The following is a 288,358-nucleotide window of genomic DNA, read 5'->3' as shown; positions in this document are numbered from 1 at the left end:
AACATGGTACCAGTTTTCCCTGGGAGTACATGGGGAGCATTGGAGTTTTACTGAGCAGCCAGAATTTCCCATGATCCTCATCACCCTTCCTCCCCAACACGCTCATGCCCCCACCCCCCACCAATTCCCTTTCTGAAATCAGTGTGCGCTCCGGACAGGCTGTGCAGGGATAACCTGAACACAATATACCACACAGGCCTGTATTTGGGACTACAGAGATATGGGGCCAGCCTAATGTGATACAGACAAAGATATTGACAAATAAAGCTACTTTCATTGACACTCTGTATACATTTCCACATGGGGAACTTGCTTTCACTGTACAGTTCAGCATATCCCTGAAGGTCTTCATCACATGATCATCATTCTAGACAATTACTTCTGAGTGTGGGTGGATGGTGGAAGAATTGAACGTGACAACGTGTAGGGTTGTGGTCGTGTGTTCCTGGTGCTCAGTACTGTAGAGTTTTTTCAGATAAAAGAAACCCTTAGGAGGCAGTGATCACAATATGATTGAGTTCAGCTTGAAATTAGATAGGAGAAAGTAAAGCCTGACATAAGCAGTATTTCAGTGGAGTAAAGGAAATTACAGTGGTATGAGAGAGGAGTTGGCCAAAGTAAATTAGGAGCTGCTGGCAGGAATGTCAGCAGAGCCACAATGGCACAAGTTTCTGGGGAAAATGAGGAAGGTGCAGGACATGTGTATTCCAAGAATGAAGAAATACTCAAATGACAAAATAGTACAACCGTGGCTGACAAGGAGAGTCAAAGCTAATGTAAAAGCAAAAGAGGGCATAAGACAAAACAAGAATTAACAGAAAGACAGAAGATTGGGAAGTTTTTAAAAATCTACAGAGCAACTAAATACTCATTCAGAGGGAAAAGATGAAATTTGAAAGCAAGCTAGCAGACAATATTAAAATGGATAGTAAAAGCTTCATCAAGTATGTAAATAATAAGAGCTGAGAGTAGATATGGAACCATTAGAAAATGAGACTGGAGAAATAATAACAGGGGACAAGGAGATGGCAGATCAACTAATTGAGTGTTTGCATCAGTCTTCATAGTGGAAGACACTGGCAGTGCACGAGATGTTGAGGGGTATGCGGGAAGAGAAATGAGTACTATTACAAGGGAGAAAATGCTTAAAAAGCTAAAAGACCTAAGGGTACACAAGGTACCTGGACCAGATGAACTACACCCTAGGGTTCTGAAACGGGTAGCAGGAAAGATTGTGGAAGCATTCCAAAAATCATTGAACTCTGGCATGGTGCCAGCGGACTGGAAAATTGCAGATGTTACTCCACTCTTTAAGAATAGGGGAAGGCAGCAGGAAGGAAATTATAGACCAATTAACCTGACCTCAGTGGTTAGGAAGATGCTGGAGTTGATTGCCAAGGACGAGGTTATGGAGTACTTGGGACAAGGACAAGATAGGACAAATCCAGCATAGTTTCCTTAAGAGAAAATCTTGACCAACGAACCTGTTGGAACTCTGAGGGGAGTACAAGTAGGATAGATAAAGGGGATGTAGTGGATATTGTATATTTGGACTTTCAGAAGGCCTTTGACAAGGTACCACATATAAGGCTGCTTACCAAGTTAAGAACCCATGGTATTACAGGAAAGTTACTGGCATGGTTAGAGCATTGTCTGATTGGTAGGAGGTAGAAAGTGGGAATAAAAGGATCCTTTTCCAGTTGGTTGTTCGTGACTGGTGGTGTTCCACAGAGGTCAGTGTTGGGACCACTTCTTTTTATGCCATATATCAATGATTTAGATGATGGAATAGATAGCTTTGTGGTCAAGTTTGCAGATGATATGAAGATTGGTGGAGGGCAGGTAGTGTTGAGGAAATCAGTAGGATACAGAAGGACTTAGACTGGGAGAATGAGCAAGAAAGTGGCAAATGAAATACAATATTGAGAAATGCATGGTCATGCACTTTGGAAGACTATTTTCTAAATAGGGAGCAAATCTAAAACTCTGAATTGCAAAGGGAGCCCTTGTGCAGTACACCCTGAAGGTTAACTTACAGGTTGAGTTGGTGGTGAGGAAGGCAAATGCAATGTTAACATTCATTTCAAGAGGTTTAGAATCCAAGAGCAGGGATGCGATGCTGAGGCTTTATAAGGCACTGGTAAGGCCTCACTTTGAGTATTGTGAACAGTTTTGGGCTCTTCTAAGAAAAGATGTGCTGGCATTGGAGAGGGTCCAGATGAGGTACACAAAGATGATTCAAGGGATGAAGGATTATTGTATGAGGAATGTTTGATGTCTTTGGATTTGTACTCACTGGAATTTAGAAGGGTGATGGGGGGATCTCATTGAAACCTTTTGAATGTTGGGAGGTCTAGACAGAGTAGATGTGGAAAGGATATTTTCCATGGTAGGGGAGTCCAAGACAAGAGGTCACAGCCTCAAGGTAGAGGGGCATCCATTTAAAACAGATGTGGAGAAATTTCTTTAGCCAGAAGGTGGTGAATTTATTACCACAGGCAGCTGTGGAGGCCAACTCATTGGGTGTATTTAAGGCAGAGTTTGATAGGTCCTTGACTGGCCAAGGCATCAAAGGCTATGGGGAGAAGGCTGGGGAGTGGGACTGAGGAGGGGAAAAATAATCAGCCAGGATTGAATGGTGGAACAGACATGATGGGCCAAATGGCCTAATTCTGCTCCAATATTTTATGGCCTGACTAGGTTCATTTAAGGACTCTTGTTATTGCATGTTTGTTATTGATTGCTATTTATTTATTTATTTGTTTATTTATTATCTGCATTTGCAGAGTTTGTTCACAGTTTACAGATCCTGTTTACAGTTACTGTTCTATAGATTTGCTAATTATGCCCACAGAAAAGAAACTCAGGGTTGTATGATGTGATATGCATGTACTCCAATAATAAATTTTACTTTGAACTTGGAATAAATCTATTACTAAATCTGGGCTGTTAGTTCTACTGTTTGTTGTTCTCCTTGGAATAAAATGTTTGTTCACTTGTACAGTACTTGGTAATACAGATAAATTCCTTACCTCCCTCAAAGCAAAGATGGCTTATTGACATCAGTGGAAGATTCAGGCACACAAATAAATCCTTGACCCAAAAAGTTCTGTTACATCCAATATCTGTCCTAAAAAGCTACTCCACAAAACTGTTTTAAAAATGTTTGATTTCTTATTTTTTGTCCTCGAGTTCCCCTGAATATTGTGCAAATTGTGGCCACAGACTATCTGTAGAATTGCTTCAAGACTTGTATTAAGCATATCTGCAACAGAACAAAGAGGAGTGTGTCAGCACACAGTTCACTCATCTTGGAAATCTTACAGTTCCTTTCAGTTCAACACATACAAGCTGTGGAGGAACTCAGCAGGTCAGGCAGCATCTATGGAAATGAATAAAGTCGATGTTTTGGGCTGAGACTCTTCTTTAGCACTGGAAAGGAAGGGGGAAGATGCCAGAATAAAAAGGTGGGGGGTGGTAGGAGAAGGGGCCCTAGCAGGTGATAGGTGAAACCAGGTGCATGGGAAAGGTTAAAGGCTGGAGAAGAAGAAATCGGATAGGAGGAGAGTGAACCATGGGAGAAAGGGAAGCAGGAGAGGCACCGGGGAAGATGATAGTCAGGTGAGGAATAGGGGCAAGAGGTCAGAGTGGCGAATAGAAGAGGGAAGAAGGAGCAGAAAATGTTATGAGAAGGAGAAATCAGTATTCATGCCATCAGGTGGAAGGCTACATAGACTGAGGTGTTGCTCCTCCACTCTGAGAGTGACCTCATTGTGGCAAAAGAGGAGCAATGGACAATGGATGGAGACTGGTACAGGAATTGAAATGGTTTGCCACCAGGAAATTCTGCTTTGGGCAGATGGAGCAGAGGTGCTTGACAAAGCAATTCCCCAATTTAAGTTGTGTTTCACCAATACAGAAAAGGTCACATCAGGATCTCCAGATGCAATGGACGACCCCAACCAATTTGCTGGTGAAGAGTTGCCTGACTGGGAAGGACTGTTTGAGATCCTGAATAGAGGTAAGGGAGGAGATGAATATGCAGGTGCAGAATTTTTGTCATTTGCAGGAACACATGTCTGGAGGGAGATTCATGGGGCCGGACAAATGGACAAGGGAAGTGCAGGAGCAATCCTTGAGGAAAGCAGAAAGCTGGGGAGAGCAGAGGTAAAGATGTGTTTGATGGTGGGATCCCATTGAAAGTGGCAGAAGATGTGAAGAATGTTATGTTGGATACAAAGGATGGTGGGTGAGAACTAGGGGAACTTTATCACTAAGACAGTGGGAAGATGGGGAGAGCACGGATGCCCAGGAGATATAGGTGAGGGCAGCATCAATGGAGGAGAAAAGGAAACTCCATTCTCCGAAGGAGGAACATCACAAGAAAACCTCATCCTGGGAACAGATGTGGTTTAGACGAAGGAACTGAGAAAAGGGGATAGCATTACTTACAAGAGAGGGTGGAAAAAGCTTTAATCAAAATAGCAGTGGGATTTGTTAGGTTTATAAAAGATATTGGTAGACAGGTTGTCTCCAGAGATGAAGACAAAGAAATCAAGAAAGGGGAGGGAGGTGTCAGACATGGACTAAGTGAATTTAAGGACAAGTTGGAAGTTGCTGAGATTTACAAGCTCAGCATGGGTGCATGAAGCAGCACCAATGCAGTCATCAATGCAGGAGGAGTCAGGGAACATTAACGGAGAAGGTCTAAAACATGGACCGTTCCATGTAGCCAACAAAAAGGCAGTCACAGCTGGAACCTATGTGTGTGTCCATAGCTACCCCTTGAGTTTGGAGAAATTCAGAGGAGCTAAAAGGTAAATTGTTGAGGGTGAGGATCACTTCTGCCAAGTCAGAGGAGGTGGTGGTGAAAGGGAACTGGTTGGGTCTATTTTTGAGAAAGAAGTTGAGATCTTTAAGGCCTTCTTGACGGGGATAGAAGTGTATAGGGACTGGATACCCATGGTGAAAAGAGGCAGTCAGGGCCAAGGAACTGTAAGTTTTTGAGTAGATCAAGAGAAAGTGAAGTGTTACGGACGTAGGTAGCAAGGACTGAACCAAGGAGGTAGAGTGGAGTCCAGGTATGCTGACGTGAGGTTGGTGCAGAAGGAGTAGGCAGAGACACTGGGCCGAGGTGGCCTACCCTGAATTTCTTTCGGTTCTTTGCTTTCCTTTTTATGTATAGACAAAGTGAAAATAAATCTTCCACTTGCAGTGAGATAGGGTGAAGTTTGAATATGATGCTGTAGGCAGTTGGACGGAGAGATTGGCAATATATTTTTGTCATAACAAAACTCAATGTAAAAAATAAAAATTGAGGCTTTGAAGAAGCTTGTGGTGATAAGGGATTGTGCAGTGAAAAGGATTGAAGGATGAAAATGCTCAAGTGACATTGATGGCTGAAAAATCAAAGTGTGTACGATGAGATAAAGGTGTATTAGAAAGAGTTGTAGTTTTATAATGAGGACTTACACCAACTGAAACCCGTGGAGGACAAGTCAAAGAAATTACTTTTTAATGCATTTTAGTATTAAGAAGGATTTTGAAATGATTTTGGAATGTGATTACTCAGTACCCAAGAATAGGCTTCCATTTGAATTTTGTATCTAATTTTGGTCATAGCTCATTAGGAAGGATGCCAAAGCCTCGAGTAAAAGTGTGAAGAACAGAGGCTGTGGAGCTTCTGTTATGTGAAGAGATAAGTAAAGGTGGGAAAAACTCTGAAAAAATGGATATAAAAGGAGTGGTGTTGTCTATAAAAGTATGTCAACCTAGTAAAAAAGAAAGTTGCCCAGAAATTCATCACTGGCTATAAATAGTTGTGTCAGTATTTTTCATTGAATTAACTTTGTGCTATTTAATCAGTTCAATACCATCTATTGAGGAATTTCTAAGCAATTTGTTCCATATGTAGGAGAGAAGGTAAATAAAGAAAACAGGTTTAAGATATTTAGCAACAAAAAAATTAGAGGAGAGGAGATTTCTTCTTAAGGTAGCAGAAGGAATGTTGCTGGTTGGTCATAGAAAGATATTCAATAACTTTCAAATGAGAACTGGATGCAAACTTGGAAAAGAGAAATTGTAGGAACATTAATAAAGACCAGGGAGTTGAACTTAATCTGATGCTTTTCCAATGAATAGGCACATGTACAATTGAGATGATTCACTTCTTTTGTGATGCAAGTTTCTCTGAAAACCAACAGAAACCCTCAACATAAACCTTCTTTGCCAAATAGCAAGCCTTAAATTGTTATGAATTGGAAACAAGCCTTAAAAATAGATATCAAGGGGCTTTGTAAAGAAACAGATACATAATTAGGAAAATATCCTACCCATTATCACTCAGCAGCAAGCTATTAAAAAAATCCCAACTTTTATATCCGAGTTCCCAGGGATGCTTTCATTGAAATGCTGAGCTTAATTTTTTTTAATTGTTTTTTTTAAAATGCATTTCTACAACACTACAACAAAAAAAAAACCAAGACCAAAATAAGAGATTAATACAGTGTAAGATAACCACAGAATGATAATATGATTCAAAGTAGTGATAAAAAAAGCACCCAAACTAAAGACGTGTAAAGTTAGTACCCCCCCCCCCACAAGAAAAAAAAACTCCAGACCAACCACAGCAAAAAATGTAGGAAATATAAATCAGAACATTCAAAACCCCAAAACTGGACATGAAAATAAGAGCAATTTAAGAGCTTATAAGAGCTTAATTTTTTAACTGTCCTTTCAGGTACATGTCATTCCTTAGCAATCAACTTCCCAATTTATTTAAAATTTCTACTTCTGAATCTTCACAGTAGAATTGTATTAAGTCCCTCTGTATTGAGGAAAGTAAAGGTATAGCGGAAATCTTTGGATAATCTAATAATCATCTAGATTATTAATAATCATTAGAGTCTGGTGGCAACAGTTTGAAGAGAGCAGGGGAGCATGCCTCTTGTATTTTAATTGGTCTCATTCTGTTCACAATTCATGACATTGACTGTACTTAACAAGTACCTCGAGCCTATAAAGATTTTTGAGACGACTTAGAATTCTGAGTTCTCTATAAAAGCAAAAAAAACACTTCTAATGCACTCAAATTCTCCACTAGGTGGCAAATTGCAGAAAGCCCACAGTAATTTTCTGGTTGTGCTTCTGGTAACTGAAAATTAGTGAAATGAGTTGAACAGGACAGCATAACTATTACATTTTTTAATAAAGTGTTAAATTTAAGGCCAGAAGTACAGCCTTAACAATTTAAAAATAAAGATTCTGCAGTCGGATTGAGAACGGCAAATCGGGTTCAATTAGTTTGGAGAAGATGTAATAACAGGGAATCATTTGAGATTCCCTAAGGCAATACTGTACCTTTGAAATACAATTTAGTACGCTGTACTCTGTCTCACTCTACGTCTTCCCCTATGAGATTTTGCCTGTGTCTTTTTATCTTAAATTTAAAATTGGAGTCCATTTTAGCTTTTATAAACATGATTTATTATTAATATTAACAAAATTAATAACATGATTTTATAAACAGCGCAATTGGTACCTTAGAATTCTTACAAGGTCATATCATCTCATATTTGTAATTTGATGGATTACAAATGGAAGGTTTGACTTTATAACCACTAAATGGAAGGTTTGACTTTATAACCACTAGGTGGCACTCTCGATTAAAATATACAATTGTCCTTCAATTGCAAACTGATATTATTCACATATACAGTATATAAACAGTTGGTTACTTCATCTCACAGAAAATGATGCATAAACATAATTATATTTCTTTCTCAGGTACACAGTTGAAAACAATGACAGTTCTGGGCTAAAACCTTCATTAACTATTAATAATTGTCTTTTAACATACAAAACTGTAAATGTTTATTAAAATATGCCTAAGCGCTATCTATGAGCTGTAACTTGGTGATGTCATGCACATATTGTTAATGAGATCAGCTTCCATACACACATTGATGATAACCAGATTAACAATGAGGATGCAGTAACCAATCAAAGGAGGACGTTGATTTAAAATGGGGTTTGTTCTAATTAGGGCAATAATGGTCATCTGAAGTGAAAACTGGACATGGAGTAACCAAGTTAAGTGGGGAAGCCCCTCAAACTTTGAAATGGCATACAACCCCAGAGGCTAGGTGAGTAAACATGCTGCTATCTAGTTTAAAGAAGTATTACACTATATATTCTTTTGCATAATTGTAGAATGTAGAAAAAGTTCATTTTTGAAATAAAAAAAGAAAATGCTTGAAATATTGATTGGCCCAGATAAAGGCTGTGTAAAGACAATGTTTCGGATTGGTGAAATATTGTGATTGTAACTATTTCCATAGTTGTTTCCCGACTTGCTAACTATTTGGAACATTTTCTGTTTTATTTCAAGCTTGCAGAATTTTGATTTTGTAAAGGTTAATAGTAATTCTGATTCACTAAGTGAGGGGAAACTAGAAACAAGATGCTGGAAATCAAAGTAACACACACACAACGCTGGAGGAACTCAGCAGTTCAGGCAGCATCTATGGAAAAGAGTATATAGTCGATGTTTTGGGCTGAGACCCTTCATCAGGACTGGGGTGGAAAAAGAAATGAGAAGTCCAAGTAAGAAGGTGGGGGGAAGAAAGACAAGGTCATAGGTGACACTGGGGGAGGGGTGAAGCAAAAAGCTGGGAATTCAATTTGATTGTTGAAAGAGATAAAGGGCTGGAGGAGGGGGAATCTGATAGGAGAGGGTAGAAGACCATGGAAGAAAGGGGAGAGGGAGGAGCACCAGAAAGAGGCGATGGGCAGGTAAGTAGCCAAGGTGAGAGAGGGAAATGGAAATGGATAATGGTGAAGATGTAATTACTGGAATTTCAAGAAATCGATGTTCATGCCATCAGGTTGGATGCTATCCAAATTGAATACAAGGAGTTGCTCCTCCATCCTCATTGCAGCAGTGGGGGGGGGGGGGGTGCATGAGCTGACATGTCAGAGTGGGAACGGGAAGTAGAATTGAAATGGGTGGTTGGCAGGAGATCACACTTTTTCCAGTGGACAGTCTCCCAGTCTATGTTGGATCTCACCAACATACAGGAGGTCACACTGTGAGCATCGGGTACAGTAGATGGACCCAACAGACTCACAGGTGAAGTATCATCTCACCAGGAAGGGCTGATTGGAGCCCTTCACAATTTCACAATTGTGAAATTGGTTCTGCATTTAGAAAAAAAACTCAAAATAGGACAAAAATAGCATTGTAACATACAAGTTAGTCCAAGGCTTGGTCCTTCAGCCTTTCAAAACTGCTCCACTGTTTAGTAACGTCACTACTGCTGTGATTGTTACCTCCAATCCATGTTCTCATCTGCACACAATCATCTTTCATCCCCCTTTAAGCATTATCTGCCTCCATATTTAAAAATATATAAAGCTCTTTGCAAAACAGAGCTCCAAATATTTAGGACTTCCAAAGAAAATTATCTCAGCCAAGTTAAATGGTTGACTCCTAGTTCTAGATTTTCCCGCAAGGGAGAAACTCCTCATATCTACTGTGTAAGGTTCCTCACGATCCTTCTCACTTTGATACGACAGATACAAGTCTTGCCTGTTCAACTTTTCTACAGAAGATAAGCCATCCATTCTAGTTCAGTAAACTTATTGAACTATTTGCAATGCATTAACGTGATGTAAATAAGGAGATGAATTCTGCACATGTTACCCAAAAAAAGGCAGGGACTAGATATCTTGGTGGATCAGGAAGAAGTAGTAAACCTTTGTGTGGCCTTCATTTGTACTTCCACAGCAGGTGTCACCTGACCCAGTTGAGCACCACACAAGGCTTCTATAATGGAATCATGGTCTCTGTTCCCCACAAACACCTGTCAGCTCCTGTATTCAGCAAGGTAGGACCAAGGGCTCTAACCAAATCCCAATCATAATCGTTTGAATGCTCTGGGATAATACAGAAGCAAGGATCACTCCAGCTCCCTCCAGTAAGCCATTGGGTTAATTCCTTGTGTCAGTCTGCAGACAACTCTACCCAGAGTATCTTCTTGTGATACTTATTCCTCTACTTAACCTGCTCAAAACTTACTGTCCCAGTCTTTGGGTGCTGCTGTGGAGTGTCAGGAGTAATTATATACAACATCCATCAACACCATCAATCTCTGCTCCATCCAGCGTCTCCCTGTTCTCCATGGCCTCCTCCTCAGAGCAGGGAAGGATCATGTGGCCTAAAAAGACAAAGTGGAAAATAATAGCAATTGTAGGATGTAACCAACAAACCTTTATAGTGATGCAGGGTATGCATGGTATTGTGGAGGTTTGGCAAACTAACTATAAAACAGTGCCTGTGAGCACCCCTAGCAAACTGCTCATCAAATCGCTCTTCATTGATTTTGGGTTTGGTGGCTCCTTTACCCTCTAGAAATTGGATGGTCTGTCAAAAAAACAGGTGTTCCCAACCTGGGTCCATGGACCACTTGCTTAATGATACTGGTAAATGGCATAAAAGAGGTTGGGAACCCCTGCTCTGTAGGAACGTGTGCTCTCCTCTATACACGCATGAGGGCCTGTGTTCTCCTGTCCCTCAGCATCTCAGCCAAAATAGAAAGCTGTCACTTTGGGATGGCAGGTTAGAATGTGAATAACAGGCAAGGTAGAGGCTATGATATCTGAAGGAGCGGGGTAATAGATAGGATATCAATATGGCAAGCATGAAAGATCAGAATTTATTTCAAAAGTGATGGGTTACAACTGAACCTGAGGGGGATCAATATTCTTGCGGGCGGGTTTGTTAGAGCTGTTGGGGAAGGATTAAACTAAGTTGCCAGGGGGGTGGAAAACGGAGTGAAGGAACTTTGGATAGAACAGAAGGTAAAAAGGCAAGGGTAGCATGCAGTCAGATTGTCAGGAAGGGCAGACAGATGATAGGACCTAGTTGCAGCCAACAAACTGAGTATCCAAGCATTAGGGATGCAGAATCAGGAAGGATAGCAAATACGGTACTCAAGGTGTTGTATCTCAATGCGAGTAGTATAAGAAATAAGGTGGACGATCTTGTTGCAATATTACAGGTTACCAGGTATGATGTTGTGGCCATCACTGAATCGTGGCTGAAGGATGGTTGTAGTTGGGAACTGAATGTCCAAGGTTACCCATTATATCAGAGGGATAGGAAGGTAGGCAGAGGGGGTGGTGTGGCTCTGCTGGTAAAGAACAGCATCAAATCAGTAGAAAGATGTGACATAGGATTGGAAGATGTTGAACCTTTGTGGTGCGAGTTCAGAAACTACAAGGGGACAAAGGACATTAATGGTAGTTATATGCAGGCTTCCCAACAGATTACAACAGGAAATAGAAAAGGCGAGTCAAAAGGGCAATGTTATGGTAGTCGTGGGAGATTTTAACATGCAGATTGATTGGGAAAATTAGGTTGGTAATGGATCTCAAGAGAGTGAGTTTGTTGAATGCCTTTGAGATGGCTTTTTAGAGCAGTTTGTCATTGAGCCTATTAGAGGATCAGCTATACTGGATTGGGTGTTCAGTAATGAACCAGAGGCGATTAGGGAGTACACTATGGAAGGTGGCAGTAAGGAAATTATAGACCAGTTAACCGGACTTCAGTGGTTGAGAAGTTGTTGGAGTTGATTGTTAAGGACGAGGTGATGGAGCATTTGGTGACACAGGACAAGACAGTACAAAGTCAGCATTGTTTCCTTCAGGGAAAATCCTGCCTGATGGAAACATAGAAAACCTACAGCACAATACAGGCCCTTCAGCCCACAAAGTTGTGCTAAGTGTCCCTACCTTAGAAATTAGGTAAGGTTACACATAGCCCTCTATTTTTCTAACTCCATGTACCTATCCAAAAGTCTCTTAAAAGACCCTATCATATCCACCATTGCCAGCAGCCCATTCCACACACTCACCACACTGAGTAAAAAAAAAACTTACCCCTGACATCACCTCTGTACCTACTCCCAGCACATTAAACCTGTGTCCTCTCACGCTAGCCATTTCAGCCCTGGGAAAAAGCCTTTGCCTATCCTCACAACCAATGTCTCTCATCATCTTGTACATCTCTATCAAGTCACCTCTCATCCTCCATCGCTCCAAGGAGAAAAGATCAAGTTCACTCAACCTATTCTCATAAGACATGCTCCCCAATCCAGGCAACATCCTGGTAAATCTCCTCTACACCCTTTCTATGGCTTCCACATCCCCCCTGTAGTGAGGCAACCAGAACTGAGTACAGTACTCTAAGTGGGGTCTGACCAGGGTACTATATAGCTCAACATTATCTCTCAGCTCCTAAATTCAATTCCACGATTGATGAAGGCCAATACACCGTACGCCTTCTTAACCACAGAGTCAACCTGTGCAGCTGCTTTGAGTGTCCTATGGACTCGGACCCCAAGATCCCTCTGATCTTCCACACTGCCAAGAGTCTTACCATTAATAATATATTCTGCCATCATATTTGACCTTCCAAAATGTACCACCTCACACTTTTCTGGGTTGAACATCTGCCACTTCTCAGCCCAGTTTTGCATCCTATCAGTGTCCCGCTGTAACCTCTGACAGCCCTCCACACTATCCACAACGCCTCAGCAAATTTACTAACCCATCCCTCCACGACTTCATCCAGGTCATTTATAAAAAATCATAAAGAGTAAGGGTCCCAGACCGGATCCCTGAGGAACCCCACTGGTGACCAACCTCCATGCAGAATATGAACTTGTTGGAATTCTTTGAGGAGATTACAATTAGGATAGGTAAAGGGGATGATGTATATTTGGACTTTCAGAAGGCCTTTGAGAAGGTTCCACACATGAGGCTGCTTACCAAGTTAAAAGCCCATGATTTACAGGAAAGTTAATGGCATGGTTAGAGCATTGGCTGATTAGTAGGAGGCAGTGAGTGGGAATAAAAGAATGGTTGGCTGCAAGTGACTAGTGGTGTTCCACAGGGGTTGGTGTCGGGATCACTACTTTTTATGCTGTATATAAATGATTTAGATGATGGAATAGATTGTTTTGTTGCCAAGTTTGCAGACGACATGAAGATTGGTGGAGGGGCAAGTCGTGTTGAGGAACAGGTAGGATGAATAGGGACTTAAACAGATTAAGAGAATGGACAAGAAGGTTGCAAATCAAATACAATGTTGGAAAATGCATTGTCATTCACTTTGGTAGTAGAGATAAATGTGTGGATTATTTTCTAAACAGGGAGAAAATCCAAAAATCTGAGATGCAGAGGGATTTGGGAGTCCTTGTACAGAACACCCTGAGGTTAACTTGCAGGTTGAGTTGGTGGTGAGGAAGACAAATGCCATGTCAGCATTCATTACAAGAGATCTAGAATACAAGAGCAGGGATGCGATGCTGAGGCTTTATAAGGCACTTGTGAGGCCTCACCTTGAGTATTGTGAACAGTTTTGGGCCTCTTACGTTAGAAACGATGTGCTGGCATTGGAGAGGGTCCAGAGGAGGTTCACAAGGACGATTCCAGGACTGAAAGGGTTATCAAATGAGGAACGTATGATAGCTCTGGGTCTGTACTCACTGGAATTTAGCAGGATGAGAAGGGATCTCATTGAATCCTTTCAAATATTGAAAGGCCTAAACAGAGTAGATGTGGGAAGGATGTTTCCCATGGTGGGAGAGTCTAGGACAAAAGGGCACAGCCTCAGGATAGAGAGGTGTCCTTCCAAAACAGATGGAGAAATCTCTTTAGCTCAAGAGTGGTGAATTTGTGGAATTTGTTGCCACATGCAGCTTGGAGGCAGGGTTGTTGGGTGTATTTGAGGCAGAGATTGAAAGGTTCTTGATTGGGCATGGCATCAAAGCTTACGGGGAGAAAGCCGGAAACTAGGATTGAGGAGGAGATAAAAAAAGGATCAGCCATGATTGAATGGCGGAGCAGACTCAATGTGCCAGATGGCCTAATTCTACTCCTTTGTTTTGTGGAGTATTTTGGTTTAGAACTTATGTTGATAGATCAAGGAAGGTCATAAAGCTTCTTTCAGCATGATGTCATGATTCAGGGATTTTCATTTCTTCTTGACATAATCTCAGCTGCTTGCTGACACATTACTCCAAGGGTGGCCAGTCCACTCTGACCACACTTTCACATGACTTCAGCACCAGGGCTGCAATATTCCATTTCTCGAGTCATTGAGGTCTAACCCTTTCATCTGCATCTTCTGTCTTTCATGTCAGAATTGTGCGTATTGCTGATGTTTGGCTACTAGTACAGATAAATCATTGAGACTTCATTCAAGATACATTACATCATGAATGTATTTCTGTGCACAAGGATAGTCTGAGTAGAAACTTAACAAGATTTGACTTACCTTATTCAACCTCATGTCTCTCCTGTATTCATCTGCAGTATACGCTCTACAAAATAATTTGTTTGGATAAGAACTCACCAAGTACACGTCCCCTGCACTGCCAACAAGGGTGGGATAGCAAAGAATCCAACCATTAAAAGTGGCAAAGTCACCAAGGATATCCATGGACCATGTTACTTTTGGTGGGTCAAGTCTGAGAGGCTCCTTAATCAAGAATGTGAGGTGCAGCCTCCAGCACAGGGAAATGAAAGCAAAGTCAGTTCCTACAAAATCTGTTCCAAATTAAGTCAAGATTTGTAATTGTCAAAGTATTCTCTAGTAGAAAATGACAGTCAGTTCCAGGCTAGTTATGTTGGGAAGCAAAACAGACCCCTCCAATTCAGATATCAAATGGATGGAGTTGCTCCTCTTGCTGAACAACATAATTGAAATAAAAGATGCAGGTGAAAATGCATGAAATGAAGCCACATGGGAATGGAAGGAAACAAATCTGTCAGTCGAAATAGAGTCAGATCTTTCTGCTACATTTGCAAATTTATTCCCTTTCAAGTGTTCAACTGACCAGAAGTATTACAAAAACAGTAAGATCATTTCAATGGTGTTGGAGAATGTGAAATGTTATTAGTTTGGAACCCAATACCAGTGTCAAATTACAATTACGTTATTTTCTTAAAAAGTTATCACAACATTGTGACTTTTTCCAATTTTGGATTACATGCAGTTAGGCAAATTTGTTTGTGGACTAACTAATGAGCATTTCCAGTCTAATAAGATTGATATATCTATATCCTTTCAGACATGCAAGAAAGCTAGAGCTATGGTAATGAATTGTAAAAAACAAAGAAATGTTGCCTGGCACAGACACTGGTGTAAACTTGATATGTGAATCAACAGAAAGAACAGCAGTGGGAAGTTGGACGTCAATATTGAATGTCATGAGCAGGTCTGGCGAGAAACCTTGCCGCTATTACAAGGCAGTCGTTTAGCAAGAATGTGTCAGTTCAGAGCAACAAGATGCTTTAGTTGCAGAAAGGGCACATAATCCTGCAGGGTCAACAACATAACAATTCAACATAATGTCAGTCAAACAGTTTACCAATGGAAGTGAAACAATTATGGAGAAAACCACTGAAACAGGGTTGCATGACATTAGAGCAGGTGAGTAAATCTAGGAATGGATTTTAACCAGCATATACAATTCCAGTGGTGATAAAGAACAGTGATATAATCATAACATTAATATGAATGAACTCACACACCATTTATGGGAAGGGATGCACATGATCAAACGTTCAGTCAGGCACCATTAGCAAAGCACATTTAAAAAGCTGGCACTACATTAAAGTGAGATCCTATGACATGAAATGCATAGTCCTCCATAAATGGGGAAATGGTAAGGCCACTAATTGTGTGAACGGAACAATTCTGTAAGGGAGCAATTAGATAAGGGGGTTGAAAATCAATTTCAAGATCATATTTAATATGAATAATAAAGAAGCTTCTGGGACAATGATTATGGGTTCACACACAAGCAACAACTTCACATGCATTATGAAACAGAATACCAAGCTATTATAAACTTAGACCAATGTCATAAGTATTAAAAGCCTGAGTAGAAGAGCTCAGCCAATTGGAGCATCACAGCATATTGGTGAACATGTCATACAGTAACTAGGTAATGCTCTACCCTGTGGTACCAAAGGCAAATGAAATTGTCTACTTCTATGAAGATAACAACGTGATCCTTAGAACGGTGAATGATGAACAATACCTTTTGTCCGCATCATGCAGTTTGCATCCCAAATTTTCCAACTTCAGGCCTTTAAGTTATCCTGTTATGTACTTTTGCCTAACTGAATGTTGATAAAGAAAATCAATATTACTTAACAAATGAGAGCAACTAGGGATTGCATCTGTGTATCATACAAGGTAAATTCATAGCCAATCATCAGCAAAAAAAAATCCAGGTAAATATGTATAAGCAGTTGGCATCCAGCATTATTTTGAAATAAGAATGTCACCTTCAGAGTGATTTATATTCTGGTCTGCAAACAGATGAGAATAGACTGCAATGAGTTAAATAAAAAGTTGTTGCCATCATCAGATCTAGAAAACATTACTGAACACTGGCTAGGTTCCTATCCAACATTGGCATAGTGCTGACAAGACAGCAGTAACTGTTGAAGAGAGCCAACCTTTTGTTGAAAGAGAAAAGGTTATCAAGCACACACAACCTGTGCAAGAAAGACACCAGCTGTGATCTCTTTTTGGTAACTACAGCAGCAACTGCCTATTAAAACTTGCATGCAATGTTCAAATAGTGAAGGAGACAGCTATAATTCCAGTTATAAGGTTTTGCTATTCCTTTCTGTAAAGACTATTCACACAAGTTACTTTCATAAGCCTTCATTGGCTGCTCTTGTGCTAAACTCCTATTTCTACAATGATGGATCAAGAGTGCAGAGATTAGTTGTTCAATCATCTCAATGTCACTATGATATTAAGCTGAAGATTTGCAGCCTTTGCCATCTGAGATAAGGAATACTTAAAGATCAAGCTGTCAAAATCAGGCAAAAAAAAATCAAGGTCTATCAGATAGCAGTAATCCACACTCAATATGAGATAGGCACTAAAAATCTCCAGTCTTTTAATCAGAAAAACATTGAAGCACAGTGAAAAGACCACTTCCTATCACACAAAGTCTTCAGAACGCACAAAACTTGCATGAAATCATAATACATCTGATCCCAAGGAACTGCCTGAAAAGAATATGACACCGAGTATGGGGGATCCAAAATAAACTTATGATGGCAGCCTAATTAATACTACCTTACGTGAAGCCACAAAAAAAAACACTGGAAACATAACTTATACTCAAAAGGCCAAAGAAGATGAGCAATGGAAATAATGACACAAAAGACCTGATCCTACAAATAGATATTAAGTGGATGGTATGTTCAGTCGCAGGTCTAAATGAAGTAATGAGGCAACAGCATTGCAGGGGTTAAAATTGTTGTCCAGCCAAATATAGATTAGGGATATGGATAGTGCAAAGCAAGATCATGAACTCAATGAGCATATGTATGTGTTGGTTGTCGGTCATTTCTAACAATGACATAACCTGTGCAGGAGGAGTTTTATAGTGAAAAAGCTGTGTAACTCGGTCGGCCTTAAAAATCTTGGTCCAATGGTACAAAACATCATCACGACTGGAGACTTCCTTGTCTGCAGTGGATAGCCGTGACGCCTTCTGTGCCTTGTCATGTGCCCTTCATTCTCCATGAAGGATTTCAGCACCTTTACGTCCATTGGATCTTGTAATTGATCTCATCTGCCCAGTCCACCAGAACTGGCTTCGCATGCTGGGGTAGTCGTATCCCTATCTCACCAGGTTGGAGGTTCCTGGCTAGCCTGGCCTGGTTTAGCCCACCTGTCGAAGTGGTAAACCAGGGCATGGCTGCTGTCATATGCAAGCAATTACTTGGAGCCACAGATAAGAGCTGGGTGGCAGGTGGGGACCAAAGGTGGACAAGTTGCCCCTGGGTAGAGCACAATAAACCCACCACCAGAGGTACAACCTCTCCTTGGACACTCCATAGACCATAAATATAAAGGCAGTTGTTAGAGGATTGCTCAATTACCATGGTATACTCAAAAATATACTGTATATTGATTAATGTGAAAAAGATGTGGATACCTTGTTAGTTTTAACCTACACCTAAATGAAGCAAAAATCAGAAAACGTCAGAAATACACAGATCATGTGCCATTAATACTGTTGACTATTTCCCACATTTTCTATCTTTTTTTCCAGAATTCCAGTATCTGCAGATTTTTTGATGGCCATCCACTTCGAAGTGGTTACAAATAAAACTTGGAGTCATTCATCATTTTCAATTGCAGGATAGAGAAATTAAGTTCTATCCTTGAGGCATAATTTTCCAGAAAAAGTCATATCATAATGACCAACATCAAGCAGTAGTAAATCATGGCAACTGGACTTACTGTGTTGCCTAGAAGATGTTTCACTACTCACTTAAGAGGCTTCAGTTCTGAAGCATGAAGGATGGCTTTCTGGCTCTCTCTCTCTGTCTTGTTTTATGGCGGTTGGCACCCAGCTTGATGGTGCATTACCAACTCCTTCTGTTCCAGAGTATGCAATGGACTCACATTCTAAATCCCTTCACCCAATCGCACACATACACATACCCTAACCTACACTTTATCCTCCGCATCCTAGTACCCCATTTCTGTTTATCTATCATATCCTATAAAAAAACCCTGTACCCCTTAAGCTAAAAATACCCTGACCTGTGTTCTCCCACCCATGCCCAGCAACCCTTTTAATGTGAGTTCCTGCACCCCCAATTCCCTTAGATTTATTCTCATCATCTCTCTCTGTATCCCATATTTCCTGCAACTCAGAACTACATGTTCTACTGACTCCTCTTTCTGACATTTCACACACAATCCTGTCTGGTGTTTCCCTATCAATTTCAATGTTTGGTTTAGTGCACAGTGCCCCAGCCTTAACCTAGTCCACACAATTTCCTCTCTTCTGTATCTACTACCTACCCTAGCACCTACAACAATTTTTTGTATTTGATATAAATGCCTCCCTTTCCCATCTTTCTTGCCACATTTGGTTAATTTTTTCCCCAGATTATACACTTAACCTCTGCTTTACTGATACTAATGTGCATTTCTATATTTTCTTTATTTATTGCCCTCTTTGCCAACTCATCCACCCTTTCATTGCCCTTCACCCCTACATGAGCTGGAACCCATAGAAATTTAACCTGACCTCCCTGATTTGCAACTCTTGTGACTGACTGAAGGACTTCATGAAGTACATCTTGCTGGCTGTTTGAGTGAGAAGACCATAAACTTGCTAGAACTGAAGATGAATCTGAGCATATCAACGCTTTGACTAGTTTAGTTTTCTCCACCCAACGTAACCAACACAGCCATCATCTCCACTGTGTACACCACTAACTTATCAGATGTTCTTCTGCTGATTGCAATTGCTTTTGCTGGTATAGCCACCCCAAACCCTGTCACTCCTGTTTCAGGTTCCTTAGCACCATCTGTATAGACCTGAGTATAATCACTATACTTTTCCATCACATGATAGTTAAATGCACTTACCAAATCAGTTTTATACTTTCCTTTCCTTTTTACCTCTAACAAATGCCAGTCTACGTCAGGCCATACCAGCTTCCATGGAGCTACAACCGGATAAACTACTGAAGGACTTATCCTTAGATCAAACACTCCACATGATCTAGCAATATCATTCCCTACCCGACTAAATTTTTCCCTCTGAAACCTCCCATTTTCCCCAGGACTCCTGCAACACTCCTTTAGCAGGGTAAGAATCATTGTGTCACTGCAAATTAACCCAGTAGTTTGCCATCAATTGCATCCTTCTTCACTCCGAAGGCATTATTCCCATTTCTACCTGTAGGGCTGATACTGGTGATGTTTTAAAAGCCCCACTGCACACTCTCAAAACCTGAGCCTGAATCACATCCAGTTTCCTTATAAGATACCGAGCTGCTGATCCATATGCTACACTTCCATAGTCCAACACAGATCTCACTAAAGCCACATACACTCTCTTTAATGCTGAACAACTTGCTCCCCATTCCCTACCAGTCAAACATCTCATCACATTTATTACTTTTTTACATTTCTCCTCAACTTTCCTGATATGGTCTGCCCATGTTAATCGTGAATCAAATATAACTCCCAGAAATTTAAATGATCCAACCCTTTCTAATTCAATCCCATACATCCTTAACTTCTTCCCTACTTCAATTCTTTTCCTAGTGAAAAATACAGTTTGAGTTTTTCTCCCCCACTGAAAATCTACATCCCCAATCATAACCCCACTCTACCACTTCATCAATTGCTCCTTGTAGTTTCCTGATTATATGCTCCATGTTCCTGCCTCTTTTCCACAAGGCCCCATCATCCGCAAACAGTGACCTACCTATATCCACTGGTACCTTTGTGAAGACATCATTGATCATAATGATGAAAAGTAATGGGCTAATCACACTACCCTGAGGTGTGCCATTTCCCACTATGTACTGTTTTGATCATTCTGATCCAATCTGAACTTGAATTTTTCTACCAAACAAAAAAAATCTTTAATCCAATTAAAAACTCCCCCCAACCCCCATCGTGCAGTTTAATTAATAATCCTTCCTTCCACATCATATCATAAGCTTTTTCAATGTCAAAAGCATTGCAACTACTGATTTGTTATTTGCCTGGGCCTTTCTTATTTCAGTCTTTAACCTTATCACCGAGTCCATGGAATTCCTTCCCTTCCTAAAACCACTCTGATAACTTGCCATCATTCCCCTCTTCTCAAGATCATATGATAACCTGTCTGTTATCATCCTTTCCATTATCTTACATATATTTGATGTTAGTGATATTGGCCTGTAGCTAGTGGGTTTTGACGGATCCTTGCCAGGTTTCCTTATTGGAATTACTGCTGCTTCTTTCCATGCACTTGGTAATCTTCCCTCCTCCCACACTTTGTTGTAAAAAATGCAATAACTTCAAGAGTGCTCCTCCTAGATTTTTTAGCATAACATAACATACTAGATCTTTCCCTGGGGAGATTGGTCTCGATCTCTTTATTGCTCTCACCATTTCTGCCAAAGTAAATGGATCATCAATTATATCATCTGTTTCTTTCCTCCTGTTTAACACACCTGGGTATTGACTCATTGTTCTTTCCCTTCTTCTCCCTTCTTCAGACAAATTTTCTGAACTATGTATCTTTACAAATGGCTTGGCCAAGATCTCAGCCTTATTCCTGCTGGACATTGCTGTTTCCTCCTCAGATATCATTAATGGATACTCCCAATCCCTTCTATCTCCCCCCCCCACCCCCCATACCTCTCCCACAGGCATTCTTCCTATTTTGTTGCAAAAACTCCTCCAACTTGCCCTTGGCTTTCTGGCTGATAAACTGAGTTATCTAAAGGTATAGCAATTAAGAGTCATTGAGGTAATGAGAGGGTCATTAGTCTTATCTTTGCATGAATGGAGGTGTGAACTGTTTTGGAGATACCAGGGTAGAGATGTTCGGATTGCATTGTGAGTAGCTGATAGGTGTGTCATACCCCACCCCCTCTGTTCAGACAGTTTGACAAACTGCCTGCTAGATCCTTAAACAACTCAGTTTATAAACCAGAAAACTACCCACCATGCATCAGAACTGAAGAGGCTTCTTGAATGAGTGGTGAAATGTCTTCTAGGTACAGCAAGTCTAGTTGTCTTGATTTACTATTGCTTGATATATAATTGCTTAGTAAGATTAACGATCTTGTAGGCAGGGACCCTCTTGGAAAGAGTGATCATAGTATGATTCATTGATGGAGAATGAAATAGTTAGATCTAAAACTAGTGTATTATGTTTGAACAAGGGAGACTACAACAGGATGAGGGAGGAGTTGGCTAATGTGGAGTGGGAGCACAGACTATTTGGTAGGACAGTTGAGGAACAGTGGAATACTTTCAAAGAGATTTTTCAGTGCACAAAAGTAAGGACAGTAAGTGTGGGGAGAGCCAGCCTTGGATAACTAAGGAAATAAAAGATAGTATCAAATTAAAAGCTCATGTGTACAAAGTTGCAAAGAGTAGTGGGAGACTGGAGGATTGGGAAAACTTTAAAAAGCAACAAAGAACTAAACAAGAACTAAGGAAAGGGAAGATAGAGTATGAAAGTAAATTAGCACAAAATATAAAAACATAGCAAAAGTTTTTATAAATATATAAAGCAGAAGAGGATGGTAAAGTCAATGTAGGTCCCTTGGAAGACGAGAAGGGGAAATTGATATTGGGTGACAAAGAAATGGCTGAGGCCTTGAATGACGATTTTATGTCAGTCTTCATGGTGGAGGACACATCTAATATACCAAAGAATGATGTTATGGATGAAATGGGAGGTGAGAACCTTGACAAAAATCACTGTCACGAAAGAGAAAGTGATGAGCAAACTAGAGGGCCTGAAGATAGACAAGTCCCTGGTCCTGATGGGATGCATCCCAGGGTGCTGAGGGAACTGGCAGAGGTTATAGTAGATGTGTTGGTAATCATTTATCAAAACTCTCTAGACTCTGGGCAGGTCCCGGCAGATTGGAAGACAGCAAATGTCACACCACTTTTTAAAAAAGGATGTAGGCAAAAGACAGGCAATTATAAGCCAGTTAGCTTAACATCTGTAGTCTGGGAAACGCTTGAAGCTGTCATTAAGGAAGAAATAGCAAAACAATTAGAAACAAGTGGTTCCATTAGACAGATGCAGCAAGGATTCAGAAAGGGCAGGTCCTGTTTGACAGACTTACTGGAGTTCTTTGAGGACATAATGAGTGCAGTGGATGGAGGGGAACAGGTGAATATCATGTACTTGGATTTCCAGAAGGTGTTTGATAAAGTGCTGCACAAGAGACTTATAAATAAGGTACGGATGCATGGAGTAGGAGGAAGTGTATTGGCATGGATAGTGGATTGGTTATCCAATAGAAAATAGAGAGTTGGTATAAATGTGTTTCTCCGGTTGGCAGTCAGTGGTGAGTGGGGTGCTGCAGGGGTTGGTGCTGGGTCTGCTGCTGTTCACCTTTTACATTGATGATTTGGAAGAGGGGACTGAGAGTAGTGTAGCAAAATTTACTGATGACACTAAACTGAGTGTCAAAGCAAATTGTACAGAGGATGTGGAATGTCTGCAGAGGGATATAGATAAGTTGAGAGAGTGGGCCAAGGTCTGGCAGATGGAACACAACATTGGTAAATGAGAGATCATCCACTTTGCAAGGAATAACAGAGGAGCAGATTCTTATTTAAATGGTGAAAGATTGCAGCATGCTGTTGTGCAGAGGGACTTGGGAGTGCTTGCTCATGAATCACAAAAAGTTGGCTTGCAGGTAAAACAGGTTATTAAGAAGGCAAACAAAATGTTGGCCTTCATTGCTAGAGGGATTGAATTCAAGAGCAGGGAGATCATGCTGCAACTATACAGGGTACTGGGGAGGCTACACCTGGAGTACTGTGTGCAGTTCTGGTCTCCATACTTGAGGAAGGATATACTTTCTTTGGAGGCAGTGCAGAGGAGGTTCACCAGGTTGATTCCAGAGATGAAGGGGTTAACATATGAGTGTGAGTCGCCTGGGACTATACTCTCTGGAATTCAGAAGAATGAGAGGGGATCTTATAGAAGCAAATAAAATTTTGAAAGGGATAGATAAGAGAGAAATAGGAAAGTTGTTTCCATTGGTAGGTGAGACTAGAACTAGGGGACATTGCCTCAAGATTCAGGGGAGAAGATTTAGGATGGAGATGAGGAGAAACTGTTTTTCCCCCCAGAGAGTGGTGAATCTGTGGAATTCTCTGTCCAGGAAAGCAGTTGAGGCTTCTTCACTAAATATATTTAAGATGCAGTTAGATAGGTTTTTACATAGTAGGGGAATTAAGGGTTATGGGGAAAAGGCAGGTAGATGGAGTTGAGTTTATGGACAGATCAGCCATGACCTTATTGGATGGCGGGGCAGGCTCGATGGGCCAGATGGCCTAACTCCTGCTCCTACATCTTATGTTCTTATAATGACCTGGATGACTAAGAACCTTCATAGACACAATGATCTACAGTTAACATAGAAACATAGAAAACCTACAGCATAATACAGATCCTTCAGCCCACAATGCTGCACCGAACATGCACTTACATTAGAAATTACCTGGGGCTAACCATATTTTTCCAAGCTCTAAAGACCCATCCAGGAGTCTCTTAAAAGACCCCATCATATCCATATCCACCACCGTTGCCAGCACTCACTCACTCACGCCCATTCCACGCACTCACCACCCCGAGTAAAAAACTTGCCCCTGACATCTCCTCTGTACCTACTAAAACTATGCCCTCTCATGTTAGCCATCTCAGACCCGGGAAAAAAACCTTTGACTATCCACACGATCAATGCCTCTCATCATCTTGTGCACCTCTGTCAGGTCACCTCTCATCCTCCTCCTCTCCAAGGAGAAAAGGCCGAGTTCACTCAACCTGTTCTCAGAAGGCATGCTCCTCAATCCAGGCACCATCCTTGTAAATCTCCTCTGCACTCTTTCTATGGCTTCCACATCCTTCCTGTAGTGAGGCGACCAGAACTGAGCACAGTACTCCAAGTGGGGTCTGACCAGGATCCTATATAGCTGTAACATCACCTCTCGGCTCTTCAACTCAATCCCACGGTTGGTAACGGCCAATGCACCATATACCTTCTTAACCACAGAATCAACCTGCACAGCAGCTTTGAGCGTTCTATGGACTCGGACCTCAAGATCCCTCTGATCCTCCACACTGCCCAGAGTCTTACCGTATTCTGCCGTCATACTTGACCTACCAGAATGAACCACCTCACACTTATCTGGGTTGAACTCCATTTAGATTGTTTTATTTGAAGGCATACAATGCTGTGCAATAAGTAAATCACCATTTCACTTCTCCTTATCTCCAAGCTTAAAGTGGGAAAGTGGAAAGGTCAGTTTCTATGGTAGGGGTCATAAAGAAACCGATCATGGTAAGGTTGATTGAATATCACCACAGACGATCAAATGCAGCAATTCTAAGCTCTAGAATAATTTCAGCCTTCCCAACAAGGTACACTTCTGCAGAAATGCTGAATCACAGATGTCTCAGGACATGTTTGAGTCTGGTTCACTCAATATGGAAGGAAAAGGAATGAAGATTATTGAAACAGAGTATGCATCACAGCTGCTAGGAAACAAGGTTCAGTCTACATGGTAAGGTCTGTATGCTGAGAGCCCCTTGAATTGAATTTCATAATTATTCAAGTAGAACCAGGATGTACTGTAACATTTTCAATCAAGGTCAAAATGAGACATCATGTGATATATCAATGATATAAGAGGGGTATCATCTAGCTCTCATATCACTGATACAAGAGGTGGATGATGCTTCAATAATAGTTTGCAAATCTGCAGGTTCAAAGCAAGTTGCATCAGCTATGAATCAAAGAATGTAATACACAGGGCAGCTGAAGAAGCAGCTTTGAATAACACCCTGATTGAGGTCCTCGTATCTCATCGGTATTCTACAAAGAAGTTTGTCAGAGATTAAGAAATCAAGATACATGTAAATCAGAATACCCTGTGTTATTATTGTGCAGCATGGTGTTGGTCAATGATTGAGTGTGATCCTGTCAGGAACTGTGCTAGTCCTGGTTTAGTAATTGTAGGAACAGCCTTAAGGAGTTCAGCAATCAATTGCTGCTGCTAATTTGAATACCATCAAGGAGTTGGCTCATTACCCTTACTGAGCAGAGAGATGCCACTCCTGAGAATATCAATGTTCTCATTGAGAAGCAGAAGGTTATTTGTGAACAGATTGCTACTGTCAATGGATGCAGGGATGCTACCTATGCCGAGCTTGTGGTTCTCCAAGACCAAGAAGATGCTGTATGTTGCCAGACTGGCCTTCTGCACAGGCAGAAAGATGCCACATGTGAGCAGATCACTCCCCTGCAGAAGCAGAGAATTGGTCTCTCTTGCAGGATCAACTCATTCCCTTGTGTGCCCTGCTCAAGGGTCTCTTAGCTGCCTCATTTCTGGGTCTGGAAGTTAGAGCAATTGTGAAATGATCTGATGCACCATTATCTACATCATCTCCTGAAAGGTCACGTGTGGGGCAAGTTCAGGACTCATGAAAACACTAAATCACAACCCATCTTGGTTTTGCCTCAAATCTGTGCCCCACAGCTAACCATTCTAAACTGCTCACTCAATTACATCCATGAAAAGAAAAACAGAGTTAACACTTCAGATTAGGGACTCTCCCAAAATGTTAACCTGTTCCTCTTCCATAGCTGCTGCCTGATGTGTGGGAATTTTCCAGCATTTCCTGTTCTTATTTCAAAGTTTCTGCATCTGCAGCTTTTTTGATACCCACTCAATTGTCCAGACAGCAATCTGAAGCTGGCCCATGTAGGGTCATTCAGGATATCTCTGAGGACTTAGCAGTGAAACTGCAGTTACAAAAGGAGGTGCTGAGATATAGAATTAACTCCTATAAACCCACATACACAATTACAAAGCTAGAAAGGCACTAGGGTGTTAAGTAACATGATTTTCAACTTCTGTGTTAATTAATCTTTTTGTTGGTAGAAATATGTTCAGGACACAGGCATCATCCAAATGTTCCTTCATTTGGGCAAATCATTACCTTTGCTCTGCAGAGATAAATATGGAGGCTGCTGGCATAGTTACAGATGCTGCCACATCTCACCTCGATGCTAAAAACGTGCAGCCAGTATTGCAACTAAGACACCCATGCAACTTGGATGGGTAACAACCAAATGCTGGAGAAAGCAGCCCCATGTAATTGTCTGTATTTGAGCAGTCTGCAGTGAGTTGTTCAGCCATGTAGTCAGGTCTCCCATTATCAGCCAAGTGTACTATATTAATAAGCTAAGGCATCTTAGTGATGTATTCTTAGTTGCACTTTGACCGTGGCAGGTTGTACCTTTGAGTTCTTATTGAAAAGCTTGTTGAGTCCGCTAGGAGATCAGCTCTGCTGGAGTTGTGCAATGATCTGAATGTGATAAGAGAGCTTAAGGTTAAGGAACCTTTAGGCCTTAGGGAACAGTGATCACAATGTGATTGAGTTCACATTAAAATTTGAGAGGGAAAAATAAAATCCAATGTGTCAGTATTTCAGTGGAATAAAGGAAATTGCATGGCAAGAGAGGGGAACTGGCCAAAGTTGACTGGAAAGGGTATCTGCAGGAAAAACAGCAGAGCAGCAATGGCTGGAGTTTCTGTGAAAAATGGGGGAAGTGCAAGTCAGATATATTCCAAATAAGAAGACATTTTCAAAAGGAAGGAGGGCACTACTGTGGCTGACAAGTGAAGCCAGAGCCAAAGTAAAAGCAAAAGAGAGGGTGTACAAGGAAGCCAGAGTTAGTGGGAAGATAGAGGATTGGGGAGCTTTTAAAAACTTGCAGAAGGAAACTAAGAAAATCATTCAGAAGGAAAAGATGAATTATGAGAGGAAGCTGGCGACTAATATCAAAGAAGATACTAAAAGCTTTTTTTTAAGTACAGTATATAAAGGGTAAAAGAGAATCAAGAGTAGATATAGGACCAATACAAAATGACACTGGAGATATTGTAATGAGAGATGCAGAGATGGCAGAGGAACTGAATGCATATTTTGCACCAGTATTCACAGTGGAAGACATCTGCAGTATAACAGACATTCAAGAGTGTCAGGGAAGTGAAGTTTGCGCAGTGAAAATTACAACTGAGAAGGTGCTCAGGAATCTTAATGGTCTGAGGGTGGATAAATCTCCTGGACTTGATGAAATGCACCTTCAGGTTCTGAAAGAAGTAGCTGGAGAGATTGCAGAGGAATTAACGATGATCTTTCAAGAATCAATAGATTCTGGCATTGTACCGGATGACTGGAAAATAGCAAATGTTACTCCGTTATTTAAGAAGGGTGGGAGACAACAGAAAGAAAACTATAGACCTGTTAGCCTGACATCAGTGGTTGGAAAGTTGTTGGAATCAATTGTTAGGGATGAGATTACTGAGTACCTGGAGGCACATGACAAGATAGGCCAAAGCAAGCATGGTTTCCTGAAAGAAAAATCCTGCCCGACAAACCCACTGCAATTCTTTAAGGAAGTAACAAGCAGGGTAGACAAAGGAGATGCAGTTGATGTGGTGTACGTGGATTTTGAGGCCTTTGACAAGGTGCTGCACGTGAGGCTGCTTAGCAAGACAAGAGCACATGGAATTGGAGACATTGGAGAAAGTTCAGAGAAGGTTCACGAGAATGATTCCAGGAATGAAAGTGTTACCGTATGAGGAACGTCTGGCAGCTCTTGGGCTGTATTCCCTGGAGTTCAGGAGAATGAGGGGGAATCTCATAGAAACATTCTGAATGTTGAAAGGCCTGAACAGATTAGATATGGCAAAGTTATTTCCCATGGTAGGGGATTCTAGGACAAGAGGGCATGACTTCAGGATTGAAGGATGTCCTTTTAGAACTGAGTTGTGGAGAAATTACTTTAGTCACAGGGTGGTAAATCTGTGGGATTTGTTACCATGAGCAGCTGTGGAGGCCAAGTCACTGGGTGTACTTAAGGCAGAGATAGATAACTTCTTGATTAGCCAGGGCATCGAAGGGTATGGGGTGAAAGCAATGGAGTGGGGATGACTGGAAGAATTGGATCAGCCATGAGTGAATGACAGAGCAGACTCGATGGGCCAAATGGCCTACTTCTGCTCCTATATCTTATGGTCTTATGGAAAGGAAATAGATGTTATTAAAATATTGATACAGTTAGATGCCTGATGATGTACAAATGTCAGGTCTACTAATATGAATAGCCCTGGGAGGTCTTGGTCCATTTTCGCTATAGGTGCAATTTCATTTGCAGATAATTGCTAGAGGGATCAATGTTTCTATGAATTGAACAGAAAATAATTCCATAAATACAGCTCATGTATTCATTGGGATATCTTTTAATGTTATGTAAGAGATTTGACATTCCAGATTTAAAATGAGATTAACATTTCTATGCTTATGCAAGGGTTTTGCATCAGTGTTCTGGGCATTCTACGTGCTTACAATGGATGCCACCAGTAAGTATGATGCAGTATTCTCAACTTACCTGGATGAATGTAGTTCCAACAAAACCCAAGAAGCCCAATATCATCTAGGGTAAAGCAGCCTGCTCATTTGATGCCCTTTTCATAAAACTAAGCATTATCTTGTGCCTTCACTGACACACCATACCTACAATGATACTTAAGACAAAACTTTGCATATCCACAACCACTAATAGCAGCTGTGGAAAGGAAAGCAGCTGAAACACTTCTCCAGGTCACACGTGGCACTTATATGGTAATATTCCTTCATCATTGTTAATTCCTGGAACAACTATCTCAATAAGAACTGTATCAATGCAAGTAGATGGTACACCATTATTTACAATGGCAACAAATATTAAAAATGAAGTGAATAATTCTTTAAAAAATGTATGCTGACCAACTGGTCAAAGACTGTTGCTGTGTCATTAGCGTCAATTCAAAAGGGAGTAAAAGTCCTACTGACAATGCTTAGCATATTAGGCAACATCTTCTGATTGAAGAATAAAGTCAATGTTTTAGGTTAAGACTCCCATCCTGTTAAAATTTCGAGCACTGCTTTCAGTTTTGGCCCCAAGAGCAATTAATGAAGATTGATCCTGGAACTCAAGGAGTTTAATTATAAGCATAGCTTAGTAAATTTGGCATGTACCTCCTTTAACATCAGAGGCCAGCACCAAATTCAGGTACTTAATTTAATTAAAGGATTCACTCAGGTAAATCCTCTGATTGTGGAACTCAGAGCAATTTGGCATAATATTAAAGGTAGAAATTGGGTCTTTCAACAATGATATTAGAAATTACTTGGGTTCAAAGGGTAAAGAAAATACGGCAATTAATAGTGGATTAATTTGATTTTAAATAGAGTAAAATGATTTAACAGAGATGTGCATTAAGGAAGATAAATGTCACTGGCATATAGATCAGTCATGACCTAAAGGTTTAGTGAGATTGGTTTGAGTGAATGAATAGCTTTCTTCTACTCATACAACAGCCTTCGTCTCTGTGCGACGGAAAGCATTGCTGCTTGGATAAGTATCAGGCTACACAATGTTAGTACTGGAGTCCCCACTCTCCTCCAACTACCTGTGGCAAATGCAATTGTAACCATGTTTATCCAGAAGTGCTACCGAGATGATCCACCTCAACACCCTCCTGACATCCCACCTTGGCAGTAACCAATGTTGAGCCAAGTTGAATTCACCCCACATGATATCAAAGTGTCTGATCACACTGGATATTGCAAAGGCCTTGGCACAAGGCAACATGCCTGATGTAATCGTGAGGGCTAGCACTTCTGAAGTAGCTGCATCTCCAACCAAGCTTTCCACTAGATGAACAACACTGGTGTTTAAATTACTTGTGGGGTACACCTTGTTCACAAAATGCATGACAAATCCAAACCAAGTAATTGCTACTCTATTAGTCTATTCTCAGTCACAACAAGGTCATGGAAGAAATTATGAACAGTGATATCATGAATCACTAACAAATCAATGATATGCTTGCTGAAGGCCATTTTAGGTTACACCAAGACCACTCTGCTCCAGAACTCAGCACAGTCTTGGCTCAAACATGGACATAGAGTTGAGTTCCTGCAGTGATATCAATGTTTCATTTGATTCGTGTGATGTCAAGTGACCGTCATTAAGCTGCAGTTAATGAACATCAAGGGAAGACAATTGGCAGGAGAAGGAAAGTTGTTTACAACTGCTGGAAGTCAGTCATTCTGACATCAGCATATCACTGCAGGTGTTCCATAGGCACTGTCCTAGGCCAAACGATGGTCATCTGTTTCATAGGTGACCTTCCTTCCACCATATCAAAAGTGGGGATGGTTGCCGATAACAGTATAACATTCAGTTACATTTGTAAAAGAACCAATCCAAGCCTGCAAGCAATTAGATCTTGACAAAATTCAGCCATGGTATCATGTAATATGCAACCTTCCTAAGACAAACATTCCAGGCAGTGATCAACTTCAACAAGAGAGGCCACCTGTGCCATTCAATGGCATCTCCTGCCATCAGCATCCAGGGGTCACCATGATGAAAATCTCAACTGGACATGCCTCATAAATATTGTAGGTACAAGTGTAGTTCAGAGGCTAGGTATCCCATTGTGAGATCTCATCTTCCAAAGCCGAAGAAACATTTCTACCATCTACAAATCACATTAGAAAAGTGATGGAGTGCAGCTCCAAGAATTCTCAAGAGGATTAACTCCATCCAAACAGGACAAAGCAACCCATTTGACTCAACCCACCAGCCACCACCTTAGACAACCATTCCCTCCACACCAATACACAATGGTTATCGTGTGTACCATTCACACACTGTGCTGAAATTATTTGCCCAATTTACCCCAAGCCTGTAAACCCTATCACCAAGAACAAGGGTAGCAGGTGCATTAGAGCACCATCACCTACTGATCCTCAGCAAATCACACACTTCTGTAGAACTCACTGGTGAGATTTGGAAGTAGCCCACCTTTTTTCACTGTGAGTGGGTCTTAGTCCCAGAGTTCAACATCATTGTGGCAGGAACTCCATCAACAGTAAAGTAGCACTTTAAGAAGACAGCTCCTGAAGGACAATTACGAATGACAACAGATGGTGACTGTGCTAGCAATGTCCAGATTCCAAAGTTATGGGGGTGGGTGGGGGGGGGGGGGGAAGGATATGAGAAAAATTATTTTGTCTGTACAGTTACATGGGTCAGGAACTCAAACCCTGAGCAGGTGGTAAAGGCAGACACCTTGGGACATTTAATAAAGGCTTTGATATACTAGAAACAGAAAACCTACAGCACAATACTGGTCCTTCAGCACACAAAGCTGTGCCAAACATGTCCCTACCATAGGCATTACCCATAACCCTCCATTTTTTCTGAGCTCCATGTACCTATCCAGGAGTCTCTTAAAAACCCTATCATAACCACCTCCACCACCATCGCCAGCAGCCCATTCCACACACTCACCACTCTCTGCATAAAAAACTTACCCGACGTCCCCTCTGTACCTTCTTCCAAGCACTTAAAACTGTGCCCTCTCATGCTAGCCATTTCAGCCCTCGGAAAAAGCCTCTGACTATCCACATGACCAATGCCCCTCATCATCATTATGCCTCTTGAAGAGCCATAATCTACAGAGGTCTGGAGCCAGTGCTGGACATTATAATTAAGCTAGGTTGCTCCTTTACAGTTGGCATTGATAAAGTACACCTAATTGCCCCTTTTCATGTTTTAAACTTTTCATTATTTCAACTCCTGATGTGAGATTTCTCTTGAACAGGCAGAGTATGCTAGCCAACCACAAGTTCTGTTTTGATTGACACACATAGTCACTTCTACCAGATGCCAAGATGACATAAAAATCATCAGAATTAGATTTATTCTGACATAGATTATTTGAAATTCATTGCTTTGCTGCAGAAGTACAGTACAAAGACAAAAAAATCTATAAATTACTAAAATAAGTAAGTGTAAATAAAGGAATGGTGGAGTTTCTGGGTTCATAGAAAGTTCAGAAATCTGAAGGCACGGGGGGGGGGGAGCTCTTTATAAGTTGCTGAGCAGGAGCTTTGGGCTCAACTCCTCTTATGGTAGTTACATAAAGAGTGCATGTCCCTAATGATGGATGCCACCTTCTTGAAGTGGCACCTCCACTTGAAGACATCCTCACCGGTGGCGAGCATTGTGTCCCTGATGGATCTGGTTGAGTCTATAACCCTCTGAAGCTCTTACAAACCAATGGATTGGAGAACCCATTCCAGGCCATGGTGCAACCAGTTGGAATGTTCTCCAACGTGCATCTATAGAAATTTGTAACAGTCTTTGTGTCAGGTTTTGTCAGGTTACTGTGGAACTCAAGTGCAGACCAATGAATGCTCTTTTACCAGGATTTATTAGGGAGCACAAAGGCAACAGTCTTTCAAAAACAGGAGGCAGGCACAAATCCGAAATGGCAGGCACAGGTCTTACCCAGGAAAGGCAGTCCAGCGAGGGCAGATGATCTAGAGCACACAGGCAACAATCAGGTCCAAGAACAGGCAAAATCAGTTGGTAGCAGCCACAATGACACAGGTCAGAGCTGGGACAAACTGGCAGAGAATATAAGTCAAGGTAGGGTTTAAATGGACAGGGTAATGATTGAAAATAGAAACAGGTGGGTGCAAGTGAGGAGACAAGCAGGTAATTGGAGAAAATCCAAAAAGGAAAGGGGCTGGGCCAAAACCCACATGGCCAGGTGAAAGGAAGCAGAAATTAAAGATTGTTGTGGTCCAGAGCTACCAGCAGAGGCCCTTCAACCCAGTGTTCAGGCCGGATCCTTCACACTTCAGTGATATACCAGATCTCTTCAAACTCCAAATGGAGTAGAGCCACTGGCATGTCTTCTTTGAGATTATATCAGTGTGTTAGGTCCAGAATAGATCCTCCAAGGTGCTGACGCTCAGGAAACTAAGCTGCTCTCTGTTTCTACCACTGGCCCCTTGATGAGGACTGGTGTGCATTTGCCTGACTTCCCCTTTCTGAAGTTCACAATCAGTTTCTTGGTCCTACTGATATCGACTGTGAGGTTGGTGTTAGTATTCACTATCCTTGGGGGCCTTTCTCCCCCAAGCTCAACTTTCAATCACAGCAGGGGACTAGAACTGTTTTTGAGCAAGTTACATTTCTACCTAATATCCTTTGTTCAGCCTCTTGTTGTAAACAGGAGCCAGTCTTCAGTTCTTAATATAAATGGCAAGCAATAGTAAGTTTGAAGCTAAACGAACAGCTTTGCAAACATTATCTATAGAGCAGAGTCTGCTGGCCCACAGCGCGCAGCTGACTGCTCAAGAGATGCAGTGTAAGACAAAGGGATATTAGTCTGTGTTAAACCAGACAACACTGGCTAAGTTATTTAGTTTAAGGAAGTTTACAGAGCAGATTAATCTCATCACTTAAAATATCAAATAACTGATCTATCAATAGTGAAAGATTTGTGTACCCAGGGAGTCAACCTTCACAGCATTATTTTTAGGTGTTTTTGGGATCTCAGTTGCCTGAAGCTTTGGACCCTCTGGGTGAAAATGTAACTGAAAAATGTATCACATGCATGTGAATTCACCAAGTGGCAAGAAAGCAGCATAAATGTAAAACAGTAATCAGGCATACTTGTTAGAAATGGTCAAGGAACAACAGGAAGAATGACAGAAAGTTGGGGTGAACTAGAATCCATTACTCTACCTTCGATTTTTATGATAGACAACTTGGGCTTGTTTTTCTGCAACTCAGTGTGTCTTTATAACTTATAGGAATTTTACCTGTGGTCTGAAAATCTTGTGTATTTTAGAAATAGTTTGTAATTGAGAAATCTTTTACAAGGTAACATTCCTCTGAGTTTCAAATGTGCTTTAAGAATTTTATCTAAATTTAAGCATGTATCACAAAAAATAAATAAACTGTATTTAGACTACTATGTTAGCTAGAAGTATCTCCTCCTTTGTAGGGGTGGGGGGACTCACCACTCAAATAGTGGGAATTGGCACCTAAACTCGCTGTGGAGGATAAACAGGGATGTGATCTAGCTCTTAAAGAGTAGGTTATAAACAGTATAACCACTCTTTAGGCAACCCATGGCTATCTATATTGGTTAGGGCTTAAAATCTTGTTTGAGTTCAGAACTTTGTGGACAGCAAACCCAATTCCATCACCAACCTATCTTACTTTGTAAGTTTCCTCATCGTCACCTGAGATTCTACCAATAACAGTGGTGTTGTCCGTGAATTTATAAATAGCATTTGAGGTGTGCCTAGCCATTGTGATGAACATAGGGAGAGTAGACCAGTAGGCTAAACATGCATCCTTGAGGTGCGTCTATATTGATAGTTCATGAGGAGGAGATGCTATTATCTAACTGCAGTGACTGTGGTCTCCCAATAAGCACATTGAGGATCCAGTTGCAGAGACCTAGGTTTTGAAGTCAGGATATTAGTACTGAGGTAATAATGGTGTTGAACACCAAGCTAGAATTGATAACCATTAGTTTGACATCTGTCTTGCAATTTTCTAGGTGCTCCAAAGCAGCGTGGATAGTCAGTAAGGTTGTGTCATTTTTCAGGCAAAATATCCCAGTCATAGACGTATACAGAACAGAAGAAGGTGTTTCAGCCCAACTATCCATGCCAAAGTACCCCATGCAAGTCAGCACTTGGCCCATAATGTTCTAAACCAGGGGTTCCCAACCTCTTTTATGCCATGGGCCAGTACCATTAAGCAAGACGTCCCTGGACCCAAGTTGGGAACCCTTGTTCTAAACCTTTCCAATCATGTACCTGTCCAAATATCATTCAAGTGTTGTTATTGTACCTGCCTTAACCACTTCCCCAGTAGCTCATTCCAGACATATACCACTCTGTAAGAAGTTTGTCCCTCAAGTTGCTATTAAATTATTTCCCTCTAACCTTATATTCTCCAGTTGTTGATTCCCCAACCTTGGTTAAGAAGATTGAGTGCATTTTCCCTTCATGTTTTATACATTTCTCTAAGATCACCCCACAAAGAATAAAAGAACAAATGCCCAACCTGTCCAACCTCTCCCTACCATTCAGGCTCAAGTCCTGGCAGTGTCTTGTAGATACTTCTCCTCTCCAGTACTTGAAACATCATTCAAAGAACATTGGAAACCCAAGTAGGGGTGATTCATTCCCTTGAGCGAGTTCCATCAGTTACATCACTACTGACCCTGGACCACAACTCCATTTACTTGCGTTGGCTCTGTATCATATCGTTCCCAGCCTAATTCTTAAAAGCTCCAATTGTCACTTCATCCACAGTCATAAAAGGAGAAATGAACATATTTCTATTATCTCCTCTATGATGTGTATAGAAATGTTCCTGAAATTGGCTGAGGTGTATATGAAAATCTATCTCATTTACCCAGCATGTTAAAACTGTGCCTCTGTTACACTAATATTCCAAATGATGGACCTTTGAAGTTAACTGCCCATATTACAAAATAGTTATGTAGGCAGCAGTTATCTACTACATGATTGATATTTTATATACTCAGTGACTCATGTTAATGATTATGCTCAAAAAATATTCCCTTTTCATATCGTAGTCTGGTGAAATGAATATCCTGAGGTAGTGCATTTTTGTGGTCTTCCTTCTGCAACACATGCTTATTTCACAGACATGCTTATAGTCCAGCATTCATCGCCGTGCAGGAGACCTCGCTTTATGTATTGCCACTGCTGCGCTCCTCCCGCACCTTCAGCTTCACAAAAAATATCAACCTGGTCTCCACACTTCCCCAGCCCCTGGCCAAATGCATGCAAGGGTCTGTCCCACCTACCCCTACATCATTACCTGACCATATGTCTGAGACTACAATTCCCAAAGCCTCCATTCCCAGTACTGCAACCAAAGGCAGGTAGTCATGAAAGTGCGGTTGCAACAGAACAAACATGCTGACACTTATTAGAATGCTCCAGGAAAAGTATCATTAGCATTCAAAAGGTTAGGAGAAAAATAGGGGCAGAGACTTTGAGTCATTGATGGAAGTGTTTGTGAGGAAATGAAGAAAATCCTTGGGAACACACTGCTAGAAAGGGTGATACAGGCAGAAACCATAAATCATTTATACAATACCTGGAGCTGTATGTGAAGGGACATGACTTGCTGGGCATCAGGCCAAGTACTGGAGAATGGGACTAAAGTGGAACATGCAGAGTACACTAAAGGGGCACCTTGCTTATTGTATTTTTTTTAATAGTTCCATGAGTCAGGCCAAGATGAACTGCTGCCTCTTTGCTTCTCCAGCTGAAAACAGATTCTGGGCGTGTAGGTGAAGAAGCTGTTAGGAACTCGGCAATCCTACTTCCTCTACTATTTTTCCAGGTGGGAGCAGTTGGCAAAGCTCTAAATTGCCACCAGCAGTGACGAATGTAAGAAATATGCCTCTGGCAATATTTTGTCCAGGTGGGAGTTCGTACATCTAAAAAGTTCACTTCAGTGATTAAAGGTTATATTATACATAATATTATATCATAATTAGTGTCACACTATTTTCTGATCTTTGCTGTGTCATTGGGAAGTTCTCTTATTTTTATATTGTTTTAATATACAAGTATTGAAGGTAAGAAAACAAAAAAAGCAGTAAACTCATAAATAGAATAAACAGTCAGTTTACCTTTGTGGGATATTTGGGAAAAAAAATATTTTCAGTTCATGCCACTACTCTGTTCTCTCCCTGTGGCCCTACTTATAAGAAGACATACAGTACCTTGTGATGGTCATGAAAATGATAAAAGACACATTTCCTGAGTCTAACTATTGTTCAGGATCACGCATAGTAAATACTACAATCCCTGTGATAGAATAGTTCTTTAAGAGTAAATTGCTGTTTTTGATTGTAGGCATTCCATCATTTTTGGCAGCTTAAAATCAGCTATTCACTAATTCCTGCTGCAGTACATTTTATTTTCCCTTTGAGATGATTTGTGCACCTTGACCTAAACATTGACAGTTATGCTTCTTCTCAGATATTAATGGATTTTTAATAGTTGTTTTCCCTTTTCATCTTCAAAATGGAATTCATTATTGAAATATTTGCTCTGGAAAAAATGTTTTCTTTTTTAACTCCTTCCTTGTGGTATAAAGAGTTTCAGCCTTAATAGATTCAAAGATGCAAAGTACAAAGTGTTTATGCAGCATACACCCTAAGATTCGTCTTCCCTACAGGCAACCATGAAACCTGTTCAAAGAAAAGCACCAACCACTCCCCACATGCAAAAAAAATTAGGCAAATGGCAACGAAAACAAAACCTAGCGAAAAACACAGAATATAAAACACAAAAATTGTAGTAGTCCAGGCATATTTAGTTCCGTTCAGCGTTCATTATCTGTAGGCCGCCTCGATTCAGTTACCCAAAATAGCAACAACAAAAAAAGGAGCAACCAGAAACCAGAAACAAGTGAACCACTGAATCCGATCCACAAACCGGGTCGAGTAAACATTACCCAACACCTAGAACTCTGCCACCATCCTCCAGCAGCATCGAGGGGGAGAGGGTGGAGGGGTAGAGAGGGGGGAGGGGACTCCCCTCAAATACAGGGACCTTCTTTTGGCAGCAGTGAGCAAGGAGGAAAGAGAGGCTGACACAGGCAGCTGCAAGTGACAGCTTGGTAGAATCTGTTGAACACATGTGCACCTTCTATACTCTCCTTGATGATTTCAATCTTCCATGATGCTTTAAGCAGCGAGATCACAGAGAGAAATAAAATCAATCATGGGTTCGCGCCCCGTCTCCAGGCTTCTTGGCCTCAAAGCCAAATACACCTGGTGGAACTCACTCAGATACAACAAAGCACCAAATCACTCAATCGACCCAAAAACACACCACCAAAATATAGATAACAGGCACCAACAGAACCACATTGGAGAGAAAAAGAAGATGTAAAAGATGTGGAAGAAGTGGTTTCATGAACTGTCTGGAGGATATCACCGTTGGTTGCTGTGCCATTTTCTTCCGGGTGACAGATATGCAATTTTACAGCAGTTCTTTAATGAATCTCACACTTAGTCTAATTATTGGCCAACAGTATTTAAAAGCTTTCTTTTTACTGAAAAGCCATCTATAAGTATAACTCTTAATGGTATATACACATCAAAACGTGCTACATGTCATTGTGCTTTCTTAGTGCACAATTTTCTAACAGCATGTCTTGAGGAATAGGCATTTTTATGAGTTGGTGTGCCAGTCATGTGATCATACAATCTGACATCACTGTGGTCCAAACCAAGCTGGCTGTGGCTGTCAATTCCAAAGGGAAACATTGGCATTCATCTTGTTGAAGTTTACATGTAGACAGGGGTTGTGTACCAAATCCTAGAACATCTGTCACCCTGCTCCATGAAATAGTTCTGCAGAAGAACATGATTCTACTGGAAAACCTCAGTATATATTGGGAACTCCTCCAGCTAGATCTTGTGTAGATCTGAATCTTAACTTATTTCAATGGGAATTTAGTACTTCAATAATTTTATTTTTTGATTACTTAAAACAATTTTGATCGATTTTAGATGTCTTTATATCTGACTTTAATAATCTATTAAAGCTGTGACAACTTTGCCTCTTTGCCTCCTGTGAAGGCCTAACTAGAAGCAGAGCCTCAGGAGTACACCAGCTGAGACCTCACTGCTTGATTCTGGGATTGGGAGGCTCAGGGCAATTGGATCCACTTATGGAGCACTTCTCAGCCTTCTTCTGCCATATAAAAAAATATATTATTAATGTTTGATATCAAAAAAGCACCAGACAATATCTCTGAAGGCCAAACTTTCCTGTGTCAGAATTTTCTTGTTTCCTTCCAATATTTTGCCCTATCCACTTACATCCATTGTTTTATCAATCCATTCTCTCCTAATTTTCCCCATGTTCACATTGTTTTGCCTTGAAAGTAATCCGTGGTGTTATTTAATCATACTCGCCTTCCACTCAATCATAGATTTTCTGACCTGTTTTGTCTCTGCTTTGAACATGGACAGAGGCCTAGTGCAGCAGAAATTAGCAGCCAGGCACAGATGCTACTGAATGACCCTTCTATTTTGTGAGTTGTTCACCATCCAGGAGGCTGACAAGCTCCAAGATATTGCTGGGCTAAAGGAGTGCTCCCGTTAAGTCAAAAATTAAATTAGGGAGCTAAGGAGTGCCAGTTGTGGGGTCATGAGGTGAGACAGGTCAGTATGATAAGGCAATGAAAGAACTTGCTGAAGGAGAGGTGGCAAGTAAGGGAACACACCTGAGTAGGGTTCCTGTCCTGGGCTGAAGGCTGGGTTCAGCATCATTAAAACATCATGGTTCTAATGACAGGTAGAAAAGGAAAAAAAAAACACTGGAGTCAAAAAAGTTGTGTCATTGCTCCAACCTCAATCTTTTATGATCCAGTCTTCATCAGTCTTCTTGTTGGTGTAGACCTAATTTACTGGATGAATGAAAAGCTTTATAGCCGCACAACATTACCCCCACGCATTCATGGTTCATGAGACAGTAGAAAACTTACCATACTTTGGGGAGTGTCATCTCAAACACGGCATTGTGGACAAAATTTACTGCTCATTCCAGTATGCTTGGTTGTCTGAAGGAAAGAAGCTGCAAAGATCACACTATGAAGTTGATGATCTTCTGAGCAGCAGAACCACCAGCCTGTATGCTCCATTAAACTGAACAGGCTTTAACAGGAATCTCAAAACAGAGTTATGCCACCAAATCCACTGGAAGGAAAGGTAAACTAACTGCTCTCCCATTCAAAAGCCACAGCAATACATTTAACCAGCCCTGAAGATGGACCAACTTGTCCAACAGTGGACCTCTGAAATAGGTGTAACACATGTGTAATCCTCCTCTCATCTTGTGTGACTGGTCACCCCATTCTTTATAAAAAATATCAAATCATATAGGACTACACCAGGTGCGAGTGGGCCTTCAGAAGCTTTAGGTATCGGATGAGGGCAGTAAATAGAAAACACACTCCTCTGGAAGTTTGCTTATGCAGCAATATATACACAGAATATTTACATGAGTAGGAACAATTCAAAGTTCCAACATTCTGCTTTAGGTTCCAAATCCCAGATATCAACGAAAACCAAATTCCTTTTTACTTAGAATCAGTGATATTCATTAGAATAATCCTTATTACTCCAGTTTCTCTAACTAACTAGATATCTAGCGTTATTTCCTTTTTAAAGTTTTACAGACTGACATTTGCCTTTTTATTTACCCCTAGTTAGTTGGGAAACTAATCAATTCCTATTTTGAAGTATCATGGGTAACCTCAGTTTCAGATTTGGGTCAGTATGTCTACAAATTCAAATCCAATCCCAAAAATATATATGGTGCCTATAAAAAGTATTCACACCCCCTCCGGAAGTTTTCATATTTGTTGTTTTACAACATTAAATCAGTGGCTTTTTGACACTGATCAACAGAAAAAGACTTCGTGTCAAAGGGAAAACAGATCTCTACAAAGTGATCTAAATTAATTACAAACATAAAACACAAAATAATTGATGGCATCAGTATTCACCTCCCTTTAATATAAGATACCAAATCATCACAGGTGCAGTCAATTGGTTCTGAAAAATCACTAATTAGTTAAATGGAGATCACCTGTGTGTGGTCAAAATGTTTCAGTTCATTGTCGTTTTAAAAAAATCACAGGTATCTGGAAGGTCCAAATACTGGTGAGTCAGTATCCTGGCAAAAACTACTCCATGAAGACAAAGGAACACTCCAAGCAACTCTGCAAAAAGGTTATTGAAAAGCACAAGTCAGGAAATGGTTACAAGAAAATTTTCAAATCACTGAATATCAAAAAAAAAGAAAAGAATATGGCACAGCTGTAAATCTGCCTAGAGCAGGTCGTCCTCAAAAACTGAGTGACCGTGCATGAAGGAGACTAGTGAGGGAGGCCACCAAGAGACCCATGACAGCTCTGAGGAGTTGCAAGCTTCAGTGGCTGAGATGGGAGAGACTGCACATACAACAACTGTTGCCGGATGCTTTATGGGAGAGTGGCAAAGAGAAAAGCACTGTTGATAAAAAAACACACACATGAAATCTTGGCTAGAGTTTACCAGAAGGCATGTAGGAGACTCTGAAGTCAACCAGAAGGTTTTATGGTCTGATGAAACCAAAATTGAACTTTTTGGTCAATAGATTACATGCTATGTTTGGCATAAGTCACATACAGCACATCATCAAAAACAGACCATCCCTACCATGAAACACAGTGCTGGCTGCATCATGTTTCACTGCAGCAGGCCCTGGAAGGCCTGTGAAGGTAGAGGGCAAAATAAATGCAACAAAATACAGGGAAATCCTGGATGAAAACCTCTTGCAGTCTGCAAGAGAACTATGACTTGGGAGAAGTTTTGTTTTTCAGCAACACAATTGACTAAGATAAAGCCCACAGCTACACAGGAATGGATTAAAAACAACAAAGTTAATGTCTTGGAGTGTCCAAGTCAGAGTCCAGACCTCAATCCAATTGAAATTTTGTGTCTGGACTTAAAGGGCTATTCACTCACAATCCCCATGAGATCTGACAGAGTTTGAGCAGTTTTGTAAAGAAGAATGGGGAATAACACAGACTCAAGGCTGTAATTGATGCCAAAGGTGCATCTACTAAATACTGAGTTGTAGAGGGTGAATACTTATGCAATCACTTATTTTGTGTTTTATATTTTTAAATAATTTATATCACTCTGTAGAGGTCTGTTTTCACTTTGACTCGAAAGAGTTTTTTCCTGTTGATCAGTGTCAAAAAGGCCAAATTAAATCCAGTGTGATTCATCTTGTAAAACATGAAAATGTCCTGGGGGCGGGGGTGGTAGGCGAATGCTTTTTCTAAGGACTAAATATACAGCTTAACTGCTTTCATGACAACTTCCCCAACATCACAACTTTTAAAGGAAGTACATTTCCTTCAGTCACTTACCAAAGTCTTCTCAAAAATAATCAGTTCTTCAAGAAAATCAAATTCAGATCCTTCAAACTTTATTAAATCCATTACATCTTGAAACATTTCTCTCCACACTGGTCTTCATTCTAGGGTGGCTCGCCGTCTTGTTTTTTGGTTCATTGGATGAAATAGTTGGTCATCCACAGAAAGTTATTCACAAAACTTACAAAAAAAAACCTTGATGATCTGTATACAACAGGATTACAATCTGTAAGTTCTCATACACATTTTATTTTGTATTTCAAAATAACTCAATGTCACATTGTCATTTCCAAACATTTCTCAGTTCCAATGCTACTGAACACATTTCTCATACAAATTATACACTCAGAGCAGTATAAGTGTTTTAACTCACCAAATCCCTTGGTATGATTTAACAGAACTAATTCCTGGTTACACTGTAGAGATATTGGACACTACTCTCTGCTGATATAGCTGATGGTCGTTATAGCCATAGCTTCAATAAATTTTTTATTAAACCATAAGACCATAAGACACAGAAACAGAATTAGGCCATCTGGCCCTTTGAGTCTGTTCCACCATTCAATCATGACTGACCCTTTTTTTTAAAATCTCCTCCTCAACCTCAGTTCCCAGTCTTCTCCCCATAACCTTTGATGCCATGAGAACGTAAATACACCCAATGACTTGGCTCCCACAAATTCACCATCACTTTGTGAAAGAAAAGCTTTTCAGGATGTATATTGTAGACATCTGACATTAAATTGAACCTTTGGCTAAAGAAATTTCTCTGTATCTGTTTTGAAAGGGCGCCCCTCTATCCTGAGGCTGTGTCCTCTTCTCCCAAACTCTCCCACCATGGGAAACATCTTTTCCACATCTACTCTGTCTAGGCCTTTCAACATTCAAAAAGTTTCAATGAGATCCCCTTTCACCCTTCTGAATTCCAGCGAGTACAGACCCAGAACCATCAAACGTTCCTCGTATGATAACCCTTTCATTCCGGAATCATCCTTGTGAACCTCCTCTGAACCCTTTCCAATGCCAGTACATCTTTTCTTGAGCCCAAAATTGTTCAAAATACTGAAGGTGAGTATTTTGAACCAGTGCCTTATTAAGCCACAGCATCACATTCCTGCTCTTATATTCTAGATCTCCTGAAATGAATGCAACCTGCCACTTTTGAACAGTCATACCCTCCCCAGAAGAGAACCTAATGATCTAAGAATCTGAAGCCTTGCCCCCGCACCAGTTTCTTAGCCACGCATCTTTCTGCCAAATCATCCTGTTTCTACCCTCACCGGCACATGACACAGGCAGCAATCCAGAAATTACTACCCAGGAGGTCCTGCTTCTCAGCTTTCTACCTTGCTGCCTAATATCTCTTTTCAAGACCTCATTGCTTTTCCTTCCTATGTCATTGGTACCAATATGTATCAAGACATCTGACTGCTCCCCCCTTCCTCTCCAAAATGTTGTGCACCACGATCTGAAACATCCCTGACCCTGGCACCTGGGAAGCAACATACCATCCGGGTGTCCCATTCACGTCCACAGAATTTCCTGTCTGTTCCCCTCAGTACTGAGTTTCCTATCACTACCGCCCCCTTCTCCTCTCTTTCCCTTCTGCACCATGGACCTATGCTCAGTGCCTGTAACCCGGTCGACATGGCATTCTCCCAGGAGGCCATTCACATAAAAGTGGTATCACGAGTGAATCTGCAGATGTTGGAAATAAATTAAAAAAAGCACTAAATGCTGGCAGAACTCAGCAGGCCAAACAGCATCTATGGGAGGAGGTAGTGATGACATTTCGGGCCAAAACCGCGATGAAGGGTTTGATGAAGTTTCCAGATTTCTTTCATCAGGTTTGATACATTGATTACGCATTTCCTCATATGTTGTTTCTTCCACAGGGTTTTCATCAGGACTGACAGTGAATTTACTTTCTAAAGTGGATTCCACCACATCGTCAGGTAAATAACTTCCATTTCTTTGGGGTTCCAGGACTGGGTCTGCAACCAGAGTGGTTGTAAGTGGCTGGTTTGGCTTGGGTTACCACAAGGCCATAAGTCATAGGAGCAGAATTAGGCCATTCAGCCCAACAAGTCCGCTCTGCCATTTTATCATTGGCTTATCCTGGATCCCATTGAAATCCATACACTTGCCCTCTCAACATATCCCTTGATGCCCCGACCAATCTGGAATCTATCAACTTCTGCTTTAAATATACTTATGTGCTTGGCATCCACTGCAGTCTCCAGCAGAGCATTCCCCAGATTCACCATTCTTTGCCTAAAAAAATTCCTTCTTACCTCTGTTCTAAAATGTCACCCCTCAGTTCTGAGGCTATGCCCTTTAGTTCTGGACACCCCTGCCACAGGAAACATCCTCTCCATATCCACCTTATCTAGTCCTTTCAACCTTCGGAAGGTCTCAATGAGATTCTCATGCATTTATTTAAATTCCAGTGAGTGCAGGACCAAAGCTGCCAAATGCTCCTCGTATGTCAACCCCTTCATTCCTGAAATTACCCTGTGGACCTCCTTTGGACTATTTCCAATGACAGTTACCTTTCTGAGATAAGGGGCCCAAAAACGGTCGACAAGTGTGGCCTGGCTAGAGTTATAAAGCTTTAGCATTATCTCCTTGTTTTTATATTCCATTCTCCTTGAAATAAAAGCCAACATGTTCTCTGTTCTCCATTATCCTGCCAGTATACTTCTCCAATCCACCTGGGCAAACACGTCCCTCATGCCTCTGTAATTCCCTTTATTCCATTACGATACTGATACATGTGAGTTAAGCTTCTCCTCTCAAATTACAGTATGAATTCAATCATGTTATGATCACTGCCTCCTAATGGTTCTTTTACATTGAGCAGACAGGGTTATTACACAACTCTCAATCTAAGATAGCCTTACCCCGAGTGGGCTCAAGCACAAGCTGCTCTAAAAAGCCATCTCATAGGCATTCAACAAATTCCCTGTCTTGGGATCCAATCCAATCCCCTTGCATACTGAAGTCCCCCATTACAATTACCCTTATTACATGTCCTTTCCAGCTCCCTTTGCAATCTCAACCCACATCTTGCCAGCTATTTGGAGGCTTATATATGATACCTATAATGGCTCCCCCCCCCCCTTGCAGTTCCTTAATTCCACCCATGAAAACTTAACATTCTCTGACCCTATATCACCTCCTTCTAAGATAATAATTCCATCTCTTACCAAAAGAACCACACCAGCATTTATGCTTTCCTGCCTGGCCTGTCAATACAAAGTATTGATGTTAAACTCCCTACTATGACCTTCTTTCAGCCACGACTCAGTGATGCCCACAACGTCATACCAACCAACCTCTAATTGTACGAGTTCATCCACTATATTCTGAATGCGACATGCATTAAATACAGCACCTTTAGTCCTGCATTCTTCACTCTTATGAACATTACAGAGGCAAAATTCATATGGTCCCAGACTAGTTCTCAGGATGTACTTCGTAGACAGGCAGATCACCACTTTGGCTCACCACTACATAAACTATTTCTTCCCATTTATCGGCAAGTTTGTTTTTACTGCGTATGCGCACATTCTTTACTAGCACTCAGTCTCCTTTCAACTCTGAAGCTGTTATATGCTTGTCTTATCTGGTCTTGTTTCATTCTGCCATTTTCTGTGATTGCTATCTTGAAGCTTTCCTCAAGATGAGTTCTTATATTTTGTACATACAGTGAGTGTGATGTGATATATCAGGTTTTAAGTGTAGTCCAAAAGCCAAGTCAACTGGGAGTCTGGGTTGTCGTCCAAACATCAAATCATATGGACTGAAGCCAACCGTCTCATTCCTAGAACAATTATAAGCGTGGATTAGTGGCTTCAGAAACTCGTACCAGCAACTTTTACTTTTTGTCTCCAGGGTTCCCAGCTTATTTAAGAGGGACCTGTTAAACCTCTCAACAGTTTTCCTCCTTTGCGATGACATGACGTAGTTCTGACTTTTTGAATTCCAGTCACACAGTTCTTTAAATCAACCTGGATTCAAAATCAAGCCCTCTATCACTCGGCAGGCGCTTGGGATAACCATAATGTGAGATGAAATGCATCCATTGGCACTTTGCAACTGTCTTGACTTTCTGGTTAAGTATAGGAACAGCCAAAGCAGATTTAGTGAAAAGATCAGTTATTACTAACACGTCTTTTGTGTTAGTTTTATCAAGTTCTAATGTAAGAAAGTCCAAGCAAACCAGCTACAAGGGTCGAGTAGTCACAATATTTACTAGCAGATCAGCTTTTTCTGGTAATGTCTTTCTTCTTACACATTGACCGCATGTTTTAATCTTGTGTTCCACATCAGCGGCTATCTAGAGCCAATAGAATCGGCTTCTGACTAAATCTAGGTTACGATCAATAGCCATGTGACCAAGTCATTGTGAAGATTCTTAAATACATCAGATTGAAACTTTTCAGGTAAAACAAGCCGATGAGTTTTATCATCTCAGGTTAATCTTTTCCTGTAGGGAATTCTGCCTTTGAGCTCTAGATGATCCCATTCTCTGAGAAGGTAGGGTAGTCTGGGGATTGCGTTTCTCACTGAAAGGGATAGGTTTTTTCTCCAGTTTCCATCTCTTTGATGACTTCCCTAATACAAGGATTAGCTGACTGGGAGTCTGTAATCTCAGCATCAGAGAGATGAGAAATGACTGGTAATCCCCCACACTGTTCTTCTTGGGTGCAACAATCGGATATAGCACTTGAGTGCATCACTAAGGATCCAATAAATGCAATAGCAATGTTATTGGTTAAAATGACTCTCACATACTGCTTACACAGCGTCAGCACCAACTTCATCCGCATCACCCGAGTTCATCAAGTGACTTTCAGTAAATTTCAAGATGTGATCCCACTCTTTCTGGGATGAGAGATCATCTGATAGTTCTCCACATGTCAGCATCATTGTTCACCTTCCCAGACCTATATTATAGCTTAAAATTATAGGTTGACAGAGCAGCTAGCCATCTGTGACTGGTTGCATCCAGTCTAGAAGTGGATAGCATTTAAGTCAGTTGGTTACTGTCTGTTACTATAGTAGATGAACTACGATAAAGATAATCATGAAATTTTTCACTGTCTGCCCATTTTAGGGCTAGGATCTCTAATTTATGAGCAGGATATCTCGATTCACTATAAGTCCCCTACTGGCACAGGTGATGACCCCAAGGTGCCCATCCTGTTCTTGGTAGAGGGCGGCCCCTAAACCAGTAGTGTTGGCATCTATATGTAAAATGTATTGCTGTTGACGGTTAGTAAACACCAACACTGGAGCAGATGCAAGTTCCTTTATGATTAGATCAAATGTTTGTGATATGCAGTAGCCCATCTGCCTCCAAATGGGTCTTTCAGATTATGATACTGGCTATCATTCTTCATCTTGGAGTTCTTCCTGCTAGGTGGGTACCCCGATGTCAAATCATTGAACAGCTTAACGTTTCAAGAAAAATCCTTGATAAATCGGTGGTAATACCTGACAAATCCCAGGAAGGACTTCAATTCCTTCAGATTTCTGGGAATTGGCCAGGGTTTGACCATGGCTATCTTGTCAGTCAGTCTGAACTCCTTGCTGACACATTATGTGTCCAAGATATTTGACTGAGGTCTGTGTAAAATCTCACTTTCCTGGAGCTAGCTTAAGACAGTTCAGGACACTCATTAGTCTTTCCATAAATGTGTATTCGAGCTTTGGGAGTGCAGAGGCATATTTAATTGCCTCTATAACCTCCAGTTATTTACATACAAACAGACATCCCCATTCTGGGACTGTAAAACAGCATGTTGTTTAACTGTTCCTAAATGCTGCTTCATGCATGTGGTTCTGGAAGCATGCTTGTCTTTCTCTGTGCATAGAAATGTCTTTCTTTTCTTTTTCAATCTTTTTATTGAGTTTCATATAAATATAAAAAAAACATAACATAATAATGAATAGGTTATGAATACAATAGACTTAAGATTACATTAATAATAGGATAATGATATCCTATTAAACATCAACAACAAAAAAGTACATTAATCAATCAAGTCTATATAATTATATATGAAAAAAAAACAAAACTAATCATCAAAAGAAAAAGAAAAAAAAATTAGAGATGTGTGAAAGAAAATATATATATGAAACAAACACTAAACTAAAACTAACATGGGCAATAATAACAGTTTATAAGTATATGATAGTGTCAAAGAACTCCGGAACTCCATACCTGAACAAGAATAAACAGAGAGAAGGTCTGGGAAAGGCCAAATTAATTCATATGAAAATGTCGTATGAACGGTCCCCAAGTTTCTTCAAATTTAATTGACGAGTCAAAAATAGTGCTTCTAATTTTTTCCAAACCATAGAAATGTCAATAGCTTGGTAAACAATGGCAGATTTTGTTTTTTTTTCCTGTTCCGGTTGCAACTCTAACACTGGGGAGTGGTCCCAACATCCCCTACAAAACTGCTTTAAGAGATGCTTGTTAGCCTTAATTTCGGCAGCTCCACCTCACTTTACAGTCAATGTTAATGCTACTTGGAGCCACTGTAGGTAGGCAGAGGGGTTTTCACCCATGTTCTGTACCGCATTCATGAATTTGGCAAATAATTCATCACCATCTTCTATGGTGGCAAAAACTAAATCTAGGAGTAAATAGCAGGTGAAGCTCCAAGACATAGTGACTTGATGACAGAAGCTGGTGGAAGAATACTTTCACATATTTTCCATGTTCTATGAAGATCAGACACACTTGGATCTTGCAAGAGCAGCTCAACAGTAGCACGCCGCCTCATAATCCACCTCATTAGGTGGGTGAGGGGTTCTACCAGAAAAAATCTGGAGCCTTACTGGTGGATTGCCATGAGCCAGCAAGCCAGTACTGCACAGAATGTGCTCCACTATGATTCTTTGAACATCTGGAGTGTTAAGATCACTGGCAGAGAAAGGTGGGTTTCCTGCAACTCCATTAGTCTGTATTACAGGGACCGTGTTATTCTGCATAGGAACTAGAGCTGTTTCTGTCTGGTTAGTATTAGTGTAGTCTGCTCTGAAATGAGGAGTTGTGGTCTTGTTATGTACATCTTCGGCAGTTTCAACAGTGACTGTGTCCCTACTCTTGATGGCAAGGATTTTACTGATCTGTGATAACACCTCTCTCAAGATTTTGTCATAATCTTTCCCACAAAGGTTTGCAATTCACCAAGATAAGCTTGAGTGGTGCCTTTTCCAACTTTTGAGTATAAACACTGGCGAAAGTTACTACATGGTAAGAAACATTTTGGTCACTGCTTGCCTGTTGAGGGCTGGAGATCTTACACTGTGGAGCCCGAGTTGTACTTCACGATGAGGGACTTAGGAGATTCTGCACTGGGGTCAGTTAGAGGAATAACTCTGGGAACTGAACCATATTCTTTTAGAAAGTCTAGTAAATCCTCAGTATTTTTCCTCTGTTCCTGTTATGCCACTGACTAAAACAGCATTTGGGATTTTGACACTTTTCTTCTAAGACTTCCACTTTCTTTCACTGTAGGTTCAAATTGAACAAGAGTGAGTTTCAACAATAAGATTCTCTTTGTGCTGTGTATTCTAATCAGTGTGTTAACATTTATGTAATAGACTGCCTCCTGGCTGGCTTGCCATATTTTATGTAACACCTGTGTAGTGCTCATCTTATCTGATGTGACAAGTTGCCCCACACTATGAGAAAACCAAATTACTTAGTACTACACCAGGTGTTAGTTGGCCTTTAGAAGCTTCAAGTATCAGAAAGAGGTAGTGAATAGAAAACACACACTGCTGGAGGCAAGTTAGTTGATAAAAAAAGGCAATATATACAAAATATTTACATTGGTAGGAACAATTAAAAATTCCAAAATTCTGCTTTAGGTTCTGATGCACCATCAATAACTCACTCTGAGACATAAAAGCGAGATATCGGCTTTTATTGACTGGAAGAAGGAACCAGCAGTGAGTGACCACCATACTACATCCTGGAGACTGAGAGGCCTGGCTCAGGCTAAGATCACCTTTATACAGGGGTCTGTGGGAGGAGCCACAGGAGCAGTCAGCAGGGGGCGTGTCCAGATGTAGTTCACCACAGGTTCCAAATCCCAGATATCAATGAAAACCAAATTTCTTTTTAGTTAGAATCAGTGATATTCATTAGAATAACCTTTATCATGCAATTTCTCTAACTAACCAGATCTAATGTTATTCCCTTTTTAAAGTTTTACAGACTAGCATTTGCCTTTTGATTTATTCCTAGTTAGATAGGAAACTAATTGAATTCTGATGTTTAAGTATCATGAGTAAGCTCATGTTAGTATGTCCACAAATTCAAAAAAAAATACACACAAACACACACACAGCTCAACTCATTTCATGACAAATTCTCCAACATCACAACTTCTAAAGTAAATCTCTTTCAGTCACTTATCAAAGTCTTTGCAAAAATAATCAGTTCTTCAAGAAAATCAAATTCAGATCCTTCGAATAAGAAGTAAAATTATACATTGAACCGTATTAAATCTGCTACGTCTTGAAACATTCCTGTCTCACACTGGTTCTTCAATCTAGCGTGGTTCTCCATTTTGTTTCTTGGTTCATTGGATGAAATAGTTGGTCACCCACGGAAAATCAACTCACAAAACGTACACAAAAAACCCTAACCTGTATACAACAGGATTACAATCTGTAAGTTCTCATACACATTTTATTTTGTATTTCAAAATAACTCAATGTCACATTGTCACTTCCAAACATTTCTCAGTTACAACACTACTGAACACATTTCACTCAGAACAGTAAAAAGTGTTTTAACTCACCAAATCCCTTGGCATGATTTAACAGAACTAATTCTCGGTTACTTGGTAGAGATATTGGACACTACTCTCTGCTGATATTGTCTCGCTATAGCTGATGGTCATTATAGCTGTAGCTTCAATAAATTTTGTATTGATATTGTCTCTCCTCCAGGGGTTTCATCCTGAGGATTTCCAGTAAGTAGGGTAGAGATACTCACCAATTCCACTTTCAGTAGTTTATACCTTTTGTTACTTCCTAGAGCTTGCAGCTTGTCCATGCCTGTGGCAGCCACATCTTATTCTCGTATGGCTATTTTATTTTAAGTTCCCTTTGCAATCTGATTAGTCTCGTGATCATCGCTCCTCAAGTGTAGCTTTCTAACATTATATATTTGGGTTTAATTAACCTGGGTTACATAGGCACTTTCCACATAGCTACTTCATTGCAAAAGACTACCAGGAGAACCAAGAAATCACTTCAAAGATGATCTCAAAGCTTCCTGGCAAAGATCCAATATTCTTATCAAATCATGGGAATGCCAAATTAAGAGGAAGAGACAGAGTATGTTCAGGGAAAGCACAGAGAAACAAAGTGAAAATGACAGAATTAGTACAGCACTTCTAATCCACCCACCTTTGCCACATTGACCTCACCAAACTCTTCAGAATCCACAAGACCGGGGAGGAAGGAGGTCATCTTTGACTCGAGAAACTAGCTAAGGAAAATATCCTATAATAATGGGAAGATGCAAGTGTGGTAGAGTTGATGGGAAATCTTCCCAGAGGGCTAGAAAACCTGAAGAAGAACATGTCCTACGGGAAGCATGTTCTTTGTACATGGAAGTCACAGATAACCTCTGGGCCCACAGCTAGATGTTCATGGCAGAGAGTATACAAGAATGGTGACCACACTAACCCTGGTAACTATAGACCAGCAAGCTTAATGTGTACTGTCAGCAAGATAATAGAAACAATAAAGAATGAGATGGAAAAAGCAGCAGATAAGAACAGGCATGTTAATATAAAGCCAGCATGGTTTCAGAAAGGGGAGATCATATTTTACTAATATGCTAGAGTTCTATGAAGAGGCAACTTAAATTTATGTTAACAATAGAGTGGTTGGTACCACTTACTTGGACTTTCAGAAGGCTTTTGACAAGGTACCCCATGAGAGGTTAATAATCAAATTACAGAGGGTAATCAGGATAAAAGTGCAAATAGGTGCAAATCAGGGTGATTAGCTCAAAAACAGAAAACAGTGAGTTATGGTGAGAGGATCATTTTCGCAACTAAATGTTGTTCTACTGGGATTCTTTTTCAGCCATTGCTGTTTTAAATTTATATTAACGATTTGGACAAGAACATAACGAATAAACCAGGAAAGTTTGCTGATGGCATAAAATTAACGAGATGGCTGATAATATTCAAACAACAGAATCAACACAGTTCAACCTGGATGTGGGGAGGTAGATGGCAGATGAAATTTAATGTAAGTAAATGTAAAATATTAAATATAGAAAGTAGAAATATTAGATATAAATATACAATGGGGGGGTCTTGAGTAGAAAGTGCACTCTATGAGAAGGATTTGGGCGTGCTGGTAGACTCACCTAGTCAATGCACAGAAGCGATGAGGAAGGTTAATAGAATGTCAGGCTATATAATGAGCTCAGTGGAGTTCAACTCAAGAGACAATCTCCTTAAGTTGTATAATGTGCTTGTGAGGCCACACCTTGAGTTACTGTGTACAGTTTTGGTCTCCATACTGTATGAGGGATGTGAAGGCACTGGAGCAATTAGACTCATTGGATGTCTGCAGCATATAAGCCATGAAGAAGCATTTAAAGAATTAAATCATTTTAGCCCAAGTAGACATAGAATAAGAGGAGACATGATAGAAGTACTCAAAATGATTAAGGGTATAACTAAAGTGGATGCCAGCTGTTACTTCAAAATTAATCCATCACCAAGGACACAGGGCCATAGGTGGAAACTGGTTAAGGGGAGATTTCAGACTTACATCAGAAGCATTTCTTTACACAGTGAGTTGTGGACGCATGGAACAAGCTACCTAGTTGAGAGTAGTACATGTGGAACAAACTACCTATTGAGTAATACCTTAGAGACTTTCAAATTTAAACTTGATAGTTATTTCAACACACTACGTGAATAGGAACTTGGCGAGCTTTGTTGGGCCAAATGGCCTGTACTTGTCAAAAAATTTCTAATTACAGGGAGATCATGACTGCTTTCAATGAAGGCCAGAGCTTTTCTGGGTTGCCCCTGTTTGCTCCTGTGAGCTTGGAGAAAGGAAGATAGAGTCATACTTCAAAAATAGACTCTGGTGACCTCCCCCCAACTCTGTAATGAGTAGCAAACTGAGATAATCGACAGAAACCTGAAACAAACCTGAGAATCACCATAACCCTGACCTCCATAGGCAAGCTAGTTATGTGAGGTTATATTTTAGGTGATATGAGATTGTAGATTTCAATGAGGGCGTAGAATCCAATTTGAATGTTTACCCTTTAGATAACGTGGTTTCAATTGAAATGGGCTCAGCACAACCACCTTCTGTGAAGTTGTTTTTCAGAACAGTTAGATTGAAAATGTCTTTATAAATGAATTTTCCACACTGTACTTCTGATGAAGTCAGGAGCTTATGCTGAAAAACAAATGTGTTCGGGGAGTGAGAATCCAGACGAAAAATAAGAACCAAACCTCCAACACATGCACAGAAATATGTTGAAGATCACTTCATTATAAATCCAATTTTTATCTTCATAACACCTTTTGTTTGGAGCTATAAGAGTGAATTTCTAGCCCAGAACATACAAAAAATGAGCACTTCACTCAAATATTCAGTTTTGCTCACACTGAATTAGACTAACCATTTATGTTCAATTTATTCAACAATACAATTATAATACCTACTAAGTGTGGCAAATTTGATTCATTTTGCATGCAGTAAAACATAATAATTCTACTCTTAGTATCATTAGTGTAGATAGAGAATATTGAAAATCCAAACTGTTTTTTTATTTATTGTTATTCTTGCTACAACGATAGTAATTTTGCTTCTGAATTAGAAAAATATCAATTAACGTTCACTTCACAGAATTGGCCTTGTAATTCAAACGGCCTTTAGTGAAATGTTATTCTATTAGGTAAAATATTACATATATAATCCTCTTAGAGAAATACAAATTACACCAATCACTTTGAAGAGTAGAAGTTTGAAGTGAGCATTCATTAACCAACATCTCTGAAATTAATTATTTATGTAAAATATACCTACATAACATGAGGATTTGGTTTAATTTCATTTAATATGAGTTTTTATTTTCAGTTATAAACAGCTCAGCTTGTATTGAAGCTAGAAATAATGGAATGATCTAGTTGTCCATTATAAGTATTCAGGCAATAGTGACATTTAAAAGGGAAAAAAATGTAATTAAAATGAATTCTTCTAATGGCCAGGATTGCTGAAAATTGGATCATCAGAGAAAAAAGTAACCTGTACAACAAACAGAAGCAACAAAATTATTCTTATCAATTCAAAAGGAATCATGAAGGAAGTGTATACAATTAGAGCTTTAAAAAAGTGGTATGCTTTCATTTATAATTTGTGGAGACACAAGAACAAAAGAATTGACATTCTCATTTTATTTGCATAAACATTGCTTTGCAAAGTTCAAATTAGTCAAACTTGATAGAGTTTGTCACCTTAAGATAGAGGAGCAGAATTAGTCCAGTCAGTTCATCAGATCTGTTCTTCAATCACGGCCAATTTATTTTTCAACCTTATTTTCATAATTTCTCCCCATAACCCTGAATCAATCAAGAAACTACTTGACTTAAAAACACTCAATGATTTGGCCTACACATCCTTCTGGCAACAAATCCACAGATTTGCCTCACTGGTTGAACGAATTCCTCTTCACCTCAATTTTAAAGAGACAACCCTATTTTCTGAGGTTGTGTCCATAGATCCTAAATCCTCCTACTAATAGAAACATCCTCTCCATGTCCAGTCTACCCTAGCCTCCAGTACTGGTAGGTTTCATGAAGATTCCCTCCCTTCATCCTTCTTAACTCCAAGTACAGGCCAGAGACATTAAAAGCTCCGCACATGTTAAAACTTTCATTCCTGGGATCATTCATAGAGTCAGAGTAATACAGCACATATACAGGTTATATGGCCCAACAGGTTCACACTCACCATAGTTTCCACCCAGCTGATCCCCTATTTCCTGCACTTAGCCCATATCCTTCTCAGCCCCATCCCTCTGTGGACTTACTCAATTGCATCTTAAATGATGCCCATGTACTTACCTCAACCACTTCCACCAGCAGCTCTTTCCAAGTACTCACCATCCAATGGACAAATATTCCTGTGACCCTCCCCAGAACCAGCATATCCTTTCTCAGATACGAGGCTCAGAACTGCTCACAATATTACAAATGTGGTCTGGCAAACACCTTACAAGGCCTCAGCAGTATATTCTTGCGATTATGTCGTAGTTCTCCCAAAATGAATGCTAACACTGCATTTGTCTTTATTGCTGACTCATCCTGAGGTTAACCTTAAGGGAATCCTGAACAACGATTTGCAAGTCCCTTTGCACTTCCAATTTCTGAATTCTCTCTCCATTTTTAAATAGTCTACACCTTTATTCTTCCTACCAAAGTGCATAATCCTACACTTTACTACAGTGCATTCCATCTGTCACCTCTTTGTTCACTCTCCCAACCAGTCCAAGTTCTTCTGCAGACTTCTGCCTCCACAATACCAACCGGCCTTCCACCTGTTTTGGCCATGGTGCTTCAGTTCCTTCATCCAGATCATTAATATACAAAGTGAAAAGATGCAAAGCCAACACAGACCCCTGTGAACTCCAAAGTCAGCAGTGGTCATCTTGAAAAGGACTTTTATCCTTACTGACTTCTGCCAGTCAGCCAAACTGCTATCCACTCTAGTATATTGGCCCTAACACTCTAGGTCTCATCTCGATTAGAAGTTTTTTTGTGCACCACTATGTCAAAGCTCATCTGAAAATCCGAGTATGATTCACCAGTTCTCCTTTATCTAACCTGCTTGTTATCTCCTCAATGAATTCTAACAGATGTCAGGTAAGATTTCCCAGTACCAGAGTTGTGCTGACTTCATCTGATTTTATCATGTACCTCCACGTACTCCAAAATGTCGTTCTTAGTAATAGACTAAAATTTTACCAACCACTGAGGTCTGGCCAACTGGCATATAATGTTCTGTCATTTGCCTCTCTCCCTTCTTAAAAAGCATGTCACATTTGTGATTTTCCATTCCTAATGTCTCCACATTGTTTCAGCTACCTTTATATAAACCTTAAGGTATAGTCCATCTGGATTAGTTGATTTATCCACCTTTAGACCTTTTCAACTTTCGTAGCCCCTTCTCCTTTGTAATGGCCATTACATCCTCCTCTGCCCTCAACTCTCTTGGATTTCTGCCATGTTACTGGTATCTTCCATTGTGAAAAGTGATGCAAAATACTCATTCAGCTCTTTTGCTTTTATGCTGTCCCTGACTTTCCCTGGCAGCAATAGTTGCCTCATCCTCCCCTCTGCTTTCTTTTTCTATTCCTTGTATGAAATTCTGCTGCATCTTCCAGATACTCCCAAAACGTCTGCTATTCTTGCTCCATTGTCTTCCCTGCTGGAATCCCCTTCCGATCAACTCTGGCCAGCTCTTCTATCATACCTCTGTAGTTTATAGTTATAAAGACATAATGCACTGAAGCAGGCTCTTTGGCCCAACACTGGTTGCCATGCTGATGACAACATTCTCTCTAGATACAGTTGTCCACAGTCATCTCATAAACCTCCAAGCCCTTCCCTTTCATGTACCCATCCCAATTCCTCTTGAATGTTGCAACTGTACCCACTTTGACCACCCCATCTGTAACTCATTCCAGGTATATACTACTCTGTGATATAAAAAAAAGTTACCTCAGGTCTATTTTAGATCTCTCCCCTATTACTTTGCACTATGTCCACAAGAAGGATCTTGGCCCAAAAAAATTGACTGTTTATTAATTTCCATAAATGCTACCTGGCCTACTGAATTTCTCTAGTATTTCTTGCATCTCTCCATTCTTACCTTGTATCTATGCACTCTAGTTTTGGACTCACTATTTCTGAGGAAAGGCTATGATTGTCCACCTTATCCATTCCCTTAATGATATAATGAACTTCCATGAGGTCACCTCTCATTCTCCTATGCTCTAGCGAATAAAGATCCAGTTTCTATTATTCAACTGTAATATCATTACATTAGATTTCAGTTTCTCTCTCAAAGTGTGGGGTCAATTACAAAGCGAAAACTATTGTCAAAGATCATTTTGCTTTTGGTTTGATATTGTGGGATACACAAGTGGCTACTTAAGTTCCTACTCCATGGCATCAACTATGTTTCTAAGGTGCATCATAAAATTCATCATACAAATTCAAATTCTTTCTTTGTTATTGAACCACTTAACTGATAACAAAATACATTGTTTTTCTATAACAGAAAGTGCTGGAGGAACTCAGTAATTCAGACAGAGTCCTGGTGAAGGGTTTTGGCCCTTAATATCATCAGTTTATTCCCCTCCAGAAATGTGGCCTGATTTGGTGAGTTCTTCCAGCAACTCATGGTCATTTCTCAAGATTTCCAAAATCTCTTGTGTTTTTGTTTTTCTAATAACCCATTTTCAATTATTTTCCTGTGTACACTAATACTTTTGTATAATTATAATTATCTTTGGTGAACTACTTAGTTTAAGGAGGGCATGAAATGATTATGAATCATATTGCCAGCAATGATGTACCTTCTTTCAAATGTATCTAGTTCTGTACGTCACGTCATCAGAAATCTGTGCTTTGTACAGATTGCAATGATTTGAAACTGTACTATGTACGGGATCACTTCAACTTCATATCTAATCCATACTGAGCTGCAAATGCAATCTCTGAATATGGAACTAATTCAGTTCTATATACTATAGGACAGTGTAACACCAATCAATGTTGACAAATGCAAATTTGTTTCAGTGCAGCTAACTGCTATGAGCCACTGCCAATTTCTACAACTAATGATTTGTATCTGACAGGCATGTTTTTGACTTCAATGCCCATACAATTTTGCACTCCTCCTGCAAGGAAGTGATTTATGACAGAATTCTATTTAATTCATGTCAATTAATGGATAATATGACAGATTTTATAAAATAAAACATTGCAATTACATGTTAACTTTTGCAGCCTCAGAATGAAGTGCTTTATAACCAATGAATAACTTTTGAAATATCAACAATCTGCTGGCGGAATCAGAATTAGGTTTATTATCACTGACATTTGTCATGAAGTTTGTTAGCTTGTGGCAATGATGCAATGCAAGATATAAAAATTACTGCCAGTTACAAAATAAGTAAGTAATGCAAAAGAGGAATAATGAGGTAATGTTAATGGGTTCATGGGCCATTCAGAAATTTGAAAGGGGAACAGTGAAGAATTAATTGTTAAAATGTTCAGTGTGGGTCTTCAGGCTCCTGTATCTCTTCCCCAATGGCAGTAACATGAAAAGAGCATATCCCAGATGGTGAGGGTCTTTAATGACAGATGCTGATTGGCGTTGAATCTCAAGTGAGAAATTTGTAAAATACCTATAAGACTGCTTTTTAGAGCACCTGGTAGTTGAGCCCTCTAGGGGATCAGCTAATCTGGATTGAGTGTTGTGTAATGAACCAGATTTGATTATGGATCTTGAGGTAAAGGAACCCATAGGAGATAGATCATAATATAATGGAATTCATCTTGCAAGTGGAGAGGGAGACGATAAAGTCAATATTACAGCGGAGTAAAGGGAATTACAGAGACCTGAGAAAGGAACTGGCCAAAGTTGACTAGAAGGGGACACTAGTAGGGATGATGGCAGAACAGCAATGGCTGGTGTTTTGAGGGGCAATCCAGAAGGTGCAGGGATACAGGGACTCGGATATCCTCATACAGGATTTCCTAAAGGTCATTTTGCAGTTTGAGTTGGTGGTGGGGAAGGTGATTACAATGTTAGCATTCATTTCAAGAAGACTAGAATATAAAAGCAAGAAAACAATGCTGAGGCTTTGCAAGGAACAGGTGCAGCCTCACTTGCAGTATTGTGAGGAATTGTCAGCATTTCATATTCCTTGCATCGTGCTGATGGTGGAGGGGTGAGAGGACCAGTATAAAGAGGTGAAGGAATGTGGAGGGGTGCAAGACCACAGGCAAGTAACATCAGATAGGGGATGGAGTTGGGAAAGGGCACCTAGTTCTGGAATCTGATAAGTAAAGGAGGTGAGATTGGGAGCCATCAGGGGAAAACTGCAGATGGACCCAGAAGCAGATGAGTTTGGGGGAAGGGTGTCAGAAACCTATGGGTGAACTGTGTGTTGTGGGTGAGTGGAGCCAGTGGGATGGGGAAATGAAAATAGGTCATGGGGGGACTGGAGTTTGATGGAAAGAGAACTAAATGGGAGAATTGGAAGGGAAATTAGGGAGGGGAGAATGTGGAAACAACTCATCATAGGGGAGAGTCAACTAAAATTGGAAAACTCAATGTCAGTGCCATTGGTTTGTAGACTACCCAGGCAGAAGTCTGTCTGGATTGTGTTGAGTCTCAGCTAGCTTTAGAGAAGGCATAGGATGGACAGATTAATGAGGGAAGGGGAATTGAAATGGCATGCAACTAGGTGTTCAGCATTGTCACTGTGCATGAGCATAGGTGCTCTGTAAAACAGTCACAGTCCACACTTGGCCTTGCCAATGTAGTGGATGCCACATTTGGAGCACTGAATACTGTAGATGAGATTAAAGGAGGTGTTCATTAATCTTTGCCTCACCTGGAAGGGCTGCTTAGGTCTTTGGATGATGGGTGAGGGAGGTGATGCAAGGACAACTGTTCCATCTGCTGCAATTTCAGTGGGAAGTGCCAGGGCTCAGGGAGGGGAAGGAGAAGATGTGCCTGGTGGTAGGATCTTGGTGCAGCTGGTGGAAATAATGAGGAATGATATGCTGTATTTGGAGGCTCATAGGATGCAATGTGATTACGAGGAGAACTCTATCTCAGTTCTGCAGCATCTATGGAAAAATAAGATAACAGTTGATGTTTTGGGCCAAAATCTTCAGCGGGACTAGAGAAAAAAAAATGAGGAGTAGATTTAAAATGTCGGGGGGTGGGGGTGGCATAGGAGGGAGAAACACAAGGTGATAGGTGAAACCCACACAGTCCAACTTCCTCTACATCAGTGAGACTTGACACAGATTGAGGGATTGCTTCATTGAATACCTTGAGCTGTCTGTCATTATGGCCAAGATCTCCAGATAGCCAGCCATTTTAATTATATTTCTGATTCCCACACTGATAATGACTATCCATGGCCTCCTCCACTGCCACATTGAGGCCAGATGTAGACAGAAAGGGCAACACCTCATATTCTATAATGGTAGTCTCTAACCTGATGGCATCAACAGTGATTTCTCTAACTTTGGCTAACCACTCTCCCTCACTTTGTTTCCTCTTATCCTTCAGTCAACTTCTCATCCCTGTCCCTGCCCTCATGACTTGCACATCACCTATCCCTTACTCCCTGTGCCCAACTCCTTCAATTCATTCCGTAGTATAGTACCCTCTGTGATTAGATTCAATCTTCTTCCACCCATCACCTCCCAGCCTCTCACATTGTCCCTTCATCTCCCTCCCTACCTTACCGCCTTTTCCTTTCTACTTGGATTCACTTATCACTTGTTTCTTGGCTCATGCTCCTCCCTCTCCCCCACCCCACCTTTTTTATTTTAGCTTCTGTCCCCCTTTCTTTCCAACCCTGATGTAAGATATTGACGAGTCATTTCCCTCCATAGATGCTGCCTGACCACTGAGATCTCCAGTTTCTCCAGAATATCAGCATCTATCATCTATCCTGTGTCTCAACAACAGCAATTGAGTCTTTTGAACACAGGTCACACACATCAGTAAGAAATCCAGGACCTTCATACCATAAATCACAAAACCACAGAAATCAATGAGCATGTGTAGTGATTTCAAAGACCATGCAGAGCCAGCCTGAAGGCCACCAATCCAGAAATAATTTGTGCATTTGAAACTAGAAAACAGCAAGCATCACCTTTAAATGAAGATCAGATTTAGCATTATTTATAACAACTACACTTAATTAAGATGCTGCTAGGATATCCAAAGTGTTCATCATTAGCCATATAGGTCACCTTTAAGCATATTCTTTTCAATTCATTCTTCCCACATCCCTCAAATTTGTTACAGTTCACAGTGTTCAGTATCACTCTCAGATTAGGCCTTAGTCATGAATAGATCTCACCTTTTACCAACTTCTCTCCCTCCCTCTGCTGTTCTATATTCAACCAACAGCACCACACCTTTTCTAGAAGGGGTCATTGTACACCCACCATATCTTCAATTGGTGTATCTTTACATGTGTGCATATACTGTACCATATGACACCTTGCGCCCCATATTCAATAGAATATCACTGGCATGTGGCCTTTGCACAAAATGAGTAGTGCTCCCATCTTCACTTTTCCCTTTCAGTATCATTTGAATGTCTTGTTAGAACCTTATTGTGTTTTCCAATATGGAGGGAGGGTTAAAACCACAGAATTAGACTCTGATACAAGTGCTACCAACCACGTCAGGATCCTACAACCAAGCAATGAGAAATCACTTTCTTTTTCCCTCCCGAAATTGGGTCAAAAATACAAACTCTTAAGAACTGCAGTGAATGTCGTCTATAATTTAATAAATCAATAACTAAACAGGTCTAATATTTATTGATGATGGGTCATTGGCCTGAAATATTAACTGTTCCTCTGTCCACAGATTACTTGACTTTTACTGAACTGTTGTGTATGACTAGCATTTAATACGTACTAGGTTAAGGACCCGCATATTTTTGTGCGGAAGGACAGATTTTATAATCCAAACCACTTCCAAGGTCCTCTCATATGAAACAACATTCATTTTTAAACCATAAAAATTAGACAAGGATATTTTTAGATATGTTTAAAAACACCAGTGCTGTAGCGATGTGCTACACACAGCCCTAAAATAACGACACGCAGTCGGTAAGTCGTTTCGAGATTAGTTTATTCAAACTTCGCGGCGCTGGCATTTAAATCCCTAGCGCCCACCCTCTCCGGGTGGAAATGACGTCAGAGGCGCATTACCAAAGTCTCTCCCCGCACGCTGGCTATTTGTGAGCCGGTTCACCTGTGCAGAAAATGGGTCGCCACATAACCCCACCCCCCCAGAACTGGTGATACACCTCCCAATGTCCTCAGCCTGGGTTGGACTCTGTTTGGGAGGTCTGCCTCTGCGCCGCAGTGCCTAAACCTCGACCGGCTGCACCAAGTCCACATGGGCTGCGTTGAGTCGGTCCACTGTGAAAACCTCCTCTCTCCCCCCAATATCCAGAACGTACATGGACCCGTTGTTGTTGATCACCTTGAACGGCCCCTCGTATGGCCGCTGTAGTCGTGCCCGGTGTCCGCCCCTTCGTACAAACACAAACTTACAGTTCTGCAGGTCTTCAGGTACATGGGTCGGGGTCTGTCTGTGCTGTGAAGTTGGTACAGGGGCCAGGTTGCCCAGCCTTTAGTGTAGCCTGTCCAGGACTGCTGCGGGTTCTTCCTCTTGACCCCTTGGGGCTGGTATGAACTCTCCCGGGACGGCCAGGGGTGCGCCGTAAACCAATTCGGCCGACAAGGCATGCAGATCCTCTTTGGGCACTGTACGAATTCCAAGCAGGACCCAGGGAAGCTCGTCCACCCAGTTAGGTCCTCTCAGGCGGGCCATGACAGCAGACTTCAAGTGACGGTGGAAGCGTTCCACTGGTCCGTTCGACTGTGGGTGGTAGGCAGTTGTGTGGTGCAGCTGCATTCCCAATAGGCTGACCACAGCCAACCACAGGCTGGAGGTGAACTGGGTGCCTCTGTCGGAGGTAATGTGGGCCAGTACCCCGAAGCGTGCTACCCAGGTTGCAATCAGTGCTCAGGTGCAGGAATCAGCAGATGTGTCAGTGAGTGGGACCGCCTCTGGCCACCTCGTGAATCAGTCTACCATCATTAGGAGGTACTGCACTGCTCGGGACACTGGTAGGGGGCCCACGACATCCACATGAATGTGGTCGAACCTCTGGTGGGTGGGTTCGAACTGCTGCAGCGGGGCTTTAGTGTGCCGCTGCACCTTGGCGGTTTGGCACTGCACGCACGTTCTGGCCCATTCACTGACCTGCTTGCGAAGTCCGTGCCACGCGAACTTGCTGGAGACCAGCCGGATGGTTGTCCTGATAGATGGGTGCGCCAACCCGTGTATGGAGTCGAAAACTCGCCACGTCCAGGCTGCCGGGACGATGGGGCGAGGTTGGTCGGTAGCCACATCGCACAGGAGAGTCCTATCACCTGGGCCTACGAGAAAGTCCTGCAGCTACAAACCCGAGACTGCGGTCCTGTAGCTGGGCATCTCGTCTTCTGCCTGCTGCACCTCCGCCAGTGCTGCATAGACCATCCCTAGGGACAGGGCATGGACAGCTGGTCTGGAGAGTGCGTCCGCCACAATGTGGTCCTTTCCCGAGACATGCTGGATGTCCGTCGTGTACTCATATATGTAGGCCAGATGTCGCTGCTGGCGAGCTGACCAGGGATCGGACACCTTTGTGAATGCGAAGGTCAACGGTTTGTGGTCCGTGAACGCGGCGAACGGCCTGACTGCTAAGAAGTACCTGAAATGCCGGATTGCCAGATACAGTGCCAACAGCTCCCAGTCTAAAGCACTGTACTTGAGTTCGGGTGGTTGTAGGTACCTGCTGAAGAATGCCAGTGGTTGTCAGTGCCCCTCGATGAGCTGCTCCAGCACCCCACCAACAGTTGTGTCAGATGCGTCCACCATGAGGGCGGTCGGAACGTCCGTTCTGGGGTGCACCAGCATCGCGGCATCTGCTGAAGCTTCCTTGGCTTTAACGAAAGCGGCCGCAGCCTCCTCATCCCAAGTAATGTCCTTGCCTTTACCCGACAGCAGAGTGTACGAAGGGCACATGATACGGGCTGCTGAGGGGAGGAAACGGTGGTAGAAGTTCACCATACCAACGAACTCCTGCAGGTCTTTGACCGTGCTGGGCCGGGCAAAGTGGCGGATCGCGTCTACCTTGGCGGGCGGAGGTGTTGCCCCGTCTTTGGTAATCCTGTGGCCCAGGAAGTCGATGGTATTCAGACTGAACTGGCTTTTGGCCGGGTTGATCGTGAGACCGAAATCACTCAGGCGGGAGTAGAGCTGGCGGAGGTGGGACAGATGCTCCTGACGACAACGGCTGGCTATAAGGATGTCGTCCAAATAGATGAACGCAAAGTCCAGGTCGCATCCCACCGTGTCTATTAGCTGCTGGAACGTCTGTGCGGCATTCTTCAGGCCGAACAGCATTCGGAGGAACTCAAACAGGCCAAACGGGGTGATGAGTGTTGTTTTGGGGATGTCTTCACGGTGCACCGGGATTTGATGGTATCCCCGGACGAGGTCTACTTTGGAAAAGATTCATGCCCCATGCAGGTTTGCTGCAAAGTCCTGTATGTGCGGCACGGGGTAGCGGTCTGGAGTGGGAGCCTCGTTCAGTCTGTGGTAGTCACCACATGGTCTCCAACCCCCGGCTGCTTTGGGCACCATGTGCAGGGGGGAGGCCCATGGGCTGTCGGACCTCCGTACGATCCCCAATTCCTCCATCCTCTTGAAATCCTCATTCGCCAGGCGGAGCTTTTCCGGGGGGAGCCTTTGTGCGCGGGAGTGGAGGGGTGGTCCCTGGGTCGGGATGTGGTGCTGTATCCCGTGTCTGGGCATGGCTGCCATGAACTGCGGTGCCAGAATTGATGGAAAGTCCACCAGGATTCTGGTGAATTCGTTGTCCGACAGCATGATGGAGTCCAGGTGTGGGGCCGGCAACTTGGCTTCACCCAGGGAGAATGTCTGGAAAGTCTTGGCTTGTAACAGTCTTTTCCCTTGCAATTCGACCAGCAGGCTGTGAGCTCACAAGAAGTCTGCCCCCAGGAGTGGTTGGGCCATGGCAGCCAGTGTGAAGTCCCACGTGAACCAGCTGGCGCCAAACTGCAGCTGCACTGTGCGGGTGCCATAGTTCCATATCGTGCTGCCATTTGCAGCCCTCAGGGTGGATCCTGGCTTCCTGTTGCAGGTGTCATACCCCGTCGGGGGCAAGACGCTGATCTCCGCTCCGGTGTCGACCAAGAAGCGGTGTCCTGACTGTTTGTCCCAGACATACAAGAGGCTGTCCTGGTGGCCTGCTGCCATAGTCATTAGTGGCAGCTGGCCCTGGCCCTTGCAGGGCAGGCGACAACGGTGGGCTTTTGTGCCCCACCGCTGGTGGTAGAAACACCACTGTTCACTGGCTTCCTCACTCCTGCCTCTGTGTTGTGTGCGCCCCCTGCCAGGCCTGGTCTGGTCTGCTGTTGGGCATGTGGCCTGGTAATCTGACCGACGGACGCCACGCTCTCCCTCTTGGCTTTCCACAGCACGTCTGCCCGGGCTGCCACCTCCTGGGTGAAATCTGCGTCAGCCAGCAGCAAATGTATGTCCTCGGGCAGTTGCTCCAGGAACGCTTGCTCGAACATGAGGCAGGACTTGTGTCTGTCAGCCAGGGCCAGCATCTTGTTCATCAATGCTGATGGCAGTCTGTCTCCCAAACTGTCCAGGTGAAGCAGGCGGGCACCTCACTCACACCGTGTGAGGCCAAAGGTCCCAATGAGCAGCGCTTTGAATGCTTCATATTTGCCTTCTGCCGGAGGCGACTGTATGAAATCCGCAACCTGGGCAGTCATCTCCTGGTCAAGGGCGCTCACCACGTGGTAGTAACGCGTGGAATCAGAGGATATCTGCCGAATCTGGAACTGGGCTTCTGCTTGGCTAAACCACACGCGTGGTCGCAGCGTCCAGAAAGTCGGCAGTATGAGTGAAACTGCGTGAACAGATGAAGAGTCGGTCATCTTTGGTCCAAATCTCGTTTGGACCGTCAGGGTCACCAATGTAGCGATGTGCTACACACAGCGCTGAAATAACGACACGCAGTCGGTAAGTCGTTTCGAGACTAGTTTATTCAAACTTAGCGGCGCTGGCATTTAATCCCTAGCGCCCGCCCTCTCCGGGCAGAAATGACATCGGAGGTGCGTTACCAAAGTCTCCCCCCACGTGCTGGCTACTTGTGAGCCGGTTCGCCTGCGCAGAAAGTGGGTCGCCACAGTCCCATAATTATTGCTGCTGCAGTTTCAATGTTTTCTGTTCATCAAATTCACATACCGCCCTCCCCTCCATGTTTGCTAAGCATTGGCACGTTTAAAAAGAATTGTAACCAGTCCTTCCACTGACTGCCGTTTGGTGCCACAGTGCTGGCTGATGACAATATGGTACCAGCAGAGTATATATCCAGCACACTGAAAACACCAGGTCTCTTGCTTTGGAGCTCACTGACAGACCAGGATCATGACAGGTGCTGCGGGAATAGTGGAAGTGTGCTGTAGTGAGAGGGCCCAAGCATGCACTTTAAATAAGTATTTGTAACCGAGTTCATGGCACCATGGGTGGCTCTGTGGCACAGGGGGGAAGGAAAAGGAGTGGGAGAGCTATAGTGATAGGGGATTCAATTGTAAGGGGAATAGATAGGCATTTCTGCGGCCGCAAATGAGACTCCAGGTGGGTATGTTGCGTCCTTGGTGCAAGGGTCAAGGATGTTTCTGAGCAGCTGCAGGACACTCTGGATTGGGAGGGTGAACAACCAGTGGTCATGGTGCACATAGGTACCAATGATATATGTAAAAAACAGGATGAGGTCCTACAAGGTGAATTTAGGGAGTTAAGAGATAAACTAAAAAGTAAGACCACAAAAGGTAATAATCTCTGGATTACTACCAGTGCCACATGCTAGTCAGAGTAGAAACAGGAGGATATTTCAGATGAATATTTCACTTTTCGCTTGAAAAGTGGCACAAGGGGGAGGGATTCAAATTTCTGGGGCATTGGAACCAGTTCTGGGGCAGGTGGGACCAGTACAAACAGACAGTCTGCACCTGGGCTGGACTGGAACCAATGTCCTAGGGGGAGTGTTTGCTACTGTTGTTCAGGATTTAAACTAATGTGGCGGGGGATGGTAACAAGTGCAGAGAGACAGAGGGGTGTAAAATGAGGGTAGAAACAGAAAGTAAAAGGTGAAAAGTAAAAGTGGCAGGCAGGCAAATCCAGGGCAAAAAGCAAAAAGAGCCACTTTTCAACATAATTGTATAAGGACTAAGAGTGTTGTAAAAACAAGCCTGAAGGCTTTGTGTGTCAATGCGAGGAGCATTCGTAACAAGGTGGATGAATTGAATGTGCAGATAGTTATTAATGAATATGATATAGTTGGGATCACAGAGTCATGACTCCAGGGTGACCAAGGATGGGAGCTCAACATCCAGGGATATTCAATATTCAGGAGGGATAGACAGGAAAGAAAAGAAGGTGGGGTAGCATTGTTGGTTAGAGAGGAGATTAATGCAATAGAAAGGAAGGACATCAGCCTGAGGATGTGGAATCGATATGGGTAGAGCTGCATAACACTAAGGGGCAGAAAACACTAGAGGGAGTTGTGTACTGGCCACCTAACAGTAGTAGTGAGGCTGGGGGTGGCATTAAACAGGAAATTAGAAATGCGTGCAATAAAGGAACAGCAGTTATAATGGGTGACTTCAATCTACATATAGTTTGGGTGAACCAAATTTGTAAAGGTGCTGAGGAAGAGGATTTCTTGGAATGTACGCCGGATGGTTTTCTGAACCAACACGTCGAGGAACCAACTAGAGAGCAAGCCATTCTAGACTGGGAATTGAGCAATGAGGAAGGGTTAGTTAGCAATCTTGTCGTGCGAGGCCTCTTGGGTAAGAGTGACCATAATATGGTGGAATTCTTCATTAAGATGGAGAGTGACATAATTAATTCAGAAACAAAGGTTCTAAACTTAAAGAAGGGTAACTTTGAAGGTATGAGACGTGAATTAGCTAAGATAGACTGGCAAATGATACTTAAAGAGTTGATGGTGGAAATGCAATGACAAACCTTTAAAGATCACATGGATTAACTACAATAATTGTTCATCCCAGTTTGGCAAAAGAATAAATCAGGGAAGGTAGTGCACCCGTGGCTGACAAGGGAAATTAGGGATAGTATCAAGTCCAAAGAAGAAACATACAAATTAGCCAGAAAAAGTGGCACACCTGAGGACTGGGAGAAATTCAGAGTCCAACAGAGGAGAAAAAGGACTTAATTAGGAAAGGGGAAAAAAGATTATGAGAGAAAGCTGGCAGAGAACATAAAAACTGACTGTAAAAGCTTTTTTAGTTATGTGAAAAGAAAAAGATTGGTTAAGACAAATGTAGGTCCCTTACAGTCAGAAACAGGTGAATTGATCATGGGGAACAAGGACATGGCAGACCAATTGAATAACTACTTTACTTATGTCCACCTTAGTGAAGACAGAACCAATCTTCCGGAAATAGTAAGGGACCAAGGGTCCAGTGAGATGGAGGAACTGAGGGAAATACATGTTAGTAGGGAGGTGGTGTTAGGTAAATTGAAGGAATTAAAGGCAGATAAATCCCCAGGGCCAGATGATCTGCATCCCAGAGTGCTTAAGGAAGTAGCCCAAGAAATAGTAGATGCATTAGTGATAATTTTTCAAAACTCTTTAGATTCTGGATTAGTTCCCGAGGATCGGAGGGTGGCTAATGTAACCCCACTTTTTTAAAAAAAGGAGAGAGAGAAACCGGGGAATTATAGATCGGTTAGCCTGACATCGGTGGTGGGGAAAATGCTAGAGTCAGTGTAACGTTCTCGTTCGGGTGTAACCGATAACGCCGAATTAAACGCCGAGATAAACCACAGTCAATGAAAACCGGGTCGCAGTAAGATTAACCATTTACTGTTCACTCTTCACATTAACATATGGTGAAAACTGTTGATAAAACAATACAAGATTGATACAGTATTTGTTCCCTTCTTGATATCACATTTCCATTGTAAATACTTGTAAAAGTGACTATAACTACATTACATTAAGGTGCAGTAGACTGGCAGAGTTTGCCTACGCCATTGACTACTTTAAATAAACTTCAATGCAAACTATCCGCAACTCTTTAACTAACGAAAACATAAACATTATCGACCGTCGTTACTTTTAACAGGATCAGCGTTAAAATTTTAATTCAACATATCGATTATCTATTAACTTACAGCGTTGCTCTCACTGTGATTTCTAATGCTTGCAAAACAACTTCTGCTCGGATCTGCCTCGTGGTGAGCCCCCACCCTCCTATCGATCTCAAACCGGTATTTTCCCACAAGACGCGGCGAAACCGGATGTGACGTCATCGCATGCCGATATATTTTACAGGCAATGAATATACTTTAAACACTTCCAATTCTAACTAGAAAATACTAACAAATGAATTACTAAGCGAAAATATTATAAACTAAATAACTGTCATAAAGACAGTTCGTAAAGTCACAATGAACAGAGTACAAAACTCAGTCTCTTAATCAGTCATTAGGTAGAAGTAGAATAACTTCTGTAACTGGCCTTTGGTAAATTTTCACATCGCCTTGGTCGGTGGTCTTCAATTCGATCTTCCTGACATGTCCATCCCCACTAGGGTATGTAGCAGTGATTCTGGCCATTGGCCAGCTGTTGCGGGCGATTTGCTTGTCCCTGAGCAGTCTCCAGCGAGACCAGAATTGATTTGCCAGAGCTTGGACTTGTCTCCATCACTTTGTGTACAAATCCTTGTCTGAGAAGTCTCCTGGTGGAGGGGGAGCTCCTGCCTTCTGCGTAAGGAGCATTGATGGTGAGAGTATGAAGGGGTTTTCTGGGTCAGAAGACACAGGTAGGAGTGGTTGTGCGTTTATAATGGCTGTGGCCTCTGCCATTAGGGTGCACAGTACCTCGTGGGTCAATTGGGTGCGTTGCTGCATCTCAGGTTTCCTTTTCCGGGTTTTTTGTAAGGACGTGAACAGCTTGACCGCTTGCTCTTTGTTATTTGGCAAGCGCTGGCGTGGTTCTCTGAAGGGTAGTGGGGCGACCCAATTATTTGCTTCATCCCTGAAGACTTTGGTGTCCATCATTTTTAAGAAGAAGACGTCTTGAGCTGATGGAGCAAGTTTATTATCATGCTCCGTTTGAGCGAAGACTGACTGGCCCAGCGATTCATCGGTTACCTCGCGCTTTTTAACGCCTTGTTGTGCTTCCTTGATACACATGGAACTTGTGCAGGGTTGAAAAATTGAATGGCGGCCACTCTCTAGCACATTGGTCTTGAGTGCGTTAACCGTCGGTTTGTGTACGTCACCGAGACACACCTCTCCTATCACCACCCAGCCCAGATCCAGACGTTGCGCGAAGGGGGCGTTGAGTGGTCCATTGACCTGCTGCCTAACCTTGTGTACCCGGATAACATCTCTTCCTAATAGCAGGAGTATTTCTGCTTTTGGATCCAGTTCTGGGATGTGTTTGGCGATGTGGTGGAGATGTGGCTGGTGTAGTACTGCACTTGGTGTCGGGATCTCAGTGCGGTTATTCATGATTTCATTGCACTCTAAGAGCGGAGGGAGACAGATGACGACTTTACCATCCAGGGACTCGATCTGGACGCCTTCTGCCTTCCTTCCTTGGGTTTCCATGTTGCCTGAGCAAGTTCTAAGGTAGTATGGGAACTGCTCACTCTCAATGTTGAACAAATTAAAGAACTCCGGACTGACTAGTGAGCGATTGCTCTGATCATCCAGAATCACATAGGCTTTGATGGCCTTGTCTTTGGCTCCTTTAGGGTACACATTAGTGAGGCAGATCTTGGAACAAGAACGGCTTGACTGAGCTTGACCGCAAACTTCTGTACAGCTCGAGCTGACAACAGTTGTCCTGGAGTGAGCCTCTCCCTCCCTGCCGTCCTGTTGTGGGGGTGAAGGAGCGTCGTCGGTTTGCGGTGACAGGCCGGGATGCATGACCCCGACGTGATCCGTGCTATCACATTCCGGACACTTCACGTCGATCGTACACTCTCTAGCAAAGTGAGAGGTTGAGGAACAGCATTTAAAACATATTCTTTTCTCCTTGAGAAGGGCCATCCTCTCTTCAAGGAGTTTTTCCCTAAACATTCTGCATCCTTTGAGGGGGTGAGGTTTGTTATGCAATGGACAATACTTGCTAGGGTCGTTGTTAGTTGTAAGGGCTTCAGTCTTGAGCACTGAGATGGGTTTATCAATGTTGAAAACATTCGAAGAGGATCTACCTGGCTTGGTGTAAATCGTACTGCTTCCTGGACCCGCGAGGCTAGGGTCGTTTCGCTTCTTCGCCTCCCTGCACACAAACCTAGTGAGGAGCTTAAAGGGAGGAAATCGATCATCATGGTCTTCCTTGTATTCTAAAGCAACGGACAGCCACCTGTCCTGCAGCCCAAATGGAAGTTTGTCCATGACTTGTCTAATCCCGGATGGAGTATCTAGGTATACTAGACCAGCTGAGTAGCCATCTTCTTTGGCGCCTTGGATCTCCATGAGTAAATCTCCGAATTCTCTTAACTTAATGTGATCTTTGGCTGACACCTTAGGAAAGTTTTCCAGACGTCGATATGGCTCCGCTTCAATAATTTCGGGGGCCCCATAGCCCTCCCGAAGTCTCTCCCACGCTTTGCTTAAGGCTAGCTCGGGTTTGTTGATGTACACTGAACGTATGCGTCTCACCTGTTCACGTGATTCTTTTCCCAGCCATTTCGCCATAAGGTCCAACTCTTGGGTTGCTCTGAGCTGGACTCCGTCGATAGCGCTGGTGAATGTGGAGTACCATGCACGGTAATTTTCAGGTTTATCGTCAAACCGGTACAGTCCCGAAGTGACGAGATCCCATCGTGCTAAATACTGCATCGTGGGATCAACTGTAAGCGGCATGCGGGCTGGAGAAATACGTTGGCGCATATATGACTGAGGGCGTACATTTCTTATGGAATTTGCCGTCCTGAATTCGACCCCTGCATCTCTTCTCACCAAATCTTGTAAGTTTGGTGTCGAGAAGTATTTGTCGTCAGCTCTTTCATTCTCGACTTCATCACGGAGTTGCGAGGGTAAGTTGTCTTCCTCGTATGGATGTGATGCAATCGAGCCTCTCTGAGGTTCCTCGTGGCTTGGGATGTTATCGAATACGTATGGAGAGGAAGGACGAGCCTGCCTGTCTATTTAGGATCGGACATAGTCGATTGTGCCTTCCAACCTGGCCCTTTCTGAAGTAGATCTTACTTCGGCCAGATCATGCATTCCTTCAGCTTCTTCTATGTACTCTGCTTCCGCCTTGGCAGCTTCTTCTTCTCCTTCTATCTGCAGCACTTGCAACTTTGTCGATATCTTTGCCATTTCCAACTGGATTTCGGCTTCTCTGGCGGCCGCTTCCATTTCTCTGACGGCCCTTTTCCTTCTGGATTCTGGCTTCTCTGGCAGCCTGTTCCATTTTCAAATCTGCTTCTTGTCTGGCGTAGCGCAGTCGCACCCTGGCGGCTTCTGCCTTGGCCCTTGCATGGGTGGACTTACTTGATGTCGCTCTACTGCCCTTGTCGCTGGGTGGCATCGACTTGATGCTGGATCGAGATGACATTGCAGCACTTGAAACACCTGATAATGCCGCTTTTTCACTGTAACGTTCTCGTTCGGGTGTAACCGATAACGCCGAATTAAACGCCGAGATAAACCACAGTCAATGAAAACCAGGTCGCAGTAAGATTAACCATTTACTGTTCGCTCTTCAAATTAACATATGGTGAAAAAGCGTTGCTCTCACTGTGATTTGTAATGCTTGCAAAACAACTTCTGCTCGGGTCTGCCTCGTGGTGAGCACCCCACCCTCGCGTTGATCTCAAACTGGTATTTTCCCACAAGACGCGGCGAAACCGGATGTGACGTCATCACATGCCGATATATTTTACACGCAATGAATATACTTTAAACACTTCCAATTCTAACTAGAAAATACTAACAAATGAATTACTAAGTGAAAATATTATAAACTAAATAACTCTCATAAAGACAGCACAGTCAGTTATCAAAGATGTGATAACAGCACATTTGGAAAGCGGTGAAATCATCAGACAAAGTCAGCATGTTTGTACAGGAGGGATGGGTTGGTAGATGATTTTGTCATGTGGTTGCTGAGTACAATACCTTTTTCTTCCTCTACTTGACAGGAAAGGTCCACACTGAGAAATAAAAAACTGCTGGAGGAACTTAGCATGTCAACCATTTAGGGTTATGATGCTGTAGCTGTGGTGAACTACATATACCCTGTCTGGACACGCCCCTCTGCTGACTGCTCCTGTGGCTCCTCCCACAGACCCCTGTATAAAGGTGGTTGGAGGCACTGCTCCCCCCTCAGTCTCCAGGATGTTGTGTGGTCGTTCCTTGCAGCTAATGAAAGCCTGTCGTTTGCCTCCCGTCTCCAAGAGTTATTGGTGGTGCATCAGTGGCAAAAACAAAAACTTGGCTACAAAAGAAAATACAAGAGTATATTCCAAATAGTCCCGAACATGGGATGCTCAGGGAAATAACAGAATTGTGCAAAATCCATAATGTAATCAGAGCGGATTTCAACTGACTGATAAGGATTTAGACAGCAACAACACAGGGGAAAAGAGGGGAAGTAGTTTCTATAAAGTGTTGAAAACTGTCTTGCTCAGTACATGTCTGCCCCAGAGGAAGTTAGTATTGTTAGACTAGGCCATATGGAACAAGAATCAATGGGGAACTAAGAGGCAGAAATACTAATACCATAACATTTAAATTAATTTGGAACATGATGTACACTGTAGTTGGACTCAACTGACCAGAGCAAATTGGAATCAAAGCATGGCAGACTTAACTACAACTGTACAATAGGAAGCTTTTAAAAAGATGCTTCAATTACAGTTTAGATATTGTATGTAACAGCCAGGGTTCTAGAGATGACCAAAAACCAAGTTTAGAGCAGTACAATAAAAGAGCATATATAGGTGTCATATTGCTCACAAATGTGAGAAACAGACAGATTACAAGAACTTTAGTAGGAAAATAAAGAAAAATACCAGGCAAGTAAAGAGCGTGAGAAAAGATTGGCAGCAAATATAAAAGGGAATCCAAAAATATCCTATAGGCATGCAAAAAGGAAAAGGGAGAAGGCACATCACAGACCAAAATAAAACATTACCATGGAGGCAACATGCATGGTTAGAGTCAAAACTGAGTACTTGACTTCAGTTTTCCAGAAGGTAGCTAATGCTCCTGTAGCAAAGGAAGATACAGTGTCTATAAAAAGAATTCACCCCCACTTGGAAGTTTTCATGTTTTATTGTTTTACAACATTGAATCACAATGGATTGAATTTGGCTTTTTTCACACTGATCAACAGAAAAGACTATCACATCAAATCAAAAACAAATTTCTACAAATTTGGTCTAAATTTATTAGCATTATTAAACACAGAACTCACCCCCTTCAAATCACTACTTATGTGGAACCTTTGGCAGCAAGACTAGAGTCTGTATGGATGGTCTCTAACAGCTTGGCGTATCTAGATACTGCAATTCTTCCCCCTTCTTTACAAAACTTCTCAAGCTCTGTCAGATTGCATGGAGACTGAGAGTGAACAACCCTTCTCATGTCCAGCCACAAATTCTCAATTGGATTCGGGTCTGGACTCTGACTTGGCTACTCCAGGACATTAACTTTATTGTTTATAAGCCATTCCTGTGTAGCTTTAGCTTTATGCTTGCAGTCATTGTCTTACTGGAAAACAAATCTTCTCCCAAGTTACTGTTCTTTTGCAGACTGCATCAGGTTTTCCACCAGGATTTCCCCTCAACCTTCAAGTCTCCCAGAGCCTGCTGGAGTGAAGCATCTCCACAGCATGATGCAGCCACCACCGTGCTTCACTGTACGGATGTTATGTTTTTGATGATGTGCCATGTTTGGCTTATTGCAGACATAGTGTTTAGTCTGATGGCCAAAAAGTTCAATTTCAGTTTCATCAGACCAAAGAACCTTCCTCCAGCTGACTTCAATCTCCCATATGCCTTCTGGCAAACTCTAGCCAAGATTTCATGAGAGTTCTTTAAACAATGTCTTTCTCTTTGCTACTCTCTCATAAAGTTTCAACTGGTGAAGCACCCGAGCAACAGTTGTTGCATGTTCAATCTCTCCCATCTCAGCCAATGAAGCTTGTAACTCCTCCAAAGCTGTCATAGCTCTCTTAGTGGCCTCCCTTACTAGTCCACTTCTTGCATGGTTACTTAGTTTTTGAGGACAGGTACTCTATATTATTTTCATTTCTTGATGATTGATTTAACTGTATTCAAAGGGATATTTAGTGACTTGGAAATTTTCTTGTATCCATCTCCTAACTTGAGCTTTTCAATAATCTTTTTGCAAGGTTGCTTGGAGTTTTCTTTTTGTCTTCATGATGTAGTTTTTGCCAGGATACTGACTCACCAGCAGTTGGACCTTCTAGCTACAGGTGTATTTTTACTACAATCAATTGACTGCATACAGGTGATCTCCAGTTAACTAATTATGTGACTTATAAAACCAATTGGTTGCACCAGTGATGATTTGGTGTGTCATACTAAAGGGGGTGAATACTTATGGAATCAATTATTTTATGATTTATATTTGTAATTAATTCAGATAACCTTGTAGAGATCTGTTTTCACTTTGACACAAGGGTCTTTTTCTGTTGATCTGTGTCAAAATGCCAAATTAAATCCACTGAGATTCAATGTTGTAAAACAATAAAACATGAAAACTTCCAGGTGGAGGGGGCTGAATACTTTTTATAGGCACTATATATACGGTATGTAAATTTGATGTTACAAGATTGTTCAAAAAATAATACAAACATAGTTTGGATTGCAATGCCAAGGAGATTACTGGTGCCCCACTAATCACAGTTGTCCGTCTGGGAATAATCCCTGTCTCCACTGCTGGCATTCTTACAACCTCTCGCAGTTCATAAAGATCAACCCCAGCTAACAAAGATCAAAATAGGAACTGTAGAACCATTCCTTCTGATATTGCACAGAATGTGTACTTTATGATTAATTATTGAACATCAATGCCCATCTGAGGAATATAGTTAAAATAAATCACTTTATCATAATGACGAACAGAAGTTAAATAAGGTGCCAGAAAGCAAGATGAACAGAGGCTTATGAATGTTTACAATGAATAAGTATGGTTGAAAACTGATGGTTTTAATTTCTTGATCTTCCAAGACTTTACCCCTTCAGCCAGCTTACACATGACACCAGACATAAGACAAGGGGAATTTGCCTTTTCGATGAGGGAGGAAATAATGACAGTGCTAAGAGAAAATATCATCCAGCCTGGTTGTTCCCTGTAGAGATTGGCTGCAGAGGTTTCCCAGCCAAATCAGCATGGCGGTTGTTGTCAGCTCTGGGCCTGGAAGAAAGGAGGAAAAAACAAGCAACTCATAGGATGGGGGAAGAGGCAGAATGAGCCTCTTGTTGGATTTGGAGTTGGAACGAGGAGGGAAGCTGGAAGCCGGGAGCAGGTGGGCAGTGATTTGGCCACCACTGCCGGCCCACCAACTGGAGATTGTCGTGGCTAAGGGTCGAAGATGAAGGTTGGGAACCACCTGATGACATCTGCTCCTGACTGAAGGCTATGGTTACCTCATAAGGTATCCAGGGAATGCACCCTAACAGGTGTATGTAACAAGTGAGGCAATATAGATAGAAGAAGGGGAAGGAAACTTTAATGGGACTGCATTTCAAGCCCCTTTTGCAATAGAACAAATTTGAGAGAAAATCTGCAGAAATATTGTGGATAGTTGTAAGATAGCTGAATAAAGTTGCCGACTCAGCCGGTTCATCATGGGAACCAGTGTCTCCAGCATCCAGACACTTTCTGAAGGCCGTACTTCAAAAAGGCTCTCCCATGATGCATTCAATGATTAGCTTCTCCCAACTGCTAGCAGATTTCTGAATGAACAATGAACCCAGCTGCATTACTTTACTTTTTTTGCTCTCTTTTTGCACCACTTGCCTTATCTGAAATGCTTGGGGCCAGAAGTGTTTTGGATTTTTGAATTTCTTTTGTATTTTGGAATATCCAATGAGATGACTTGGAATTGCTTCATTTTCGATTCTGAAATTATATGCTGTCAGTAAGCAGTCATTGTCTTACACTTGTTCATAACACGTATGTACTTAATAGCAACAATTATTAAATACATTAATATAATGAAACTACAATGTGTGCAGTGTAACAAGAGCAGCACAGCAGCATCGGAATTCCTGAATCAGCTGTTGAAACACAACAAACAATGGTAGGCTTTCAGTCTCCACTTACAATAATAACAAGTAATAGTACACTGTAATGGAAAGGTATAAAAATAATGAACAATGATGTTCTCATGCTAGATTTTTGTTATCAGCACATGATATAAAAAATTAATGCCATACCTTTTCTTAAATTCCTGCAACCAGCTTGCTAAATATTCATAATTACCTTAAATTTTCAGTTTCACATAATAGATCTTTGCTTGTTTCATGATCAACATACCATTAAGTGCCGTTCACTAAATAATTAAGATCTTCATTTTTCACTTCATACAGTGTTTTTCCATTTTTCATTAACTTCTGTTTATTACGTATGTGAGGTCAATTCTGAGAAATGTCAGTGGTGTTCAGAGACACTGTGCATCACCTGGGAACCTTCCGAGCATCTTGTGAAATTTTCCATTTGTGATATTATGTCTGTGCTTAAAGAAATTTCTGATTTCAGAGGTTTTTGGATTTTGGATAAGGGATACACAACCTCTATACATGTATAGTTTTGCTTTTATTATTATGTATTCAACTATACTGCTGCCACAAAATAACAACACTCACAACATATGCCAGTGATTTTAAACTTGGTTCTGAGTAATAAGTTAGGTAAGTTTAGGGAATGCTGGTTGACAAGAGATATTGAGGCTCTGGTCAGAAAAATGTATGCATACTGTACATTAGGTTTAGGCAATCAGGAACAAGTGAATTAATGAATTGCTCAATGGTTACAAGTGTACGAGTACATTTGAAACAGAAATCAGAAGTGCAAAAAGATGGCATGAGATAGACCTGGTAGAAAGGATTAAGGAAAATCCCAAGAGATTTTATTAACATACTAAAAGGGTGGCTAGGGAGAAAGTAGGTCCACCTAAAAAAAAAGTATGGCTGTCTATGTGTAGAGCCACAGGAGGTGGGTGAGATTTTTTAATCAATTTTTCTCATCAGTTTATACTGTGGAGAAAATTATGAATAACAAAGGAATGAGGGAAATGAATGAAGATGCCTTGGATTCCAAATGAATCCCCAGGGAGGAGGAATTAGCAGTGTTAATCTGAAGATGCAGATGAAGATATACAATTTATGATGTGTACAGATGGGGTAAATGCGAGCAGGCTTTTTCCACTGAGGTTGGGTGGAACTACAACTAGAGGTCATGTCTTAAACATGAAAGGTGAAATGTTTAAGTGGACAATGAGAGGGAACTTATTCTTTCAGAGGGCGGTGAGAGTGTGGAACAAGCTCCCAGTGCAAGTGGTGGATATGACTTTGATTTCAACACTTGAGAAGTTTGGATATGTACATCGATAGGAGGGGCATGGAGGGCTATGGTCCGATGCAGGTCGATGGGACTAGGCCATTTAAATGATTTGGCATGGACTAGATGGGCTGAGGGGTGGCTGAAGTTTTCAAACACCATGACTCTAAAGTGGATAAATCCTTAGGCCTGATTGAGTGCCTCCTTATGGGAAGCTAGGGAAGAAACTGTGGAAGCCCTTGCAGAGATATTTGCTTCATCTTTAGTCACAAGTGAATTTTTGGAAGACTGGAGGTAGAAAGGCAACAAAGTCAGTCCAGGGAATGCACACCTGTGAGTTAAATACCAGAGGCCAGTAAGAAAGGATTGTGAGGGATAAGATCAATTAACATTTGTCTAAACAATAGCCAGCTAGTTTTGTTCATAGACAATTATGTCAGACAAATGTCTTAAATTCTTTCAAAGAGCTAACCAGAAGGATAGATGAGGGTAGCGCAGTGGACATTGTTTCTGTGGAGTTTAGCAAAGCCTTTGACAAGGTCCCGCATGGCAGGCCAGTCTAGAAGTTTAGATTGCAAGGTACACAGGGAGAGATGGTTATTTGGATTTGTAATTGGCTTGATGGTTGGGAGCAGAAAGTGATGGCTGAAACAAACCTTGGTTATCAAGACTGGCTTTCATTATTGTGCTACAAGGAGAGAAAAGATTGATAAAACACTCAGAGTTGGTTTACTATTGTCACATGTATCCAAGTACAGTGAAAGCTTGTCCTGCATACCCAGTTCATACAGATCAAATCACTGCACAGTGTATTGAGATAAACCAAGAAAAGAATGCATAATAAAAAGTGCAGTATAAGCAAATAATAAGATACAAGATCAAAAAGAGGTAGATTACAAGGTCAAGGTTCCAATTTATCTTACTAGGGTTTTATAATAGTGCGAAAGAAGCTGTCTCTGAACTTGGAAGTATGTGCTTAAAGGCCTTTAAATCTTCTGCCAGATGGGAAAGGGAAGAGAGAATCTGACACTCTCAAATCCCCCTGCCCAGCTACTTATTTTATTTATTTAGAGATACAGTAGGATCAGGCCCTTCCAGCCCAAATGAGTCACACTACTCAGCAACTCACCTATTTACCCCTAGCCTAATCACAGGGCATTTTCAATGACCAATTAAACTACTAACTGGTACACTTTGCAATGTAGGGAAAACCCTATGTGGTCACGGACAGGCCATACAAACTTCTTAGTGTTGGAATTGAACACTGAGCTGATACCCCAAGCCATAAGTGTCACGCTAACCGCTACGCTTTCACTTTATTCAACTCCAAGACTGTTCCAATGTTCTCAGAAATTAAGAACCATGAGAAAAATCTTCACATCTGAAATATTTTCATCTTCTGTTGAGAGGTCTGGTCCGGAAACATCCCTCTGCCTCCATAGATGCTGTTGGGCCCGCTGAATTCCTCCAGCAGTTTACCTTAATTCATTCCTGATCATATCTGCACTTTTCAAACCGCTGTGGTACAGGGGATACCGTAAGAGGACAGGGATACAAGGCTTGAATGTTGGAATGGAGCACCGGAGATTTAGCTAACGAGGAGAGCGGCAGAGGTAACAGTTTACAGAATAGGTAGCCAGTTCGTTGTTACCGCAATGGTATTAGAAGTGGCGCTGTTGTTTATTTGAAAGTAACTAAAAATACCACCATCTGCATATGTGTATGGTGAAAACAAAACATACTCAACACAACCGGCTCTCTCTAATTCTTAAGTATATGAAGATAGATAACTTTTAAAGTATTTTGCTTGACAGCCGCTGACGGAACATTCACAATTAATCTCGATGAAAACGATGTTATTTCAGATTTCTAGCACCGCCAGCGTGTCACGTTATTTTAATCCCGTCGATCCTCCCACCAGAAGGTCGACATCAGATTTCATTTCCAATTGATCTGCTTGGCGCTCTGCTGTGAGAAATGCACATTGAAGATGACCAAGTCGCCGAAAGGGGAACGTTTGTAGCCCTCCTTTAGAAAGATGGCCGCAGCGGGAGGCTCGGCGCCCTTCCGCGCATGCGCGGGGCTTCCCTGCGCCTACGTCACTCAGCTTCTGGCTCCAGAAGTTTCCAAATTGGCGGCGGCAGCGCAATGGCGGATAAGCGGTGAGTGCCTTCATTTGGCCCTCAGACGTGGTGGCGTGTGACGCGCACTTAGCACCACTAACGTGAAAAGCTCTACTTTTTGTTGGTCTTCTTGTTTCGACAGAGTTTTCACAGATGAATTCATAGCGGCGTGTCCGGAGAAAGCTTTGGAGGTGAGGAGCCACCGTCTTGCGTGTTCACGTGAGTGAGGGCCTCCAAATTCCAGTGTGGTGTATTTGCTGGCTGTGTGCAGTATACAGCTGCTGACTCGCTCGACTTTCCGGGGCCCTGGGTTTGTCGAGGATGAACGTGGGAGGGGTAGTCCCGTTACTGAATGCTATGCAATTGAAGCAAATCGTCTTGACTTTCATTCACGAAGGATAGTAGACTAATGTTGGATCCTTGGAAGACTATCCCCTTTCTTTCGATTTGTTGTTACACTTTAGTTTTTGTTGTTAAGGGCCAGCATGCTTGCAGTGGGGGCTGTGATGAACTCACTTGGCAGTTCTAGGATTTGTACTTGGTAATGCCATTTTATTCCTGTCAGGGTTGAGTAGGGTTGATACTGTTTAGAATGGTTATCAAGTGGTCTTGATTTGAATCTTGAGTTCTTGTGTAATGGCTTTTTAAAAATTCATTTACTCTTTGGAGCCTGCTGTTAAACATGTTGGCAGCTGAGTATTAAGTTTGATCCATTGTGAAACAGTGACACGCACTTCTGCAGAGAAAGGGTTTGAGGAGAGGTCAGATGGAAACTTGGAGCCTATCTAACCAACAAGAGAAGAAAAGCTTGCAAAGGTTCTTATTCCTCAATATTGACAGTTCCCCAATATTGGATTTTTGATTAATTCCAGCGTTAAGTGTCATTTGTGTTTGGTTTTTGACTTTGTATGTTGGAAATTGCCTGCTTACACTTTGTTCATTTTAACAGAAAAATGGCAAAATGAGGGAAAAATAGTTGAGATTTGCATATTTTGAAAGAATGTCTTTTCATTAATGTAATAAACAGCTAAAGCGTTTCAGAGGTCAGGACTTCCTACTTGCATGGGGAGTCCCTGAATTCTTCAGAACCCATTGATCAGGAGTATGCTTCAGCTAGTAGGGCAGTGGTGAATATTGGTTGTTTTTCACATATTTTGGCAGAAAGTAAATAAATCTTCCAAACGTTTTGCATCCTTTAGGTTTATCATTGTAATTGTTTGTATATCAATTTTGAAGTGGTCCCTTCATATTATTAGGTGGGTTGAGTGCTGAGGGAAAGAATGCTTTTGTACCAGTCACCTTACCAATCTGACTGAGTAGTTATTTGTAGATTATAGTTTTTCTCCATGGTTGGACAAGTTGATTTAGAACATAGAATAGTGCAGCACAGGAACTAGCCTTTGGCCCACAGCATTGTGCTGAACCAAATAAATTAGGAATCAAATGACCAGCTAAACTTATCCCTTCTGCCCACACAATGTCCATATCCTTTTATTTTTTTCCATTCATGTGCCTATCTGAACGTCTCTTAAAAACCCCTAATGTATCCACCACTACCATCACCCCAGGCAGTGCATTCCAGGCATCCACTGCTGTTTAAAAAAATTTTGCCCCTGACATCTTTGAAATTACCATCTCTTATCTTAAATGCATGCACTCTGGTATTATTAGACTTTTAAACCCTTAGAGAAACCTCAATGCTGTCTATCCATTCTATCTATACATCTCATAATCCTAAATCTCAGTCCGATCTCTCATTAGCCTCTGCCACTCCAGAGTTTGTTGATTAGATAGCACATGCCCTCTAATCCAGGCAACATCCTGGTAAACCTCTTCTGCATCCTCTCTAAAGCCTCAACATCCATCCTTTGATGGGGTGACCAGAACTGTATGCAATATTCCATATACAGCTTAACTAGAGTTTTATAAAGCTGCAACTTCTTGGCGTTTGAACTCGATGCTTTGAATAATAGAGGCAAGCATAGCATATGCCTTCGTAACTACCCATCAACCAATGTAGCCTCTTTCAGGGAGCTGTAAACGTGGACCTCAAGATCCCTTTGCTCCTCAACAATGTTAAGGACTGTCTTATTACATGTGACCTATCACAGTGCAACACTTCACATTTGGCTGGGTTAAACTCTCGTGTCATTTTTCTGCCCAGATATGCAACTGATGTATATCCTGCTGTATTCTTTGCCAGTCACCTACGCTTCGCCGAGTACCCTCCTCTCTTTTGTGGGCAAGTCTGTTTCTGAATCCAAAAGGCCAATTCACCATTGATCCCATGCATCTTCTGGATGAACCTCTCATGAGATACCTTGTCAAACACCTTACTAAAATCCATGTAGACAACATCCACAGCTCTACCTTCTTCAATCATCCTTGTCAAAAAACTCAAATCAAGTTAGTAAGACTTTAGTAAGTTTTTTTTGAAATTTGAGCAATAGATTCATGTATAGAATCACAAGTGGTGATATCAATCAAGTTGTGACTCATTAATTCTAAAAGAACAGTTGTGCAAGGGTTTACTTGCATACTGATTGGGCACTAATCTAGTTTGATGGAAACTATGGGTATTCCTTGATTTCTGAAAGTGTGTTGAGGGATAGTTTTGTTAAGTGAAAATTTGCAAATCAGTTGAACAAGGTAAAAACCTCAGACATGAAAATCACAGCTTGCATCTTAAATAGTTTTTATTGACAATTAAATGCTTAAATGAAGATAGATACATAGTTGGGATCCTGTTTTTTTTAAAGTTGACATAGTTTATGTGAGGGTCCACTGTTCTGAAATAAAGACACACCTATTTAAGATACTTTTTCCATAAGTTAAACAGCTTTGGAACTTGTCTTCAAGCACAGACATGTGAAAACTGATGAAGCTTATAGGGGAAGTTGGGAGTTGAGGCTGTGGTCAGATCAATCATCACTTTATTGGAGGTAAAGCAAGTCTGAGAGACTGAGTAGTCTCCTACTCCTAATTCATATGTAAATGGTGTGGTTTTGTATATCAAAGTGAAGACATAATGCTGTTACTGTACTTCAAAGTTCAAGTAAATTAATTATCAAATACGTATGTCACCACATGTAATCCTGAGGTTCATTTCTTTCAGGCATACTCAAATACTCAATCCATTGTAGAATAATAACCATAAAAGTATCAATGAAGGACTGCACCAACTGGACATTCAGCCAGTATGCAAATACAAAAAGAAATCATAGTAAATAAATTAGCAATAAATATTGAGAACATGAGTCCTTGAATATTGAGTCCTTGGAAGTGAGTCCATTGGTTGTGGGAATAGTTCAGTGTGGGGTGAGTGGAGTTGAGTGAAGATGCCCCTTTGGTTCAAGAGCCTAATGGTTGAGGGGTAATAAATGTTCCTGAACCTGGTGGTGAGAGTCCTGAGGCTCCTGTACGTTCTTCCTGATTGCAGCAAGTGTCCTTGGTGGTGGGGGGTCTCTGATGATGGATGCTGCTTTTCTGTGACAGTGTTTTGTGTAGATGTGCTCAATGTTGGGGAAGTTTTACCTCTGGCGGACTGGAACATACCCATTACCTTTAGTAGGATTTTCTGTTCAAGTACAGTGGTGTTGCCATACCAGGCTGTGATGCAGCCAGTCAGTGTACTCTCCACCACAGATCTATGTAAGTTGTCATGCCAAATCTTCACAAACTTAGGGAAGTAGGAATGCTGCGGTGCTTTTTGCAAAATTGCACTTAACTGCTGGGCCCACAGCAGGTCCTCTGAAACGATAACACTGAGGAATTTAAAGTTTCTGAACCTCTGTGCCTCTTATCCTCTGAAGGCTGGCTCTTGGAACCCTGGTTCCAAGATACTGAGTATTGTTGTGGCACCATTCAGCCAGATTTTCAAGCACCCTCCTAGATGCTGATTTGTCGTCATCTTTGATTTGGGCTGTGACAGTGTTGTCGTAGGCAAACTTCAGAATGGCATTGGATGTGAGATTAGTCACAGAGTTATAAGTATAGAGTGAGTAGAGCATGGGGCTAAGCATACAGCCTTGTGACACACTTGTTCCAATGGAGATTATGGAGGAGATCTTGCTAATCCAAATTTACTTGGTTCTACAAGCGAGGAAATAGAGGATTCAAGCAACACATACAAAATGCTGGACGAACTCAGCAAGTCAGGCAGCATCTATGGAAAAGAGTACAGTTGATGTTGGGGCTGAAACCCTTTGGCAGGGTCTTGGCCTGAAACGTTGGCTGTACTCTTTTCCATAGATGCTGCCTGGCCTGATGAATTCTTCCACCATTTTGTGTGTGTGTTGGTTAGATTTCCAGCATATACAGATTTTCTTTTGTTGGAAATAGAGGATCCAGTTGCACTTGAACACTACGCGTCAATCTGAGTTTGATAACATTTTTGATGTTGAACTAAAGGCTCTTCCTGTTTTTTGGTTGGCTGATGAAAGGGATCTCGAGAAGTGTGGTGGATATGTGGAGATAATTTTTTCATCTAAAAAATGCTCCTTTAGCAACACATTGACATTATGCATCCATGTAGAAGGCTACACTCTGTTACGATCCTGGTATTTTAAGATGGTTCTTTCTTCCTCTGGAACTCTAAAAGGATTTGTGTCGTAAGCAACTTTAGTTGTAGAAATTGGCTCTTGCATTTAGACTGCCATTATTTGAGGTCTTAACAAATTTTTGTTTGTGATCTCTTTGCTCTTCTGCATTATCTTGATTCATCTCATCAATTCAGTAAAATACAGTATTTGTATATATTGGGAAAGGAGTGGTATAAAAATTCATCCTATTTTCTCTGGCTGCATCTGCAGGTACCTTTTGGTAAGGACATGGCTGTGCTCTCCTTATTTATAGAGATTTGACTTGTATTGGAGACCATGTATAGATTTCACAATGAAGAGTTTTGTTTTAAAAAGAACATCATTGATCTCTTTGTGACTGATTAAATGAGTAAAGTCTGCTGTATGGATCACCAGAAGATCTTATAGAAATTTCGGAAGAAACTACCATTTTGGATTTTGAGATTGTGGCAAATGTGCATGCGGCTGATTGATTGCGCAGTGGATCAATTGGTATTCCTATGTAGGGAAGGCCCCTCTTTTTGCATGGGCTTTCAAGTGTGCATTTTTTTTTGTCTTTGTAGTCTCGGTTTGTGGCTCCCACACCAAGTTGTCCAATGTGTACCATGGCTAATGGCTCAGTAAAAACATTTAATCCTACTCTGGCATTCTTGCTCTGCGCACTCATAGCAGAAACTACACCTTAGGTGATGGCCATTTGGAAATACAATACAGAATGCATCAGTGAGGGGCCTAATGTAATAAATGTACATAAGGAGCCTAGTTCATTGTGATAAGGAATTGAGAATAATGCTGATAAAGATTAAATGTGGGTGAGGAACTGGAAATGGAATTTCAACCTCTCCTTGAGGTGAAGTACGTAGTTGTACAAGTTGTCATAATCTGATTATGTAGGGCCTTGGTGAAACCACATCAGAATGCAGTCCATTGGTCTGGTGTTCCAATTAAGGAAGAGTATACTTGTTAGGAAGTTCACCAGATTGATTCCTGGGTTTGTTATGTGAGGGACATATTTGGTCAAAAATCTAGAGTTTTGAGAAATGAAAAATTATCTCGTTAAGTATATAGGATATAGAGATGGTAAACACATATCCACATTTCGTTCGCTCAGCACTGGTGTGCCACAGGCTTGTGTTTTCTCCCCTCTTCTATTTTCTCTATACACCAATGACTGTGTCTCCATCTATTAAACTGATAAAGTTAATGGATAACAGCACTGTCATTGGACTAATCACCAGAGGTTACCAATCTAAGTACCACCAGGAAGTAAACAAGCTGGAATCACAACAACTTGGAGGCAAGGGCCCTCAAAACTGGAGATGCATGTTGACTTCAGGAGAAAAGTCTCCTCTTCACCCACTCTCATCATGAGCAACTCTACAGTTACCATTATTTCAATATTCAGGTTCCTGGGCATCATTATTTTGCAGGATGTCAGGTGGGAGAACAATATCTCCTTTATTAACTAAAAGGTTGGCAGAAGATACACTTCTTGCCACAGTTGGTAAAAATCCATCTTTAGCAGAACATACTGGTGCAATCATCAAGAGCATCCTTGCATCAGCCATTACTGTCTGGTTTGGTACAGCGTCCTCTCAATATATGAAAACTGCAGCAAACTGTCATGTCAGCTGAAAAGGGCATTTGCTGCAGTCTATCATCACTGCAGGCCTTGTATCTGTCCAGGACAAAGAAGCGGCAGGAAAAATCATTGTGGACTCTACCCACTCAACAACCTGCCTTTTCCAAACACTCCCTTTTGGAAAGTGCTATTGGACAATTAAAGACATCACACCATCTTAAAAATTTATTAGTTATTAGATTAGATTAGCTAGTTTTGCATTATATATATATTTTTTTTCTTTCTTTTTTTTCTGTTTTCTTTATATCATATATTATGAAATATTTAGACTTACCATGTTCATACATATATTGTATGGCTTATGTCTTGGTAAACTCATTTATATTGTAACTATTATGTTTTTTTTCATCTGTAATGGAATTTGTATGTTGGTAATTTCTTTATCAATATATCATTTGTATTCTGTCCATATTACTAATATTAATAAAAAGATTTAGAAAAAAAAAAATTCTTCCCCCAGGCAGTTAATCTGATCAATCATTCTGTTTAGCCACCCCAGCCCCTCTATTGTTAACACAAGGAAATCTGCAGATGCTGGAAATTCAAGCAACACACACAAAATGCTGGTGGATCACAGCAGGCCAGGCAGCATCTATAGGGAGAAGCACTGTCGACGTTTCGGGCCAAGATCCTGATGAAGGGTCTCGGCCCGAAATGTTGACAGTGCTTCTTCCTATAGATGCCGCCTGGCCTGCTGCGTTCCACCAGCATTTTGTGTGTGTTCCCTTTATTGTTATCTCATACACTTCAATCCACTTTTGAAAATGTTATTTATGTTGTAAATACAAACTGGTATTTATGTACTCTTGCATATTTAATTCGTATTAATACTTAGTAGCTTTATTTTATACAATTCTGTACTCTTAATTGTTGACTGTTGCTTTTTGTACAATGTAGTGCCAATACACCACAGCAAATCCCCAATAAATGTAAATGCATATGGTGAATAAAGTTGATCCTTGATCATATAAAATCTTAAAGATGTGCAGATGGTGTTTTCCCTTGGTTGCAATGTCAACATCCAAGGGGAAAACCCCATCTACGGAGTTAGGTAGCGAATGGCAGATAGTTTATCCAGCCAAATGACAGGTGTTGCCCTTTGGGAGATCAAATATAAATGATAGTAGCAAAATCCATAACCTTGGTGATGCACTGAGGATTCTTGGAATCTCAGTGCATGGCTTCATGGTTGATAGTGTGGTAAAGAAGGCATATTGCCTGCTTGCCTTTATCAATTGGCACTGAGTTTGAGTCAAAGTTAAGTTGCAGCTTTATAAAACTCTAGTTAGGCCACATCTGGAGATTGTATTTGGTTCTGTTTGCCCAACATAGAAAGGATGTGGAGGCTTTGGAGAAGGTGCAGAAGACGTTTATAGAATGCTACCTGCTTTAGAAGACGTGCTATAAGGAGAGGTTGGACAAGCTTTGGCTGCTTTCTTCTGAATAGTGGAGGTTGAGGGGAGATTTAATAGAGGTTTATGAGATTATCACGGGCATAGTTAGAGTAGATAACCAGTATCTTTTTCCCAGGGCCAGGTCGTGCATTTAAGGTGAGAGGGGCAAGTTCAATAGGTACATTAAAATGTCAGAGAAATGTATACAATATACATTCTGAAATTCTTTCTCTTCACAAACATCCATGAAAGCAGAGGAGTGCTCCAAAGAATGAATGACAGTTAAATGTTAGAACCACAAGGCTTCACCCCAGTTCCCCCTCCCATGCAGAAACAGCAGCAAGGCAATGACCTCCTCCCCCACCAGCAAAAAAACACCGCCATTCCCCCACCAAACACTCAAGCGTGCAGCGAAGCGTCAATAAAGACAGACTTGCAGTACCCCAAAGACTACTCTTTCCCCAGTTATTCGACATGCCACAGGCTCTCTCTACCTAATAAGGGAAAAAGAAGTGTCCCCGTTTCACAGCGAGAGGGGAGACATAGAACATAGAATAGTTCAGCACATTTCAGGCCCTCTGTCCCACAATGCTGTGCTGACCCTCAAAATGCTACAAATGCTGAAAATCTAAAATGCTTAAAATACTCATCAGGTCAAGTTATCAGAAGATTTCAGATGAAATGTTACCAATCTCTAATGTTATTTTCCATAGATGCGGCTGAACCTGTTCCACTTCCAACATCTGGAGCACCTTTGACATAACAAAACACTTGCTGATTTATGGTGTTAAAAGTTTGTTGCGTCGCTTTTTCCGAGCTCTGTGCCTCTGGGCACAGCCAGCAGCAAGCCAGCTGTTTCCAATCTTCCTTGTTCTCCCACGACGCATCAGTTGTCAGCACCAGCCTTGAATCAGCCCGTCTCCAGAGCCAAGAAAATCTGGCACCCTGAAGGCACACTAGTCTTCCAGGCTGAGTCATTGTTGGGATATCAAAAAATGGCTGGTCATGAGGCCCTGAGAGTGGGTCAGAGTGTAACTGCAGGTCAGAGTCTTTAAACGAACCTTGAAAGGGAAAAAGAGATAGCAAAGATAGAAATAAAGCTGTTTCCGAAGATGCAAGTAAAGGAGTCACTGTTTAGCACCATCATCACTAAGTTCAGCCCTCTTCAGGGCAAGTTCTTTTTTTTAAACAATGCTGGGTGCCTAAAATGATCTGCCAATAGTGGTAGAGGTAAACATAGGGGGCTTTAAGAGGCTCTTAGACACACTAATGCCCAGAGAATGTAAGAACATGTATCGTAGTGGCTAGCACAATGCTTTATAGTACAGATGACCTTATGGGTTTCCTTCAGGTGCTCTGGTTTTCTCCCAGTCCAAAGATGTACTGTTTAGTAGATTAATTAGTAAATTGCCCTGTGATTAGTTTAGGGTTAAATTGGTGGGTTGTTGATGGCATGGCTTGAAGGGCCTATTCTACATTATTTCTCTAATAATAATTTTTAAAAAAATTGTAGGCAAGGGGGATTGGTTTAGCTAAGCACTTAATTACTAGTTTAATTAGTTTTGCACAATATTTTGGGCCAAAGGTCATGTTCCTGTGATAAACTATTCTATTTTCAAAATAATAAACTGGCCATTCAAAACAAAAGTTGTAAAGCATTTCTTTGCTCAGAGGGAAATGAATCATTGCAATTCTGCACCCAAAAGAGGGTTATAGTCATATTTGCTGAATTCATTCAAGGCAGAGATTGACACTTGAGCCAACTTGAGGCACTGAGTTAGTCCTCGTAACATATCACCCTATCCTTGTGTGGTATGCTCTGGGTCAGGTGCTGCTGTTTTAATGTTGACATACAGATGATTCCCCACCACCACGTTACAGCAATTTGGGAATGAAAATTGCCTTTAGAAAATTTGCAATATATGATTCAGAAATTTGAGATGCTGAATAGAATTTGTGCATGTCTCATTTCTTTGAAAACTGAATGCATTTAATGCGGTTCTTCCTGGTTCTCTATCTCTTCAACTATCATTGCTACTCTAATGGAACTGTACAGTTTAGGGTTTCTTAGTAAGAAGGAAGAGAAAAGTCTGATTGTCAGATAAAAATATGACCTGTTATGTTCTGAAATTTACAGTTTTGTGTTCGATTTATTGAATTGATTTATTTTTAAATCAGTCTTTAGGATTTTGTTTTCAGTGGTGTGGCAAAGCTGCACTGTTTATTGATAGGATAGCATGGTAGTGCAGCGGTTAGCAGAAAACTTTACAATGCTAGCTGAACAAGATCAGGGTTTGATTCCTGCCACTGTCTGTAGGCAGTTTGTATTTTCTCTCTGTGACCATGTGGGTTTCCTATAGGAGTTCTGGTTTCCTCCCATATTCCAAAAGATGGTTAGAGTTAATTGTGGGCATGCTACATTGGCACCGGAAGTGTGGTGACACTTCTGGGCTGCTCAGCTCAATCCTCGCTGATTCAATTTGATGCAAAATGACACATTATGTGTGATTTTTTAAAAAGTTCCATAACCTGATGACAATTTGTTTTCTTCCAGGAGTTGAATACAGCAGTGGAACAGGATTTGGATGTTGCAGAATATTATTGCCAAAGAGCTTATGCAAATATATTGCTTCAGAGTTACAAAGGTACATTTAATGTATGATGAAGAATGTATCCTCCCTTGGATTTCTTTACCAGTATGGTCTTTTGAGTCTGGGGGGAGATAAATTGCTACTAGGCTGTCAGTAATAGACTAGCCCCTTTGAATTTTATTGTTATGTAATGGATGTGATCTTTAATTAGCTTGTGATCAAATTAAATTGTATCTTCATGAATTTCACTTCATTAATATGCCCTTACAAGAACATTTTACCATCTGAGATTTGGAAATCCGGAGTTTGTACAAGCTTGACTAATTCTACTTGTATTTTGCTTTCGTTTTAATGTCGATAGAAAGGGTAGTATGATAATGTAGTGTTTAGCACATGATTTACTCTACCAGTGACCTGGGTCCAATTCTTACTGCTGTCTGTAAAAAGTTTGTATATTCTCCCCATGACCCCATTGGTTTCCTTCAGATGCTTTGGGTTTCTCTTGTAGTCCAAGGTAGTACCAGCTGGTAGGTTAATTAGTCATTATAAATTGTCCCATGATCACGTTAAGTTTAAATCGGGGGTCGCTGGGTGGCGCAGCTAGAAGGGCCTGTTCTGTCCTGTATCTCAATAAACAAAATAAATGGCCCCTTTAGTTCACTGAATGCCCAAGTTGCTGGAAAACCTCTGGCAATCATGATTTTAGAGAATATTATTTTAACAAATGAAAGCATCTGTTTGGGGAAAATGTAACTTGTTAAGATGTTAAGGCAGGTAATCTTTGAAAAAAAAATCCTAAGGTGCAGGTCCTTCCCAGTTTATGGCACAGTTCAGTCCTGTGCATTGTTTGTAACTTGAACAGTTCACAAGTCAGAAATACAACTATGAACTGAATTTCCAGGCAGCAGGAAATGCTAACAGCCCTGCAGCAGCCAGTAAGTATATCCTGTTAGCTTCCCTAATGTTCATTTCTATATACAGGCAGTGTGTAAGTTGGGTGTTTGTAACCTGGAGTGGAACTGTAATTGGGGCAATGTTTTCAAGACAACAAGTCATGCAGAACTGGGCCATTTGGTTCATTGAGGTTTTTCTGCCATTTGATCATGGCTTATTCCCTCTCAATCACATTCTCCTGCCTTTTCCCAGTAACTTTTTTACCCTGATCAATTAAGAACCTACCTGTGTTAGCTTTAAATATACCCAATGACTTGGCCTCCATAGCCAACTGTGGCAGTGAATTCTAAAGTTACTACCCTCTAGCTGAAGAAATTCTTTCTCTGTTGTAAGGAGATGTTCTTTTACTCTGAATTTGTGCCCTTTGGCCCTAGACTCTCCCACTACATGACCATTGGAATATTGACATTCTTGCATGCCTTTTCAATCTCCTGTTGCAGTCTGTACCCTACATCCTGGCTACTATTTGGAGGCCTATACTGTATATGACTTACCTTTTTACCAATGGCAGTTCCTTAACTCTACCCACAAGAATTCTACATCTTCTTATTCTACATCATTTCTTGCAAAAGCTTTGATGTCACATGATGGGGATATCATGTTTGATTAATTTATTGGATGACTAACCTGTATCATGGATGAAGAGGATCAGCTAGAATCGTAAATTGAACAACCCAAGCTTGGGTTGTTTTCCTGAAGGTTGAGGGAGACCCGACAAAAGTTTTAAGATAATGAGAGGGATGGAGACAGCATCCAGTCTAACTTTCTCCCCCAAGGTCAAAATATCAAATATTAGAGGGTATGCATTTAAGGTGAAGGGGAGGTGGTATTGTAGATCCTTACCTCTTTTTACTTACCTTTTAACTTTGGTTTCTGCCCTTTTCCTTTCCAATCCTTATGAAAGATCTTGGCCAAAAATGTTAACTGTTCATTTCTCTCCACAGAAGCTTTCTGACCTACCGAATTCTTTCAGCATTTTGTGTGTTCATACAATTTCTGTTATGTGGTTGAGAAAAGGAATCCTTTCTAGAGTTATGGAGTTGTACTGTACAGAGGCTCTGCAATCTGTCATGTCTGTGTACCTGTCTATACTGATTATACTTAACTGCATTTCTTTTGTCTGCCGTATATTTAGCCCGAGCAGTTCATGAGCTCATCCAGATACCTAAATGCTGTGAGAATAGCTGTCTTTACCACTTTCTCAGTCAGTGCTTTAAAGACTGCTGGATCTACTGCCTTCCACAATAACAAGTGCTGGTGCTATTCGCCCTAGCTTGTTCCAGACTTGCCTCAGAACCTGTATGGCATCTTCGTTGCTGATCCTTCTGGAGTTTGATTTTTTTTTCACCTGTAGTAGCTGATCTGTCTTGACAGCTCTTTCAAAGAAATAATATAAATGACTTAGGAATTCCATCGTGTAAAATTTGATAACAGATAGGAAATATAGCCTTGATATTATATCAGGGTGACGGTGACATCAGTACTTCATTTTTCAAAAGGCATTGTATTCTTTATTTGGTCTCAGTATGTTAGCAAGAATGCAATTTTAATCTGATACTAAACACTAGTTGATTATACTAAGGATTATTGTGATAAATTTTTGAAATTGGACATATTAAAAGGCTGTTACAACAACAAAACAAATGTCACATGAGACTGCAGATGCTGGTAGCTGGAGCAACAAGCAATCTACTGAAAGAACTTAAAGGCCAAGCAGCATCTATGGTGGGGGGGGAACGAGAATTGTCAATATTTCAGGTCAAAATCCTGCATCAGGACTGCGAATGGAATGGCAAGGTTGTTTGTATAAAGAGGGGAATGGGGAGTGGTGAGAAGAGAGTCCAAGGTGATTGGACCGAGGAGTGGTGTAACAGAGATACCCTGAACAACTTCTGACTCTTCTCTCTATCCTGACAAATCAAAGATGTAGCCATGGACACCTGTATGGGCTTCATCTATGCCTGTCGTTTTGTTGGCTTTTCGGAACAGTCCCTGTTTCATACCTTGTCTGGTACTATTCCCCATTACATTGATCATTGCATTAATGCTATTACCTGCACCTGTGCAGAACTCACTGATTTTAGTGGTAAGTTTTAATGCCACTAACTTGGATTCTGCTCTCAAATTCCTATGGACCATTTCTGACATTTTTCTGTTTTCTATATTATGCTGCCACCATCACAGGATGGACTGTCAACTGACTCCCTCAGCTCTTAAGATTATTTCTCTTCCTACCTTGTCCCTTGTAAGGATGTTATTCTTCCAGTTTGTCCACACTGCATCTGCTCTAATGGTGTGACTTTCTTTTCCAGGAGATCTGAAATGTTTTTTTTTTCAGAAAGCATGGCATCCCTTCTGTGGTTGATGGGAATCCGTTACCAGAGTTACACCCCCTGAGCCTCTGCATCCAGTATATCACTCTTTCTCATTTTGGTAGTTGCAATGTGATCTCATAAGCAACCATATTTTCTTCATATCCCTTTTTGCCATCCTCACGAACAACTCTCTCCGTTGTTGTCTGGTCTGCTTATCCATCCCTGACCTCTGGTGCGTTCCTCTGCAGTCACAAGAGGTGTAATGCATGTGCTTGCATCACTTTCCTCACTACCATCTGGTGACCTAATAAGTCCTTTAAGGTGAAACGAAGGATCACAAGCACCACCTCCTACCTCATCAACTCAATTTGCTGCTCCTGGTGTGGTTTCCTCTATATCAGTGAGACTATGTGCAGACTGGTGACCATTTCGGGCGTCAGTATAGTGCAGTGGTTAGAGTAATGCTATTACTGTGCCAGTGACCTGACTTAAATTCGGCCACTCTGTAAAGAGTGTACATTCTCTCTGAAACCATGTGAATTTCCTCCTACGTTCCAAAGGTGTACAGGTTAATTGGTCACATAGGTATAATTGGGTGGCATGGGCTCATTGGGCTGAAATCTATGCTGTATCTCTAAATAATAAATAAAATTTCACAGCTTGTATGCTTGGTCTGCAGTGGCCATCCAGTTACATGTCATTTCATTTCCTTTCTCAATCCCACAATGGCATGTCCATCCTTGGCCTTCTCTACAGCAAGGTTGGGCCCAACTCAAAATTGAGTAACAGCAACTTGTTTAGTGAGAGGTGGTCTGCAACTCTGGCATGAATATTTTTCCAGTTTTAGGTAACCTTCTGCCTTTCCAACCCACCTCTGGTTTCTCCATAACTTCCACCACCAACTGGATCCCACTACCAAACACATTTTTCCCTCTCCCCCCCCCCCCCCCCATTTCTGCTTTTCGCAGGGATCACTCCCTATGCGACTCCCTTGTCCACTCGTTCCCCCCATCCCTTCCCACCGATCTCCCTCCTGGCACTTATCCTTGTAAACGGAACAAGTGCTACACCTGCCCTTACACTTCCTCCCTCATCACCATTCAGGGCCCCAGACAGTCCTTCCAGGTGAGGCGACACTTCACCTGTGAGTCGGCTGGTGTGGTATACTGCGTCCGCTGCTCCCGTTGTGGCCTTTTATATATTGGCGAGACCCGACGCAGACTGGGAGACCGTTTTGCGGAACACCTACGCTCAATCCGCCAGAGAAAGCAGGATCTCCCAGTAGCCACACATTTTAATTCCACGTCCCATTCCCATTCTGATATGTCTATCCATGGCCTCTACTGTCAAAATGAATCCAAACTCAGGTTGGAGGAACAACACCTTATATACCGGCTGGGTAGCCTCCAACCTGATGGCATGAACATTGACTTCTCTAACTTCTGTAAATGCCCCTCCTCCCCCTCTTACCCCATCCCTGACATATTTAGTTGTTTGCCTGTTCTCCATCTCCCTCTGGTGCTCCCCCCCCCCTTTCTTCTGAGGTCTCCCGTCCCATGATCCTTTCCCTTCTCCAGCTCTGTATCACTTTCGCCATTCACCTTTCGAGCTCTTAGCTTCATCCCACCCCCTCCAGTCTTCTATCATTTTGCATTTCCCCCTTCCCCCCCCCCCCACTACTTTCAAATCTCTTACTATCTTTCCTTTCGGTTAGTCCTGACGAAGGGTCTTGGCCCAAAACGTCGACAGCACTTCTCCCCATAGATGCTGCCTACCCTGCTGTGTTCTACCAGCATTTTGTGTCTGGTGCTCTCATTTTTGACCCCTTTTCCTCAATGCACCCTGCTCCCCTCCCCCTTACCCATCTGGCTCTGCTTCCATCTGCCATTCATTCACATTTCCTCTATTCCCAGTCTCACCCCTTCACTCTACAAGGAGTTTTGACACAAAACATCAAAAATTCTTTTTCTTCCACAGATGCTACTTGAACCACAGAGTTCTTCAGATTGTTTGTTGCTTTGGATGGTCTTAGGTTTTCTTTAAATGAGCAATGAAATACCACACCTTTTCCCTGCTTCTAAATTAAGTGAGCCTCAGAACCATTTTTAAGAGCATGGGTTAGATTTGAAACGAAAACAGAAATTAACTTGCTATCAAATTGGCTTTCTTGCTTTGTAGAGGTTTTAAAAGATGCCAGCAAAGCCCTCGAGCTGAAACCAAACTATGCTTTAGCATATCTTAGAAAGGGGTGAGTATGTTTTATTTTGTATGCTGTCTTAATGAATTATTCTTGCTTTACAATTACATAATGTTCAGATGAAATAATTTATTTACATGACTTGTAATAATTTAAAATATAAACACAAATTTGTGTAGACGCTTGAAGTCCAAAGCAAACCACACAAAATGCTGCAGGAACTCAGCAGGTTAGGTAACATCAACAGAAGTGAATGAACATTCAACTTTGTAGACTGCGATCCTACATCAGGACTGGACTGTTTATTCATTTCGATAGATGCTGCCTGATCTGCTGAGTTCTTCCAGCATTTTGTGTGTTAATTTAAAATATGGCTTTTAATGGTGGATCCTTCCATACAATAAATAATCCTCTTTCCAAATGATTTATAAATTATTGTTACAATGCAATCTTTTGAAGTACATTTCTTCAGTTTACAAACAACGACTGCTCTCAATATGCAGGAGTACACTATACTGAAGTCCCATCAATGCATTTCAATCATAACTAAATGTTACTTTATCATACCTTTTTTGAACAGAGGGATTGCTGTACTGGCAATGAACTTAATGAGTGCATGATAGGTGAATATAAGCAATTTTTTAAAATCAAAGATTGATTGTAAGTGATTAAGATTTGCCTGAGAGAGAAATTGCTGTCTGAATCATGTCAGTATAAATTGAAAGGAAGAGTCTAGGAACTGATGCAAAAGAATGAGGTAACAAGTTATTGCAATGTTTGCTGCAGTGACAACTTTTAAATGTTGCATAACATTTAAAAATTGTCTATATTTGTTATTTCAATTCATAATTCAAGTCTGAATAATTGATGCCCATTTTAAGGATGGCATTTTTGTTGTTCCACAAATCAAACATGTCATCAATAACAGGCAATTTGAAGATCTTCTAGTGGAACCGAAGAAAGTCGCATGGAAAGCATTCTCGGATGTCATTGAAGAATTTCTTGGCAACTATAGAGCATTAAGTTAGTTGCAGCTGGTTGGTAACGTGCTTCAAGCATACAAAACCATGCCACTAAAGATTCATTTTCTGCTTTTCCATTTAGACTTCTTCCCTACAAATCTTGGTGCTGTCAGTGATGAGCACAACGAAGGGTTTCACCAGGGTATTTCTTTAAGTGGGAAATGTTATCAGGGCAACTGGAATCCATCAGTGCTGGTGGATTATTGTTGGGCACAAGAAGCCTCAGACTGAGTACAAACACAAATCATCAACAAAACAATTTAGCTTAGTTGATCTATTGCAAAGTCAGCACTTATGTAATTGAATGCTTTATATTCAATAAAAGTTAATTTCTTGTTTCTTTATATTCCTATATTGTACAAGTAGTCTGAAATTATATTAGTGTTCAGCCTCAAATGGTCTAAAACAACAAAAAATTGAGGAAGCAACACTTTCAGAAAAAAATTGTTGTCCAGGGTATGCGTCAAAATGTCATACCTAAAACAATAAAAGAAGGTACTATAATTAGGACATAATTGTCTTGTCATGCTTTTCACAGATATCCAACAAAGCAGAAGAGGTGACAATATCTGAAGGGCCATGATTATTGTCCTACTAACACACTACACTGCTCTGTTGGCTGCCTCTTGATCTCACTGTAGCATACCATAGCTAAACTCTTTTTCTCATGATAACTGATGGTAACGTGACCATATCCACCTAATAGCTCTTTGGTTGCTATCAGGAAATCCTGCTCATGTACTTGCAGCCTATTGGGGAGGGAAAATAGGGCTCCCATATCAGATTTTAGCCAAATTTCATTCAGAGACAGAAATTCTTTTGTCATATGGATCTTTGGAAGCTAGCAGGATGAAAAGTAAGCCAAGGTCAAGGCTTGAATTGAGGAGACTACAGGGAGAAGCTTGAAGTTCCTTGTTCAATAGTTGGAATGATGTAATATTTAAGCAATAATATTCCAAGCAAAAAGAAAACTCATTACTAGCTCTATGTGACCAATAGCTGGGTTAAATTTTCCATTACTGAACTAAACAAGAATAATGTGACTAGGAAACAAATAAGCAATAATAATCCAAATGCAACTGTATTATCTGGACTATCTTCTCTAGTATGAGTATTCCTTTAAAGACTATATTTGGCATCTGAGCCAAGCCACCCAAGCTTGCTGCTATTTGAAGGGTTAAGTGTGGTCTGGATTCCTCTTGTTGACTTCTGTCTGAATCTGTCCTGATCACACAAGGCCTTGTGTGGCATAAAATACTGGAATGGTATTTCCCCATGGTAGTTCCAGTAACCAATGCTGGTAACAACAAAAGCCAGTGTTGAAGGTCTAAGTGACTAGCCACTAAGAGATAATATCAATGAATGACTTATGGTCTCCTGCAAGACGAGGCAAACTTCATCAGATTTCCAGCTCACGCTGCTGCACCTATTTTAGTTTAAGTCTGGAGCAAGTACAATGATTCTATTCAAATATATAGAAATTAACTGAAGAAGGTCAGTGTAACCTTTTAATTAGTTTGAATGTTTCACTGTTTTCTGTAATTAAGGTTTAATTACAGAACTACTTTAATAATTTAGCAATTTCGGAGTGTTTTTGGAGGATTGTATGTTATGATCTTTATCATTGACAACCTTGACATCTGTCAAGAAAGATGACAGGCTGCACTAGCACTGTCTGCCAAGTACATTGAGAGGTACAAGTGGCTGTTTGTGCTGAAACTTATCTATGCTGCACTCTGAGAAAAGTAGCATGGGCTAGCTCTTGCCAGCTACCAATCTCAGAACATAGAAAATCTGTTCTTTGTTTTGAAGGGTTGAAGTCTACCTTGTAAAGTAGTCCATATTGATGAAAATTGATAGAATTGTTTGATGACTGATCATGCATTTTCTTAAGTATAGGAGAATACTAAAGGGATAATCAAATCTAGCTCTAATCATAGACTCCATTTATAAAAGCTTTGGAAAGTTCTAACCAGACAGTGTTTCTTCTGTGGTATAATACAAGAGTTTTTTGATAATTGACAATCTAAACAAGTTTCAAAAAACTTTTTGAAAGGTGCCTTTTTAATAAATTTATTTTTATTTAGAATTGCAGAGTATCATCTAAAGATGTATCACTCGTCAATGGAATCTTTTACAAGAGGACAAGAACTAGATGGTAGGTGTTTGGATGCTCAAGAAGCAGCTGAAGAAGTGAACAATTTTTAAATTGGTGTCATTAGTAATAAGAAATCAGAATTGCTAGGTTCTTGAAGGGTTATAGGCCAGGTTGAAATTAAGGCCAGGAAGAAGCAGATTGTGGAGAGAGGAAAAGGATGTGGAATTTTAAGCACAGTCACTTCCTTGACAGGTAGTATTGTGTATTGAAGTGCTGATTTGATAAGAGTTAATGAAGACTATATAGTTTGTGGCTAAGGCTTGTTTGTGAGAAATGGAAGTTGCTGGGAAACATAACGGTAGACAGGCAGCAAACCGTGGGCTTCCTAATCTTTGATCTTTCCATATCCAGTCCTCCTGTCAAATAAGCAGTGTATCAAATGAAAAGGCTTTGGAGAGGTTAGAGCCTTTGACAGTTGCAAGACCTATTGAAGAAATTACTGTGATTTGTATTATCTGGAATAATCTCACTGTTATTTGAATGACTTCACCCAGTACTTAGTGAATTTCTACATAATTGTAATATGCTTACAGTAGTTCTATTTGTATGACCAGATATTCTTCTTCATGTGCTGACAGCTTTAAAGCTTTATTTTTCTGTACAATTGTTGTATTTATTTAATGTTTAACAGGAATGAATGTAACCTACCCATGTGTTGAAATGCAAAATAAGACATTATGAATCAATGTATGGACAGTTTTGAATGATTACAGTATTACTTGGTGTGGAAAATGGGAGGCTGATGGGGAAAGTATTGGTATAGTTAAGTTGCGAAATAACATTGGGCAGGGAGCAATTTCAGTAGGCAGGAAGAGTGTTGGGAAATACCAGTAAAACATAATTTGGCATGCTCAGGACCTGGGTGTCAGACTAGCAGAATTTCTGGACAAGTGTGTATCATTTTTATTAATACTCCAACATACTTTAAAATTGTTATTTTTAAAAGCTAAAATAAATGTGTAAGCAAGCAAGTTTAAAGAAAACACAGAAAATGGTGAGTGGGTAGAGAGCAAAATAACCATTACATGATAACCTGATCAGTCCCCCTGCCATCTGTAAGGAATTTGTACATTTTGTCTGTGAACATGTGGGTTTCCTGTGGGTGCTGTGGTTTCCTCCCACGTTCCAAAGCCCTACCTTTTTTTTTAGGTTAATTGTCCTGCGAATAGGCTAGGGTTAAAAAACTCAGTTACTAGGCGGTCAGCTTGTTGGGCTAGAAGTGCATGTTCCGACCTGAATCTAAATAAAATAATCCAAATACCCTTTAATTTGTATGGTGAGCGTTTAGATCAAAATTAAGTTTCATATTCATAAAAGTTAAGTTGCATATTAAAGTTGTGTTTTCCAGTTTCTATATTGGCTGAATTATTAGATTTTTGTGTTTCATGCTCAAAGGTTTACTGCTTAGATCTTGTCCATGCTTTGCATTTTCTTTTGCTTGATATTTTCTTTGTTTATATTGACATTGTCTGGCATCATGATATGGTTATGGTGTAATTTTATTGTGGTGCTTGCAAATGTTCACATTCTTGATTTAAGCCGTACAGTTTTACCTATTAAAGTCTAAATTAACATTTCTGAATTAAATAGTTTAGAAGCTTGTCGGAATTAAAAGTTCCTTGTTCTTGTACAAATTTTGGTTTTGAATCAAAATCCCATGTTAAGTTGTTAAATCTTTATAAGTATGTCACATTAAAGTGCATTTTCAGACAGTTAACGGTTTTCACTTGTATATTACAGGAGAAAATGCCAACTTTAACACTTGGATCAAAACCTGCAAAGAAAACCTGGGTTGTAAGTTTAATTTGCTTGTAATCTGTACCAATTAAGAGGAATTGAATATGTTTAAATTGTTAGTCTTTTGTCACTTTCTAATGTACAAATTAAATTTTTGTACATTGAATTAGTTGTGTTACTGTATCTGTTATGTCAATACTGTATTTGATAATTGGAAGCACAGCTAATGGAGTCTGCTATCTTGGTTCCTGGCCTCTGTGTGGAGTTTGCATATTCTTCATGTTATCATGTGGGTTTTATTTTACTCCAGTTTCCTTCCATGATGAATGGCTTGTACATGAGTGTAGAATCGGGAGTGTTTTTGTGTGTATGTGGCATGAACAATATCAGGTTTGTGTGAATAGATGCTAAATGGATGTCAAAGACTAGGTGGACTAAGGCATTCTTTCAGGCATATTCTATGATACAGGTGGACTTTTACCAGAGTCTGCAGATTTTTGTTTCTTAATTTTTGTTTTCAATTTGGGCATCACCAGCAAGGTTGACTTTTATTGAGCTTGAGAAAGAGTTGGTGAGCCACTTCCTTGAACCAATGAAGCTCTTCAAGAGCCTAATGATCGGTGGGGGGGGGGGGGGGGGGGGGTGGGGTGGGGTAGAGTAACTGTTTTTGAGCCTGGTGGTGTGAGTCCTGAGATACTTGTATCTTCTACCTAATGGCAGCAGCAAGAGAAGACCATGTCCTGGGTGGTGAGGAACACTGATGGATGCTGCTTTTCTACAGTAGATGTGCTCAGTGGTTGGGAGGGTTTTACCCATGATGTACTGGTCTTTTGTAGAATTTTCCACCCAAAGGCTTTGTGTTCCCATACCAGGCTGTAATACAGCCAGTCAGCACACTTTCCACCACACATCTATAGAAGCTGGCCAAGATTTTCAATGATATGCTGAACTTCTGCAAACGTCTGAGGAAGTGGAGGTGCCACTGTGCTTTCTTTTTAATAATATTTGTCTGATGAATCCAGGCCAGGTCCTCTGAGATAGTGACCCAGGAATTTAAAGTTACTGACCTCTGATCCTCTCATGATTACTGGCTCATGGACCTCTGGTTTCCCTCTTCTGAAGACTGCAATCAGCTCCTTGGTCTTATTGACATTGAGTGAGAGGTTGTTATTACACCACTCTGCCAAGATTTCAATCTCCCTCCTGTATACTGATTCATTACCACTTTTGATACAGCCCACAACAGTGATGTCATCAGCAAGCTTGTATATGATGTTGGAGCTATATTTAGCCACCCAGACATGAGTGTAAAGTAGTGCTGCTGTGGATTGTGGAAGAGATGTTTTTGCCAATCTGAACTGACTGGGGTCTACAAGTGAGGGAATCCAGGATCCAATTGTACAAGAGGTCATTGAGACCCAGGTCTTGGAGTTTACTGATTAGTTTTGAGGAGATAATGGTGTTAAATGCCAAGCGATAAAGAGCGTCCTGATGTATGCATCTTTGCTGTCCTGATGTTCCAGTTCTGTGAAGAGCCAATGCGATAGCATCTGCTGTAGACCTGTTGCTTTGGCGGGCAGATTGGAGCAGATCCACGTCACCATTCAGACAGGAGCTGATATGCTTCAACACAAGCCCCTCAAAACACTTCACTGTGGATGTAAGTGCCATATAAGTAAGTGTCTTAGTCATTTAGACAGGTTACCCTGCTCTTCTTGGGTATTGTTTTGATTGAAGCCTGCTTGATGCAGGCGAGTTCCTCACATTGCTGGAGCAAGAGGTTGAAGATATCAGTGGGTACACCAGCCAGTTGGTCTGCATAGGTCTTCAGAACTCGACCAGGTACTATTCTGTCCAGACTGCATGCTTTCCTTGGATTCACTCTCTCAAAGATAGCCCTCATGTTACGTTCAGATTCTGGGACCAAAGGATCATTGGGAGATGTGGGGGTGTGGTATAGTTCCCTCCTGTACTAACGGTCAAACTGAGCATAGAAGGCATTGAGCTCATCTGGAAGCAGGTCTCTGCATCCCCAATATCGCATGATTGGGCTTTATAGGAGGTTATAGCATTCAAATCCTGCCACAACTGTTGAGTATCCCTCGTTGATTCCACTCCAGTCCGGAATCTCCACTCAGAGAGGTGACTTTCCGGAGACCATACCTGAACCTCTTGTGGCATTCTTGATCTCCAGGACACCTGCCCTCCTCTCTCCTCCCCACTCCAGTTCAACACTAGATGAGCAACACAGGCCTCTACTGTCTATGTCCCCTCTTTGCCCTGCACCTACCATCCACACCTCTAAATACTAACTGCTGTTGTACTGATGTTCACCTATGCCAGCCCCCACCTTCTACTAAGTCCCCAGTTATGTACTTAACTTCTCGACTGAGCAGGTGAGGAGTGTTCTGGGGAAGTTCAGACACGGAAGAGCATTGGGACCATGTTGTGTGAACCCCAATGTCCTGAAGGAGTGTGCTGAGCAGTTGTGTGGAATTTTGCAGTGCATTTTCAATCTGAGTCTCAGCCTGAAAAGGGTCTTGACTGGAAAACGTGTGGTCCCAGTACTCAAGAAGGGCCAACCGAAAGTCTTGAATGACTGCCGTCCAGTGGTCCTGATCTCACACATCATGAAGACCCTCAAGTGGCTGGTCCTGACTCACCTCTGACCCTTGTCCGTTCAATACAGGTTGATGCTTCCATTGTATCTTGGATAATGGACTCCTTTACTGGGAGACCACAGTTTGTGCAGCTTCAGAGTTGTGTATCAGACATGGCTATAAGCAGCGCTTGTGTCCCATGGACTTTGTGTTTATCCTGTATACCTCAGACTTTAGATACAACACTAAGTCATGTCATTGCAGAAATTCGCTGATGGCTGAGCAATAGTTGAGTGTATAAAGGGATGATGAATACAGGACTCTTTTGAAAGACTTTGTTAAATGGTGCAAGCTGAATCATCTGCAGATCTACTTCAGCAAGAGAAAGGAGCTGATGATGGAATTTAGGAAGATTAAGCCTGCAGTGTTCCTTGTTACTGTTGATGTTGATGTGGATGTGGTGAGGATCTACAAGTACTTGGATGACAGACTTGAGTGGAACACCAACAATGGCTGTGTATAAGAAGGGCCAGAGTTACCTCTACTTCCTGGGAGGACTGAGGTCCTTTGGCGTATGCAGGCCACTCTTCCACACGTTCAACCAGTCTGTTACCAGTACAATATTCCATGCAGTGGTGTGCTGGGGCAAAGGCATCAATGCGAGTGATGCCAACAGGCTCAATAATCTGATTAGAAAAGTTGATGAAGTTGAAAAGCTCCCTATGTAACTCCTTTTCCATTCAAGCAGAACAAGTGCTACAACTGCCCCAACACCACCTCCCTCAATACTATTCAGGGCCCCAAACAGTCCTTCCAAGTGAGTTGACACTTCACATGTGAGTCTGTTGGGGTCATGTACTGTGTCTGGTGCTCCCTATGTATCAGTGAGACCCAGCGTAGATTGGGAAACGGTTTTGCCGAGAAGCGAGATCTCCTAGTGGCCACCCATTTTAATTCCACTTCCCATTCCCATTTCGATAGGTCAATCCATGGCCTCCTTTACTGTCACGATGAGGTCACACTCAGGTTGGAGGAACAACACCTTTTGTATTCCATCTGGGTAGCTTCCAACTGATGGCATGAACATCAACTGCCGGTAATGACCACCAATCCCCTTCACCATTACTCATCCCATTTTCCCTCTCTCACCTCATTTCACCAATCAACTTCCAGCTCTTTATTTAATCCCTCTCCCTCCTGGTTTCACTAACAACTTGGGTTTGTCTCTCTCTTCCCCCACCTTTTACATCTACTCATCTTTTTTCTCCAGTCCTGCGGAAAGATATCAGCCCAGAATGTTGACTACTTTTTTTCATAGATGCTGCCTGAACTGCTGAGTTCCTTTAACATTTTGTGTGTGTTGCTTGGATTTCCAGCATCTACAGATTTTCTCTTGTTATACATTGTAGGTGATGCATACTGCAACCGCTATATGCTAGTCACGGAGACAATGAATCTTTCTTGTGGTTGATGGATGCTGCTTTATTTTGGATGTTGTTGAGTTTCTTGAGAGTTATTAGCATTGCAGTCATTCAGGCAGGTGGAGAGTATTCCATTATGTTTTTAATTTTCACCCTGTATGTGGTAGAAAAATTGGGTAACGATACAATTCATTTTACACAGGATACAGAGCCTCTGATCTGTTTTGTTGTCACAGTATTTATGTGGCCCATTCGGGTGAGTTTCTGGTCTCTGGTGATATTAATAATGATAAATTTGGTTAATGTAGGGCCATTTGAATGTTAAGATTCCCTGTTTGAAAGTTAAAAAAGCATGACTATAGATATTAGAAATCTAAAATAAAATGTCGGCAATACTAGAAACGGGCATCAGTGGAAAGAGAGATTGTTAATGTTTCAGGTCTGAGATACATTGTCAGAATCGGAACGTATGGTGTAAATGTTACTTGCCACATGTTGGCTCTGCAATGTTCCCTCTAATTTGGAATGACCAGTGTGTGCAAAAATCTTGTGATAGCAATTTTTTGCCCAGTGCCAACAAAATGAATAATTTCAATAAAAACAGTATAAATAAGCCAGTTCTAAAATGTGTAGATAAATCACAAACTCCATGTTGTCAACCCCGTTGGCATCCGTAACCAGAAAGGAAATATGATTATGTACAGTCGTGAAATATACTTAACATGCCAATGAAATAGAGGGTGACAACCTTCAGTGTATAGTTTAAATTCTTTTGCTAGTAGCAAAAGATCTGAAAGAACACACATGTTAAAGGGAACATTGTCTTTGTGTCAGAATGTGAGGTATTCTAAAAGCCTTTATTTGTTAACAGTGCTATTCAGATTGAGGCCTGTTCTTAATTCTGTTAGTACCTTAAAGCAACAATAATGACCAGTTATAAGATCAGCAGATTAACACGTACTCCTTGTTACTATATCTTCATGTGCACCTAGTACACTGCCATTGCTCCCTTTGTCTATAAAATTGCAAAGAAGAGTTTTATACAGCTTGCTATTGATTTCTAAAACCAGTGATAAGATTGTTCATCCTGAATTTTGTATCCCTCTGATAAAGTGCATTACACTAACAAATTAGCAAGATAAAGAGTGTATTAGAATACAGTGGATTTCAGTTAATTGGGCCATCAGTTAATCAGGCCAGCAGCTTCTTATAGACAACTCTCAAAGAACAAAAACTTTGCAACACTATGCCGCTTAATTGGGGCAGGAGACTGTTACCAAAAGCTTGTAACTAGCATCAGTTATGGTACTGGGTTTAGAGCTAGCAGTTTTTAAATAGCATTAGTTGCATGTTCTTGTGTTCAAAAAGCAGTGACTTGCCACTGATGGTTGGTGAGATACAAGCAGTAAGACAATACATAACTGTTTTGCTCACTCCAGTTTCTTGCATTTGGGCTTGGAGATCCAGAAATGGCTGGGCTGGGAGTGAAAATGAAACAATTTCACTACTTCATTTAATTAAGAACTATAAAGAATTTGAAGGTGTTGGCAGTCATCTTGAATGTTACAATGCAAGTGATGACTTGGAAGATGTAATCATCAAAAGTATCGAATGAAGGTAGTCCATTAACTGCACTTGATGTTTGTTCCCTTACAGTCAATCAGAAGAACACACAGCATATAGTGGATGAATTTAAATTTCAAAAGCTCACTTGTAGTATACAACTTGAATTTTTTTCTCTGGGTAGTCCTGAAACCATGAAAGCAAAGAAAGGCAGCATGATGACCAATCCTCAAATCCCCCTCCTCGCAGAAGAAAAAACAAACAAAAATGGGACAGGCACCTCAACCCCCAAATCCCTCTGCCCGCACAAAAAAAACGACCAATACGGAACAGGCACATTCCTCAGTCGATAGCTATTAGTTAATACAGTTTTATAGTCTTGTAGTGATGTAGGTGGTGTTCTCATATGTTCTGTGTATTTCATTTAAATGCATAGCTTTTTTTTACTTAGTTAAACAGCTGTCATTTTTTTATACCTTTTTAGTTTTTTCCATGAAATTTTGGCTAATTGGGGAAGCTGCTTAATTGGGCCAAAATGTACTGGTCCCGTTGTGTACATGAGAAAAATATGCTTCTCTTTGGAAATGGAAAAAAAATATTTCTGGGTGTTAACAGTTATCTATGGTGATCAGATTCAGGATCTGGAGGAAAAATATAAATATATTGGTTTTGAATATAGTAATGTATTCTAAATCAGTTAAATACAGGATAAGACTGCACAGATGCTGTTTGCAAAATGCCAGTTACAGTGCCTAGTAAAAGTACATCCCTTTGTTCACATAAATGAGTATTATAACTAGAGATTTTGATCAATTATACTGACATTTTATTTGTGAATCACATGCTTTTTTCATAGTAGAAGCTGAAAGAGGGAAAATTGTAAAGCATGAAAAACTAAAAATTCAAAAACTGAAATGTCAGTGTTTCAAAAATATTCACCTCTTCTCTCTCCAACCCCGCCCCCTTTGGTCAGCACTTAGTTGAACCACCTTTTGCAGCCATTAGAGCCAGTTGTCTTTTTGAATAAGTCTATATTAGCTTTGCGCAATGTGATGACATAAGATTTGCCCATTTCTCTTTGCAAAATTGCTCAAGCTATGCCAGGTTAGTTGGAAGCAGCAGTGGACAGCAATCTTGGTCTTAATAGAAGTGTTTGATCGGCTTAAGGCTAGGTCTCTGACTGGGCCATTCAAGGACATCAATTTTCTTAATATGAAGCCATTCCATGGTTGTTGTAGCAGTATGCTTTTGGTCATTGTCCAGCCAAAAGACAAGCTTCCTCCCCAGTTTCTTTCTGGCAGAGGCATGCAGGTTTTTATCCAGGATCTCTCTGTATTTAGCAGCATTCGGCATCCATCTTACCATCAATTCTGACCAGATCTGCAGTCCTTGCAGCTTCAGCATTTCCCATAGCACGATGTTATGTCCACCACTATAACCATACAACAATTTCAGCACAGAAACAGGCCATCTCGGCCCTTCTAGTCAGTGCCGAATGCTTACTCTCACCTAGTCCCACTGACCCGCACTCAGCCCATAACCCTCCATTCCTTTCCTGTCCATATACTTATACAATTTTGCTTTAAATGACAATACCGAACCTGCCTCTACCACTTCTATTGGAAGCTCACTCCACACAGCTACCACCCTCTGACTAAAGAAATTCCCCCTCATGTTACCCTTAAACTTTTGCCCCCTAAGTCTCAACTCATGTTCTCTTGTTTGAATCTCCCCTACTCTCAATAGAAAAAGCCTATCCATGTCAACTCTATCTATCCCCCTCATTATTTTAAATACTTCTAAGTCCCCCCTCAACCTTCTACGCTCTAAAGAATAAAGACCCAACTTGTTCAATCTTTCCCTGTAACTTAGGTGCTGAAACCCAGGTAACATTCTAGTAACTCTTCTCTGTACTCTCTTTCCTATAATTCAGTGACCAGAACTGTACACAATACTCTAAATTCAACCTTACCAATGCCTTGTACAATTTTATCATTACATCCCAACTCCTATACTCAGTGCTCTGATTTATAAAGGCCAACACACCAAAAGTTTTCTTCACCACCCTATCCACATGAGATTCCGCCTTCAGGGAACTATGCACTAGTATTCCTAGATCACTGTTCTACTGCATTCTTCAGTGCTCTACCATTTACCATGTATGACCTATTTGGATTATTGCTACCAAAATGTAGCACCTCACACTTATCAGCATTAAACTCCATCTGCCATCGTTCAGCCCACTCTTCTAACTGGCCTAAATCTCTCCGCAAGCTTTGAAAACCTACTTCATTATCCACAACGCCACCTACGTTAGTATCATCTGCATACTTACTAATCCAATTTACCACCACATCATCCAGATCATTAATGTAAATGACAAACACATTGGACCCAGTACAGATCCCTGAGCATATCACTAGTCACCGGCCTCCAACCTGACAAACAGTCATCCACCACTACTCCCATCCAGCCACTGTTGAATCCATTTTACTACTTCAATATTAATACCTAACGATTGAACCTTCCTAACTAACCTTCCATGCGGAACCTTGTCAAAGGCCTTAACTGAAGTCCGTATAGACAACATCCACTGCTTTACCCTCGTCAACTTTCCTCGTAACCTCTTCAAAAAATTCAGTAAGATTTGTCAAACATGACCTTCCACGCACAAATCCATGTTGACTGTTCCTAATCAGACCTGTCTATCCAGATAATTATATGTACCATCTCTAAGAATACCTTCCATTAATTTACCCACCACTGACGTCAAATTGACAGGCCTGTAATTGCTAGGTTTACTCTTGGAGAACCCTTTTTAAACAATGGAACCACATGAGCAATACGCCAGTCCTCCGGCACTATCTCCGTTTCTAATGACATTTGAAATATTTCTGTCAGAGCCCCTGCTATTTCTACACTAACCTCCCTCAAGGTCCTAGGGAAATGTCAGGACCTGGAGATTTATCCATTTTTATATTCCTTAAAAGTGCCAGTACTTCCTCTTCTTTAATCGTCATAGTTTCCATAACTTCCCTACTTGTTTCCCTTACCTTACACAATTCAATATCCTTTTCCTTAGTGAATACCGAAGAAAATAAATTGTTCAAAATCTCCCCCATCTCTTTCGGTTCCACACATATCTGTCCACTCTGATGGTCTAAGGGACCAATTTTATCCCTCACTATCCTTTTGCTATTAATATAATTGTAGAAACCCTTCAGATTTATTTTCACCTTACTTGCCAAAGCAACCTCGTATCTTCTTCTAGTTTTTCTAATTTCTTTCTTGATTCTTCTGACATTCTTTATATTCCTCGAGCACCTCATTTACTCCATGCTGCCTATATTTATTGTAGATATCTCTCTTTCCTAACCAAGTTTCCAATATCCCTTGAAAACCATGGCTCTCTCAAACTTTTAACCTTTCCTTTCAACCTAACAGGAACATAAAGATTCTGTACCCTCAAAATTTCGCCTTTAAATGACTGCCATTTCTCTATTACATCCTTCCCATAAAGCAAATTGTCCCAATACACTCCTTCTAAGTCCTTTCGCCTCGCCTCAAAGTTAGCCTTTCTCCAATCAAAAATCTCAACCCTGGGTCCAGTCCTATCCTTCTTTATAATTATATTGAAACTAATGGCATTGTGATCACTGGACCCAAAGTGCTCCCAACACATACCCCCATCACTTGACCTATTTCATTCCCTAACAGAAGATCCAACACTGCCCCTTTTTTTAGTCGGTACCTCTATGTATTGCTGCAAAAACCTATTCTGCACACATTTTACAAACTCCAAACCATCCATCCCTTTTACAGTATGGGCTTCCCAGTCTGTGTGTGGAAAATTAAAATCTCCCACAATCACAAACCTGCACTTACTACAAATATCTGCTATCTCCTTGCAAATTTGCTCCTCCAATTCTCGCTCCCCATTAGGTGGTCTATAATACACCCCTTTAAGTGTTACTACACCTTTCCCATTCCTCAGTTCCCCCCAAACAGTCTCCCTAAACAAGCCCTCTAATCTATCCTGCCAGAGCACTGGTGTAATATTTTCTCTGACAAGCATCGCAACACCTCCCCCTCTTGTCCCCCCCATTCTATCACACCTGAAGCAACGAAATCCAGGAATGTTTAGTTGTCAATCACACCCCTCCGGCAACCATGTTTCACTAATAGCTACAACATCATATTTCCAGTTATCAATCTATGCTCTAAGCTCGTCCATCTTTCTTGTTGCTTTGCAAAGTCTTTATGGACAAGGATATGTTTTTTTTAAGCCAGGACTTTCTTGCCACTCTTCCATAAATACACTTTTTGTACAAGGCCTTAGAGATTGTGGAACTTAATCTCCAGTTGCAGCCACTAACTTCTGCAGATCACACAGTTACTATTGGCATCACAGTAGCTTCTCTTACAAATGTCAATTCTTCGCTGCCAACTAAGTTTAGAGGGGTGGCCTGATCTGGGCAGTGTGGCTGTGGTTTCATATTTTTTTCCCACTTTTTCATGATGGACTGTACTGAGCACCAAGATAAGTTCATTGCCTTTGAGATGATCTTTTACCCTTCCCCAGATTTGTGCTTTTCTATTATCATTTTCCTGATGTGCCTTGGAATGTTCTTTTGTCTTCATTTGGTTTGGTTTGTTGAAAATCTACCACTCTGTTAGACCTTTCAGAGAGAGGAGGTATTCATTCAGGTGATCCTCTGATTTTCTGCATCAACAAATTGGGTGAGTTGGTAAGGTAATATATAGTATTACACCTGAGGAAAGTTAGAGTGGTAATTACAAAACAGTTGAATACTTATTCAGCCTCAATTTTGGTTTTTGATTATTAGTAAATTGTTGGCAGGCTTTTGTATTTTTCTTTTGATCTGATATGATGCACAATGTTTTGTAGATTAGCTTAAAATCTCCTACTTCAGTATATTTTAAATTTGGAAAATTAGACAGTAAAATGTGAAAATGTTTTGGGGGCTGAATACTTTCTCAAGGCACTTTATGGGGTATTAAACAGTTCAGAATTCCAGAAGCAGAGGGTTAGCAGCTTAGAATCTAATGGCTATGCTTATTTTGATTTCAGCAATGGCACAACAAGATGGAAACACTGGAGAGGTAAACTTTATGTAATTAATATTTTAAAATTGAATGTTAACTGGAAGTGTAGGTTTTTGAAAACAATGAACTTTTAGCCTTTTTAAACATTGATATTTCCAGTCTAAATGAATTCTTTGCAAAGAACTCTGAAGTCTTCTGCATGGAAAGCAGGGAGATTGAACACACCAGTTGAAGTCCCACTTCTGATATTTTATGCTTATTTTGTTTAAATTATTGATACATCATTTTCTATCCTTTTAAATAAATTTTCCTGAGTCTAGTGTCTGCACTACGGGCTGTCCCCAGGTATCAATGGGCCCAGTTTTTGATAACCATGAATTAATTTTATCCATAAGTGGGTGAGAGAAAGAGAGAGAACATTCTCAGTTGTATGTGCAGATACCATTACTCAGGCCTTAAGAAAACAGATGGCTTACACTAATTATGTAAAATAACAATGGCATTCTTGATGGATCTGCCAGTGAGGCAATATAGGTGAATCATGAATAAGAAAGGTGCAATGACAATGGAGTTTACTCTACAGGTCTTCCACAGCCAGCAGGAGAGACAGCCAGCAGGAGAGAGAGGAGCAGATATATAGACATACAAGGTATAAAAGCGGTAGGAAAGCTGTGGATGACTTTTCATTTCTCCAAAATAGACTTCACAATCAGAATCAGTTTTAATATTACCAGCATATGTCGTGAAATTTGATAACTTAGCAGCAGCAGTACAGTGTATTACAAGATAAATATAGAAAATAAGAAATAAATGATTTGCAGTAAATATGTATGTATATTAAATAGTTACATTAAAAATTGTGCAAAATCAAAAATAAAAAGGTGAGGTAGTGTTCATGGGATCAATGCCCATTTAGAAATTGGTTGACAGAGGGGAAGAAGCTGTTTCTGAGCCACTGAGTGTGTGCCTTCATGCTTCCCTACTTCCTTCCTGATAGCAACAGTGAGAAGATGGGGTTCCTTAATAATGGACGCTGTCTTTTTGAGTCATCTCCACTCCTTGAAGATGTATTGGATACTACAGAGGCTAGTACACGTGATGGAGCTGACTAACTTTACAACTTTCTGTAGCTTCCTTTGATTCTGTGCAGTAGCTCCCCATCTGCACCATACCAGGCAATGATGCAGCCTGTTAGATTACTCTCAACGGTACCTGTAGAAGTTTTCAAGAGTTTTAGGTGACAAACCAAAGCTCCACAGACTCCTAATGAAATATAGCCGTTGCCTTGCTCCCTTTATAGTTGCACTGGTATGTCAGGACCAAGTTAGATCTTCAGATTTTGACACCCAGGAACTTGAATTGTGTCTCTAGTTCTGATACCTCTGAGGTTTGGTCCATGTTCCCCTGTCTTATTCTTCCTGAAGTTGTCATGGTTTTTCGTGTCTCACAAATGACCAGGAGACGCAGAAGATTCTTCAAGAAGGGTTAAACTTTAATTTGTAAATCAAAGCTGAGACAGTCATTGAGCAGGACGTTGATTGCCCACCGATCTTTGGACACAGCATTTTTTTATAGCAATCTCCTGGTCTAGTTTCACATGTACCACACGTACAGTTCTAATCTACATCTCTTAGTTACCTCTCATTAACACACCATTGTCTTTTACATTCCTAAGATTTCATTCTCTAGCAAATAGCAAGTTTACATTCTTAATACTTTGTGACTTAATCATGTTCTAATCTACATCTCTTAGCTACCTTTCATTAACATTCTTAATATTTCATTCTCCTGCTAAATTGGGTACATGCATAGCAAATAGCAAGTTTCAAAGCTGACTACATCTCTTAGCTACCTCTCATGAACACATTAACACACCATTGTCTTCTACATTCCTAGGATTTCATTTTGGATACATGCATAGCAAACTGACTACATAGTTTTGGTTACACAGCAAATAATGCAACTTTTATACTCCAATAAAGTCCACAATCAGCTCTTTGGTTTTACTGGTGTTGAGTACAAGGTTGTTGCTGTAATGGCACTCAGTCTTGTTGCTACATGCCCTCTCATCTCCATCTGAGATTCTGTGTCATCAGCAAATTTAGAGATGGCATTTGAGCTGTGCTTAGCCACACAATCATGGGTTTGGAGAGAGTAGAGAGTAGGCTAGCACACATCCCTGAGATGCACCAGTGTTGATCGTCAGTGAGGAGGGGATGTTACTACCAATCCACACAAATTGTGGTCTGGTTAGGAAGTCAAAGATCCAATTGCAGAGGGAGGTACAGAGGACCAGTTTCTGTAGCTTTTCGATCAGGACTGTAGGAATCATTGGTGTTAAATGCTGAGCTATACTCAATGAATAGCATCGTAGCACAGGTATTTGTCTTGTCCAGATGATCTAAGGCAATGTGAAGAGCCATTGAGATTGCACGGGTCTGCCTTAGACCTATTGTGGCAATAGGCAAATTGCAGTGGTCCAGTTCCTTGCTGAGGCTGGAGTTGATTCTAGCTATGACCAACCTCTCGAAGCATTTCATCACTGTAGATGTGAGTGCTGCTGGACAATGGTCATTAAGGCAGCTTACACTACTCTTCTTGGGCAATTGCTGCCCTTTTGAAGCAGATGGGAACTTCTGACTGTGGCAGTGAGAGATTGAAAATGTCTTTGAATACACCCAGTAGTGGTTGGCACAAGTTTTCAGAGCCTTACCAGGTACTTCATCTGCACCTGATGTTTGCCCTCCTGAAAGACAGCCTAACATTGGCCTCTGAGAGTTTGTAGGGTCAACAGGTACAGCAGGAATCCTCGCAGCTGAAGTTGTATTCTCCCTTTCAAAGCGTGCATAAAAGGTGTTGAGCCCAAGCTTGATGTCTCTCAGTGCACACCCGGTTTATTAAAGTCGTGTTGGACCACAATAATGAAAGGCATGGTCCAGATTAAACTGGCTCCACTACTCTACCCTATCCACCAGAGCCCCACATGCTCACCACACAAAACTCCACAACCTGATCTCTCCCAACCCAACATACACATCCACTAGCCCTATCCTCAAACCTAACCCTAAAGTCTAGGGGGCACATATGCAAACTAATCGGAGGCACACCCCGATCCACGCTGGCAACACCCCCACAAACCTGCAGCCACTACACTACCCCATTTACTGGAGCCGTTTATACTCACTACGCAAAAATCCACAACCTGATCTTTCCCAACCCAACATGTACATAGTGAAGCATTGCTGCCGTTCATGACATTGGGTTTCTCTTTGTAGGAAGTAATGTCCTACAAGCCCTGCCAGAGTGGACAAGCATCTGATGTCACCTCCAACCTTGCTGGAAATTGTTTTCTTTGCTCTGGAAATAACCCTACACAGGTCACACCTGGTTGTCTTGTACAGACCTGGGTAGCCAGACTTGAATGCCACAGATCTAGCCCTCAGCGGATGACAAACCTCCTAGTTTATCTACAGTTTTTGGTTTGGAAATGTACAGCAAGTTTTCATAGTCACACACTCATCCACACAGGTTTTAATGAAGTTGGTAACATCTACGGCATACTCCTCTGGATTTGAAGATGAATCCTGTTTTTATTGTTCAGATGATCGATGGCCACTTGAAGAGACGTTGAGGTTGTGTCTACCATAGACCTATTTTGGCAATAGGCAAATTGCAGTGGGTCCTTGCTGAGGCAGGAATTCATTCTGGCAGTGACCAACCTCTCAAAACATTTCATCACTGTAAATGTGAGTGCTTCTGGACAGTAGTCACTGATTCAAAGCAGTCCTGTTAAGTGCTCCTGTGCATCCCTTGTCCATACCTTGTTGGTGCTGCAGTATTCACTTTGCCTATACACAGAGAGTAGTAAAGCTAGGTGATCAGATTTTCCAAAGTTTAAATGTGGAATAGCACGGTAAGCACAGTGGTGTAACACTGGTTCAATGTGTTTCCTCTGGTAATATAAGTGATTTGTTGATAATTATTTGGTGACGTTTTTAAGCTGGCCTGTTTAAAATCCTCCAAAATAATGGGGAAGAATATGCTGTTTCATGCTTGTTGATCACATTGTTCACATCATCTAGAGCCTATTTGGCACTGCTGCCAAAATGATTGCTGAAATCTCCCGCAGTAGGTAAAATGAATGACACTTCATTGCGAGGTATTCCAGGTCTGATGAGCAATATTGGGATGTCACTGACTCATCAGTACACCACGGGGAGTTGATCAGGAGGCATAGTCTTCCAATTCTGCTTTTGAGAGGTATGACAGTGTGTAGTGATCCCATCAATTTGAATCACTGCATCCGGTACAGGAGGGATTAACCAGGGTTCTGTGAAATAAAGGACGCAAGTGGTCCTTATGTTCCCCTGATGCAGCACCCTAGCTGTGAGATGATCAGTTTTATTTAGCAGACTCTGTACGTTAGCCAGCAAGATAGTTGATACTGGGAGTTGAAAATCTTGTTTTTTTAAAAATGCACTAGTTAACCCCAAGTGACTGTCTTGTTTCCACCGAGATCTCCTTGTGAGGATAGTACAGCCGCAATCAGCATTATTTCTATTGGCTTTAAGCATTGATAGACTTGAACAGCCTTACTGGAGCCGGAGGAAGTGGGTGAGGTACTAAATGAGTACTTGGTGAAGGACCTGGAGGATAGTGAGATCAAGGAGGGTTATGCTGATATTCTAAGGAATGTTGAAATCTACAAAGTGGTGGTATTAGGGTTCTTAAAATGCATTAGGTGGATAAGTTGTGGGAGGCCGATGGGAACTATCCCAGATTATTGAAAGGCAGGAGAAGAGATTGCTGAGACTTTGACAAATATTTTTGTATCCTCTAGCCACAGGTGAGTTCCCAGAGAAAAGTAAAATAGTGTTTTACCACAATAAGAAGGGCTTTAAAGACAAAACAGGAAATTACAGGCTGATAAGTTTTGCATTAATGGTAGGGAAATTATTGGGGAAGAATCTGAGGGAAAAGATCCCCTCACATATTGAAAGGCATTCATACTAAAGGCACTTGGTATACCTTATAAACTTGATTGAGTTTTTTGAGGTGAAAGTGCTTGAAATTAGAGCAGTAAATGTATTTTAGTAAGGCTTTTGATGAGATAATAAGATTAAGGTTCATATTGTGGCGACCCACTTTCTGCGCAGGCGAACCGGCTCACAAGTAGCCAGCGCGCGGGGGGAGACTTTGGTAATGTACCTCTGATGCCATTTCCGCCTGGAGAGGGCGGGCGCTAGGGATTAAATGTCGGTGTCGCGAAGTTTGAATAAACTAGTCTCGAAACCACTTACTGACTGCGTGTCGTTATTTCAGCGCTGTGTGTAGCACATCGCTACATTGGTGACCCCGACAGTCCAAATGGGATTTGGACCAAAGATGACCGACTCTTCATCTGTTCACGCAGTTTCGCTAAAACTGCCAACTTTCTGGATGCTGCAACCGCGTGTGTGGTTTAGCCAAGCAGAAACCTAGTTCCAGATTCGGCAGATAACTTCTGATTCCACGTGTTACTATCATGTGGTGAGTGTCCTTGACCAGGAGACGGCCGCCCAGGTTGCGGATTTCATACAGTCACCTCCGGAAGAAGGCAAATACGAAACATTCAAAACGCTGCTCATTGGGATACCCGCCTGCTTCACCTGGATGGTTTGGGAGACAGACTGCCGTCAGCATTGATGAACGAGATGCTGGCCCTGGCTGACAGACACAAGTCCTGCCTCATGTTCGAGCAAGCGTTCCTAGAGCAACTGCCCGAGGACTTACATCTGCTGCTGGCTGATGCAGATTTCAGCGACCCCCAGAAGGTGGCGGCCTGGGCAGACGTGCTGTGGAAAGCCAAGAGGGAGAGCGTGGCGTCCATCAGTCAGATTACCCGGCCACGTGCCCAACAGCAGACCAGACCAGGCCCGGCAGGGGGGCGCACACAACACAGAGGCAGGAGTGAGGAGACCAGTGAACAGTGGTTCTACCACCAGTGGTGGGCCACAAAAGCCCGCCGTTGTCGCCCACTTTGCAAGGGCCAGGGCCAGCTGCTGCTAATGACTGTGGCGGCTGGCCACCAGGACAGCCTCTTGTACGTCTGGGACAAACAGTCAGGACGCTGCTTCTTGGTCGACACTGGAGCGGAGATCAGTGTCTTGCCCCCGACGGGGTACGACACCCGCAACAGGAAGCCAGGACCCACCCTGAGGGCTGCAAACGGCACCCGCACAGTGCAGCTGCAGTTCGGCACCAGCCGGTTCACGTGGGACTTCACACTGGCCGCGGTGGCCCAACCACTCCTGGGGGCAGACTTCTTGTGAGCTCACAGCCTGCTGGTCGACTTGCAAGGGAAAAGACTGGTACATGCAGAGACTTTCCAGACGTTCTCCCTGGGTGAAGCCAAGTTGCCGGCCCCACACCTGGACTCCCATCATGCTGTCGGACAACGAATTCACCAGAATCCTGGCAGACTTTCCATCGATTCTGGCACTGTAGTTCACGGCATCCGTGCCCAGACACAGGGTTCAGCACCACAACCCGACCAAGGGACCACCCCTCCATGCCTGCTCACAAAGGCTTCCCCAGGAAAAGCTCCGCCTGGCGAAGGAGGAGTTCAAGAGGATGGAGGAATTGGGGATCGTACCGAGGTCTGACAGCCCATGGGCCTCCCCCCTGCACATGGTGCCCAAAGCAGCTGGGAGTTAGACACCATCTATTTGTATGACATCCTTATAGCCAGCAGTAGTCGCCAGGAGCATCTGTCCCACCTCCGCCAGCTCTACTCCCGCCTGAGTGATTTCGGCCTCACAATCAACCCAGCCAAATGCCAGTTCAGTCTCGATACCATCGATTTCCTGGGCCACAGGATTACTAAAGACGGGGCAACACCACTGCCCGCCAAGGTAGACATGATCCGCCACTTTGCTCGGCCCAACACGGTCAAAGGCCTACAGGAGTTGGTATGGTGAACTTCTACCACCGTTTCCTCCCCTCAGCAGCCCATATGCGCCCTTTGTACACTTTGTTGTCGGGTAAAAGCAAGGACATTACTTGGGATGAGGAGGCCGCGGCCGCTTTCTTTGCAGCCAAGGAAGCCTTGGCAGATGCCGTGATGCTGGTGCACCCCAGAACGGACATTCCGACTGCCCTCACGGTGGACACATCCGACACAGCAGTCGGTGGGGTGCTGTAGCAGCTCATCGAGGGGCGCTGGCAACCCTTGGCATTCTTCAGCAAGCACCTACGGCCACACGAACTCAAGTACAGTGCTTTCGACTGGGAGCTGTTGGCACTGTATCTGGCAATCCGGCATTTCAGGTACTTCTTAGAAGGCAGGCCATTCACCGCGTTCACGGACCACAAACCGTTGACCTTCGCATTCACAAAGGTGTCCGATCCTTGGTCAGCTCGCCAGCAGTGACATCTGTCCTACATATATGAGTACACGACGGACATCAGCACGTCTCGGGAAAGGACAATGTCGTGGCGGACGCACTCTCCAGACCAGCAGTCCAGGCCCTGTCCCTGGGGGTGGACTATGCAGCACTGGCGGAGGCGCAGCAGTTAGACGACAAGATGCCCCGTTACAGGACTGCAGTCTCGGGTTTGCAGCTGCAGGACATTCTCGTAGGCCCAGGTGAGAGGACCCTCCTGTGCGACGTGGCTACCGGCCAACCTCAACCCATCGTCCCAGCAGACTGGAGGCGGCAAGTTTTCGACTCCATACACGGTTTGGTGCACCCATCTATCAGGACAACCATCCGGCTGGTCTCCAGCAAGTTCGCGTGGCACAGACTTTGCAAGCAGGTCAGTGAATGGGCCAGAACGTGCGCGCAGTGCCAAACAGCCAAGGTGCAGTGGCACATTAAAGCCCCGCCGCAGCAGTTTGAACCCACCCACCGGAGGTTCGGCCACATTCATGTGGATATCGTGGGGCCCCTACCAGTGTCCCAAGGAGCGTGGTACCTCCTAACTATTGTAGACCGGTTCACGAGGTGGCCAGAGGCGGTCCCGCTCACCGACACACCTGCCGATTCCTGAGCCCGAGCACTGATTGCAACCTGGGTAGCAAGCTTCGGGGTACCGGCCCACATTACCTCCGACAGAGGCGCCCGGTTCACCTCCAGCCTTTGGTTGGCTGTGGCCAGCCTGTTGGGAATGCAGCTACACCACACTACTGCCTACCACCTGCAGTTGAACGGACTAGTGGAACGCTTCCACCGTCACTTGATGTTGGCTCTCATGGCCCGCCTGAGAGGACCTAACTGAGTGGACGAGCTTCCCTGGGTCCTGCCGAGTTGGTGTACGGCGCACCCCTGGCCGTCCCAGGAGAGCTCATACCAGCCCCAAGGGGTCAAGAGGAAGAACCCGCAGCTGTCCTGGACAGACTACGTAAAAGGCTCGGAAACCTGGCCCCCATACCTGCTTCACAGCATGGACAGACCCCGACCCATGTCCTCAACGACCTGCAGAACTGTAAGTTTGTGTTTGTATGAAGTGGTGGACACCGGGCACCGCTACAGCGGCCATACGAGGGGCCATTCAAGGTGATCAACAACAACGGGTCCACATACGTTCTGGACTTTGGGGGGAGAGAGGAGGTTTTCACGGTGGACCAACTCAAAGCAGCCCATGTGGACTTGGCACAGCCAGTCGAGGTTCAGGCACTGTGGTGCAGAGGCAGACCTCCCAAACAGAGGCTGATCCAGACTGTGGACATTGGGGGGTGTATCACTGGTTCTGGGGGTGGGGTGGGGTTATGTGGCGACCCACTTGCTGCGCAGGCGAACTGGCTCACAGATAGCCAGCGCGCGGGGGGAGACTTTGGTAATGCACCTCTGATGTAATTTCTGCCTGGAGAGGGCGGCCGCTAGGGATTAAATGCCAGCACCACAAAGTTTGAATAAACTAGTCTCGAAACGACTTACTGACTGCGTGTTGTTGTTTCTGCGCTGTGTTTAGCACACAATATGTCCAGTAGTTTGATAGATTGGGTTCAAATTTGGCTTGGCCATGATGACAGAGGGAATTGGAAAAGGAGTGTTTTACAGTACTCCTTTATAAATAAACAGGGACTTGAGAAATATCAACCACAGACATTGGCCAAAAGGCCTGTTCGAGTGCTGTAGTTTACATTCTGTGTAAATGGACCTGCTGTATTTAAAGTTTTCCATTTTGTTACGTACCCCGTAACTGGGTCACTTACCAGCAAAGATAGAGAGGTCGGTTGAAGTCTGATGGTACTATTTTAACAGTATTGATAAAAATACACAAAATAATATCAATGAAAAACTACAGATAATATACGCCATCAATACTAAATCTAAACGCGCGGGTATAATAACAATAAGAAATAGCTCTATCGTTGTCTAGGGGATAATGTATTGTCTGATGGAAATATAAAAGTCACTGTTAGTTCGTTCAAGCTGCAGCGTTTTGGTTTGAGAGAAAGACGGGTTTAAAACTTGCCCAGGCCCTTTATGATGTCAATCCTTTGAGTCGTTGGGAGTTGGTTTCCCCGTTGTTAGCTAAAAGCCAGTCTCCCATGGTAAAAGCCACCGGTTCCGGGGCAAATGGAACCGAACACACGTGGCCTCCTCCCACTGGCTTCCGCTATTATGGGATCGCTAGCGTTTCTTCTGGTGCGTCTGAGGGGCTGTTCCCACAGACCCTCTTTTATCCTGACTCATGGGGTCTCAGATGTCAATCAGGTTGGGGATGATGTAATCCCTCCCTCAACCAGCCCTCTTTGCTTGAGGGCTTCCACGTAGCACAGTATTGTAATACACAAGTTTGTCTTCAAGAGACAATGTCTGTTTCCCGTAGCTTTATATCGCCGGGGGAACAAGACATTCCGCACGTCTCTCATTTTCTGGGTCTCTTGACCCAAATTAATAGTGATCTTGCGATTCTCACAAAGGAGGGGGCTACCCCGCACCCTTCGGCCCCTCAGAGCTGTGGTACATTCATAACAATATATTTTTGCTACATTAAAGGATCATTATATACACAAATAATTTTGCTACTCTTCCTGGTAACTTCGTTAGTAGTTATTATTTATTCACAGTGTGAAATTGATATTCAGGTACTTTGTCATAACCTTGATAAGTTCATCTTGAGATTTTCCAGGAATAGGCTTAAGTGTTTTACTTGAGTTTTGGCCTTCTTGGTTTTACCAGATGTTTTACCTTTGCCAGCATCATTTGTGCAGTTGCACTGGAATGTGAGCTTACCCTTTATGGTAATGCACAGACAGGGAAGTATTTGTTTTCTTCAGTCCAGTGCTGGACTGCGGAAGCTGTTGTATTGCTTCTGCTTATTATCAGGTCCACTGATGTCAGGCACCCACTTGCCCTCTCAAATTGCAGCAAGGAATTTTTTTTTACCTCTGCATACTGTCTGTTCATCATTGATTGGTCAGCTATTATGAAACACAGAACGGTATCAGCACAGTACAGGCCCTTTGAACCACAATGTCGTGCTGACTTTTTAATTTACTCCAAGACCAGTCCAATGCATCCCTCCATCCATTTGCCAACATATCCATCTGCAACACTATCTCGCAGCTCTTGAATTTCATCCTCCAACCAGTGAAGGTCAACACACCATTTGCTGCCTTAACCACCCTATAACTTGCGTGGCAACTTTGAGGGATCTATGGACATGGACTCCAAGATCCCTCTTTTTCTCCATACTAAGAATCCTGCCATTAACCCTGTATTCTTCTTTCAATTTTGACCTTTCAGAGTAATTACACTTTTCTGGATTGAACTCCATCTGCCACTTGGGGCGCCATGGTGGCGCGGACTCCATGGTGGTGTAGTCGTTAATGCAATGCTATTACAGCTCGAGGCGTCAAGAGATTGGAGTTCAATTCCGGCATTCTCTAAGAAAGTTTGTACATTCTTCCTGTGTGCGCATGGCTTTTCTCCAGGTGCTCCGGTTTCTTCCCATAGTCCAAAGACTTACTGGTTAGTTGGTTAATTAGTGATTGTAAGTTGCCCTGTGATTAGCCTTGGGTTAAATAGGTGAGTTGCTGGGCTCATCGGACTGGATAGGCCTTTTCTGCACTTTATAAATAGAATTTTTTTTTTCAATTCTCTGCTTAGTTCTGCATTTTATCAGTATCCCATTATAACTGATGGCAACATTCTACACTGCACACCACCACCAACCTTTGTTTCATCTGCTAACTTACTAACCTATCCTACCAGTTCCTCATCTCAGTTGTTAAAGAGCAGGGATCTCAGAACAGATCCTTGCAGAACACTACTGGTCACTGACCTCCAGGCCGATTACTCTCCACCAACTACTACCCTTTTCCTTCTTGTGGGCAAGCCAATTCAGAATCTACACAGCCAAATTTCCTAGATCTTATAGTTTTGCAGTTAGTTCACTTGTTTCCTACATTAATGCTAATACAACTACTTCATTGGCTGTAAAGTGTTTTGAGCAATTGTGAAAGTCAAATTAATTGCAACTGCTTTTTTCTTGCAAGCTGACTGCTAACATTCTGTAAAATATTGCCTGGACCTCAAACATTTAGTTACCATGTGCCATTCTGCTATGGTTATACCCCAGGCTCTAGTAGAAATTTGGATACTTTTTCACTTGTGAGTTATGCATACACTGTCGCAAGGAGTTTCTGAACCTTTTGCAGTTACCTGTTTTTCTGCATTAATTACTCAAAATGTGGTCTGATCTTCAACTAAATCACAATAAAAGACGAACACAATCTGCCTAAACATAACACACAAACAGTTGTACTTTTCATGTCTTTATTGAACACATTGTTTAATCATTCACAGTCCAGGCTGGAAAAAGTATGTGAACCCTTGTATTTTAATAATTGCTAGAATTCCTTTAGTGGAGCAGTAACCTTCACCAAACGTTTTCTTTAGCTGCTGATCAGACTTGCTCAATGGCTAGGAGGAATTTTAGAGCATTCCTCCATACAAAAATTTTAGTTCATCAATATTTCAGAGATACTTTGCATGATCTGCTCTCTTCAAGTCATGGCATAGCATCTCAATTGGGTTAAGGTCTGGACTCTGAATTTACCATTCCAAAACACGCACTTTCTTTTTAAACCATCTGTTGTTGATTTACTTGTGTGTTTTGGATTATTGTCTTGTTGCATCATCCAACTTCTATTAAGCTTCAGGCGATGGACTGCTATTGTGATGTTCTATAAAATGTCTTGATACAATTTTGAATTCATTGTTCCCTCAACAATTGTAAGCTGTCCAGGCCCTGAGGCAGCAAAGCAGCCCCAAAACATGATGCTGCTTCCACCAAGTTTCACTGTTGGTACAAGGTTTTTGTGTTGTTGCGCAATGCCTTTTTTCCTCCATACATAACGGTGCATTTCTGCCAAAAAGTTAAACTTTTGTCTCATTTGTCCACAGAACATTGTGCCAAAAGCATTGTGGACATCCAGGTGGTCTCTTGCAAACTTGAAACATGCAGCAATGTTTTTGTTTTGGAGAACTGTTGTGTCATTTCCTGAACACCATTCTTGTTCAATGTTTTTCATATAGTGGACACATGAACAGAGACTTTAACAAGTTCTAGCGATCTCTGCAGGTCTTTTGCTATTTCCCTTGGGTTCATTTTCACCTTCAGCATTGCACATTGTGCTCTTGGTGTGATCTTTTTTAGGAACCACATCCCTAGGGAGAGTAGCAACAGTTCTGAATTTCCTCCATTTGCAGACAGTTTCTCTTGCAATGGACTGATGAACACTCAGGTTTTTAGAAATGCTTTTGTAGTCTCTTCCAGCTTAATGTATCTCTACAATTATTGTAATGTCCTCACAAAGTTGTTTTGATTGAGGCATGGTGCACATAAACAAATCATTCTTGAGAAGAGCAGGCTCTGTCATTAACCTGATTTTGTTCTTTTTATATAGGGCTGGGTACCTCTAGAACTCACACCTCCTATTTCATCTCATTGATGAACCAACTGACTCCAAAGAGCTTTTGTAGTAGGCATAACCCCAGAGGTTCACATACCTTTTTCAGCCTGGACTCTGATTGTTTAAATTGTGTACTCAGTATTGAAGAGAAGTACAATTGTTTGTGTGTTAGTAGATTTGTCAGATTGTTTGTCTGTTATTGTGATTTGGATGAAGATCACATCACATTTTACGTAAAATTAATGCAGAAAACTTGCCAAGGGTCCACAAATGTTTTCTTGCAACTATAGACTGTACATAAAGTGACGCTAGGTGCTGTTGTGTTTGTGGTGGTTGGAGGAGGGATGTTCGTGTTGACTAATGGGCGGAGGTGTTGATCAGTCTGATGACCTTGGAAGTAACTGTCTGGTGGATTCTATAGAGCCTCTTCCCTGATGGGAGTGGGACAAACAGTCCTGAAGCAGGGTGGGTAGGATCATTAATGTTATTACTGGCCCTTTTTTTTGGAACCTATATGTGTGTCTTTGTCGGTAGGTTGCTGCTGGTGATGTCTTGCACGTGCTATTGATGTAGATGAGTAGATGCAACCCCACCCACCCTTCTGAAATCAGTAATTAACTCTTTTGTTGACATTGAGGGGAAAGATTGTTGTCATGGCAACTACTTCCTTCCTGTACTCCAGTTCATCATTATTTAAGATGCGGCCCATTAGGGTGGTATCAGCTGCATACTTGTAAAAGGAGTTTAAATAGGAGCCAGTGCAGAGTACCCCTATGGCCATCCCTCTCTCACTTTGCATACTGTCAGTGTGGATGACTAAACAGAATAAAGTCAGTGTTTGGGTCTCTGGCACTGAGTCTGACTCTGTGACTCAGAAGCACAGCGGAAAGAAAAGGCGCGCTGTGGTGATTATGGGATTCATTAGATAGGGGAACGGGCGAGAACGAGATTCCCAGATAGTATGTTGCTTCCCGGGTACCAGGCTCTGGGATATCTTGAATCGAGTCCTCAGCATTCTTAAGTGGGAGTGTGAACAGTCAGAACTCGTGGTCCGTGTAGATACCAATGATATAGGCAGGACAAGTGATGATGTTCTGCAAAGGGAGTTGGGTGCTAAGTTAAAGATCTCCAGTGTTGTGAGCACAGAATTGCTACTGTGCCATATGCAATTGAGGCTAGAACTAGGAAGATTATACAGTTTAATATGTGGCTAAGGAGTTGGTGTAGGAGGGGATGGCGTAAGATTTTTGGATAATTGATCTCTCTAGCAAGGAAGGTGGGACCTGTACAGAAGGGACAGTTTGCACCTGAACTGGAGAAGAACTATTATCTTAGTAGGAATGTTTATTCATGCTGCATGGTAAGGTTTAAACTAGAATTGCAGATGGTTGGGAATCAGAGTGCCAGAACAGTTAGTGGAGAGGTTGTGGAGGCAGATGTTGTTAAGACATCAAACAAAGTTAGGAATCAAAAAGTTGAGCATGGTGTGACAAAATCAAAAACTGTGTATACAGGACTCTAGGTGTTGGATATGAATGCACGCTGTATATTGAAGAAGTTAGATGAACTTGTAGCACAGTTGCATATTAGCATGCATGATGTTGCAGACTCCACTGAATCATGGCTAAAAGATTATAGCTGGGTGCTTAATGTCCAAGGATAAACATTGTATCAAAAGGATAAGCAATAAGCAGGAAGGCAGAGGGTAAAATATGAAACCAAATCATTAGAAAGAGGTGACATGGGGTCGCAAGGTGTTGAATCATTGTGAATTGAACTAAGGAACTGCATGGGTTAAAAGGCAGAGATGGGAGTTTTACTGACCCCCCAAACAGTAGTAAGGATGTGGCCTAAATTACAATGGGGTATGCCAAAAGGGTCATGGGGGACTTCAATATGCAGGTAAATTAGGAAAATCAAATTGGTGGTGGAATACAGGAGGGGGGGATTTCTAAAGTGCCTACAAGATAGCTTTTTAGAGCAGCTCATGGTTGAGCCCAGTAGAGGATCAGCTATTCTGGATTGGGCATTATGCAGTGAACCAGAATTGATTAGAGAACTTAATGTAAAAGAAGAAGAAATTTCTTTAGTCAGAGTGCGGAATCTGTGGAATGGAGGTCAAGTCTTTATGTATATTTAAGGCAGAGGTTGATAGATTCTTGATTGGTCAGGGCATGAAGGAATACGAGGAGAACGCAGGAGGAAAATGGATCAGCCATGATGAAATGGCGGAGCAGACGCAATCGATCAAATGGCCTAATCCGTATGGAGTTCGAGCAGAATCTAGCCACCCAGTTAAGACTATAAGGGCCTGAGGATGCACCAGTATTTACAGTAATTGTGGCTGAGGTGTTGCTGTCTATCCTTGCTGATTAGACTATGGAAACCTACAGCACAGACCCTTCGGCCCACAATGTTGTGCTGACCATGTAACCTACTCTAGAAACTGCCTAGAATTGCCCTACCCCACAGCCCTCTATTTTTCTAAGCTCCACCTGAGCCTCTTAATAGACCCTGTTGTATCCGCCTCCACCACCTTCGCCAGCAGTGCATTCCACACACCTACTGCTCTGTGTGAAAAAGTTACCCCTGATGTCCCTGCTGTTCCAAGCACCTTAAAACTATGTCCCCTCTTGTTAGCCATTTCAGCCCTTGGAAAAAGCCTCTAACTATCCATGCAATCAGTGCCTCTGACCATCTTGTACATCTCTATCAGGTCACCTCTCATCCTTCGTCGCTCCAAGGAGAAAAGGCTGAGTTCACTCAACTTATTCTTATAAGACACACTCTCCAATCCAGACACCATCCTTGTAAATCTCCTCTGCCCTTTTTCTGTAGTATCCACATCCTCCTTGTAGTGAGGTGACCAGAACAGGACACAGTACTCCAAGTGGGGTCTGACCAGGTTCTTACGAAGCTGTAACATTACCTCACAGCTCTGCAGTTCACAATACTGCAATACTCACAATACTGCAGTTGAAGAATGGCAACACACCACACACCTTAACAACACTGTCAACCTGCTCAGCAATTTTGAATGTCCTTTGGGCATGGACCCCAAGATCTCTCTGATTCTGCCTCCTTACTTTCTGATTGAGCCTTGCATGAGAACCTTATCAAATGCCTTACTGAAATCCATATACTCTATATCTACAATTCTGCCTTCATCAGTGTGTTTTGTTGCATCTTCAAATAATTCAGTAGGGCTTGTAAGACCTGACTTGCCCTTGACAAAGCCATGCTGACTATCCGTAATCAGATTGTGTCACTCCAAATACTAATACATCCGGCCTCTCAGGATCTTTTCCAACAACTTGCCCACCACTGAAGTAAGACTCACTGGTCAATAATATTTTGGGTTATCTACTCCCTTTCTTGAACAAGAGAACAACATTTGCAGCCCTCCAATCCTCCTTTACTTCTCCCGCCTCTATTGATGACACAGAGATCATCGCCAGAGGCTCAGCAATCTCCTCCCTGACTTCCCACAGTAGCCTGGGGTATTTCTCATCTGATCCCAGCGTCTTATCTAAGTTAATGCTTTTGAAAAGCTCCAGCACATCCTCTTAATGTCTGTATGCTCAAGCGTTTCAGTCTGCTGTAAATCATCCCTACAATTGCCAAGGTCCTTTTCCCTGGTGAATGCTGAAGCAAAGTATTCATTAAGTACCTCCGCTGCCTCCTCTGACTCCATGCATATTTTTCCGCTATAGCACCTGATTGGTCCTATTCTCACACAGCTCATCCTTTTGCTGTTCACATACTTGTAGACTGCCTTGGGGTTTTCTTTAATCCTGCTCGCCAAGGCCTTCTCATAGCTTTTTCTAGCTCTCCTAATTTCATTCTTCAGCTCCTTCCTGGCAAACTTGTAATTTTCTAGAACACTATCAGAATGTAGTTTCTTTAACTTTTTGGAAGTGCTTTTTTTTAAACTAGATTTTCCACATCCTTTAATCACCATGGTTCTTTTACCCTACCATCCTTTCCCTGCATCAATGGAACATATCTGTGCAGAACACCATGCAAATGTTCCCTGAACAATTGCTACATTCCTGCTGTGCTTTACTCTGAGAACATCTGCTCCCAATTTATGTTCCCAAATTCCTGCCTAATAGCATCATATTTTCCCCCTATCCCAATTAAATGTTTTCCTGAATTGTTAGCTCTTATCCATCTCCAGCACAATGGTAAAGGAGATTGTAATCCCTCCAAAAGATCTGATACCTGATAAGGTTCATTTCCCATTGCTAGATCAAATAGAGCCTCTCCTTCAGTTGGCTTACAGACATTGTGTCAGGAAATTTCTGGAACACACCTAACTCCCCCCTATCTAAACTCCTTTCTCTAAGGACATGCCAGTCAATATTAGGAAAGTTAAAACTACCCATCACAACAACTACTATTGCATCGTTCCAGCATCCGCCTCTCTATCTGCCCTTCGATGTCCCTGTTACTATAGGGGAGGGTCTATAACAATCACCCAGTGAAGTTATTGTCCCTGTCTTGTTTCTGACTTCAACCCACACTGCCTCAGTAGATAAGCCCTCCATGACTTCCTTTTCTGCAGCTGTGACACTATCCCTGATTAGCAATACTATGCCCACACCTCTTTTGCCTCCCTGCCTGTCATTTTTGAAACTTCTAAAGCCTGCACACTCCTGCCCCGAGACATCCAAGTCACAGCATCATAGTTCCATGTACTCATCCATGTTGTAGGTTCGTCTGCCTTGTTAATGATACTCCTTGCATTATAACCATATAACAATTACAGCATGGAAGCAGGCCATCTCGATTCTTCTAGTCCGTGCCGAACGCTTACGCTCACCTAGTTCCACTGACTCGCACTCAGCCCATAACCCTCCATTCCTTTCCTGTCCATATACCTATCCAAGTTTACTTGAAATGACAATACCGAACCTGCCTCTACCACTTCTACTGGAAGCTCATTCCACACAGCTACCACTCTCTGAGTAAAGAAATTCCCCCTCATATTACCCTTAAACTTTTGTCCTCTAAGTCTCAACTCATGTCCTCTTGTTTGAATCTCCCCTATACTCAATGGAAAAAGCCTATCCACGTCAACTCTACCCCCCTCAACCTTCTACGCTCCAAAGAATAAAGACCTAACTTGTTCAATCTTTCCCTGTAACTTAGGTGCTGAAACCCAGGTAACATTCTAGTAAATCTTCTCTGTACCCTTTCTATTTTGTTGATATCTTTCCTATAATTCGGTGACCAGAACTGTGCACAATACTCCAAATTCAGCCTTACCAATGCCTTGTACAATTTTAACATTCCATCCCAGCTTCTATGCTCATTTGTGCTGCTTCATGCTGAGCTCGTCAATCTTATGAATTTTACCTCTAATTTCCACCCTGCTCTTAAATTTACTTAGTCCATTTCTGACATTTCCTTCCCCTTTCTCACTCTCTCTCTCTCTCTCTCTCTCTCCCCCCTCCCCCCTCCTCCCCCCTCCCTCCCCCCTCCCCCCTCCCTCTCCCCCCTCCCTCTCCCCCTCTCCCCCTCCCCCCTCTCCCCCTCTCCCCCTCTCCCCCTCCCCCCTCCCCCCTCTCCCCCTCTCTGTCTCCCTCTCTCCCTCTCTCTTTCCCCCCCCCCCCATTTCTGGAGACAAACTGTCAACTGACATCTTTTCTAAACCTACTGATTCCCACACATCTCAACTATACCACTTCCCACCCTATCTCCTGTAAAAATGCTATTTTTCTTTTCTCAGTTTCTTTGCCTCCGCCGCATCTGTTCCCAGTACATGGCTTCACGTTCCAAGACATGAGAAATGTCCTCCTTTAAAGGGTGGGATTTCCTTCCCTCCATTATTGATGCTGCCCTGATCTGCATCTCCTCCATTCCCCATATATCAATGCTTACCTTATCTTCCCTTCACCTCACATGATAGTTCTTCTTGTCCTACCTACCATCCCATCAGCCACTTCAACACATTATCCTTCACAACTTATCCCATCTTCCCATCTCCAAAGTGATCCTAGCACTAAACCAATAAACACATCTTCTTCTCTCTCTCTCCCCCCCCACCTGCCATGCAATTTACTTAACCATTTGTCCTTCCCCACTAATCTCCCAACTGGCACTAATTCTTGTAAATGGTCTAAGGGCTACACCTCCTTTCTCATCTCCATTCAGGGTCCCAAACAGTTCTTCAGGGCGAGGCAGTGCTTCATCTGCGAATCTGCTGGGGTCATCTATTGTGTCCGGCACTTCAGATGTGAACTCCTACATTGGTGAGACATGTCGTAAATTGGGGATTCTTTCATCGAGCACCTCTGCACCATCCGCCAGAAGGCTACTTCCTGGTGGCCAACATTTTAATTCCTATTCCCATTCCCGTTCCATGGCTTTTTCTTGTGCCAAGATGAGGCCACCCTCAGGGAGAAGGAGCAACATCTTATATTACGTCTGGCTATATTCCAGCCAGATGGCATAAATATTGACTCTTGATAAACAAATTTCACCCCCACCCCCCACCATTCCCCCACTCTGACCTTTTACTACTTCTCACCTGCCTATCACTTCTCCCTGGATCCCTTCCTCTGTGCCTTTCTCCTGTGGCTCACTCTTCTCTCCTATCAGATTCCTTCCTCTCCAGCCCTTGACCTTTCCCACTCACTTGGCTCCAGATAGCCTCTTTCTACCCCCCCCCCCCACCTTTTATATTCTAGCGTCTTCCCCTTCCTTCTCACTGCTGAAGAAAGGTCGAGGCCCAAAACATCGACTGTCTATTTCCATAGATGCTGCCGGACCTGCTGAATTGCTTTAGCATTTTGTGTGTTGGTTCCCTTCTATTCAAAAGTGCGCATAAAATGCATTTAGTTCATCGGGAAGGGATGTTCTGTTGGTGATGCTATTTTTGTAACAAGTTACAGCTTGTGAACCCTGCCACAGCTCTGAGGTTTAGTCTGGTATTTTCTCTTAGCACCTTAGAGATTCGGTACTCCAACCAGCTGCAGTGCAGCTCTGGTTTGAATTTTTCCATTTCCTGACAACTTACAGAATGCATTGTTTTCCAGATGCACTGAGTTAAACCAAGTGCAGAAGTCTGATGCTTCACTAAAAGATGCAGATTTAGTCTGGTGTTTATCACCTAAATCTACTGTAACCGAGGCTTTACATCAGATCTGGTAGAGTTTATCAGCATGTACAGAAAAATTTCCATAATTAGAACTTTGGCAATGCTGGATGATTTATTTAATATTTCTGTTAATGGTTTAACACACAGATATTGCACAGTATTATAACAAAGTTTCAATGAAATCAGAAGCTTTTATTTCTCATTTGAAGCTTTTGAATGCAGGTATCTGGGCCCTGTTGAGTTTTAGGGGAGTTCTGGGATTTCTGAAAAACTGGATTATGGATTATCAGAGTTTTACTGTAGCTTGACACTGTAGCTATAGCATATTAGCCCCAAATTTTCTAATGTCTTGAATTTTTCCAAGCAGTGTTACTGGTGGGGAGGATTACATACTTAAAGTAGTTTTCATCTCAGCCATTACTGTATTCTTCCTAATTTTTGTCTTTGTTGTAGAAGGTGAACAGGGTACTTGTAGTTATATCTCCCATCCAAGAGCTTTTGACAAGAATATCTTTAAAAATTCTTCCTGCTTGTAATGTATTTGCAAATCACTGGCAAACTACTTGCTGTAGGGGCTCTTGCAAAACAACTCACCAGAGGCTCAATCTGCTTGATTCAGCATGGTCCCCAGTTGATCATTACTCAAACAAATTAAGGAATGCCATTATCTTCCTTGTGCTTCCTTTTCATGTAATTGTAATTTGTGTTAGTGGCATCTGTACTGCTCTATAATTGAGATGATATTTAATTTTTATGTGCAATGCACTAGGTCAAAATTCCAAAGGGATTTTGCTGATGATGTCAAAATTTTGGTAATTTTGTAAGCACTATTTTGGTGCACAAGTAAGGTTTTCAAATTCAAATGGTAGGCATTTGAAATGGCCATTTCATTTCAGTTTAATTGCACTTCAATTAGTAGGATGCACAAATCTAAGTTTTTATATCCAAAATTAAACTTGCTGAACAATAACCATGAAAGCAATTTAGAATGCAAATAAGACACAAAATTTGAACTGTGAATATAATTAGTTTATCGTTAAATGTCAAAGACAGCAAATTTTGAACAGTAAAAGGTTCTTGCAAGTTATTTGTGTTACTTGATTGTATTTTGCTTTTTTTTCTGCTTCTGCAACACTTCTGATGGCCTTTGGAAAACAGACACTGAAGCAACAGACGGCAGCACGCAAAATAAAGTAAGTTACCAAGGGAATTTTTTCAGCAGTGTATGGTACTAAAACCATCATTTGAATGCATTAGGTTATGGCATTGATCATGATTCTTAAGTTATTAATTTCACTGAAACGTGCTTTAGTTTTCCAAACTCTTGGTTGAGTCTGCTTTTGGAAAAGTAGTCCTTTTTGTATAATTGTGAATTGGTAATTATGTTGTCACTAAATTTTTTGCTTCTTCACTGTTGTCTTATTTCCTGAAACTGCTGATTATCTTAGTGTTGTTCTCTTCCTTTATTTATCAGTTATACTTGTTTGTGGGACTGAACCATATAACTAACTGTTTTTAAGCAGTTTCTGTTAGTAGTGTATTCCTTTGTTATGTTACCAGCAAGTCACAAAACTATGTGAATGAGTGTTAAATTTTGCTGCATTTGCTGCCTTTTACCTGTTGATGGAGCTGTTTTTCTTTCTGTTTGCAAGGCGTTTTTGTTCATCTAACTGGTAGTATTTATGGAGGGAATTAGAAATGCAGGCACTATAATGGTGAAATGATTAGCTATATCACTTTATGAATGGGTTTAAGCAATAACCCTCCATTAATGGTGATGGTAGAATTTTATACATTGGAAGTCCAAGATAGAGTTAAAAGTTCAAAGTAAATTTATTGAGGTACGTATGTGTACAGCCCTGAGATTAACTTTCTTGTGGGCATACTTAATAAATCTTGTAACCATAATAGAATCAATGAAAGACTGCAACAATAGAGCAGACAAAAAAAACAATAAATAGGCAATAAATATTGAGAACATGAAATGAAGAGAGATTGACAGTGAGTCTATAGGTTGTTGGAACAGTTCAGTGATTCAGTGAGTGGAGTTATCCCCACTGGGTTCAAGAGCCTGATGGTTAAAGGGTAATGACTGTTCCTGAATCTAGTGGTGTGGATCCTAAGGCTCCTGTACCACCTTCCTGGTGGCAGCAGAGAGAATGGATAGGGAGATGAGATGGGGGAGGGTCCTTGATGATGGATGTTGCTTTCCTATAACAGTGTTGTGTGTGGATGTGCCCAATGGTGGGGAGGCCTTTACCGGTGATGAACTGGGCTGTATCCACTACTTTTTGTAGGATTTTCCATTCAAGGGCATTGATGTTTACATACCAACTGTGATGCAGCCCGTCAGTGTACTCTCCAACGCACATCTATAGAAGCTTGTCAAAGTTTTAGATATCATGCCAAATCTTTGGAAAGCTTTTAAGGAAATAAAGGTACTGCCGTGCTTTTTAATTGCACTTGTGTTGCTGAGCCCAGAATGGGTCCTCTGAGATTATAACATGGGAGAGGGGAGGAATCTCCTACCCTTTCTCCTAGAGTCCACTCTCTTCTATCAGATTTCTTCCTCTCCAGCTCTTTACCTTTCCAATGCATCTGGCTTCACCTATCACTTTCTAGTTATCCTCCTTCCCCTCTCCTCACATTTTTATTCTGGCATCTTCCCCTCCCCTTTTTGGACCTGAGGAAGGATCTCGGTCTGAAACGTCAATGGTTTATTTATTTCCAGAGATGCTGCAGAGTTCCTCCAGCATTTTGTGTGTTACTGGGGTATTTAATATTGCTGACCCTCTCCACCTCTGAACCTCCTATGAGGTTTGTCTTCTCTTCATCCTGTTTCTTCATCCTGAAGTCAGTCACCTCCTTTGTTTTGCTGACATTGAGTAAGATGTTGTTGTTGTGGCATCAGTCAGCAAAATTTTCAATGTCGCTCCTTTATACTGATTCATCACTACCTTTGATTCTGCCAATGAGAGTATAGTCCGCCCTCCTTCTCCGCAGGTTCCGCTTGCGTGGATTCAACCAACTGCGGATTGGGAAACCTGGAAGTTCTCTCTCCAGCACTCGTTTGAGCATGCACAGACTTTTCTTGTCATTATTCTCTAAACAATACAGTATAACTATTTACATAGCATTTATATTGTATTAGGTATTATTCATAATCTAGAGATGATTTAAAGTAGGCAGTCCCTGGGTTCTGAACGAATTCAGTTCCTGAGTCCGTCTTTAAGTCGGATTTGTACGTAAGTCCGAACAGGTACATCTGGTATTATTTAGCGTCAGTTAGTTAAACGTTTGTATTAGTATATAGTATATATTTTACCTTTCTATGCATATAAAACACTTAAGAAATGTATGTATTTCAGTAATGCGTTGCTTAGTAGTAATTGTAGCTTTCATCAGGGCAGGGCCTTTCACTTGCTCCATTATTTTCACTTTATCCTTTAAAATTGTTTCGATTGTTGACTGACAGTAGCCTAATGCTTTTCCAATGATGGATGGCGTTTCACCTCTTTCCAATCGCTTTATTATTTCCACTGTATTTTCAATCATGTTCGTTTTCCGTCAACGGAACAAAAACACTGCGGATTCAGCAGCAGCCGCAGACAGCGGGTCCTGAGCTCCCCCAGGTCCTAAAGTCCACACACATTGAGAAAAGTTTAAGTAAGGGTCTTGAGCATCCACATTTTTTGGTATTTGTATGGGGTCCTGGAACCAATCCCCCGCGGATAAGGATGGCCGACTGTAGTATGGTAGACATTGAGGCAGATTACAATGTATTTCTTTGACATCGGTATAGTTGAAGCCTCCTTAAAGCAAGTGGGTACCTCAGACTGCTACAGCAAGAGGTTAACTATCTCAGTGAACAGTCCAGCCAGTTAATCAGCGCAGGTCTCCAGTACTTGGCCTGGAACCCCATTTGGAACGTGCCCCCCCCCCCCCCCCCATGCTTTCACCCTCCTGAATAATGTTGAGGCTGAAATCACAAGATCATTGGGGGCTGTGTGTGTCTGTGATGGTTCCTTGATGTTTTGATGGTCAAAGTGAACACAGAAGGCATTGAGCTCATCTGGAAGTGAAGCTTTGTTGTTACCTATATTGCTTGATTTCACTTTGTAAGAGGCAATAGCATTCATTCCAAGTCCTGCCACAGCTGTCAAGCATCCATCATTGATTTAAGTTTAGTCTGGAATTGTCACTTTACCCGTGAGATGGTTTACCAGAGATTGTAGATGGACCTCTTGAAACTTTTTGATCGCCAGACTTGAATGCTTCTGATCTGACCCTCAGCAGATTGCACATCACATAATTCATCCTGGGCTTTTGGTTTGAGAAGACTCTGAATGATTTTGTGAGGACACGCTTATCCACGACTTTATAAAGTCCACAATAGCTGCATATAGAAAGGTTATTTCATATCGTGGGGAGTCTCGGACCGGAGGAAACAGCCTCAGAATAGATGTTCTTTAGAACAGAGTTGAAGGGAATTTCTTTAGCCAGAAAGTGTTGCATCTGTGGAATTCATTGCCACAGACAGTTGTGGAGACCAAGTCATTGGGTATATTTAAGGAAGAGGTTGATAGGTTATTGATAATTAAGTGCCTCAAAGGTTACGGGGAGAAGGTCGGAGAATGGGGTTGAAAGGGATAATAAATCAGCCTGATGTATTGGCAAAGTACACCTGATGGGCTGAGTGGCTTAATTCTGCTCCTGTGTCTTTATGGTCTTGCAGTTTGATATGGAAACCAATTAAATCAGAATCAGATTTATTATCACTGACTTGGGCTGTGGAATTTGTTGTGTGGCAGATCTTTCAAAAAAAAATTAATTATTGTTTTCCCATATTTTGAATGCAAATCCATAAATATGTTAAAAGATCACAGGAATTGCTGTAAGAATTAGTTTCAACAAAATAAATTTATTTATGTAGCAATCTGCCACATGTTATTTTGTGCTTAAAACAGATTTCATACAGGAAGTAGTGCTGCTATAGTGGATCTTTTTTCCTGATCTGTTCAACTTGCTGTTGAAAAAGGCAAACTGTTGTATTAATTTTATCATAGTAATTTTTAAGAAGAATTTTGGCCAATGTCAGTAGCTATCAATGACTTAATGGGGTTAGATTAATGTTGGGTTTTGTAATGGGATTTGTACTTTGGGATTCAGGATCCAAGGTTCATATAATTTTTTTGCTTTTCAGATCTGTTCAAGGTACTTTATCATTTTGCATCTTTATTTAACATAGCATTTCATTAAATAGAAATGATAAAATAAGATTGAAATAAAATAAGTTGAAAGAAACTTACTGATAGCTGTCTTTTAATTTAAAAGTAGCAAGAACGGTCATGATGGGCAATTTTAGGCACTGAATTTGAACCCCTTATAGCCTCAGTCTTTGAAAACATGAAAAGGAAAGCGGGCATGTAGCAGGAATCAGGAGTCAGGAACTGAAGTTGGGGTGGGGGGCAGTTGAGGGGTATAGTGCCTGGTGTGGTATCATAAATGAGAGTGGATACGGAAGGACTTGTAAAAGAAAAAAAACCGCAAGATGTGGATGACCTGGAACTGTTGAGTGTTTTTGATGTCAGGGTGGTTAGAATTTGGGGTTTGACAGGTTTGGTTGAGCAGCAGAGAGGAATTTACTGAAATTTATGGTTATTTATGGTTATCAAAGAAATCCAATAGTGTAACAGTAAAAGCAGAAGTTTAACAATTTAGTTGTAGGTAGGCTGAATGGACTCTTGATTTTTATCTAAGTGTTAAAGTCTTTAGGCTGAAAGACATAATACATCAGAGCAAATATTGGATAAAATAGGATGTAGAGGTTGCTTATTGCGTGGTGAAGACTGAATTGCTAGACAGGGCGGGAATTTAATGCAGCAAATACACAGTAAAGTTTAGTGCACTAGTAGTGGAAAACATTGCCATTTATCTAAAAGTTAAAGTTAGATAAGTTTGATAGTATGGAAACAGTTGTAGGCAAGTTGTCAAGTAACAATACAAGGGTGAAAATTGCTGCAGGTAACAAAAACTTTGACCAATGTCATGGAAGCAGGAAGGTGAGGGAAAGGAGGACTTAGAAGTTGGTCCTTACTGAACAGGGGATGATGGGAGTTTGGAGTGAAGTATGTATACCTCCACCAAGCTGGGAATGTAACCATACAATCTGGAAGTGGCAGACAGATAGGTGAGGACAAGGCCAAGTGGGCCTTGTAAAAGTATTCAGCCCCGAACCCTTCTTTCTCACACATGTATTAGAGCAGGGATTTTGATAATTTAACTGAGAATTGTTATTTGTGAAACACAATAGAGCACAAAAAAAAGGAAAAATTACAAAGCATGAGAAACCAAAAATACAAAAACTGAAATGTCAGCAGTTCAAAAGTATTAACACAAGGAAATCTACAGATGCTGGAAATTCAAACACGCATAAAATGCTGGTGGAACACAGCAGGCCAGACGAAGGGTCTCGGTCCAAAACGTTGACAGTGCTTCTCCTTATAGATGCTGCCTAGCCTGCTGTGTTCCATCAGCATTTTGTGTGTGTAGTTCAAAAGTGTTCATCCCTTTTTGCTCAGTACTTAGTTGAACCACCTCTTACAGCTATTGATCTTTTTGAGTGACTATATTAGCTTTGCGCAGTGTGATGGTATAAGATTTGCCCATTCATCCTTGCAAAATTGCTTAAGCTGTGCCAGGTCAGTTGGGGAGCAGCGGTGGACTGCAATCTTGAGGTTTTGCCTGGGATGTTGAATGGGTTAAGATCAGGTATCTGAGTGGGCCAGTCATGGACATCACTATTCATTTGAGGACAGTCTGTAGTTGCTCTGGCAATGTGCTAACCATTGTCCTGCTGAAAGATGAGATTTCTCCCCAGTTTAAGATTTCTGGCTGAGGCTTGCAGATTTTTATGCAGGATTTTTCTGTATTTTGTAGCATTCATCTTCTCATAATCCTAACCAGATTTCCAGTCCCTGCAGCTTCAGCATTCCCAAAATATGGTGCTACCTCCATCATACTTCATAGTAAGTATGGTATTAACTGGCTGTTGCTCAGTATGAGACTTGTGCCGCAGTACACTTTTTGGTGTTGAGGCCAAAAAGTTCCACTTTGGTCTCATCTGACCACAAGCCCTTCTGTCACAACTTCACAGAATCTTGTAAACGATGCTTTGCGTAGTTTTCTTGGGCAAGGATATGCTTTTTTTTAAAGCCAGGGCTTCATCCTTCCATATATATACCCAAAGCCTTAGAGATTGTTGAGCCATGAACTTCATTTGTTTGCCCACTTTTTCACGATGGACTGCACTGAGCTCTGAGGTATGTTCAGTCCCTTGAAATGGTGTTATACCTTTCTGCAGATTTGTGCTTCTCCGTTATCATTTCCCTAACTTGTCTTGAATGCTCGTATGTTTTTATTTTGGTGTGGGCTGCTGAAAATCTACCATAGTGTTGGACCTTACAGAGATAGGGGGTATTTATTCAGATGATCAGCATCAAGAAATTAAGTGAGTATTGCACCTGAGGAAAGTTAGCATAGGAGAAAAATACCTTTTCAGCCTTGCGGTTTTGGTTTTAACTTCTGGTAGATTGTTGGCAGCTTCTGGAATTTTTCTTTTGATTTGAAATGATGCACAATGTTTTGTAGATTCGCTTAAAAATCCTTCTTCAATATATTTTAAAATTAGAAAATGAGACTAAAATGTAAGTATAGTTGTGTGGACTGAATGCTTTTAAATGGTGTGTGTGTGTGTACGTATATATAAATAAAATGAAAAATAAATAATACATGTATGTCAGTGTATACAACCTTGTGATTCATTTTCTTAATATACTCTTTCCTAGATTTGATACAAGAATGATATTAGGGTAACTTGGCTGATTGCAAAACTGAAAAAAAATTGAAATGTAAATGCACTGTAGCAGAATGTAAGAATTGGGGTTATTTCTGTATTGCTGAAGGGAAAGCTGGTTACTGTTATTTAAGCAAGAGATTGAAATGCAGCATTTTATTTAATGAACTTTAGAAAAGAGATGAAATTGGCTTAGAGATTAGCTTGATAAACTATGAAATTTTTACATTTTCACGAGGTTGTGGAACTTTTAAAAAAGATCTAAGGAAATTATTAGTTCATATTTTTCAGCAACCAAAAACTAGGGGAAAGCATTAAGAAAAGGGAGAGGCAGTTCTTTTGCGATGAATTGGAAGTGAGAAATTGCTGAAAAGTTAGATTTTAGAACAAGATATGTTGTGGAAATGATAGACTAGAATTGAAGAAATTTAGTAAGTTGAATGATCGTGAAGGAATCTGAAACTATGATTTCTCTCTAAGATGTGCAGTACGTAGAATTGTCTAGTCTCCTGGAACCTGTTGTACTGTAAGCCAAGTAGATGTGACTCTTGGCCTGCTAGTATTTGTATGGTGAGGCACATATCAGAAAGAGTAACATTGAGTGTATCATAGATGGGAGTGAAGGACAAATAGAGTCCTACAGCTTAGAAAATGAACCTGAGATAATGCTATCAATATGTATGATTTTAAATTGTGATGGAAGTTTACATGAGGCTTGCAAATATAGTAATGAGGGAAGAGTAGCTAAGAGTCTGAGATACCAACAAGTAATTAACGCCTCTGTTTTCAGTTTGATTTTTTTTCTTAGTGGCTTCATCCATTTTCTCAAAAGTGGAAACTAAGCAATATTGAATTGCATTACAATATGTGAAATATTACAAATATATAGAATTAATTTGATCTAGTTTCTCTACTAGAAGGTATATTTTAAATTTAAATTTAATTTGCTTCAATATTGTAAACTCCTTAGTATTTCAACTACTTAGGTATCCATAGTAGCCTCTTTGTTATTGAGGGAAATGACCACGAGGGTACTTTGCTTTGTCTATTTCCTGTCATTCATCCCAGCTACCTGCCTCTTGCAACTTGGATATGACTGCCTCCTGTAGCTCTTATTTATCACCTCTTCATTCTCCCAAATGACCTCCAGGTATCCAGCTCAAGTTCTCTAACATATTTGGTAAGAAGCGAACACAGAATCATTTCTTGTAAATGCAGCATCAAGAACATTAGAGTTCTCCCAGATCTCCCAAATCTTAAAAGAAGAAAACACCACCACTCTGGGATACATTCTCACTACTCTTAACTAGACACAAAAAAAGAGACAGAAACTTGACAGAAGCCCCAACCTAGCCTCCACCTCTTCTCATCTTGAGCCAAAGCCTCAGTTCCCCATTTAACACTGTCCTGCTCTCACAGTGGCTGCTCCATTTGAACCTAAATTGGCCCTTGTCAATTGCCTAGTAACCTAAATTCAGCCATAAGTTCCAACAGGCCCAGTTTGCTTTTTAAATCTGGCACTACTCACCTCAATGCGTTCTCTGTTGCTCTATGGTGATGGAAATCTTCTTTAAAATTGCATTGTAAAGCAAATTTTGTAAGTAACTTTATTTGCAATAATCAAATTCTTGATTATGCTGCATTTTTGTCAAACCTGTTATTTTTGTACAGATTTCAAGTAAATTTGCTTCTTCATAGAAAGGGACAGTACAGTGAAAAAGTCTTAAGACACAGGTATATAGCTAGGGTCCCTAAGACTTGAGCAGTACTCTAGCAATTTTATGTATTGTACTGTACTGACGCCATACAAAAAGTAAATTTCATGCCCCATGTGACTGGTGATAAACCTGATCATGATGTTGTGGAGCAAGCACAAGGAAATCTGCAGATGCTGGAAATTCAAACAAAAACACACACAAAAAGCTGGTAGAACACAGCAGGCTAGGCAGCATCTAAACGGAGAAGTGCTGTCGACATTTCGGGCCGATACCCTTTGTCAGGACAGAGTGGTAATGATTTTGTGGACTGAGTGGGAAGGGAGCTTGGAGAGGGGAAGCACCAGAGAGACATTGTTTGGAATCAAATTACTTTGCCTGGTATATTGGGTGTATCTGCACCCACGCCACCACATTCTCTCTCACCCTCCCACCCTCCGCCTTCCCTGCGACTCCTCTCTGCTGCCTATTCCACATCCCTTCCACAGTGCTCCATCCCCAACATCCTTTGCTCCCACCAGATTTACAAATTTGATTTCCTACACATGGACAAATACAGTACTGTGCAAAAGTCTTTCGGCACATATATATCTCCAAGATTTTTGCACAGCACTGTAATTAGTCCCATTTATAAGTTGAGTTTTATAGAACAGAGGTGACAAGCAGGTTTTTACATTTAGTATGTCAGTAATGACAAATTCGGGATTCATTCTCACAAATGAGTGATTATTAAAGGCTATATTATTGCACATAAAAATCTGCAGTGCTTTTTGAATAGGAATGATTGCATGTACTGAATATAAGCTTTTGACCTGTTAATATTTTTGAGTTATTCTATAGCGAAATCAAAATGCAGCTGTAACGTCATTGTCATTGCCACTGCTTTCTGTTGCTTAGCAACTTGCAGCCTCCTTAACATTTCCAATTTGTTGCATTTTGTCAATTTTAATTTAAATTGTCTGCATTTGGATTAATGCTTACAATGCATTTAGTATTCTTTTCAAAAAAATGTAGGAGTCTTTGAAACTTCTAAAACACTCAAATGCTGCTTAGAAGCAATAATAGTGTATTATGGCAATGACACTTCAAATACTTTTCTGAAACGTTCAAGCAAAGTGCGAGCTCGTCAAAATGCATTTTCCATTACCAGTTAAACAAATGCTTTGTATGATTAAATTCGTACTGTGGTTGCTAGTACCATACCTACATGTTTGCAGAGATTTGAAATTTATTTTCATCTCCCTTAACTGTTAAATAACTTGATTTTGCCATTTTAACTCCTTTTTACTATAGACATGATTGGTACCAGACAGATTCTCATGTTATCATCACAGTAATGATCAAGAATGCAAATAAAGAAGATGTGAAGGTTGAATTTGCTGAAAAAAGTGTAAGTGTTCTTTAATTATCAAATTGTGCTAGGCATGAGAGCTTTAGATACTGTACACTGGAAATATTTTGTATGTGTAAATTATATTGCTAGACCTTATTACTTTACCTTTTATAAATTCAACGTAGAAATAGTGTTAGAATTCTATTTCAAAAGATTGTGATATTTATGTTAAGAAATTAGCACAGCAGAGTATTTTTCTAAATTGTGTGTGTGCTAATATATGCTTTCATTTTGATAAAATCTATTGCAAACAAAACACTTAATTAGAATTTGGTGAAATTTGCTGATTCATTTCATTAATTGGGCACATTAACTTTTGGAGAGGAATTGTTAACTTTGATCAAAAGAGAATTGTTTTGTAGTCAAGAAAAGTCAATGCATAATGTTGTTCATTTTGTTACTTGTTATCTCCACTAACTCTTTGTCTTAGGGGTAGAGTATAGTTGATGCAGAAGGACAGATCTTGGGTACTGTTGCAATTCTGAATTTCCTTTTTTTTTGTGTTACCCATGAGCGCTCATTATGAACTATCTTTTGTGAATGCATTTATTATCAACTTTCTGAAATTCTTTGGCAAAGTCCTTTACAGGTAGGGCCTTGTATATGCGAGTACTTAAAGCTGTAAGTGAAGGAGGTGGTGCGGAAAAGCAATACATATTTAGCAAGGCCTGTCTTTCAGAAACTCCTAAAAGTCAAATTTTAAAAATATATAAATGATTTGAACGTCAAGCATTAGACTAGTGGTCGTCAACCTGTCGATAGCGATTGACTGGTTGATCTTTGAGACTTACCCAGTAGATCCCAAAAAAAAAGAAGAAAAATAAATGCACAAATACTGTTGAGAGATTGTTTCCGGGTTGCGGGGGTTTAGTTCCATTCTTTCTGCCCAGTGTGCATGCGTGTAGCTCCCCCCCCCCCCCCCCCCATGCACTGCCACAAGGGAACGATATGAGTCAGCTGTACTTTTCCTCATTCCCTGTCACTCCCACTGTTGAACTTGAATACATGCAAGGTCATTACCCAAACGCGTCAGAGATCACTGGTAACTGGCCTCGGGTAACTGACTGCTTTGTGTGGCCAGCGAGAAGTGCCGTTGCTACTGGCCTGGAGCGTGGACGGATGAGTGCCGCCTCTGAACCTGTTTAGCACACCGAATGTTCATGGGGAACCTGGTGCTAAAATATTTGTAGACAACCTAATTCATGCTCAGGGTTCCATAAGTATCAGAGCAGCTAACTTGCTGTGATCTACTGAAAGTCATCCCTGGAGCCAAACTTCTGTCAACCGATGGATCCTACGGGGGGGAGGGGGGGGGGCGGGCGGGTGTGCGTCCGCGTCCTGTTGCACTCCTCGGTTGGTCGGTTGCTCTCTCCGGACTGCAACTGCTGCGGCCCCGGTACGGGAACAGCCACACCTGGCCAAGGCGTCTGGCAGGAGGCTGTCTAATGAGGCAATGAAGCACTCAAAACTGCTTCGGTACCTTGAGTCCAAGCACCCTGCACTTAAAGACAACGGAAAAAATGTGAACAAGCCGGACAGAAGCTAAATGCTAAGAGCCACGAAAACTAAATTGCGGGATAGACTAGACATAAGGAACCTGCTTCGAGTATCACTGTATTCCGGTTGTGTTTAACACCCCTCCCGTTGGCCGGTCCGCAGGAATATTGTCAATATTAAACCGGTCCGCGGTGCAAATAAAAAAGGGTGGTGACCCCTGGTGTTCATACATTATTTCTACTTCTGGGTTGCGGGGTTTTACTTCCGGTCTTTTCTGCCCCAGTGTGCATGCGTATAAATAATTGATTTGGAGTCGATCTTGCCTTTTACTAAGGCCAAGGTAGGTGATCTTGGGCTTCAAAAGGTTGGTGACCACTATTTTAGACATTTAACTAAATTTTAAAGTTGTTCTTCATATCTGCTTTTTCTACTAAAGTGCATGGAGGCTAATGCAGATTTTCCCAATGTCCGAAGCCTAACAATGGGGAATTGCTAGTATTATGCCCAGATGCAGAACTAAAAAATAACTCCAGTGTTGGAACACTGTTAGGAGAAGGCTGGTGAAGGACAACAGTACTTAAGGATACACACAAGCTTATGCGGGAATCCTCAACTTATGATCAACTACTCTGAATTGTCAGTTCTGTGCAGCTGTCAGCATTGAGAACTTGTTTCACAATTTCACCTGTATCTGTTTCAATAAGAGGGTTTCATTCAATGTACTATATACTAAATTTGCAAACTAGATTAGAGAATTGGAAGGACCATATTCAAGTCTACTACTTCGCTCAATTTCCTACCTGTTAAGTATTTGCCTATGAATGTCTTTTTGACAGCTGGATACTACACAATGTAAAATTGTGTGATCTCTTTTTGGACTGGCCTAAAATGCTTTTAACACAGCACCTGTGCTGCTGCTATAATGGGATATCATGACTTGTTTCATGGTTTACAAATAATTATCATCCTGGCGGATGTGCTAGAAGCTGTTACAGCTTTTCCCTGAAAGCTGCTATTATTTAAGCAGATGCTGACCATCAAGTACCCATCTATCACTATTCTGTTTGTCGTATTCAATGCTTCATCACTTCAATGTTTTGGCGGTTTAATTACCCATTCAGTTGCTTCTAAAATGCTGTCATAATATGTCTCCCACTACCTTTTTTGGTACCATTGTTCTGGATTGCAGGGTTTAAAACAATCCTCCTATCTCCTTACTTATCACCTTAATCCTATATCCTCTGGTCTTGAGATATCTTTGTAAAGGGAAAAGTTTCTCAAAATGGCCAACCTGTTTTTGGCCCTCATTTTGTGTACCCCCACCCTTCTCCGCTCAGCATCCTCTGCTCCAAGGAAAACTAACACAGCTAACACGTTCTTTCCTCATACCTAGAATGGGATGTTACATTTAACATGCTGGTAAACCCCTCCATTGCAGTTCTTTCCTGCTTGTGGCCTGGTGACCAAGCACTGAAATTGAGTACACCTGTTAAGAGCACTAAGTTATCTCAAGACTTTAAGCCCCCTGGTATAAATATCTGTAAGTACCCTCACTTTAGAGAGATAATATCGTATGAACCTACACTTTAAGTACTAGTTTACTTTACTGCTTTAGCCTCTTTCTGAAAGGGTCAAGCTGCCAATGATCACTATTTTGAGCAGTGGGTGCCCTTCCACAATGGAGTTACTTTTTAGCTGAAAAATGTAGATTAAGCACAGCTTATTTTTAAGAGAAGCACATTTAATTTCTGAGTAATTCTTGACAGATTTATAATTTAAAGGATTAAGACCTATTTTTATAAATTCAAAAGATATATCAAGTTGTCATCGCAGAAACTGAGCCCGAGGAATGCCTTGTATTTATACTTTTTTTTCTATTAGCAAAATTCTCATGTGATGTTTTTCAAACACAGTATCAGGCCGTGCAGATGAAATGTTCAATTTGGCCAACTTGCACTTCTCTTAATTTGACTAGGCCAATGTGGACCCTGTTGTTTCTCTTGATTAAGTCAAGTGGGTGAGCAAAGTGTACTGATTAGAAGTCAAGGCAATGATCAAAGACTACTAGTTAAAAGTTTAATTTATTGGACATCAAACATCAAACCCTGGGCAATTTCTGCCACTCAGCTGAGGAATTTATCTTAGTGAACAACGAACCTCTGACCCTTAAACAATTTCTGCTGCTGTGCTAAAAACCTGAGGTCAAAGGAAAACCCTATCCCACCTGGGGCCTAACCAGTGTTTTTTCAAGCTGTACAGTGAAATCCTTATTTTTATATTTTGTAACCCATCTAATGAAGGCAAATGTTCTTGATGCTGCCTTTGCCTTATCTACCCGTGCTTCCATCTTTAATGATCTATGTATGGACTTGTATGGCAAAGTCCATCTGTTTCTTAGTGCTCACTAAGGCCCTATCTCTCATGGAATATATCCTGATCTTCGTAGACATGCCAAAGTGCATCACAAGATTACATTCAATTTGCAATTTTTCTGCACAGTTTGCCAACCCAATAATCAATATTGTAAAGCAGGAACATTCTTTTCACTATCCACAATTCCACCAATTTTCATGACTTCATATTAACTTATCATACCTCCTACATTCACACCCAATTTCTTTAGATATCCTACATGTGGTTCAGTGTTGTGGTTGCAGCTTTGATGCTTGTGCTACATTACTGGTCAGATATTTCCAGTCTCAAAATCAGCCCTTCACCAACAGTTTACCTCAGATTACTAAACTAAATGTTGATCCAACTTCCCTTTAATCCTGTGGGCTCTAACTTTGGGCCAGTCTCCCTTGTGGGAGTTTTTCAAAGGCCTTGAAGTCCATGTTGACGAAAGTAAATGTGCTGCCCTCATCAGTATATTTTACTTCTACTACCAAAGGCTCAAATTGATCAGGACAGGATTGTCCACCAACAAAACCATGTTGACTAGCCCTATCTTTTCAAGTGTTGATTAATCCTTTTCTTCAGTTTTTTTAATAACTTACTTCAATACTCAACATTTTCAAATAGTTATCCTCAAGAGGCTGAAGTAACAAGTCTTACTACCCTCCCTTTTGTTTCCATCCTGCAATTAATATTCTGTGCGTTCTTTCGTTGCCCATTTCATAAAACTCTTTCTCCCTCTGCAGACGCTGCCTAACCGGCAGAATATTTTGAATATATTTTTTATTTATTAAATAAAATAAATATTTTAAAATAATTATTTTATTTTAAAATAAAAATTATTAAATAAATATTTGTTTATCATGCAGCAATGTCAGCACAGAGTGCATTTGATGGTTGGTCATGGTTTGGGAAACTGTTGCCAGTAAGTTTGTTTGTTGGCACCCAAAATTCACAAACTTGAATGCAGCTTTTGTATGACATTTGCATGTTGAAAAAGGTCAACATTTTGTGTAGTGTTCTCCATGCTCATTGTTTTCCAGTTGCTTAGTTTTGAATATCTGTACCTTTTATTTGTCTAGTTCTGCATCTGTTTGGATGAATAATTGAAGATTTTATTTTGCATAACCATCTGTCTCCAGTTGTGCTCCTCAACCATTAGTCAGCTTGTATACTAGTAGTGCAGGAATACAGTTGGAGTTACAATATACTTGATACACTAGTTGTAAAACATTGCTCTGACACAAATCAATCAAGCACCTTATTTCCATCTTCATTAGGTGTGAACTAAAAAATACATTTTATGTCACTGATCATTCTCCAGTGTTATAGTAGTGATCTGTAAGTTAAAAGTAAATTCCTGAAAACTCAAGGTCAGTCCTATTCTGCTGTTCATCCATTTTCTTATATCCCATATAAAAAATGACTGTGTGAAATTCTTATTAATCAAAAGCCAGCAAAATAGTTTCCAAAAACTGGAATGTCATGCTTTGTACACTCAAGTGTCATTTGAAAGGTGCATAATCAGGAAGTTTTGTTATTGAAAAGTACATGTGAAAGAAGGTTGAATGTAAATAAAGGTAGTCATAGCTAAATATGCACAGAAGACAATTAAGGAGCTTAGCAGACCAGGCAGCAACTATGAAAAAGAGTACAGTTAATGTTTTGGGCCAAGACCCTTTAACAGGACTGGGCAAAAAATGATGAGTCAGTTAGAAGGTAGGGGGAGGAAAGACAAACAGAAGGTGATGAGTGAAACCAGTGCAGGGGTGAGGGGTGAAGTAAAGAAATGGGAAGTTGATTGACAAAAGGGATACAGGGCTGAAGAAGGGGGAATCTAATGGGAAATGGGCCATGGAAAAAAGGAAAGGGCAAGGAGCACCAGAGGAGGCGTTAGGCAGGCAAGGAGATGAGGTGCGAGAGAGAAAAGAGGATGGGGAATGGCGGGGGTCGGTTCATTACCAGAGATTCGTTGAATTCATCTACTTTGCCTCCAACTTCCACCCTGCCCTCAGATTTACCTGGACCATTTCCTACACCTCCCGCCTCTTTCTTAATCTCTCTGTCTCTACCTCTGTAGACAGCTTATGCACCTATGCCTATTATAAATCCAGTAACTCTCACAGCTACCTGGACTATTCCTCTTCCCCCTTCTGTCAATACCTCTGTCTCTGCAGTTGCTGCTCTCAGGATGAGGCTTTGAATTCCAGAACGAAGGCGATGTCTGCCTTCAAAGGGGGGGGGGGGGGTCCCTTCCTCCACCATCAACGTTGCCTTCAACTGCATCTCTTTCATTTTGCGCGCATCTGCCCTCACCCCATCATCCTGCTATCCTACTAGCCTCCGCATCCGGCACATAACTCTCTATAACTTACACCATCTCCAACGAGACCCCACCACCAAGTACTTCTCCATCCTGGCACTTATCCTTGCAAGTGGAACAAGCGCTACACCTGCCCCTACACCACCTCCCTCACTACCATTCAGGGCTCCAAAAAGTCCTTCCAGGTGAGTCAGCTCTTCACCTGTGAGTCTTGGGGATTCCTACTTTATCTAGTGCTCTTGGTGTGGACTCTTGTATGTCGGTGGACCTGACGTAGATTAGGAGACCGCTTTGCCAAGCACTTGCACTCCTAATGCCGGAAGAAGCATGATGTCCCAGTAGCTACCCATTTTAATTCTACTTCCCACTCCCATTCCGACATGTTCATAGCCCCTCTAAGGTTGCGATGAGGCCACACTCGGGTTGAAGAAGCAACATCTTGTATTCCATCTGTGTAGCCTCCAAACTGATTGCATGAAAATCGATTTCTTGAATTTCTGGTAATGGCCCCCCTTCTCCTTCACATTTCCCCATCCTTTTTTCCCTCTCACACCTGATCTCTTTGCCTTTCCTTTGCCTCCCTCTGGTGCTTTCCCACTTTTCTTACTTCATGGCCTCCTGTCCTCTTCCAATAGATTTTCCTCTTCTCCAGCTTTGTCTGTTTTTTACCGATCAACTTCCAACTCTTTACTTCACCACTCCCTCCCTCCCTCCTTCCCCCACCCTTTCAGGTTTCACCCATCGCCTTGTTTTTCTCTCTCCCCTCCCCTCAACTTCTATCTCTGACTCCTCATTTATTTTTTGTCCAGTTCTGCTGAAGAGCCTCAGTCCAAAATATCAACTGTACTCTTTTCCATAGATGCTGCTTGGCCTGCTGAGTTCCTCCAGCATTTTGAGTGTGTTGCTAAGATTTCCAGCATCTGAGATTTTCTCTTGTTTGAGTTAACAAGCTTTAATGTTGCCCTATTTTGTGTGTCTTTCACCCCACCCATCTCTCTCCTATCCTGTACTGCTTTATGCCTAATTTTTAATGCTATTTTCCACCATGTTTCTCTTTACTTGTTTCCAAATGCCTAAAAAAGGAGGAGGCATGGTACTGTAGCAGTTAGTGCAAAACTTTGTAGTGCCAGCTACTGGGATTCAAATCTAGCCACAGGAGTAAGGAATATGTATGTTCTGCTCGTGAACATTTAGGTATTCTCCGGGTGTTTTGGTTTCCTCCCACTGCCTTAAGATAAACCAGTTAATAGGTTAATTGGCCATTGTAAATTGTCCTGTGATTGAGCTAGCGTTAAATAGGTGCATTGCTGGGCAATGTGACCCATTGGGCTGGAAATGCCTGTTCCACACTGTATCTCTAAAGAAATAAATGTATATTAGAGTCAGTAGGTATAATTCCTGAGAATAGTGCATCCCTTCATGATAATATTCATGATTCTATCATATTTTTGAGCAAAAGGAGAATGGAATGTCATCACCTGCCCTGACAGCCTTCAATGAACCTAAACCTGATGAGGATACTTTGCAGACATTTTTAACTGCTCCCTACTGCAACCTGAGATTCTCATCTGCTTTAAGAAGACCACCTGGTACCTAAGAAAAATAGTTATGCCTTAATGACCACTGTTTGATGCATCTGACATTAACCATAATGAAGTGCTTTGAGAGAATTTTTATAGCACACATCAGATCCAGCCTCTCAGACAACTTTGATGCACTGCAATTTGCAGACTGCTGAAAAAAGGTTAATGGTGGAAATTATTTCCCTGCCCCTACATGCATCTATGGAGCTTCTGGTGCCTAAAGGCAGCAGTGTGATGCTATTGTTTATTGACTATCCTCTACTTTTAGTACTAAAATTCCAAGCAAGGTCATAGATCTGGGACTCAACATTTCCCTTTGCAACTGAATCCTTGCTTTCTGACCAACAACCAGCGATCAGTACGGATAGGCAGCAGCACCTCAGCCTTAATTATGTTGAACACTGGCACCCCACAAGTCTGTGTCCCTAGCCTCCTACTTTACTTCCTATGCACTCGTAACTGTGGCTAGATTCTGCTCTAGCTCCATCTACAAGTTTGTAGATGACACCATTGTCATGGGCTCAATGTCAAATAATGATGTATATGAATGCAGGACAGTGATAGCCTAGTGGCATTGTCTCATGACAACAGTCTTTTTCTCAATCTAACTCCTTTCTGGAAGATTGGGGGCAGGGGAGGTTGGGGTGGACAGTGTACACACCTGTTTATATCAACTGTGGAAGTTCAAGAAGATTAAGAGCTTCAGTATTTCAGAAGCTTCCCTGGGTTACTGTCAACACCTAGACTTAAGCATACAGTCTCTACATCTTAAGAAAAGCAAGGCCAGCAGGTATATAGGAATTTTGCAGTCAGCAAGATGTGAAAGTGTTTCACTGCTTCTGCCAACTCCACCTCCCCCAGCATGACACTGCAGATTTTGTAATTGCATACCTGAGAACATGATAGTGGTACTTTTGCCAACAGCACTGAGTAGTTCAAGGAGGAGGTTCACCACCATCCTTTAGTGATAGAATAAAATTGAATAAATGGAAAGAACTGGAGAATTAGCATGAAAGAGGAGAAATAGTTGAAAGGGACTAAAATTATTTGGAAATTTACATTAAACTTGTTCAAAAGTGTTAATTAGTGTTCTTCATTATTTTAAAATCTTTGTTTCAACCTTATATTGGTTGGTTTTGTCTGAGACATTCAAAATTATTGCTTTTTGCGGCCAGTCATGCTTTAGCTGATTTATTTTTCTTCTCAAAGTTTGACTTTTATACCATGTACTTCAGCATCAGCTGTTTTGATGGTATTTATGTGTGAATGGGCCTGCCTATGTAGGTCTTCATCAACAGCTGTGCTAAGAAGTTAGAGGTCAATAAAAAGTTTCATTCCTATCTATCTATTCTTTCAAGTTCAGACTTTGTTTTTAGTAATACAAATGGAAAAAAAGCAGCAGGAAACTGCTAGTATGGATTAGTTAAGTTCAAAGTAAATTTATTGTGTAAGTACATATGCCACCATATACGACTCTTGAGAATCATTTTTGCAGGCATATTTAGTAAATCCAAGTATACCAATAGAATCTATTTTTCAATAGTTACTTGGTTTTAATCTTGTATAGTAATAGACCTTGTGATTAAAATGCCCAGTAAATGCCAATTTTTTTCATATCAGTTGGCAATATTTATAAAGCACTTTTAAGTTTGGATGGCTGCTGGTGGCTAACTGTGTACCGTGGGTGTTGGTGTTAAGACCACTTCTTTTCACATTGTACGTCAATGATTTGGATGATTGAATTGATGGCTTTGTGACTAAGTTTGTGGATGATGTAAAATAGGTGGGGGGGGGCAGATAGTGTTGAGGAAGAAGGGAGGCTGCAGAGGGACCTGGACAAATTGGGAGAATGGGCAGAGAAATGGCAGATGGAATAAAGTGTAGGGGAATGCATGCATTTTTATAGAAGGAATAAAGGTGGAGACTATTTTCTAAATGGGGAGGAAATTCGAAGATCAGAAAAGCAAAAGGATTTGGGAGTACTGAAGTAGGATTCCCTAAAGGTTAACTTGCAGGTCGAATCGATGGTAAGGGGGCAAATACAATGTTAGCATTCATTTTGAGAGGACAAGATTACAGTGGTGCTAGAAAGTTTGTGAACCCTGTAGAATCTTCTGTTTTTGCATAAATGTGATCAGATCTTCGTGCAAGTCCTAAAACAAGATAGAGAACCCAATTAAATAAATAATACAAAAACCATTGTGCACGTTCATTTATTAATTGAGAAAAATGATCCATTATTTCATGTACTTGTTGGAAAAAGTTTGTCAACCAGAACTGTTGTAGAACATTCAAGTGTTCTTTTGCAAAAGAGATGTGCAGCAATGTTTTTTTGGAGACGCAGACTGGGAGACCATTTTGCTGAAGTTGGCTGGTGTGGTATACTGCATCTGGTGCTCCCGATGTGGCCTTTTATATATTGGTGAGACCCAACGCAGACTGGGAGACAGTTTCGCTGAACACCTACACTCAGTCTGCCAAAGAAAGCAGGATCTCTCTGTGGCCACACATTTTAATTCCACGTCTTCCCATTCTGATATGTCTATCTATGGCCTCCTTTACTGTCAAGATGATGCCACACTCGGAGGAACAACACCTTATATACTGTCTGGGTAGCCTCCAACCTGATGGCATGAACATTGACTTCTCTAACTTCTGTTAATGCCCCTCCTCTCCTTCTTACCCCATCCCTGACGTATTTAGTTGTTTTTTCTCTCTCTCTCTCTCTCTCTCTGCCCATCACTCTGCCTGTTCTCCTTCTCCCTCTGGTGCTCCCACCCTCCCCCTTTCCTTCTCCCGACTCCTCCCCTCCCATGATCCTTTCCCTTTTCCAACTCTATATCACTTACGCCAATCACCTTTCCAGCTCTTAGCTTCATCCCACCCCCTCCGGTCTTCTCCTATCATTTCCCCCATTACTTTAAAATGTCTTAATATCTTTCCTTTCAGTTAGTCCTGACGAAGGGTCTCAGCCCGAAACGTCAACAGTGCTTTTCCTTATAGATGCTGCCTGGCCTGCTGTGTTCCACCAGCATTTTGTGTGTGTTATTTGAATTTCCAGCATCTGCAGATTTCCTTGTGTTTGTTTTTTTGGAGAGCAGTGGTTTCCTCTATGGTGCCCTTCCACGAACACCATTCTTGTTCAGTGTTTTTCTTATAGTGGACACATGAGCAAGTTCTAAAGATTTCTGCAGGTCTTTTGCTGGCACCCTTGGGTTCTTTTTCACCTCCTTCAACATTTCATGTGCTCTTGATGTGATTTTTGCAGGATGCCCACTGCTGGGGAGAGTAGCAACAGTACTGAATTTTCTCTATTCGTTCGCATTTTCTCTTACTGTGGACTAATGAACACTCTCAAGGTCTTTAGAAATGCTTTTGTAGTCTTTTCCAGCTTCATGCATCTCTACAATTCTTCTAAGTTCCTCTGAAAATTATTTCATTGAGGCATGGAGCAGATAAACTTATCTTCCTTGAGAAGAGCAGGCTCTGTCAGCAACCTGACTTTGTTTCTTTTTTATAGTGCAGGGCACCTCTACAACTCACACCTCTAGTCTCATCTCATTGATTGAAACACCTGACTCCAAACAGCTTCTGTAGAAGGCATTACCCCAGAAGTTCAAAGGTTCATTTGAATGTCAGAGAAATGTGTACTATTTTCATCCTGAAATGCTTTTTCTTTGCAACTACCTATGAAAACGGGAGTGCCCCAAAGAATGAACGACAGTTAAATGTTAGGACCCCAAAGTCCCCCGAACCCTTCCCCCCCAGTTCCTCACCCTCCCGCGTGTAAGCGGCAGTGAGCAACAATTTCCCCCCACCAGCAAAAATAAAACGCTCCCGCTACCAGCACTCAAGTGTGAGCAAAAACACAGACTTGCAGTTACCCGAAATTAGATAAAGAGAACCTAATTAAATCTCTTTCGAAGATGCAAGCAAAGGAGTCACTGTTGGGCGCCATAACTACTTAGCTCCGCCTCCCAGAGCCTAACTTGGAGCCTACACCTGGATTGGGCTTTGTGTTTTGCAGGAAGGGTTGGTGAATTAACTCCACATTATGAGAACATGACTAAGTTTGGGGGTGGAAAAGACCTATGGATTGCTCAGAGACTGGTTTTACTGGCCCCAAATGTCCAGAATCATCATGAAGTGATTTCAGTGCCATCCTCTGATACTTCTCGGGCAGAACCAGGTGGCAACACCAGGGTTGGTCTAGGGGTGACGTGACCTAGTATAAGATTTGTAAGATCTGGTTCTTCAACTCCACCCAAGGCCAATCTCACAGTAATGGAGGCACTGCTGCTGATTCATTCAACTTCCGGGACTCCTTCACCTACTTTTTACCAATAGATAACTGTAATATTGGTTTATTTTGCTCAATAAAAAAATGAGCAAGTACAATGTTCTTTTAAAAATATATATTTATTTAATTAGGTTCTCTTTATCTAATTTAAAACTTGTGTGAAGATCTGATCACATTTTAGGTCATATTTATGCAGAAAAAGAGAAAATTCTACATGGTTCACAAACTTTCTAGCACCACTGTATACGAGCAAGGATGTAATGCTGAGGTTTCATAAAGCAGAGCAGATTTGATGGGCTGAATTGCCTAATTCTTCTCCTAGATTTTATGGTTTTAAGTCAATTATTATTCGTACATGCAAGATGTGCTTTTAAAATAACTAACAGAATAGTTGTGCTTGCAAAACTAAAGCATAAATTCAGGAAGTACTTAAATACTCAGAATCCTTTAAAACTTGTCTCATAGGCTTGTGGTTGTATTAAAGCTAATTTGGAGCATGAGTAATAAGATGATTTATTGTATATTGCATTGAATGTCATAGTAGGCAGGAGCATTTGAAGGTTTTAATTCAGACTTGTGCAGATAAACAATGTCTAGTTGCAAAAAGAAATCTTGTGGCTTTTGCCTCCAAACTTCTGTAAGCACTTGCATGGCTCCACGTTCTCTCAAAAGGTGATGTGGGTTCTCCTGCTGGCCTTACAATATTTTCTACACCAGCATCTACAAACTGAAGGTAAAACACTATACCTGAACGACGTCAACTCTCTCTACTCTTGCTTCAGATCAGAAGCAGGCAGGCAGATATAAAATTCAAATTAACTGCTTTCCCAGTTGGCATCGCTCCTTGTTTTCCTATGATGGAGGAAGGGGCCATTCAGTTTGTCAAGTTGGTGTTGGTTCTCAGAATAATATTTGCTACATTTCTCTACATCTTGCTTTTTCTCATGCCCATCAACTCCAACTGGTTCTCTTATTTCCACGCCTGCCCCCAGCCCGCTACACAAGCGATGATTTGTAGTTGTTAATTAACCTAACAGCTAGCAGGTCTTTGGGATGCAGAAGTAATCCAGAGCATGTGGGGGAGGCCCACACCATGTAAACACCATGCCAGGGTTGAAATGGATTTGTGAGTGTCAACTACCTGCAGCAATGCTATGTGCCATTTGGTATTGTTCTTCTGGCATAAACTATATATCTGTCTGTTATCTTTGCTCCTTAAATTGACTTGGGTGCAGGTCAAGTGGTGGGAAGGGGATTGGTATAGAGGAGATTGCTCATGGTGTCCTTTCAGGTGTGTAGTAAAAGCTAGTAAGAATAAAGTCAATATTGATAGTGAGAGATGCTTCCATCAAAGAATTAATATGATATACATACTGCATTTTTTTTGTAGCTTACTTGCAAGAAGGGAGGCACAAGATCAACTTCGGTAATAAAATGATTGAATAATTTTTAATTTAATTTTATAGGTGAGTGCATCAGTGAAGCTTTCATCAGAAGATGAATATAGCTTGAAACTTAATCTTCTACATCCTATAATAGCCCAGTGTTGTGCTGTCAAAGTGCTGGGAACAAAGGTATGGTCTAAAATAAATTGAATTAATAGGTTTTCATATTATTAATGGACTATTTAAAACTATTCTAATTTAGTGATTGTTATGTACAAATTTTATCAGGACTTCTGCTTTGAATTATAATGTTGCTGTACTTGTACATGAAAATTATCTGTTGTACTTTATAAATGGATAAATCTTGCTAGCTTTCTAATTGATGCAGATTGAGTAACTGAATGCAAAAGCTAATTTTAATACATAAATAGTATTTTCTGAACTGATCTAAATACCAATTGCACTGCACAGATTGGTTTTAACTGTTCCATAATCTGGTGATGATTTCAATACTTGTTCAAGTTAATAATGTTTGCAAGGAATTTCTATGTAGTTACTTCATTTTTCATTGCTTGTGCTGTCAGGCACCATACCACATACCAGTGGATAAATGTGAACACTTTTTCATGGCTTCTCAGGTACAAGGTGCAGGGAGAAGGCGGGTGGGTGGAGGATCAGCCATGAATGAATGGTGGAACAGATTCAATTCTAAATGGCCCAGTTCAGCCCCTTTGTCTTATTGTCTTATGGTCCACATAGAAGAGGATAATATGTGCTGTCTTTGGCAGCTCTGATTGGGAAGAAAAAGGAAAATAATCCTTCAGTGTTTGTTGAGCTCCACTTGGTGCCAAGAGCATTTTCATTGGTAAAGCCTTGATCAGGATATAATTAGCGTGTTACAAAAGAACGAGGTAACGTGACATCCTTTTTTTTTGAAACTTTATTATTATTATGCCAATAACGGAACAAACAGGATAAAAACAGACAAGGTCATCATAGGTGAAATAAAATCTGTATCTTATAATAGAAAAAATGAATAGAGAAATGAGTTACATTGCTGTATAAAGGTTAACCACAATCTTATGCCCATAATTGTATTTGAAAGTCTCAGGGTACCTTAAGATCCATGACTTTAAAGTTCATTCTACAGGTTCCCTCATAGGAAGAAATAAAACAAAGTTCTTCAAACCAAGTGTACAGTGAAGAAGTCATTTCAGGTTCAAATAAAATGTCCAATTTTCCCAGTATCTCTCAGATTTTTTTAGTGGCATGTCTGAGAGGAAGTCAGTTGTTCCATAACATAAATTTCTGGAACTATTTCTATCCATTCCAGGACTGTAGGAGACTCTTTCCTTAGTCATATCCTGGTAATGGCTTTCTTACTGGCTGCTAGTAACATTTGTAATAAATATCTTTCATGCTTTTTGAGCCCATTTGGTACATTACCCAAATAAATAACATTAAAGTCAAAATTAATCTCTGGGCTGATTATGACCTTCTCTCTGTTACCACATCTAACCAATAAGATAAAACCTTTGGACACTCCCAGAAAATATGAAAATGATCAGCCAACATATTTTCCACACATTCTCCAACATTGACCTTGTTCAAGTCTATTACTTTGTAGCTACTTTACTTTTAGCGTATTCTTCCAGGTGAATTCCCTCCACGGACCTGAGCTTGAAGTAGTCAAATGTGTTCTGCATATGTTTAACCAATCATCTTCTGACAGTTTTATGTTGCCTTCGTTCTCCCATTTTGATTTAACATACATTTAACATCAACTGTTAGAATGTAAAATCGAGTAAATCCTGGTTATCAGTTTCTTTTTAGTATCTTTATACGCACCAATGAATATATTAATCAGACTTAACCCTTTCTCTCCAATAGTTTTAATATTTTTATTAAAATATTGTCTTAGTTGAAGATGTCTAAAGAAGTCTTTTTTCTCTAAGTGATGCGTTTCTGTGAGTTGTTGAAAGGACTCTAAACCCTTAGTGGAGGATATTGTACAGTAGGAGGTGATTTCTTTACTTGTCCAATGTGTAAATCTACCATCCAATTGTGCTGGAAGGAATTCTGTGTCATGTGCCATCCAATGTAGTAGTCTTATATTTCTTACAAATTTTGGGTCTTTAAATTCAGTTTAGAGGGACAGTTGTCCACTTAGTTTATTTAAATACTTCTTTTGGAGTGTTTTATCTCCCAGTAAAGATTGGAGAGGGATATTTATTAGACCTTGTTCTAAATCCTTGCACTTTGCCTCACAATTAGGGTCACATCCACGGACCAGACTGCGCAGCAGTGCTGCTCTATAATAGTCTTCAAAGCAAGGCACTGCAAATCCACCTTTATCCTTGTGATGTCTGAAATCTAATTCTTGGTTTCTGTTTTCCCCAAATAAATGTTGTAATCATTCTTTCCATTCATTTAATTGCTTCAACAGGCAATGATTGAAAAAGAAAGAGCAATCTAGGTAATACATTCATCTTTATGGCTTCTATTCGATTATACATATTCATTGGCAGCAATGACCATCTATTTAAGTCTGCCTTAATATCAGCTGTTATGGGAATATAATTACGTTTGTAGATAGTGGACAAGTCTTCAGGTATTTGCACTCCTAGGTACTTAATAATATTGCCTTTCCATTTAAATTTACTCATTCTGTAAAGGTTTTCTTGTGGTTCGTAATTAAAATTTAAAGTTCAGGTGTTATGTAAAGTTAATTTATAGCCAGAGTAGGAACAGAATTCTTTCAGCAGGGATAATAATTTATGTAAACCTGTATTGGGTCATGAGAATGTCATCTGCATTCAGACAAATCTTGTATTCTGTATCTCTGATCAGTACACCTGTTATAATCTTGTCTTCTCTAATTGCCTGGGCCAATGGCTCAATAAAAAGAGCGAAAAGCATAGGGCTGAGGGGGCACCCTTATTGACATCCCCTTTCAAGAAATATTATTTTAGATAAATTCCTATTTATTTTAATTCTGACTGCAGAGGAAGAATATAAAGATTTCAGACATCCAATTACCTGATTATTAAAGCCAAACAGCCCAAGTACCAAGTAGAGATATTCCCTTCGTACCGAGTCAAAGGCCTTTTTAGTATCAAGGCTAATAACTACAGATTCCAGGTTAATTTTGCTCACATGGTCAATGAGATGAAGGGCCCGTATCACATTGTCCTGTATTTGCCTACTTTGTACAAAACCTGTTTGATCTGTATCAATTATATCTGGAATTATAGTTTCCCATCTTTTTACTGATATTGATGCAAATAATCTATAATCTTATGTTTAGAATAGATATGGGCCTATAGGAACTGCATGCAGTCTGAACCTTAGAACTTTTAGGAACTACTGAAATTATTGCTTGATTCCAGGACAATGGATTCTCCTCTCCTCTGAGAACATAACTAAAACATTTCTGAAGTATTGTTATTATTATCTCTGAAAGTTTTGTACAATTCCGCTGGATAGCCTTCAACACCTGAAATTTTATTTGTTTTTAATGCTGATATAGGCTTACCTATTTCTTCTTAGTTTATCTTGCTCCGTTCCTACAGATGGTAAATCTAAGGACTTTAAGAAATTAGATATGTCTGCTAACTCTGCAGGTTTGGGTTGAGCATATAACATTGTGTAGTATGGTTCGAAAGATTTTTGAATGTCTTCCAATTTGTGAGGCATCTTATTAGTCTGGGGTTCTTTCACCCTATGTATAGATCTCTCAGCCTGTTGTTTACTTATTCTCCATGCAAGTAATTTCTTAGATTTGAGACCATTCTCATAGAAATTTTGTTTTACAAAGCTCTCTTCTCAACTTCACTTTCATAAATATTATTTAGAATTCATTTTGTATCCAAAATTTGATTTAAGACATTATACTCATATGCTTACTCTCCAAAAATTGTAATTTTTCAATAAGATCCTTGACTTGTTTCTCTTTTTCCTTTTTCTTCTGAGCTGACCACTTTATGACCACTAATAACAGCTTTTGCAGCATCCCACAGAGTGCTGGGGGACACTTCCATTATCATTATATATCATATAATCTTCAAACTCTTTCTTTAGGTATTTTAAACATAGGGGATCATTTAAAAGACTGGTATTAAGTCTCCACAAGGTATCTTTAGGTTTGTTATCTAAATGTAAAGTAAACCCCTGTGTGGTCAGAGATGTCTCTTACCCCTATATCGCATTTTATAATCTTAGTTTCTCTGAGTTAAACATAAAAAAAATTCTATTTGGGGGTGAGAAAAAAAGGTAAACCGTCTATCAAGTGGGTGTTACTCTCTCCATACATCTATCATGCCTATTTCTTTGAGCAGTTTTTTTGACGTGTAATGTTTCTGAGTTTCTTTTCTGTTCTATTTGAGGAGTCCAGAGAAGGATGTAATTGAATATTATTACCACACCAGATGTTTCCATAGATACCATATTAAAAACATTCTTAATCAGTTGTTTATCATTTCCTGGTGTTTGGTAAACATTCATAGTGTAACTTATTTATGATCAGTAAAACCCTTCACCAGTAAATAACGCCCCTTCTTTGTCTGTAATCTGCGAGGAAGACCGAAAATTTACTTTATTTGAAATTAATATTGCAACTCCCCTTGTGTTTCCCCTTTCAAAAGAGTAGTAACAATTTTTAAATCCCATTTTGCATAACTTCTCATGGTCAATCTTTGAAAGGTGAGTTTCTCGCCAAGAATTAAATCTTGCTTTTCTCTCTTCATTTTAGCTATAGCCTTACTCCTTTTGATTGGGTTCTGTACCCATTCACATTGATTACTCTGTGTTCTTGATAACGGCATTCCACGCCAAGAAAAAAGAGTTTATATAAATAGTTAAATATCCCTAGGTGACCTAAACAAATGTACTTCTGTCTGTACAACAAACTAACATATAACATATAAACAACACATAGAACATCTGTGACTTCCATCTTTGAAGTTTAAACTTCTAAGTCGGGGCGAGGCCCTTAAATCTGAAGGGGCCCCTCCTAGTGCAGGTTGATGCCTCTGAATAATTGAAATGAGTACAGTGCACAAACAAAAAAACAAAATCAAGCATCAGCTCCCAGGTTTGTGGTCAGTTATAGTAATGAGAGCTTACAGAGGAAAAATCATTTATTCTATTTTTAAGTTCTTAATACAAAGTCAATTATAATTTGGTGTTAGGGTACTTGTAATTTTACCGACCTGGCTGAAAGATATTTAATCACTATACTTTTGAGAGTTCTCATGCAGTATCTTTGTTGCGTTGAAATTCCCTTAGCTTGTCCTGGATGCATTTCAGACGTGTTTCTCGGTCCTGGCAGGATTTTGCACAAGTTGTCTCCCAGGAAAGTTGTCTCAGTTTTGCCATGGCCTTGCCTTCCTCAGGGGCCACGATTCCTAGACAGTCCGGGAAAAATTTCCTGTTCTTCAGGTCTTCTGTCGCCTTTGATGCGTTATTGTAGATGACTTGTCCACTCGAAGTTTGGCTGGGTAAAGAGTCTGGAACCGGAGCCCCTTTTCTTTAAGCGTCTTTCTGATGGTGGAGTAAGCCTTTCTTTTCGTAAGTATTTCAGTCGGGTAGTCTTGATCAAAAAATACTCTTTTCCATCGTAATAAATCTCTCACTTTTTTCCAAGCAGAGTGAAGCATCAACAATTTAATTTTATACTTCAGAAAGTAGATGACCATGGACCTTGGGTTGGAATCTTGTGGTGGTTTGGGTCTAAGAGATCGATGGCAGCGTTGTATGCCTAGGGCAGCATTAAAAGGGGTCAACTCTGTTTTAATAAATTTTTCCAGAAATCCCTGTATGTTGTCTCCTTCCACCCCCTCGGAAATTCCATGGATACGTATGTTATTCCTGTGTGAACGCACCTTCAGGTCCGTTAGTCGAGCTTGAATGATTTCCTGAAGTTCCACTGTGTGGGAAAGAACTTCTCTGGCTTCGGCATTCCATTCCTGCACTTCTGCCACCCTTTGCTGCATATCCTCAACTCTGCCCATTATTTCTTTTAAATCACCAACAATAGCATTCAACTTCTGATTAATTTCTTCTCTGAAATCCACCAGTCCTTTTTTTTTTTTTAGAAAACCCAAGATATCACTCAGTTTTTTTTTCATGTCCGAACGAAGTGTGTATTTCGGCCATGATGTTAGCATGAACAGCCTCCATAACCTCGCGTTCAACTTGGTTGCTAGTACTGTTGTCAGTGTTCTCGCTGTCAGTTGGTACTTTACCACTTGTCTTTGGGTTTTGTTGCAATTTTCCTCTTGTCTTTCTTTTTCCCCTTTTCATGTTACAAGACCCACTTTTCTATTTAAATAACCGTTTCTTATTTAGGGGGAACTAAGACCAACTGGGAGCCCTTGCTGATTATGCTGCTGGCTACATCTGTGCCATACCGGAAGTCCACGTGACATCCTTTTTAATTGGCTTTTGAAGTGTAGGCACCAGGAGTTCTAGTTTTCAAACAGAAGTAATGGAATTAACATGTCCAGGAAAATGAAGTGTCATACTGAATAGAGGTATTCTTTTGCTCTTCTAATGATACCTTGTTAGATGGGGGACTGTTTTGGGGAGTTGGGAGTAAGTCATTTGCTGTGGGATACCTAATCATTGATCTCTTGTTATTACAGTATTTTACTGTTCTTGGACAAAATTGCTTGGATATTTCCTGTTGACAAAAAAGTCGACTGCACATGGACGACCGTGATCATTTTGGTCACCTCATTACAGTAAAGATTTGGGGGCTTTGGAAAGGCTTCAGATAATGTTTGCCAGGATGCTGCTGAGATTAGCACAGAACCAATTGTTCTACAAATTACTGAAAATTTATAGATAAACTTGATTATAGAAATATAAACAAGCATTACAAAGTTAAATTACAGAAAAATAACAATTTATATAGCCATTTAGACCCTAATCCAACATTATGTGCATTTCACCAAGATCCCACAGCTCCAGATCTTAACACATCCTTCGTCTAAGTTAAAGTTAAGTTCTGCTTGAGCTAAATTCTCATAGTGAGGCGAGAATAACTTCCTTTGACATCAAGGCAACATTTGATTAAGTGTGGCATCAATGTGCCCTCGTAAAACTGAAATCAATGGAAAGTACTCAAGTGGTTGGAAACCTACCTCAGAAGAAGGTGGCAAACATGACAAAATCTGCAGATGCTGGAAATACAAAGGAACACTCTGTAAATACTGGAGGGACTCAGCCACTTACTGGGATTTATAATTAATTCCCTTCACAATCCCACGGCAAATGAAGAAGTCCATGCTTGCAGCCAGCAAAACTTAGATGAGCATGGGCTGAGAAGTGGCATTGAACATTTATACCTCTATAGTGCCAGGCAATGACCTGGCACTATGAATGTGTCTCATCATTTAGTTTTGACATTAAATGAAATTGTGATGGCAGATTCATCACTACCAAATCTTGGGGTGATTATCTGATTGATATCATTGAGCAAAACTTTACCTAGAGCAACTAAGTGAATTAGCCGGCAAAAGGACATTCTGACACCAATATCCATTCCACTGTTTGCAAGATGCAAGTTAGGAGTGTGATGGAATGTTTCCTTACCTGGAAGAGTAGCCCCATAAACTGAGGAAACTTGACACTATGTAAGACAAAGCAGCCAGCACAATTGGCGTCCATTAATCATTCCAGGCATCCATTTCCCACACTACCAGCAGACAACAGCTGAAATATATACCATCTACAAAAGATAATGCAACACAATTACATAAGCTAATCCTGACAGCAACTTAAAACCCTCGACCTTCATCATCAATAAGTATAAGGGCAGCAGGTGCATGTGCATCCCACTTGCGATTTCCCTTCCAGGCTGTAACCATCTTGAAGCTCACATACGTTAGTTCCTTCACTAGGAGGAGTGCCATGGTACAAAAGGCAGCTTACCACCACTCCAATGGCAGTGGGAGAAGGACAGCAAATGCTGGCCATTTTAGTATTGCCCAGATTCCAAAAATGAGCAAATAACTTTTTGTAAAGTAACAGTTCAAAATTCCCCTCAGCGTACATTGTTTCTATCCTGCAATAATTTGTTAATTTAATCTTTCTATATGCATTGAAATTAGGCTTGATGGATAGATAATTTATGTATGTCCTAGTTTCTGATATGAACTTCAATTTCTGGCTGTTTTACTTCCCTATGCAGAGAATGTCTTTATTGACTTGGTGATATTCTTTATTCTGACAACAGAGTGGCATTGTTGCAGTTACAGAAAGTGCTGTTTTGCTTATTTTAGCTCCTTTTGAAATATATTTCTGTTGTTGGAGATCTGACTCTTGCCTCCATGCAGCTGTCATGAACTCTGGTATTCAAGTCTGTAAACAAATTAGTAAACACAACCAACTTGTGGAGATTTCTGCATTACCAATATCTTCTGTCTGCTTTCTGGTGGGTCATTCATTCTTTTACTTCATGTACCTTAAATGGCCCTGGGTAATAATATCTTAGAATATCTAGGAGCCCTTTGAATATAATGCATCATTTCTTGTTCTGAAATTTAAAATGGTGATTGTGCATATGTAGTTATGATCTCTAAGCTGACTTAAGTTGCCTAAGAGACTCTAATCAATGGGTTTGTACTGAGTTATAATTGTAAATAATTTGCCTCTAAGTCACTCAGATCCAACCTTTAAAACTTTTGATTTTCTACGTCTGAATACTTAAATTACTGCCTAATCTCTCTTCTAAACTCTTAAAAATCTGGAATGTCAGGAAAACTTTTGTAATTAAGCTGGAGATAAGTCCTTCTAAGGTCAAACATACTAAAAATCAAGTTGAGAGAGGGTCAGGAATGGGTACTTAATGTCCCATTGTTTTGATATTTTAGGGAAGGTGGGGGAGGGTAAAATAGGGTTGGTGGGGAAGTAGCACTATTTATCAGGGACAATATCACAATTGCACTCAAAGTGGAGGGCTCATATTGAGTCTATATGAACAGAACTCAAATATGAAGGATGCAGTCATTATGGGATTGTCCTACAGACCCCTCCCCCCAGCTAGTCATTAGGACATTGAGGAATAGATATACAGGCAGATTAAAGAAAAGGGTAAAAACAATAGTTGTTTTTTCTTGAGATTTTCAACTTCTCTAATATCAACTGGGACCTTAGTGCAAGAGGTTTAGATGGGTAGAATTTGTTAGGTTTCTGGGTGGTGGTCTGTAGATAGTCCAACAAGAGGAGGTACTGGTCTTGGTGTTGGGTATTAAGCCAGGTGACCTAGCCTTTCATAGGGTGAGCAGTTAGGGAATGATGATGATGAAGACGTCGACACTGAGAGGCCAGAGTTGAACATTTTCATGCTTTACATGGCGTGGAACCAAAGACTGTGTGGCGCGCCATTCCTCACACAGACATTTTGCAGTATTTTTCTTTATTTTACGAGGTCGAGTTGCGAGCTCAACCTGGCATGGATGGAAAGCGTACTCGGGAATGGCCTGACCGGATTCAAACCCGGGAACCTCTGTTCCAGAGTCCAGCGCTGATGCCACTGCACTACCGGCCGACCTGTTAGTGACCACAACTCCTTCAGTTGTAAGATAGCTCCAGATAATAATAATTATGGACCTTGCAGGAGAGTATTATATTGGAGCAGAGCAAATAATGAGAGCATTAAGGAGAAACTAAGGAGAAGTTAATTGGGAACAGTTTTTGGGCAAGCCCATAATTGACATGTGGAAGGTGTTTAAAGACCAATTGCATGGAGCATGGTTCAGCTATGTTGTAGTCAGAAGGAAGGACCAGGATGGCAAAGTAAATGAACCTTGGATGTCGAGGGAAATGATGAATTTAATTAAGAAGGAAAAGGAAAGGTATGTAAAGCTTGGGAAGCTGGAATCAAAAAGAACACTTGAAGATTAGAAGGAAGCCAGAAAAGAACTCAAGAAGCGATTTAGGCAAGTCAAGAGGGGCCATGAAAAGTATTTGGCAAGAGGAATTAAAGATAATCCCAAGGTGTCTATACATACATTAGGAGCAAGGACAAAGAGGGCTTTCCATAGGGATGTTCCATAGGGATCATAAAGATTGGTGGTGGTGTGGATAGCATAGAAGACTGGTAAAGAATGTAATGGGATATAGATCAGATATGGGCAGAGAAATAGCAGATTGAGTTTAACCAGATCAAATGTAAAGCGTTGCACCTTGGTTGGTCAAATGTAAAGAGACAGTACACTGTTTAGGGCAAGATCCTTAACAGTGTTGATGAGCAAAGGGATCTTGGGCTCCCTGCAAGTGATTATACAGGTGTTGATAGAGGGTTAAGAAGGCATATGGCTTGTTTGTCTTTATTAGTTGAGGCATTGAGTTAAAAAGTCAGAAAATAGTTGCAACTTTAAAATTGTAGTTAGGCAGCATCTGGAGTATTGTATACATTTCTAGTTGCCCGATTATAGGAAGGATGTTAATACTTTGGAGGGGTGATGCCTAGGTTAGAAGCTAGGTGCTATAATGAGAGGTTGGACAAACTTGGATTGTTTCTTTGGAGCAGTGAAGGCTGAGGGGAGATCTGGTGGAGTTTTATAAGATTGAAAGTCATAGATAGTGTTGACAGTATCTTTTTCCCAGGGTTAAAATGTCTAATACCAGAGGGCATGCATTAAGGTTAGAGGGGGTAAGTTCAAAGGAGATGTGAGGTACAAGTTTTTTACACCTGGTGATAGAAACCTGGAATACGCTGCCTGGGGGTGGGGTGGGGTGGGGAAGGAGTGGTAGAAGCAGATACATGATGGATTTTTAAGACACAGAGTCATGACTATGAGGGAAATGGAAAGATACAGACATTGTGTAGACAGAAAGGATTAGCTTAGTTGGCCCATTGTTTACTAATTTAATTGGTTTGTCAGAACATTGTGGGCCGAAGGGACTGTTCCTGTGTTGCACTGTTCCATGTTCAAGTTAATATCTTAGCAAATTCAACTTTGTTCCAGAGGTCCAAATCATTGTCATGCTATTCTTCAGCCAACATAATTCTACTGATATAACACCAAAATACAGAGTGCACAGGGCATATCAAGGGCCAGTCTACTATTCAGATAGCTGGGCTAAAGGCTCTGCCCAAGGTTCTTCAACAACAAATATGGCAACTAGCTGACAATGGGTAAACTTGTTCCTGGCATTTTCCAACCATAGAATGGAGATCATTTTACCATAGATAAAAACAAAGGACATTAGACAACAGTGAGAAAACCGGTGACAGTAAGTAAGTGATTAATCCAAGTACCAGCTGAACATGCAGTATTAAGATATTCGGAAGCAATTTACTACTGCCAATTGGAGAAGAAAAAATAAGAGCACTTCAAAAATTTGCGTGTTATGCTGATAAGAGCATTTTTTGCATGAAAATCGCAAGATGATAACTTTCAAAGGCAAAGTGATTATGTTTGAAAAATTTCATTTTGTGTGCCACACTGAAGTTACAATATAGATGATTTGTGTCAGCTGATCTGTATGTTCTTGGATTTGTACATTTGCTCTGGGAAAATGGATGATAATACTGGTACTTTTTTTTTCAATTTTACTGAAATTGTTAAAGTAGCACTGGAAATTATAGATATAAATTTTTTGTAAATTTTAATGCAGTAGGAACTTCAGGTGAATTTTGACTGTTTTAAAAAGCACACGCTCTTGATTCTTTCAGTTTGTGGCAGTAGGTCCTTTTGGAATGCCTTCTGCTTGGATTACTTGCTCACTGACTGTTACCAGTTTTCTCCTTCTTGTCTGTCGTCTTTTCCTTGCAATGTTCTTGTCTGTGTGAAAATGGTCTTTCAATGGGTGGGAACTACCTGGAATGATTTTGCAAACTGTCAGCTTGTTGCTGTATTTTCTGTTGAAATACCTTGGGTAAAAGTCCTCCCAATTATGTTCCACAGGCCTTTAGCCCAACTGTCACAAAAGTGGACTTATAGTCTTGAGAACTCTGTTTTGATGGCACTTCAATAGAACCACATTGGGTAAAGCATCAAATTGTTTTGGACCACTGGAAAAAGCTGAGATATACTTATTGTTTTTGGCTGAAATTGGTTATGATAAATGCTTTACCTTTTGCAACACGTGCCATGTATAAACAATGATTTGTTGAGCAGTTCCTCTTAAATTTGGATGTGTCAAATTGCATATTGAGCATACATTTAAATAGAATAGTCAGCAATTGTTAATCCTACTCAAACACAAGCAAATCATTTGGCATATCCAAACACTTTGCTTCTTCAAAGATTTATCTGCAATGAGATTTTGCATGAAAGAGATAAATGTTTGGAAGCAAGCTGATTTTTTTGTGAAAAAGCATTTTGTGGGAAGCTGGATCATTGTATGTAGTTAAACTGGAGGTAAATAAATATTTGAAATATTGAATAAAATAGTATGGAGGACTGATACAAGTAGTTAAGACCAGCATAGATTAACAATGATCATAATAATAGGGCATCCTTGAAGGGTCAGTAGAAATTCTCTTCCAATTTTACTGAACTATGAAAGATTAGTTGTTCGCTGATTTTGTACTAATGCGCTGGGGAAAGTGCTGGTGATATCTGTTGATTTTTTTCACCTGCTTCACTGCAATGGAGATCTGAACAATGTTGAAAGGGTCTTTCTTTCCCCTCCTCCCAATTCTTTCCATTGATTATTTTGAGCTTTGTAATGAAATGAAAAAGAAAGTGTAAGCAAAGTGATCTCTCTATTGGTCAGATTGGCAGCATTTGCCTACTGCATTTGGTAAGAGCCTAAATAGTTCTTTTGAAATGTATAGTTGTACAACGGTATATACAGGAAATGCCCACTGGTTCTCTTGAATTGTAGAAATTTTGAAATTCATCTACTAGTGCAAGTGGAATTTATGCTTCATTTAAGACATTAGTTGAAAGAGCTCTTGTGGACTATATATCTGCCACTATAATAAGATGTAAATTCTACATGAAATGGGCAGCTTAATTATAGAATTTGTAAATAAGTCGATGTAGATGTATAGAGATTGTGCAAAGTGATGGGCATGAAGAGGGTAAAAAATGTAGTTAGATAAATGTGTTTAACAGCAACAAGGATGAACTTTGAACATGGATCAGCAATAGAACTAAAATGTGGCTGTTACAGAGACTTGGTTGTCCCAAGGGAGGTATTGCTGTTTGATGTTGTGGGGTTTAGATGTTTCAAGTGGCATTGCTAATCGAGGATTGTACCACATCTCCAGAAAGGGGGTTATTGTCAAGACGTCATCCAAGGAGTTAATATAGGTCAAAATCAGAAACAGGAAAGGGGCCATCACTATGGGAGTATTCTATAGGTCACCTATAAGAGCAAAAGGAACACAGAGGAGCAGATTGGTGGGCAGATTTTGAAAATGTTGAAAAAAAATGTTATCAAGGGTGACTTCAACTACCTTAATATAGATTGGCATCTCATTAGTGCAAGAGGTTTAGATGGGGCAGAATTTGCTAGGTATGTGCAGGAAGGATTCTTGACACGGTATAGATTAGCCTACATTGTATCTGGTGCTAGACATTGAACCTGGTCATGTGATAGATTTCTCAGTGGGTGAGAGTTGCTGAGACAGTGAACACTGTGTCCTGCCTTTTCCCAAAGCCTTGGACAGGGATTGTAGCAGAAAGTATTTAATTGGGGAGGTCTAATTATGCTATTAGGCAAAAATTTGGGAACATGAGTTGGCAGCAGATATTCACAAGGAAATGTACATCAGAAATGTCAAGATTGATTATAGAGCACTTGCATGAGGTTCTGAATAGGTGTGTCCCATCAAAGCAGGGAAAGGGTGGTAGAATGATGCAGCCATAGTTGGCAAGATAAGTGGAACACTTTTTCAAGAGAAAGAAGGAAGCATACTTAAGGTTTATGAAACAATGATCTGACAGAACTCTTAAATTATACAGAAGGCAGGGAAGAGCTTAAGAAGACACATAGGAAAGCTAGAAGCGAACATGAGAAGGCCTTGCTACAAAGGTTGATAGAAAACCACAAGGCATTCTATATGCAGAGCTGAGATGAGAAGTGGCAGATATAGAGCTCAATCCAGAGAAGTGTCAAGTGATACAAATTAGAAGGTTGAACTTGAAGGGAGAATACAAAGTTCAAAAGGTCAAAGTACATGTATGTCACCATATGCTACCCTGAGATTCATTTTCTGGCAGGCATTCAAAATAAATAGAAACAATAGAATCAACAAAGAGCCTGCACATGTCAGAGTTGGATAAACAACCAATGTGCAGAACACAACATATATATATAAAGCAAGCAATAAATAATTGAAAATAGGAGTTGTAAAGTTCTTAAAGGAGTAGGTTGTGGAATCAGATCAGTCTTTGACTGATTGAAGATTTCCCCCCTGGTTCAAGAGCCTGATGGGACTTCAGGCAACTGCACCTGTAACTGCGTCCTGACGAAGGGTCTAGGCCCAAAACGTTGATTCTTCGTTTCCACGGATGCTGCCCAACCTGCTAAGTTCCTCTAGTGTGTTGAACGTGTTGCTTTGACCCCAGCATATGCAGTGTACTTTGTGTATCCTTCCTGATGGCAGCAGTGAAAAGTGAGCATGGCCTGGATGGTGGGGGTCCTTGATGGATGCTGCTTTCCTGTGACAGCACTCCATGTAAATGTGCTTAATGCTGGGGAGGGCTTTACTTGTGATGAACTAAGCTACATCCACTACTTTTTGAAATATTGTTTTTCTATTCTAGAGCATTGGTGTTCTAGAACCAGGCCAAAACAATCAGTATATTCTCCACTGTGATTTATAAAAGTTTGTCAATGTTTTAGATGCCATGCCTAATCATGCAAGCTTTTTTTAAAAAAGTAGATACATTGCTGTGCCACCTTTATAATCTTATTTCTGATCCTGTGAAATGATAACATTGAGCAATTTACTGTTGCTGACTCTCTTCGTCTCTGATCTTGTGTGCAGTTTTGGTCACTGAATTACAATAGTGTGCAGTTTTGCTCGCCGAATTAAAGGAAGGATATGAATAAGGTTGAAAGAGTGCAGAGAAGGTTTACAAGGATGTTGCTGGGACTTGAGAAACTGAGTTACAGAGAAAGGTTGAATAGGCTAGGACTGTATTCCCTGGAGCATAGAAGAATGAGGGGAGGTTTGATAGAGGTATGTAAAATTATGATGGGTATAGATAGTGAATGCAAGCAGGCTTTTTCCACTGAGGCTAGGGTAGGAAAAAAACCAGAGGACATGGGTTAAGGGTGAAGGGGGAAAAGTTTAAAGGGAACATTGGGGGGGGGGCTTCACACAGAGAATGTTGGGAGTGTGGAATGAGCTGCCAGACGAAGTGGTAAATGCGGGCTCAGTTTTAACATTTAAGAAAAACTTGGACAGGTACATGGATGAGAGGTGTATGGAGGGATTTGGGTCAGGTGCAGGTCAGTGGGACTAGGCAGAAAAATGATATGGCACAGCCAAGAAGGGCCAAAAGGCCTGTTCCTGTGCAGTAATGTTCTATGGTTCTATGATCCTCTGAGGAAAGTCTCATGAAACTCCAGTTTCCTCCTCGTTTAGTCAGCTTTTTGGTTTTGCTGATTTTGAATGTGAGATTTGTGACACCATTAACTCACATTGTCAACCTCTCTCCTATATACTGATTCGCCACCATCTTTGATTTGGCCCACAACAGTGGTGTTGTCAACAAACTTAAATATGGCATTTGATCTGTATTTAATCTCACACATAAGTACAAAGCGAGTAGTTCAGGGGGTTAAGCACACAGCTTTGTGGTGCACCAGTGCTGGTGGTGATTATGGATGAGATGTTACTGTTGGATCTGACTGCTTGATTCTTAGATTAGGCTGAATACTTGTTTTCATTGTAATCTTACAATTAATTATCTACAGAACTTTAATTAAGTAGTTTTTCCTTAAGAGAAAAAGCAGTTCTGTCTTCGTGAGTATTGGATGGAAATTGAGGATTGCTTTGTTGCTATTTAAAAATAAAAGTATCTGTGAACATATTGGTTGCAATTTATTTGGTTGTAACCTATTTGGTTACAATCTAGTTTAGTTGCACAATGGTCTATTTTGCTACCTAACAAAAATATTGGTTGTACTATTTGTTTGGTTGCACACTAATAATGGCAGTCAATGCAATAGAAAATGTGTACAAATTAAGATCAAATCAAAACAATGGCCAAAGTCTTGAAACCTACTAAATTCTCTTACCTGAATAAAACATCTGTTCGATAGAATCAATGAAAAAGTCCAGACAAAATATACCAGCAATGTTAAGTTTATTAAGAGTAGAAAGGCATGCATTAAATGCCTACTACTGATCGAGAGATAATACTGTGTAGTCACTTTGATTGAATGTTTGGGCGATTGAAAGAGTTAATGAGATGAGTAAAGTCTTTTATTCATCAAAAGAAACACAAAACTTACCATGAACACAAAAACTGCATTATAGAAACTATGGAAAGTCTAAATAGCAAATCTTTGCATTAACCGAATGAGTGAAAGAGCAACACGTGAATAACACATTCTATTGCAGTGCATTGTGCAGAGCTCAGGAGCGAACATAAACAAAATAGAAAAGTGCAGCTGTGACTTCAGACGAGTGGTCTTGCTAGTGGTGCTGCCAATGATACCACTGCTGGTCGTGTGCCTTGGGAAGCATGTACTTCTGAACCTCCGCCCAAGGAATTGCAGCCTATATTGGAGAGTGCTCTGGAATTCTGGAATAATTACAGTTTACATTGAACAGCTTACCAATACAGCAGAACTTAGCGACTTGTGAGGATGAGTAATGGAGCATTAAGAGGGCTGAAGAAGAAGCTATTGTTTATCAATGTACTGACAAGCTAATGCCAAATTCATCAACTATTTTTCAATGCCCTGAAGCCATTGCACAAATGGTTTACAGTTACTGATAGATTGTTGTCTGTACCACTAGTACTTGATTATCAACCATGATTGGCCTTTACAATTGATGTTCAATAGTACCAGTGGAGGAAGCTACCACAGGGCTCTGCAACAGTCCCTTGGCTGTGAGAAAACACCTGAGAGACGTAGAATATGTGGAAGATGTTGCGATTGTATCCAAAACTGTAGGCCTTCATGATCATGATGTGCTTTATTTGCTTAATTATAGCTATCCTCCAAAGGTGACAAAGTGAATCTAGACATGGTATACTTTTAACAAGAGGGAGTAATTTACTTGGGACAGAAAATTTCCCAAGGTAAATGGGAAATCACTGAGGTTCATGCAAAAGTCATTAAGTCAGCAAAACCTCCTACAACAGTTAAGCAACTTTGAACATTTCAGTTTGGGTAGCCTCTAACCTGATGGCATGAACGTTGATTTTTCAAAACTTCTGGTAATTGCCCCACCCCCACCCTTCATTCCCATTCCCGTTTCCCCCTCTCGCCATAGCTCCTTAACTGTCCATCAGCTGCCTCTGGTGCTCCTCATCTTTCCCTTTCTTCTACCCTTTCCTATCAGATTTCCCCCTTCTTCAGTCCTTTATCTCTTGCACCTATCAAATTCGCAGCTCTTTATTTCACCCCTTCCCCCTCTCAATTCCACCTATCACCTACCATCTTACACTATGACCCCCCTCCCCCAACCTTCTTGCTTTAACTTGCCATCTACTTTTCCAATCCTGAGGAAAGGATCCTGAAACATCAACTGTTTACTCTTTTCCTTAGATGCTGCCTGGCCTGCTGAGTTCCTCCAGCATTTTGTGTGCATTGCTTGGATCTCCAGCATCTGTAGATTTTCTCGTCTTTGCTCAGCCACACAATCTGCTGAGGAGTTGTAAGTGATCAGATGACCCTGTGGCTTTTTTTGAAGAAAAATTGGAAGCTTTTCAAACTTAGTGGGATTATGCACTGCATTTGTATTAGGAATCCCCAGTACGGGTAGACTATTTACCCTGTTTTTGTCAATGAGAAACATGATGGAAGTCTTAACTCAAGAATATGGAAAATGACAGCATCCTACTCAAATTCCTGTTTGCTTTTGGGGCTGTTTGTGATTTTGGAAACTTAAGGAGGCAAAGGGGATTTCTTAGGGCTGTTGGAACCCCAATCAAGAATGACCAACTTATTGAACGAATGTCATATAACTGCAATTAGAAGTTGCTGTATTAAAATTCAAAATGACTACAATGGAAAACCATAGAACTGCATTTGTGAATGAAATTGCAAAAAGAGTAGCACAGGAACTAATAAGAGAAGTACAAAGAACATAGACAGTGAACCCGGCAACTGGAATTATGGAAATGAAGATGAATTTTGCATTGCCGATTAACATACTACACAAAATTGTCTTAATAAATACACTCCACAGGTCACATTGGAGTGCAAAAGATGATCAACAGATTCTCCCAATAGTGGTGGAATTCAAAGTTTAGGGTACAAGTTCTACAAATATTTGAAAGATATGTGATATGCTAGAAAATGAATCGTGGAGCAGTAGTAAGCTGCTACAGTTAAGTGCTCTTGCCTACCTGATTTATTCTGTGGACCACATTTCTTTACCAAAGTGTCAAGGATGCCCAGACGCACAAGTGATAGTCGACAATTTTTTAAGATGGGTGGAATATATTCTGACAAGGAAAGCCACAGCCACTCTCCCAGCAAAAACTCTGATCAAGGACTATGTCACATTGATTCTGACCAAGGAATGTATTTCGTCGGGAGTGTTTGTCAATAGATGAATGTTGAATGGTTTTTTCATTCTCCACATCACCAGAGTCACCAGGACAGGTTGAACAAATGAGTGGAACTATCAAACAACAATTGACTTAAGTATCGTGAGGAAGGCATACTATGACCAGTGGCTCTTCGTATTGTCTTGTATAGTATCAGAACAACTCCAAACAAAGAAAACTAAACTAAGTTGATTTGAGGTGGTAACAGGGTATCCTATGTCTCTGCCAGGAGCCCTTGATCTCAGAGAGGCTGATATATATATTATGGAAGCCAATTTAATTAACTATTGTATGAAATTAACCCAAGCTGTCCAGTCTGCTTCTCAACAGATTTGTTTGCTGCTTGGGGTAATCAAGTAGGAGGAGGAGGACACACCCTGGTTCCTGGTGAGTGGGTCCTGAGAAGGAACCACAGGGAGCTCAGTGGGAAGGTCCTTATCAATTGCTGTTAATTATCAACATGGCAGTGAAGGTAAAAGGTAAAATTGGATACTCACCAGCCACTGCAAGCAAGCTAAAGTGGTACCTGACAAGGACAACAAATGCTATGGTTAATGTGCTAGTGACTTCTTGACTACAGTGCTTGCACTGGTGGGCTACAGTGACTAAATCACTAACCGGCCAGAAGACTTAAAGCAAGTTGACAACTACTGAACATTATGAAGCTTATTCTAATGCATGTGTTATATTTTTGCCAATTTTTGCCTACGTCTTTTTATACAAAGTACTAATGTCTTATCATAATTTACATCTTTTTTACATGTTTAAAGGTGAAATAGAATAGTTCAAACTCGCATGTGTGCCTATTAATCTACCTAACTGACATAATCTTATGAATATGTTGAATATATACACTTTGTTACAGGCTAGTAGTTTTTATGATTATTTTATACATAATGTAGATACCATAAGTTTTTCTGCTTCTGAAATTTAGATGTAATGATTTCAAATGTATGATTTAGAAGTGGAAGTTGGGGGGGTGGGGAGAGGGGTATTGGATTAGGCTGTTTAATTCCTAAATTGGATTGATTAATTTTCTTTGCAATACATCTACTTGTATTTTAAATGTATGGAAATAAGAGTTTAATATGCTTCTATTGGTTATATAAAGTATAATTCCAGGAAGCTCTGGAAGCTTCCTTGCACTACATTATTAAAATAAGTGTTTTCTCATTGGTTAACTTGGTAGTGCAATATTTGAATAAGTACTTTCTCATTAGTTGTCTCTTGACTACAAATTTGAATAGAATTGTCCTCATCTCTATGGGTATAAAATAGCTAAATACAAAGCAGCACCATCTTAATCTTAGATTTCCCTTCACTTAGTAGACCTCTGTCACAGTTAAACTTTACTTTGTTCTATCTATGCCTAATAAAACAATTGTGAAGCAACTCATTTTGTGCCTCTTTTCTGACTTTAAAAGAACCTAGGGTTTAAACATCAGAATCCTACGTTGCCCATCTGAACTGACTGGGGTCTACAAGTGAGGAAATCGAGGATCCTGTTGGACAAAGGTATCGAGGCCTAGGTCTTTGAGCTTATTAATTAGTTTTGAGGAGATAACGGTATTGAATGCAGAGCTGTAGTCAATGAAGAGCAGATGTTCAGAGTTGAGTGACAAGCCAGTGGAATGACATCTGTTGCTGAACTGTTATGACAGACAAATTTGAGTGGATCCAAGTCGGTCCTCAGACAGTAGTTGATGTGCTTCCATCACTAACCTCTCAAAGCTCTTCAGTACAGTGGATGTAAATTCTACTGCCCAGTAGTCATTGAGGGAGGTTACCATGTTCTTGGGCACTGGCATAATTGAAGCCGGTATGACCTCAGACTGCAGAAGTGAGGGGCTAAAGTTAACGGTGAACACCAGCCATTTGGATAGCACAGGTCTTCAGTACTTGGCCAGAAACCCTTTCTGGCACAGATGCTTTCCCTGGGTTTACTCTCCTGAAAGATGCTCTCACTTTAGTCTCAGAGACTGAAATCTCAGGGTTGTTGGGGGCTGTGGGAGTTCACGAAGGTACCTTCCTGTTTTGACGGTCAAAGTAAATATAAAGGCATTGACCTATTTTGGGAGTGGAACCTTGTTAGCACATATGTCGTGTGGTTTCACTTTGTAGGAGCTGATGGCATTCAAGCCCTGTCACAGTTGTTGAGCATTCTTCAGTGATTGATGTGGTCCGGAATTGCTACTACGCAAGTGAGATGGCTTTCTGGATGCCGTCCTGGATCTCTTGTATTTTACTTGGTCACTAGTCCTGAACACCACAGATCTGGCCCTCAGCAGATTGTGGATCTCGTGGTTCATCCAGGGTTTCTAGTTGTGGAATCGTATCATCTATGACTGTCTTTAGAGAATCCATGACAACCGTAGGTGTGTATTCATTCAGATCCTTTGAGTCCTTGAACGTGGCCCGGTCCACCAACTCAAAAGTAATCCTGTAGTCACTCCTCTGCCTTTTGTGACCACCTTTTTGTTGTCTTTATCTCTAGAGCCTTGCTCTTTACCTTCTGTCTGTATGCAAGTAGATTAGCAAGGATATTGGCAGGATTGTTATCAGTGCTGAGGAACAGGGGGATGGAGTCCATGTCCCTAAATTCCTGAAAGTTGCTGTAGAAGTTGTATGGTGTGTGCATCTTCATTAGGTGGGGGAAGTGAGATCAAAAACAAGAAGGTAATGTTGCAGCGCTGTAAGACTCTAGTTAGACATACTTAAAATATTGTGTTCAATCTGGACACATCAAAAGGATGTGGAAGCTTTGGAGAGGGTGGAGCAGATATTTATCAGGGTGCTTTCTGGATAAGGCAGTATGTCTTAAGAGGAAAGAATCGGAATCAGGTTTATTATCACCGGCATGTGATGTGAAATTTATTAACTTAGCAGCAGCATTTCAATGCAATACATAATATAGAATAAAAATCCATAAATCAATTACAGTATACGTACATTGAAATGGGCAAAAATCAGAAATACTGTATATTTTTTTAAAAATGAGGTAGTGTCAAGGGTTCAATGTCCATTTAGGAATCAGATGGCAAAGGGGAAGAAATTGTTCCTGAATCACTGAGTGTGTGCCTTCAGGCTTCTGTACCTCCTACCTGATGGTAACAGTGAGAAAAGGACATGCCCTGAGTACTGGAGGTCGTTATTAATGAACGCTGCCTTTCTGAAGATCTCCTGGGTACTTAGTAGGCTAGTACCCAAGAAGGAGCTGATTAGATTCACAATGCTCTGCAGCTTCTTTCAGTTCTGTGCAGTAGCGCCCCCCCCACCCCCCCCCATACCAGACAGTGATGCAGCCTGTCAGAATGCTCTCTAGAGGTTCTAGAGGTACATCTATAGAGGTTTTTAAGTGTGTTTGTTGACATGCCAAATCTCTTGAAACTCCTAATGAAGTATAGCCACTGTTTTGCTTTCTTTATAACTACATCGACTACATCGATATGTTGGGACCAGGTCAGATCCTCAGAGATCTTGACACCCAAGAACTTGAAGCTGCTCACTCATTCCACTTCTGATCCCTCTGAGGATTGGTAAATGTTTTTTCATCTTACCCTTCTGGAAGTCCACAATCAGTTCTTTGGTCTTACTCACGTTGAGTGCCAGGTTGTTGCTGCTAGTTGGCATATCTCACTCCTGTATGCCCTGTCATCACCACCTGAGATTCTACCTGGCATTTGGTGTATAGTTGTATCATCAGCAAATTTATAGATGATGTCTGAGCTGTGGCTAATCACACAGTCATGGGTATATAGGGAGTACAGTAGTGGGCTAAGCACACACCCCTGAGGTGCACCAGTGTTGATTGTCAGCAAGGAAGAGGTGTTATCCCAATCCACGCAGATTGTGGTCTTCCAGTTAGGAAGTCGAGGACCCAGTTGCAGAGGGAGGTACAGAGGCCCAGGTTCTGCAACTTCTCAATCAGGTTTGTGGGAATGATGGTATTAAATGCTAAGCTATAGTGGATGAGCAGCATCCTGACATGGGCGTTTGTGTTGTCCAGGTAGTCTAAAGCCATGTGGAGAGCCATTGAGATTGCGTCTACCATTGACCTGTTGTGGCGATGGGCAAATTGCAATGGGTCCAGGTCCTTGCTGAGGCAGGAGTTCAGTCTAGTCATGACCAATCTCTCAAAGCACTTCATCACTGTTGAAGTGATTGCAACCGGGCAATAGTCATTTAGGCAGCTCACATTATTCTTATTCGGCACTGGTATAATTGTTGCCTTTTTGAAGCGAGTGGGGAAATTCCGCCCATAGCAGTGAGAGGTTAAAAATGTCTTTGAATACTCCCGCTAGTTGGTTGGCACTGGTTTTCAGAGCCTTGCCAGGTACTCCATCGGGACCTTCCGCCTCGCAAGAGTTCACTCTCTTTAAAGACAGCCTAACTTTGGCCACTGAGACAGATCGCAGGGTCATCAGGTGCAGCAGAGATCTTCATAGATGCAGTTGTGTTCTCTCTTTCAAAGCAGACATAGAAGGTGTTGAGTTAATCTGGTAGTGAAGCATCACTGCAATTCATGCTATTGGGTTTCCTTTTGTAGGAAGTAATGTCCTGCAAACCCTGCCAGAGTTGCCGTGCATCCAATGTCACCTACAACCTCATTTGAAATTGACTCTTCACCCTTGAAATAGCTCTCTGCAAATCATACCTGGTTTTCTGGTACAGGCTTGTGTCACCAGACTTGAATGCCACAGATCTAGCCTTCAGCTGATGACATACCTCCCGGTTCATCCACGGCTTTTGGTTTGGGAATATACAGTAAGTCCTTGCAGGCACACACTCATCCACACAGGTTTTAATGAAGTCGGTAACAGCTGCAGCATACTTATCCGGGTTCGAAGGTAAATTGCTGAATACTGTCCAGTCCACCGTTTCAAAGCAGTCCTGTAGGTGCTCCTGTGCTTCCCTTGTCCATACCTTCTTGGTCCTCACTACTGGTGCTGTAGTCTTCGCTGTCTGCCTGTACTCGGAGTAGAAGTTCAGCCAAGTGATCAGACTTCCTGAAGTGAGTGCGTGGAATAGCACGATAAGCATTCTTTATGGTGGTGTAGCAATGGTCAAGTGTGTTGTTTCCTCTGGTATTGCAAGTGATCTGTGGATGCTAATTGCTTGATGACTTTTCAGACTGACCTGGTTAAAATCTCTCAAAACAATGGTGAAGGCATTAGGATGCTCTGTTTCGTGCATGTTGGTCCCATTGGTCAGATCATCTAAAGCCTGATTGACATTGGCCTGAGGTGGAATGCATACTGCTACCTAAAGGACCCTAGAGAATTCCCGTGGTAGGTAAAAAGGATGGTACTTAACTGCTAGATATTCCAGGTCTGGTAACAGAATTAGGAGAGCACTGATATATTTGTGCACTAAGAACAGTTGATCATGAGGCATACTCCTCCACTTCTGCTTTCGAGAGACCATAGATTTGAGTCAGCTCATGCTTTTCTTTGGAGTAAAGAAGGTTAAGGGGTGAATTGATAGAGGTATACAAGATGATAAGATAGCCAGCCAGATGATAAAATGGATGGCCAGCACTTTTTTAATAGGATGGAAATGGCTAATACTAGAGGTCATCACGGTAGTGTAGTGCTATGACAGCTTGGAACGTCAGAGTTCAGTTCTGACGTTATCTGTAAAATTCTAAGTTCTCCCCATGGAATACATGGGTTTCCTCCAGTTTCCTCCTACAGTCCAAAGACATACCAGTTAGTAGGTAAGTTATCCCATGATTAAGCTAGAGTTAAATCAGGGTTTGCTGTGTGGTGTGGTTCAAAGGGCCAGAAGTGCCTAAAATTATTTTTATTTTATTTAGGGTCTAAATAAAATAAAATTTGTCTTAAGACGATTGGAGGAAAGTATAGTGGCATGGCAGGTGTGGGCTTTTTACAAAGTGGTAAGTGCATGGAATGCTCTGTCGAGGGTGGTGTTTGAGGCAGGTACATTAGGAACATTTCAGAGGCTCTTTAGGCACGTGTAGGAGATAAAATTAGAATGCTCTATGGGAGGGGAAGTGTTAGCTTCATCTTGGAGTAGGTTTAAAATGTCAACACAACATTGTGGGCTGAGGGGCGTATACTATGCTATACTGTTCTGTGTTCTAATGCTGTATCACTTTAATGTCGTGGGCTTTAAGTACTTTGCTTTTCATTTAATTATGATTATGCATGTGACATTTTAGCATTAAAATCCTCTCCAATTAATGAGGATTATATTCCAACCAGTGAATGTCAGAGACACTGAGGTTAAAGAACAGGCCAGTTGTAAAATTTATTATAAAGCCCATAATTAAAGTGTGCTTGATGATAATTACTGATAATGGTGCCATTAGCTTAGTTTGAATTCTTCAGTAATTGTTGAATTCTGCTAACAGAATGAAAATAAGTTTATTACACCATGGTAACTTTGAATAGTGAGCTCAGAAGACAAACAAAATTTGCTTCCTTTATATAATGTTTTAACTATGATCTTTGGAGTGACGTGTCAGAAAGCTTTCCAAAACACATATATTGCACTTCTGTTGATTGCAGGAAGAACTGTTGTAACTTGTGCTTGATCTCTTGGTAAAAGTTTACATGTCAGATGCCATTAATCCGAAACCAGAGGCTTTAAACTTGAATAATTGAGAAAATAGATCAGAAGTAGATAAAACAATAACAGGCATGTCAAGAATTGTTTTTAAATTCTCTTCAAGTTTAAGAAGAATTGTTGATAAATAAGTTCTATAAAATGAGCCTTTATATAGCTGACTAAGATAATAATAGATAGCGTTAGCTTAAATAAAGATTATTAAAATATTGCCAATAAATGTAGGTTGAAGTTTGAAGAAGCAGTAAATGAATAAAGGGCAGAGGAAAAACTAAATTATGCGTGAAATGGAAAAGCATTGAACCTCTGCAGTGATGTGAAAAGTGGGAAAGCAAAAATATCTGGGTCTTATGAAAATTGGGATTGTTGTATATATTTTAAAAGTGAAAGAGGTATTAATAAATGTTGCCTTTCTTTGGGAGACGTAGGTGTAGCAGAAATAAAGAACAGTTGCCTAATGTCAGGGAAGAATTTAAGTTAACAAGCATCACAAGGAGTATAATGGTGAAGTTAACAGGACTAAAATTGTCTAAATTTCTTGGATCTCACAGCCTGCATCCAAGGGCTGTTTCTTGGATTTTGGAATGGTCTCAACACACATCAGCTGATAGCAGTTATTACACACATAAAAATTGGTGTGCACAGAGGCTCACAGAGGTGGTAGGTGAGGACAAAAGGAATTCTATCCTTGTTCAGGTGGTGGGAAGATGGGGTGCTAACCGCTGCCTTAACAGGGACAGAGTTCCTCATGTCCTCATCTACCACACCATGAGCCACTTCATCCAACACATCATTCTCCACAATTTCTGCCATCTTCAATGGGTCCTTACCACCAAACACATCTTTATCTCCCCGATTCTTCACATCTTGCAAGAATTGCTGCCAATGTGATTCTCTTGTCCATTCATCCCTCCCTGCAAGTGGCAGAAGTACTACATCTGTTCATTCACCTCCTTCCTCACCTTCAATCAGGACCCAGGCAGTCCTTTCAGCTGAGGCAACACATAATCTGCAAAAATGCTAGGCTCATTTACTGCATCTGGCGCTCCCTGCGTGACGACCTCTACATTGGTGAGACCCGGTGTAGATGGGGTGGGGAGGGGGAGCTACTTTGTTGAGCAACTCTGCCTCATCCACAAAAAATGGAATTTCTTTGTGGCCAACCATTCCAATTCCTATTCCCATTCCAACATGTTGGTCCATGGCCTCCTTTTCTGCCATGATGAGGTCACTCTCAGATTAGAGTAATAGTGCCTCATCTTTTGTCTAGATAGCCTCCAATATGAAGACATGACCATCAATTTCTCCTCCTCCTAGTAAATATTTTCCTTTCTCCTTTCCTCCTTCATTTCTCCATTCTGGCCTCTTAACTCTTTTCACTTGCTTATCACATCCCCCAGTCGTTGTCCTTCACTTTCTCCCATGATCCACTCTCCTCTCTTTCTCCAGCCCTTTGTCTTTTCCACTTGTCACATCCTGGCTGCTTAATTCATCGCTCTTCCCTCCACCTTCTTATACTGGCATTTTCACCCTTCTTTTCCAGTTATGATGAAAAGTCTTGATGGTTTCTTCATTTCCAAAGCTGCTGCCTTATCTGCTGAGTTCTTCCAACATTTTGTGTGTGTTGCTCTGGATTTCCAGTATCTGTGGGATCTCTTGTGTTTAGCAAATATAACACTGATCCATGTATCCATGTTTGATCTTAGTAAGTTCAAGCAACAAAGTTTAATAATTGATAGAGGAAAGAGAATGGATGAATAGTGGAACCTCCTTTAATATTGTTTAGACTTTGAGTAAATCTTGACTGGATCTCTTAAGAGGATTCTTAATGCTACAGATCATTGTTTTGAGTCAAAAACAAGATTGTAGAGTTTGGATAAAATGGTCGCAGGAAAGCAGCATACATCAGAGGGCATGCTCTTGTCGCTGTTTCCATCAGGAAGGAAGTACAGGAGCCTCAGGACTCATACCACCAGGTTCAGCTGTGGGTTGTAGAGGTGCCCTTCCCTATATATTAAAAAAACACACACAAAATCAGGTTACTGACAGACCCTGCTCTTCTCAAGAAAGATCGGTTTATCCACACCATGCCTCGATCAGAGCAACTTTCAGAGGATCTTAGAAGAATTGTAGAGAGGCATGAAGCTGGAAAAAGCCAAAAAAACATTTCTAAAGATCTATGATCATTAGCCCATAGTAAGAGAAATTGTTTACAAATGAAGGAAATTTAAAACTGTTGCTACTCTCTGTAGGCGTGAGTGTCCTAAAAAGATCACACCAAGAGCACAATTTGCAACGCTGAAGGAGGTAAAAAGACCTGCAGAAATCTCTCCAATTTGTTAAAATCTCTGTTGATGTGTGCACTATAAGAAAAAAACTGAATGAGGAAGGTGTTCATGGAACGACATCACGGAGGAAAACACTGGTCTCCAAAAATACTTTGTTGCCTGTGCTGTACTGTTCTATGTTCTATGCACGTCTCAAGTTTGCAAAAGATCACCTGGATATTCCATCACACTTCTGGAACAATGTTCTTTGGATAGTTTGTGGACAGATGAGACAAAAGTTGAACTTTCTGGCAGAAATGCCCACCGTTATGTTTGGAGGGAGAAAGGCATTGCACACCGACATCAAAAACTCATCCCAGCTGCAAAGCATAGTCGAAAGAGCATCATGGTTTGGAGATGCTTTGCTGCCACAAGGCCTGGACAGCTTGCAATTGTTCAGGGATCAATGAATTCAAATTTGCATCAAGACATTTTACAGGAAAATGTCTGGGTAGCAGGCTGTCACCTGAAGCTTAATAGAAGTTGGACAATGCAATAAGACAGTGATTCGAAACACAAGAGTAAAGCAACAGCAGAATGGTTTAAAAAGAGAATTTGTGGTTTGGAATGGCCAGTTCAGACTGCAGACTTTAATTCAATTGAGATGCTGTGGCATGACCTGAAGAGGGTAGTTCATGCAAGGTATCCCAGAAACATTGATGAATTGAAACAGTTTTGTACAGAGAAATGGGCCAAAATTCCTCCACACCATCGTGCAGTCTGATCAGTAGCCACAGGAAATGTTTGGTGGAGGTTATTGCTGCTAAAGGAGGTTCTAACAGTTATAAAATACAAGGGTTCACATACTTTTTCCAGCCTTGACTGTGACTGATTAAGCCATGTGTTCAATAAAGACATGAAAAGTACAATTGTTTAGGTGTAATTAGTTTAGGCAGATTATGTGTATCTTATTATTGTGACTTAGATGAAGATCAGAACACATTTTGTGAGTAATTAATACAGAAAACCAGGTAATTCCAAAGCGTTCACATACTTTTTCTTGTAACTATATATGTACTTTGATAATAAATTTACTTTGAACTTTGCTGAGTACTTTATAAGGAATCAACAAGGCAGTGGAGTATATTTCACGATGACAGTATAAAGACCCTTTTAGTCTGTAAAGCTAATTTATAAGAATGTTGATTGACTATGATATATTTTCCTACTTTTTAAGCATTACTAATCCAAAAGCAAACCAGTATCCTGATGGTTTTCTAATAGTCGGCTACTTCTCTATGCACGTCTATATAAATTACCCTTCATACTACAATCCGTTAATGAAGTAAGATTTTATATGGCACCTTATTGCTTTAAGTTTGGAGTGTTTTATCAGTCTCTGGAATGGAATAAGAGGATCTGTCCATCAATATTATCTGGTTAGATTGTATTAATCTTCCTGGATTGTGAGAAAGGGTGTTTAGTGGTTTGATGAGAAAATAATACTATTTATTAGTTATGTTGATTGGCAGCTTTGTCAGACTGGGAATGCATTGTCAGGCTTTGGAGAATGATCGAGGAATTGCAGAATTGATACCCCATCATTCTTGGTTACGCCTAGTGATGCTGAAGTTGAGAATGAGCAGTAAATACAACATTGTCCATATGTCAGTAAATTTAAAACAAACATTAAAAATAAGCTGACAACCTGTTCACTTTTTAGATCTGCAGGCTACAGAACTTACTGAAGCCAGGGCTTGTTGTGTAATGAAAAACAATTTAAACCAATTGTTTTGTCAAATTTGTATTTAAAAAGCTGTGACACTCATTGTAGATGTTGACACAATTAGCATGTACAGATTTGTAGCACAAATTCCACCATGGAAACTTTAAGAACTTAAATTTTAAATATTGGTACAGTATTGGTGATCAACTACCAGTTGCAAAGGAAACCTGCCAGTTTTTCTTTACTTTGTATGTTGGTGATCCTGTATCCACCAGTGTGGTTAATTTATCACTGGAATGACTTGCTAAGTCAAGTAACACAAACACTTGGAAGTGGAGAAGAAAGGCTGACCTTGTCAGAAATGTGCTCATATTGTGCATTACCTTAATTAAAAATATTGTGAGCTCATGTGGAAAGTAACAATAATAATGGCAAACAATGCTATAATTCAGAAAAGAGTTAAATAAAATTGAGGTTCTCTAGTGAGGCTGAATATTCTTCCTGGTATGGGGATATAAAGTTTTGGTTACTTTTTGGGGGAAAAACTGATACAATTCATTGAAGATGTCCCTGGAATACAGTATTCTATTAACCAGGTGTAAAAAGATGGATGAAGAGAGATTATGTAGAGCAACTATAACTGTTAACTATAACTATAACTATAACTGGTAGTGGGTGCCATAACTTAGGAAAAATTCCCAGCTGTTTACTTGATTCCTCCATAGAGTCTCAGCCCAAAACATTGCCTGTACTTTTTTTCCACCTGGCCTGCTGAGTTCCTACAGCATTTTTTGTGTGTTGTTCAGGTTTCCAGCATCTGCAGATTTTCTTTTGTTTTCCAAAAGAAACCTCATTTCACACTATTCTGCTCTGAAAAATAGGCACCACTCTGCTTCCTCCTGCAGTTCTAAGGAAGGGTCCCAAAAGGTAGTGCCTCAAGAAGGACCCATAAGGACCCTCACCATCCAGGACATGCCCTCTTCTCATTGTTTCTAACATGGTGGAGGTACAGGAGCCTGAAGAGAGACACTCAACGTCTCAGGAACAGCTTCTTCCTCTCTGCATGAGGTTTTTGAGCAGTCAATGAATTCATGAACACTAACTTACTATTTGTCCGCTTTTTGTTGTTGTATTTTGTTTTCTGTATATTTGTTATAACTTACCGTAATTTTTTTTGTTGTGCTGTCTGCTGCCACAAAACAAGAAGTCTCACCACACATGTCAGTGATAATGAAGCTAATTCTGATAAATGTTCTTAATAAAGTGTTTGTACCTGACATTTATTTAATTGTATTCTGGCTTTTCTCCCCCCCCCCTTCTTTACCACTCCTGATGAAGGATCTTTGTTCAAAATGCTGACTGTTTATTCTGCATGGATACTGCCTGAAGTGCTGAGTTCCTCCAGCTATGGATTGCCAGCAACTGCAGAATCTCTTAGGTTCACAGTTTGAGTCTTAAGTAGTAACAACTATCCCACTATTTTCATTGTTTGAGCTACCTCATGGTTTTGTTTTAGTTTATAGAGACACTTTTGGATGTTTCAACTTGGTAGAGTTATAGGGTGAACCTCATCCATGTTGACTTTCTGCACTTGCCCCATTTGCCCTCATAACCAGGACTGTACACTTAGGGGCCACTTTATCAGATATACCCATACACCATGTTAATGCAAATATCTAAACAGCCAATCATGTGGCAGCAACTCACTGCAAAAAAGCATGCTGTCATGTGGTCAGGAGGTTCTGTTGTTGTTCAGACTGAGCATCAGAATGGGGAAGAAATGTGATCTAAGTAACTTTCATCATGGAATGATTGTTGATGCTAGACAGGGTGGTTTGAATATCTCAGAAACTGCTGATCTCCTTGGATTTTCATGCATACCATCTCAAGTTTACAGAGTGATGTGGAAAACAAAAAGTAGTGAGTCGCAGTTCTGTGGGCAAAAATGCTTTGTTAATGAGAGAGGTCAGAGGAGAATGGGTGGACTGTTTCAAACTGATAGGTAGGTGATAGCATATCAAATAACCATATGTTACTACAGTGGTGTGCAGAAGAGCCTCTCTGAATGCACATGTCAAACCTTGACGTGGATGGGCTACAGCAGCAGAAGACCACAAACATGCATTTTTTTTTTGTCTTCCCCATTTAAGTTTTTATCTTAGTGCCTCTTAAAAGTAGTGTTTATAGCTGATCCTACCACTACCTGGTTGTATGATATGCAAACCCCATTTCCAGAAAGGTTGGGATATTTTCCAAAATGCAATAAAAATAAAAATCTGTGATATGTTAATTCACGTGAACCTTTATTTAACTGACAAAAGTACAAAGAAAAGATTTTCAATAGTTTTACTGACCAACTTAATTGTATTTTGTAAATGTACACAAATTTACAAATTTGATGGCTGCAACACACTCAACAAAAGTTGGGACAGAGGCATGTTTACCATTGTATTACATCACCTTTCCTTTTAATAACACTTTTTAATCGTTTTGGAACTGAGGATACTAATAGTAGTAGATTTGCAATTGGAAATTTTGTCCATTCTTGCTTGATATAAGACTTAAGCAGTCCGTGGTCTCTGTTGTCTGATTCTCTTCTTCATGATGCGCCATGTATTTTCAATAGGAGATAGATCTGGACTGGCAGCAGGCCAGTCAAGCACACGCACTCTGTGTCTACAAAGCCACGCTGTTGTAGCCCGTGCAGAATGTGGTCTGGCATTGTCTTGCTGAAATAAGCATGGACGTCCCGGGAAGAGACGTCGCCTTGATGGCAACATATGTCTCTCTAAAATCCTAATATACGCCTCAGAGTCAATGGTATCTTCACATACATGCAACTCACCCATACCGTGGGCACTGATGCACCCCCATACCATCACAGATGCTGGCTTTTGCACCTTTTGCTGATAACAATCAGGATGGTAGTTTTCATCTTTGGTACGGAGAACTCGATGCCTGTTTTTTCCAAAAACTAGCTGAAATGTGGATTCATTTGACCACAGCACACGGTTCCACAGTCTTTCGGTCCATCTGAGTTGAGCTCGGGCCCAGAGAACTCACCGGCATTTCTGCGTAGAGTTGATGTATGGCTTCCTCCTTGCGTAATACAGTTTCAAGTTGCATTTCTGGATGCAGCGACGGACTGTGTTAAGAGACAATTGTTTTCCGAAGTACTCCCGAGCCCAGGTGGCTATAATTGTCACAGTAGTATGACTGTTTCTTAGGCAGTGCCATCTGAGGGCTCAAAAGATCACGCGCATTCAACAGTGGTTTCCGACCTTGCCCTTTACGTACTGAGATGTCTCTGAATTCTCTGAATTTTTTCACAATATTATGTACTGCGGATGTTGAAAGACCTACAGTTCTCTGCAATCTTGCGTTGGGAAATGTTCCTTTTGAACCGACTAACAATTCTCTCACGAATTTTGGCACAAAGGGGTGAGCCATGACCCATCCTTGCTTGCAAAGACTGAGCCTTTGATGGATGCTACTTTTATACCCAGTCATGGTACCTCACTTGCTACCAATTAGCCTGCTTAATGTGGAGTCTTCCAAACCGGAGTTACTTGAATATTCTGTGCACTTTTCAATCTTAACTCTGTCCCAACTTTTGTTGAGTGTGTTGCACCCATCAAATTCTAGATTTGTGTATATTTACAAAATACAATTAAGTTGGTCAGTAAAACTATAGAAAATCTTTTCTTTGTACTTTTGTCAGTTAAATAAGGGTTCACGTGAATTAACATATCACATATTTTTGTTTTTATTGCATTTTGGAAAATATCCCAACTTTCTGGAAGTGGGGTTTGTATATATCAATAACTGTTTAAACAAAAAATGTCCTTCCCTTTAAAGCTGTTTCATCTCACCTTAAACCAGTGCTGCCTTGTTTTTGATCGTCTGACCAAGGGAAAATTATTTTGACACCTTCCCTATCTGTGTCTCATAATCTTATATAGTTCTACCAGTTGGCACCATTCATCTTGTTCAGGTTTGATTTATTATTGATTATTAGATTTGAGCTAAAGTGAGGTATATGCATAGGATAAGGTGGAGGGAATTAATAAGAATGCGAAAGTGAAGTAGAAAAATTAAATGATCAATGTCATACATGTATTTTTCATTAAAATGACCTCACATGAGGTAGTCAATGAGACAAAGTAGTCAATGGAACAAAAATTCCAGCTGGTGGGTATACAGAGGAAGAGTGCTAACCTGATAATTTATCATAGGGTCCCATAATGTAAGCTCTACATAATGTCAGTTTAAAAATCATTAAGGCAAGAAATAAAGCTGAAGTATTTGGAGAATGCTAATCATTTATGACAGAAGGTAAAGAATCAACTCTGCAAAAGATGGGTTATGAGACATAGAAAGATAGAATCTGAAGAAAATTTAATCTAGTGATATTGGAGGGGTTGCTGGTTGGAAGTTCCTTTGCCCATATTCACCTTTCTTGCACATGTGTATTACAATAATTTTTGTCTTCCACCCTAAAACTAACTCTTTCTCTGCTTTTCCCAGCCCCCTCTCCCGTATCTCAAACTTCATATGGCTTAAACGTCGTGATCAGAAGCATTAACGTGTTAACTTTTCTCTTTACACAGATACTGCATAGCTTGCAAGGTTTCCAGTAATTTCACCACTTTGTTTCTACAACTACATTTATAGTTATTAGTTGCGTTTTCTTCAGCCTGGTTGAGAGCTTTTGGAAAATATGAGCTGTGACAACAATGACATTTTATGCTTCAGTGTGTGACTTATTTCAGAATTTAAAATTTTTAAATGTTGCATTTTTCACTTTTCTGCTATGTCTTTCTCTATATTCTGTCTCTTACCCACTGATAATTTAACAAATTGGTTTGAATTCAGCATGTTCTTTTGTTTCCTAAAGAAAACAAAATTGCTGTTAGGTGCTTGTTTTAGTTAACTAGAGAAGCTCTAGCAAAATCTGATTCCATGCATTTAATTTTTTAGCAATGCAGGTTTGACTCGTCGTCCTGCCTGGTTCGTTAAATTGATTTCTGATGATCATAAGGAATTTTGCCTCAATTTAAAACCTTTAAGTTGCAGTTCAACATTTTAATTGGAGTATGTAAAGAGGCAAATTTATTTAACTTGGAAAAGTTACCATTAAAACAAAATTTTGAATTGGTATGCATCCAATTCATTTGATACTTCTACACTTCAGAATGTGATAGATACAATACCAACAGTGTGCAAAGCTATTATAGTTGTCCAGATTTGAGGAATTTTTGTCTCTCCTATTGATATTATTTCCTTTTCCTGTGCTGCTGACAAATACCTTGAGCTTGATATAATTGATTTTTCTAGAAGCATTGTGATAGTCTGAAGTACATCAGCTCTCAGGCCCACATAATCATCTTTTTACCCTATTGTTTGAATTAACTGTAAACTGACATTTTGTTCAGCTTGTCTTGCATTTCAAAGGTGATGTAGACTGCATGCTGATGTGTTATATTAAGGTTAGTGAATCTTGATAAAATTTGCAAAAGGCGATGAGGGTAAAACAAAGTATACTCTAGAAGTAAACATTTTAACAGCTAGTAAAATTACGAGGAATTCGGAATGCTACAAAAATAACTTTTGGAACCTCAGTGAAAATATCCATTAAGGTCTTTCAAACAACTGAATTTATATTTCATACGCTGAACCAGTGGCAATTGCCATAATAGATATGTGCTTACAATTTATAACTCCTTGCCTATATAACAGTGGTCCCCAAGCACTAGGCCACAGACTGGTACCGGGCCGCGAGGAAACGATATGATTTGTTGATATGAAACATTATGAGTCAGCTGCACCTTTCCTCATTCCCTGTCACGCCCACTGTTGAACTTGAACGCATGAGATCATTATGCATGCGAAGTGATTACCCACGTGAGGTGATCAGTTGCCTAAATGCAGTGATACCCTCACACCAGGGATCACTGATTGGCCTCACGCAGCTGGTGAGAAGAGCCATTGCTATTGGCCTGGAGCACGGACAGATGGGTGACGCTTCTAACCTGTTTAGCGCACTGAATGTTTGTGAGGAACCTGCTGCTAAAATATTCGCAAACGATCTAATTCGGGCTCAGGGTTTCTTAAATAGCAGAGCAACTACCTTGCTGCAATCTACTGAAAGTCATCCCTTGAGCCAAACTTTTGTTTGATCCTACCTACCTACGGGTGGGGGGTGGGGAGAGATGGGCGAGTGCCCTTTTGCACTCCTTGCTTGGTCGATTGCTTTCTCTAGACTGTGACCGTCGCGGCCCTGGCATTGGGACCTCTGGCCCTTACCTTGTCCTCTCACTGGTGTGTTGCAATGATTTTATACGTTCTTAAGAGGAAAATATGCGGTGTGTTTAATATCCAAACGTTACTTAAGATGTTATCATGCTATTGACATAATTGGTATAATTGACTTATCACTATATTCATGCGAGGGAAATATGAGCTGTGTGTTTAATATTAAATTTGTTAGATAAACCGTTATAGAAATGAAATTGAGTATATTTGTAAGCCACTTGTAAGTGACTTATGGTTGACTTATCACCTATATTCCGGTATCACCAATATTATACTGGTCCACAGTGCAAAAAATGTTGGTGACCCCTGCTATATAACATCTGTTTCATGGCACAAGTCTGATATGAAATAAGATAATGCATTATTCCTCTATTTCCAATGAGTTCAATAGAGTTATGCGGCATGGAAATGGATCCTTTGGCCCAATTCGTATATGCAGGCCAGTTGTCTACTTGAGCTGGTCCCATTTGTCTTGTGTTTGACCCACATCTGTCTAAATCTTTCTTTTCCATGTGCTTGTCTAAATATCTTTTAAATAATTGTATCTAGTTCTACAGCTTTCTCTGGTGGCTCATTCCATAAAGCCAATATTGTCTGTGAAGAAGTTACCCCTAGCGTTAAACCTATGTCCTCTAATTTTAGCTTGCTCTACCCAAGGAGGAAAACTGAATATTCACCGTATTTATGATCTTCATGAGTTTGTATACCTCTGTAAGATCACTCATCAGCCTCCTGCACTCCAAGGGAAAATCTCTCAGCCTATCCAACCTCCTTTTATAATTCAAATGCTGTGGTCCTAGTAATATCTCCATGAGTCTTTTCAGAAACTTTGGCAATTTAATACCTTTCTTATAGCTCTGTGACCAGAATGGTGCAACAACGCCTTGGCTGCTCTCACCAACAACTTGTACATTTGTAACAATATGTCCCAACTCCTATACTCAGAGCCTTGACCGATGAAGGCAAGTGTGTCAATGCTACACCACCCTATCTCCTGCCGTCCATGTTCAGGGCACCATGTCCTTGTTCCCTTAGCCCTCTCTCTAACATTCTAGGGTCCTACCATTTACTAAGTCCTACCCTGTTTTACTTAACAAAGTGCAATATTTGCACTTGTTTACGTTAAAATTCCAGCTGCCATTCTTTGGCCCATTTTCCCCGGTTAATCTAGATATCTTGTAACCTCAGATAGCCTTCCCTGTCCACTATACCACCAATCTTCGTGTCAGCCATTCTAATCCAAATTATTTAAGTATAGGTGTTAAGCAACAGTGCAGCACTGAATCCTGCAGCATACCAGTGGTCATAGGCTTCCCATCTGGAAAATAAAACATTCCTTCACTATTATACGGACTCCTTCCACTAAGCCAATTTTGTTTTCAATTGGCCACTCACTCTGGTTCCCATGTGCTTTCTGTAATAAACATTTTATTTGATGACCAGTAAATCTAGTAAGGTTTTGTTAAGTCTCAGATTTTAAATGGACCTTTGTGATCAGTCCAACCAGTTGTGCTATTTTCTGATTGACATATAATATGTTTTGTATCTCTATGTCAGCATTCTCAGATCTTTTTGAATTTAAAGAAACAGGCAGCCTCTAATCATTTCCATTGGTAGTCTCTCTGCATCTGTTTCATATATTTTGCAGAAAACGAAATAGCAAATCACTCCCTTCAATATTTCAGGCTGTACCTTCTATTGTGTAATTGTTACAATTTATCATATCTGTTTCCTTTGGAATCTTTGAACATTTTCATAAATCAGTAAATTATTGTTTTCATAATGTTAAGAATCATTTCTGCACCTTATTTAAAATGCCTAAGGTTATCTATTTAGTAGCCTTGAACTGCATGCTTTCTCCACTTCCTGGTTGTTTTTATAGGAAGATTTTGGGAACTGTGTACAACAGTGCTAATTGTACAGCAGATTATGGTCCTAGCTCTCATTTTATACAATCTAAAATTCTGCTTAGGCCTTTTTTTTGTTTATCTTTTCTAGTGCAACAATATTTCAACTCTTCTTATCAAACTGAACCATTGGTTCTTGGGCGTCTCCTTTGCCATGGTCTCTGGTCAAGCAGAAACTAGAGCAACAATAACTTGTGTTCTGATTGCATAGCCTGAAACCCAGTGGATGAACATTAAATTTTCAACTTTAGATAACACACACATCCATTCCTACTACCAGTCTACCCTTTTCATCTTTGCCTTCATTAATCCTATTTTTATAACCACCAACATCAGCAATTACTAAAATTTGTTATGCTATCCCACCTGGTTCCATCTGTCCATCACTCACATTCAAAGTTCAAAGTAAATTTATTATAAAAGTACATATGCAGTGACATGCAAAAGTTTGGGCACTCTGGTCAAAATTTCTGTTAGTGTGAATAGCTAAGCAAGTAAAAGATGACCTGATTTCCAAAAAGCATCAAGTTAAAGATGACACATTTCTTTAATATTTTAAGCAAGATTACTTTTTTTTATTTCCATCTTTTATAGTTTCAAAATAGCAGAAAAGGAGAAGGGCCGAAGCAAAAGTACTGACCCTGCATGGTCAGTACTTAGTAACACCCCCTTTGACAAGTATCACAGCTTGTAAACGCTTTAGCCAGCTAAGAGTCTTTCAATTCTTGTTTGGGGGATTTTCGCCCATTCTTCCTTGCAAAAGGCTTCTGGTTCTGTGAGATTCTCGGGCCGACTTGCATGCACTGCTCTTTTGAGGTCTATCCACAGATTTTTGATGATGTTTAGGTTGGGGGACTGTGAAGGCCATGGCAAAACCTTCATCTTGTGCCTCTTGAGGTAGTCCTTTGTGGATTTTGAGGTGTGTTTAGGATCATTATCCTGTTGTAGAAGCCATCCTCTTTTCATCTTCAGCTTTTTTTACAGACGGTGTGATGTTTGCTTCCAGAATTTGCTAATATTTAGTTAAATTCATTCTTCCCTCTACCAGTGAAATGTTCCCTGTGCCACTGGCTGCAACACAAGCCCAAAGCATGATCGATCCACCCCCGTGCTTAACAGTTGGAGAGGTGTTCTTTTCATGAAATTCTGCACCCTTTTTTCTCCAAACATACCTTTTACTCATTGCAACCTAATAGTTATATTTTCAACTTCATCAGTCCACAGGACTTGTTTCCAAAGTGCATCAGGCTTGTTTAGATGTTCCTTTGCCAGTTTCTGACACTGAATTTTGTGGTGAGGACGCAGGAAAAGTTTTCTTCTGATGACTCTTCCATGAATCTCATATTTGTGCAGGTGTTGCTGCACAGTAGAACAGTGCACCAGCACTCCAGAGTCTGCCAAATCTTCCTGAAGGTCTTTTGCAGTCAAACGGGGGTTTTGATTTGCCTTTCTAGCAATCCTATGAACAGTTCTCTAGGAGAGTTTTCTTGGCCTTCCAGACCTCAACTTGACCTCCACCGTTCCTGTCAACTGCCATTGCTTAATTACATTACAAACTGAGGAAATGGCTACCTGAAAATGCTTTACTATCTTCTTATAGCCTTCTCCTGCTTTGTGGACATCATTTATTTTAATTTTCAGAGTGCTAGGCAGCTGCTTAGAGGAGCCCATGGCTACTGATTGTTGGGACAAGTTTTGAGGAGTCAGGGTATTTATAAAGCTTTGAAATTTGCATCACCTGGCATTTCCTCACGACGACTGTGAACATGCCATAGCCCAAACAAGCTAAGGTTTGAGATCTTGGTAAAAGTTAGCTGAGGGCTCAAATTTCTTGGAGTGCCCAAACTTTTGCATGGTGCTCCTTTCCTTAGTACAAAACAAAAATGATACACTAATCTTGCTTAAAATATTGAAAAGAATGTTTCATCTTTAACTTTATGACTTTTGGAGATCAGTTCAGCTTCTACTCACTTAACTATTCACAGTAACAGAAATTTGGACCGGGGTGCTCAAACTTTTGCATGCCTCTGTGTATCACCCATATACAACCCTGAGATTTATTTTCTTCCAGGCATACTCATTAAGTCTATAGCCATAACATAATCAACTTGGGCATTCAGCCAGTGTACAAAATATAGCAAACTGCAAGTACAAAAGGAAAGAAATAATCATAAATAAATAAGCAATAAACATTGAGAATGAGGTGAAAAGTTGTGGAAACTTTTCAGTGATGGGGCAAGCGAAGATAAGGGAAGTTATTCCCTTTGATTCAAGAGCCTGATGTTTGAAGGGTAATAACTGTTCCTGAACCTGGTGGTGTGTGTCCTGTGGTTTCATTACCTTCTTCTTGATGGCAGCAAGGGCTTTACCCGTAATGGACTGAGCTGTACCCACTACTTCTGGAGGATTTTCCGTTCAGGGGCATTGGTGCTTCCATATTGGGCTGTAATACAGTCAATCAATATATTCTCCACTACACATCCATAGAAGTTTCTCAAAGTTTTAAATGTCATGACAAATCTTCGCAGACTCTGAAAGAAGTAGAGGTGCAGCTGTACTTTCTTCATAGTTGCATGCAAAGTAATAGCATCGAGGAATTTAAAGTTGCTGACCCTCTGCATCTCTGATCTTCCAATGAGGACTGGCTCATGGACTTATTGTTTTCTTCTCCTGAAGTCAATAATCAGCTCCTTTGTTTTACTGACATTGAGTAAGAGGTGGTTATTATGGCACCACTCATCCAGATTTTCAATCTTTTATGCTGATTCATCACCACTTTGATGGTGTCATCAGCAAACTTGAGTATAGGGTTGGATCTGTGCTTAGCGAGTAGAGTAGGAGGCTAAGATATATAGCCTTGTGGTGCACATGTGCTGATGGAGATCGTGGAGGAGAAGTTGCCAATCAAACTGCCGGGTCTGCAAGTGAGGAAGTCGAGGATCTAATTAATTACACAATGAAGTATTGAGGCCATGGTCTTGGAGTTTATTGATTAGTTTTATGGGGATGATGGTATTGAATGCTGAACTGTAGTCAATAAAGAGCATCCAGATGTATGCATTTTTGCTGTCCAGATGTTCCAGGGCTGAGTGATGAGCCAATGAGATAGCGTCTGCTCTGGTAAGCAAATTGGAGCAGATCCAAGTTGTTTCTCAGGAGTTAATACGTTTCATCACTAGCCTCTCAAAGCACTTCATCACTGTGCATGTAAGTGCTACTGGGCAATAATCATTGAGGCAGGCCACCATGTTCTTCTTAGGCATCAGTGTAATTGAATCATGCTTGAAGCAGGTGGGTAGCTCAGACTGCCGAAGTGAGAGGTTAAAGATCTCTGTGAACATTCCAGCCAGTTGATCAGCACAGGTTGTTAGTACTTGGCCAGGTATCCTGGCTGGGCTGGATGCTTTTTGTGGGTTCATCTTCCTGAAGGCTGCTCACATGTCAGCCTCAGAGAATGAAATCACAGGATCATCAGGGGTTGTGGGAGTTGGCTGCTCCATGTTTTGATGGTCAAAGTGAGCATAGGAAGCATTGAGCTAATCTGGAAGTGAAGCCCTGCTATAGCTTTATGTCCCTTGATACCCAAGCCATGCCACAACTGTTGAGCATCCTTCATTGATTCAAGATTTGCCTGGAATTACCACCACCCATGAGATGGGTTTCTGGAGATCGTACTTGGACTTCTTGGATCACCTAGGTTTTTTCTCCTTTGGTTCATTTTCCCAGTTCCCGCCCCTGCTGCTCACCTGGTTTCATCCATCAATTCCCTCTCCTCATGTGGTTCCACCTAGCACCTGATGCAAGGTCTCAGTCCAAACTATTGATCACCCCCTTGCTTTCATAAATGTTCATTGACCTGCTGAGTTCTTCGGCTGTTTAGTTTTCCACCCTTATGGTTTTTCAGTTTGATTTTCCGTAATCTTTTTGCATACTTGCGGCATCTAGGATGAGGGAGAAGACTAAAAGTTTCAGCTAGATAACCTCTTATCAGAGAAATAAAAACTTAGAACTCCATCTTTTTCTATTTTGCCAAGAAGGGAAAGGGGTGGAAAAAGCAAAGTCTGGGATAGGTGGAGTCTAGGAGAAAATTAATGTTAGTATAATGAAAGTGATGATAGCAGTTTTATCTGGAATATCTAAACTGAGAGAGTTAATTGAGAAGCGAGGGTAACAGAATTATCCTGCTGATCAGGGAACAACCATTAGAGAGAAAGTGTTGAGTTGGTGTAACAATTTGATGACATTTGATCACAACAAGTCAGTTTGATGCAAGCTGGTAAGGCAATTTATCTGAAATTGTGGAACGGAATGTCATAGGTTATAATATTATGGTGAGAAATTGAAATTCTATTTCTTAAAATTAGCAAATGAGAACTTAAGTAACTAAGCTATCGTGAATAGTTACAATGCTTGTCTGTTTTCAAAATGTAAGACATTACACAGATATTCACGAGAAGCAAAATAATTAACCCCCCCCCCCCCACTCTGCTATCAATTATCAGCAAAGTTCTGAAAGCAGTATGTACTTGCTGAAGTACAGTATTGTCAAGACTATTGAGATTTAGAGCTCAGCACAGGCTTGATCCAAGCATGGGCCAAAGAAATAAATTGTAGACGCCAGGTGAGAGTGAATATCCTCAAGAAAAAGGCAGCTTTGGGTTGAGTGTTGATGATCTGAACTGAAACTGAAGTCGAGTGACAAAAGGAACACACACCAATACTCAGGTATGTACACAAATGTATTGTAGTTGCAATGTAATCATTCCAGCATCGGATCACTACAGAAGTGGGAATGTTTGCTGAACTCCGCAGAAGTTTGTGCGGGGTAGTGAACCTCTATGATTCTCTGCCCTAGGGAGGCCAAATCTGTAGGTTTTTAAATTCATCTCATTAAGGTAGATAAGAGAGACTTGTCTATAAAGTGTCTTTTATCAAAAGAAACAGACTGCCAGTTAAAAGTTGTAAATGGTGCAATAAATATAAAGTTACACCCCATTATTTACTCTATTGTTGTAAGTGCTCTACAATAACCTTCTGAAATAATCCATTCTTTTCAGGAGAAATCAAAATGGGCAAAAAATGTTACCAATTAACAATGTGTATATTCAAAAAATAATAAAAAGATATTGCATTGGTGCAGAGGTAGCATCTGTATAAGGCCATCTTGAATAATGTTAGGATTTTTAATACTGTTGTTTAAAAAAAAGTTTTAAGCCAACATTGTCCACTGCCCTTTTCTATCATATACCTCCTGCCCTTTACCACTTCTACCCATCACCTCCCAGCTTCCTCCCCTTCCCCCACCCATCCATCTTCTTCCTCACTTGGTTTCACCCATCAACTGCCAGCTTATATTTCTTCCCCTTCCTCACCTTCATATTCTGGCTTTTTTCTCCCTTCTTTTCCAGTCCTGATGAAGGGTATCAATGCAAAATGTTGATTGTTGCTCTCTATAGATGCTGTCTGACCGCTAAGTTCCTCCAACGTTTTGTGTGTGTTGCTCTGGTTTTCCAGCATCTGCAGAATCTCTTCTGCTTATGATTTAAGCCAATATAATAGATAATCTTTAAAGCCAGTCCTCACCATTATTAGCATTCAGAATTTACATATTTGGAAATGAAATAGAAATTTAACTGGTTAAGTCCGCAATATAATTTTCAGTTATTGGAATATAAATGTTCAGTGCTCAAGATGCCCTTAACTCTGTAACAATGGAATTATTAGTACTGCTTTCAAATTTGCTAGTGTATCACTAATTTTAGTGTCTCTTGGTGATTATAAGTTTTAAGTTTCCCATTTATGAGAGCAATGAAGTCTTTAATAGAAGTCCTTTGTGCCATGGTAGAAGTTCTCTGTCCCTGGTCAGATTGAAGTTATGGTATCAACAATAACTTAATTTCTGAAATCGTCTCAAATATGAATATGGAAGGGGGTGATTTGAACTCATTGTTCGTAATTTTTTTTCTAACCTACATCAGACAAAATATTAAATTTACATTAAACACACTTGACATCAATATTAGAAATTATTATTATTGGAAAGCACCAAATAAAAAAATGCTGGACATACTTGAATACTGACCAACCTTCTATTTTATTGAATTGTAGCAGCATCTCTGCGAAGAAAGGAATTGTCACTGTTTCAGGTTGAAACCCTGCATGCGTAGTTTCAACCCAAAACTTGAATAATTGTTTTCTCCACAGATGCAGGTCGACCTGCTCAGTTCCTCCAGCATATCCTTTGTTGTTCCCAATTCCAGTGACTGCCTTCTCTTGTCTCTTTTTAGAAGTTGACAATGATTCTACACCTATGTCTGATCTAGAATTCCAGGAGTTTGAACCAACAATAGTAAAGAAATAACAGTACTTATTGTATTTGACTGAAGACGTGGGAATGTAGAGTGTACTTAGCACAAAGATTGTATTTGTCAGGTGGGCGGGGGCATAAACTGAGGCTCCAGGCCTATGACTGACAAGGCAATTTGACTATAACGAATTAAATGTAAAGGAGCATCACATTTGATGTTTACTATATTTGCTTTAAAACAAAAATCATACTCTAGCTTGATCTATGAAGCCAAAGAGGATGGCGTTAATGTAAGAATGATAAGCATTTCACTAAAAGGAGTGGAGAAGAATTAGATGCAATCATAGAATATTAATGGGTATTTGAGACCATTTGCCTGAATTTTGCATTACTGAAAATTCCATATTATGTTGGAATTAAAAGATATCATGTGTTCTTCTGGGTAATGTTTATGAAGTGCTTTTATTAAGTAGTAGAGTTCAATTTGAGACTTCAAAATTGAGGAATATGTTAGCAACTGTGTAGTAATTAGAAAGCTAAGAGTTTCCTGGATTGTATATCCTGAACAGTGGCCCTTCTGTAAGTGTCTGAGATAACAGAAATACTCAAGGTTCAAACCAAAATTGTAGCAGATGTTAGAAGTGAAGGAATTTACAATTGCAAGAAAAAGTTTGTGAATACTTCACAATTACCTGGTTTTCTGCATTATTTACGCTTAAAATGTGGTCTGATCTTCATCTAAGTAACAATAATAGACAAACACAATCTGCCTAAATTAATAACACACAAACAATAGTACTTGGATTACTAAGCAATTATATTTTTCATGTGTTTACTGAACACATTTTTTAGGCTGGAAAAATTATGTGAACCCTTGTATTTAATAACCGGTAGAATCTCCTTTAGCTGCAATAATTTCCACCAAACATTTCCTGTAGCTGCTGGTCAGACTTGTACAATGGCAATGAGGAATTTCAGAGCATTCCTCCATACAAAACAGTTCAGTGCATCAATATTTCTGGGATACCTTGCATGAACTGGTCTCTGAATTGGCCATTCCAAAACATGAATTTTCTTCTTTCTAAACAATTCTGTTGTGATTTATTCTTGTCTTTTGGATTATTGTATTGTTGCATTATCCAACTTCTATTAAGCTTCAGGTGATGGACTGCTACTCCGACACTCTCCTGTAAAATGTCTTCATACAATTTTGAATTTATATTTCCCTCGACAATTGCAAGCTGTCCAGGCCCTTAGGCAGCAAGCAGCCCCAAACCATGATGTTTGTTCAACCATGCTTCACAATTAGAATGAGGTTTTGGTGTTGGTGTGCAGTGCCCTATTGCTCCATTCATAATGGTGTGCATTTCTGCCAGAAAGTTCAACTTCTGTCACATCTGCCCGTAGTGCATCATCCCAAAAGCACTGCGGAACATTCAGGTTTTTATTTGCCAACTTGAGACGTGCAGCAATTTTTTTTTACTGGAGATCAGTTGTTCCCTCTGTGGTGTCCTTCCATGAACAACATTCTTGTTCAGTGTTTTTCTTATAGTGAACACATGAACAGAGGCTTTAGCAAGTTCGAGAGATCTCTGCAGGCCTTTGGCTTGTTACCCTTGGGTTCTTTTTCATCTCCTTCAACATTGCAAGTTGTGTTCTTGGTGTGATCTTTTTAGGTCGTCCAATCCTAGGGAGAGTAGCAGCAGTACCAAATTTCCTCCATCTGCACTCAGATCTTTAGAAATGCTTTTGTACCTTCTTCCAGCTTCATGCATTTACAATTCTTCCAAGGTCCTATGAAAGTTGTTTTGCTCAACACATGGTGTGTACAAACAGATCTTTCTTGAAAAGAGCAGGCTCTGTCAGTAACCTAACTGTGTTTTTTATAGGGCTGGGCACCTCTGCAATCCACACCTCCAGTGTCATTTCTTTGATAGGAACACCTGACTCAAAGTAGCTTTTGTGAACATAGACTGTGATTGCTTAAATGGTGTACTCAGTATTAATGAGAAGTACAGTCGTTTGTGTGTTATTAGTTTAGGCAGATTGTTTCTCTACTATTGTGACTTAGATGAAGATCAGACCACATTTTATGAGCAATTAATGCAGAAAACGAGGTAATTGCAAAGGGTTCACTCACTTTTTCCTGAAACTGTAGGTCTAGAATTCAGCAATTTAGTAGTAAGGAGGTTGTTTGAAAAGTATAGCCATGAAGATAGTAACTTTTGGATTATTCCCAGTGCAAGGTATCTGGGGCTTCAGTTGTGGTAGGGGGAGAACTTTGTTTTTGAGGTATTGGTACCAGTTGTGGAGCAGGAGAAACCTGTACAAGATGAATGGCATGTTGCTTCAGCAGGACTGAGCTCAGCTGGGTCGTCTACTACCAGCTTTGCACTGGCTTTTAACTTATTTGGTGAAGGTGTGGGGTGAGTTTCACCATGCAGCTATGGAAAGATTAAGTTTTACAAGTTGAAGCAACAGACAACACTACAGGAGGAAGATGTACAGATAACCAAGAATATGAGAAAGACAAAGTGCACTAAACAAAGTTTCTAAACTGCAGATTCCAAAATCTCTGTGGGAATAACCCAAAAAATAGCTTGAAAGAGAATAGAGCTGGGCAATTAACTACTTAGATTAGAAGTGTTCAGAAACAATGAGGAATAAAAGAATAAGGTGCAGAAGTAGTACTGATTACAGACAATATCACAATTGTATTTGAGAAGTGAAGTAAGAATCCATTTGGTGAGATATCAGATAAAAGAAAGGAGCTGTGGAATCAGGCATATTGTTTACAAAATTCAGTAGAATGGAGATTTTTAGTATCTAACTTTTTTTTCTGTCTAACTCTGAAGCACTAGCTCTTATTATTATAACTGCAATTTGAAGATATTGATGGTACAGATGTTCGAGTCAGTAAAAGACACTGGAGCTCCTTTGGAACTTGTATAGCAGCAGACTTTCAGTTTTGTTACGATCTCAGCAGACAATTTGGAAACACTGATCACAGATGAGTTTTTTTTTCACGATAGCAATAATGTTAATTATGAATAACTTGTGCAACAGTAATTGTAAAAACATTTAAGGTTGTGCAAAGTTCTTTTTACAATTTTTTGTGCTAAATCTGAAGCAGAATCATAAAAATGTGGGGGAAATGTGATTTCTAGCATTCATTAATCCAATTGCAAGTGATTTTCCAGAAGCTTAACTGATTTGAACTGAAATCGTGTTACTTTATTTACTTTGGATTTCTGTTTCTCCATTGATCACCAGCAAAGTGCCTCTTATTAAGGAAAATGTGTCCTGGATTGTTATGCCTCTCTTAAAGAAATTGTGTCCCTTTTGCAGAAACCCAATTAAGTGATGCATTCTCTAATATGTGCAAAAAAAGTTTTAATTTTACTTAGGTTAAAGTTAGAATGGGCTGCAGTGGTATTTGACAAGGTTGTCTGGTTTTGGTGTCAGTGTAGTGCTGCAGCTTTTCCTGCTGGTTATGTGCTTCAAGCCAGCTTACACAAAGGTTTGTCTTGTTCTGAGGTCTGAAAGGTTCCCCAGGTTTGGCTGGCAAGTACCATTGACACATCTGAAGATTACATATCATGTACAAAGTAACATTGTACCTACATTAATACAGCGGTCATACTGAATGAAAATGAAATGTTGTCCATATTTTAGTTATATTGTAGATATTTTCCTTTTGAATTAAAGTTGAAAGATAATGCATTAAGTGGATCTGGTGAACTGCAATGGGCAGGTATGTTGGAGGACATTTGTTTGCTTAACCATGTCATATGCTACAGATAGGTAAGAAAAAATGAGGAAAAGTTATGTAGAATGCCATCTGAGTTCTTTTTTTAAGGGCCAATTCAATCCTGTGGTATGGGCAAGATGTTAAAATGAGCTGAGGGAAAGATGAATTTTGAAGGCAACAGATTTAAGACTGTTGAAACGGAAACAAACAATTGAGGTGTGTACAGTTTGCAAGATTGGGAGGATATTGGTTAAGTTTTTATTTAAAGGGGATGGCTGGCAGTAACAGATTTGAAGTTGAGAAAGAACCTATCTGAGGAGCAAAAGCAATAATTATACCATGAAAGTTAAGTTTGGTGGTAGGCAGCTTAATAGGGTGAGCTTAAAGGAAAAAAGACTATCTCAGACAATCTGTGAATTAGAGAAAGATGAAGGTCAACTAAGACCGTGCTAGCCAGCTATATATCAAGACAAGAAATGTGTCATGCAATGAAGGAAATATGACAATGACTTAGATAGGTATGGCTCAAATAGTGGTGGGGGGAGCTAGTTGTAGTTTTGACTTTATAATTAACATCAATGTAGAAAATTTGCTTGTGCTTTTCTGCTTTCTATAAACAGTTTTTGATCTTGATCAAATTGACACAAAGTTTTGGTAACTGATCGAAAATGTTTTACAATGTGGTCACCCAATCTTATCTTTGGCTTCTCCAATGTAGAGGGCACCACTTTGTGATCACTGAATGCATTACATTAAATTGGAAGAAGTGTAAGTGAATTGCTACATCACCTGAAAGAACTGTTTGGGTCACTGGGTGGTGAGTAGGGATAAGAGAAAAAGGCATGCTTATTCTGCGGCTGCATGAGTAAGTGCCAAGAGAAATAATTGGGATATGGAATTGTTTTTTTTAAAAGGACTCAAACTTTTAAAGGTTTGAGAGTCGGGTGCAGGCTCCGGTAAATTTTGGTAGGTTCAGGGAGTTGGGCCTTGGAGATAGGTCAGGGCAAATAAGAAGGGATAGGGGTGTAGATTGACGATTGGAATTGGGGATGGGGGATAGACATTTTGGAATTTGGGGATTTGATGGAAACCTTCAAGAGACTGGATTTCAAAGAGAGAGTTTGAGGGAATGAGTTAAATTCATTGGATGAAGGCTTAGATAATGAGTTGGGACGTGGAGGATAAAAACATACTATGCAAGGAGAGAATAGTAAAGGATTGGAGGATTATGGTTTGGATTAGCCCTGATCTCTGTGCCCTGAATCTCTGAATGTTACCTGCAATATCTTGCAAAGTTTGTATTCAAGAATTAAGGTCTGTCAACAGTAGCAGCAGTGGCAGAGTATAGGGCAGGGGTTGGCAACCTTTACCACTGAAAGAGCCATTTGGACTTGTTTCCCACAGAAAAGAAAACACTGGGAGCCACAAAACCCGTTTGACATCTAAAATGAAATAACACTGCATATAACGTTTTTTTTTGCCTTTATGCTATGTATAAACAAACTATAATGTGTTGCATTTATGAAACTTGTGTTCAGGTGCGCTGTCATGTCTACCATGAAATGTAGCTTTTCCAGCCACTCTGGCTGTTCCAGCTCAGGAAAGGTGAGCCCTTTGCTGCCCAGGAAAGTTTTCACTTCTTCCAGACACACAACAAAACGTTTCAGCACCTCCCCTCTGGACACTGCTTCCCGTGCCTGACTATTTCCTGAGCGGCAACAAAACTAGCATATGTAGTTGATTTTCCAGACTTCATCCACTTCTTGAAATGATTTTTGCTCAGATCAACCTTCTGCATCAGTTCCGAAACGGCTTTTTTCTTTCATCTCCTTTTGGATATTTTTGAGCAAAGGCTGCGTGTTTATTCTGGAAATGTCTTGCGACATTTGACTTTTTGTTGTTTGCTAGTTTCTCATTGCATATTAAGCATACCGACCGGTAAACCAGTCTCGTCAGCAGTGAAAGCAAATGAATCTGCCCACATATCATTAAATGTTCTGTTTTCTGAAGTTACTTTTCTTTTTTTAGAATTCTCCATAGTTAGCCTACCTTGGATCGAAAAATTAAAGAAATCGCGCACTGGCGGGTGTCAGGCATTGTCATTGGTGACGTATATTAATAGCGACAAAAAACACGTTTTATTTAGATTGTACAAGATCACAATAATCTTCAAATTTAGAATTACATTTCAATAACTAACAAACTAACATAAAATACATTTTAATTAAATACTCCATTTATTTTCCAAAGCCACAGGGAACTGCAGCGCAGAGATGAAGGAGCTGCATGCAGCTCCAGAGCCGCGGGTTGCCAACCCCTGATATAGGAAGTTGATTGGGAAGGGTTGGATGTCCCACAGGTTATGATAACCTTTCTGTCAAAAAGACATGTTTTAGTTAGCACTGTTAATCTTGGTAGAAATCAAAGCAGGTAATTTATGCCATAAATAGTAATGATTAGGTTATTTGATTTCTTAGCTGAGGAGTAAGTTGTGGATAAGATTACTGAGGTGTACTCCTTGTTTAATAGAAACATCAGTATACTTTGTTTCATACATTGACTTTAAGGTCAGTAATGATAACTGAAATGCAGCATATAGTGTACCATAGTGAAGAGGCCAACAATCTTTCTCTAATTTTAGGTTCCATCATATATTCCTTTTGTTAAATATTGACTCCAGAGCCTTGTGTAAAATATCAATTGAATTGAAAGAAAGTCTCTTTATCAAGGACCTTTTGATACTTGTAATAACGAATAATGACTGGTTCTTCGCATGAAGTTAGAATTCTGTCAGTATCAATGCTATATTTCAACGAGTAATCAATTTTTTAATTCTGTTTCTAACTTGGTATTGGTGCTTATTTTCTTCCTATTTTTTTCTTACAACATAGAAAGCCATATGGTCCATTGAGCCTATACTAGATCCTTTCACTACTGTAACCTATTCTCTCCACATTCCATCCTACCTACAGTAGAGGTGGGCAATTAGCCACGCGATTGGTATGTAGGAGGGAACTTGAGCAAAACTAAACCTGTGTGGCCATAAAGAGAACATGTAGATTCCATACAGCACTGGAGGTCAGGATTGAACCCAAGACATTGGTTGTGAGGGAGCAGTACTTTTTGCTTCCATTATGCATTGGTAAATAATTTTGAAGACAAATGATTTTGTTTCCATTTTGTACCCACCTAACTGGATGTCCTAGTCCTTGTCTGCACACAAGGAAGTAATTTAAAGAATCATGAAGAGTGAATTGAGTTTTTGCAATTGCTATCATGTAAACTGGTGGCTAATTGTTTCCTTGATTTTCTGTCTAAATATTCTTTACACTGAGGACTTAGCGGAATGTGATTTGTAGTTGTGTTCACATTTCTCAGAGGCAGTTACAATCACAGCTGTAGTGATTGACTTTCTAAGTAGATTCTTTTGAAACCTGCTCAGTAATATGGATATACACTCTGTGGCCACTTTATCAATGAAATGCATAAAAATTCGCAGACATGATCTACAGTTTAATGATGTATTTTCGGGCTGATTGAGTGACCTGGCACGTTGCTGACTCTGAGGGGGTTCTGGGAGACGAGTTGCCTCAAAGCCAAGAAGCTTAGAGATTGGACACGAGTCCATGATCAACTCCATTTCTTGCCGATCTTGTTGATTAGAATGTCGAAGAAGATTGAAGCATGAAGGTGAACAAGTGTTCAGCGCTGTCCACCAGCCTCTTACTGCTGCCAAAGGAAGGTGTCTGCCTGTGACTGTCTCTTTCTCCCTTGATGCCGTCGGAGGATGGTACCAAGGGTCTGGGTCTGCAGTTTCTGGATTGGTCTATTGAACACTGAGCTGAACTGAGTATGGACTCTATTGATTTTATGTTTTATTTACTGTGGTTTGGCTCTTTATTTTTTGTTGAGTTTACACGACTTGTTTTTTTACATGAAGGGTTGATGTTTTTCTTGGAGTAAGTTCAATGGTTTTGTTTGTTTTGTGGCTGTCTATGGAGAATATGAATCTCAGGGTTGTATACTGCATATGTACTTTATAATAAATGTACTTTGAATCCTATTGAATCTTTTGAAAAGGTTCAGTTGTTCAGACCAAACATCAGAATGAGGAAGAAATGTAATATAAGTGACTTTAACTATGGAATGATTGTTGGTGCCAGACAGGGTGGTTTGAGTATCTCTGAAACTGCAGAACTCCTGGGACCTTCACGCAGAATAGTCTCTTGATTTTACAGAGAACGGTGTGAAAAACAAAAAGCAATCTGTGAGCGAAATGTCTTGTTATTGAGAGAGGTGAGAACAGACTGATTAAAGTTGACAGGAAGGAGCCAGTGACTTAAGTAATCAGATATTACAACAGTGGTGTGCAGAAGAACATCTTTGAACACACACCATGTTAAACCTTGAAGTGGATGGGTTACAGCAGCAGAAGACCACAAGGACCTACTTTATTTACCATACACCAGGTACTATTCCTGCATGTAATAAAGTGTATATTATTAAGCAAGTTAAAATTACTTCTTTATTTCTTTTACTTTATTTAGAGATATAGTGTGGAACACTTCCCTTCTGGCAGCGAGCCACACCAGCCAGCAATCCCCCAATTTAATCCCAGCTTAATCACAGACTTTCTTATGGAATTCATCTCTGAACTACCGACACTCTGAGCTGTAATAGCTTTGTACTAAGCACTATGCTATGGAGCAAACTTTGCTGATATTGATCAGTTTTGATCCATCTATAATTTTGTTATTTTCATTGTAGTTTTCACATTTAAACCTAAATCTAGTAAGAAGAGAATTGATTTTAAGAGAAATATTTTATACTTAGACTTTGATGGTGTATTCAAGTTAAATACTAAAACATAGTATATAAGCTCACTTTTTCCAAGAAGTATTACAAGATTATTGCCCAAGAAAATAGCATCGATATGACCGGTAACATGGAAAAATAATTACATGTGATTTGGCCAAATGTTTGATAAAGCACCTTTCCTGGAAGATGGAAAAAGTGACAATAAGTATATCAAATATAGAATTGTGATTTTTGTGATCTATTAAGAGCACCAATAGTGCTGGATATGAGATTGCACATTCTCACAGTTTCAAGCTCCTCACTTGGAATTTTGTCTTTTAAGGATATTTTCAGGATTTTAAGGAGTTAGGAAGTCACAGTACTAACGTACTGTTTCAAGGTATTGAATTTAAGATCAGAGAGGTTATTCTACATATGTACAGGGTACTGGTGAGGCTATACTTGGAGTATTGCAAGCAGTTCAGGTCTCCTTACTTGAGGAAAGATCTACTTCCAGGGCAGCTCGGGGCGACTCGTATAGCAGCAGAACTGTCAATGGATACGATTAAATATTCTTGTTTCAGCCTGATAGAGCTAAAAAGCACAACTGCTTCCAGGGTCAGTATAGTCAACAAAGATGTCTTAATGCATTGAAACAAACTATCGTTGCTTAAAACTGATGGAAACTATGCCTATTTGTGACAGATTCGTCCTCGTAGGATTCCACGCAGAAAATCTGGCTGCAGGTCGGGGATACAAGTGCGGTTAAGGAAACCGGGTTTTAAACTCCCAATACGGACTATCTTGCTAGCTAGTGAATAAGATCGATAATCTCAGAGCTAGAGTGCTGAATCAGAGGGACATTAGGACTGCATGTGTCCTTTGTTTCACAGAATCCTGATTAACCCCTTCTGCACCAGATGCAACGATTCAGATCAATGGGTTTACTATACACCATCAGGATAGATATGCAGAGTCTCTCAAAAGCAGAGGTGGAGGAGTATGCCTCATGATCTACTTTTCTCTGTGCACAAATATATCAGTGCTGTCCCAATTCTGCTCACCAGACGTGGAATATCTAGTAATTAAGTTTTGTCCGTTTTACCTACTATGGGAATTCTCTGGGGTTGTTTAGATAGCAGTATGCATTCCACTTCAGGCCAATGTCAGTCAGGATTTAGAAGGTCTGAGCAATGGGATCAGTGTGCACAAAACCACACACCCGAACATCTTCACCTTTTTGGTTTTTTTAACCAGGCCAGTCTGAAAAAATCACTAAGCAATTACCATCAACCGATCTCTTGCAATACCAGAAGAAACAACACATTGGACCATTGCTAAACCACCATCAAGAATGCCTACTGTGCTATTCCAGGTCCTCACTTCAGGAGGTCTGATCACCTGGCTGTACTTCTAATCCCTGAGTATAGGCAGAAGGAAGACTGCAGCACCAGTAGTGAGGACCAAGAAGGTGTGGACAAGGGAAGCACAGGAGCACCTACAGGACTGCTTTGAATTGGTGGACTGGACAGTATTCAGCGATTCATCTTCGAACCTGGATGAGTATGCTGCAGTTGTTACCGACTTCTTTCAAACCTGTGTGGATGAGTGTGTGCCTACAAAGACTTACTGTATATTCCCAAACCAAAAGCCATGGATGAACCGGTAGGTACGTCGTCTGCTGAAGGCTAGATCTGTGGCATTCAAGTTGGCGACCCAGGCCTATAACAGAAAAGCAGTTATGATTTGTGGAGGGCTATTTCAAAGGCGAAGAGACAATTTCGAATGAGGTTGGAGGCGACATCGGGTGCACGACAATTCTGGCAGGCTTTGCAGGACATTAATTCCTACAAAGTGAAACCCAATACCATGAATGGCAGCAATGCTTCACTACCAGATGAACTCAACACCTTCTATGCCTGCTTTGAAAGGGAGAATATAACTACAGCTGCGAAGTTCCCTGCTGCACCTGGTGACCCGATGATCTTTGTCTCAGAGGCTGATATTAGACTGTCTTTAAAGAGGGTGTACTCTTGCAAGGCAGAAGGTCCTGATGGAGTACCTGGTAAAGCACCTCTGCCAACCAACTGGCGGGAGTATTCAAAGACATTTTCAATCTTCCACTGCTATGGTTGGAATCTCCTACTTCAAAAAGGCAACAATTATACCAGTGTCTAAGAAGAATAATGTGAGCTGCCTAAGTGACTATCGCCTGGTAGCACTCACATCGACAGTGATGAAATGCTTTGGGAGGCTGGTCATGACTAGACTGAACTCTTGCTTCAGCAAGGACCTGGACCCATTACATTTTGGCTATAGCCACAATAGGTCAATGGCAGATGCAATCTCAATGGCTCTTCACATGGCTTTAGACCACGTGGACAACACAAACACCTATGGCAGGATGCTGTTCATCGACTATAGCTCAGCATTTAATACCATCATTTGCACAATCCTGATTGAGAAGTTGCAGAAGCTGGGCCTCTGTACCTCCCCCTGCAATTGGATTCTTAACTTCCTAACCAGACTACCACAATCTGTGTGGATTGGTGATAGCATCTCCTCGCTGATGATCAGCACTGGTGCACCTCAGGAGTGTGTGCTTAGCCCACTCACTTCTCTAATGTGCCTCCAAACACCCTGCAACCACATTCTGATAACAATTGACTCCCAACATCTTCCCAACCACTGAGAGTAGACTAACTGACCTATAATTTTCTTTCTTCTGTCTCCCTCCTTTCTTGAAGAGTGGAGTAACATTGGCAATTTTCTAGTTCTTTGGAACCATGCCAGAATCTAATGATTCTTGAATGGTCATTACTAATGCTTCCACAGCCTCTTCAGCCACATCTTTCAAAACCCTGTGGTGTAGATCATTTGGTACTGGTGATTTATCTACCTTCAGACTTCTCAGTTTTCCAAGAACCATCTCCCTAGTAGTGGCAAATTCATTCACTTCTGCCACAGTGAAGACTGATGTAAAATCTAAGGACTCAATTTGGTTTGGAATGGTTCAGTTCTGTTGTTTGCATGATTTGTTTCTTTTCTCCCCCTTTTTCTTGTGCACATGGCATTGATCTTTCTTCCCATTGGTTTCTTTCGGTTTTTTTGCTTTGTGGTTACCTGTAAGCAAACCAATCTCAAGGTTAGAGAAATTTTTTGATAATATATGTACTTTGAAATTTTGAATTGCTTATTTAGTTCATCTGCCTTTTCCTTGTCCCTCATTACTACTTCTCCAGCCTTGTTTTTCAGCAGTCTGATATCTACTGTCCCCTCTCTTTTATTCTTTATATATCTGAAGGAGCTTTAGGTGTGCCCTTTAACATTATTTGCTAGCTTCCCTTCATATTCTATCTTTTTCTTCTTTGTGACTTTTTTAGTTGCCTTCCGTTGGTCTTTAAAACCTTCCTAATCCTCTAACTTCCCACTAATTTTTGCTCTGTGTCCTTGCTTTAACTATCTTTGTCAGCTATGGTTTTGTCGTCCTGCCTTTAGAATACGTCTTACGTCTTGGGATGTTAGCTCCAGTGCCTTCTGAATTGCTCCGAAAAACTCCAGTCATTGCTCTGCTATCATCCCTGTTAGTGTCCGTTCTAATCAATTTTGGCTGTCTCCTCTCTCATTTGTTTGCCTCTGTACTCCACTGTAATACTGATATAGCTGACTTTAGCTTCTCTTTCTCAAATGGCCAGGTGAATTCTATCATATTATGATCACTGGACCCGAAGGGTTCCTTTACCTAATCAGTTCCATTTCATTGCACAACACCCAATTCAGAATTACTGATCCCTTAGTGGGCTCAACCACAAGCTGCTCTAAAAAGCCATCTCTTAGGATTTCTAGAAATTTCCCCTCTTGGGATCCAGCACCAAACTAACTTTCCCAATCTACTGCATATTGAAATCCCCGTTGACTATTTTAACATTGTCCTTTTGACATGCATTTTCTATCTTCTGTTGTAGTTTGTAGCTCCTATCTTTGCTACTGTTCGCAGATCTGTGTATAACTCCAATCAGGGTCTCTTTACCCTTGCATTCTCTTAGGTGTATGATTCTATACCTTCTGATCCTATGTCACCTCTTTCTAAGGATTGATTTCATTTTTTAACAGCCAAGACACTCCCTCTTCCTACCTGCATGTCCTTTCGATACATTGTGTATCTTGATGTTTAGCTCCCAGCTTTAGTTTTCCATCCATGGTTCAGTAATGACCATAACAACATGCATGGCAATCTGTAACCATGCTACAGGTTCATCTACCTTGTCCCATATACTGCATACATTCAAATATAACATCTTCAGTCCTGTATTCATTGCCCATTTCAGTTTTGTTCCCCTTTTTCTTTGTAACTCATCCCATTGACTGCTATTTTTCCCTATCATCTGTTGTATATAATTGTTTTGTTATTGAAGGTCACTCTGTTTCATGTTCATGTTACATCTGAATGTGTCTTTATTATGGCTACATAGAAGGTTGACTAAATGTTAATTGAGTAAAGTTGTAATGAAGTTGTAATCCTTCCCCATGAGTGGGAATAGCCACAAGGCAGCAGAGGTTTGAGATAAGAATTTTCCTCCTCCTGGATGAGCTGCCAAACATGGCTGATGAGCCCCATCTGCCTGAAGTGACTGGTTTTAAGGCACCAGTAACCCACCTTTGCCCCTTCTGTCAGTAGAAGTGATTCCACTGGGCTTGGTTGAACTTGTCCCCACTACCACTCTTGACTATAACAACCTTAAGGAACCATTCAAGCAGTATTCTTTTAAATACTGAGAGAATAAAGGCCCAGCTTATTAATTCTTTCCTTTTCAGGCATCTCTTTTGTCAGAAATCGATTCAGTGAATCTTTATTACCTCCAAGATGAATTCATTAGGTTAAAATGCCCACTGAGTGTATCTGTAGTCTTCTGCTACTGTAGCCCATCCACTTCAAAGTTCAATGTATTGTGAGTTCAGAGATGCTGTTTTGTGCATGACTGTTATTTGAGTTACTGCCGGCTTCCTGTCACCTTGAACCGATCTGGCCACTCTCTAAGCTCATTTAAGAGTCGTTTTGCCCTCAAAACTACCACTCACTGGATGTTTTTTCTTCTTTGCACCATTCTGTGTAAATTGTTGAGACTGTGTGCTTGAAAATCCCGGGAGATAAGTGTTATCCAAAAGACTCAAAGAACCTCATCTGGCACAATCATTCCATGGTCTAAGTAACTTAGATTGCATTTCATCCCCATTCTGATGTTTGGTCCGAATGACAACTTAATCATGTCTGCATGCTTTTATGCATTGAGTTGCTGCCGCCTGTTTGGCAAATTAGATACTGTATTTGCATTAACGAGGAGGTGTACTAATTTACTGGCAGTGAGTGTATCGTTCCTTTCAGACTAAATCTATATGCAGAATTCTAGACATGATGTTTCCTAAACCCTTTGAAATTAGCTGTAGCACAGCTTCCCCATTTTTAAACTCCCTATCGCTCGTTCAAAAAAAGCCAAAATTATACTTAAATTTAGTAAGTGAGGTAGACCAATGTGGTCATAAGTAACTGATATATTGTAAAATGATCTGAGTTTGATGTATCAAATTGTTTGTAGATTGAGATAAAAATGAAGAAGACTGAAGCTATTCGATGGGAAAAGCTGGAAGGAATTGCACCAGATGTAAAACACTTCATGCCAGGTGAGAGTGTGTCACAGTAGGTTTGCATATCTGGATCACTGGGCTTAAAAGTACTGAATGAATGCAAAATTACAGATCTTTTTGTCTGTAGTTAGTAAAGCTGATTATTGTTTTGTTGCTGTTTGTAGGACCTTACCAACACAACTTATTTGCAACGTTTCCTATATTTGCAGTTTTGACAATGGTTCAAAATTGTATTGTTTGATGAAGTGATGGTGAATATGGAATTAGGAAAAGTACTGCATAAGTAAATAGAAGTGTTTCAGTAATCATAATGATTGTGGATAATAGTAAAAATGAAAGGAGCATTACAAAAGTATACAATCAGGAGTAAGCTATATGTTTATTAAGCTTCTTTATTCGTAAGATCATTATTGATCCTATGGCTTGTCCACTTTCTTGCCCAGTCCCTATAACTTGATTCTCATAACATTCAAAAAGTCTTTTGACTCTGATTTCTGGACTTGAAGACAGTAAGTCATAATGGCAGAATTGGGCCTTTCAGCCCATCAGGTCTGCTCCTCTATTCTGTCAGGGCTGATATGTTATCTCACTCAACCCCATTCTCCTGCCTTCTTCTCATAACCTTTAATACTCTTACTAATCAAGACCTTATCGAACGCTGCTTTAAATATAACCAATGACTTGGCCTCCATGGTCATCTTTGGCAATGAATTCCACAGATTCACCACCCTTTGGCTAAAGAAGTTTCTCCTTACCTCTGTTCTAATAAGACATCCTTGTATTCTGAGGCTGTGTCTTCTGGTCCTAGACTTCCCCCACTATGGGAAACATCCTCTCTACATCCAGACTATTTAGGCCTTTCAGTGAGATCTCCACTCATTCTGCTGAAATTATGAGTACTGGCCCAAAGCCATCAAACGCTCCTTGTACGCTAATCATTACATTTCCTAGATCAATCCCAGGAACCTCCCAGGACCCTTGTCTGTGCCTGCACATCCTTTCTTAAGCAAGATGCTCAAAACTGCTCACAATACTCCAAGTACAATCTGACTTATGCCTTATTAAGCCTTAGCATTACATCCTTGCTTTTATATTCGGGCCTCCCGAAATGAAAACTAACATTGCATTGGTCTTCCTTAGTACCGACTCAACCTGCAAGTTAACCTTTAGGAAATCCAAAGTGAGGACTCCCAAATCCCTTAGCACTTCCGATTTCTGAATTTGCTTCCCATTTATAAAATACAATACTCCTTTATACTTTCTACCAGAGTGCAGGACCATATACTTTCCCTACTTTGTATTTCATCTGCCACTTCTTTGCCCATTCTTCCAATCTGTCTTAAGTCCTTCTGCGGTCTCCTTGCTTCCTCAATACTACCTGCCCCTCCACCTGTTTTTGTATCATATGTAAACTTGACCACAAAGCCACCAATTCCATCATCCAAATTATTGACATATACTGAAAAGAAGTAGTTGCAACACCCTTGCAGAACACTGCTTTTTCTCCTTTGTCTATCCTGTCTGTTATACTACTTCAGAGATTTCCAACAGATTTGTCGGGTATAATTTCTCCTTAAGGAAACCATGCTGACTTTGGCTTATTTTGCCATATGCCTCCAAGTACCTTAAAACCTCACCCTTAAAAATAAATAATTAATAATCAAGTCAGGCTAACTGGGCTATAATTTTAATTCTGCCATCTCCCTCCCTTATTAAAGAATGGAGTGACATTTGAAATTTCCTAGTCCACCAGAACCATTCCTGAATTTAGTGATTCTTGAAAGAGCACTACTAATGCCTCCACAATCTCTTCATCATCCAACTGGTCCAGACCTTCAAGCTTCCCAGCTTTATTTAGTCTCATAAGGCGACTCAAGAATTCTGAATTTTTGCCTCACTGTCTTAAAGCCAATTAATTATCTCTTTGGTAAGAAGAACAAAGCTACATCCACTAATCTATTCAGGGTTTTGGTAATCCTCTGCAATGCTGTAGAAATATTTTATGTCCTGTACAACCTTCTGCACTGTGTATCATTTGTCTTCCCAAATTTTCGCAATATCTGTCTAACGTCCCATGTTTTGAAACAGCATTCCAGGATGTTTACCAGCTTTTAAAGTATTACACCTTTCAAAAAGACAATTTTCTATATTTCCTATTAAAGTGTTTATTTTTGTGTGTTGTAGCTTATGTCTAACCAACTTTACAGAGCTTTTTGAGGAAGTTATCAAGAAGCAAAGATGATGGATGTTATCTACGTGGACTTTAGGAAGGCCTTTGACAAAAATACCACATGAAAGCTGATCAAGAAGGTTCTATCGCTTAGCATTCAGGATGGAGTAATAAATTAGGTTCAACATTGGTTTCATGGGAGAAGCCAGAGAGTATGGTAGTAGATGGTTTTTTTCTCTGACTGGAGGCCTGTGACTAGCGGTGTGCTGCAGGTGTTGGTGCTGGGTTTGTTGTTATTTGTCATATATATCAATGATCTGAATGATAATATGGTAAACTGGATCAGCAAATTTGTGGGTGACACCAAGATTGGGGTGTAATGGACAATGAAGAAGGCTATTAGAGCTTGCAGTAGGATTTAGAACAGCTGGAGAAATAGGCTGAAAAATAGTATATGAACTTCAATGCAGAGAAGTGTGGAGTGTTGCATTTGGAGGGGCAAATCAGAGTAGGACTTACAGTGAATAAATGTAATACAGAGGAGTGTGGTAGAATAAGGGAATATGGATCCATAATTCCTTGAAAGTGGTGTGACAGAGGGTTGTAAAGAGAGCTTTTGGCACATTGGTCTTCATAAATCAGAGTAATGAGTTCAGGAGTTGGGATGTTATGTTGAAATTGTATAAGATGTTGGTGAGACCAAATTTGGAAGTATTATGTGTGGTTCTGGTCACCTACTGTACCTACAGGAAATTTATCAATAAGATTAAAAGAGCTCAGAGAAAATTTAGAAGGATTTTGTCAGGACTTGAAGACCTGATTTATTGGGAAAGATTGAATAAGTTTGTATTCATTTCTTGGAGTGCAGGAGAATGAGGAAAGATTTTAGAGGTATACAAAATTGGGGGATATAGATAGGGTAAATGCAAGCTGGCTTTTACCACTGTTGTTGTGTGAGATTAGAAACAGGTGAAAGGTTAAGGGTCAAAGGTGAAATATTTAAGAAGGAACCTGAGAAGGTACGTAGAGGTTAGAGTGAGTGTCGAATGAGCTGCCAGTGATAGTATTGGATGTGGTTTAATTGCAATAGTTAAGACAAGTTTGGATATGTACATGGATGGGAAGGGCCTTGAGGGCTCTGCTCCAAGTGTGGGTCCATGGAACTTAGCAGAATAACAGTTTGGCATGGACTAAATGGGCTGAGGGTTTATTTCTGTGCATTGGTATTCAGGACGCACTTCTCTATGTTCTATTTCATCCTGCTCACTTAATGTTTGGTGTTGTGTGGTCTTTAATATAGTTTACACAACCCTTTTGTTACCTTTGTTAATACAGCTTAAATCAATTTGATCTTTTTAACGCCCCTAAAATGTCGAGCAGAATAGGTGTCTTTAAAAGAAACTCTCACTTCCCAGTCCACCTAAATTATAGTTACCAGACCACATGAAAAACTTAAGTGGTAATGGAAATAATCTAAAGAATTACTTGCATGGATAGTGAGTAAAATGAGGTAGCACAGTTTGAAGAACAGGTCATAAAGGCCAGTTTGGGCCATTTATCCAAGAAAGGATATGCTAACATGGAGGGTTCAGAGGAGGTTCACAAGAATGATTTTGGGAATGAAAGGGTTATCGTCTGAAGAGAGTTTTGATGGTTCTGGGTGTGTACTTGCTGGAATTTAGAAGAGTGAAGGGGGATCTCATTTAAACCTACCAAATGTTGAAAGACCTAGGTAGAGTGGATGTGGAGAGGATTTTTCCCACAGTGGTCTAGGACCTGAGGACACAGGCCTCAGAATAGAGGGAAGTCCATTTGGAATGGAGATGAGTAGGAATTTCTTTAGCCACAAGGTGGTGAATCTATGGAATTCATTGCCACAGGTGGCTGTGGAGGCCAGGTCATTAGCTGTATTTAAAATGCTGGTTGATAAGTTCTTGATAGTCAGAGCATGAAAGGTTCTGGGGAGAAGGCAGGTGAATGGGTCGAGAGGGAAAATGGATCAGCCATGATGAAATGGTGGAGCAGACTTGATAGGCCAAATGGCCTATTTCTGCTCCTATCTTTATGGTCTATGGTCAAAGACAGTATTGAGGATGTCACAACCTAGTTTATTTCAAACTAATATGCAAAGATTTCTTCCAAGCCCATTAAAAAGGATGATAAAAGATGTTAACCACTTAGTGATCACATGCAGTTAATATGCTTACAGATTGAGGTGTCAATGGTGAATGTAGTTCTCTGAGCAAGTTGACTGGCTTGCTTGCATATATCTATGTAGATATCCACTTCATGACATAATAGAAAGAAGTGAGGAAACTGATCAGAAGTTTTATCAAAACCTAGAGGGAAAATATCTTCGACCAGAGTGAGAACTGAAAATAGTGAATGCCAGTTTTGCATTTTGTTGCTAAAGTCTATAAAGAACATAACAATTAGTTCATGATGGAACAAGATATTTGATTTATCGAGGAGTGATGTGGGGTTGAGTTTAAAGAATTTTTGATCATTATTTTCTTATTGCTGTTAAGAAAATAGGCAGTTTAAAAATATTAGTTCACCATTTCTGAAATGATTAGTCAGTGTGAGTATATAAATGAAAATTGGAATATTTTAAGATTACAAGAGTTTTGCTAATTTCTGTATAGCATAAGGAAACTCTTAAAGGCATGAATGGCATGTTTTACCTAAGAATTTTCAAGGCTTATTGTGCACCACGTAACCATTAAAAATGTTAGAATGGACAAGGTAATTCACTTTAGACTGCAAAACTATTGTGGCATTTGAAATAAAAACCACTGAAAATTTATAACATGAAAAAAGGCTGTTGACAAGAGTCCATTCCATCTCTTTGCAATAGCAGTTCTATTTATTTCACTCTTTGGGTGATAGTTTCTTTGGAATTTTGAATTGAAAATGGAAGAAAACTATAGCATATTAACAAAGCAGCAAGATGCTCATTGCACTTCTCAGTTCCTTTGACATACTTGAACATGGTGAATATGGTAGAAAGGGAATGTATAATTCCTTTATCCTTTGGTTGCTGGGTTTATCCTGGGTAAACCTGGAAGAAGATACCCAAATTTTAGTTAAAAATCTTTAGTAATTGAAATTAGATAATTTGGCAGATCATTGTTTTCTGTCAAATTTAATGCGCAGAGATACCTCACTGATCTCATAAAATACAAAATGTGCTGCCTGCCGATGGTGGAAATTTAACTCCTCCATCCAGTAACAATGAAAGGCCTTGGTTGACCATCGCAGAATGCCAGCTGTTCTTGACCACCCTTTAAAGGGAATAATACTGTTAGTAAAAAGATGAAATCATCTTCAGGTATTGCTGTAATAATGTTTTTGTATGTTTTATTGCAGTTATTAGACTATTGTTCATAGTTCAGTGTAAATATCAAAGTACATGTATGTCGCCATATATTACCCTGAGATTCATTTTCTTGTGGGCATTCACAGTAAATACAAAGGAACACAATAAAATCAATGAAAAAATACCACAAGATGAACAACCAAATCTGAAAAAGGCAAGAAATTGTGCAAATACAAAAGAAAAAAAGCAAACAAAATGATAATGAATAAACAAATATTGAGAATGTTGACATGAGTGGTCCTTGAAAGTGAGTCGATAAGTTGAGGGAAGAGTTCAGTGATGTGGTGAGTGAAGTTATCCCCACTGGTTCAAGAGCCTAATGGTTGAGGGGTAATAATTGTTCCTGCAGGTGGTGGTGTGGGTCCTGAGGCTCCTGTGCCTCCTTCCTGATGGGAGCAGCGAGAAGAGAGCATGGCATGGATGATGGAGGTTCTTGATTATGAATGTTGCTTTCCTACAACAACACCCTTGTAGATGTGCTCAATAGTGGGGTGATCTTTACTCCCTGCTACGTATCTATAGAAGTTTGTCAAAGTTTAAGATGACATACAAATCTCTGCAAACGTCTGGAAATTAGAGGTGCTGCCATGCCTTCTTTGTAATGGCACTTACAAGGATCCTCTGAAATGCTAATGCAGAGGAATTTAAATTTGCTGACTCTCTCCACCTCTGATGTCCTATGAGGACTGGATCATGGACCTCTGGTTTCCTACCCTTCCTGTGGTTAATAATCAGCTCTTTGGTTTGGCTGACACTGAGAGAAAGGTTCTTATTGTGGCACCATTCAGTCAGATTTTCTATTTCTCTCCTCTGTTGATTTGGCCAACAACAGTGGTGTCATCAGCCAATTTAAATATGGGATTATACCTATACTTGACCTTGCTGTCATAAGCATAAAGCGGGTAGAGCAGGGGGCTAAGCACACAGCCTTGTGGTGCACCTGTGCTGATGGAGTTCATGGAGGGAATATTGATGCCAATCCGAACTGACTGCGGTCTGCAAGTGAAGAAATCAAGGATCCAGTGTACAAGGAGGTATTGAGGCAGGTCCTTGGAACTTATTGATTTCTTTTGAGAGGATGATATTGAAAGCAGAGTTGTAGTCTATAAAATGGCATTCTGATATATGCACCTTCACAGTTCAGATGTATGCAGGTTAGGAGGAGGACAGCCAGATTATCATATTTCCTGAAATTGCAGTTTAGGGATGGAATGGTAGATGTTCCTTATGGCAGTATAGCAGTGGTCGAATGTGTCGGGTTCCCCAGAGCTGCATGTGATATATTGATGATAATTGTCCTGAGATTTCTGCAAGCAAGCTTGATTGAAGTCCCCAGCAATGATATGACAGCATTGGGGTAGGCTGTTTTTTGTTTGATAGTTTGATTACTCAATACATCGAGTGCTTATTTCACATCTGCCTTTGGCAGTATGTAAACTGCAGTCAGCATCATGGAGGAGGATACTTGATAGTGGTTAGCACTTAATCACTCAGTGTTCTAGGTCAGGAGTACAAAAGTGTGAAAAGACCACTATATCTGAGCACCACAAAGAGTTTATCATGAAACGCAGACCCCCACCTTTTGCCTTCTTCAAATCAGCAGTTCGGTCCATCCAGTGGTTCAGGAAGCGTTTGAGTTTAGCTGCTGTACCTAACTTGTCAGTGGTGAGCCATGTCTTTGTGAAACAGAACGCAGCAAGCCCTGAATTCCCTTCAATATAGCAATCTTTTCCTTACTGTAGGTGCTCTATCCTGTTCTCCAGTGACTGTACATTTGCTAACAAGATACTATGAGGATGAAGTTTCACCTTAACATTTTAGTCTGGCTTGGAGTCCTCCCTGCTGACATCTCTTCGGGCAATGGCAGTAACCACGGACTTTCATTCACTTAAAGGTGCCATACCTGCATTCTAAGAGTTAAGTCCACTGAGTCCTTCAGAATATTGTAAAATCACTAGTTCATTTAGATGGTTCAAATGTACAATACTTAATGGGAAATTGCAAGCTGTAGATTGTAGTGATAGTAGTTTAGAAGAAGTAGGCAGTGCCTATAAAAAGTATTCACCCCCCGCAAAGGTTTCATGTTCTATGTTTTTTTGTTTTACAACATTGAGCTATAGTAGATTTAATTTAGCTTTTTTGACATTGCTCAGCATGAAAAAGGCTCTTGTATCAGTGAATGCAGATCTGTACAAAATGATCTATATTAATTACAATATAAAATGCAAAATAATTGATTAGTTAAATAGAGATCACCTGTGTGCGGTCAAAGGGTTTCACTGGATTGTAGTAAAAATGCACCTGTATCTGGAAGGTCCAACTGCTGGTGAATCGGTATCCTGACAAAAACTACATGAAGACAAAAGAACATCCCAAACAACTCTGCAAAAAGGTTATTGAAAAATACAAGTCAGGATACAACAACTGTTGCAGCTTTATGGGAGAGTGGCAAAGAAAAAAGCCACTGTTGGAAGAGAAAAAAACTACTCTTGGCTAGAGTTTGCCAGAAGTCATGTGGAAGACCAAAGTCAGCTGGAAGAAGCTTCTATCGTCTGATGAAACCAAAATCAAGCTTTTTGGCATCAAGCTAAATGCTATGTTTGGCATAAACCAAACAGCTCACATCACCAAAAGCACACCATCCCTTCTGTGAAGCATGGTGGTGGCTACTTCATGCTGTCTGGATGTTTCACTGCAGCAGGCCCTGGAAGACTTGTGGAGGGTAAAATGAATGCAACAAATCCCAGAGGAAAACATGGTGCAGTCTGCAAGAAAACTGCGACTTGTGAGAAGGTTTGTTTTCCTGCAAGTTAATAACCCCAAGCATAAAGCCAAAACTATACAGGAATGGCTTAAAAATAAAGAAGTTAATGTCCTGGAGTGGGTAAGTTAGAGTCTAGACATCAATCTAATTGAGAATGTTGGGGGGGCGGGGGGTGGAGTTTCAAGATGGCGACGTGGACATCTGCCTTCGGGCGCTCTTCATTTTTTAAACTATAATCACCCTTTAATCAAATCTTTTCGTACTTAATTACATGGGTTGATACTCACGATTTACTTCTTTTTTAAAATAATACTTGATTTAATGTTTTCAAACTTAAAATGTCTGTATCTAAGAAATCGTCTAAAGACCCTCCATCTCTTGAGGCAATCTCCAGTCTTCTGGGTACTAAACTGGATACTAAATTTGCAAGTCTGGAAAATAAGCTTACTGTGAAAATATCTGAGCTTGAAGAAGTCGTTAGATCATTTGATACCAAGCTTCAATCGCAGGCAGCAGATATTGAACAGCATGAAGAAAAGTTTGCGGCTCTTGACAAGTTAATTTGTGAAAAAATACGTACTATTGAAACTTTGGAGGAGAAGTTACGGTCGACTGTTAAAATAGTGGAGCAGAGTAAGTTTAAAATCACCGATCTTGAAAACCAATCTCGCAGACAAAACTTGCGTATTATCGGATTTCCCGAAAATGTTGAGTCTGGTGACTTAACTGAATATTTCTCTAACTTATTGTGGGAAATTTTCGGTGAGGACGCTTTGCGGGTTAAACCTACTATTGATCGTGCTCATTCGATCTCGAGAGATAAACCACGAGCTGTGATTGTTCGCCTCCATTATCCTCGGGAGAAAGAGCTTTTTATCCGATTAGCTCGTCAGAAAGGTATGATTTCTTACAGAAACAACCACTTTCGAATTGTTGAAGATTATTCATTTGATGTGATGAAGGCGAGAATCGCTTTTAAACCAGTGATAGCAGAGATTCATTCGATTGGACTTAAACAAGCTTTAAGATACCCAGCAAATCTCAGAATTACGTTGAGTGACAACAGTCAGCGTTTCTTTAATACTCCGGAAGAAGCGAAGAAATTCGTCGAAGAATATCGGTCTTCGTACAAGTTGAACTATGTGTTATGTTGAAGAATTTTTGGAGAGAAGATGCTATTTCGTTTTGGGCTTTAACTTATGAAACTGCGGTATAGCTTTTTATTTTGGTCTGTAGACCTGGTCTTTTTTTATTATCATGGTTTATAGAAGCTCTTCTAATTTTACTATAATGTTTTTTTTTCTTTCTTAATTCTTTTCTTCTGAACTGGATATATATGTTAATACTCTGTAATAATGATTTATTTTTTAAGATTTCGTTTCTTCTTCCCATAAGACTTAGCTTTCCGTAAGCATTTATTTGCTTGTACTTGAAAATGGGACGAATGTTTTGGACCTTTTTTTATATATATATAGTAGTGATTTTTGAATCCTTTTTTTTATCCTTTTTTGATGACCTTTTTTTAAAATCCTATTTTGATGACCTTTTTTTGAACAGATTGGTGAATTTACATTTATATTTTGTAATATGGTTTTTTCAAAATGTCGTTTCTTCTTCCCATAAGTCTCTGTTTTTGAAACGTCATTTTCTTGTATCTGAATATGGAATCTTTTCTTAAAGGTATATTACACTATTTTAAACTTTAATGTTTATACTTTTTTACTATTTTTTTTTTGCTTTGTTATATTATTTTTTCATTTTGATTGATATATTCTTTCTTTTTACAACCCCGTATTTATATCTGGGTGTTATATAGTCTTTTTTCTTTCTTTTAATGAAGTTGCCATCTTGAAATGGGGGTAATATTAGTATTAGTTTGTGCACCTGTCGCTTGGCTTTTTTTCGTGGGGTTGGGGGAGGGGGTAAGGATCTTTTTTCACGCTTTTGCTTTTTATTTTTTTGCTTTTAGTTTATGGGCCAACTTTAGATTATTAATATTGTTGAAGTGTCATGTTCTCCGGTTGCTCCTGAATCATTTTTCCTTCTTCCTGAATTATGGGTTATGTAATTTTTTAACCTTTTATGATATATACAATTAGTATTGGCATGATGGATAAGTCTATTAATTTTATCTCTTGGAATACTAATGGTTTAAATCACCCGATTAAACGTAAAAAAATATTTAAAGTATTCCATAGACTAAATGCTAATATTATTTTTGTACAGGAGACCCATATTAGGAGCGAGGATAATCAACGCCTTTTTAGGTTCTGGAAGGGTCAACAATTTCACTTGAATTGTTCCGCCAAAATTAGGGGTGTGTCTATTTTTATAGACCCCTCAATTTCGTTTACGCATCATGAAATTATTTCTGATCCACAGGGCAGATTTTTGTTGATAACTGGCTCACTTTTCAATCGAAAAGTGGTTCTAGTTAATATTTATGCTCCAAACTTTGACTGCCCTGAATTTTTTAAATGGTTATTTACTTTCCTCCCTAATCTAAATGAATATATGCTGATAATGGGTGGAGATTTCAACTGTTGTCTGAATCCTTCGATGGATAGATCTAAACCTATTCGAATTCTTCCGAATAGATCAGCCTTACTTATTAATTCCTTTATGGTTGATTCGGGAATTACTGAAATATGGCGGTTTTTGAACCCTAAAGATAAAGAATTTTCATTTTTCTCACATGTTTATCACAGTTTTTCTAGAATTGATTATTTCCTTATTGATCATCGTTTATTAACAGATGTTACTGATTGTAAATATGACCCTATTGCAATTTCGGATCATGCACCTTTGAAGTTATCTATCAAGATTTCGGACTCTTTCAATAATATTAGATCTTGGAGGCTTAACGCTACTTTGCTTCAAGATCCAGAATTAATCACCTTCATAAAACAGCAAATTGACTTGTTTTTTTCAACGAACTATACCGAAGAGATTGACAGAGGAATACTTTGGGACTCATTTAAGGCTTTTATCCTTGGACAAATTATCTCATACTCTGTCGGTAAAAGAAAACAAAGATATTTAGATATTGCTTTATTAGTGGATAAAATTAAAGAAATTGATAAGATTTATTCCGCGACTCCTACCAAAGAACTTTATAAGAAGAGAGTTGAGCTTCAAATGGAACATAGTTTACTATTATCTTCCTCAATTGAGAATCAATTAATTAAGACTAGGGCTCAATTTTATATTCATAGTGATCGAACTGGTAAATTGTTAGCTAAGCAATTAAAAGCTATTTCGACTAAGCGACAAATTATTAAAATTCGTAAACAAGACGGTAATCTGACTACTGATCATAAAGAAATTAATAATACTTTCCAAGATTTTTATAAATCCTTATATCAATCAGAATTTGATGGCGATCTATCCATGATGGATAATTTTTTTAACAATTTGAATATTCCTAAATTGACAGATGAAGATCGGAGCTTGTTCGATGCTCCTATTTCTATGGCTGAAATAGGAGAGGCTATCTCATCAATGAATTCAGGGAAAGCTCCTGGTCCTGATGGTTATATTATAGAATTTTTAAAACTTTTTCTTCTTTGCTTTCCCCTTGGTTATGTGAAATCTTTAATGATGCATTTACTAAGAAGAGACTACCCTAGTCTTTTTATGAAGCTACTATCTCTCTAATTCTTAAAAAAGATAAGGATCCTACTCTATGTACATCTTATCGCCCTATATTGCTATTAAATGTAGACTCTAAGATTCTTACAAAAATTTTAGCTATTAGATTAGAAAAGTTACTATCACAAATTATTTCAGAAGACCAAACTGGTTTTATTAGGAACCGGTATTCCTTTTTTAATGTTAGAAAATTGATTAATATAAATTACACTTCTTCACCCACAACCCCAGAATGTGTTATTTCATTAGATGCTGAAAAAGCTTTTGATAGAGTTGAATGGACATACTTATTTAATGCCTTGAGAAATTTTAATTTTAGTCCTAATTTTATATCATGGATTAAATTAATTTATTATAAACCTGTTGCTTCTGTTCTTACAAATAATTACTGATCCCCTTTTTTTCCAATTATCTCGTGGTACGAGACAAAGTTGTCCATTAAGTCCTTTATTATTTAATATTGCATTAGAACCTTTAGCCATTGCTATTCGTGAATCCCCTAATATTTTTGGTATTACCCATAATGAGAAGTTATACAAGTTATCACTTTATGCTGATGACTTGTTGTTATATATTTCCGATCCTGACAGGTCTATTCCCGCTATTTTATCCTTATTGACTCAATTTGGTAACTAAACTTGGAAAAGAGCGAGTTATTCCCTTTAAATGTGCAAACTTTATTGAATGACAGGATAACATTTAAAGTTGTTACTGATAACTTTATTTATTTAGGTATAAAAATTACCAAGAAATATAAAGATTTATTCAGATTGAATTTTTTACCTATGCTTAATCAGATTCAACAACTTACTACAAGATGGTCTCCTTTATCTTTATCATTAGTTGGCCGGATTAATGCTATTAAAATGATCATTTTACCGAAATTTTTATATTTATTTCAAGCCTTATCAATTTTTATTCCTAAATCTTTTTTTGATAACATTGATTCTAAAATTTCCTCATTTGTGTGGCAAAATAAAAACCCCAGGTTAAGTAAAAGGCAGTTACAAAAATCTAAAAAAGATGGTGGTTTAGCTTTACCTAACTTTAGATTTTACTATTGGGCGAATACTATTTGAAATTTAATATATTGGAAATTAGATTTGGATTCACCATTGTGCCCACAGTGGGTAAATTTAGAATGCAATGATGCACGAGGATATTCTCTATTCTCTGTTCTTGGTTCTTCTCTTCCTACTGATTTAGTTAAATTCATTAAACAGTTATCCAGTCCTATTGTCAAGCACACATTACGAATTTGGTTTCAATTTTGTAAGTTTTTTACTCTGAAAAACTTTGTTCTAGATAGCCCTATCTTACTTAACTTTTTTAAACCTTCTTTGACAGATCAAGCTTTTAGCATATGGAAAAGGAAAGGTATAATATGTTTTCGAGATCTTTTTTTTGAAGGTAGTTTGATGTCTTTCGACCAACTTTCCAACAAATTTAAGTTACCTAAATCTAATTTTTTTAGATACTTACAAATCAGAAATTTTTTACATAAAGTTCTACCATCCTTCCCCAATTCAACTTTGATAGATTTTTCAGATATGATTTTTACCTTGAATCCTTGTCAGAAGGGATTAGTGGCTCTTATTTATAATATGATTATGAAAATACAACCAGAAATATCAGGTAGAATTAAACAAGAATGGGAAAAAGAACTTCAATACAATATATCAACAGAAAAATGGGAAAAAATTTTACAAATGGTTAATTCTTCTTCTATATGTGCTAAACATGCTTTAATACAATTTAAGGTTGTACATAGAGCCCATATGTCTAAAGATAAACTTGCTCGATTCTATTCTCATATTAACCCTCAATGTGACAGATGTCATTTAGATGTGGCCTCATTGACCCACATGTTTTGGTCATGTCCCACTTTACATGACTATTGGAAGGACATATTTGCTCAATTTGGAATATTGATTTACAACCTCATTTTATTACTGTAATTTTTGGTATACCAAATGAGGATGGTAACCGGTTTTCCCCTTCAATTAGACAAATGATCGCCTTTGCAACATTAATGGCCAGAAGGTCTATATTACAAAATTGGAAAGAAGTAAACCCTCCTACCACGTTTCAGTGGTTCTCTCAAACTATTTCTTGTCTGAGCTTAGAAAAAATTCGAAGTACTATTTTCGATTCATCAGTTAAATTTGAAGAAACTTGGGGACCGTTCATTCGACATTTTCATATGAACTAATTTGATCTCTTCCGGACCTTTTCTCTTTTTATTCTTGTTCTGGTATGGAGTTCCGGAGTTTTTGACACTATCATATATATATATAAACTGTTATTATTGCCCATGTTAGTTTAGTTTAGGTTTTTTTTTAATATATATTTTTTTCTTGCATTTTTAATTTTTTTTTTCTTTTGATGATTATTCTTGTTTTTTTTCATGTATAATTAATATAGGTTACATTGATTAATGTACTATTTTTCTTTTGCTGATATTTTAATAAGATATTGTTATTCTATTACTAATTTAACTAAGTCTAATGTACCTATTCAATTTCACAATATGTTTTTTTTTATATATGAAATTCAATAAAAAGATTGAAAAAGAAAGAAAAAGAGAATGTTGGCTGGACATGAAAAAGGCTGTTCACTCTCAGTTGCCATGCAATCTGACCAAACTTGGGCAGTTTTGTAAAGAGAAATGGAGAAAAATTGCAGTGATGGGTACCTATCCACACAAACTCGAGGCTGTAGTTGCTGCTAAAGGTGTACCTATTCAATACTGACTTGAAGGAAGTGAATACTTATGCAAACAATTATTTTGTATTACTTATGTGTAATTAGTTTAGATCACTTTGTAGAGAATTGTTTTCACTTTGACACGAAATAATCTTTTTCTGTTGATCAGTATCAAAAAAGCCAAATTAAAAGCACAGTTAGTTATAATTCAAAAGGAGCTGGAGAGGAATTTGGAAGGAAAGAATTAGCACAGAGTTAGTATGACCCTATAGGCCAAATGTCTTCCTTCCATGCTATAGCTTTTCTTTGATTTTTTTTCTTGGAAGTGACATAGTGCTATGATTTTTAAATCAAGATAACCCAATGAAGAATCAGGCCAAGAACTTGCTTCATCTGTTTTAAATTTATCCTGCTTGGCAAGGTAGTAATAACACACAACACACCCAAATCAGATGATATCCTGGTATGGAGTAAAGTTTGCAGACGTGGACCAAGTGCTGGGAATTTAACCAATACAATCTGGAAGTAAGCCCATAAGACATAGGAGCAGAATTGGGCCATTTGGCAATCCTGCTCTGACGTTCCATCATAGCTGATCCTGGATCCCACTCAACCCCATGCACTTGCTTTAAGTATACCGGTGGACTTGGCATCGACTGCAGTCTTTGGCAGAGCATTCCACAGATTCACTACTCTCTGACTAAAACAAAAATCCCTCCTTACCTCTGTTCTAAAAGGTTGCCCCTCAATTTTGAGGCTGTGCCCCCTAGTTCAGGATACCCCAGCCATAGGAAACATCCTGTCCACACCCACCCTATCTTGTCCTTTCAGTATTTCGGTAGGTTTCAATGAGATTCCTCATCCCCACTCCTCATGTTCTTCTAAATTCCAATGAGGATGGGCCCAAAGCTGCCGAACACTCCTCATATGTTAACAGCTTCGTTCCTAGATTCATCCTCGTGAACTTCCCCTGGACTCTATGGGGCTCAAAACTGTTCACTATGCTCCTAGCGTGACCTTGACTAGTGTCTTATAACCTTCAGCATTGTCTCCTTGCTTTTATATTCTATTCCTCTTGAAATATATGCCAACATTTCATTCGCCTTCCTTACCACAGACTCACCTGTAAATTAATCTTATGGGAGTCTTCTACGAGGACTCCGAAGTCCCTTTACACCTCTGATGTTTGAATATTACCCTCATTTAGATAATAGTCTGCACTATTGTTCATTTTACCAAAATGCATTATCATACATTTCTCAATACTGTATTCCATCTGCCACTTATAGTCAAAGTCCTGCTGCAATCACATTGCTTCCACAGCACTACCTACCTCTTCACCTATCTTTGTATCATCTGCAAACTTTTCACAAGGCCATCAATTCCATTATCTATATCATTGACAAACAATATGAAAAGTAGTGGTCCCAACACTGACTCCTTAGGAATACCACTAGTCACTGGCAGTCAACCAGAAAAGGCCCCTTTAATCCCACTCGCTGCCTTTTGCCTGTCAGTCATTCTTCTATCCATGCCAGTTTTTTTCATTTAATGCTGTCGGATTTTATCTTGTTAAGTAGCTTCATGTGTGGCACCTTATGAAATGCCTTTTGAAAATTGAAGTAAGTACCATCCACTGCCTCTTGTTACTTCCTAGAAGACTAACAGATTTGTCAGGCAAGATTTCCCTTTACAGAAACCATGCGGACTTTGACTTCTTTATTATTAGTCTCCAAGTACCCCGAAACCTTATCCTTAATAATAGACTTACAACACTTCCTAACCACTGAGGTTAGGCTAACTGGCCTATAATATCCTTTCTTTTGCCTTCCTCACTTCTTAAAGAGTGGAGTGACATTTGCAGTTTCCCAGTCCTCCATGACCATGTTGGAATCAAATGATTCTTTAAAGATCATGACCAGTGCATCTCTTTTCTCTTCAGATGTAGTCCATCTGGTGCAGGTGACTTACCCACCTTAAAACCTTTCAGATTGCCTTGCATATTTTCCTTTGTAATACCAATGGCACTCACTCCTGTTCCCTAACACACACAGACCTCTGGAGTACTGCTAGTGTCTTCCACAGTGAAGATTGATGCAAAGTACTCATTAAGTTCATTGCCATTTTTGTCCCCCATTACCACCTCACCAGCATTATTTTTCATTGATCTAACATCAACTCCCACCTCCCTTTTACTCTTCATATAACTTAAAAAATTATTGTCCTGCTTTAAATTATTGGCAAGTTTGCCTTCATATTTCATCTTTTTCCTCCTTATAGCTTTTTTAGTTGCCTTTTGTTGGATTTTAAAAGCTTCCCAATCACCCAACTTCCCACTCACTTTTGTTACTTTATATGCCCTTTCCTTGGGTTTTATGCAGTCCTTAACTTCCCTTGTCAACCGTGTTTGCCTACCTCTGCCATTTGAGAACCACTGCTTCTGTGAGAACTGCGCATTGTAAACTATTCCCAGAAACTTCAGCCACCTCTGCTTTGCCATTGTCCCCACCATTATCACCAGGGCAAGCTCTTCTCTCACGTCTCTGTAATCCCCTTTGTTCGAATACTACTGATAGATGTGACCTGTGCTTCTCAAATTGCAGAATGAATTCAGTCATATTATAATCACTGCCTCCTAATAGTTCTTTTATATTAAGCTTCTTAATAAAATCTTGGTTATTACACAATACACAATCTAAGATAGCTTTTCCCCTAGTAGGCTCAAGCACAAACTGCTCTAAAAAAGCCATCATGTAGGCATTCAGCAAATTCTCTCTCTTGCAATCTGACACCAACCCTATTTTACCAATCCCTTTGCATATTGAAGTCCTTCTTTGCAATTGTGTCATTTTATTAAAATGCCTTTTCCAGCTCCCTTTGCAATCTCAACGCACATCTTGGATGCTATTTGGAGGCTATTTATGATTCACATAATGTGTTTTTTTACCGTTGCAGTTTGTTAACTTCACCCACAAAGATTCAACATTCTCTGACCCATTGTCATCTCTCTCTAAATGTGTAATTCCATCTCTTACCAACAGAGCCTCAGTTCAGCCTATGCCTTTGTGCCTGCCTTTTCAATACACAATATATCGTTTGGTGTTAAGCTCCAAACTATGGTCTTCTTTCAACCATGGCTCAGTGATGCTCACAACGTCATCCGAAAGATCTCTAATTGTGTCACAAGTTCATCCACCTTATTCTGAATACTGCATTTAAGTACAGCACCTTCAGTCCTGCATTCTTTGCCCTCTTGAATTTTGCCTCTGTGGTGCAATTTAACTCTTTGCCCTGTCTGCATTTGTAACTAATCATTGCCTTGTAACTAATCCTTCCTTACATTCATGTTATACTCATCATCTACCTGTAAACCTGCTGACTCATTCTCAGCTCTAGCATCCTGGTTCCCATCCTTCTGCCATATTTGTTCTAACCAGCTCTAGTAAACCTGCCCGCACGAATATCGATCCCCCTCAGACTCAAGTGACACCCGTCCCTTTTGTACAGATCACTCCTGCCCCAGAAGAGTTCCCAGTTATTCAGAAATCAGAATCCTTGCCCCTGCTCCAAATCTTCAGCCATGCATTTATCTGCCACTTCATTCTATTCCTATCCTCACTGTCATGTGGTACAGGTAGCAATCCGGAGGTTACTACCCTCAGCTTCCTTCCTAACTCCTTTTTTCTGTCTTCAGGACCTCATCCTTTTCATTCCCTATGCAGATGGCACCAAGAGGTACCACGACTTCTGGCTGCTCACCCTCCCTTTTCAGGATGTTGTGGACGAGTTCAGAAATATCGCAGACCCTGGCACCTGGGAGCTAAAGTACCATTTGTGTTTCTTTTTCACGTCCACAGAATCACCCGTCTGTCACGTTGAGTATAGAGTCCCCTATTACTGCTGCCATCTTGTTCAGTTTCCTACCCTTTTGAGCCACAGGGCCAGATACATTGCCATCAGGTAGGACCCCCCACCCCCAACAGTACTCAAAATGGAGTATTTATTGTTGAGGGAGACGGCCACAAAGGTGTTCTCCACTATCTGGCATTCTCCATTCCCTCTCCTGACAGTCACCCATTTATCTGTCTCCTGTAGCCTTGGGGTGATTACCTCCCTGTAGCTCCTGTCTGTCACCTCTTCATTTTCCCAAACAAGCTGAAGGTCTTTGAGCTGAAGCTCGAGTTCCTTTACACAGTCTCTAGGGATCTGCATCACGTTGTACCTGGTGCAGCTGTGACCATCGGAGTGCCTGGTAGTCTCCCTGATATTTCACATCTGACACCCAGGACAGAACACTGGCTCTGTAGACGTACCCCCTATTCTCTCAAGAATTAAATAAGAAATACGAAGTGAAAATTTCTGTGGCAGATAGATTAGTGAGGATGGGCCAAGCAAGCCTATCATTTTAAGTGCCTTATAGAAGTATTCAGCCCCTAACCATTTGTACAACCATGGATTTTGATCAAGTTAAAGTGGTGCTAGAAAGATTGTGAACCCTGTAGAATTTTCTCTATTTCTGCAGAAATATGACCTAAAATATGATCATACCTTAAAGCAATGTCCTAACACTAGATAGAGGACTCAATAACACCAAAAATGATTCTTGTTCATTTATTTATTGAGAAAAAATGATTCAATATTACATGTATTTGTTGGAATAAGTATTTGAACCTCTTGGGTGCTGGCTTCTCCAAAAACTATTTGGAGTCAGGTGTTACAATCAATGAGATGAGATTGGAAGTGTGGGTTGTAGAGGTGCCCTGCACTATAAAAATGACACACAAAGTTAGGTTGCTGACAGAACCTGTTCTTCTCAAGAAAGATCTGTTTATCTGCTCCATGCCTCAATCAAAACAACTTTCAGGTGATCTTAGAAGAATAATTGTAGAGATGCATGAAGCTGGAAAAGACCACAAAACCAATTCTAAAGACCTTGTGTTCATTAGTTGGCAGTACGAGAAATTGTCTACCAACGGAGAGAAAAGAGCACTGCATACCAACACCTCATCCCAACTGTGAAGCATCGTAGAAGGAGCATCATGGTTTGGTGCTTCTTCCTTGCCATTCTTGTATAAATCCTCACTTTGTGCAAGGCCTTAGAGATTATGGAGCCATGAACTTCGTCTCCAGTTGCAGCCACTGACTTCTGCAGCTCACTCAGAGTGACTTGGCATTTTAGCAGCCTCTCTTAAAAGTTCCATTCTTCGCTGGCAACTAAGTTTAGAGGCATGGCCTGACCTAGGCAGTGTGGCTGTGGTTTCATATTTTTTCCACCTTTTCACAACAGACTGCACTGAGCATCTACGTATGTTCAGTGCCTTTGAGATGGTCCTGTACCCTTCACCAGATTTGCACCTCCCTATTGTCATTTCCCTGACTTGTATTAAATGCTCTTTTGTTTTCATTTTGGGTTTGGTGTGTTGAAAATCCAATGTATTGATGGTCCTTACAGAGAGAGGGGTATTTTATTCTTATGAATTTTTTGAAAACTCCAATTTTCTACATCAACAATTTGGGTGAGTTGGTAAGGTAATATATTGCACCTGAGGCAAGTTATAGTATAGTTATTACATGGGGGAAAAGTACCTTTTCAGCTTCAATTTTGTTTTTTGACTTCAGTAAATTGTTGACATATTTTGGATTTTTAAGTTTAGAAAATGAGACAGTAAAATGTGAAAATAAATGTGGGGGCTGAATACTGTTTTCAAAGCTTTGTATATTTATTTCAACCATTTCCTCGAGCTTAATCTAGCAATATTTACTTCCTTAATTTTTTTTTAAAAGAGCTGTTAGTGAGTCACTCTTCATGTCATTGAAAGACCCTTTTCAATTAATTTTATGCCCTTCTAGGTTCCTTAAGGTTGTTAGAGCTTTGGGGTGGGAATGGGGATAAGCTCCCACTAATTAAATGCTCCCAATGGTTTGCATCTCAAATAGTCTCTGACAACCAAGTTCAGCTTTGGTTCACATTTGGTTTAGCTACTTAGCCCAGCGGAACTATTTCTACTGACAGGAGAACGGGCAAAGGTAGTTACTGGTATCTTAAAACCAGCCACTTCTGCCAAACGGGACTCTTCAGCCATGGTAGGCAGCTCATCTAGAAGGAAAACTCTGATCTCAAACTTGCTCTGCCTTGCGGCTATACTCACTTATGGGGAAGGCTTCGGGAGTAAATCCCGAGGAAAAATTTGGGCTTTTGAATCCCCAATGTCACTGGTCCCAAAATATATTGGTCTCTGTTGTTCCCTTGGATTCATCCGCTATGTAGACTGGGAGCCTGTTACATGGGCAGCAGCTTGCTCTCCATATCGTACTGCCCTGGATTGTGTTTCATGTTGACAGCTGGGATGCAGTATCCATGGTTGACGTCAACCAATGAGGTGCCTCATCCCCTTCTAATTGTTCTTTATATTAGAGAGTAATGAATGAATTGCCTAGGAAAGGCAGTAAGTGAGTATCAGCAGAAAGCTTATACTTGCATGTCTTTGATATGATAAGATAATGCCTCATGCCCAGAATTGAAATTGAAATTGAAATTCCTCTGTGCCCCTAATTCCTGAAGGACAGGATATACATGGGCTCGATGATGGAGGAGCCTAAATAATGCCTAAAAGGTGCTTTACTTAATTTGACTTTTTTCCTTGATTGTTCTGAGTGGTTTCCCCAGTTTTTGTGTTTCTATAAGTGGATCTGGAGGCTTGACTACACTGGGTGGCCTTTATTTCTGATGTACCATGGTTTTTGTTTTTCCTTGCAATATTTTTATATCAACTTCATATCTTACTAGTTTGATAATCACAAAATTATTTCATCGGAATCAGTTTTAATATCAACATAGTGATCATAGGTTCATTGTCCATTCAGAAATCTGATTACAGAGGGGAAGACGCTATTGCTAAAACATTGAGTGTGTGCCTTAAGGCTTGCCCGCAATGAGAAGAGGTTGTGTCTTGGATGATGAGGCTCCTTAATGATGGATGCCTCCTTTTTGAGGCATCGCCTTTTGAAAATGTCCTCAGTGCTGGGGAGGCCAGTGCCCATTAGGGACTTGTCTGAGTTTACAAATTTTTGCACCTTATGCAACCATTTAGAATGCTCTCCACAGTACATCTTTAGAAATTGGCATGGCTTTACTGACATACCAAGCCTCAAACTCCTAATGAAATGCAGCTGCTGCCATGCCTTCTTTGTTATTGCATCAATATGTTGAACCGGGCTAAATCTTCAGAGATGTTTACACCCAGGAACCTGAAACTGCTCACCCTTTCCTGTGCTGATCCCTCATTGAGGACTGGTGTGTGTTTCTTCAACTTCTCCTTCCTGAAGTCCATAATCAATTTCTTGGTTTTATCGATGTTGAGTACAAGGTGGTTGTTGTGACATCACTCAACCAGCTGATCTATCTTCCCTGTACATAAAATGGCCAGTCAAATAAAGATGGCATTTTCCTTCCCTAAAATTTGCTTAAAGGTCTCAATATTATTTAAGCAACATGCAAAATGTTGGAAGAACTCAGCAAGCCAGACAGCATCTATGGAAAAAAGCACTGTCAACATTTTTGTGTGTGTTGCTCAGATTTCCAGCATCTGCCAATTTTCTCTTGTTTGGAGCAAGATTATTTATTTGTATTTATTTAATTTTTTGAATTTTAAAGTACCTTCTACACTGGTGGGCTTTAAGTCAACTACAGACTTTCATTTGCAATTCTGTACTACTGGTCAGGTGGTGTACTGTATTCACTGTTATTCTGTGCTTATTTTTTTAAATGCTATTTGTTGAAGACAGTAATATTCAGATTATTTGGATTACTGTAATTACCCCTTAATTTAGTTTGGAAATTATCTATAATTTTAGAGCAGCCTCAACCATATCCATCCTCTTCTCACTACACAAAGAATTGGGATAAATTGGTAATGGAGATAAAAAAGGAAGAGAATGAAGAAAAACCAGAAGGAGATGCTGCTCTAAACCAGCTTTTTCAGAAGATTTATGCAGATGGGTCTGATGAAGTAAAGCGTGCTATGAACAAGTCATTTGTAAGTATTACACACTTGTTACTATTTCATTTTAAAGGTTTTTTAATATGTGACAGAATATATTTATTGTTAGGTAAGTAAATGAAAAGTTTATAGCAGACATTTTAACATCGTTCCAAATCTTCAGAACTTACAAATAGAAATACAGTGTATTCTGGTTAATTGGGACATACCAGGGCCAGTACGTTTTGGTCCAATTAAGCGGCTGCCCAATTATCCAAAGTTTCATGGAAATAGTTAAAAAGGTATTAAAAAAAAGACTTACTACTGTTTCACTGAATAACAAATTATGTCTTTAAATGAAATACAAAACAAATTAGAACACTACCAATATTACTACAGTAATATAAAATTGTAGGTTACCAACAGATAAATTCAGCAGATGTACACTGGCATAGTACACGATTGATAAAACTATCCATTAATGGCTCCTTAAAGAATCCAGATCTAGTACTTTTCCTAATAATTAACAATTTATTTTTATCAGTTCCTGACAGACAGTATTTGAACAACACAACACAGTTAAGCAATCCAATGTTTTCTTTCAACCTTATGTTACGTATCCCGTAACTGGATAACTCACCAGCAAAGATAGAGAGGTCCGTTGGAGTCTGATGGCACTATTCTTGAACGTTTTATTCATAAAGGGGGCACAAAATTAAGGTTAAACCAAACATTCAGAACATATACATTGGCAAAACTCAATCTAAAGCGCGGGTATAGCAATAATCATCATTAAGAAATAATCTTAACTGTTGTCTAGGGGATAATATATTGTCCGTTGGAAATATAAAAGTCACTCATAAGTCTGCAGGCGTCAGACTTTTTGGGGAATCGCTGGGTTTCACGTGTTTCAGAGAGAGTGAGGAGAAACGGGAAAACTTGCCCGGGTCTTTGACGAAGCAACACTGTTGAATCAGGGGAGCGTTGTTTCCCTGTTATTAGTTCGAAGTCCTTCTCGGTATTATCAGCCACCTGCTCCCCAGGCAGAGAAGTTACGGAGCGCACGTGGCTTTTGACTGGCTTCCAGCTATCACGGGAGTGTTGAACGATCAAGTCCTTCTGGTGTGTCTTTCTGGGGTACCGCCTTCTGCAGTCCCCTTTTATCTTGACTTGCAGAGTTGTAGATGTCCATCAAAGTAGGGTGATGCAATCCCCACCCAGTTGTTACATAGCAGGGTCATGCCCTCAGCACAGGTGTCTCTAAGAGCCCTGGCCAAAACCATTACATTGTCTCTCATTTGCCTGGGTCCGAGACCCGAATTAATAGTGCTCTTGCGATTCTCCGGAAGGAGGGGGCTGCTCCCGCTCCTTCGGCCCCTCAGAGCTGTGGTACATTAATAACACTTATTAGCAAAGGAAAACATCCAGTGTGGCATGATAATAAAGACCTCTTTCATCAGCATTTTAGTTATTATCTGCACATAATTTTTGAGGCAGGTTAGGGAGTTTTGTAGATTTCCATGTTTCTGCACTTAGAGCATCAGCGCTACCTTTCTTGCTGTGTGCTTTCTTGAATTTAATGTGGTGCCTACATATCCATCAAGACAATCAACCATTTGTTGTTTTAAAATCTTGGTGACCCAGCTTCTTAGCTAGTTCCACCTACCTGCTTTTTAACTTTGGTCCACTGACATGCACACCTCATTCAGGTATAATGGAAAACCATTGATTGAAGGCCACTTCAATATCTGGATCCTCACCTTCTTTATGCTTTCATTTTTGGGATGTTCCCTGTTGTCCCTCTCATAATGCTCATTTTTCTCGCTAATGTATCAAATGTGCAGTTGTAGATTTTGGCAGTCCAGTTATCTCTGCAACTGATGGTGAGTAATGTTAAGCAGATGGCTTTTAATTTGGTCAAGTAGAGTAATTTTTTTTGGGTACTGTCAAATCTTTTTGTGGCAAAGTTCTCAAAAAAATCCCCCAAAAAGATAAAAACAAAATGATCAGAAATCACTGCTTTTTGAATTGGTATCTGTCAGCCCAAATGGCTAGCATAACAGAAGTACACACAACTTAAGCAACTTTTTGCTGTAAGTTCGGTGTAGTCTAATGGCCACACAAATGCACGTGACAGATTATCTTCTACCCCAAATAATTGGCATAGTGTCGCAAATAAATGAAGGGAATCCTGGCTATTTTTTTGACCTGTTTTTGTTCTGTAAGAGTTGTCCCAAATAAGCAGCTGCCCTGATTAACCAAAACCCAATTAGCGAGAATCCACTATATTTTGGAATTAATGTACTACTTGGTGTTTGATGAAATATGCACGAATAAATCACCAATTATCCTAATTTCCTTATTCCTAGAAGTACCAAAATACATAAAATGCATAAATGAGCAATCTAATTTGTTTTAACTTGTTGAAAATCACTCTGTACAATTGTGATGTCCTGACCAGTTTACTTTTGAATCAGCTGTTAATGTGAATTTGTAATTATACATGCAAAAGTCATTTTCTTTTTTTAAAAAATCACAATAATGTGATTTGTCCTTTTAACTTGGCCTTGGCTCCCTATTATTTACTCCAATTCCCATCCAGAAATCGCTGCAAGTAAGAGGCCCACTTCTCTTATTAATTAGTTATATTACAATTATTAATATATTCTCTGATTAATTATAGTTGTACATGTCGTTGTTTTCTTGGATTTAATTTAGATACGTTCCATTTCACTGGTTTTCCCCAGTCAAATTTGCTTAGTCTTTCTTGAAAGAGCATTAATGGTACCTCATTTCCAAATCACAACCTAGCTGACTTTCTTGGTCAAGTAATGTGGCTTGGAATTGCAATATATTGAATGAAAATATTCTTCAATGTGATTTAAGAGTAAATCTACCCATAAATATTTTCTGCTCTGTTTGTATGATTAAAGATTTTCCCTGTTATAATTTCCTTTTGCAGTTTGTTCAAATTTTGTTAATTTCCCAATCTGCAGTTTAAGTCATTATGCATTCATTATAGTATTACCATCTGGAATAGTTGCAGAGTGAAAATGCATAACTTTGGATGCTTTTCATGACTACAGCTCTGTATATAGTACTATGATCCCTTCAAAACTAATCAATAAGCTCCAATAACAACACACACACACACAAAATGCTGGTAGAACACAGCAGGCTAGGCAGCATCTACAGGGAGAAGCGATGTCGACGTTTATAAGCTCCAATACTTGGGTCTCAATACTTCCTTGTGCAAGTGAATTCTCAATTTCCTTACTGAAGAACCCAGTCAGTTTGGATTGACAACAACAATACAGTTGCACCACAAAGCAGGTTGTTTAGCCACCCGCTCTACTCACTTTACACTTACAGTTGCAAGAAAATTTTTGTGAACTCTTTGCAATTACCTGGTTTTCTACATTAATTACTCCTAAAATGTGATCTGATTTTCACCTAAGTCACAATAGCAGACAAACGCTATTTGCCTAAACTAATAACACACAAAGAATTATACTTCCCATGTCTTAATTGAACATATTGTTTAATCATTCACACTCCGGGCTGGAAAAAGTATGTGAACCCTTGTATTTAATAACTGCTAGAACCTTTAGCAGCAATAACCTCCATCAAACATTTCCTATAGCTGCTGGTCAGACTTGCACAATGACAAGGGGAAATTAGAGCATTCCTCCATACAAAACTGTTTTAGTTCATCAGTAGTTCACATCTCAATTGGGTTAAGGTCTGGACTCAGAATTGGCTATTCCAAACATGAATTTTCTTCTTTTTAAACCATTCTGTTGTTGATTTACTCTTGTGTTTTGGATCATTGTCTGTTGCATCATCCAACTTCTATTAACATTCAGATGACAAGCTGCTACCCTGACATTCTCCTGTAAAATGTCTTGAAACAATTTTCAGTTCATTGTTCCTTACTGGAACAAATTACAGGAACACAATTTCCTCATAATCCAATATTATTTTTACTAGGTGATATTGAAGGGATAAAACTGAAACTCAAACTAAATAAGTATCAGAAAGAATTTATAAAAATTGCACTGGCAGTAGCCAAAAAAGCTATTGCAGTTACTTGGAAATCGGATACACATTTAAGTATAGATTCTTGGAAGAAAGAAATCTATGGTTGTATTCCATTAGAAAAAATTACTTATAATTTAAGAGATAAATATGAAACATTTTTGAAAATTTGGAGCCCTTATTTACAAAAGACAGGATTAAATATATAGATGCTTTGAAGATGAAACAATTGGTTATTAGGGGAAAGAAATAAATATACATATTAAAATTATTACGAATTCCATGGAGCATGTGGAGATCTTCCAACCACCAGGCATTCTTTCTTTCTTTCTTTCTTTCTTTCTTTTTTTTTCTATAGGGCAGTTAGGGGGGAGGGGTTAAGGGGAGGGGGTATGGGTTATATACATTGTTTTTTCATACTTTGTAATCATTTAAAAATACAATAAAAAAAGTTTAAAAAAAAAGTTCATTGTTCCTTGAACAATTGCAAGCTGTCCAGTCCCTGAAGAAATAAAGCAGTCCCAAACCATAATGCTTCTTGGACCATGCTTCACAGTTGAGATGAGGTTTTGGTGCCCTTTTTCCTCCAAACATAGTGTGCACTTCTGCCAAAAAGTTCAACTTTTGTCTCATCTGTCCACAGAACATTGTCTCAAAAGCGTTGTGAAACATCCAGTTGGTCTTTTGGAAATGTGAGACGTGCAGCACTTTATTTTGGAGAGCAGTGGTTTCCTCCATGGTGTCCTTCCATAAACACTTTTCTTGTTCACAATTCTTGATCCATTCTCTTACTGTGGACTGATGAACAGTCAAGTCTTTAGAAATGCTTTTGTAGCCTTTTCCAACTTTGTGCATTTCTACAATTCTTCTAAGGCCCTAAACAAGATCTTTCTGGAGAAGAGCAGGCTCTGTCAGCAACCTGACTGTGTGTCATTTTTATAGGGCAGGGTAACTCTACAACCTGGAACTCCTGATTCCAAATAGCTTTTGTAGAAGGCATTACTCTGGAGGTTCACATACTTTTTTGAACCTAGACTGCGATTGTTTAAATGGTGTACTCAGTGTTGATGAGAAGTACAACTGTTTGTGTGTTATTTATGCAGATTGTGTTTGACTATTATTGCGACTTAGATGAAGATCGGACCACATTTTATAAATAATTAATGCAGAAAACTAGGTAATTGCAAAGAGTTCACAAACTTTTTCTTGTAACTGTTTAACTGTAGGGCTAAGCGCAACTCCAAGGCCATATTTAAATTTGTTAATGACACCACTGTCATTGGCCAAATCAGAGGTGGTGACAAATCAACGTAAAGGAGGGAAATTGAAAATCTGGCTGTCACAAGCTGTCACTCAGTATCAGCTGATACTGGCCACAGGAGGAAGATATTCATCAGCCAGTCCTCATAGGGTAATTAGAGGTGGAGAGGGTCATCAACTTTAAATTCCTTGGCATTATCAGTTCAGAGGGTCTGTCTTGGGTCCAGCACATAAGAACCATTATAAATAAAGCATGGCAGTGCCTCTAGTTTGTGAAGATTCAGCATGTCATCTAAAACTTCGACAAACTTCTATAGGTGTGTACTGGGGAAGTATTATGACTGGTTGCTTCACAGCCTGGTATGGAAACACCAATGCCCTTGCATGGAAAAGGCTACAAAAAGTAGTGGATACAGCCTATGGTAACGCCTTCCTCACCATTGAGCACATCTACAAGGAGCACTGTTGCAGGAAAGCAATATCCATCCGGAACCAGCGCTGCCATCAGGAAAGAGGTACAGGAGGCTCAGCACCAGAGGGGATAACACTGAACTATTCCCACAACCTGTAGCCACACTTTCAAGGACTTTTCATATCATGATCTCAATATTTATTGCTTATTATTTATTATTATTTTGCTTGTTTTAGTATTTGCACAATTTGTTGTCGTTTGCAAACTTTTTTTGGTCTTGTGCAGCTGATTCTGTTGTTTTTCTTTGTATTTACTGTGAATGCCCGCAAGGAAATTAATCTCAGGATTGTAAATGCGGTCATTTATGTACCTTGATAATAAATTTACTTAGAACTTTGAAACAATCCTGTCCCTTAGTTCAGATCAGTGGAATTCAGGCTAGATCACCTTTTTCATTCTCGTTTATATGTTACCTATAGTTAACGTTGCAATTTTTGTTTCATTTCTGAAATTTTATACCCCTACATAAGCCAATTTTCACTTACACATTAGATACAAAGTTAAAATTCAAGCTCACAGTAAATGGATTATCGAAGTACATATACAGTGTTTTGTAAAAGTATTCAGCCTCAACCCTTGTTCACAGAAGCGAGTATTGCAACCTGGAATTTTGATCAATTTAACTAACATTTTTTATCTGTGCTTTTTTTTCACCAGAGTAAACCCCAAAAAATGGAAAACTGTAAAACATGAGAAACAAAAATACAAAAACCGAAATATCAGCAGTTCAAAAGGAATCACCTCCCTTTGTTAAGTACTTAGTTAAACCACCTCTCACAGCCAGTTATCTTTTTGGATAAATCTCCTATTAGCTTTGCATAATATGATGGATCAAGATTTACCCATTTCTCCTTGCAAAATTGGTCAAGCTATGTCAGGTTAGTTGGGGAGCAGCAGTGGACAGCAGACTTGATGTCTTGCCAGAAGTGTTTGATTGGGCTGTAGGGATTCTAACTGGGCCACTGAAAGACTTTTTTTCATTTGAGGCCACTCCATGGTTGCTCTGGGAGTGTGCTTTGGGTCGTTTTATTGCTGAAGGATGAACTTCCTCCCCAGTTTAAGCTTTCTAGCAGAGGCTAGCTGTTTTTTTAAAATCTAAAATCTCTCTCTGTATTTAGCAGCATTTATCTTCCCATCAATCCTGACCAGTTTCCAGTCCCTGCTGTGAAAAGCATGGCACTGCCTCCATTGTAGATTACTGTGGGGATGGTGTTAACTGGGTGGTGTGCAGTATTAGATTTACGCTACATGTATCACTATGTGTCGAGACCAAAAGTTCCAGTTCAGTCTCATCCGACCACAAAACCTCCTTTCATATCTTTTCAGTATCTTCTAAGTGATAATTTGCAATGTCTTTATAGGCAAGGATATGTGGTGTTTTTTTAGCTAGAGCATCTCCCTAGTCACTGTTCCATAAATACCCTTTTTGTGCTAGGCTTTTGAGATTTTGGAGCTATGAACTTCATCTCCAGTTGCAGCTACTGACTTCTGCAGCTCACTCAGCATGACCATAGTAGATTCTCTTACAAGTGCCATTCTTCTCCAGTGATCTCCAGAGTTTAGAGGGGCAGCCTGACCTAGGCAGTGCAGCTGTGGTTTTATATTTTTTTCTACTTTTTCACTATGTACTAAGCTCTGAGGTATGTTCAGTGCCTTTGAGATGGTCTTGTACCTTTCCCCAGATATTATAATTTCCCTGACTTGTCTTGAATGTTTTTTATTCATTTTGGTTTAGTGTGTTGAAAATCCACCATAGTGTTGGACCTTACAGAGAGAGAGTTTATTTATTCTAATGAATTCATTGAAAACAGTTGGTTCTTGAATTTTCTAAGTCAACAGATTGGGTGTGTTGGTAAGGGAATGTGGATTTTCCACCTGAGGAAAGGTTGTGTCTTAATTGCAAAGGGGATGAATACTTTTTCAGTCTGATAATTTTGGTTTTAAATTTTTAGGGAAGTGTTGACAGGATTTGGAATTTTTCTTTTAACTTGACATAATGCACAATGTTTTGTAGATTTGCTCATAAAATCCTACTTCAATATATTTTATATTTAGAAAATCAGACAGTAAAATGCAAAAAATGGTAGAGAGCCGAATACTTTTTCAAGACGCTGTATTGTCACTATGTACAACTCTGAAATTTGTTTTCTTGCGGGCATACTCAGTAAATCTAAGAACCATAGTAAAATCAATGAATGGACGCACCCAACAGGACAGACAATCCGCCAATGTGCAAAAGACAACTAACTGGAAATGTCAAAGAAAAAATAGAAATAATAACAATAATAAATAAAATAAATGTTAAGAACATGACATGAAGAGTCATTGAAAGTGAGACCATAGGTTGTGGGAACAGTTCGGTAATGGGGCAAGTGAAGTTATCTCCACTGGTTCATGAGCCTGCTAGTTGAGATGTAATAACTGTTTCTGAACCTGTTGGTGAGTCCTGAAGCTCCTGTACCACCTTCTGAATGACAGCAGCAAGTAGAGTGCATGACCAGGTTGGAGGGGGTACTTAATGGTGGGGAGGACTTTACCCATAATGGACTGGGCTGTATCCACTACTTTTTGTAGGGTTCTCCATTCAAGGGCATTGGTGTTTCCATAGAATTTACAAAATTTTTCGACCTGATGAGATTTATTCCAATGATTTATTTCATGCACATGAATTTTAACTTTTTTTTTAGTTTGAATTTCCCCTTCATTGCCATCTCAATGTTTAACTTAATCTTCTTGTTCACCTTTGTCTTTTTAACTGCTTGATAAGCGAAGCTCACTTTCCTTTCTAAGCAACCTACCCAATTCATGATTTTTTTCTATGATTATTAATTTTTTTCACATGGCTTCAATTAACTTTCCTACAAAAATTTATGTATTTCTATTTGATTCTAAATCAGCTCTTTCAATTCTACAGATCTCAATTTTTTTCCTAACCTATCCTAGGCACCATTTCAAAACGTGTATGTTCAGTGTTCTTCTTGGAACAACTATAGTGTCAGGATGTGGATCATACTGCTCTGTGTGTCACTGTTTTCATTGGATCCCTGATTTCTGGCTTTTGAATTTTTTTTTTCCTTCTGGCACTTGGGATATCTGATTATCAGAGAAGTTAATAACTATCTATATCTAAGCTGCTATTTTTCCATTGCACATCTTTTCATCCTGATTTTATAACAAACATTTTTTTGCCATTTTTGAGAGATGTGTCTTTGAAACCAAAGTTAACATTTGCTTTTTCCTGTTGTCTTTGTAGACTGAATCTGGAGGCACTGTTCTGAGCACAAATTGGACAGAAGTAGGCAAAAAGACAGTGGCTGTGAATCCCCCAGATGATATGGAGTGGAAGAAACTTTGAAGACTGATTTTTTTGTTGTTGTCATTTTCCACGATTAATTCAACTTTAAGCGCATACAAATCTTATGTTTGTTCCAGCACTGATGTACTTGTCTTTTGCCTTAGCGTTAGATGATCTTTGCATGGATTGGATGCATTCTCTAGTCTAACAATAGTATTAGAATAAATTAAAGATGTTTTCTTTACAGTTTTGGTTTTGATTTTAAAAGATGTGAATTGTTTCCTACCACAGAATAAATTGACTATATATCTATAAATGTTGTTGTTATGTGTGTGAATAGTGCTATGTCAGTCTAATCATCTAGTTTTTCTTACGGAGTTGCAACAGAATTTTTAAACACGATACATCCTGACAATGATACTCCAATCCAAATCAAACTGGCATTGTTACACAATTGCTATCTTATGTTTAAAATAATGTGATATTTTTTAATTATTAAATGAAAGGTTGGTTAGGTAAAACCAAAAGTAAAAATAATATAAAATATTCAATATTTTGAATTGAATGCGGTGGATTCTATTTTATTGGGACCAATATATTTTGGCCCAATTAAGTGGTTCCCTCAATTAGCCAAAGTTTCATGAAAATAGTTAAAAAAGACAAACTACTGTTTAACTGACTAGTAATACATTATATTTTTAAATGAACAAATTAGAACACTGTCAATACTACTTCAGTACTATAAAACTCTGTATTAGTTCCTAAAACTTATTGACAGAGAAATTGACTGTAAAAAAAAACAAAATCAGTGCAGACACCTTGTGCAATTAATGGACTGCTTTCAAAGAATGCTATCGACGATTGCACCGTCCAGATTTTCATTATAACATGCAAGATGATTATCAATACCTTCAGATTCTTCATAGTCCTAACTTATTGAAGTAGTGAAATTGTTTAATTTTCACTCTCAGCCATTTCTGACATCTCCAAAGCAATGCACACAAAATGCTGGAGGAATTAAGCTGGTCAGGCAGCATCAATGCAAAAGAATAAACAGCCAATATTTTGGGCTAAGACCCTCAATCAGGAAGCCTGGATGCTTGAAATCTCGACGAGCAAAATAGTTCCGAATTGTCTTTATATTGCTCACCACCTGTCAGTGACAAAATTAACTACTTTTTGAGCACAAGTGCAATGGTCACATGCTAGTTAGAAACTGGTTGGCAACAATCTCCTGTCCCAATTAAGCAGCATAATGTCCCAAATAAATGAAGGAAATTGTGGCTATTTTCTAATTAATTTTTGTTCTTTGTGCTGTCTCAAATAAGTGGCTGTCTTGATTATCAGGAATAAGCTGTATTTTCTGATGAAGTGTTTTTAATGAGATTTTGATTTGGTTACTTGTGCTTCATTTTTGCATTCCAGGTTTGTTGACGAAAGTTAATACATTTACAATGTCTATGTGCTTTTTTTCATGTTTTCATTTATAATCCAGTAGAAAATCTTGAGAACTTAGAGATTATTTTCTGTTTTGGCTATTATTTGTAATGTGTTAAGCCATGGTAATTTAATTAAGATTTCTATTTATCATAGTTTCTAAAATAAGGAGAAAACATGCAAATTATGCATGTTCCTCAAGATTTACAGCATCTGCAGAATATAGTGTTTATGTTACGCTAGATGGCCATTCAGTAAGATCATGGCTGATTCAGTCATGATCTCAACACTGCTTGCCCATGCTCTTCCTCTACCCACTGACTTAACTGTTTAAATATCTGTAGGTCACCTCCTTGAATATATTCAATGACTTCCTCTGTACAAATCTTGAAGGTAGAGGATTTCAGAGATTTATAACCCTCTGAAAGGCTAAATTCCTCCTCATCTCTAAAATAGGAAGTCCCTGAAACTGCCTTCTTTGGAAGCTAGGAGAAACATCCTCCCAGTAGTCACCCTGTTAATCCTCCTCAGAATCTTCCTTGCATTAAAAAAAACTTTTTTATATACTTCAGTGACAGTAGTCCGAACTTAGCTCAAACCCATTTTTTTGGGAACGTCATTCAGCCAAATAACCTTCTGTATACTGCCTCCTTTGGAAGCACATTATTTCTTAAATATGGAGACCAAAACTCCATGCAATGTTGTAGGTTCGGTCTCATAAGCATCCTGTGATGTTTCAAAATTTTCCTAGTCAATAATAATTATCCACAGCAGTGAACATAGTAGGGGCAAGGGGTAGGCCTTTTAAGCCTGTTCTTCTATTTAGTATCATTCAAATTCATTGATTCCTCCTCACCAGATTCTCTGTTTTGCCTAAAATTTTTGGGAGACTCTTTGTATCCTTTTTGATGATTGAATAAAGCCTTGAATTTAATTGGACTGACATTTCCTTGTAACTGATTACAAAATTGTTTTTAATGGTCCTACTTTTAATATTTTGCTCCTCACATATCTATAAAAGGTTTTGCAGTTCTCCTCCTCCTAAACAATTCATCCTCTTGCTGAATTTTAACTAGCTCCCTATTCTTGAGTCTGCCTCTTTACCAGCATGCACAGTTGAAGCTGCCTCTTTGCCTCAATGTTGTATATGTTCATCCTTTATGTCCTTTCTTCAATCGCAAGACGCAGCGTATCCTGTTGTCCCCTGGACTTAATGCTTAGCATTGTATGCGATCCAACACACAATGCGAATGATTGTCTTGGATGTTTTTATTGTGGTCACAAGACCTTGTTGGACATTAGCAATGAAAATGCAAGTTGGGTTCACTGATGCACTGGCAAGACCAACAGCTGCATGGCCTCAGTTGTTGTGTGACCCAGACCGTCATGTTGTGGTGTCACTAGCTGCAGCTGCTTTGAAGAGATGCCGGTGGCAGTGTGGGAGGGACAGCAAAGGGATCTGTGGGTCTCCTGCCATCACTGCTGCACTCCAGTGTTAGCTCAGTGGAAGACAGACTGGACCAGGACAACATTCCATGCACCATCAATCTACAGGACATGCTACTCATAGATTTAGGCTATATTTTGTTTGTGGCTGTATGCTTCTCTGCTTTCATAACTACATGTGCTGTGTGCTGTTGGCCCAGGAAGAATGATGCTTCATTTGACTGTATTCTTGTATATAGTTGAATTATAATTGAAATTGAACTTCATTTGGCTTTTTAAAATTAATTAAAATAATCCTCTTGTGATCGTAGTGTAGTGGTAAAACGCAACAATTACGGCTCGGGGTTTTATGGAGTTTGGTGTTCAATTCCTTTGCCATTCTGTAAGGAATCTCTTCATCCTCTCCATGAAATGCATGGGTTTTCTCCCACAGTCCAAATAGTTACCTGATATGTTAATTGTATGTGTGTGCACCTTAACTCCTGGTGGAGTCATTGGGGTGCCGTCATGACAAGCTTTTTGCACTGATCTCTTTGGTGATTGCTCATCGTACTTCGTGTTTTGGGCATCTAAACCCTGGCAGAGCTCATCCCTCTCCGGGTTTTTTTTTTACGAGGTCGAGTTGCTAGCTCAACACTCAACCCAGGCATGGATGGAGAGTGTGCAAGGGAGCAAACCAGATTCGAACTTGGGACCTCTTGCCCCAAAGTCCAGTGCTGATGCCCCTATGCCACCAACTGGCAAGTTAATTGGTCATTGGGTAAATTGTCCCATGATATGGATAGGGTTAATCAGGGTTGTGCAGTTGCTAGAAAGGCATGGCTCAAAGTGCCCGAAGGCCCTACTCCACAGTCTATTGCTAAATGCATAAAATATGGTAATATCAGCAGTTTCTTTGGAAGTCGATGGTTAATTCACCTTTCCACCAAAAAGAACTGAACAATTATAATTCTTTCATATGTTCTTCAAATGTTTGTTATTGCTTATCAGCTGTCAACTCATAAGTAACATTCCCCAAATTGTCAAGGCCAATTTGTATCTCAACCCTTCACAGTTTCAAGATTCATAGATTCAAGACTAATTTCTCAGAATCCACTCTCATTCCATCTGAATGAAAAATTCTATCATGTTACAATGGCCAACTTTTCACTATTTGCTATACCTGCACACTATTTGTGTTGGTATATTAAGATCTCCATGCCCTTCATGTTACAACCTTGCAGTGTTACAGTACTTAATCAGATTTTTAATTCTTCCTTACAAACTGAATAATACATTTTCTTAAATTTTAGTCCATCTGCCAACATCTAGGCTACTAAAGTAACCTATCTTTACCCCTTTCCTGGCTCCTTCCAACTTAGTAGCTCACTATTTTACATCGTTAGTAAATTTATCTGTAATACATTTACATCTTCATTTATCATTAATATAGATTATAAAAAGCAGAGGGCCCAGTTTACCATTGGCTACTAAGTTAATGAAAAAAAATGGTTCCTGGGGCAGGATGGCTCAAAGGGCTGGAAGAATGTACTCCATGTTGTATCACTAAATTAGCTACTTTCCTATCCATGGCAATATATTATCTGCAACTCTTTACCATCTTATTTTTGGTTTTAATTTTTTGGTGTAGTTTCAAATGAAATCCATAAAATCTATCACATCAGCCAATTTTTCTACTTTATCTGTCCTGATTCATCTTGAAATAAATCTAACAAATTTGGTGAATGCAATTTTCCTTCCAGCAAATCATGTTCATTGTCTAATGATTTTCCAAATATCCTGTTATTACCTTCTTAATTGCAGCATTTTGCTCAATGACAGCTCTTCAGCCACTTATTTCTTTATTCCATTTTCTTGAATAGTGATGTTTCATTTTCAGTAATTATCGGGGACATTTCTGAAATCAAAAAATTTGTTTGGAGAGTTGATGCTAAGATTCCGCCGGACATTGAAAACTATGACAGGTTTCTATCACTGTGTGGTGCAGAGTATGTTGACTAGATGCATCATGGCCTGGTATGGAAATGCCAATGCCCTTGAATGGAAAATCCTGTAAAAAGAAGTGGATACAGCCCAATCCATCACGGGTAAAGCCCTTCCCGCCACTGAGCATATCAACCTGAAACGTTGTCACAGGAAAGCAGTATCCTTCAACAGTGACCCTCCACCACCCAGGTCATGCTCTCGCTGCTGCCATCAGGAAGAAGGTACAGGAGCCTCGGGACTTACATACCAGGTTCAGAAATAGTCATTACCCCTCAACCATCAGGCTCTTGAACCAAAGCAGGCAACTTCACTAGCCCCATCATTGAAATGTGCCCACAACCTATGGTCTTACTTTCAAGGACTCGTAATGTTCTTGATATTTATTGCTATTTCTTTTTTTTTGTATTTGTGCAGTTGTATTTTGTACATTGGTAGAATGCCCAAGTTGGTGTGGTGTTACATTGGTTCTGTTATAGTAATTATTCTATTATAGATTATGTCTGCAAGGAAATGAATCTCAGGGTAGTATATGGTGACATACATGTACTTTGATAATAAATTAACTTTGAAGTTTGGTTGATTAGAAACAAATCATCCATAATCTCTAGCCACTTCATTTAAGGTCCTCAAATGCATGTCATCCAACATCCAAAGGAATATATCAGCTGTTAGTTTGCCTAGTGCTGTATTATTTCTTTCTCTGGTGATAGCAATGGTTTTCACTTCATCCTTCTCTACAAATCCTTATCTATGATTGGGCCTTTTTAAATTGTTTTACTACCACTAATACTAATCCAAAATAATTATTTTGAATAATTGCTGTCTGCTTTTTATCTATATTTCAATGTTTCGTGCTCAAAGTAACCAATGCTAAGCTACGATCTCCTATTATATATGCAAGTTAAAGCCACTAATGTCTGCCTTGTCTGAATTGCTGGTTCACTTTCATATCTTCTCTGCTTTTTTTGTATTTTATGAGTCATGTTAGCAACTATTGTATCTCCTTTACAATAACATTGGAGAGAGATAGGAACCAACAATTTAGAAAAGTGTTTAATTGGAGTAAGGGGAATTATGAGGCTATCAGGCAGGAAATTGGAAGCTTAAATTGGGAACAGATGTTCTCAGGGAAAAGTACAGAAGAAATGTGGCAAATGTTCAGGGGATATTTGTGTGAAGTTCTGCATAGGTACGTTCCAATGAGACAGGGAAAGGATGGTAGGGTACAGGAATCATGGTGTACAAAAGCTGTAATAAATCTAGTCAAGAAGAAAAGCTTACAAAATGTTCAGAGAGCTAGGCAATGTTGGAGATGTCAAAGATTATAAGGCTAACAGGAAAGAGCTTAAAAAGGAAATTAAGAGAGCCAGAAAGGGCCATGAGAAGGCCTTGGCGGCCAGGATTAAGGAAAACCCCCAAGGCATTCTACAAGTATGTGAAAAGGATAAGATGTGGAAGAATATGACTTATCACATGTGACAATGGGGAAAGTGTGTATGGAACTAGAGGAATTAGTAGAGGTACTTGATGGATACTTAAGTATTCACTACGGAAAAGGATTTTGGTGATTGTAGTGATGACTTGCAGCAGACTGTAAAGATTGAGCATGTAGATATTAAGAAAGAGGATGTGCTGGAGCTTCTGGAAAGCATCAAATTGAATAAGTCGCAGGGACCAGATGAGATGTACCCCAGTCTACAGTGGGCGGCAAGGGAGGAGATTGCTGAGCCTCTGGCGATTATCTTTGAATCATCAATGGGGACAGGAGAGGTTCTGGAGGATTGGAGGGTTCCCTTATTCAAGAAAGGGAGTAGAGATGGCCCAAGAAGTTATAGACCAGTGAGTCTTACTTAAGTGGTTAGTAAGTTGATGGAGAAGATCCTGAAAGGCAGGATTTATGAACATTTGGAGATGTATAATATGATTAGGAATAGTCAGCATGGCTTTGTCAAGGGCAGGTCATGCCTTACGAGCCTGATTGAATTTTTTGAGGATGTGACTAAATACATTGATGAAAGAAGAACAGTAGTGTATATGGATTTCAGCAAGGCATTTGACAAGGTACCCCATGCAAGGCTTATTGAGAAAGTAAGGAGGCATGGGATCCAAGGGGACATTGCTTTGTGGATCCAGAACTGGCTTGCCCTCAGAAGGCCAAGAGTGGTTGTAGACGGGTCATATTCTGCCTGGACCAGTGATGTGTTTTAGGGATCTGTTATGGGACCCTTACACTTTGTGATAAATGACCTGGATGAGGAAGTGGAAAGATGGGTTTGTAAGTTTGCTGATGACACAAAGGTCGGAGGTGTTGTGGATAGTGTGGAGGGCTGACAGAGGTCACAGCGGGATATTGATAGGATGCAAAATTGGGCTGAGAAGTGGCAGATGGAGTTCACCCCAGATAAGTGTGAGGTGGTTCATTTTGGTAGGACAAATATGGCAGAATATAGTATTAATGGTAGGACTCTTGGCAGTGTGGAGGATCAGAGGGATCTTGAGGTCCGAATCCATAGGACACTCAAAGCAGTTGGGCAGGTTGACTTTGTGGTTAAAAAGGCATATGGTGTATTGGCCTTTTTTAATCGTGGAATTGAATTTAGGAGTCGAGAGGTAATTTTGCAGCTATATAGGATGCTGGTCAGACCCCAATTGGAGTTCTGTTCTCAGTTCTGGTCGCCTCAGTACAGGAAGGATGTGGAAGCCATAGAAAGGGTGCAGAGGATGTTGTCTGGATTGGGGAACATGCCTTATGAGAACAGGTTGAGTGGACTCGGCCTTTTCTCCTTGGAGCGAAGGAAGATGAGAGGTGACCTGATGGAAGTGTATAAGATGACAAGAAGCATTGATGGTGTGGATAATCAGAGGCTTTTTCCCAGGGCTGAAATGGTTGCCACTAGAGGACACAGGTTTAAGTTGCTGGGGAGTAGATACAGAGGAGATGTCGGGGTAAGTTTTTTACGCACAGAGTGGTGAGTGTGTGGAATGGGCTGCTGGCAACGGTGGTGGAGGCGGATACGATAGGGGCTTTTAAGAGATTTTTGGATAGGTACATGGAGCTTAAAAAAATAGAGGGCTATGGGAAAGCCTAGTAATTTCTAAGGTAGGAACACGTTCGGCACAACTTTGTGGGCCGAAGGGCCTGTATTGTGCTGTAGATTTTCTGTGGTTCTATGTTGCTAAATATTCTGGCAGCACTGTTAATAGCTAGAACTGAAACTAGAATTGAAAGCTGCTGAGTAACTAATTATAAAATTGGTATTGGATTAAGTAGCATTTTTTAAATGTTATAATAGCATATTATAACTTTTTTTTTAACGTTAGCAACACTGTTCATGTGCTGCCTGACTTACTGAGTTCCTCTAGCAGTGTGTGTTACTCAAGATTTTCAGCATCTGCAGAATCTTGTTGTTTGTCGATATTCTTCTGCTCCTATTTTGTTTTTGATTCTGGCTCTGAATAACAACTTCAGCCTATACTGTTGCTCTGAGAATGTTGTGGGGATTGTAGTTTGCAAATACACGAGGATTTACAACTAAAGCCATTATTACAGGTTTTTTGCATTAGCATTTGGTTTCCTCAACAATACAAATATTTTTTTCTATTTATTTCTGAACAGATCAAGGAATTAAATCATGTTATTTCAAGTTAGAAAAGAAAGTGGCCACACAAAAAATTAACCAAAACTAGCCATTAAGACTTATTCTTGATAAACAACATCTGGTCAAAATATTGGAGAGTTGCTGTTACCCATAGTAATATATGACTAAAATAAAACAGCACCAGGAAATGCAAAATAATTAAATGCAAAAAGAGTATACAATTTTTTTAATTCAGTATTTTCAATTTCAGAACCTTGTTTTTAAAACATTAAAAGATTCTACATTTTAGGGGGTTTAGAGTAATTCACAGCTTTATATTAAGAAGTAATTCTATCTGTAAATTTTAGAAGTACTAATCCATTGACTTGCAGTTTTAACTGTGCCTGTTAAAATGTCAGTTGTATCTTGAGGCCATAGCAATTTAAATACATGTTCAATTTTATATATATATATATAAATTAGCTTGTGTGAATGATAAGTGCATAAGGAAAATTACAATTTGGGGATTCACATATAGAAGAAACAAATCAATTTTCTTTGCAAATACAGTTTTCAAGTTTTTTTTGAGCAGCTCAGGGACCCTGATATATAATTCATGGCAGAAGGGATATAATGTATATCTTTAATATGTGATCTAATCTTCACATGGGCTCTTTTAAAAGGAGGCTACCATTCAAATGATTCATGTTGGGATTCTATAATGTGTCATTACAGTTCCAGATAGCCTACCTAAATAAACACCAGATAAAACTACTGACAATGCAATGATACTGTGGTATTATTTACAACTATGACAACATCTTACTCAGGTTAAGGACATTTCATGATCAGGATTCATGAAAATAGATCACATATTCTGAGCTTTGGATTGGGATATAGGCTCTCAACCTTCTGATTGAGAAGGAAAGATGTTAGCACTGAATTAGAGTTAAATGCTGATGAAATAAGCAGGAAGTCTTGAAAACACCTAAGCAGATTAAGGTGTTAAATACTAATGTGAGTAAGAGTTTGGAATCTGATCATGATGCTGTATTTGCTGACATTCTATCAAAAATGGGATTGAGGTTGCCAATAATGGCCACAAAACAAGCTATAAAAGTTAGTAAATGTCAAAGAATAACTTATTCTGAGGTAGTATTAATAGAGCTGGAGATTATTCAAGAATTATGTGAATAAACCAGATATTAATTCAAATAAGAACCAGACTTCAGGAAATAAAATCTGTTCACAATTTCAATTCCAATTGATACCCTAAGGCTAGTGAAACCAATCATTGGGTGTGGGATATTCTGATTCTGTCCCATTATCTCTGCAGGGTAAGACAACAGATGAATGTTAATTGGTGATCATTGAAAACTGAATGATATCAGGGAAGATGTTAAGTGACCATCTCCTCCATTGGCGGATAAAGGCATATTCCTGCCACTTAATACACAGCTCATGGCAAGTCTGTTTCATCACTGAACATTCTGACTAGCTTGCATAGTCTCTAGCTTGTATACACTGTAATAAAAGAGTATATATTTTGAGAGTTAGGAGTTTGTACTAGAAGCTTTCAGAACAAACATCAATACCGAATATTCAAAGAAGTTCTGCTAAATGGGATGTGCAATATGTAATTCTACGAAGTTACCTGACTATATTCAATATGTTAAAGTTAGTGAGTGATTATAGCCATTGAAACGGCAATCATCTTGCTGAAGGACCTCGGCCCAAGATGTTGACTGTATTCTTTTCCATAGATGTTGCCTGGCCTGCTGAGTTCCTCCAGCATTTTGTGTGTATTGCTTGGATTTTTAGCATCTGCAGATTTTCTCTTGTTGGTAATTATTTAATGTTATCTTTGTGTTCTAAAAGTATAAAACATTGTGTCAGTGGAGTGAGATTCTCTTGGACTATCTTCTGAAAGTTTGCTTTGTGAATAAGGACTTTTATATTTCTCAGTTAGAACTTCCATGTTAATCAATTTTAGTTGGTCACAACAAATAGAACTTATGCTTTGTACAATAAGCTTCAAATTGTGGTAGATATAAAATTGGCATTTTTTTTTGCACAGCAGACATCTTAATTTGCATAAAGAACGCATATTATCTAACTGACAGTTCAAAACTTTATTCTGAGAAGTTTAAAAGACATAGTATACAATCAGATTTGGCATAGAAAGTCACAGACTGCAGTTACACAGATAAGTATTGAGTATGCAAATTTGAAAACCCCTATTTTCTGCAAAGAGTTAGCTTGACAACGTGGACAAAACACTGCCCCTATAGGAGATTATGGGTTTTGTCCATTCCTTTGATTTGAATACAACTCTGGGAACTGACAGCTTACTGGCTGAATTGTATTCCATTGCATGGAACTGCATAGGCTCAGACCTGCTGGAAGTATAGAACACTATGATTCTGGCTGGCAGCATGAGGAATGGCTTCATTGCCCTTGTATGCAAGAAGGGATAACATTAGGAATTGGTGTCCCATCTTGTTGTAGAATGTAGATAACCAGATCCTGTCCAGGGTCAACAGGACCAGGCTACTCTGGGACAGTAATCTACCCAGGCCAAGCCTGTGCTGTACCTTGCAGGACGATCCTTGCCAGGCTTGTGCTGCTTATTGTCTACATGTAGGACAGGGAGTGGATGACTGCCTGAGTAGTTTGCACCAGGAGAAAGCCTTCAACAGGATACCACGATGGACACGTTCACTAAATTGGGCTTTGGGGATTGAATCAGGAATTGGATCCATCTGTTCGATACTGATATTTGTAGCGCCATCCAAATGAGTAGTGGGAAACTGATAGCTTCGCCATCGTCTAGTGTCCACTCTCCCCTGTCCTGTTCTGTGTGCTGCATAGAACCCTTTGTTGAATCCGTCAGGAAGGATGAGAGTATGGGTGGGGGTGGGGGGCATGACATTGCCAGGCAGTGGAAGGACACAAGTGAAAACCTCCCTGTAAGTGGACGATGTCATTGTCCTCTACTCAGATCTAAGGTCAGTTCACAGATTGATTGGTATCTGTGACCAGTTTGAGTTGGCGTGAGGGGCCATGGTTAATCGCATGAAGAGTGAAGTCAAGGTCTTCAGCAACTAGCCCAAGCAATCCAACTTGATTACCTGAAGGTGCTGGGGATCTGGTTCAGAGGAACTGAAGCATGTATCAGGAATTGGCAGGAGTAGATTTGGAAAGTAAAACAGAAATTAGGATTGTGGGGAGGATGCTCCCATTTCAATAACTGGAAAGAACTTGGTCATCGGGTGTGAGGTACTGTCAGAACTGTTGTACTTGATGCTGATGTGGCCTGTACCCCCACTCTTCCAGTTTGGAAATAACCCAGACCATCTTTCGGTTCACCTGGAATTCCAAGATGGAGCAAGTCAGACAGGTGACTATGCACAGGACACTGGACAACGAGGGCAAAAGTGTACCCTGTGTCACCCTCTTCCTGTTTACCATCTTTGTGTGTGGCTGCAATAGGCTGAACCAAAGTATGTAGGCACTAAGTTTCATTATGTGCTGAGATTCTATTTGTCCTCTATGTTAAACCATAACACCATATGATATAGAGGTAGAATTAGGCCATTTGACCAATTGGGTCTGCTCCGCCTTTTCATCATGGCTGATCCCATTTTCCTCTCAGTCGCAATCTCCTGCCTTCTCCTCCTATCCTTTCATGCCCTGTCGAATCAAGAGTTTATCAATGTCTGCCTTAAATATACAAAAAGACTTGGTTTCCACAGTTGCCTTGAGCAAAGAATTCCACAGATTCCCCAATTTCTGGCTAAAGAAATTCCTTGTCATCTCCATTCTAAAAGGATGCCCCTCTATTCTGAGCCTGTGCCTCTGGTCTTAGACTCTCCCTCTGTAGGAAACATCCTCTCCACATTCACTGTATCAGGATTTTCATCATTCGATAGGTTTCAATGAGTTCACCCCTTATTCTTATGAATTCTAGTGAATACAGGCTCAGAACCATCAAACACTCTTCATATGAGAAGCCATTCAATCCTGGAATCATTTCGTGAACCTCCTTTGAACCCTCTGCAATTTCAGCACATCCTTTCTAAAATAAGGGCCCCAACCTGCTCATAATACTCCAAGTGAGGCCTTACCAGTGCTTTATAAAGTCTCAACATTACATTCCTGCTTTTATATTCTAGACCTCTTGAAATGAATGCCGACATTGCATTTTTCTCGGTTGAAATTCCACTTGCACCTCAGATTTTTGTATTATCTCTCCATTTAGAAAATAGTCAACACTTTCATTTCTTCTATCAAAGTGCATGACCATACACTTCTCGACATTGTATTCCATCTGCCATTTCTTTGCCCATTCTCCTAATCTGTCTGTCCTTCTGTAGCCTCTCTACTTCCTCAAAACTACCTGCCCCCCCAGCTATCTTCATATTGTCTACAAACTTTGCAACAAAGCCACCAATTCCATCATCTAAATCATTGAGGTATAGCGTAAAAAGAGTAGGTCCCAACACAGGCCCCTGTGGAACACCACTTGTCACTGGCAGCCAACCAGAAAAGGCTCCCTTTATTCCCACTCTTTGCTTCCTGCCAATCAGCCACTGCTTTATCCATGGTAGAATCTTTCTTGTAATAGCATTGATTCATAGTTTGTTAAGCAGCCTCATGTATGGCACCTTGTCAAAGGCCTTCTGAAAATCCAAGTACATAATATAAACTGATACTCCTTTGTCTATCCTGTTTGTTACTTCTTCAAAGAGTTCTAACAGATTTGTCAAGCAAGATTTTCCCTTGAGGAAACTATGCTGACTATGGCCTATTTTATCATGTGCTCCAAGTACCCTGAGACCTCCTCCTTAATAATCAACTCCATCTTCCCAACCACTCTGGTCAGACTAACTGGCCTATAGTTTCCTTTCTTCCGCTGCTCTCCCTTCTTGGAAAATGGAATGACTTCCATTCCATTCCAGAATCTAGCGATTCCTTAAAGATCATTACTAATGCCTCCATGATCTCTTCAGCCACTACTTTCAGGACACCGTGGTGTACAACATCTGGTCCATTTATCTACCTTCAGACCTTTCAATTTACCAAGAACCCTTCTCTCTAGTTATGGTAACTTCTAGTTGGGTGGGGATGGGTCCAGCCCTGTTGCTACACAACATCCCATTCGGCTACACTGCCTGTCCTTAATGGAAAAGTTCTTACAGACTAACATCTTGGACCAACAAGTCCATCAGGCAGTGGCCAACACAGAACATACTGCAAACACTGCAGCAGAAGGACTCAATGGAAATACTGTTTAGTGGTTCCCTCAGCAGACTGTCAATATCATATGGCAGAATGCCTCCAGATTCCAGATTAATTAATTTATCACATGTACATTAAAACATACAGTGAAATGCATCTTTTGCATTAATAATCAACACAACCTCAGATGCAACACAGATAAAATGCTGAAGGAACTCAGCAGACTTGGCAGCATCCATGGAAAAAAATAAACAGTCAACATTATGGGCCAAGACCCTTCATCAGGCTGCCATGGCCCGCTGTGTTCCTTCAGCATTTTGTGTGTGTTGCTTTGGATTTCCAGCATATGTCAATTTTCCCCTGTTTGCGATGCAGCTGAAGGATGTGTTAGGGTCATCGCACATTCTGATGTCAGCATAGCATACCCACAGTGCTCAGCAGAGCAACAAAAGCAACATCAATAAAACTGCAAAAGCAAACCAAACCCCTTTCCTCCCTCCCGCCCACTCACACACCGACAGGCCTCCAACCCCAGCTCAGGCTGCCTCCGGGTTTCCAACATCCAGTGGACTGACAAACTTGAAGGCATTAGAACTCTGAGTTCCCCAGCGGACTCAGACTTGCCGGCCCTGGGCTTTGGCCATCAGTGCCATTGATATAGTGATCAAGCTTTGGTGTCGATCCTTGGACTTGCAGATGGCAAGAACTTGAACTCCGCAGATTCGCTGGCCCAGGGGCTCACTAGCCCTTGTTCGTCCTACCACGTGAAGCTCCAATCCCAGAACCTGTTGAGCCGGTCGAGCTTGCCAACCTGGTGGAGGGTCGCGGGAGGGGGCCAACAATCCTGGTCCTCCATAGCATTTGCCATTTGGACATTTGTTCACAGGGATCACTGACCTTTGTCCCATAAATGCCGTTGCAAGGGCTCAGTGGCAAATGACCACAGTGTAGGGTTCTTGCAAGCTGGTGATGCTTGTTTAATAGTACAGAAGGGAGAAGCCGGGTGGCCATTTTTGGGAGTAGTTTAGTGGTGAGAATAGGAGTATCAGGCTTTGGCTCAAAGGGGGCTTCGGCTCAAAAGAGGCATTGGCTCTGTATAAGTTTCTGTTAAGGTTCTCTTTTTCTCTCTCACTGTACCTAGCATAGTAAATGGCCCTTGTGTGTTCTTCATGCAAGACGTTGGAGTCCTCAGAGACCCAGTATCTACCATGGCTACTACATCTGTGTAAAGTGCATCCAGTTGCAGCTCCATGAAGATTGTGTTAGGGATTTGGAGCAGCAGCTGGATGACCTTTGCTTGTACAGGAGAGTGAACAGATAATCGATCAGAGTTACAGGGAAGTCGTCACCCTGAAGTTGCAGGAGGTGAGTAGCTGGGTGACTGTCAGGAAAAATGGAAATGTGACAGAGCAGAGCACCCCTGTGGCCATTCCCTTCAATAATAAATATAGCGTTTTGAACACTGTTGTAGGGGATAATCTCCCTGGGGAATGCCATTGAGACTGGGTTGCTGACACTGAGCATGTGTCCGTGGTGCAGGAGGGAAAGAGGTAGAAGAGGGGCACGGTAGTGATAGGGGACTCAATAGGGGAACAGAGAGGACATTCTGTGGATGTGAACAGGACACCTGGATGGTATGATGCCAACCAGGTGCCAGGGTCAGGGACATCTCAGATTACGTCCACAGCACTTTGGAGGGGGAGGGAGAGCTGCCAGATTTCTTGGTACATATTGGTACCAATGGCATAGGAAGGAAAAGCAGAGGTCCTGAAAAGAGAATTCAGAGATCTAGGGAAAAAGCTGAGAAGCAGGAACTCCCGGTAGTAACTTCTGGATTGCTGCCTGTGCCACAAGCCTATGAAGGTGGAAACAGGATGATTTGGCAGATAATGTATGAGGCTGAGAAGCTGGTGCAGGGGGCAGGGCTTCAGATTTCTGGATAATTGGGACTTTTTCTGGGACAGGTGTGACCTGTACAAAAGGGATGGGTTACACTTGAATCTGAGGGGTGCCAATATTCTTGTGGGCAGGTTTACTAGAGCTGTTGGGAATGGTTTAAACTAATATGGCAGGGGGATGGGAACCAGTATGAGCTGAGGATGAGCCAGCAGGTTTACAAGTAGGTGATGGCTGTAACATAAATGTAAGGAAGGACAAGACAAAGACTTGATACAAATGCAGAAAGAGCAAACAGTTAAGTTGTACCACAAAGGAAAAATTCAAAAGGGTGGAGAATGCAGGACTGAAGGTGTTGTACTTAAATGCACGTAGCCTTGGGAATAAGGTGGATGAACTTGTGGCACAATTACAGATTGGTCGGTATGACATTGAGGGCAAAACTGACTTGTGGCGGAAAGAAGGCCATAGTTGGGAGCTTAACATCAAAGGATATACTGTATATTGAAAGGACAGGCAGGAAGGCATAGATGGTGGTGTGGTTCTGTTTGTAAGAGATGGAATTACATCTTTAGAAAGAGGTGACATAGGGTCAGAGAATGTCAAAGGTGGAGTTAAGAAACTACAAGGGTAAAAATAAACATTATGGGAATCATATATAGGCCTCTAAACAGTAGCCAAGATGTGGGGTTGAGATTGCAAAGGGAGCTGCAAAAGGCATGTAATAAGGGTAATGACACAATGGTAATGGGGGACTTCAATATGCAAGGAGATTGGGAAAATCAGGTTGGTGGCGGATTGCAAGAAAGGGAATTTGTTGAATGCCTATGAGATGGCTTTTTAGAGCAGCTTGTGCTTGAGCCTACTGGGAAAGGCCATCTTAGATTGGGTGTTGTATAATAACCCAGATCTTAGAGAGCTTAATTTAAAGGAACTCTAAAGAGACAATGATCATAATGTGATTGAATTCATACTGTAATTTGAGAGGGAGAGGCATAATCACATGTATCAGTATCACACTGGAATAAATGGAATTACAGAGGCATGAGAGAGCAGCTTGCCCAGGTGGATTAGAGGAAGATACTGGCAGAGATGACGGCAGAACAGAAGTGACTAAAGTTTCTGGGAAGAGTTCACGAGACGCAGAGGAAGGAGTTCTCAAATGGCAGGGGCAGGTTACCGTGGCTGATAAGGGAAGTTAAGGACTGTATAAAAGCCAAGGAAAGAGCATATAATGTAGCAAAAGTGAGTAGGAAGATGGATGTTTGGAAAGCTTTTAAAATCCAACAAAAGGCAACTAAAAAAGTTATAAGGGAAAAGATGAAATACGTGGGCAAAGAAACTAATAATATACAGCAGGATACCAAAGGTTTTCTCAGTTATATGAAGAGTAAAAGGGAGGTGAGTGCTAATGTTGGACCACTGGAAAATGATGCTGGTGAGATAGTTATGGGAGACAAAAAATGGCAGCTGAACTTACTAAGTACTTTGTATCTGTCTTCACTGTGGAAGACACTAGCAGTGTGCCAGTGGTCTGTGAGTGTCAGGGAACAGGAGTGAGTGCTATTACTATTACAAAGGAAAAAGTGCAAGGCAAACTCAAAGATCTTAAGGTGGATAAGTCACCTGGACCAGATGGACTACATCCCAGAGTCCTGAGCCAGGTTGCTGAAGAGATAACGGATGCATTGGTCATGACCCTTCAAGAATCACTTGATTCTGGCATGGTCCCAAAACACTGGAAGATTGCAAATGTTACTCTACTCTTTAAGAAGAGAGGAAGTCAAAAGAAAGAAAATTATAGGTCACAAACAAGAGAAAATCTGCATTTGCTGGAAATCCAAGTAACAGTCTCAAAATATGCTGGCGGAACTCAGCAGACCAGGAAGCATCTATGGAAAAATGTACAGTTGGTGTTTCAGGCCGAGACCCTTTGACTGAACTGGAGAAAAAAGAAAGATGAGGAGCAGATTTAAAAGGTGGGGGAGGGGAGAGAGAAGCACAAGGTGACTAGTGAAACTGGGAGGGGGAAGGATGAAGTAAAGAGCTGCGAAGTTGATTGGTGAAAGAGATACAGGCCTGGAGAAGAGGGAATCCAATTAGAGAGAATAGAAGGCTGTGGAAGAAAAGAAAGGGGGTAGGGGCATCAGAAGGATGCAATAGGAAGGCAAGGAGATAAGGTGAGAGAGGAAAAAGAGGATGGGGAATGGTGAAGGGGGAGGTGGTGGGCCATTACTGGAAGTTTGAGAAATCGATGTTTATGCCATCAGCTTGGAGGCCACCCAGATGGAATGCAAGGTGCTATTTCTCCAACCTGAGTGTGGTCTCTTCGCGACAGTAGAGGGAACCACAGATTGACATAGCAGAATGGGAATAGGAAGTGGAATTAAAATGGGTGGCCACTTGGGAGATCCCAGTTTTTCTGGCGGATGAAGCATAGGTGCTTGGCAAAGTGGTCTCCCAATCTACGTCAGGTCTCACCAATACACAGAAAGCCACACCGGGAATACCAGATGCAATATATGACCCCAACAGACTCACAGTTGAACTGTCGTCTCACTTGGGTGGACTGTTTGGGGCCCTGAATGATAGGGAGGGAGGAGGTGTAAGGGCAGGTGTAGCACTTGTTCTGCTTGCAAGGATAAGTGCCAGAAGGGAGTTCAGTGGGGAGGGACAAATGAACAAGGGAGTCACAAAGGGACAGATCCCTGCGGAAAGAAGAAAGTGGTGGGGGTGGAGGGGTGGGAGGGAATGATATGCCTAGTGGTGGGATTGCGTTGGAAATGGCAGAAGCGGAAGTTATGGAGAATTATGTGCTGGACGCGGAGGCTGGTGGGGTGGTAGGTGAGGACAAGAGGAACCTTATCCCTGGTGGGGTTGCGGGAGGATGGGGTAAGAGCATATGTGCATGAAATGGAAGAGATTCGGTTGAGAGCAGCATTGATCGTGGAGGAAGGGAAACTGCTTTTTTCGAAAAAGAAAGACATCTCTTTCGTTCTAGACTGAAAAGCCTCATCCTGAGAGCAGATGCGGCAGCGACAGAGGAATTGAGAGAAGGGGATTATGTTTTTGCAAGTAACCGGATGGACCTCAAAGCTCTCTGTTTCTTTCTGGACTCAAAGGTCTCCATTTCTTTCTTGACACCAGACACAACCAGTTCCCTTCCACGACCACTCTCCTCTGTCTAGTAAAACTTGACCTCACTCTTAAGAATTTCTCACTTCCTCTCACTTCCTTCAAGCAAAAGGGGTAGCCGTGGGCACTCGCATGGGTCCCAGCTATGCCTGCCTTTTTGTCAGCTATGTAGAACAATCAGGCTGCACTTGGAATATTGTCAAGAGTTTTGGGTCCCATATCTATATTGTGTTATTGGAGAGAGTCCAGACGAGGTTCATGAGGATGATTCCAGGAAAGAAGGGGTTAACATATGAGGAGCGTTTGGCAGCTTTTGGCCTGTACACACTGGAATTTAGAAGAATGCGTGGGGATCTCATTGAAACCTACCACATATTGAATGAACTAGATAGGGTGGATGTATAGAGAATGTTTCCTATGATGGGGGTATCCAGAACTAGAAGGTATAGCCTCAAAATTGAGGGGTGGCCTATTAGAACAGAGGTAAGAAGGAACTTGTTTATCCAGAGAGTAGTGAATCTGTGGAATGTTCTGCCAGAGACTGTGGTGGAGGCCATGTCCGTGGGTATTTTAAGGCAGAAGTTATCGTTTCCTGATCATTCAGGGCAATGAAGGATATGGCAAGAAGGAAGGTGTATAGGGTTGAGTGGGATCTGGGATCAGCCATGATCAAAAGGCAGAGCAGACTCAATGGGCTGAATGGCCAAATTCTGCTCCTATGTCTTATGCTCTTAAGGCTAGGACAAAATTGCAATCAGCAGGGTGAATATCAGTGTATTAGGGAAGCAGAATCAAAAGAAGTAGCAAATACAGTACACAAATATTATATCTCAATGCACAGAGTATAAGAAATAAGGTGGATGATCTTGTTGCACCGTTACAGATCGTCAGGTATGATGTTGTGGCCATCACTGAATCGTGGCTGAAGGATGGTTGTAGTTGGGAGCTGAATGCCCAAGGTTACACATTGTATCGGAAGGATAGGAAGGTAGGCAGAGGGGGTGACATGACTCCGCTGGTAAAGAATGGCATCAAATCAGTTGAAAGATGTGACATAGAATTGGAAGATGTTGAATCCTTGTGGTTTGAGTTAAGAATCTGCAAGGGTAAAAGGACCCTGATGGCAGTTATATACAGGCCCCCCAACATTAGCTGGGATGTGGACCACCACTTACAATGGGGATTAGAAAAGGTGTGTCAAAAGGGCAATGTTATGATAGTCATGGGAGATTTCAACATGCAGGTCGATTGGAAAAATCAAGTTGGTTATTGATATCAGAACAGTGAATTTGTTGAATGCCTTTGAGATGGCTTTTTAGAGCAGTTTGTCATTGAGCCTACCAGGGGATCAGTTATACCAGACCTGGTACTATGGAATGAACCAGAGCTGATAGGGGAACTTAAGGGAAAAGAACCCTTAGGAGGCAGTGATCAGAATATGATTGTGTTCAACTTGAAATTGGATAGGGAGAAAGTTAAGTCTGATGGAGCAGTATTTCAGTGGAGTAAAGGAAATGACAGTGGATTGAGAGAGGAGTTGGCCAAAGTAAATTGGAAGAAGCTGCTGGCTGGGATTTCAGCAGAGCAGCAATGGTGTGAGTTTCTGGGAAGAATGAGGGAGGTGCAGAATAAATGTATTCCAAAAATGAAGAAGTACTTAAATAGCAAAATAGTACATTCATTGTTGGCAAGGAGTGTCAAAGCTAATGTAAAAACAAAAGAAAGGGCATACAACAAAGCAAAAATTAGTGGATTGGTGGAAAAGATAGAGGATTGGGAAGCTTTTAAAAACCTACAGAGAGCAACTAAAATAATTAAGAGGGTAAAGATGAAATATGAAAGCAAGCTAGCAAACACTATCAAAATGTATAGTAAAAGCTTTTTCAAGTATGTAAAATATAGAAAAAAAGAATTGAGAGTGGATATAGGACTGCTAGAAAATGAGGCCAGCGAAATAATAATGGGGAACAAGGAGATGGCAGATGAAATAAAGGAGTATTTTACATCAGTCTTCACTGCAGAAGATCTTAGAAGTGTGCTAGATATTGAAAGGTGTGAGGAAAGAGAAGTGACTGCAGTTACTATTACAAGGGAGAAGGTGCTCAATAAGCTGAAAGACCTAAGGGTACATAAGTAACCCGGACCAGATCAACTGCACCCTAGGGTTCTGAAAGAGGTAGCATTGGAGATTGTGGTGGCATTAGAAATTCTATTTCAAAAATCATTGGACTCTGGCATGGTGCCAGAGGACTGGAAAGTTGCACAAGTTCCACTCTTTAAGGCGGAAGGCAGCAGGAAGGAAATTGGAGACCAGTTAGCCTGACCTCTGTAGCAGATGTTGGAGTTGATTGTTAAGGCTGAGGTTATGGAGTACTTGGTGACAGAGAACAAGATAGGACAAAGTCAGCATAGTTCCTTAAGGGAAAATCTTGCCTGACGAATCTGTTGGAATTCTTTGAGGAGATTACAAGTAGGATAGATAAAGGGGATGCAGTGGATGATGTATATTTGGACTTTCAGAAGGTCCTTTGACAAGGTGTCACACATGAGGCTGCTAACCAAGTTAAAAGCCCATGGTATTACAGGAAAGTTAATGGCATGGTTACAGCATTGGCTGATTGGTAGGAGGCAGCAAATGGGAATAAAAGTATTCTGTTTTGGTTGGCTGCATGTGTCTAGTGGTGTTCTGCAGGGGTCAATGTTGGGTCTGCTTTTTTTATGCTGTGTATCAATGATATAGATGATAGGAATAAATGTCTTTGTTGCCAAGTTTGCAGATGATGCAAAGATTGGTAGAGGGGCAGGTATTGTTGAGGAAACAGGTAGGATGCACAAGGACTTAGACAGATTAGGAGAATGGTCAAGAAAGTGGTAAATGAAATACAATGTCAGAAAATGCATGGTCATGCACTTTGGTGGATGAAATAAATGTGCAGACTATTCTCTAAATGGGAGAAAATCTAAAAATCAGAGATACAAAGGTACTTGGGAGTCCTTAAAGATTACCTTAAAGACACCCAAAGATTAATGTGCAGGTAGAGTCGGTGGTGAGGAAGGCAAATGCAATGTTAGTATTCATATCGAGAGATGTAGAATACAAGAAAAGGAATGTGATGCTGAGGCTTTATAAGGCACTAGTGAGACCTCACCTTGAGAATTGTTTTGGACTCCTCATCTAAGAAAAGATCTGCTGGCATTGGAGATGGTTCAAGGGAGGTTCACAAGGATAATTCTGGTGAATGTAATTGTTATCATATGTAGAATGCTTGATGTCTTTGGATTTGTAATTGCTGGAATTTAGAAGAATGAAGTGGGGATCTCAATGAAGCCTTTTGAATATTGAAAGGCCAAGACAGAATAGATGTGAAAAGGATGTTTCCCATGGCAGGGGAGTCTAGGACAAGAGGGGACAGCCTCAAGATAGAGGGGCATCCATTTAAAACAGTGATGCGGAGAAATTTCTTTAGCCAGAGGGTAGTGAATTTGTGGAATTTGTTAACACAGGCAACCATGGAGGCCAAGTCATTGGGTGTATTTGGCAGAGATTGATAGGTTCTTGATAGGACATGGCATCAAAGGCTATCGGGAGAACGATGGGGAGTGGGACTGAGGAGGGGAAAAATGGATCAACCATGAGTGAATGGCAGAGCAGACTTGATGGGCCAAATGGCCTAATTCTCTTCCTATGTCTTATGGTCTATTGCTACTGGACAGGGAGAAACCAGGTGGGGTGAGAATACCTCTCAATTATTTAGTAGTGTATTACCCTAGAAGGCTACATTTGTGTCAACAGTGTTATTGGTTAAAATACATAATTTAGCACTAAACGTTGTCTGGTTGTAAAGTCCAGTGGAAAAAGCCTGTTTGCATTGACCCTATCTATACCCCTCATAATTTTGTATAACTCTATCAAATCTCCTCTCAATCTTTTACATTCTAAAGAATGTAGTCCTAACCTATTCAATCCTTCCTTAAAACTCAGGTCCTCCAGTCCTGGAAACATCCTTGTAAATTTTCTCTGCACTCTTTCAACCTTGTTTACATTTTTCCTGTAGGTAGGTGACCAAAACTGCACACAATACTCCAAGTTAGGTCTTACCAATGTCTCATACAACTTTAACATAACATCCCATCTCCTGTACTCAGTACATTGATTTACGAAGGCCAATGTATGGAAAGCTTTCTTTCTGACCCTATCTACTGGTGACAGCACTTTCTGTAAATTATGGACTTGTATTCCCAGATCCCTTTGTTCTACCATATTCCCTAGTGCCCTACTGTTTACCGTGTTAGACCTACGCTGGTTGGTCATACCAAAGCACAGATCCTTGCACCTGTCTGGATTAAATTCCATCTGACATTTTTCAGCACACTTTTCCAGCTGATGCAGATCCCTCTGCAAGCCATGATAGACTTCCTCACTGTTGCCTACACACCCAGTCTTGGTGTCATCCACGTATTTGCTGATCTAGTTAACCACTTTATCATCCAGATCATTGCTATAGATGACAAACAACAATGGAGCACACCTGCAGCACACCACTAGTCACAGGCCTCCAGACAGAGAGGTAACCATCTGTCTTCTCCCACAAAGCCAATATCTAATCCGATTTACTACCTCATCCTGAATTCAGAACGACTAAACCTTCTTGACCAATCTCCCATGCGGGACCTTGTCAAATGTCTTAGTAAAGTCCATGTAGACAAGATCCACTGCCTTGCCTTCATCCACTTTCCGGGCAACTTCCTCAAGAAACTCTATGAGATTGGTTAGACGTGTCCTACTATGCTCAAAGCCATGCTGACTATCCTTACTCAGACCATGTCTATCCAAATCTTATACATCTGGTCCCTTAGAATACCTTTCAATTGGTTAGATTACACCCGGAGTATTGTGTAGTTTTGCTCTTTTTATCTAAGGGAAGATTTGTTTGCCAAAGTAGGGATGAAGTAAAGATTCAAAGTTCAAAGTACATTTATTATCAAAGTATGTATACTATATCCAACTTTGAGATTCATCTCCTTACAGGCAGCCAGCACAAAAAAAAGAAATCCAATAGAATCCATTAAAAATGAAAAGTGTCAAACACCCGGTGTGCAAAAAGAAATCATGCCAACATTAAAGGTAAGCAAATAACATTTAGAACTGAAGTTCAGGAAATTGAGTTCACAACCACGAAGCCAGGCATCACTGCAGCTGGTCCAGGAGCCTGTTAGTTGCAGGCCACAGCCCCAGTTCAATGCAGAGATGAGAAAAACCTTGTGGTGCGGCGAGATGAACACCAATCCATCCCTTGCCTCAGGCCCCAATACCCTGATCTTTTTATGCTGGCCTGTGCCTAACTCGGCCAAAAATGACTCGTTCCTTGCTCTCAGACCTGTGTCCTGCCTCTTCAGTATGCTCCTGGGCCTGAGGTCCACAGCCTCGATTTGGTTTGAACCCGACCTTTTCAATCCGGTCTGGCACTTAAATTGGTTAAACATTGCCTTGTGCATTGCTCTCAGGCCTAGGCTCTGCCACTTCGACTCTGCCTCACGTTGGAAATACCACTTCAAATCGGCTCCAAGTTAACTCCAGGAATGGCCAAATATCAGCTCGTTCCTCACTCTCAGGCCCAGGCCTCGCTGCCTTGATTCAGCCATACATGTCACACCACAACCGTCCTGCACCTTCAACACTTCACAGCACAGAAAATGCCTGGTTGCAAAGGCGGTTCTAAAGCTCATCTTCATAAGTGAAGCTATAGGCTATTGACTGCAGTGATCATTGTCCATAAAAAGTGTGATTAATAAATAGTTAGTAGATTTGTTTGCTGCCAGTATGGCATCACTGCATTTCACCATCTTAAACCGGAACTAGATTGATTCCAGAGAGAGTGGATTTGCCATTTGAGGAGAATCCAAGTAGACTGGAACTGAATTTTTTAGAATATAGAAGAACAAGAAGACATCTCATCAAATGACAGTTTGCATGGACAGTTTGGAGGGGAACGTGGAGATGATGGTGCCTGCTAACATTGACTTTGGTGCTAAACTGAGAAATGCATTTAGAACATAGACCATAGAAAGGCACAGTACAGAAACAACCCATTCCACCCATCCTGTCTGTGGCCAGGGTAATCCCAAATGAAAATAATCCCAATTGCCTGCATCTGATCATTGATCCTCCTTTACCAGTTCAGCTATCTGTCTAAATAACACTTCTGTATCTGTTTCTACCACTACACCTGGCAGCGTGATCTACACACATAGCACTCTGTGTAAATAAAAAAAATTGTACTGCATATCTCTCTTAAGATTTCCCCTCTACTTGAAAATTTTGACCTTTGCACTTGACATTTTTATCCCAGGAAAAGACTCTGACTGTCTATTCTATCTCTGCCTCTTGTTACTTTAAAAACTGCTTTTGGGTTTCCACTCAACCTTCAATGCTCCAGAGAAAACAGTTCAAGTCTGTCCAATCTCTTCCTATAGCCGACACTCTCTAAGCCAGGCAGCATCCTGGTTAACTTACACTGCATACTCCCTGAAGCCTTCCTTCTTGAAACGGGGTGACCAGAAATGAACTCAATACTGTGGCCTAACGAAAGATTTGTACAGCTGCAACATGACTTCCTGACTCTTATGCTAAATGCCCTGTCTGACACATACGTTTGGATGCTGTTCATAGACTTTAGTTCAGCATTCAACACAATCATCCCTCAGAAACTGATTGGAAAGCTGAGCCTTTTGGGCCTGAACACCTCCCTCTGCAACTGGATCCTAGAATTCCTGAATGGGAGATCTCAGTCAGTCCGGATTGGGAGCAGCATCAACACCATCACACTGAGCACGGGGGCTCCCCAGGGCTGTGTGCTCAGTCCACTGCTGTTAACTCTGCTGACCCACGACTGTGCTGCAACACACAGCTCGAACTCTATCATCAAGTTCGCCGACGACACCACCGTGGTGGGTCTCATCAGCAAGAACGACGAGTCAGCTTACAGAGAGGAGGTGCAGCAGCTAACGGACTGGTGCAGAGCCAACAACCTGTCTCTAAATGTGAACAAAACAAAAGAGATGGTTGTTGACTTCAGGAGGGCACAGAGCGACCACTCCCTGCTGAACATTGGCGGTTCCTCAGTAGAGATCGTAAAGAGCACTAAATTTCTTGGTGTTCACCTGGTGGAGAATCTCACCTGGTCCCTCAACACCAGCTCCATAGCAAAGAAAGCCCAGCAGCGTCTCTACTTTCTGCGAAGGCTGAGGAAAGTCCATCTCCCACCCCCCATCCTCATCACATTCTACAGGGATTGTATTGAGAGCATCCTGAGCAACTGCATAACTGCCTGGCTCGGAAATTGCACCATCTCGGATCACAAGACCCTGCAGCGGATAGTGAGGTCAGCTGAGAAGATCATTGGGGTCTCTCTTCCCGCCATCACAGATATTTACACTACATGGTGCATCCGCAAAGAAAACAGCATTATGAAGGACTCCATGTGCCCCTCATACAATCTCTTCTCCCTCCTGCCGTTTGGGAAAAGGCTCCGAAGCATTCAGGCTCTTACGACAAGACTATATAACAGTTTCTTCCCCCAAGCTATCAGACTCCTCAATACCCAAAGCCTGGACTAACACCTTACCCTACTGTCCTGTTTACTATTTATTGTAATGCCGGTACTACTTTTGTGCACTTTATGCAGTCCAGTGTAGCTCTGTGGTCTAGTATAGCTTTCTCTGTGTTTTTTTATTACGTAGTTCAGTCTAATTTTTTGTACTGTGTTATGTAAACCATGGTCCTGTAAAACATTATCTCATTTTTACTATGCACTGTACCAGCAGTTATAGTCGAAATGACAATAAAAATTGACTTGACTTGATGAATGCAAGTTTGTCTTATGGTTTCTCCACCAGCTTATCTGCTTGAGTTCATGGATCTATGGAGATGGACCCCAATATCTCCAGGATGTTGTTATTGCAAGATCAGGTAATGGCAATGTAAAATCTAGTCAGATAAAATTAATCAAACTTAGTTTTGAAGTTTTGAATTTTCAACAACTATTTCCAGATTTCATAACACCATGTGCAAAAAATGATCCCTAACTGTTAGAGTCGTAGGGTCACAAAACTCTACGGGCAGAAACAGGCCCTTCAGCACATCTAGTTCAAGCTGAACCATTAACCTGTCTATTCCCATTGACCACAGCTCCTGGACCATAGCACTTCATACCCACCCATCCATGTACCTAACCAAATTTACTTAACGTTGAAATTGAACCTGCACCCACTACTTCCGCTGGCAGCTTGTTCCACACTCTCACCACCCTCTGAGTGAAGAAGTTGCCCCTCATGTCCTCCTGAAACATATCACTTTTCGCCCTTAACCCATGACCTCTAGTTGTAGTCTCACTGAACCTCGAAGGAAAAACCTTATCTATATCTTTAATGATTTTTTTTACCTCTATCAAATCTCCCTTTATTTTTCTATGATCTAGAGAATAAAGTCTTAACCTATTCAATCTTTCCCTATAACTCAGGTTCTCAAGCCCTGGCAATATCCTTGTAAATTTTCTCCTTACTCTTTCAATCTTACTCATATTTCCTGTAAATAAGTGACGAAAACTGCACATAATACTTCAAATTAGGCCTCACCAATGCCTTATATGACTTCAGCATAAAATCCTATCTTCTGTACTTATTACATCAATTTATGAAGACCAATGTGCCAAAACCTTTCTTTACAACCCTATCTACTTGTGACGGCACTTTCAATGAATTATGAACCTGTATTCCTGGACTCCTCAGTTCTATCACACTTCTAATTGTCTTATTGTTCACCATGTAAGTCCTACCCTAGTTTGTCATCCCAAAGTGCAACACCTCACATTTGTCTGCATTAATTTCCATCTGCCATTTTTCAGCTTATTTTCCAGCTGACCCAGCTCCCATTGCAAGCTTTGGTAGTCTTCCTCACTATCTACTACAACCTCAATCTTGGTGTCATCTGCAAATTTACTGCTCCAGTTAACCACATTAAGATCATTCAGATCACTGACAAACAACAACAGACACATCACCGGTCTCTGTGGCACACCACTAGTCACGGGCCTCCAATCAGGGAGACAACCCTCTACTACCACTCTCTGCCTTCTCCTGCAAAGCCAATGTCTAATCCAGGTTACTACTTCATCTTAAATATCAAGCATGGAACCTTCTTGAATAACCTCCTATGCAAGACCTTGTAAAAAGGCTTTGCTAAAGTCCATGTAGACTACATCAATTGCCTTGCCTTCATCAATGTTCCTGGTAATTTCCTTGAAAAGCTCTAAAAGATTGATTATACCACACACAAAGCCATGTTGACAATTCTTAATCAGTCCATGTCTATCCAAATCCTTACATATTCAGTCTCTTAGAATACCTTTCAATAAATTACCCACTACTGATGTCAGGCCTATTCTTAGAGCATTTCTCAAACAATGGAATAACATTAGCCCTCCTCCATTCCACCAGCCTGTCACCCATAGTTAAGAACCTGGGCTTCTGTACCTCCCTCTGCAACTGGAGCCTTGACTTTCTAGCTGGAAGACCACAATCTGTGCAGATCAGAAAGAAAATCTCTGCCTTGCTGATAATTAACACTGGTGCACCTCAAGGATGTGGGCTTAGCCCACTGCCCTACTTTCTCTACGTCCATGACTGTGTGGTTAGGCATAGCTCAAATAAATCTGATGATGTTAGAACTTTTGTTGGCAAAATTTCAGACAGTGATGAGAAAGTGTACAGGAGTGAGATATATCAGTTAGTTGAGTGGTATCGCAGCAACTACCTTGCACTCAATGCCAAGAACAAAGAACTGACTGTGGACTTAAGAAAGGGTAAGGCAAGGGAATATACACCAGTCCTCATGGGGGTGATCAGAAGTGGAAAGAGTGAACAATTTTAAGTTCCTGGGTGTCAACATCTCCGATGATCTATCTTGGAACCAACATATTGATGCAGCTACAAAGAAGGTACAATAGCGGCCATATTTCATTAGCGGTTTGAGATTTGGTACGTCACCAAAGACATTCGCAAATTTCTATAGATGTACTGTGGACAGCATTTTAACTGGCTGTATTGTCGTCTTGTATGATTGGGAGGGGGTGCTACTGCAGAGTTGTAAACTCAGCCAGCTCCATCATGGGCACCCATCTCTGCAGTATCCAGGGCATCTTCAAGGATTTATGTCTCAGATAGGAGGAATCCATTATTAAGGAGCCCATCACTCAGGTCATGCTTTGTTCTCATTGCTACAGTCAAGGAGGTACAGAAGCCTGAAGGCACACACTCAGCGATTCAGGAACAGTGTCTTCCTTTCTGCCATCCGATTTCTGAATGAACGTTGAACCCATGAACACTACTTCACTAATATTTATTTCTATTTTTATGCAACTTATTTAACTATTTATTGTCCCTGGGTCCTTTAAGGTCTTCAGGAAAGTATGATTTTAACTTGGCTTTTCATGGTTTACATCAAGAAATTTCCAGTGCTAGTTTCTTTTGAAAATATCAACATGTAGCCTAACATATCTCTCATTTAATGTTGATTATTTTATGCAACACACACTGATGATTATCTTGAGATCAGGCAAACAAGCCAGAGCAAATAATGGTATGAAGTTTAATAGATTGACTATCAGGGAAAAAGCCTCAAAAATACAGCACCATAGAGGAGTGGTGCAAAAACATATAGTGCATGCATTACTGTGACCTTGTCCATTTATTCATAATCTAACATTACAAATCTCAATAAATGACTTTAATCTCAATAAGTTTAGTAGTATGCACACACCATTGCATTTCTGAAACATTCTCTCTGTTACTTGTCAGGATATTGTAGGCCCTCAATAGTTCAGATATTTATGTTGTCCTAAATCTGTAAAGTCTTGTTTTGTTTCAGATGGTCCCAATTACTGCTGCTGATCAGACCAGCATGAGATGACAATATTTGTAAGAGGCCAACGTCGTAGGATTGCTAGAGTTACATTTCTTATCTGAAAGTTTGTGTTATTATGAAGAACACCTTGTGGTGTTTCGTTTCAGTTTGGGTATCATATTCAAGCAATGTGTGGCAGAATTTTTGTGTCAAAGTTCTCTTTAAATCAGTTTCCTCTTTTTCTTCCCCCAGTAAATGAATGATCTGGAGGCAAAGAAATGCTCTATATGTGCTTTCATTCTCTGTATAATTTCAGCAGCTTATCTTACAGTGTAATTAACTGCTAGTATTCCAAGACGTTGTTTTGATATTTTCCTAGCAGTGAAGCAATACAAGGATTTTTACTTTACTGTTTGATTAATACACTCTATTTGTAGTTTTTGTCTGAATTATATGATTTTCCTATCAGTTGCGGAGATTTAAAGGATATAGTGACAACTCAGTGGACCAGGTTCTAAAATTGCAATGATGACAAACTATCAGCAATTGGCATCTTTGCACCGTAACACTGATATTGAACATCTGGAGAATGCAAATACACAACTAGATAGAAATCTTGAAACAGTTCCCTGAGATTTCATGCTCCTCAAAAAGGGTGTACTTAGTTAAATTTATCTTTGATGGTGGATCTGTAGATGTTAATGAATTGTTCAAGATTTCCAGGCATTTATGATCAAAACTTGATGTAAACTATTTGGACATGCCACTTTATTTGGCTGAAGTTTCTCTGTGTTTGTAATGACAGATTAAACCTTACTTATCATTTGGCAAACTCTGTAAAAGAAAATTAATTTATGTACATGCATTCTAATTCTTCATAAAATATTTTGAAATATCATGGATGTCAAAATGATAAATCATTATTGTTATATTTTATGCTTGTTCATGATATTTAACTTGCAAAAATTCATAATGAAAAATTCATTTTTACAAGCACCGTACAATGAATTTTAATCATGAACTACAGACTGTTTATTTTCACTTCCTGGCTTGCCAGTTATCAGTCTTTCAAAATATTTCCGGCAATTTGGCAGCTTCATCATTGCTGCATAACAGGGGCCCTTTAGAACCGGTGACTGACAGGAGCAGATTTCACTCAAGAGAGAGCCCATCCCACAGAGAACCTTATCAGTAGCTTTGTTCCAGTCCATGATGAACACTGACATTTTTCAGCTGAGCCATTGTTTCCATATCATTGGTTAAAGGGTTTTTTTTTATTTGGACAGCTGCTCACTATCACAGGTTGGTTTATGCATACCAATTTGAGATACGCAGCACAGAATCTTCAGCCCACATCCACCGAGATGCCACATCCATTTTCAAGCTGCTCCCACTTGCCAGTGGTTGACCTATAACCGTCTAAATCAGGATACCCAACTGGGGTCTGCTGGTTAGTGGTAGGGGTCCATGGCAAAAAAGAGATTGGGAACCCTTGGTCCAAACCTTTCCAAACTGTGTGTCTTTTGTTATTGTACCTGCCTCAGCCACTCCCTCTCACAGCTCACTTTATCTATGCCCCTCATGATTTTAAACACATCTTAGTCTCCTGCACTCTATGGAATAAGATCCTAGCCTGCCCAACCTCTCCCTATATTTCAGTCCCTCAATTCCTGGCAGCATCTTTATAAATCTTTTCTGTACTCTCTTGTATGTAATCTCATCTTTCTTAAAGCAGGGTGACTCCAAATGTGACCTCACAAGCAGTTTTACCATAACCTCCCATCTTTTATATTTAATGTCCTCATGTATGAAATCTAGCATGCCAAAAGTCTTCTTCAATACCCTGTTTAATGGTGATTCCACTTTTAGTGAACCATGCACTTGTACCCAACGGTCCCTCTATTCAACAACACTACCCAGGACCCTGGTAATCATGGCTGAAAACCTACCTAGATTTGACTTTCCAAAGACCACCTCATTTACTTTTCCCGTTTCTGAAGTTTTCATGTCTTTCTCCAAATAAAAACTAAGGAGAAGGACATGGAAACTCCACAAATGTCACAATAAATTTATCATCTGAATTGCAACTGACCCTGTTGTAATAATAATTTATATGGCATATACTAAGATGTGTCCAATCTATCATCCGGTAGTACTCGCATCTATGGTAATAAGGTGCTTTGAGAGGTTGCTTATGTCTATAATCAACTCCTGCCTAAGCAAGGACTTGGACCCACTGCAAACCACAATGGACCCACAGAGGATGCAACCTCAATGGTTCTTCACGCAGCCTTGGATCACCTGGGCAATACTAATACAGTACAGTACTTACATCATCTGTTTATTGACTACAGCTCAGCATTTAACACAATCATTCCTACAGTTATGATTAAAAAGCTCCAAAATCTGGGCTTCTGTATCTCCCTCTGAAACAGTATCTTTGACTCCCTCACCAGAAGACAGTCTGTGCAGATCAGAAATAACATCAACACTCACTGATAATCATCACTGGTGCACCTCAAGGATGTGTGCTTAGCCCATTGCCCTACTCTTTGTACACCCATGACTGTGTGGCTAGGCACAGCTCAAATACCATCTATAAATTTGCTGATGACAGAACTATTGTTGGCAGAATTTCAGATAGTGTTGAGAAGGTGTATAGGAATGATATTACATCAGCTGGTTGAGTGGTGTTGCAGCAACAACCTTGCACTTAAAGAGCAAACACGAGGAAATCTGCAGATGCTGGAAATTCAAACAACACACACAAAATGCTGGTGGAACACAGAAGGCCAGGCAGCATCTATAAGAAGAAGCAATGTCGACATTTTGGGCCGAGACCCTTCGTCAGAACGAAGCTCTCAGCCCGAAACGTCGACAGTGCTTCTCCCTATAGATTCTGCCTGGCCTGCTGTGTTCCACCAGCATTTTGTGTGTTGGTTGAACATTGCACTTAACATCGGTAGGACCAAAGAGTTGACTGTGGACTTAAAAAAGTGTAAGACAAGAGAACACAGTTCTCATCGAGGGATCAGAGGTAGAAAGGGTAAGTAATTTCAAGTTCCTGGGTGTCAACATCTCTGAGGATCTACCCTGGGCCCAACATATTGATGCAGTTAGTAAGAGGGCACGATAGTGGCTATATTTCATTAGGATTTTGAGATTAGGTATGTCATGAAAGACACAGACACATTTCTACAGCATTTCTGGAGAGCATTCTAATTGGTTGTATCACTATCTGGTATTGCCGGTGGGGGAGGTGCACAGGATCGAAATAAGCTGCAGAGCATTGTGAATTCAGTCAGCTCCATATAGAGCATCTTCAAGGAGCAATGCCTAAAAAGACAGCATTCATCATAAAGGACCCCCATCACCCAGGACTTTCCCTCTTCTCATTGTGACCATCAGCGAGGAGGTACAAGAGCCTTAAGGAACACATTAAATAATTCAGGAATAGTTTTTTTCCCCTTTGCTATCAGATCTCCGAATGGATATTGAACCCATGAACACCTCCTCATTACTCTTTTTTCACTCTGTTTGCACTACTTATTTAATTTAATTTTTTAAATACATATATGTAGACGTTTACTGCAAATTACTGTTTTTATTATGTATTGCAATGTACTGCTGCCATATAACAACAAATTGCACTCCATTTGCCAGTGATATTAAACCTGATTCTGATGAGTATTTTATGGACTAGGAGGATTTTGTTTCACTTTGTGCAGGTTAAGTACTCTCACATGGGACTAAAGAAGGAGCACTATAATCCCCCCCAAAGAGCAGAGGAGATTACCTCTTGCTTGTATCTTGGTGTGGTATGGCAGTCTGAATGTGCAGAAAAGTTAACAGCTGCAGAGAGTCAGAGAGAGTTCTGGACTCAGCCCAACACATTACATACATATCCCTTTCCACCATTGAAAGTATCTATAGGAGGCATTGCCTCAAGAAGGTGACGTTTACCATCAAAGAGCCCCACCATCTGGGCCATACCTTCTCACGGCTGTCATTAAGTAGGAAGTTTATAAGCTTGATGCACCAACACTAAGTCCAAGAACAATTATTTCTCTTCAAACATTCAGTTTTTGAACCAACATGCACAACACTAATCGCAATCTTTAATAATCTTACAAATATATTATTTGATTAAGCATTCTTTGTTGTTTATATCATTCATTACTGTTATATGTCAACTGTTTATTAATTTCCATACATGCTGCCTGACCTGCTGAGTTCCTCCAGCATCTTGTGTGTGTTGCTTTGGATTTCCAGCATCTGTAGACTTTCTTGTGTTTAGACAAGCAATATGGCTGACACCAGAAGTGAACAGCAAATTAATTAAAATGATATTGGACACTGGCTCAGCTGTTTCAGTTATTCCACAAAATAAGTTTAAATGGTATTTCAAAGATAACCTGCAGATATCCAACTAAGAACTTATACTGGAGAAAAGATAACTCCGGTGGGAATGACATAACAGGGAAATACAACAACCAACAAGCTACCATTGAGCTTGTATGTGGTAAAAACAGGAGGACCAGCATTGTGGGAGTGTGACTGGCTGAGAGAACTGCAACTTGATTGAAGGTCCATCCACAATTTGCATGCCACATCCCCTGCAATGAAGCCAACTGAAAGTGAATTAACAAAGGTACTGGATGATGCCACAACTATCTCCATGCTGTATACCATGAATTGTTGCTTAACAGAGTGCAAACAGTTGTTGCTGCCAACCTCTGTGCCTCTAGTTGAAAAGCCTATTGGGCCACAAGGAAGGACCCTGCTGTTCAGAGAAATCATTAAAGTGACAAAGGCAGTGGTCCAACTACAATAGTTTTTAAAGTGCCATTTAGCAAGCAAAACACATATGGATAGCAAGTAAACTTCAAATATATTCCTGGGATTGTGCGTTACCAAGATAATCAAGAATTCATGGCAATTAAAATGCTGATCATTCCTTTCCACCTTTTTGTTTTGCTTTTGAACAGCAGGCAAGGATCTGGGACCTGTAACTCACTCCTGATGTTACATACAGTACATGAAGTTTTAACAATTGAATGGCTATTGGTGACTACAGAAAAAGCTTTCCTGTATGAAACCTTCCAGCACTCATATATATGTTATAAGCATTCTTGCTGCAGCACGTTGGAATAATATTGTATCTGCTGAAGTAGAAGTGTGCCAATACTTCAGCTGTGTACACCATAGTGGGTGTAGTGACAGTAACAAAATATTAAAGATAAGAGAGTGTCAAATTATTTATATTTTGCTTGGTTTGTAGAAAGATCCAATCAGCAATGAGGGAAATGTGTTGTGATCTACACAAAAGTTCCCAGATCTCATTTTAGTTTGCAGATGGCCTTGGAAATGTAAGGATATTCTATCATATGTGGCAATTTCTAATATTATCTGGAATAATATTTTGAATGTAATATGCAGTGCATTTTTTATGCCTCTGCTTGATCACCTACAGGTTACAAGATTATTTCTGAAACAAAGTTGATCCTTTCCCTGCTAGGCAGAAAATTGTGTGAGGGCAAACATCTTCTATTCTGGACACATTCATGAAGAACAGTATCTTTTTTAGATTTTGACTTATAATTATCTTGTGTTTAACATTATTGACTACTTCAATAAGCATGTTTTAATTCCTTAAGATAAACCAAGTGCCTTTTTGCATAGTATCCATGTAAACAATGATGTGAACAGGAATTCTAAGAGAGGATGCTTATGGTTTATAGGAGTTCTTGGAAATGGCTCACGTCACCACATAATTTTCACGTCTTCAAATTTCTGATGGAATATACTTTTTTTAAACATACCGAGGGTATTAACCCATATACCACTTAGATAAAAAGAGGTAAATAAACACAAAAAATAAACACATTCTGCAGATGCTGGAAATCTGGAGCAACAAACACAAATGCTTAGCAGATCAGGCAGCATCTATGGCTGGGAATAATCAGTCAATGTCTGAGAGGACCCCCCCCCCCCCATTATAGAAGTCAATGTTCCACTAAGCTGGTTCACACCATAAGAACTAATAAAGCAGATGAAGGAAAGGGGTGTGACCCAGTAAAAGCTCAGTTATATAATTGAAGATCTCCACACCATATCCACCTTATTAGGTACCTCCTGTACCCCATGTAACTCCTGAATCACCTGCACCTCATAAAGTGACCACTGAATGTACATTCGTGGTCTTCTGCAGCTGTAGCCCATCCATTTCAAAGTTTGACATGCTGTGCATTCAGAGGTCTTCTGCACACCACTGTTACAAGACTTGAATATTTGAGTTACTATCACATTCCTGTCAGCTTGAAGCTTGACCATCCTTCTCTGACCTCTCTCATTACAGAACAGCTGCTTATTTGGATTTTTTTTTGTTTGTTTATTGTACCATTCTCTGTAAGCTCTAGTGACTGTTGTGCTCAAAAATCCCTGAAAATCTGAGGTTTCTGAGATACTCAAACTGCCTCATCTAGCACCAACCATCATTCCATGATCAAAGTCACTTAGATCACATTTCTTCCCCATTCTGATGTTTGGTCTGAGCAACAATTGAAACTCTACCATGTCTGCATGCTTTCATACAATGAGATGCTACCACTTGATGGGCTAAGTAGATATTTGCATTAATAAGCAGCTGTAAGATGTATCTAATAAAGTGGCCAATGAGTGTACATACCGTATACTAGAACTTGTCTCTCCTCTATCTAAATTGTTCCTCTATAGCAGCCTTTCTCAACCTTTTGGCTCCGGAGTAACCCTTGAAATAATTTTCAGGCCTTAGGGAACCCCTGCATAAAAATTATTATATCTAGAGCTCATGGTATGTTAGCGTGATCAATAAGTTGTAATATAATAATCCAAAATAATTGTCAATGCTCTTTTGTGTACAGAATGAACTTTTAGCCAACCTTTCTTGAAAAAAATAGTTAAGCTTAGCTTACCTTTTCTGAAATTAATCTCTTTCTTTCCCTTTCATAAATTTTAAAAGCTCAAAGGGCAAACATAACAAATTTCTCAATTCTGAGTTGAACTTGAGACAAACACAAGATTTTACCTTCAACTGAAATGAGATGATTTCTATATTTGCTCTTGATGCTTGTTCAACCAGAAAAAGCTTGCTCATACATGTAAGAAGTTGAAAACTGCAGCAAAATGTTCATTGCTTTCCTATGAATGGCAGGATACTCTTCTTTCACAGAAATCCAGAACTTGTCCAGGGGCAGTTCAGCAAATCCCATCTTAAGTGCAGCTCCCAAAGTTCTTCCTCTTCTCTCAGAGTCAAGTTCTCAGGCTGAGCAGAAGATTCAGACAAAGTATTCCTCACCCAGTCATACACTTGTGTTGAAAGGGAGGAAAATACAGTTCAGTTTTGTTCTGCTGTTCTTTCAGGTGGTTTTCAATAAGGCTCGAGATTTTCGGATATCCTTCCTCACTCTCAAGCCCAAGCAACAGTGGAAACATTTCAAGATTTCATTTCACAGCATGATTTTTCCAAAGATCAGTTTCCTTTTAAATCCACCAATCTGGCGTATTATTTTCTTGAAACTACTCCTGCAATTTACCTTTCATCTCTAACACCCTGTTGCGAACTCTTCTTCTGCTTAGCCACTGGATTTCTGTATGTGGCAGGAAATTGATGTGCTCTTTGTTCAGGTTTTCAGATTTTTGAACATTCTTGAGTGAACTGGTCTTAAAACTACTAAATAATCTGCCTCCTGAAAGCTTTTACTGACTGTGACTTTATTTTCAAAAGCTTGAATCAGTTTGTTTTGAGATTTCAATAGCTGTTCAAAATAATCAGCACTTTTACATGTCATATGACTGTGATTTGTGGTTAAGTGTCTTTTCAACTTTGCTGGAGTCATTGTTACATTTGTACATTGTTTGCCACAGACAAGGCACAATGGGACAGGACAACTCGGATCACCAGTCTCTGTAAAACCCATTGATAAGTAGCTTTCATTGTAAAGATGTGGTGCCAACTGCTTTTGTCTCCAGGACCCGGAAGAGGCTGGTGAACTCCTGGGGCAATAGGAAGCACTGGGTCTCTGTTGTGGTCCTGAGTTTTCCGATCACGGAGGGCGGTTAGTCGTGTGCGTGTGTGCACCCAGCTGACAGCTCTCTACCTCAGGATCTTGAAGAGATACAGTGACCACCTTCTGAGATGACATGCGCTGGTGAAGCATTTTCTCCGCTGGGGACACTGCCTGCAGGAGGGCACGGGGCTTCTAACCAACAGATCAGCCATGCCGCTTTGAGGGAACTGCCTCACTTTCACCGAGAGCTGTAAGGATATGCGGTCTAGTCTCATCCAGACACAGTGCTCCTGTGCCATTGGATGATGATGTTCAAGCTGCGAGAGGGACTGATCCCTATCCTATCACGGTGAGTGTTGAGGGAGCTCGGGGAAGTGGAGGGGTTCCGGCTGAACCACCACTTGATTGGCCAGGAGTGCTCGTCGGACCCAGACCTCGGGATACCACACGGGAGAGGGTCCCACACAACGTGAGCCGTCTCTCGGGGATGCCCACCGTGCCCTTCTGTGATTCTCCAAAGCGTTTCTTGTACGGGCTGTTCACGCACACCTTTCATGTCCTTGCTTCCGTCTGCTGACCAGACTCGCCTTGACGGTCTGTTTCACCGTCCGGCAGTGGAGGAGATCCCCAGTGCAATTCTCTTTATGCAGGGGTCCTTCCCCTGTACACTGGGGACCTGGGGTGGACCTGGGGTGGTCTGCCGACCAGACGCCTTGACAGTCTGTTTCACCGTCCAGCAGTGGAGGAGATCCCCAGTGGAAATCTCTTTATGCAGGGGTCCTTCCCCTCTACACTGGGGACCTGGGGTGGACCTGGGGTGGTCTGCCGACCAGACTCACCTTGATGGTCTGTTTCACCGTCCGGCAGTGGAGGAGATCCCCAGTGGAAATCTCTTTATGCAGGGGTCCTTCCCCTGTACACTGGGGACCTGGGGTGGACCTGGGGTGGTCTGCAGACCAGACTCGCCTTGACGGTCTGTTTCACCGTCCGGCAGTGGAGGAGATCCCTAGTGGAAATCTCATTATGCAGGGGTCCTTCCCCTGTACACTGGGGACCTGGGGTGGACCTGGGGTGGTCTGCAGACCAGACTCGCCTTGACGGTCTGTTTCACCGTCCGGCAGTGGAGGAGATCCCCAGTGGAAATCTCTTTATGCAGGGGCCCTTCCCCTGTACACTGGGGACCTGGGGTGGACCTGGGGTGGTCTGCAGACCAGACTCGCCTTGACGGTCTGTTTCACCGTCAGGCAGTAGGGGAGATCCCCAGTGGAAATCTCTTTATGCAGGGGTCCTTCCCCTGTACACTGGGGACCTGGGGTGGACCTGGGGTGGTCTGCCGACCAGACTCACCTTGATGGTCTGTTTCACCGTCTGGCAGTGGAGGAGATCCCCAGTGGAAATCTCTTTATGCAGGGGCCCTTCCCCTGTACACTGGGGACCTGGGGTGGAAGGTGTTGCACAGGACAGTGCCGTGTAACAGGTACTGACACCTCGTCCACCCGTCCATTCTGTGTCCGGGAGAAGTCAGTGTACCATGCTGATATATGAGGTTGCAGTCCCAGTTTGGGCTGCTCAGGTTCTGGCTGCTCTTAAGCCCGCACTCCTCGTACACGGGCACCCGGTTTGCTCCTGGGCCTGGTCAAAATGGTCATTCATGGGTCTAGGCGATGGAAAGTTGAGGGCTCTACCAGAGCTGACTGCCTGGCCCTCTTCCGAGGATATGTCCGTGCCCAGGTGTCCTTGGAGAGGGAGAGGTGGTCACAATGGGTACAGTGGGTGATTTCCAAGAGCAGTGGGCCCCCTGGGGACTGACTTTTAAAGACAGTAGTTATCATTTTAATTTGAATTTATTCACTGTCTTGTAAATACTTAATGTTTGTACTTTGTATATTTGTTGTGTAAATGAATTTTTCTGTGTTCTTGTAGCACTAGTGCAGTGAAATCTCTCAGAAGATTGTAATTCTTCATCATTAACCTTATCAGAATTGCCTGGGCCTAGGCCTCTTCCATTTCACAACTCCTCTTCAAAAATTGCCACTGGACTGTCTTTAGAATGAAAATTTCTCTTCAATTTCTCCTACACCAGTAGTTTGTTAGCTCCCGTAAGTCAGTCACGGTGCATCAGGGGAGGTTTGTGGTGTGGGGGGTAATTCGGGAGGGAGAGGCTGACGTCACAACCCAAGTTGGCAAGTCCATTAAATGTTCAGAAGCGTTTAACATTTCACATCCTCTCTTCCGTGCAATACAGACTCCTCAACAGCCTACTGTCCTCCCCTCTGCTACATGGTGCTCACCAATGATCAGCCTGCTGTACTCCCCTCCCTGCGATACAGTACTGACCAATTATAAGTCTACCGTCCTCCCCTCCGTGCAGCCCTCCCCACCATTGAGCACATCCACTTGGAGCACTGTTGCAGGAACCAGTATCCATTATCAAGGAACCCCACTGTCCAAGGCATAATCCCGTCTCACTGCTGTTACCATGAAGAAAGTACAGGAGACTCAGGACCCACACCATCCCTCTTACCCCTCAACCATCAGACTCAAAGCAGAGAAGATAACTTCACTCAACTTCACTTGCCCCATCATTGAACCATTCCCACAACCTATGGGCTCACTTTCAAGGACCCTTCATCTCATGTTCTGGATATTTATTGTTTATTTATTTGTTATTATCTTTCTTTCGTATTTGCACTGATTGTTGTCTTTTGCACATTGGTTGTTTGTCCATCCTGTTGGGTAAGGTCTTTAATACTGTTGTGTTTCTTGGATTTACTGTATATGCCTGCAAGTAAGTGAATCTTGGGGTCGTATATAGTGACTTAAATATATTTGATGATAAGTTTACTTTGAACTTTTGAGCTTTGCCATGGAGAAGGTCATTCTCTAACCATTTCCTGCCTCCACCACCACAACCCCTCTTCACTCCTAAAACAAACTATCTACAGATGGTGCCCAATCTGCAATCTCAGCACCTACCAGCAAATGTCAGGGAATGTAGAGAACTTAGAAACATCAGTCTCCTGAGACATACTGTGAAAACTCTGCCAAAGAAGCAAGAATGAAAATATCAGAAAATTGCCAGTATGGGAACGAGACATGAAACAGATTGGTTTTCAAAGTGTGAAAAGAATTTCTGGAGTACTTGACTTGAATACGATTTTTTCAGCAGGAAATTGAAATGAAAATAGAACTGTATCAGTACTTTATTATCGAGAGCTTGGTATGTTGAAATATAAAAGGATCAATAAATGGTCTGGGAAATCTGAATTGATAAGATACTAAAAATCAGGAAGTGTAGATTATAATTACAAATATAAAAGCTGTCAGCATTATCAATTTCCTGGTGGCCAACCATTTCAATTCCTATCCTATTCCTGTTCTGACATCTTGTGCCATGATGAGGCCACTCTCATTTTGAGGAATCAACACCTCGTATTCTCTCTGGGTAGCCTCCAACCTGATGCATGAACATAGTTTTCTCTAACTTCTTCATTTCCCCACTCTGGCCTCTTTCTTCTTCTCCTCCCTCCTCCCTCTGGTGCCCTTCCTCTTTCTCTTTCTCCTATTATCCAATCTCCTCTCCTATCAGAATCCTTCTTCTCAAACTCTTTTCCTTTTTCATTATCACTTACCAGCTTCTCATTTATCCTCCCTCCCCCACCCACCTGGCTTCATCTATTACCCCCCTCTCATTTATCCTGTCCCTCTCCCCATCATTTTATTCCAGCTTCTACCCCCTCCTTTTCAGTCCTGATGAATGGTCTCAGCCAAAGCGTTGACTGTGTATTCATTTCCACAGATGCTGCCTGACTTGCTGAGTTCCTCCAACATTTTGTCTGTGTTGCTCTGGATTTTCAGCATCTGCCAAATCTGTTGTGTTTAACATTTTCAATTAATGAGTTTAAACATACAAATCAATAGGCACTAGGTTAGTTTCCCTCCTCCATCATCAATGTCATTGAAATAAAGCAGTACTCCATGTACCTGAGGAAAAAGAGAGGTTCATAGTTAAGCAGGTCTTTTGCACGATCCAAGGCTACCCTTGTGTATCAGTTAGTCTTGATGAGGATAGAAGGCGATTTTTTTTTTTGC

At 40.5% G+C, this 288,358-nt stretch overlaps 1 protein-coding gene and 1 long non-coding RNA gene across 2 annotated transcripts; both read left to right on the top strand.

The window, feature by feature from the left end:
- Positions 1-81,161: 81,161 nt before the first annotated feature.
- Positions 81,162-248,975, top strand: sugt1 (SGT1 homolog, MIS12 kinetochore complex assembly cochaperone). Its single transcript, XM_059964741.1, has 13 exons — positions 81,162-81,221; positions 81,325-81,373; positions 91,353-91,443; positions 96,837-96,906; positions 99,965-100,035; positions 101,776-101,829; positions 112,449-112,480; positions 133,594-133,628; positions 143,299-143,395; positions 156,962-157,069; positions 214,837-214,921; positions 237,410-237,591; positions 246,558-248,975. Exons 1-13 carry the CDS (start codon positions 81,208-81,210, stop codon positions 246,657-246,659), a joined length of 990 nt encoding a protein of 329 aa, XP_059820724.1. The 5' UTR covers positions 81,162-81,207; the 3' UTR covers positions 246,660-248,975.
- Positions 248,976-270,345: 21,370 nt separating this feature from the next.
- On the top strand, positions 270,346-277,011 carry LOC132390787 (uncharacterized). The gene is made up of 3 exons (XR_009511011.1): positions 270,346-270,443; positions 273,215-273,287; positions 276,243-277,011. It is a non-coding gene; the product is annotated as an uncharacterized LOC132390787 (long non-coding RNA).
- The last annotated feature ends 11,347 nt before the right edge of the window (positions 277,012-288,358 follow it).

This window comes from Hypanus sabinus, chromosome 3 (genome assembly GCF_030144855.1).
Source record: "Hypanus sabinus isolate sHypSab1 chromosome 3, sHypSab1.hap1, whole genome shotgun sequence".
In the NCBI taxonomy this organism is placed as follows: Eukaryota; Metazoa; Chordata; class Chondrichthyes; order Myliobatiformes; family Dasyatidae; genus Hypanus; species Hypanus sabinus.
This window is presented reverse-complemented; position numbering and strand designations above follow the sequence as displayed.

Bases quoted from the DNA above. Each gene is read 5' to 3' on its own strand.
- sugt1 (XM_059964741.1), top strand. The intron at 91,444-96,836 runs GTACATTTAATG...CTTGCTTTGTAG, and splicing joins ATTGCTTCAGAGTTACAAAG to AGGTTTTAAAAGATGCCAGC. The intron at 237,592-246,557 runs GTAAGTATTACA...TTGTCTTTGTAG, and splicing joins GTGCTATGAACAAGTCATTT to ACTGAATCTGGAGGCACTGT.